The following is a 278,617-nucleotide window of genomic DNA, read 5'->3' on the forward strand; positions in this document are numbered from 1 at the left end:
AAGGCAGAATACAAGAAGGTCAAGAGAAAAAGGTTGGATTATATGATGATCAACTGAGAAGAGACTTAACTCTTCTCAGCAGTACAATCCAAGACAATTCCAAAAGACTCATGATAGAAAGTGCTCTCCACATCAAAAAAGAAAAAAAGAACTATGAAGTCTGAATGCAGATCAATGCATAAGATTTTTACTTTTGTTGTTGTTTTTTCTTGTGGTTTTTTCCTATTCTGATTCTTCTTTCACAACATGACTAATGTGGAAATATGTTTAGCATTTAACCTATATCAGACTTCTTGCTGTCTTGGAGAGGATGGAAAGAAGGGAGGGAGAAAAACATTGAACTCAAAATCTTCCAAAAATGAATGTCGAAAACTATCTTTACGTGTAATTGAGGAAAAAATATTATTAAGGAAAAAGAGAGAGAGAGAGAGAGAGGTTGGGATAAACCCAGTCCTTAGATAAACCAGGAGTGAATCTTGTAAAGAAGGAAAATAATTTTAAAATTTAGAAAAGGACACAATACAATGAATAAATTTCGTACAATGAGTGAAAGCAAGCCAAAAAAAAAAAAAACCACCTTAGTGAAAAAGAAAGCTTTATGATAAATTCTATGGGACCCCCAGAAACAATGGAACAACAACTAACAACTCTAGAAAATTTTAAGAGAAAAATTAAATAGTTAAAAGAGATTTTTTTAAAAAAAGATAAATTAAAGGAAGAAATTAGGGCAGAAATCAGAGTTCTCAAAGAAGAGACCAGGTAATTTACAACACATAATGGGTAATTTCTCAAAAATATTAATGAATTAGAGAATGACAGCTCTGAAACTCAAACACACATAAAACTTCATATATATTTAAATATATTTCATATATATTTAAAGAGAATTTTCTACCAGATAAGAAAAAATAATTAGAGATCTTAAATAAATAAATAAATAAATAATATAGAAATAATGAAGGAAATAATTTTTTTTAATTTCCTTGAACTATTAAAAATAAAGGACAAAATAGAAATGAATAGAATACATAGAATGTCAACAGAAATACCAAGCTTAAGTAAGCAGGAAATATAGTAGCTACATTTCAGAATTTCAATGTCAAAAAATAAATATTGTAGGCAGCCAAGAGAAAAACCTTTAGTTATCAGGAAAAATAAATTTGAATTGCCTAGTATCACTCCTTATCTATGAGAAATCAAAGAAGGTATTAGAATATGATATTTTGAAAAGCAAAGATCAAGATATAACTCCAAAATAATATATCCTACAAAGTTCAGACAAATTATCAATGGAAAAATATGCACTTTCAACAAAAGGTTAGCATTTCAATCATTCCTACCAAAAAACTTAGAGGAGAGCAGAGTACTTGACATGTAAATTCTTCAAACAAGATAAATACAAGTAAGGTAAACAAATATAATCAACATGACTAAACAATGAAATAAATCCTCTCATGCTTCTGGGACAAGACAGGACTATTGTTTAAAAAATAAAAAACAACTCACTCTGGTTGATGTCCAAAGAGAGAACAAAGAAGTAACATCTAAGGGCAAAAGGATCAAAGAGACTAAAGATTTAAGAGAATTAAGAGTTAGGAAAAGGGAAGGAGAAATAATAGAGTTAATATTCTATGGATTAAAGCCCAAATTCCTTCTTAAGAGAAAAGGCTCAGACTGTGAGATTTTCTCCATCTAAAAATGCATACTGTAAATGGTTCCAAACCTCCTTTGTAAAAACCTCAGCCAAATGACTAATCATAAGCAAGGACTGAATTTCTGAGCCATGGGGAACAGACTACAAATCTATAAATGCCTACCAGTCTTCATCTTCCTGTCTGCTGCCCTTTGGCAATAGGAACACGGAAGTCCTACCTGCTTTAGAGCTTGGGACTCAGCTCCAGGAGTTGGCTGCAGTTTTTTATCTTTCAGACTTGCTCACATACTTCAAGTAATATTTTTGTAGCCTTCAAACTTCAGGGACCTTATTCCAATTCCCACTAACACAGACAAGTAGACCCAGAACAAAGCTAGAGTCCTAAATTCATGAAGCAACTAGGTAATCTTGTAACTAGCTTGCACAAAATGGGGGCCCCCAATTCTGGAATGGTGGAATATCTTTTTGACAAGCACACCCTTGAAAACAGTGACAACTTGAATTAAACCTCAACTTAGTTTACCCCACAACTGGGAACTGGGAACTGGGAACTGGGAACTGGGAACTGGGAACTGGGAACCGTGCATGTGACTTCTACTGTCTTTCAGTATATGAATATCTTGGTTATCTGATGTTTTCATAATCTATACCAAAAAACTACAATCATTTACATTCCAATAAAATTACTTGGGGGGGGGAACAGCCTGAGGGTGTGAGGTGTCTTTCTAATGCTATTACTTTAAGCCCCCATTTCAGGATCGTAAAAATCAGTTGCAAGTGATTAGCACCTCCAGTATCATTTAACCAATTAATATCAATTAGCTTTTACAAAAGGGTATCTACTGGGGCAGCTAGGTGGCACAGTGGATAAAGTACTGACCCTGGATTCAGGAGGACCTGAGTTCAAATCCAGCCTCAGACACTTGACACTTACTAGTTATGTGACCCTGGGCAAGTCACTTAACCCTCATTGCCCCCCAAAAAACAACAAACAAAAACCTCTCAAAACAAAAGGGTATCTACTTAGAAGATATAGCAAGAACAGAAGTAAAAACATTTCTAACCTATACCCATGGGCACATTCTATCCTACACCACCTTGGTTCTGAGGGAAAAGGGAATCAGACTTAAAAGTAGTTGCTAAAATGCATTCACCTCCACAAAATCCACTTTCAATTGTGGCATGGATTCCTTTTGAAACCTGCCTTGGATCCACTGTAATGCTGAGTTATAAAATACCTGAGCAATACCTGCAAAGCACGGACTCTCCATTCCCCATCATCAAGCCCCTCCACTAGCAGGTTGTTGTGAGTAAAAGATGAAATGACTGAGGAAACAAAAGTTCAATCTTCCAAGCATATAGATTTATCAAGCAATGCATGGCAATTGCCCAACAAATCAGGATGAGTTGCCTTCCTTGACTTTGGCACTGGACCCCAAATACAAAGGAAGAAAGATTTTTATATATTAAAAACAAGTAATCAAATAAAGACCAATTAAGTAAATTTTCAAAATTCCATTTATTTATTACTCTTTCCCCACCCTCAAGGAGCATTTTAAATATTATTTTATTTTCCCAATTGTATATAAAAATAATTTTTAACATTTCATTTTTTTTATTTTGAGTTCCAAATTCTCTCCCTCCCTCCATCCCCTACCCTCTCTCTAAAATGGTAAGCAATTTGATATAGGTTATATATTTGTAATCATGCAAAACATATTCCCACATTAGTCAAGTTGTAAAAGAAAACAGTATATATTTTTTAAAAGAAAGAAAGAAAACACACAAAAAAAATAAAGAAAATTTTAAAAAATAGTATGGTTCAATCTCCATCAGTTCTTTCTCTGGAGGTAAAAGAGCATTTTTTTTTAATCTAGTCCCTTTGAATTGTCTTAGAACATTGTGTTGCTGAGAATACCTAAATCAGTCACAGTTGATCATCACACAATATTGCTGTTACTCTGTACAATGATTTTCTGGTTCTGCTAATTATTTCACTCTGATCAGTTCATGTAAAACTTTACAGGTTTTTCTGAAATCATCCTGCCTTTCATTCCTTATAGCACAATAGTATTCCATCACAGTTACATACCACAACTTGTTCAGCCATTCCCCAATTGATGAACATCACTTCAGTTTCCAATTCTTTGCCACCACAAAATAGTTTTTGTACAAATAGATCCTTTAACCTTTTGGGATACAGGCCTAAAAGTGGTATTGCTGGATCAAAGGGGTATGCACAGTGTTATAGCTCTTTGGCCATAGTTCCAAATTGCTCTCCAGAATGGCTGGATCAGTTCACAATTCCACCATCAGCACATTAGTGTCCCAATTTTTCCACATCCCCTTCAATTTGTCATTTTCCTTTTCTGTCACATTATCCAATCTTATATGTATGAGGTAAAGACCAATTAATTAAAAGAAAACAATATAGCATTAGGTAATCTGATTTCTAATTGGAAGAAAGATTAGGGACTTTCCTAGTTGTGAGGGGGAGAAAGAACAGGTACAATTCCCTGAAATCAGAAAAAGAAATGATCCTCCCAAGTATTTGTAAACAATCAAAGGAGCATGGAAACAATGATTGATCAATATGGGGCCAGTTTCCAGATAAAACATATGGATTTCTTGAGGTGTATAATTGTGAAAAAACTCCTTGCATCAGTTTTTGAATCTGACCAAGTTTCCAGTCAGGATAACTTGGGTCTTTAGATAAGAGTCTCTAAGCAGAAGGGAGAGGTTGGTCCAGTTTCCCAGACATACAGAATTAGGTTCAAACAATGCAATAAAGTTCTCTCACAGTTCCTGCAATTTAATAAAGTTTTCTCACAGTACAGAAATTGGACTAGACCCATAACTGAATAAACAGGGAACTGGACTACATCTAGAATTGAGTCACAAGATGGAGTCAATGTGATTCATTCAATTCCCACTACCGCTATGCTGTAATAACCCCCTCAATTCCCTCAATTTCCCCCTTTTGATTCATAGGGAAGTGGGCAACCCACTCCTCTCATAGATCACTTATCTATAAGCCAATTCTATAAGGTTTTTCATATATTTGTAATCAGAATTATGTCAGGTTACAGATCAAACTACTTAAAGGGCTCACAATGGACTAATTTTGAGAAGGGAAATTTACATGTTACCAAGGTAACCAAAAAAACCAAATAGACATAAACAACATGAAACAAAAGGCCAAAGCAATACAATAATGATTATTAATATTTTTAAATTTTTATTTTTGCAGGGCAATGAGGGTTAAGTGACTTGCCCAGGGTCATATAGATAGTTCGGTGTCAAGTGTGTGAGGCTGGATTTGAACTCAGGTCCTCCTGAATCCAAGGCCAGTGCTTTCTCCACTGCACCACCTAGCTGCTCCATGATTATTAATATTAACTAACATCAAGTTTCCTTGTATCCTAGTAACCCACTTTCAATGTCCATTTAATCAGCATATTGTAAGTTCCAGATGTCTCATGTACTCATCAGGTCTCTGCATATCATCTCATGGACATTCTGGAATAGGCTTCATTCTCAGGACAGCTCTGAAAGGGACTCTGCTTCTGTGGTTCTAAATCACTTGTAAAGGTTCCTAGATAATTCTGCTAGTAATAAGATAAATGATTTACTGCAATCTCTTAAATTTGGTTTTCTAAACCTGAAACTTCAGAAAATTTGTTTTTTTATATACCATTTGTTATTTACATCTTTACCTAACTCCTGTACCTGATATAAGAATCTTTTAAAAATTCATAAAGGAAAAAAATTCATAAAAGTCTAACTGTAAAATGAACTCTTCTATCTTTTACAATTATCAGATAAATACTTCAAAATGGGAAAGTAATTTCATTAAGCAATTTTATATGTAAATCCTTAACCCAATTTCAAGAACTAATTTCTAAAACATACTCAAAGCCTGAATTTCCATACTAGATACATTTGGAAGCCAAAAATATACATATACATATACGTATACGTATACATATACATATACATATACGTATACGTATACGTATATATATACATATATCTTAGAGAAAACAGTCTAATCTGGTTGCTTTCCCAAAATTCTCTATTCTGTTTAATTAGAAAACCGCTACATATTTATCTTATTAGTTTGTTTGATTCCAGAACTGAGTTTCCATTTGATAGTTCATTAGATTTATAGGGGCAACCTTGGACAAAAAGGAACCTTTGAAAGAACTAGGTCCTTTTCAGTGTTGTGATATCTTTTGTTTGACATTAAAAATCATGATCTAAATATATTTTTTGTGCTAGCAAAGTACAGAATCACCACAAACTAATGCTAAACCTCAGGGACCATACCCTTCTCCATTCTTACCCAGCATCCCCAATTTCTTTCTATCAAATGGCAGTCCAGTGTGAATGAATGGTCAATAATGCTCTCACAAAGGAATCACCAACACACAGGAGAGAAAAAATTAGAAATTTTAGACTCTAGAATTGAAAAGTGACCTTTTAAAATCATCTAGTATCACCCCCCTCAAATTATAGAGAAAGAAATATAGTCCTAGGGAGACTTGAGATGGTAACAAGATAGTTTCAGAACCAAGACTAGAGCCCAGTTCTCCTAACACTCAGTCTAGTATTCATTCTTACCACTCCACCACAGTGTCTCCTAGAAAACACTTGCTGTGGCCAGCTAATTCATAACAGCCATTAGATACGGTGAAAGATCCTCGCCTAGTTGTTTACCCCATTTTGGGGAGGGGAGAAGATGGGAGAAGAATAATTATAAGCTTCCCTTTTCTCTAAATCAACTATCATTTTCTTTTCAAGTTCATTGTAACCCAAACAAAAATGTCTTGCATCTTGAACTGATCTCTTTTTGTTTAAATGTAGTCACCACACCAGCATCTTATTTCACTATTTTAGGATGGTGCCCCTAGGAAGTAGGTCCCAGTTGTCTGCCTTCCAGAGAGGCTGAGTAACAAGAGACCATCTGGATTCAAGGTCCAAATGTTCTAAAGTAACTTGTACTATGATCCTGCTTCTTTTCAGCCAAAGGAAGTTTTCAGTAAGGAAAACTGCACCTTTTAGACTTTATAAATAATTACCTTTCCAGAATTAAAAATTCTAAGAGGTTTTATCTCAGGGTTGCCAGCACAGACTTTGGGTCCAACTTTTCTGGTGTTGTTAAAGTTGGAGAAGTGGGTTTCCTGCAAAATTAATTTCAGATATAAGCATAAAAACGTTGCCTATTAAAAGCATAGAATTTACACAAAGGACTTTTCACAGAATCAAACTTGTCAAGGACCTCAGTAGCCATGTAGTCCAAATTGTACCTGAAAAAAGGATCCCTAATACAACATACCTGGCAAGTGGTCATCAACCCTCTGCTTGAAGACCTCCAAAGATGGAGAGGGGCATCCACCAAAACACATCTATTTTTACATGGCTCTAATTATTAGGAAGAAGTTCCTTGCCCCCACCTCCAACATCAAGCCTAAAATTTGTCTCTTTGTAACTTCTACCCATTATTCCAAATTTCCCCTTCTGGAGTCAAAGGAAACAAGTCTCACCCCTCTTCCATATAAAAGTTCTTCAAATTCTTATAGACATTTCTCATGTCACCCTCATGTCTCTGGACAAAACTTCTTTAATTCCTTCAAATGATTCCTGCACAGGATGAATTCAAGGACCTTGGCCATTTTTGTTTCCCTCCTCTGAATGTTTTCTCAGCTTATTATTGTAGATGCAGTTTGTTATTGTTGTTGTTGAGGCATGGCTGACTCTCCACGACCCCATTTGGGGTTTTCTTGGCAAAGATACTGGAGTGGTTTGTCATTTCCTTCTCCAGCTCATTTGACAGATGAAGGAACTGAGGCTAACAGGGGTAAGTGACTTGCCCGGGGTCACACAACTAGTAAGTATCTGAGACTGGATTTGAACTCAGGTCCTCCTAACTCCAGGGCTGGTGCTCTATCCACTGCAACCTAATTACCCAGATTCAGTTTAGTACCGTGGAAATCCCAGTAGTACTTGAGTCAGAGGACCCATATTAAAATCCCATCTCTGTCACTCACTTACCTCTCTATACCATCATTTCTTCGGTTGCAAAAGGAAGTTTGAACTAGATGACCTCCATGGGCTCCAAATCTAGGCTCTTATGATCCTTTAGGTATGTCACACAGAACTGAACCTAGTTCTCCAAATTTGGTCTGACTAGATCAGAGTACCCAGGGCCTCTCATGTCCTTATTCCTGGAACCTCATACTTTCTTAATGCAGTCCAAGATCACATTAGCATTTTTTTTTGGCCACCATGCCACATTATTGATTCATATTGAGCTCATAGTTTGCTAAAACATCACAGTCTTTTCAGATTGTCCTCTAATCATGCTTCTACATTTGAAAAAAAAACAATTCTTGAACCCAAGTGTATGACTTTACATTTATCCCAATTAAATTAATCTTTTTTTTAATTGAGCACAATTTTCTGGCCCGTCATGATATTTTAGGATTCTGATTTTGTCATCCAATGTGGCAGCTATTCCTCCCAGCTTCATATCTTCTTCCAAGTTTGTTAAGCTCACTACTGTCTGTGTCTTTATCCGAGTCATTGATAAACATGTTAAACAGCAGGGTAACAGATGGGATCTGGAGATTTAGTTGCTACAAACCGTGATTTCAATAGTGACTACAAGAAGGAGAAGGCTTGCCTCATTCTCCTTCCTGGCTTTCCTCCATCTGGTTTATTGAAAGCTTCAGATCTGCTGACATAGGCTTCTGGGTGATTTCCAGTTAGAAAGGGACAGCATTCACCAAGCTATATTACTTTGATATTAATGCAGCACTGCCATTTCCATCAAAATGGTTCCTGACCCAAAGGGCAATGGAAAGACATAGAGAGGATCTGGATTTGATATGCTCTAAGTTCCCTGCAGACTTTAACTTCTGGGATTCTATGATCCAGTTCTGTAAGGAAGGCAGGGCCATTGATGATTTAACCCATTTTCCCCTACCCACCCCCAATCTGCTCCCTAGAGCAGCAGCAGCAGCGTAGGTCCCAAGCTGTTTGAGGAACTTCACACTGAACCAGCAGATGAAGGAACACACAGATTGCTGTGGAGGTTGGGTTAAGAGGAAAGGGTATAACAGGGGTTGCTTAAGACTGCTGTAGCTAACTTGCTATAAATTAGCTTATGCTGGTGTGCTAGGAATCTTTCTAATTTTGTTAGGTACTAGGTAGCACAGTGGATAGTGGTGGACAGGGAATTAGGAAGACCTAAGTCTAAATCCTGCTTTAGGACACTTACCTGTTTAGGTCCCTTAACCTTTCTCAGTCTGTTTCTTCATCTGGAAACTGGAAATAATAATAGTACCTACTTTACCCAGTTGTTGTGAGGATCAAATGAGATAACATATATAAGGTGCTTGGCAAACTTTAAAATGTTGTATAAATGCTTGCACTTTCTTCTAATAGAATATAATCTCCTTTAAAGCAGAGAATATATATATGGCTTGGGGGAAGGTTTTTGGTCCCTGTATCCCCAGAAAACCTAGCACAGCCCTTAATTCATAGTAGAAATTTAATAAATGTTCATTTACTTGACTGTAGTTGAATTGGTCACTGACAATCACTAGTGAAGAGTCAGTCCCTACATAAGTGACTCTTTTCCTGCTTTGCCTGTCTGTGATGGAGGATAAATGATGAGGAAAGTGGGTTTCTTTAGTAAGGAGGGGTTTATATCCCTGGAGACATTCAAGTTGATGTTGAATCCTCACTTATTTCTCTGTTATGTTTATTTTTTTGTTTTTGTTTTTGTTTTTGTTTTTGTTTTTGTGGGGCAATGAGGATTAAGTGACCTGCCCAGGGTCACACAGCTAGTAAGTGTCAAGTGTCTGAATTCAAATTTGAACTCAGGTCCTCCTGAATCCAGGCCTGGTACTTTACCCACTGCATCACCTAGCTGCCCCCCTCTGTTATGTTTTAAAAGGAGTCCTGGGGCGGCTAGGCAGTACAGTGGATAGAGTACCATCACTGAAGTCAGGAGGACCTGAGTTCAAATCCAGTCTCAGACATTTAACACTTACTAGCTGTGTGACCCTCGTCAAGTCACTTAACCCCAATTGCCTCACTAAAAAAAAAAAAAAAAAAAAGGAGTCCTGTTCAGGTAGCAGCTAGACTAGATGGCCCTGAGGTCCGTCCACTGTGATTCTGACTCTCATGATCACAGCTGGGGCTTTCTGCCCAAATCTCTTTCTCATTGTCATCTTCCCATGGAGAGGTTGCTCTGTTTGTGTATGCATAACAAGGCTAGTTGTGTGACTCTGGAAGAGCTGCTTAACCCCTCGCCACTTCAATTTTCTCATCTGTAAAATGGGGATAATTACAGAACCCATCTCATTGGATTGACGTGAAGGCCAAATGAGACAGTGCATGTCAAACACTTTGCAAAGCATGAAGTGCTATGTAAATGGTAACCATTTAAAAAATATATTTCCTTTCACTGGGGGTGTTTCTATTAGTTTTATGTGATAGACAGGGCTACCTTTGGCTTTGTTCATTCCTCCTCCCGCCTCCACCCCCTTCCATCTGTCATGCTACATGTGCTATCTCATTAAGATCCTTTTCTAGACAAAGTACTTGCTAGAGATTCTAAAAGGAAAACACCCAACGGGTGTCATCAAAAATAGCATCATTCATTCCCTTTAACTCAGAAAGCTTCCTGCTGCAGTGGACTTTGTAAGGTCATTTGTTTCACCAAAGCAGTTAGCTGTGTGGTAAAAATTATTTGTGGTAAAGATTAATAACGCAGTTTTAGCTGAGTCATTTGGGAGGCACCATACCTGGCCCACCCCGAGGTTACATATGCTACTGAGGTCAGAAGGAGAACTCTCCATAGGCAGCTTTTGAAGGACCTCCCCTTTTGGGGGAGGAGAGATCAAATGCTCCCTGAAGGGAGGCAGGCTGCTTCCAGAACACCAGGCATCTTCCAGAACTCAGTCTTCTTGGTCTTGGCCCTTGCGCTGGTGGCATATTTGCTCTCTGTCTGGCGACTCCCCTGGTGGTGGTGTGTTGGCTGTTCTGGCAGTGCGAGCAACTGTGGACTTTCAGGTTCGGTGAGTTAATTACGGAAAACCCTAAACTCCTTCGAACTTGCTTAATTGGAAATGGTCTGAGGATTAAATAGTTTAAGTTTAGAGTTAAGGGCATTTATCTGTATTTCTATTTTCCTATTTCCTTATCTTTGATTTTTATTAGTTTCACTTTTGTTGTTTAATTAATTCCCAAGTAATAAAATCTGATCCTTTTGTGAACTAAAGCTTAGAGGCTCTTTTCTTATTGGCCTGGGAGAAATATCTAAAAAGGGGAGTTCAGAGCAGAGGGAGAACCTAAAAGGTCCCTCATATTTCCAGGACCCCAATATTAAAGGCGAGTCACCCAAATAATGCTCCGTATAACAAATTTTGTCCCTCACAGCTGATAAAACAAGTTGGATAACCACTAATACACATAGTCAAGCCACATGACAGGGGTCTAGAAAAACTAATTCCTTGATCATGTGGCATTACATTTCTCTCTTAGACAGTTAGCTTTCTGGACTTTGAGTCAGGAAGGCTTGAATTCAAATTCTGCCTCAGAAGTAACCTCTCTCAATGTAAAATGGAGATAATAACACCTATCTCAGTGTTGTTGTGAGTCGAACAATATATGTAAAGTACTTTGCAAGTCTTTAAAAAAAAACTATATAAGTGCTAGCTGTTATTATTTTTACTTCTGGCACAAAGAGTTTGAAATGACCTCTTTAAACAACTGTAGGTGGTTAGCTTGGAGAAGAAAAAACTTATAGGGGGAGGCTGGAACATACATAATACCTATCTTCAACTATTTGAAGTAGAATCACCTGGAAGAGTAATTAGACTCGCTCTGCTTGGCCCCAAAAGGCAGGCCTTGAAACAATAGGCAAAAGAAATTCTAGGGAAGCAGATTTAGATCTGATATACGAGAAAAACCCCTTCCCAACAATTAATGCTCTCCAAAGCTCATCTCTGGCATTTCCCTTCCCTGGAAGTCTTCAAGAGGAGTCTGGTTGGTCATCCATCAAGGATGTTGGAGAAGGGATTGCAGATCTGCTATGGATGGGATGGACAAGATGGCTCAGGAGATCCTTTCCAACTCTGAGACTTCTGTGAAATCATTCCAAAAAATGTTGTGGTCCCATTCCCCCACAGCCATGCAGACCAGGGCCTCCATTTACATTAAGAATTCATTTTTAGCATGCCAGTCTGTAACTGTTCTAGCTTGACAGAGTTTAAGTTACTAGAATAGCGACCACATCAAACAGTTGATGACATGACAGCATTAAAAGAGCCCTACCCCACATCAGAACATTTTGGCTAATGTAGAAAGTCTGTAAATTGTAATGTATTCTCTACAGGGAATGAAGGGCATGTGATACTGGCACCGACCACAAAACAGCCTTAGGGGTTTTATATTTGTGATTGGGCTTGAAGCAGACAGAATTTAACTGAATGTAAAATGGCGTCAGTCTTCTTCAATCCAATACTTTCTAAATCCTCCTTAGACTACTTTATCTCCCTAGCCCATATACAGCCCTTGACACACAGTAGCTACTTAATAAATGTATGCTGAATGAACAGTCTCCATAGGACCTGAAAGAAAAGCTGCAACCAGGATGGAGTAACTAGATTTTTGCCTCGGAGTGAAAAATTTAGAGGGCACCTGCCCTGTCCTGTCCCTTGGGTACTTTCTCACTTTTCTTCACTAATCCATTTGGTGACAACAGAAGAGTCTTCATCCCAGGGGGCCATTCTTCCTCCTTCAGCAGCTTAAAAACCTCATGGTATCTTGCAGTATGATTCCTTTCCACCAATGCTACCCCTTGTCCCAAGTGCAGATATTACTAGTTATGGGTCTGCCTGACATAGTGTTATGCACACAGTAGGTGCTCAGTCATTTTTAAAAAATGATAGTTCCAAAAAAAATTTTTAAATAAGTTTTTAGTGATGACTTCTGTTACTTACATTATCATTGTTATCCTAGGTATCCCTCTACTCCTCTTACCAGAGAGCAATTTCATATAACAAATGGTAAATTTTTTCAGAGAGGAAAAATTTGCATAATTGATCAATACATCAAAAAAATCAGAAAACCTATGTAACTTGCAAACCTGTGGAACTCCTATTTCTTTGAAGGGGTAGGTTAGAAGTGTTCTCTCATATCTCTTCTTTTGAGTCTTGCTTGATCTTTGTAATTTTGTTATATTCACTTATTTTTTTGGTGGTAGTTGTTCTTTCTGTTTACATTGTCACAGTTACTCTGTGTATTATTTTCTTGGCTCTGCCTATTTCACTCTGCATTGGTTTCTATAGATCTTTTCATGTTTCTGTGTATTTATCACACACACCATTTATTATTGCTCAGTAATATTCCAAAACATTCTTGTATCACAATTTATTTAGTCATTCCCCAATTGATGGGTATCATTGTTTTCAATTCTTAGTTATCACAAAAGCTGCTGTCATATACTCCAAAATATATCAGGACATAAGCCCAATAATGGAATCTCTGGTTCAAAGGGTATAGATACTTAAGCCACTTTATTTGCATAATTTCAGATTGCTTTCCAAAATGGTTGCATTGTTTCACAGCTCAACCAATATTATTGTGACTATCTTTCCACAGCTCCTCCAACTTTGACCATTGAGATTTTGGTCATTTTTGCCAATTTGCAAAGCGTGCAGCAAAAACCTCCAGTTTTGTTTTGGTTTGCATTTCTTTTATTATTAATGATTTGGTGCATTCTTTTGTGTGGTTATTAATAGTTTGCAATTCTTTTGAGAACTATTTATTCATATTCTTTGACCACTTATTTATTGGGGAATGGCACACACACATTTAAATGTATATATATACACACACATGCATAGTATACCTTTATCAGAGAAATTTGATATATTTTTTCTTATTCAACCACTTCCTTTCTTATCTTAGGTGCATTAATTTTGTCTGTGCAGAAGCTTTTCAATTTCATATATAACCTGGGCTGGGCTCAGCATGCCTAGTTTAACTAAAGGAGATGGATGTGTGTAGTCTTTGGAGCTTGTCCAGATTGCCTAGAATGAAGGCATCTGTTCCCTACCACAGTAGACCCCTATCACCAAAGAAATTCTTCCTTCCTTTCTTTCTCTTCTCAATCCTTCCCCTCCTCCTCACCCATTCCCCATAAGTTCTGCCCCTCATTGCTAGCCTTTATTTTGACCTGGGCTATCATGCATTCCTCTCTATTCCCTGTTTCCCCTCCTCTCCTTCTATTTTATTGTAATCTTACCAAAAATACTGTAGGCAGGGTGTCACCAGGTTCTGTTTATAATGTCCTAGGCCTATATCTTCACTGTGACCTCTACCAGACTTCCCCTGGCTCCTTGCATACATTAGGGGGGAAAAGGCTCTTACCAGTTGGTCTCTGTCACAATGTTGTTGTTGCTGTCCTTGGCTCTTCCTGAATTTTCCTTGTCTGGGATTTTCAAGAAGTAATCTCTTTAGTTTTTTCTTTCTTTCTAAGAATTTTTCAAATGCATCTTTATTATTGAATTCCACCTTTACTTCATTTTTAGTTGTTATTTCATTTATAGTTAAGCGCAGATTTTCAGGGTAAGTAACCCTGGGCTGTATCTTGTAAAGAATTAATTGTTATTTGAGGGTTTTATGCCTCTGCACCCTGGCCTGGGGCTCTGCTAACCACCCACCCACTGGTTGTAGCCATTGCCATGGTGCTGGCACCTCACATCATCACCACTCACCTACTCCTACATGGGCCTGACAAAATTATAATGATTGGAAGCCTAGTGAGGGCAGTCATGTGACTGTCAGAGTGGCCATCTCATTGGCTGGGACTGGTATGGGGTTTTTCTGGGATTGGGGGAAGAGAATTGGACATTCAAGAAGGATGCTGGAATGACAGGAGGTCTGCTGCATATTCTCAGCTGATTCCTGGGCGGTGGTATCTTTTGAGGTTGTACAATTTCCCTTTCCCCATTTTATTTCCTTTACCTTGATCCTACTGATCCTGTTTGTGGTTTTTTTTTTTTAAGTTCGTTCTTGTTAAAATAAATCCTGGGGAAGCTAGGTGGCGCAGTGGATAGAGCACCGGCCCTGGAGTCAGGAGTACCTGAGTTCAAATCCGGTCTCAGACACTTAACACTTACTAGCTGTGTGACCCTGGGCAAGTCACTTAACCCCAACTGCCTCACTAAAAAAAAATCCTGTTCTGTTTTGAGGGAGGCTGCGGGTCTCCTTCCTTGCCCCAATATTGCGACGAGCCACTTAGCTAACACTCCCCAATTAAAAATTGGTCCCCCCAATCTCAAGCTCTATTGCTCTTCAGAACACATTATTCCATTCCTTCCAACATTTTTTGGTAGGTGCAGAATAGTCTTTTGTTATTGGAACTTCTTTTCCTTTGTATTTGAAAGTCTTTCTCCAGATCACTTCAGGACTTCTTGTTTCTCATTTGAATTGTTAAATTTAAGAACTATGTGTCTTAGAGTTTGCAACCTTGGATTTTTTTTTTCTAGAGATGACCTATGAATTCTTTTAAGTGATTTTCCATTTTCTGTGTTCAGAAGTTCTAGGGAGTTCCCTTGTATTATTTTTTTGCATTATGGTATTAAGGTTGTTTATGCCTTCATATTCTTGGGAGAAACCTATAATCCCTTAGGTTGTCTCTCTACATATCCAGTCTCTGAGATCAGTATATTTTGCTTGCATAGTAAGCATATTTTCTTTTAATGTTATTGTTTTGTTTCTTTTCTAAATTTTTCTTCATTTCGGTATATTTGCATTCCAAATCTATTATTCTTTATTCTTTTTCTTTGGTGAAACTTACCATCACAGATTCCAGTTTTTCTATTCTGTCCATTATTTTTGTTTGCAGACCATAAATTCTGCTCTCACAATTCTCATTTCTCTTTTGAATCACTCTAGAACAATGTATTGTAGGTCCACGTTCTCACATTCCACAGGGTTCTCTGTCTGATCAATGCTGTATTATTTTCCTTTCTCATGCAGTACTTTTCATAGATGTCTAAACTCATTTACTAGATTTGGAGGCCATATTTCTTTCTATTCTTAGCATTTTCCCTATTGATTAGGGTTAGGGTTAGGGTTAGGGTCAAAGTGCTGGCTATCTGTCACAGCCCCCAGTGCACTTAGGATCCTGAAGGGCTGACACAGTACCAGCTGTCCTAGAGCATACTTCAAAGCCTAAAACCAGGATTTTCAGGGCACTGGAAAGAGGGAGAGAAGACCAGAGTGTGGAGTTGAATTTTGTTAAAAGACCATGTTTGGGAACTTCAGATCTGCTAGTACAGCTGAGTATTCATTTATGTTTTAGGGCTGGGTTTATTTTTAATCTTCCTTTGGATTCTGTGTGTCCTAGACCATGGAGAGAGATGAAGTTGCTTTATCACTGGTGAATAATTTCTGCTTTGGAGAGGTCTGAGAGATTGTGGGGATAAGAACAAATATCTAGGGGCAGCTAGGTGGTGCAGTGGATAAAGCACCGGCCCTGAAGTCAAGAGTACCTGAGTTCAAATCCGGCTTCAGACACTTAACACTTACTAGCTGTGTGACCTTGGGCAAGTCACTTAACCCCAATCGCCTCACTAAAAAAAAAAAAAAGAACAAATATCTAGTCTGCCAACTTGTTGCTCACATGACCCAGAAGTTGCTCTAAGACTTTCATAAATTGAAACATTGCTCAGTTATCCTGTAAAGACATTTTCAGCTTGTTCTACATGAGTTTTTGGAGGGCAATGAAATACATCTGAGCTACCTTCACCTTTTGGGTAGCAAGTTGAACAATCTCAATATTTTCAGGACCAGAGAAGTAATGCAGTTCAAGATTTAGAGAAACAATAGTGGGGTCTGTACTGCTTGCTGGTCCTGGCCTCAAAGAAGATAATCCTATGGATATATGAGTTTTAGGGGAGAGTAGACATTCACTAGTTGGAGTGGAAACCTTCACCTTCAGCAAAGAACATTTTTAAGATTGTGCCATCACCCCATGAAGGCAAAAAAGGGGGGGTTCATTTTCCTATGCTCTGCATAGTCCTTAACTTCTCTAGTTTTCTCATCTGCAAAACAGGGATAATTATACTCCCTACTTATCAATCAATCAATCAAGAAGTATTCATTAAGGACCTATTGTGTGCCAGACACTATGCTGAGTACTGAGTATAGAAAGACAAAAGTGAAACAATCCCTTCTCTCAAGGAGCTTACATTCTAATGTTTATATATGCAGAATATATACAGGGTTGTTATGAGGAAAGCATCATGGACATCTTAAAAGAAATGTTAGTTTAATAATAATGTGTAGTAATAATAATGAAGACATGGGGCAGCTAGGTGGCCCAGTGGATAAAGCACCTGCCCTGGATTCAGGAGAACCTGAGTTCAAATCTGGCCTCAAACACTTGACACATACTAGCTGTGTGACCCTGGGCAAGTCACTTAACCCTCATTGCCCCACTTAAAAAATAATAATAATAATAATGACATGAAACATCATGGTACAGTAGAAGGAATCAGATGACCTGAGTTTTAGCTCTACTTCTGCCATTAATTAGTTGTACAACCATAGGCAAATCATTTCCCTTCCCTGTACCTCAGGGTTTTTGTTTGCCAAATTGGAATGAGAAGACTTGTACTGCTGACTTCACAGGGCAATAGTGAGGCTCAAAGGAATGATTGTATATAGAGTGCTTTGCAAGCCATTAAGTATTATATTAAAATCAGTTCTTATTCTTGGGTCTGTTTCTTGGACTCATTAGTATTGGCAATTCCTAAAGGGGAAGCTCCCTCTACCAGGGCAGATTGGCACCTTCTCTGAAGCCTTTAAGTGTTGCCTGGGCCACTAAGAAGCTAAGTCACTCACCACTACTGCCAGCCATGGAACTTGAATCCAGGTGTTACTAACTACATGATCCCTTATCCTTTTTCCCCACCTGCCTCTCATGCTCATTATTCAGTATTCATTCTCATTATTCTCCATTCTCATGGGGACCTGCTCTAGCTACCTGATATGGCTATTGTGAAGCCAGAGTAGAAAGACTCTGTGGTCAAAGGGGTCAAAAAGCCATTCTGGCCATGGAAATTGTCTTCCAGAAACCCCTTCTTGAGAAGCCAAGTGGTCTGTGCCTCATAACCCTGAGGCTGCTGCATCTCCTGATATCTTGGCCCACACTCCGGCAGGTCACTTTAAACCTTCTTCAAATCATGCTGACTGCTGTCCTCAGGAAACAGAAAAGGGAGGTGGCTGAAAACTTGCCTCTTGCCTTTGAACCTTCCTCTTTCTTCCTAGGAACATTTTGCTTCTCAACTGCCTTTGTCTTCTATCTGACTAGCCAAGCTGTGACCTTCCCCAGCACTGGCATAATGATACAGTCTGAGCCTCCAGACAGCATCTTACTACATCTCTGGAAGCAGAGTGAGTGAGGCAGCTGTCAGGCAATGGTGAGATGCCTGGCTCTGGACTAAGGGGGTCTTATATAAAATCCTGGTCTTGTCAGTTACTATCTGTGACTTTAGGCAATTCACTTTTCCTTTTCTGAGTCTTGATTTCCTTCCATGTCAAATGAATATAAAAGCTAGTTCACAGAGTTGTTGTGGGGACTATATTCAGTAATGTATGTGTGTATATATATATATATATATACACACATATGTATTTGTATATATGTAAATGTATATGGACATGTGTATACATTCGTGTGTATGTGTAGCATGTGAGTATAGGTATAATACAGAGGATATATAATGGATATGTGTATAAGATATAGAGGATATATAATGGATATATATTTTGAACATATAGGCTACCTATGATGATATATAGGATATAATTTATATATAGGATATATAATAGACATAGATTTTTTTCTTATTAGACATAGTTCATTGGTAGAGGGAGGCAGCTAGGTGGCTCAGTGGATAGAGAGCTGGACCTGGAGTCAGGACCGGGAGTTGAAATCCAGCCTCAGATGCTTACTAGCTGTGTGACCCTGGGCAAGTTACTCCACCTCTGTTTGCCTTAATGCACTGGAGAAGGAAATGGTAAACAATTCCAGTTTCTTTGCCAAAAAAAAATACAACAAAACTGATGGACAGTATTGGTGTGCTATGTGGGTCACAAAGAGTTGGACAGTCTGAACAACAATTGTTATAGGGAACAACTGTCAGAAATAAAAATAGAGGACTTTCCCTTTTGGTAAATATATGAAGGCTTTATTACATTCTTGCAAGAATGGGTACACACCATAGAAGAGTGGCACATTTTGCCACAGCAAACTTCCCTTTTAATCTAACACAAAGTCCCTTCCCTCTTTGTCTCATTGATTGAGGACTGAGGGGTGTACAGTCTTCCCAGAACACTTCTACATATTTCCCCTTAACATGTCCCCCCTCCCATAACACACATCGAATGTTTGAAAATGGTGGTCATCTCCACTTTTGGGGTGTTGGCAGTTAATATGCATAAGCTAATTAAGCAAGCAGAAGACAAACTAGCTTTAACCTTTGGCTCAAATGGACTAGCTAGACTACTGGCCTAGAAGTTCTCTTCTATATCTACTTTTAGTCACCTACAAGACTCTCTCAGCCTTGAGATCTTTCTGTAATGTTCCTTTCTTACCCAGACTCCTTCCCTGTCTTGTTTTTTTCTGAGATAACAGCATTTTTCTGGTGTGACATTGTTTCATTTTTCTCACAACCCAATGAGGAATCTCTTGCTATCAGAGCAGATTGACAGTTGCTCTACAACTTAGAGTCTTAAAGTTGTCTTTTGCCCTGGGTCTTTAGCTGACTTACCCAAGGTCACACAGCTGGTGTATGTCAAAGGCAGACCTTGAACCTAGATTGTCCTGACCCCTAGGTCACCTCTCTATCCAATAGGGCACTTTGTCCCTCTGTGGATCTATAGTGCAATACAAAAATCAGCTTTTATTACTGTTATTCTAAAGTTCCTAACTTTCAGAATCCCACCTGTGAGACTGGCCTGAGAAAAGATCAGGCATTGGGCTCTCTCTCAAAGCCTCCAGCCCTTGCTTTGGGGTATTCATTTGTAAAGAAAGAAAGACAGTACACAGTTCTTGATTACATAAGTGGTAAGTGGATGGTTCCATGGACTTCTTTACTTAATGTGAATTTGCCCAGTAAAGTGGAGGAGGAAGGAAGGAATGGGGAAAGTAGGAAGGGGACCACCTGTGGAGGGAGGGAGCCAGCACACAGTTCAAAGACACATGGGGGCTGGGTGCAGAGAAGCAACAGCAGAAGGAGGAACATGCAGGGTGGAGGCCACCCACATGGTGCCAGAACCGAGAGGAGGAGAGGTGTATTGGGGGGGGCCCAACATGTATACAGACAGAAGAGGAAAGGCTACAGGGGCAGGGGCAGACATGCAGTACCTGAGCTTGGAGGGATGGAAGACAGGAACAGAGGGGAGACAGACCCAAGTCAGACATGAGGGTCCCAACAAGGGTGGGTGGACAGAGCCGGGCAAAGGGCCACTCCCTCAGAGCAGGTCTCTTACCAAGCCTCTGCCCCAGCAGCTGCTGGGGCAGTCTCTCTTCCTGTCAGTTCTTCTGCTTTTACTGATAGGGTTTTGGTTTTTTGTTTTTGTTTTGTTTTGTTTTGTTGGCTGGGCTGGGGAGATTTTCTGAATGCCTAGTGAGGGCAGGAGCAGAGAGAAAGCAGAGTACTGTATAGTAAAGATAACTGGTGAGGGTTTTTGGAATACTGATTTCTTTCAGAAATTGTCTAAGGAAGAATCCTCTTTGTAGCAGGGTGGGAAATCCCACCTTCTATAGGAAGCTTTTCCAAATTCTTCTCAATTCCAGTTGTTGATTTTGGCAAAGGTACTAAAGTGGTTTGGATTTCCTTCTCCTGCTCATTTTGCAGATGAGGAAACTGAGGCAAACAAGATGAAGTGACTTGCCCAGGGTCACACAGCTAGCAAATGTCTGAGGCTGGATTTGAACTCAGGAAGATGAGTCCTCCTAATTCCAAGCTTGGTGCTCTATCTACTATGCCACCTAACATCCCTTCTTTTTTGGGTTTTTTTTTTTAATTTTTGCAGGGCAATGAGGGTTAAGTGACTTGCCCAGGGTCACACAGGTAGTTAAGTGTCAAGTGTCTGAGGCTGGATTTGAACTTGGGTACTCTGGGTACTCCTGAATCCAAGGCCAGTGCTTTATCCACTATGCCACCTAGCTGCCCCCTAACATCCCTTCTTAATTCTAATACCTTCCCTCTGCTGATTATTTCTTAGTTATCCTATAGAGAGCTTGTTTGTGCATAATTATTTGCTAATTGCATATGCACATACACCACCGTAGATTTTGAGGGACACGAACTGGGGGTTTTTGCCTTTTTTTGTATCCCCAGCTCTTAGTACATGTAGTACTAGAAACATAGTAGGCACCTAATAAATGTTTATTCACTAACTGACTAGGATCACATCCCTAGAAGCGAGTTTGACCCTTTTAAGCAACTTAGAAACCTCTTAGTGTTCTAGGAAAGGAGCAGCTCTCCTCACCATCACCTCCCCAGCTAGTCCTTCAACATCCTAAAAACCTCTTGGTGTCCCAAGGTGGTCTTTTTCACCACCACCTGCACTCCAGATGATATCCCCCCACTCGTCCCAGGTACAAAAATGGCTAATTATACCTTGGCAACATGATGTAGTAGAATGGAAATCAATGGACCTGAATTCCAATCCTACTTCTACTGATTGTGTGACCTTGGAAAAATAATTTCCCCTCTCTAGGACTTAATTTCCTATCTATAAAATGAGGGTGTTGGACTGCATGATTTCAAATTCCTTTCCAGCTCTAAATAATCTCAGACACCAAGGAACTGCCTCTAAGGTTTCATAGAGAGTCCCATTTTTTTGTGTGTTGTTTTTTTTTCCCCATCCAGTTGCCTAGGGAAACCTGCAATAGTCGTCATCAGCCAACAACAGAGAGCTATTCATGCCTTGGGCTGAACAGGAATGCACAGGCATTCATAGACACCCACAATCACACCTGCCAGGATATGGGAGGGAGTAGTCCAGCCAAAGGAAGTTGCAAAAAACCAACTTGCCTAGCCTCAAACCAGGGAATGTTTGAGTGTAGGCGGCTATCTCCTGGTGTGCTGTGAGAGGCACCCAAGAAGTAGGACCTACCTCAAAATATCTTCCCCATTGGTGTGCCTGCCTGGGTACCTTAAAACCACAATTAAGGTGACTCTTTTAATCCAAAAACCATTATTCTCCAAATGTCCCTATTAAGATTCACATGTATGAGGGAGAGGTAATTAGGCCAAAGAACAAGTGGTTTAAATTCAGATAAGGATGGGAAAAGCTTGGGCAAAGGCACTAGGGGTCACTGTAGACATAGTATCAGCCCAGGGTTCAAATCTGACCTCAGACCTTACTAGTTGTGTGGCCTTGAGCAAGTCACTTCACCTCTGTTTACCTCAGTTTCCTCAAATGTACAATAGTGATAATAATAGCACTTACCTCCCAGGGTTGTCATAAGGATCAAATGAGATGATAACTATAAAGTGCTTAGCACAGTACCTGACACATAGTAAGCACTATATAAATATTAGTTATTATTATCATTATTGGTGTTGTGGTTCAGTCATTTTTCAATCCTGTCCAACTCTCTATGACCCCATTTGGAATTTCCTTGGCAAAGATACTGGAGTGGTTGGCCATTTCCTTCACCCGCTCATTTTACAGACGAGGAAACTGAGGCAGTGACTTTGTGTGACTTGCCCAGGGTCACACAGCTAATAAATGTCTGAGGCCAGATTTGAATTTAGGAAGATGAATCTTCCTGACTCTAGACCCAGCACTCTAACCATTTATTAGTGTGTATTGGTTTGGCTGTGATAAGAAGGAAAGAATACCAAGACTGGGTGCCCAGGGGACAGAATCAAGGCAGTGGAGCCTGGACAAAAAGATGAGGAATGCTGATGACTGGACTTAAGTATTCGAAAAAAGACTATTGGGTGATAGAATAAGTGATGAACCTGGAGAAGGAAGCCTGGGTTTAATCCCTGGTTCTGATATTTCTTTGCTACATAAACCACTTAAAGTCCCAGATCCTCAGTTTTCTCATCTGTGAATGGAGATAATAATAGTTGTGCCACCTATTCTACAAAGACATTAAATGAAAAGTGCTGTGCAAATGTGAGATAATAGTTTTAGAAACTCATGACTAACTGATGACAGGCTTAAAAATGTGCTGCTAGGGGCAGCTAGGTGGCGCAGTGGATAAAGCACTGGCCCTGGGTTCAGGAGGACCTGAGTTCAAATCCAGCCTCAGACACTTGACACTTACTAGCTGTGTGACCCTGGGCAAATCACTTAACCCTTTTTGCCCCACTCCACCCCCCAAAAAATGTGCTGCCCCAGACTTCCCTGAGCTTTAATGAACCTTGTCCCATCTGTCCTCATCTACTGATTTGACTAAAAAAGGGAAGACAGGTGACTGTTCATTAGCACTTCTTAGCCTGTGGTGTCATCTCTTTCACATTCATGATACCAATTTCTCTAAATACTTGTTTATATCTTAGGGCCTTGTCAGAGGGTTCTGAGAAGAAATGTTCCCTGAATGAAAAGATTTTTCATTTTGCTTCTTCCTCTCCCTCCTCAACTCAGTAAGGTTCTGGGCCTCTTGGCAGAATGTGCCTGCATTTTTGTGCTATGTAGATTCTTATTCTCCTTATTTCACACACACACACACACACACACACACACACACACACACACACACACACACACACACCCACCCACACCACTCCAACCCCACTGGATTTTCAGCAATTCTTCTATCTCTGGTCAATCTTTTCTATTTGTCAAGGAAATACTTTCATTGGCTGGGGAGGTCTCCATTCACAGAATCTGTATCACCTCATATACACACAGCACTGTGGTCCCCTCCAAAGCCAAGAACGGGAGAGTTTCTTTTTTAGAACCCTTTTGCCCTGTAGCCAAGGCAGTTTCCACATGTAACACTTTCCATGAGTCCTTAGACCCTCTGAGTTTGGAACCAGAGTTTGGAATGAGAAGCCAATGACATGCCATTATTTCCTCTTCCCATTCAACCTAGTTGAAACAGGACAATTCAACCAATGTGGTTAAAAAAGAAACAATGGATTCCATGGGAAAAAAAAAAAACATAGAAAAAAAAAGTTTGGTGAATTGGCCAAATTTTACATTTTCATTTTTAATTGGTTTTTATACCATTGTATCACTCATCAGTTTAGAACAAATCATGGGTTGAATCTATTAAGATGAAATGTAATAGAGATAAATATAAAAGGTCCTATACCTAGGGTCAAAAAATCACTTGTAACATTATAGAATAGGAAAAGATAATGGGTAATTTAGGTCAAAAAGACTGAAAGATTTTAATGGAGAAATGTCATTGAAAATCAATAGTATGATATGGCAATCAAGAAGCTAATAGTGGGGCAGCTAGGTGGTGCAGTGGATAGAGCACTGGCCCTGGATTCAGGAGGACCTGAGTTCAAATCCTGCCTCAGACATTTAACACTTACTAGCAGTGTGACCCTGGGCAAGTCACTTAACCCCAATTGCCTCACCAAAAAAAAGAAAAGAAAAGAAAAGAAACTAATAATTTCTCAAACTGCAAAAGTAACAGCATAGTGCCTAAAATGAAAAGGATGATAGTGTCATTGTACATTGTACACCCTGCTCAGACCACATACTGTGTTCTAAACACATTTTAGGAAGAAAATTGACAACATAGTAAAGAGGAAAGAGCTTTGGAGTTGGAGGACCTGGATGAGGACTCCATTCTAACTCAAAAGTCTGGCAGGAAAGCTTCAAGGTCTTTGACTTTTCCTTTTCCTGGAAACTAGTAACTTCCTTTTCCTTCCCCCACTCTGTGCCCTCTGCTTATTTTCCCTATTGTTTGCTTTCTGACTCCTTCCTCTCTGATGGTGTTTTCCCTAGGAGCTGGATCTCAAAAATGTCTGTCTCCTCTCACAATGGGCAATTCAGGGTTTATTAGCCTAACTCTCTGCCTCAAGTGATTTTGGAGGGGACAGAACTGGCTCCATCTAGATGCTAGGCCCTTTACTTCAAGCTTAGTGAATGCCACACAGCCCTCACTCTGTTCTTTACTCCCCTATACTCTCCCCCCAACACACACACACACACACACACACACCACCACCAGCAGTTCAGAGAGTGACAACGCTGGTGTTCACTTGTTTCAGTCATGTCCAACTCTTCATGACCCCATTTGGGGTTTTCTTGACAAAGATCCTGGAGTGGTTTGTCATTTCCTTCTCCAGGTCATTTAACAGATGAGAAACTGAGGCAAACATGGCTAAGTGACATATCCAGGTTCACACAGCTAGTAAGTGTCTGAGACCAGGAAAATGACTCTTCCTGACTCCAGGCCCAGCACACTGTCCACTGTGCCACCTAGCTGCTACGATGCTGTTGCTATGGAGCTAATGTCTAGGTTGCTGAAGTTCTGGAAGAGGGTGATGTGGAGTGTAGAGCTTGATCTCTATTTCAAACCTACACACATCCTGCCCTGTTCCCTCTGCTCCTCTGCTCTCCTGCAGAAACCTTTTGCAGCATAGAATACTACTGCCATGGTGCAAGCTGGCTGTCATTGCCCCAGCAAACATCCACAACTTTGGGCTGGGATCTCTGTGGTATTAGAGAGAGGGGCAACTGAGGGGTGGGATTGGGTTTGGTTGCAAACCTCTGTATTTTGTCCCTGGGTTAGCATCAATGCCTGTGGCATTGTGGGCAGTGTGGAAGGGGGTGCTGAGTGAGCTCACTGTAGGCATCAGGTCATCGAGTTTTTGCCTTTGGATTCTGGGTGTCCTAGACCATGGAGTGTGCTGAAGTTGCTTTATCTTTGGCATATAATTTCTGTTTTGGAGAGGCTTGAGAGGTCATGGACATCAGGGAAAATGGTTAGTCTTCCATCTTGTTAATCATGTGACCCAGAAGTCTCTCTGCAGAGCTTCACCTAAGCATGTACATTTGGCAAATTAAAGCCACCCTAGCAACCTAGTGACACTGACAGTGGCTAACCTCATCCATGCATTCCCCCTAATGGGGAGAAAGCTATAATACAGGACAGAAAAGAATCAAATAAAGGATAAACCCACTATTCTGTGTATGCAAAAGAATGATAACCAACGATGGAGAGAAGGTGGAACTGTATTTTGCTTCTATTTTCTCTGCCAAGCAGAATGATCTTTGAACTTGGAAAGATCAAAACAAAAAATAGGCAGTTGACAGGCAAGACAAGTAAGAGAGGTAGTGTGTCCATGAATAAGTTTAAGTCTGGATTATTGTGTTTAATTCTTGGTAATTTTTTTTTTTTTTGGTGAGGCAATTGGGGTTAAGTGACTTGCCCAGGGTCACACAGCTAGTAAGTGTCAACTGTCTGAGGCTGGATTTGAACTCAGGTCCTCCTGAATCCAGGGCCAGTGCTCTATCCACTGCACCACCTAGCTGCCCCGGTAATGTATTTTTAAGGACACTGATGGTGATTGTACATATATAACCTATATCAGATTGCTTTCCATCTTGGGGAAGGGAGGAGGGAGGGAGGCAAATTTGGAATTAAAAATCTTAAGGGGGGCGGCTAGGTGGCGCAGTGGATAAAGCACTGGTCCTGGATTCAGGAGTACCTGAGTTCAAATCCGGCCTCAGACACTTGACACTTAGTAGCTATGTGACCCTGGGCAAGTCACTTAACCCCCATTGCCCCACCAAAAAAAAAAAATCTTATGAAAACAAATGTTGAAAATTATTTTACATGTAACTGGAAAATAATGAAATACTTTTATGATTAAAAAAAGGACATTGGTGAGCTGTAGAATATGCAGAAAGCAATGAGGACAGTCAAAGGTCTTGAAATCACACCATATGAGCACTGGTTGAAAGGACTAGGGAAGTTTCCCTTGGATAATAATAATAACTAACATTTATATAGTACTTTAAGGTTTGCAAAGCACTTTTACCAGTACTTAAAATTAAGTATTTATATATGAATATGTCATATATAAATACAAATATATATTCAATTATCACTACAAAAACTCTGGGAGGTTGGTGCTATTATTATCTCCATTTTGCAAATGAGGAAACTTCACTAGACAAAGGTTAAATGACTTGCCCAGAGCTAGTAAGTGTCTGAGGCTGGGCTGGAACTCAGGTCTTCCTGACTTCAAACCTAGTGCTCTATCCACTGAGTCACCTAGCTGGAAAATACTTAATGGAGAACCTAATAGCTGCATTCAGGCACTCTGAGGAGTTGTCACAAGGAAGGGGTGTTAGGATTGTCCTGCTAGACCCCCAATGGCAGAATTAGGAGCCAAAAATGAAAAGTGGAGGGGCAGCTAGGTAGAGCAGTGGATAGAGCACCGGCCCTGGAGTCAGGAAGGCCTGAGTTCAAATCTGGTCTCAGACACTTAACACTTACTAGCTGTATGACCCTGGGCAAGTCACTTAGCCCCAATTGCCTCACCAAAAAATAAATAAATAAATGAAAAGTGGAAAGAGACAAATTAGGGCTTGAATTATGAAACATATTCCTGGGGCAGCTAGATGGCGCAGTGGATAGAGCACCAGTCCTGGAGTCAGGAGGACCTGAGTTCAAATTCGGCCTCAGACACTTAACACTTACTAGCTGTGTGACCCTGGGCAAGTCACTTAACCCCAATTACCTCACAAAAAAAAAAAAAGAAAAGAAACATATTCCTAATAATTCAATTCCTTCCTAAGCAATCCCAAAGGGTCTCAAAAGGTAGTGCTTTCCTCATTACTACAAAACACTACAGAATATCTAAGTCTTCCAAAAAACCTGAATAGCTTCTTTTTGGGTTTGTTGTAGTTTCTTGGTCAAATACAGGTTGAACTAGGAGGCCTCTAAAATTCCTTCCATTTTTGAAATCCGGTAATTCTGCCAGTTCACATCCAATGATCTTTGCCACACTGTTTCTGGCACCAGCTCTATAAAGACTATCTGTAGAATCAGGTACCTTTAGAAAGAAAATACCTCCTTTGGGGTATCATACATAAGTAGCAGCTGCCATTGGCTAGAGTCATTCCAGGGATATAGATATAGAGATAGGGAGATGGAGATGGAGATGGAGATAGATAGATGATATGAATATGGGTCTGGGTCTGGGTCTGGATCTAGCTCTATTTCTGGATCTAGATCTAGATCCGGATCTAGATGATATAGGTGAACTCAGTACAGATTGAGACTTTTTACACATACATGTATGTATATGCATGCATATATGTGTGTGTATATATGTAGATATATGTGTGTGTATAGATATGAATGTATAGAGCAGCTAGGTGGCACAGTGGATAGAGTACCATGCCTGGAGTCAGAAAGATTCTTCTACCTGAATTCAAATCTGGCCTCAGACACTTGGTAGCTGTGTGATCCTGGGCAAATTTACTTAATCCTGCTGGCCTCTGTTTCTTCATCTGTAAAATGAATTGGAGAAGGAAATGGCAAACCACTTCAGTATCTTTGTCAAGAAAACCCCAAATGAGGTCATAAAGAATTGGACATGACTGAAAAATGACTGAGCAACAACAGCATGAATGTATACATATATGCATGTACATGTACGTGCATGCATGCATACACATATATACACCTGTGTATATGTCGAGTAAAACAAATCTACCCGTGTGCATATTGTGTTATTTAATGTGTGTCCACATGTATATATGTGTGTGTGTGTGTCCATGCATACACACAATTCTCATCTCCATGAACACTAAATTATCAAATATTGAACCATTGATCCTGGGGGAAATACAAAATTAGGTTCTTGCAAGTCTCTTATCACAATATTTATTTTAGCACTTTTTGGAGTGGCCTCACATACAGATTGGTGAATTTCCTCTTTTTTCTGGAGGGATCATTTTATTGATTCATTAACATTGAACTCACAATCAACAGCATCATAACTCATTTATAACTTATTTAACGCACGTATTTTCTCTATAAGGGATATTCTAGCCTTCCTGCTCTTAGAAACACAAGACAGCATTTCAGCACTATGCTTGGGGGCCATTTTAAACAACAAAGTACACAAAAATATGAAAAATATGGCACTAAATAGACCGCAAAAAGGATACTTCTTTACAGTATGTGAATTGAAGCAAGAAAGCATAGCGTCACCTTGTTCAGTCTCAGCTTGGAACATCTACATTGGGTGACTCAAATTTTTTGTTTCTTGCCCCAAGAATTGATTTTGGGGTTATAAATAAATTTTAATGAGTAGGTGAATCTGCAAATATGGAATCTCTGAGTAATGAAGATCAACTGTATATTCGTTACAAGAATTGTGATTTTCTTTCTTTTTCATTAGAGGGGGAGGGAGAAAAGGTAGATTTTTGTTGTTGTTCATTAAAAAAAAAGAAGAAATAGATGATCAGTAGTTCTCCCAATTGTTTTGTTCCAAGGATCTAACTTCAGAGTTTCTCATCTATGTGTCTCCTTCGTGCCCCACAGCTATTCAGATTCACTTTCAATCTCTCCAGGCCCACACTCTTACTCTCATTTCCTCCCACCTCCTACTTCATAACAATGACATCCTGTTTCAGCTGATCATAGGATTTTAGGCTGGAAGGGACCTGAGAGATCATTCAGTGCAACTCTCTCATTTGAAACTTTCTTTTTCTTCAAAACAACCCCTTCTGACCTCCTTCATCTCAGGCATAGATTCCTTGCCTCCTGATTCTGTCTTTTGGACTTGAGGACTCATTTGAACTACGATGGATCCCCTAGGGTTGAGAAATATTTAGGATTGAGAAATAGCTCAAAAAACCGTGGGGAAGGAAATAGAGAGGCTGGAAAACACTTCTTAAGTGGGAATTTCATCAAGACACACAGTCATTAAAAAAAAGGAATTCCTTTCTACCCCTTCTAACTGCCATTCAAAATTTCTTTTTTTTCTGCCAAATATTCAAAAATTTAATCTCCATGGGCTGTTTCTACTTCCTAGTCATCTATTCCTTTCTTAACTCCCTATAATCTTCTGACTCTGCTGAAACTTTTTTTTCTTAAAGCATTGGTCTTTGTCTCTTCTTTGGTTCCTTTGTAGCATTAGGCAGCAAGGTGGTATCATAGGTAGAATGTTGGACTGGGAGTAACAAAAGACAAATTCTAATCCTGCCTCAGACACTTACTAGCTCTGTGAGCCCAAACAAGTAACTTAACCTCTGTTTGACTCAGTTACCTCAGCTGTAAAATGGGGATAATTAAAGTACCTATGTCACAGGATTGCTGTACAGATCAAATGAGATAATATATTTATGAAGCACTTATAACAGTGCCTTTCACTTCCCTTCATCCTTCCTTCTGCTTCAGTTTCCTTATCCATACAATGTGGATAATAATAGCACCTACCCCATAGGGTTGTTGTGTAGATCAAGGGAAATGACATATGTAAAGCACTTTGTAAACCTTAAAGCACTCTTTAAACTCTAGCTATTACTTATTATTAAGTTTCCATGATATTAATCATTCAGTGGTTCCATGGCTAGTTTCACATTTTTTCATTAGAATTTCTATACCCTCTCTTGTGTCTTATTGTTATATGACCTGACCCTTTATTGTCCCGTTATGGGTACTGATCACTGTGGGTATGATAACCTAGCATCCTGACTTGTAAGTTAACTGGGGTCTGACTCCCTTATATCTGAATTAGAGCTTGGGTCTTAGGTTTTTTTGTTAACCCCTTTTTTGCCTCCTACATCATAATGATTTAGAGCATTTTCTCATATGACAATGAATTGTTTTAAATTCTTCACTGGAAAACTGCCTGTTCATATCCTTTGACCATTTATCAATTGGGGAACAAAAATTCTACTGTCTAGATCAATTGCATTTCACACACTATCTTCCACATATGCCCTATATTTTCTGACTCTTCCTTTGATCATGCTATTCCTTATGCCTTTTATGTCCTCCCCCAGCAATATTGAATTTCTTTCCATCTTTTAAAGCACATCTCAAATGCCACTTTCTCCAGGAAAACTTCTGTGAGAAATCATTATTAATAATCGATATCTTGGGGCAGCTAGATGGCATAGTGGATAGATCATTGGCCCTGGAGTCAGGAGTACCTGAGTTCAAATCCGGCCTCACACACTTAACACTTACTAGTTGTGTGACCCTGGGCAAGTCACTTAACCCCAATTGCCTCACTTAAAAAAAAAATAATCAATATCTTGAGGGATCCAGTGTTTTCCCCTTCTTTCTTAGTCCTTTCTTCCTGCCCCACCCCACCCCCACTCCAAAGGCAATCTCCTTCAAAGTAAGATTCATCTGGGTCTAACCTGACCCAAGCTAACAAAAGAGTTTTGGGTGGAGGCAGATCCTTTTTGTCCTGAAGGACTTTATTGATGAGATTAAACCACACTAGATCAAAACTGTTTTGGGTGAAGGGTCCACATTCCTTCTCTGATGTCATCTAAGTTGAGTATTCCTGGACTTAATTTTAACACAACCCACCTCCAATCATGTCAACCAATTAGATTTGATTGTTATGTGGTGGGCCTCCTTCAGTTGGAAGGATATATGAACTGTGACCCCACTGCATTAGGGGTCTTTGGTCTGAGAGAGATGGCCAATAAATGTCCTTTTATTAATAACCTATTAATAAAATGATTAAATTACCCAGAAACTATGTCTCTCATTTTTAATCATCATACTTCTCTGATTCTTTCATCTATACAACCTTTATTTGTAGCTTTCTATGTATTTATCTCATTTTATTCTGTATTTTGATTATTTGTGAATGTGTCAGATCCTCCATTGGACTGTAATCCCCATGAGGATAGGGACCATCCATGGCTTATCTAAATTTTTTATCTAGTATGTATCTCTGACATGCACTTTCCTGTTTCCCTCATCATTCTCTGACCTCTCATTCTGTCGCCTTTGCTAACTACTTTATTAATGATAAAAATCTTATTTAAGGAAGTGACCTTGTGAATTTGGGAGATCCAGGGGTCTCACCAATAACCAGATTTGATAGTAGAGTCTGCAGGAGCCAGTAGTAGTAGCCACAAGATTCAGGAGGTGACCAAACAGCAACTTTAAGATGGGCATGCCTAAGCAGTGACCTTTAGAGCATTGCAAGGTCTATTAAGATGACAGGGTGGCTGCTGAGCAGTCTAGCCAGCAGTAGTTGAACCTAACAAGGAGTCAATATAGCAGCCAAGTAGCCAGCCTGACCCAGCCCAGTGAAACAACTTGTCCATCTCCAATGCCATAACCTACATTAAATTTCATAAGGATTCTTCCCCCAAAAAAAGAGAAAGGGCATCATGGTCCTGAAGTCCCAAAGCTTTGAGTTGCCAAGTCCATGTGAGTTCCCTACCAAGTGTCTCACTACAATTGTACTTAAATTTGTACCCACTCTCCCCTGCACCCTAGATTAGGGAAGAAATGCTTTACAACTACTGTTCCTAATATGTCATTTGTTAAATGAACAAAAAATGAATCTACTACCTGATTATTAAATGTTAGTGATGATGGGAGCTCAGGTAACACATTACTAGAAATCCAAGTCCCTCAGAATTACCCTTAGGATCCTGAGGGAATAATAAGCAGCTGCCCTTCTGGGGACCCAACCTGCCAGTGTGAGTTCAAGTTGGGGAGGGAGTTCAGTTAAGGGAGCTACATATGTGTACATGTTACCTCCCCCATTAAAATGAATGTGCCTTGAAGACATGGACTGTTACACTTTAATCTTTGTATAAGCACTTGGCACAGTGCCTGGTATATACTAAGTGCTTAATAAATGTTCACTGAGTAATTGACTTAATCATGTTCTATTATCAATAATTCTTTACTTCAAAGGACCCGTGATCCCACTCACCCTAGTGGGTTTTCCTTCCACCAAAGCAGTTCATGCCTAGTAGATCATCTTTATCATTTGCAATGACTCTCCCCCACCAAAAAAAATCATTTGGTGGTCACTGTCTTCAAGATGAGCCTCTCCTAACTGACTAATATCTAACATGGCTTGATCTCTAACTCCTAACTATGCTGTTTCTCAAAGAATGGATATACTCCATTGGATAATGTCCATAATCTAAGCCCTTCCAATTTAGTAAAACCTGCCAGAGATTACATTTCTATAGCATAGTCTTCAAGAATGGCAGGGTCAGCATTGGCCCTGGAGTCAGGAGGACCCAAGTTCAAATCCGGCCTCAGACACTTGACACTTACTAGCTGTGTGACCCTGGGCAAGTCACTTAACCCTCATTGCCCAACCAAAAAAAAAAAAAAAGAAGAATGGCAGGGTCATGCTATTTGCTGATGAGGCATCAAAGGAGAATTTATATGAAGGCTCTTTGAGATTGATATTTCTTTTCCAATTAAGCAGATGACTTCTCTGGTTAAAAAAAAAAAAACCAATAACCAAAAATAACTTGATTGTACAAAAAGATAGTATAAAATAATTATAAACATAGAAGAAAAAATCAACAATTTTGGATATCCTCAAACTATCATATTCTTCTAAAACTATCATATTCTTCTATATATAAAGGTTCTTAACCTTTTTTTGGAACATAGACCCTTTTAGCAATGTGGTGAACCTTATGGACCCTTCTCAGAATCATGTTTTCAAGTTCATAAGATGCATAGGATAAGAAAGGAAATAAATTATGTTAAAAGACAGTTATGGAAATATTTTTAAAGCTAAGGTTTTAGATACAAGGTTTAAAATCCTTAGATCATTCTAGATCTAAGATTTAGACCTGGGAACTTGTTTTTAAAAATATTTTTGTAATCATATTTCAATATAATTGGTTTCCTTTGTATTAATTTCCTATGTATTAATTTATGCATATGATTCTGAGAAGGCAGGCATGGGCTTCACCGGACTGCCAAAGAGATCTACAACATACACAAAAAACATGAAGAATTCCTGGTCTGGATGATCCTTTCTTTCCCTAACAATATGCAGAAAGCTTCCCTGATATTCTGAGTCTAACCCTTTTTTGTGACAAGCTATCTCTACTCTAGATATTCCCCCCCCTTTCCTACCTGACACTCTTTCCCTTTCCTGAAACCTTTTCATGTCTAGTACCATCCATGCTAGAAACTTCTAGTCACCTAACCAATGGAGCTTTCCTATAAGTTTTCCCAAAGTTCATCTATATCCTAACAAGGCCTGATGCATGGAATGATGTCAAACCTAGAGTCCCATGAATACAAGCCAGAGACAATGGCGAGACCTGTCCAGGGGGACTGCCTATTGTAGGACCATTGTGGATTTCCTCATTCTACTATGGTTTGAAGACTATTGAACCTTAAACTCTGGAAATAACCCTAGTTTTATCTTTTCCCTAATATTCTCTGTCCCACTTTAGAGGTATCACTTGTCCCAATTGGGAGGAAGAAGATGGTGCTGTCCTAGTTTGGAGATCAGGTGCTACCCTAATGTGGGGGGGGGGGGGAGGGTACACCTTCTATTCAATTTGGGGGGACAGAATCTGCTCCTGTATATTTCTCTTACTGTCCCTGTATCCCTCTCTGGGTGGCTCAAGGTAAGTCATATGACCTTCCCTTGTGTGAGTTTAAACATGCCATGTAAAGGCCTGTTGATTTCAATCACTGACCAATCTAATCCTTCTAAAAATCCCCTTTATGTCCCAAGGCAGTTGAAATTGACTGGGATGATCCTATTTCCAGAAATGAAATCCACATTCCGCCCCCCAAAAAAATACCGACTTCCCTTCCCAAATTCCCCATTTCTGTTCACAGTGGCATCATTAACATTTTCCCATTTTCATAAATCTGAAATCTTAGAATGATGCTTTTTTCACTCCTTTCCTTCCCCCATGATATGCAATTAATCATCCAGTCCCATTATTGATTCTTCCTTCTGTTTCTCACATTTGTCTCTTCCTTTTAATTCCCACTGTCATTCTTGTCACCTCATATTTGGATTGTTACCATAGACCTCTCTCACTCTTACCTCCCTAATTGTCAGTACATTTCACTGCTAGAACAACCTTCTTGTATGGTCAAGATGGTGAAATATGGGTACAGTGGAAAGAACATTGGATTTAGAATCAAAAGACTAGCTTCAAATTTTAGCTACCAGGGCAGCTAGGTGGCGAAGTGGATAGAGCACTGGCCCAGATTCAGGAGGACCTGAGTTCAAATCCAGCCTCAGACACTTGACACTTGCTAGCTGTGTGACCCTGGGCAAGTCACTTAGCCCCAATTGCCTCACCAAAAAAAAAAAAGAAAAAGAAAAAGAAAAAAATTTAGCTACCTATCTATAAAACAAGAAAGCCAAGTTGATATTTGTCTAGTTGATATCTAAGGTCCCTTGAAAATCAAAATCTTATGATTATCCTGCTTACAAACCCATAATGGCTCCCTGTTGCTCGTGGTCAAATCAATAAGTCTACAACTACGTATTAAACACCTGCTGTGTGCAAGGCTCTGTGCTAAATGGTAAGGATACAAGGAAAGGCAAAAAACAATTCCTGCTGACCAGGAACTCACAGTCTCATGGGGGAGATTTTCATTGCCCTAGGTAATCTGGCCCCAATATGTATTTTCTATTCCAGTCACCAATTCTTATTTCCACTCAAGGAGTTCTGCTCACTCTTTCCCTTTCCCCTACCCCCTGCCCGAGGAATGCTTTCCTCCTCTCCTCTGCCTAACCAGATCTCTCCATTATCCAAAGTTCAGCTAAAGTCCTACATCATCTGAGAAGCTTTTTCCTGTTGTTCCAGCTCATAGAGATCACTCTTTCTCTGGACTTCTGCTACATGTCTTGTTTTCTAGTTGTTATATTTGTGATAGTCTTATCTCTCTAATTAGATTGTAAACTCCTTGAGGACAGGAACTCTGTCTTTTACATCATCTATGTCCCCTTCAGCACCTACTCCAGATTTGGGCACATAGTAGGTACTCAGAGAAATGCTTACAGATTTGACTTCAGGTATCTCTAAATCATTGTGGTCCTGGGATTCTTGTCTTCTATAACCAGGTAGACCAGAACCTTGGGGAGGCAGCCTAACAGTGGAAAGAGCACTACTCTTGGAATCAGAAGACTTGAGCTCAAGCTTTTACTAGGATCTTACATCTCAGAGCTTCAGTTTCCTCATCTGAAAATGGAATTGATAATAATGGCTAGTGCTAACCACTTCATAGGGTTGTGGTGAGAAAGGAAACCCTTCCTTCAAGGATCAATTTAAATATCAACCTGAGGCAGCCTTATCAGGCTGCTAGGTGGAGCCATGGTGCACAGAGTGCTAGACTGAGTCAGAAAGACCTTAGTTCAAACCCAGACACAGCTAACTAACTAGCTTTAGTACCCTGGGCAAGTCATTTTTACTTCTTTTTGCCTCAGTTTCCTTAACTCCAAAATGAGGATAATTACAGGACCTACCTTGCAGGGTTGTCATGAGGACCAAATGAAATAATATTTGTAACAGGCTTGGCACAATATCTTGCACATAGTAGGTGCTGTATAAATAAATGCTTATTCCCTTTTTCCCCTCCCATGGTTTTAGTTTGATACTACTTACCAAATTAAGGAAAGGGTCCATTTATTTCTATTAATTTTTTCATGAGCTTTTCAGCATCTTTTGATATAATCATGTGGTGTTTTTTGGGGGGGGGGGGTTGCTTTGTTTTTTGTGGAGCAATGAGGGTTAAGTGACTTGCCCAGGGTCACACAGCTAGTAAATGTCAAGTGTCTGGGGTCAGATTTGAACTCAGGTCCTCCTGAATCCAGGGCCAGTGCTTTATCCATTGTGCCACCTAGCTGCACTGAGTTTTTATTATTTTTGCTATTAATGTGACTACCTTTGTCCTAGTCTCTCCCTTTCTCCTACTGTGGATCTAGGCTGCCTGCCCATGTGCTTTCCACCTATCTGGGTTGTCTTTACATACTAGGCACTATACAAATGCTTATTTCCTTCCCCTTTCTTACCTCCCAGATGGAGATAATCTCCCCAGTTGTTTGTGCTTCCTTGAACCTCTCTCTCCAAATGACCATGATTTGCATATATCACATACTTTTTAAAATATGAGCATAATTGCATTATCCCCTTCCCAGACTGTAAGCTCCAAGAAGGCAAGAACTGTGTCTTACCTAATTTCATTTATCTACCAAAGACTAGGCCACAATACACATAGTGGGAACCTAATAAATGTGAATGGGTAGATGAATCCAAAGGAGAGAATGGAGAGAAGTAGCAATGCAAAGAATCGCTAAGTTGTAAGGGACCTCAGAGGTCCCATCTAGTCCAAACTATGCCTAAACAAGAATCTCCTAACTGACAAGTAGCTAATAATAGTTAAAATGTATATAGAACCCACTGAGCTAAATATTTTACAGATAATATCTCATTTGATCCTCACAACAACCCTGGGAGATAGATGTTATTATTCCTACTTTACAGATGAGAAAACTGAGGCAAACAGAAGTGAAGTGACTTGCCCAGGACCACACAGCTAGTAAGCCTCTGAGACTGGATTTGAACTTAAATCTTCATGATTCCTGGCCCAAGGTTTTATCCACTGTGCCACCTAAATCCTCTATTGAAGGTAAACCGACCCCCCACCCCCAACCTCCCACCCTCCTCCCAACCCCCAGCCCTCCAGCTCATTTCATTTATGGAAGTTTTTCCTCACATTGCACCTGAATCTGCCTTTCCATGGCTCCTACCCATTGCCCCTGGTTCTTCCCTCCAAGCCCTTATGGGACAAATCCAACCCCTCCTTCCCAAGATGGCCTTTCAAATTCTTAGAGATGGATTTCATGTTCACCAGTAAGTCTTTTTTCCATCTAGCTAAACATTTCCGAATTCTTCAAGCAGTCATGATATGGCACCATCTTGAAACCTTTCTCCATGCTGATTGTTCTCCTCTGGATGATTGCCACCTTGTTAATATTCTTCCTAAAACATGATGCCCAAGACTCATCATGATTCTCCACATAAGGTGGAGTGACATGGGCAGCTGGGGTTCCTCAGTGATAAGGAAGTCACTCCCTTTGGAAGCAATCCATTCCATTTTTGGATAGCCCTAATTGTGAGGGAGACAGCGAGGAGCCACGGTGTTTAGTGCACTGGGCCTGGAGTTCAAATCCAGCCTCACACTAAGTGTGTGACCCTGGGCGAGTCACTTCATCTTGTTTGCCTCAGTTTCTGCATCTGTAAGATGAGCTGGAGAAGGAAATGGCAAACTATTCCAATATCTCTGCCAAGAAAACCCCAAATGGGGTCAAGGAAAGTAAGACAGAGCTGAAAAAAAAAAAAAGCAAACCAAATACATTTTCAGGAACCCTTTCCTAATATCAAGTTGAAATCTGTTGCTCTGCAACTCCTCTGCATTACTCTCAATTCCGTCCTCCAAGGCCAAAAACAACAAGTCTAATCCCTTATCCACATGACAGGTCTTCAAATACTATCATGTTCCCCTTGTATCTTCTCTTCTTCTCGCTAAACATCTCTGTTTCTTCATCCGCCTCTCATGTGGCATGGTTTCAAGTCCCTTGACTATTCCAGTCTCCTTCTACTGTCTGTGTTCCAACTCGTTAATGTCCTTCCTAGACTGTGTTGCCAGGAACTAAGAATAGGAATCAAATGTGGTCTAATCAGGCAAGAATACAGTAGAACCATAACTTCCTGTGTTCTGAACATGGTGATCTTTTTAGCGTAGACAGATGACATTAGGGGTTTTTGACTGCCATATCACACTATTGCCATGTTGGAGGCAGCGGGGCTTAGCAGAAAGGTCCATGTTGGAGGGCAAACCTGACTCTTTGCTCTCTGCTTTGTGATGTATGAAAGCTCTGGATTTGAAATCAGAGGAAGGCCCTGAGTTTGCATTCCAGTTCTTACACTGAGTAACCTTGGGTAAGTTTGCTTAACAACTCTATGCTTCAGTTTCCTTGTGTGTAAAACGAGGGGTTTAGTCTATATGACCTATCACGTTCCCTCTGAGTCTAAATCTCTAAGGACTGAAGCTTGGATCCTGTAGAGATCTCAGTTCAAGTCCTAACTCCAAAACTTACTGGTTGTGAGACCATGGGTAAGTCACTTAGCCCCTCTGAGTTTTCTCCTTCTGCAAAATGGGGCAATAACATTTGTGGCACCCTGCTGCCTCTAACATGACAATAGTGTGATGTGGCAGGAAAAAAACCTAATGTCATCTGTCTACGCTAAAAGATCATCATGGGGGCAGCTAGGTGGTGCAGTGGATAAAGCACAGGCCCTGGATTCAGGAGTACCTGAGTTCAAATCCAGCCTTAGGCACTTGACACTTACTAGCTGTGTGACCCTGGGCAAATCACGTAACCCCCATTGCCCTGCAAAAAAAAAAAAAAAAAAGACCATCATGTTCAAAACATGGGAAGTAAGGGTTCTACTGTGATCTTGCTTGATTAGAACACATTTGATTCTACCTCACATGTTATTATGAAGCTCAAATGAGATAATATATGCAAGGTGCTTTGTAAATCTTAAAGCACTTTATAAATGCCAGTTCTGATGTTGATGTCAAGTTTCCAGTGCACTAAAACTCCAAGGTCTTTTTCATGTGAATTTGTATCTAATTATGCCCCTCCCCTCAAACTCATCCTGTACAGCTAATTTGTTGAAGCTAAGTATAGGATTTACATTTTCCCTTAAATTTGATTGTATTAAATTGTTCCCATAGTTCTACCTTGTTGAGAACTTTTGGGATACTAGTTCCTGTCATCTAATATATTAAGCATTCTTCATAGATTGTGTCTTCCACAAGTTTGATAAGAATAGTATTTGTGATTCCATCTAAGTCATTGATAAAGTTTTTGAACAAAACAAAGCATGAGGCCAAGCCTGGTGTCACTGCACTTGAGACCATACTTAAGGTTGACATTGCTCGATTCATAGGATCATTGGTTTAGAGTTGAAGGAGAACTTAAGGGTCATCTAGTCCCTAGCTTCTTAAACCTTGGGTCATGATCCCATATGGGGTTATGTAACTGAATGTGGGGGTAATGAAAAATTTGGCAATAGTAAAAGGTTATGCATACCTATTTTATATTCCTATATAGCCTGGGTCATGTAAAAATTTCTAGGGCAAAAAGGGGTCGAAAATGAAAAAAGTTTAAGAAGTCCTGATCTAGACCACCCCCCTCATGTTACAGATGAGGAAATTGAAGTCCAAAGAAAGAAAATAACTTGCACAAAGTGACCCAGGTAATCAACACCATCTTTTTGGTTCACTCACTCAGCCAGTTCCAAATCTATTTAATTGTACTCCTGTTTAGCCTATATCCCTCCATTTCACCCACAAGGATATTGTGAGAGACTGTCAAATGCCTTGCCAAAGTCCAGGAATATTATTTATATTACATTCCCCTGATGGAGCAGTCTGGTAACTGTCAAAAAAAAAAAAAAAAAGGAAATAAGATGGATCTAGCATGACTTACTCCTGATGAAGCCATTCTGCTTTGGATGGCTGATGATATTGCAGGTGGATGGGAAGGAAGTCAGTGGGAAGTGTGAAGAGAAAGAATGGCAAAGCATCATGAGGTGTCTTAAAGATAATTGATTAGGTATGGGAAGTCAATCAACCAGTCAACCAGCATTTACTAAGCATGTGTCATGTGCCAGGCACTGTGCTAGGTGTTGAGAATGCAAATACAAGCAAAAAGAAAAATAATTCCTGCCCTCAATGAGCTTACATTCTTTTAATATATATATATATATATATATATATATATAGGGGCAGCTAGGTGGCACAGTGGATAAAGCACTGGTCCTGGAAACAGGAGGACCTGAGTTCAAATCCAGCCTCAGACACGACACTTACTAAGCTGTGTGACCCTGGGCAAGTCACTTAACCCTCATTGCCCCACCCCCCCAAATATATATATATATAACTTTTTCCAATTACATGTCAAAACAATTTTAAACTTTTTTTTAAATTTTGAGTTCCAACTTCTCTCCCTCCCCTCTCATTTCCTTGAAACGGCAAGCAATTTGATAGATTATACATAAGCAGTCATGCAAAATGTAATTCCATATTAGCCATATTGTGAAAGAAAACAGACCAAAAAGAAAAGAAAAAGAAAGAAAGTTTTAAAAGGTATGCTTCAATCTGCACTCAGTTCTTTCTCTGGAGGTGGATTAGCTTTTTTTTTTTAATCATAAGTCCTTTGGAATTGTCTTGTATAATTGTATTGCTGAGAATAGAGAAGTCATTCACAGTTGATCATATAATATTGCTGTTATTGTGTACAGTGTTCTCCTGGTTTTGCTCACTTCACTTTGCATCAACTCATGTACATCTTTCCAGGTTTTTCTAAAATCATCCTGCTTGTCATTTCTTATAGTATTTCTTATAGCAATAGTATTCCATCACAATCATATACCACAACTTGGCAGCCATTCCCCAATTGATGGGGCATCCCAGCAATTTCCAATTCTTTGTCACCACAAAAAGAGCTGCTATAAGTATTTTTGTACATATAGATTCTTTTCCTTTTTAAAAAATCTCTTTGGTATATAGACCTAGCAGTGGTATTGCTGGGCCAGATGGTATGTACAGTTTTATAGCCCTTTGGGCATAGTTCCAAATTTCTCTCCAGAATGGTTGGATCATTTCAAAACAAGGAGCTTACATTTTAAGAGGGAAGACAACACATAAAATGAAACTGAAAAGGGGTGAGGGGTACCATGATGTAGAAGTACAAGGGTATAGAGCCTAGTAGGAAATGAAGACATGGCTCTCTGGGCCACCTCTTTCAGTGGAGGTTCTAGGAAGATCCCTCTACCCTTCAGTTAGAGGGAGGAATCTTTGGAGATGTGAGTTCCAGGGCTGAAGTGATCTCCCTAGACGAAGAGGTTTCTGGATCCTGATGGAGAAGTCCAGAGCAATACATCCTGGTGGGAAATGCAGAGATGGTTGGCCTGGGCACCCTCCTTAAATGGACATTCTGGAAGGTTCTCTTCATTCTCCATCAGAGGGAGAAGAGCTAAGAATTAGAGCAAATCCAGAGATGAATGGGTTACACCAGTGATAGAAACAGGAAGTCAGAAGGAGTTGGAGTTGAAGAAATGATGACAAGTTCTGTTTGTGTATATGGTTGAATTTGAGGTACTGCTTATTAGAACCATTCTAAAATAAATTTTAAGTGAGGGCCTGAGGGCTTTTTCTATGACTAAAATGCTTGGACTTTGCAACACCTACTTTTACTCCCAAGCTACAATCAGAAATGGTTTTGTTCAGTTATTTCAGTCATGTCTAGTTCTTCATGACCCTATTTAGGGTTTTCTTGGCAAAGATCCTGAATGGTTTGCCATGTCCTTCTCCAGCTCATTTTACAGATGAGGAAACTGAGGCCAATGAGGTTAAGTGACTTGCCCAGGGTTACACAGCTAGTAAGTGTCTAAGGCCAGATTTGAAGTCAGGTCTTCCTCACTCCAGTTAGTAAGTGAATGAATGAAAAAACACTTATAAGCACTTAGAGATACTATATGCTAAGAACTGGGACTACAAATAAAAATGTCATTTTATTGAATCCCAAGGCAGTTAAATGATTTGCTTAGGGTCCTATAGGTAGAAAATAGCAGAGCTAGAATTTGAATCTGCTTTATTAGACACTAGGTAGCAGAGTAGACAGAACACTGGGCTTGGAGTCAAGAAGATATGAGTTCAAATCCAGAATCAAACACCTACCAGTTGTGTGATCTTGTACAAGTTACTTAATTTCTATTTGCCTCAATTCCTTCAACAGATCCAGTATTCTTTCTAGAAAGCCCAATCTCCCAGAAATCCCAGGGAAACAATAAGGAATGTAATGATAAAGCACCCTAGGAATTATGGGATTCCTGGGGAGTAGGCAAGAGAAAAGGAGTGGAAGATCAATTAACCCTGAAGGAGTGATCTAACATAAAAGAGGAAGTACAGCCTACTAGACAGAGCTATAGGCTGGAAATCTCAAACACACAGGTTAGAATCTCTTGTCTGACACCTATTCCCTGTGCCACTTTGGGCAAGTCATTTCATCTCAGTCATTTCCTTATCTATAAAGTCCACTATCTCCCTCACTGGGTTGTTGTGAGGCTCAAATAAGAACATAGATATAAAGTGATTTACAAAGACATGAAGTGCCAGATAAATATCATCTGCCATCCAGCCACCTCTAACGGATCAGTCATGGAAAAGGATTGGGCTGAAGGAAAGAAAGCAAAAGATAAGGATTATAACACCATGTCTCATGGTTCTCCTAGATCACTGTTTTGTTGACTCAAAACCACATATACAGAAGCTCCAAGGAATTTTCCATGGGTAGAGTAATCATCCTTTTTGATAACAACCTTAATGGTAGTCTACTGCCTAGCTTCTAGAATAGACATTTGGGGTCTCTGTCATTCATAAATTTGCTCAAAACATTTTGGACTCCATTTGTGTTGCTTTGTATTTCCCTTCTAGATCCTGAGCTGCCTTGAGAGACCTCTGTGGTCTTGAGTTTGATTAACACTTCCTGTAGTCCAAACTAGCTGCTCCTTAACTTTTGTCACGCCAAAATCTGCTTGTCTAACTTGTCCCCAGCAACCCAAGACACTAAATTTCCTTTTCACTCAGTTTTGGGGACCATTCCAAACCTGGGAGGAGGGCAACACTGCTTTCACACCACCTGATCCATTGAAGCCATTGTCAAAGACAGAATCCTGGCTGAATAGATCCTGGCTAAAGTCCAATGCAGTTATTCATATTGATCTCACATTCTTAGCTTCTTGGTATATCGAATGAGGGTCATGGAAGAGCCACATTTGTTCCAAATTCCTAGATACCATAATAATAGGTTCTGTGTGAAAACACAAGAGAAACCGAGGGGTTAGAATTGACTCTTCCTTAGCTGCCAAGTCTTGTGGATTCTCCCTCCAGAGTATCTCTTGCCCCTGGTCCCCATTTCTCCATTCCTTCCTTAACAGAAACCCTCATTGCCACCTGCCTGCTCAGTTGCAACAGCCTGGAGAAAGGGCTTCCTGCCTCCTATGGTATAGGTCTGGGTGATTAGGCAAATATTAAAGAGGAGCAAAGGGAAAGCCTCCTCTAGGGATAATGAGACCAGGAATCAGGCGGATTGGTACTGAGATGTCTGGAGATTGCTGAAATACAAAGGGCTCAGATGAGCAAGAAAAAAAATTGTGGTAGTAGAGACTCAAGACCACATCAGGGGGCCTAGGAGCCTACATTCTAACCATTTGTCTGGCTTAAACAATGATGTCAAGCAAGGATTCTTAACCTTTTTAGGTGTCATGGCCTCCTTTGGCAGTCTGGTGAAGCCCATGAACCTCTTTTCACAATAATGTTTTCGAATGCATAAAAAATACACAAGATTACAAAGGAAACCAAAGTATTGCTATATAGTTATCAAAAAAGATTTTTTTTTAAAGTTTAGCAACCCTGGATCAAGTCTTATAGGCTTTCTGGGCATCTACAAAACTAAGAGGGACTGTGCTAGATGATCTCTAAAGTCTGGTCCAGCTATAATCTATGATTCTATGTTTCTCCACAGCATCAGCCCTTATATGGTAGTCACTGTCAATTCCCTGCTCCCCTATCAACCCCACTCCAAAGACACAGTCCACCATTTCCCCTCCTAAGCCAGCCATTGCTATCAGATCATGGGCTGATATTTCTTCACTCTCTTCTCCACCTCTAGTCCATCTTTTATTCTTTGTGTGTGTGTGTGTGTGTGTGTGTGTGTGTGTGTGTGTGAGGCAATTGGGGTTAAGTGACTTGCCCAGGGTCACACAGCTAGTAAGTGTTAAGTGTCTGAGGCGGGATTTGAACTCAGGTCCTCCTGACTCCAGGGCCAGTCCTCTATCCACTGCACCACCTAGTTGCCCCTCCATCCTTTATTCTTACAGGTCTTCTTGCATATAGATCTACTCATTTACTCAAAAAAAATCTTCACTAATTCTCTATTGCATCAATTAAAAAGTCAAAAGTCCTTTGCCTCACATTGAAGGCACTTCATGATCTGGCACCATCCTGTCTTTTCACCCTTCTTTCATAAGATTCCCCTCTACACCCTATATTCCTACCTAACTGAAATACCCCCCCCCCTGCTCAAAAAACGAACATACTCTATACTTTTCTGCCTCCACATTTTTGCCCCCACTGTTCCCTACACCCTGGATTTAGACTACCTTCCTTCCTCCACTACCAAATGCCCTCCATCCTCACAAACTCAAGTGTCATGCTGATCCCCTCTATCAGTAACAACCTTTCCCTTTAGACATCACATCACTTGATTGGTACCTCCCCAATGCTTTTTATCAAATAATATTGCATATTACATTATCTGTGTTGGGGCCTTATCCCCTTAATCTACTACAAACTCTGTGAGGGCAGGGACTCTATCTCAACTGAACTGTGTATTTTCCATTGCCTAGCACAGTGCTCTGCAGCACAGCAGGCCCTTCATAAATGGCTGTTGAATTTGGATTTGAACTTGGATTGCATTTGGAATCGCATCTATTCCAGAGGAGGTGGAGTCAGAGACACAATTGGGAGCTCAGTGCCCAGTTCAGCTTCCAATACAGTGAAGGCTGTCACTTTATAAGAAGGGAGACAGACAGATGTGGGGATTGAAAGGCAAGAACAATAGAGCTCAGTGCTCAAAGAACAATCTTTTTAATCCAAGGCCAGGAAAGAATTTGGGGGGGGGGGGAGTCGTGTAAGTTCTGGAACTTGGCCGTGAGGATCTCCACGCAGGCGCACGCCTGGGCTTTTTCATCAGTGGTCCACACAGTACTGCCTCTCCTGGCAGGATCTTTGGCTCGGGTTGAACGCTGGCACGCACACACCCCCGGCTGGCTCCCCGCAGACCTTCCCCGACTGTTCTCTTGTGAGTTTATAAGCCTCAGCCCAGGCCTGATTAAAGTAGCTGGGGCTTTCCCTAAAGATGCCTATAGGGGATTTAAGTAGTTCTAACAGCTTAATTGAGTGATCACTTGTATTCTTCCCTAAACCATGCATTTCCTGTTTACTGCTCTTTCCATCCCACACAGGGCCACTTTCAGCCACGTGGTGTAAAGGTCCCGGTAAATCAGGGACTAAGTTAGGGGACGGCGCAGAGATGGAGCTTGGGCTGACCTGGGAAAACAAAAGACCCAGCGGCTCCTATAATGAGCCCGGCTCGGGAGAACATGTGATTCTTCTTGCGTGAGAGGGCGGCATGCAGATTGTTTCACCCTGAGATGTGATGATTGCTAGATGATTGCCTGTCTGGGGATGGGAGAAGTGGGAAACAACAAGAAAATTGAGATAAATGACTCCAGGGGAGTGAGGATTGTGGAGCAAAGCAGTCCATTGCTGGGAGCATAAACACCACTTAATTTTTCCAAATCTTTGTCATTGGAGATAATAAACAATTAAATGCTGGGCGGGAGGGGGTGGGGGAGTAAGAGCTGGAGCCACTGAAATCCAGCTGGAGGAAATCTTTGTCAAGACCCCACCCCTCCCCATTGGACCCCCTGGCCTGGACAGTCTCAGTAGCTGTCCCAGCCCCAATTCTCTGATGGCACAAGGGGCGTGCCTTTTCTGAACCCTTGGATTGGACATAGGGAGGGCAGGGAGCCTGCTATCCTTCCATGGATTTTAGGCGCTGACTTTTTACTTGGAAGAAGAAGAGAAGGCAGAGGGGATAAACACAGGAAGTTTCAGGCACACTGTAAACAGAGAGTGGGCCAGGGTAGCTTCAGGACGCCACAGCTTGAGGCGGGCAGCATTCTGTGCTTGAGGAAGATGGGGTTACATAGCACTGCCTCCTCCCTGGAGCTGCCAGGCACGTCACCTTAGACAGGATGCTACTGCCCTCTGGGGGAAGAAATGTGCCCAGTCTGCTAGTGCTGCCCCCTGAATTCCCTCAAGTCCCCTTTCTCAGGTCTGTTAGGTCTGTGCCAGTCCTTTGTCACAACCAGGTTGGAGCTATGATTTTGAGGCAGTTATTGCTGTATTCTGCTGTCATACTGCAGACTAGTCGTTTTCTCACTTAGGCTATTGCAACAGCCTCTTAATTGGACTCCCTACTTCCAGGCTTTACCTCTGTCCAATTCATTCTGCCTATGGATGCCAAACTAGTATTCCTAAAATACAAATCTCACAACATCACTTGCCCACTCAAAAACCATCAGTGGCTCCCAATTGCCTCTATGGGGAAAAAAATTTTTTTTTTAATTCTCCATTTGAAGCTCTCTTCTATCTACCTCCCATCTACCTTTCCAGTCTTATTTCATATTATTTCCCCTTGAGCTTTCTCCATTCCAGACAAACTGGCCTACTAGTCATCCTCCAAAACCAATACTCCATCTCCCTCCTCAGTGTCTTTACAAAGTTGGTCTCCCTTTCCTGAAAGGAATTTTTTTCCATCTCATATTCTCTCACTTCTTTCAAAGTACAGTGCACATGGCACTTTGTACACTAGTTCTTTTCCTGATTTCCTTTCCCATAATTAGTGCTCTCATCTTGTTAAAATGACTTTGTGGATACTTTGTGTCTCCTTATTTGTGTATATGTTGTATCTCTTCCCCCCAATAAAAAATGAGCACCTTGAGAATAAAGACTGTATTGTGGGGCAGCTAGATGGTGCAGTGGATAGAGCACCAGCCCTGGAGTCAGGAGTACCTGAGTTCAAATCCGGCCTCAGACACTTAACACTTACTAGCTGTGTGACCCTGGGCAAGTCACTTAACCCCAATTGCCTTACTAAAAAAAAAAAGACTGTATTGTGTTTTTGTCTTTGTATAAGCAGACAAATAGATGACAGATGGTAGATAGATTGATAGATGATAGCTGACATATTGATAGATAAATGATAAACAGATGATAGCTAGATATGGTTAATGATGGACATATGATAGAGATATAGACAGATAAATAGATAATTGATAGATGATAGATGGATAGATGACAGATAAATAGATATATAGAATAGAAACAGGTAGATGGTAGGAGAGAGAGAGTGAGTGAGTGAGAGAGAGAGAGAGAGAGAGAGAGAGAGAGAGAGAGAGAGAGAGCACAAGCACAAGAGTAAGCACTGAAATACTTGCTATGTGTCAGGGACTTTACTGAATACTAGGGATACAAATTCACCCCATTCTTACCCTCAAGGAGTTTGTATTCTAATAGGGAAGACAACACATGAAAGAGAGCTGTAAAGGGGAGAGGGAGGAGAAAGAAGAGTATCAACCCACAGGCTAGGCTTCTGGGTCAGAGGTAGAAAAGTTTAGAGAGTTTGGAATGGAACTGGGAGTGAACTGAGCATGACCTGGGCACCTCACAGACAAGGGATTCATCAATCAGATGAGTGGCTGCACAGTAGAGGAATCTCCAGGGTGAGAAAACTGCTGATGAGAAGGTAGAAAAGTCTGTATTCCTTGCCTTGCACATAGTAGCTACTTAATAAATATTTGTTGAATTGAGTTGAGTTGAGAGTAGCATGGGGATGATTCCAGGTTTAGACTGTCAGCTAAAATGGCAACATGTAGAATCCAGATGAATCCAAATCCCACACAGACATGGCCAATAAACTTCAAGGACAGACTAGGAAGAACAATAAGAACATTAGAAAGACAAAGAGAAATAGCTACAAGCCCCTTTATCCAGTACAAGACTACACAAGAAGACTCCCAGGAACTTGGGGTATGGGATGGCATGTGGGCAGGCAGCCTGGATCCTCAGCAGGGAAAAGGGCCAGATTAGCTTGCATAGAGTCACATTAATAGCAAAAATATTAAAACCATGTGATTGATTATATCAATAGATGCTTAAAAAATTATGACAAAATCCAACACTGACTTCTGTTAAAAAAAATACTAAAAAGAAAAGAATAAATAGACACTTTCCTTAATATGTTAAGTAGTGTTGATCTAAAAGTAAGGGTGCAGAGGAGAAAAGGAATAGGCATTTATATAGCACCTACTATGTGCCAGACACTGGGCTAAGTCTGTTTCAGATATTATTTCATTTGATCCTCACAACAACCCTTAGAGGTAGATACTGTAATTATCTCCATTTTACAGATGAGGAAACCGAGGCAAATAGAGGTTAAGTGACTTAACCAGGATTATATAGCTAGTAAGTGTCTGAGGCTAGATTTGAACTCATGAAGATGAGTCTTTATGACTTCAGGCCCAGAGTTTTATCCTCTGTACCATTTAGTTGCCCTAAGAGTAAGCATTCTCTGTATTATAGCAAGGTCAAAAGCCTTTCTGATAAGATCAAGGACAAAGGAAGGATATCCATTATCACCACTATTGTTTGACATAGATCTAGAAATGATAGCTAGAGCAATGCAAGGAAAAAGAAGGGAAGAAGCACAAAGATGAAATAAAATATTTTTTTTTGTAGAAATGACAGTCTATCAAAAAAAAAAAAGAAATGACAGTCTATCTAGAGAACTCTAAAAAGTACATTTAAAATTTAATTGGAATGATTACTTCAGCCAAATTGTAAGATTTAAAAGAAACTTACATAAGTCATGAGCATTTCTATATATTACCAACAAAACCCAGCGGGAAGAGATAAAGAAATCCCATTCAAAAGAACTATAGGATGTACAAAATATTTGGGACTCTACTTACCAAGATACCTATAGGAACTATATGAACACAACTACAAAATATTCTTTACCAAAATGAAGAAATATTAGTTGCTCATGCTAGCTAATATAATAAAAATGACAATACTAGCAAAATTAATTTACATATTCACTGCCATACCAAGCATACTATCAAAGGATTACTTTTAAAAACTAGAAGGAAAAAAAAATTAAATACATGTGAAGGAACAAAAAGGTCAGGAATGTCAAGGGGAAACTTTTTCTTTTAAAGTGGGGAGGCAGGAGGCCTAGCAGTATCATATCTCAAACTATACTGCAAACAGTAATCATAAAAATTATTTTATTCTAATTAAAAATAGAGGTTGATCAGGGGAACAAATTAAGTACATAATATACAGAAGAAAATAAACATAGAAAGATAGTGTTTGATAAATCCTAAGATCCCAATGATTGAGGTAAAGATTCACCAATCAATTAAAACTGCTGGGAACAGTGGAAAACAGTCTGGCAGAAATGAGGTAAAGACCAACAAACACACCATATACCAATATAACCTCTAAATGGATATGTGACTTATAAATATATAAAGTCACATCAAACACATTAGAGGAGCAAGAAGGAAATGCCTTTGCAACTATGGCTAGGGGAAGTATTCATGACCAACAAGGGGCAGATAAAATCAAAGAAGATAAAGCAGATGGTTTTAATTACTTAAAATTTAAATATAAAGAGTTTTGTCAACACAGTTAAAATCAAAAGGGAAACAGTTAACTAGTTTATATATATATATATATACACACATACATATACACACATACATGTACACATAGACATATATATACATACATATTTGCAGCAAATTTCTCTGATAAATACCTCATAAGGTATCTCTAAGACTTGATTTAAGTATATAAGAACAAGAGACATCCATTATTAGGCAAATGGTCAAAGGATATGAATAGGCAGTTCTCAAAAGAAGAAATCTATCAATGGGAAAAATGTTTATCACTAGTAATTAGAAAAACACAAAGTAAAATAACCTTGAGTTTCTGCTTCATACCCATTAGATTGGCAAAGATGACCAAAAAAAAAAAAGAAAGAAAGAAAATGACAATAATTGAAGGGGATTCAGGAAAAGTCACATTATTGATGAAGATATTAATTGGTTCAGCCATTTTGAAAAGTGTTTTGGAACTATACTCAAAAAGTCACTAAACTGTGCATACCCTTTGATCCAGCAATACCAGTACTAGGCTTATACCCCAAAAATATTTTTTTTAAAGAGGAAAAGTGACTATGTGTAGAAAAGTATTTATAGGAACTCTTTTGTTATAGCAAAGAACTGGATAATAAGAGAGTGGTCATCAATTGGGAAGTGGGTAAATAAATTATGGCATATGAATATAATGGAATTTTATTGTGCTAAGAGAAATGACAGAAGTAATGGTTCCAGAAAAATCTGGGCATGTTTGTATGAATTTGTGCAGAGTAAAGTGAGCAGAACCAGAAAAACAATTCACACAATAAAAACATTATAAAGAAAAAAACAACCTTGAAAGACTTAAGAATGCTGATCAAAGCAAAGATCAATGAGAACTCCAGAGGACCTTGGATGAAGCATATTACCCATCTCCTGAGAAAGAGGTGAGGGACTAAAAGTACAACAACAACAACAACAAAAAAAAACCATACATCTTCAGATGTGGCCATTGTGTGGATTTTTTTAAATTGCTATACCTATCTGTTACAAGGATTTTGGTTTTTTTCCTTTTTTAAAAAAAATGGGGGTGGGGGATGGGATACTTGGAGGAATCAACCAATCAATCACTAAATATTTATTAAGTGTCACTATATGCCAGGCACTGTGCTAAGTGCTGGAGATACAAAAAGAGGCAAAAGACAGTCCCTGGCCTCAAGAAGCTTGTAATCTAATGGAGATGACAACATGCAATCAAATATATACAGAGCAAACTGTATACAGGATAAATAGGAAACAATTAAAAGAGAGAAAGCCCTGGAAGCTGGAACTTTAGTTGGGACTTAAAGGAAGCCAGGGACTGGCAATAGTGATGCTTTCTTTCCCTCCCAAAAAAAAAGAGGACCACTGAAACACTATTAAAAGTACACACACAGGGGCAGCTAGGTGGTGGAGTGGATAGAGCACCAGCCCTGAAGTCAGGAGTACCTGAGTTCAAATTCGACCTCAGACACTTAACACTTACTAGCTGTGTGGCAAGTCACTTAATCCCAATTGCCTCACTAAAAGAAAAAAATTTTTTTAAAAAAGTACACATACACACACAAAAATAAACAGAAGAAAAAACAAACATGACAGAACTGAAAGCTGTATATTGAATTTATTATATACCAAAGAAAAAGCAAGTTGTATGTAATTGTTTCATGTACAAAATATATAAATGATCATCTTATATGGTATTTTTTAGGTTCAGATTTTTATTTTATTTTATTTTTTTTGTGAGGCAATTGGGGTTAAGTGACTTGCCCAGGGTCACACAGCTAGTAAGTGTTAAGTGTCTGAGGCCGGATTTGAACTCAGGTCCTCCTGACTCCAGAGCCGGTGCTCTATCCACTGCGCCACCTAGCTGCCCCGAGATTTTTTTTTTAATTAAGAAATTAGTTGTGCCTGAACAAATACATGACAGTGTAGAGATATGTGTAGATTGTTGTTTGTCTTTCCTTCTCCAAGAGGACCATGACGAGGCAATGTCATGACTTGGATTTAAATGAGGCAGGACTGTTCAGAGTCACCAACCTCATTCTCTCCTGTCCAGTGGCAAGATATATATCAGGATAACTGGAGATGGACCCCTATGTCTAGACTACAGTTAATATGGGGGGAAAAAACCCTAAGAGGCCAGTTGAATTGACTGAAAGCTTAGTACAACAGAGCAAGGGGAAAAGCTAGTATCTTCATATCTCTTTCACACCTTGGTAAATGGTCATCTTTGGTTGCTATGCCCCCAAATCAACCCCTGGAGACTTGCCTTTTCAAGGGGAGTCTCTATGTTCACACAAAGTCTGTCATCTTGGTAGGATCTGCCAGAGTTTGGGCTTTGTTAGCATAAACCTTGACATTGCTATGAGGCTTCAGAAGAGGGTTGAAAGGGGAAAATGTGATCTTCTGCTCTATTAATAGAAATATGTCTAGAATGAGGCAATAGCCAGTCCTGCTGCTCTCTGACCTTGTCAGACCATAACTGGAGCGTTGAATTGCCTCAGTTTAGGAGGAGCACTGATAAATTGGAGTGGGTAGAGAAGAGGAGAGCAAGAACATCAAAGTAACAAGGAAGCAGGACATAAAAACTGGTTGAAGGAATTGGAGTTTTTTAACTTGGAGATGATAAAACTTAGGCAGGATGTGAGTGCTGTTTGTTGAATAGATAGATGCCTGAATTATTGTTAACACTGAGGAACTGCCAGCTATGACTGAGTATGGCTAAGGAAGATGAAGTGCTTATAATGACTAAGATGCTGAAAATAGGTTGTAACTTTTAAAGAACAGATTTGGGGAGGCTAGAGATAAAACCAAGTCTCTCTTTCCCATGAGGTTTGATTATGAGCAGAATGTTCTGTCAAGGAAGATTGCTCATCTATTTTTTTGGAAGTTTTTAAAGTCTGGAAGTTGTTTTATTTATCTGGGCTGGCGTTCTGCTCCACGGTAAGAAAAGAAGGTCTAGTTGGCTTCCTAAAGGCCTCTCTCTCTTGAGATGCAATGATTCTATGAATCATGGTGACGATAAAGGAGACTTGGTGTTTGATCCAGAATTAGATGGGAATTTGGTGGTCTTGGAACATCAACACCTCCATCTACTGGTCAGATCCCAGGATAGCATCGAGCCTGGAAAGGAAACACACAGGACTTGTTTTATTTTGTTTTCAAATTTTAAAAAGGAAGGCTAGATCACATCTCCTTTTGAGATAATAGAATTTGGGAGATGAAAAGGACCTCAGAGCTCCCGTCCAGCCCAATGTTTTTATTTTACAATTGAAAAAACTGAGGTCAACAAGAAGTTAAGGGATTTGTCCCAGATCACACCAGGAGCAAGAAGCAGAGCTGGGACTAGAACCCAGACAGAACCTCTTGAGTCTAGTTCCAATGTTCCTTTCACTATTACAGTTTCCTCCTGTTGGAGTTTTATCTCCTAGACCAATGATATCCAATCCTGATTATGTACTGTTCCCAACAGGGTAACTAGTAGCAATTGTCTCAAAAAAAAATCCAAAAAAAAAAAAAAGGATTGAAAAAAAAATTTTAACTACGTATTATATTAGTACTTTGTGAGGGAAGGGGAGATGACACAAAGACAAATACTTGAAATTGGGTAGCAGATCACTTAAGAGATGGTCTAGCCATCTTTTGGACAAGGTCCTGTTGATTTTAACTGTCCCCGCTTTTCCATTCCTGGGGCTACTACCCTAATTCAAGCCATTCCTTCTGCTATTACGATAACCTCCTAATTGGTCTCCCAAATTCTAGATATTCCTCTCTAATTCATTGATTTGTTTTGTTTTGTTTTTTGGCTGAGGCAATTGGGGTTAAGAGACTTGCCCAGGGTCACACAGCTAGTAAATGTCAGAGGTCATATTTGAACTCAGGTCCTCCTGAATCCAGGGCTGGTGCTTTATCCACTGTACCACCTAACTGCCCCCTAATTCATTGTTAATATAGTTGTCAACATAACCTTCTTCATCTATAAAATGGAGATAACAATACCCATAATATCTACCTAACAGAGATGAATAAGAATGTGATAAGCACTATATAAAGTAGATCATCGCTGGAAGAAAATTTTCCCAGCAATGATTTTGGGAAATCCATTAGTGCTTTAAATTATCTCCAAAAAATTGTCTTTTAATTATCTCAAAAATAAAAATTAATTTAGATTTACTCTAATTTTTAGTACCTCATATATGAGTTTTAGAAATAGGGTCATACACACACAAAGATATTATCTTCCTATGGGAATAACTTATCTCCTAATTAAACTATGAATTCCTTGAAGTCAAGGACTATAATAGTCTGAATAGAAGCTGTCCTTTCCTCAAAAAAATCTATGTGTATGAAACCTAAATTCAACTTACACATTGATTCTTAGTGTTGTAGGTAGAGGATAACAAAAAGAAAGTGATGAATAGGAAAAGAACAATGATGAAATAAACATCCTTATTTTAATGGAAAGGGTTTTTTTTGTCACAGCAACTATGTAGATTTGAATATGCCAATCAACATAATTGTTTTTCTGTGTATAATTAATTTTCTTCCCTTTCAAAGACATTTCATTTTAGAGTAGTGGCCTAGATATTCAGAGCCTATATTCATACCTATCACTTCATTTATATTCCCCATAGGAGCTAGCAGTGCTATATGGGATGGCAGAAGTTTAATAAATATTGGATGGATAAGTATATCAGTGAATGAATGAATAAATGAATAATGGGGTTGAAAAAACTTGGAATGTTTAACCTAGGAATTAGGACATACCTGACTTCCTTGACCTTGACAGACTTAGCTTCTTAAATCATTCACTGTCAAGTACTATGAGCCTGAGAGTGAGCTACAATTTGTCATCAAAACTCTGGAAAATGATACTTTGAATTAAACTACAAACACTCAAGTCCTTCTTCTTCCATGTCCAACATGGACTATAATAGCAGTTGGCATTTATATAATAATGTATACATACATTATCATATTTGATCCTTACAACCACTATGTGAGGTAAGTGCTATTATTATCTCCATTTTGCAGATGAGGAAACTGAGGCTAAGAGAGGTTAAGTTACTTTTGAGAAACATCACGACCAATAAAATCCTATCCATAACATTCAGAATATTGTTGTTGTCATTATTTTGTTATAAACATTAAAATTTTATCAATTTCTGCAGTCTGGCTTTCTGTCAACTAAGAGTGATGTCTCCAATGTTACCAAGAATTTCTTATTTGCCAAATCTAATGACCTCTTTCTCAGCCCTCATATTCCTGGTCTTCTCCATATTGTTTGATGCTGTTGGCCACCTTCTCTTCCTAAATATTCCATCCTCTTTGGGATTTATAGCACTGTTCTTTCCTGTTTCTCTTCTTACCCTTCTAACTATTCCTTAGTCTCCTTTACTGGATCATCATCCATGTCAGACCCACAAACTAGGGGTGTCCCCCGGGGCTCTGGACTAACCTTCATTTCTTTTCCCTCTCTATTTGAATTTTGTAACTTTATCAGCTCCAGTGGGTTCAACTTTCATCCCTATGCCAAATCTTTCATCCCTATCCCAAATCTTTATATTCTGCCTGGCTGTCTCCTGAGCTTCCAATCCCACATTATGAACTTCCTCTTGGACATTTCAAATTGGATAACTTGTAAAGGCAAATCAAATTATCTTCCTTTATTTAAATTATATTTCTTTTGCCCATCCTGTTTCTGATCTTCACTTTCTATCAGGGGCATGACCATCTTTCTAGTCACCCAGGTATACAGTCTCAGTGTCATCCTTATCTCCATATTCTCATTCACCCCACATATGCAATGAGTGGCCAAGTGTCTATCTCCACATTTCTCACATCTATCTCCTCTTTCTTCACATGGCCACTGCCCTCATCCAGACCCTCATTATCTCTTGTTTGGACTCTCCCTGGATTCATCTCTCGGTACTTCGATCTATTTTTCCATGTAGTCACCAAAGAGATTTTCCTAAAGTGCAAGTATAACTATGTCACCTCTCTACCCAATAAACTCCAGTGGCTCCCTACGACCTCTGTGATCATATATAAACCTCTCTCTTTTGCATTTAAAGTTATTTACAACTTGGCCTCCTTCCTGCCTTTCCAAACTTCTTAGACATTAGTCCCCTCTATGCACTTTATGACCCATCTCCCATTTTTGTCTTATTGCAATGGCCTTCACCATGCCTGGAAGGCATTCCCTCCTCAACAGGACCTAAGAGAATTATCTAATTTCCATCAAGAGTCTTATATGAGCCTTTTATGATCCCCTCAACTACTAGTACCTTCCCTTCCGAGGTTACATCATGTAGTCCAGGCATGATATAGACCTCCCCTCTGTTTGCCTCAGTTTCCCCAACTATAAAATGATGATGGGGCAGCTAGGTAGCACAGTGGATAAAGCACCAGCCCTGGATTCAAGAGGACCTGAGTTCAAATCTGGACTCAGACACTTGACACTTACTAGCTGTGTGACACTGAGCAAGTCATTTAACCCTCATTGCTCCCTCCTCCCCCCCCCCCAAATGGTGATAACAAAAGCACCTACTTCCCAGGGTTTTTGTCAGGATCAAATGAGATAATTTCATAGCTTACCTGGCACATAATAAGTGCTATATTATTATAAGTCATTATTATTCAATTTGAAAGTTACCATCACAAGAAAGAAATATGGGAACATTGTCATTTTAAAGTGTGTACATAAAAATGTTTTTAATAATGATGCAGTTAACCTCCTTAGAACTACTTGGGCACTATGACAGATCTGAATTAGTGAAGTGTATGCATTGCAAAATCCACATAATTAGATGCAGTTCAATACCTTTCAGGTATACATAATAATTCAAAACAGGTTAACAGTGCTGCCAAGTAGATGTCTGAATTTATGGATGTAAGGGTGGGTTATTTTGCTGTTTAAGACTTTGAGTCACTAAGTGTGATCTATTTGAATATTGTAAATGATGCCAAATGGGGAGTTGACATTAACAGCTGGTAAAGGAAGTATTTACACTTTTTTTCTCCTTTAGGAAGTATTAAGAAGTTCTTCCTTTAGTTTGATGGAATTATAGGGAGCCTAGACTTGGCTGGCTAAAAGACCAGCCCAACATTGACAACCTTAGAAAAGCCAGCTGGATTTGCTTATGGGACACTCTCTAAGGAGTCTGTCTGAAAAGAAGCTCTAAAAAATAGATAGAAAGATACGAGTAAAAATAAAAGGTTTTTTATTTTAACATTTTAAAAAGAAGTTCTAGTAGTCTAGATGAAAGGATAGCTACAAAGTTAAGTTGAATTGTGGAAAGGAACAGGCCCAGAGAATTCAATTGAGTAATGTGTACAACAGATACATTTTGTCCATAGGGACCAGCATAAGGACACCATGAGAAAAACAGTTCTGTGGGTGTGAGTTGTCTTGACTGCATGTATTGCCTATGTTAGTGCTTCACTACTTCTGCACTCTATGTATGCACCTATTCTTCTTTTTGATACTATGTGTAATTGTAAGAGAGTGCACCCCAGGTTTATGGAAAGAATGTATCTTCTGTTTGTGCTTTCAGCTAATTCTGTCAACTGGCTGACTATTAACAATAAGCAGACTGATGGGGGCTAGTGAACTATAGTTTTTAGACTGAACTAAATTAAAGTACCTTATATGATGAAATAATGGGATTTAGCAGATACTCAAAGACCCACCTGGAGATTAATCTAGACTGATTGAATCAAGTGAGAGTGATTGACTGCTGATTAGCCTACTTCAAGTTAATTGGATTGTAATCACACCTGGCTAGCCCTTAAGAAGGTATTGTTCTCAGAAGCTAGACTGTGAACTCAACTTGAGAACACCTTCAAAGCCAATGGATTTGGATGATGCCAAGCAATCATCTTGAAGCAGTGTGTAAGGACCACCTCTGTTCCAGGCCTATAAAAAGCTTCCACAATCAGTTTGCTAGGGAGTTCCTGATTAAAGCAGGCTCCTGGAGGAGGACTTGAGGAAGAACCCAACCAGGCTGGAACTCTATGCTAGATAGGCCTTTTCTTAACTTTCTGAACTCCATGTGAATACCTGTATGCTTTAATAAATGTTTAATGTCCAAAGACTGGTGCTGAAGCTTCTAATTTAAGGCGACCACAATTTAGATTTTAAACATCACATTTAAACCTGGAGTATTCAATCCAAACCCAGAAACTCAATATGCAAATGTAAATTGAAAGCACTCCCATAGAGGGAGTGCTTCATGAAATGTTTTTGTTTTTTTTTAATCCAGACATATGATTTCATTCTTGGAGCCTCATGTTTGAAAACTTTCCAATCTCTTTTCTTCTAAAAGAAATTCCTAGGACTAAAAGCCTTAGATACAACTGTGTCTTATCACCAGCACCTGCTAAAATGTAGCTATCTGCACCAGGCATCAGCAGCTAGTACACCAAGAATTGAGTCTACACTGAGATTGAAGCCATGTTTGTAACCTCATTAGTACCATGGAATTGGATGTATTTGCTCTAGTAACACATATCATATTGGTCCATGTTGGACCGATCTTTCCCCCAGCAAAATCAGGCTTAATGCAAAGTCCAAGCATGACCCTATAATCATACCCTTGATACTAGAGGAAAAGAAGCTGTGATTTAAGATAAGAGCATGGTAGTTTTTTAGAACTGAAAAAAATAATATCTCCCAAAACTCTCACTTATGGCTCCAAAAAGAAATCACAGAATAACAGAATTTCAGAGTTGGAAGGGACTTCAGCAGCTTACTAGTTCAACACATATCCAAAAGGAATTCTCACTACTAACTTACCTGCTACCTTCAAAGGCAATGGAAGGGGGCAGCTAGGTGGCGCAGTGGATAGAGCACTGGCCCTGGAGTCAGGAGTACCTGAGTTCAAATCCGGCCTCAGACACTTAACACTTACTAGCTGTGTGACCCTGGGCAAGTCACTTAACCCCAATTGCCTCACTAAAAAAAACCCAAAAAAACAAAAAAAACAAAGGCAATGGAAGGAAGGAAAGAAGCATTTATTAAGTTCCAACTATGTGCCAAGGACTATGCTAAGTGTTTTACAAATATCATCTTACTTGATCCTCACAACAGTCCTGGGAGATAAGTACTATTATCCCAATTTTACAGATTAGGAAACTGAAGCAGAGATTAAGTGGTTTGCCCAGGGTCACACAGCTAATAAATGTCTAAGACCAGATTTGAATTCAGGTCTTCCTGACTCCAGATACACATTCTATCCACTGTACTGTCTTCTTTTGAGTTTATTGGGGGGGGGGGGTGTGAGGCAATTGGGGTTAAGTGACTTGCCTGAAGTCACATAGCTAGTGTCAAGTGTCTGAGGCCGGATTTGAACTCAGGACCTCCTGAATCCAGGACCGGTGCTCTATCCACTGTGCCACCTAGCTGCCCCTGTACTGTCTCCTTTTTAGCATCCACATGAAGATGCTATAATGGGGGAAAATCAGGAAAAATAAAGAACAGATCTTTCCCTGTTACCACCAAGTTGAGCAGAAAGTGCAAGTTTCTGCTGCATTCCAAATTCAGCTTCACCTGGAGAACTGCTGCCATGGCCAAAGAAGGCATTACTGCTAGAGATGTAATGGACACTTAAACTGCAAATGCTAAAGACCCTGCTCATCCAAGATGGACTAGTTAGCAGAATTCATGGAATTCATGAAGCTGCTAAAACTTTGGACAAAAGCCAAGTCCATCTTTGTGTTCTTGCTTCCAACTGTGATGAACCCGTGTATGTAAAGTTGGGTGAGGCCCTGTGTGCTGAGCACCAAATCAACTTGATCATGGTTAATGACAACAAGATGCTGAATCAATGGGTAGGCCTCTGCAAAGCTGGCAGAGAAAGAAAGCCCCATAAGTGGTTGGCTGGAGTAATTTTGTTGTTAAGAAGGATTCAAGGAGCCTCAAGCCAAAAATGTCATCTAAGAATTTTTTAAATGCAACAAATTAATAAATAATAAGCCTTGGTCTGATTCAAAAAGTGAAAATGAAAAGAATATCTTTATTTGAATGAAAAAATGGAAAATAAACTTTCATAGCCAATATGCACTTTTGATATGGTCATTTTAAAAGTTTAATTTTTTCCCCAGTACATAGCTCTTTTTTTCTTTTTTTTTAATAAAAATAGATTTATTAAGAGAAGAATATATGGCTGGAGTAAGAGAAGACATGGTTCTTTTGTATCTTTACAAACAAAAGGGGAGGGAAGGACATTACAAAAAACTGGGAGGGGAATGCATCAGGGATTTTGGAATAATGGGGCATCAGTAAAATATGCAGCACCCATTCATATCTTGTATATCATCTTGAAGACCTTGATATTGCTTATCACACTGGGGTCATGTAGCTCTTTTTTTTCTTTCAAAATTTTTGGTGGGAATAAGGAAGGAAATAATTATTAATGTTCCAGGCACTGTGCCAAGTACTCTACAAGTGCTTTATTTCATTTGATCCTCCCAACAACCCTGCAAGATAAGTGCTATTGGGGCAGCTAGGTGGCACAGTAGATAGAGAATCGGCCCTGGAGTCAGGAGGACCTGAGTTCAAATATGGCCTCAGACACTTAATACTTACTAGCTGTGTGACTTTGGGCAAGTCATTTAACCCCAATTGCCTCATCAAAAAAAAAAAGATAAGTGCTATTATTATCCCCATTTATACAGTTAAGGAAACTGAGGAAAACTGAGTTTAAATGTCTTGTTCAAAGGTCACAAGGCTAGTAAGTGTCTGAGACTAGATTTGAACTCAAGTCTTCCTGACTCCAAGCCAGTGTTCTACTTGCCCTTCCAGCTATAATATGTGATCACACATGGTTATTGCATTGGCCAGCTTCTTACAAGGTTTTCTGCAAATTCCAGGAACAAAAGGTTCATCAATTGGGATGAGAGAAGAGTTCATGGAGGATATAGCATTTTTGCCTTGGGCTTAGAGGAGAGGCAAAGAGGGAGAGGGAGAACAGTCATGGGAACATGAAAGAGGTTGTCAAGTACTTGAAGGGTTGTCATGGCAAAGAATTGTTTAATTTGGCCCCAGAGAGCAGAACCAAGAGCTTGTTTCAGGATAGCTTGTATTTGGAACACTATTTTATCCTGGTACTGATACTGGTAGGGTAATGCTTTGATCTCCCACTAGAGGGCAGCCAAGGGAAAGAGGCAGGTGAGGAGTGGCTAGCTCATGAGATACTTGGGCCAGTTCTCAAAACACATGATCCCAAGACCAGAAAATGGGAGCAGATAAGTATAGTTGCAGTTCTTAGAAGGGCAGTACAGGGACAGAAGGAATGAAATATTCAATTTGAAAAATGGAGGACATCAAGAGGGAAGGGGGGGAGCACTGGCCTTGGAGTCAGGAGGACCTGAATTCAAATCCAGCCTCAGACACTTGAAACTTACCAGCTATGTCACCCTGGGCAAGTCGCTTAACCCCAACTGTCACACACACACACACACACACACACACACACAAAAGAGGGAAAGGGGGGAGATTAGGAATAATTTCACTATTACATCAGCCTTGGTACTCACTTCATCATACTCTCTGCCCCTCTAATCAGAGGGCTAGAGGGTGGAGGAAAGAACTCCTCCAAACCATCTATCTAAACAGAGATTCTAGAACAACCATTTTTTCACCTCCCACCAGATTTGGACTGGACTCTATCATGCCATCTCCCCATGCTAGATACCTTCTTCCTCATCTCCCCCTGCCCTCTTTTAGCTTCCTTTTGTGTAGTGTTTTTCCTCATTAAATTGAAAGGTCCTTGAGGACAGGGACTGTCTTTCTTTTTCTTATTTGTATCCCTAATGCTTAACACAGGTCCTGGAACACAATAAGCCCTTAAATAAATGTTGATTGACTGACTGACTGACTGACTGAAAGAGTAAAGCAGATTAAGGATAGTAGATGGGGTTATATGGGAACATGCATAATGATAAGTTCAATTCAATAAATATTTATTAAGTGCCACTAAGTTTAGAGAACCGTACTAGAAACTGGGATAGTAACAAACATTTAGATTAGATTTAGTCCCTGCTCTCATAGATTTAACAGTGTATTGGTGTGATGTAACCCTTATAATATAATTATAACACATGAATATATATATGGAAGACATGGCATTTGACTTGTGTTTTAAAGGCTGATTAGAAATTCAAGGGGCAGGGGCAGGTAGGTGGTGCAGTGGATAAAGCACTGGCCCTGGATTCAGTAGGACCTGAGTTCAAATCTGGCCTCAGACACTTTGACACTTGCTAGCTGTGTGACCCTGGGCAAGTCACAACCCTCATTGCTATGCAAAAAAAAAGAAAAAGAAAAAAAGAAATTCAAGGGGCAAAAAGAGAGAGGGAAGACATTTGTGTGAACGTGGAAGTTGCCTTCAAGAATTTGAAAGGCTGGCATGTGGAAGAAGGACTAGACTTGGTTCACCCAGCTCCAAATGGCAGAACTATGAACATTATCTGGAAGTTTCTAGAAGTAGATTTTGGCTCTGTAGAAAGAGAAAACTACTAGCCATAAGTAGAATGAGTTGCCTTAAGAAGCCATGAGTTCCCTGTTGATGGGATTCTTCAAGTAGAGGCAGAATAATCACTAATTATAAATGATACTATAGAAGACATTCTTGTTCAGGTACAGATTCTGTGATCCTATGGTACAAGGTTTGGGGCATGAAAGTACAGAATGGGCTTGGTGGACCAAGAGTAGTCTAATTTAGATAATGTCAGTTAGAGGAATTCAGATATCATGCCAGAATCCTTAAACACATTACTGGGTCAAGTTTTTGGTTTTATCATGAACATAAAAGCAAAAAGAAAAAATTGTTTTCTTGAGCACTCATGACGTATAAGCAAACCAATCACTATGAAGATAATTACAACTTATATGTTAACACATATGTGTTAGCAGAGAATGAAGTAGGGAGATTCTATGAAGAACATGATAAACTCTTCCAAATGAAGTCAATGTATACCTTGCCTTTCAGTGGCTACAAGGTGAGTACAAAGGTGGACATCTTGCAATGGAAAGTAGAATTCAAATGCTATCCCACCTCCAGATAGAGAGGTGATGGACTCAGAGTACAGATGAAGGTAACTTTTTTTTAAATGATCAATGCAGGAATTTGTTTTGCTTATGGGTTTTGTTTTTCTTACCTTCCCAATGTGTGTGTATTGGGGAGATATGGGAGTGAGAGAATTTGTACCTGAAAATTGAATTTTTTAGAAAGGGAAAATACAGTTCAAGATCAAGAAAGACTGCAAAATATGAATACTTCCTTCAAGAAGAGAGTCAGAAGGCACTGGACATGGTGAGCTCCAAATAGTATCACAAAGACTGAAATTAATTACAACTTAATAGACAGGAAATGATTAATTACTGAGGTGAGAGTAATTTCAGAGTTAACTCTGAGCAGGCACATCTCCTTTCGGAAAATTTATTTATCGATTGAGAAGTTCACAGGTCTTAACTATAGGGAAACATTCATTAAATGCCAAAAGGGAGCTCATGTATCCTTGCCCATCACTGGGCAAGGTCTTTTCTTTTTGGTTGCTCCCAAAATTGGGAGGTGCATTGATTTCTGGGGACTAAATGAGATCACCACCCACACACATTACCCCCTTGCATTGATTTCTGATTTTTTGGCTTGGGTTTGGAATTTACACTAAGCTGGATTTGCAAGGATCCTAAAACTTCCTTAGAATCAGGGCCAGTGATGAGTGGAAGACAGCCTTTTGGACATGGTTCAGACATGAGTACATGGCTCTGCCCTTCGAGTTAGCTCACACACCTGAAATCTTCCAGCATTTAATTAATGGCATGTTAGTGTATCTTCTGTCAACATGCCGTAACCTACTGGAGAGGACATTCTAATCCCTTTACAATGTGAACAAAAGCACATCCCACAGATTCTTGAAGTACTTACCAGACTCCTCTGCAATGGTTTTTTACTGCATTTCCACTGCAGCCAAGTAATCTTCATGTGATTTATGCTGGAGCCAAAGGGGTTACAAATTGATCCAGCCTATATGAGTCATCCAGGACTGGGTTCTACCAGCTGGTCTGACGTGTTTCTTACTGGTGGTGAAGACTTACAAACAATTCATCTCAGTGTGCTCTAGGCTGATTTAATGGCTCGTGTTTTCTGATAAAAGGGGTGCTATACAGGTCAGGAGTACTGTTGGAAGGTCCTTGTTGGTGCTGAAGAGAGCTTTCAGAGGGGCCTCTTTGCTATGACTTTCAAATGGTAACTGCCCATAATTTGTAGAAATAGATATTTTGGCAGAGACTAATAGGACAGACTTGATTCATAAGCAATCAAGAAAGGGAAGATGGATCAGAGCCTGAGGCTGTATACCTCTTGATCGTGCATTACTCTTGCCAGTTAGGTCTGTTGGAATAGAATTATAGCATGATGAACTAGCTGTTGTTAATCATCAAGACTGCCCTAAACACCTGGCCCTGCCACCTGCAGGGGGAAAGACATCCATCATAAAAAAAACATAATAATTTAATATGCATTAAGATGACCTGAGTCCTATCAGGTCATCATGCCCATGAGCTCTGAATGAAAAATACTTTAATGCATAGTCACAAAGTTTGGAACTGAAGAAAGAAGAGGCCTCAGCAGTGCCATTATTTGTCCCCTGGTATAGACAGAGAAATTATAAACAAAAGGAAGGAGGTCAGGCTACAGTGCTTCCAAGAGCAAGTACAGAGAAGGTCTTTGGGGTTTATCATGATAACTTGTTAGCCAGTCATCAAGGGCAGGGAAGGACCAAGAATTTCATCCAGCAGCATGATTGATAACCTGACTAGGCATAAGATCTCCAGTGTTATATTCAAAGGCTATGATCAATGCATAGAAAGATATCTAAGGCAACTTAGTGGCTCGGTGCATACAGTGTGCTGGGCCTGGAGTTAGGAAGACCTGGTTTGAATCCTTCCTTAGACCCTTGTTAGCTGTGTGACCCTGGGCAAATCTCTTCCTCTCTGTCTGCCTCAGTTTCTTCTTCTGTAAAATGGGGTAAGATTAGTACTAGATCACAGGGTTGTTGTGAGAACCCATGGAGATTTTGCTTAAATGCTTAACAAGCCTTAAAGCACTATATAAGTTTATCATCATCATCATATTTCAATGGAGGCCAAGGGCATTCATGATGCTTTCTCAAGCATCGTATGGTGTGATGCTTGACCTTATAACAGATATTTCAGATATTTCGTCTTCCCAGGAGAACATTATCACCTAGGAGCTCTAGATCAGAGGTGTCAAAATCCATGGCTGTGGGAACCCAACCAGATTAAGATGTAACTGGGAAACATTTAACAACATAAATAAAAATATAACACAACCTAGATAATGTTAATTTGTGGTTTTCAGATTCATTTCTCTTTGAATTTGATACTGCTTCATAGATCATTCATTTAATTGAAATGTGCATTTGAGTCCCATAAACCAAGCTACCTTCTGCTCCTCAGACCACACTGTTTCTTAATGGAGGTTTCTGGGTTCTCTATACAGTTTTTTCAGCTGAGAGCCACAGTTTACTACTAAGTTCTTGAGAGGAATTCAAAAGAATCTAGGAATTCAATTGTGTTCATTACTACCTACTATACAAAAGCCAGTGGGCATGTAGAGTAAGCAAACCAGGCCATTAAATTGTATGGTTTTTGTTGTACTACACATTTGAAGGAAGACTGGCAGGCAGCTAAGTAGTGCAGTGGAAGGAGTCCTAGAGTTGGAGTCAGGAATGCTGAAGGTCAAATATTGCCTCAGACACTTGTTGTGTGACACTGGGCAAGTCCCTCCACCGCTCTATCTCTGCCTCAGTTTCCTTATCTGTAAAATGAGATAATATTACTACCTACTTCACAGGATTCTTGTGAGGACCACATGAAATAACTCACATAAAGTGATTTGCAATCTTTAAAGTGCTATAATAAATAGCTATTATAAGACCGGGGTCCATTTCCTGCCAATGGCAGAGTTTGCCAAGAAAATAATATACTCTACCCTTGGAAAATTACCCTTTTTATGAACACAGCACATTCAAAGTGGAAATCCAGTTCATTCATCAAATTTTAAGGTAGGCATGAAAATAACATAAGTGACAAGGAGACTGAAGGAGAAAAAAAAATCCCTGGTAAGAATCTCACACACCTTCCAGTATGCAGGCACGTCTAGGCTTTACATGATTGATATTCAGGGCTGCTTCCTATCACTTGATGACTGAACCCAGTGATTGATGAGCCAGATTTATCATGGACCTGGAAAATTCACCCAATTTTTCACATTTCAAATCTCAATCCAACACAATCCCCTGAATTCTTACAGCAATATCTGAAACCATTCATCTCCTTCTTTGAAAGTAGGATCAAGCAGTGAATATGAGGTATGAATATTGCAGGATCTTACCCAGAAGATAATCAGAAGATCATAACAATAACTAATAACAGCTAGATTTAAAATTTGCAAAGCATTTTACATACACGATCTCATTTGATTCTTGAAACAATCCTGCAAGATAAGTGTTGTGTTCATCTTCATTTTACAGATGAAACTGAGAAGCTAGTGACCTTCTGAAAAACCAAGACACAATAAAGCAAATCCAATTGAATGAAAAAATAGAGGGCAATGTGAAATATCTCCTTGGAAAAACAGCCGACCTGGAAAATAAATCTAGGAGAGATAATTTGAAAATCATTGGACTACCTGAAAACCATGACCAAAACAAGAGCTTAGACACCATCCTCCAAGAGATTGTGAGGGAAAATTGTCCTGATATTCTAGAAGCAGAAGCTAAAATAGAAATTGAAAGAATCCACCAATCACCTCCTGAAAGAGATCCCAAAAAGAAAACCTCCAGGAATATTATAGCCAAATTCCAGAACTCCCTGGTCAAGGAGAAAATATTGCAAGCAGCTAGAAAAATGGAATTCAAATACTGTGGAGCTCCAATAAGGATAAAGCAAGGCCTAGCAGCTTCTCCATTAAAGAACCGGAAGGCATGGAATATGATATTCCAGAGGGCAAAGGAACTGGGGCTACAGCCAAAAATCACGTACCCAGAAAAACTAATCATCATGTTTCAGAGGAAAAAATGGAATTTCAATGAGAAAGAAGACTTTCAGGCATTTGTTATGAAAAGACCTGAACTGAATAGAAAATTTGACTTTCAAATACAAGACCCTGGAGAAGCATAAAAAGATAAACAGGAAAAAGACTTCGTGAGGGATATTAAAAGATCAAACTGTTTATATTCCTACATGGGAAGATAATACTTCAAACTCATAAGAACTATCTCAGTAAGGAATTCACAGAGGACACAGGTCTGAACTGAATACAAAGGGATGATATCTGTAAAGCATTTATATTTTGTTCTTTGTGGGGCAGACAGGGTGGGGTGTCTTATGTCTGGGGCCAGATTTGGGCTTGGGGCCTCCTGGGTCCAGGGATGGTGCATTGTCCACTGTGCCACCTAACTAACCCATAATGACATCTTTAAAATAGGGTTGAGGTATAGGAAAAATAGACTGGGAGAGGAGGAAGAGGAGAGATGGTATGGGGAGAGGTTGTTCACATGAAGGAAACAAGAAAAAAGCTTATGAAGGGGAGGGGAAGAGGGGGAAGGAATTGGGGAGTAATTGAACCTTAATATCATCAGAATTGACTCAAAGAAGGACTAACATACATACTCAAGTGGGTATAGTAAGAGATAAGGTGGGGGGGGAAGGAGGGAAGGGCAGATTGGGGAAGAGAGCAGTAAAAAGCAAAACACTTTCAAGGAAGGTAAAGATGTTCTGCATAACTGCAAAAGTATGACATATTGAATTGCTTGATTTCATAGGGAGGGTTGAGGAGAGAGGGAGGAAGAAAATTTGGAACACAGAATTAGCTCAAAGACCTTAAACTCATCAGAGTTGGCTCATGGAGGGAATAACATTCACACCCAGTTGGGAGGAGTAATCTATTTAATCCTACAGGAAAGTATGAAGGGAAGAGGATAAGGAAGGAAGGGTGAAAAAAAAGGGAGTGCAGAGTAGGGGAGGTGACAGAAGTAAAACACTTTTGAGAAGGAATAGGTTAGGCGGAGCCAAGATGGCGGAGGAGAGGCTGTGACTCCCACAAGTTCCAGATAAACCCGTCCATTCATGCCCAAATAATGCGGTAAAAATCAAAACCCAGAACAGCCTAATGCACATAAGAACAGAGTGAGACTGTTTCTCCGCAAAAGAGGGCAATTCTGATCACCTACTGATCAGGCTGAACAGCTCAGCGCGCGGTCCGGACCCAGCCAGGGACAGTGCCTCCAACACGTCAGAGTCTTCAGCACCAGCAGCTTCTGAGGCTCCGATCACGGACTGGTGAGGGGGTTCGGAGGTAGGCCGGGGTAAAGTGGAGGCAGTATCTGCTGGAGTTGGGGCAAAGCGCCCTGGGTCTGAACCAGTGGGCTGAATCGAGTGGTGGTGGCCCAGTGGGGGAGGGGTAAAAGCACGCCAAGCTTCCGACCATAGAGAATCAGAGTTCAATCAGACTTCTGTTTCCAGGTCAAAGAGAAAGCAGCTGTGATTACTCACAAGCCAGGCAGGCTGAGAAGAAGCCCAATCACCCCCTGGGCCACGCTGTAGCACGAACAGTGTGTCCGGGAAGCAGCGCTACACTTTTAGGAGTAAAAAGCCAAGAAACAGTAAGCCAGGATGAGTAGGCAGAGAAAGCAGAAGACCATCGAGAAGGAATAGGTTAAAAGAAGATAGAAAATAAAGTAAATATCATGGGAAGGGAATAGGATGGAGGGAAATAGTTATGATGATTGAATATAATGGCAAAATGTATGGTACCTACTTTGCTGGGCTAATATGAAGAAAATTCTTTGTCAAGTTTAAGGTACTTTATTCAGGTTATGATGAATGAGATACTATCAGAAAAACCTGGAAAGACCTACATGAACTGAAGCAGAGTGAAATGTACTGTATACAAAATAACAGCAATAGTGTAAGATGATCTGCTGGGAAGCATGTGGTTATTTTCAGCAAGGCAATGATCCAATATAACCCTGAAGGACTTATGAAAATGGCAACCCATCTACAGAGAAAGAAGTGATGGTATCTGAAAATAGATGGAAACACATTTTTAAAATTTTTTTCCTCTTTGACAATTCCTCAATCTGAAGTTTTGGGGTTTTTTTTTTTTTTACTATTTTCTCTCACAACCTAGCTAATGTGGGAATGTTTTCCATGACTACTCATGTATAACTTATTTTGAAATGCTTGAGTTTTAGTGGGTGGGGGGTGGGAATGGAGGAGGAAGAGATGTTGGAACACAAATTTTTTAAAAATTGATGTTAAAATTTGTTTTCACATATATTTTGGAAAATAAAATTCTATTCAGAAGCACATTTCAAAAAAAAAAAAGAATGTAGTGCTTCAAGGTTTACAGAAGTTGAAATAACACTTTCCCAGTATTATTTCTTTTGGTCCTCATAACCCCCTTATCAGGTAGGTACCATAATTGTCTATTATTCCCCTTTTACAGACAAAGAGACAAGTATACAGAGGTTGCTGATCTGTGATGTTTCCCTCCTTCCCTTCTCTCTCCTCCTCCACTGCCCCTCACCAGAAGCCATAAATGGGTTGGATCCTGCCCTCTACCCACTCAGACACTTAGCTGCCTCCTTTTTAGAAGAAAGCTTCTCGTGATCATACCATATGGGTAGCAAATCATGGAAGACCACAATTTCAGGTGAATCAGAATGTCAGCTGACCTCCTGACTCCAGGTCCAGCACTCTGCTCACTGCACCACCTGGCACCCATGACATTAAAAAGGACCAGAGGTGGCCCCTCTGTAGTGGATTTATGAAAAGGCATGGATGAAAAGAGATGTGAAGGGCTGGCTATGTACTCCAGGGGAGAGATTACCTATACTGCTGAGATCATGGATCCATCAAAGTAAATTGTATCTTTCACCAGCATTAACATTCCTCCCAGAAGTGAGGGTGGGGTACGGGGCGGGGGGGGGGGGGGGGGACAGAAAGCAACAAATATAACAAGATAAACTTGATATGTTTTGTTGCTGTCACAAAAGTTCAGGGGAAAAATTCCTCAAAAATGTCTTGAACACTAAATTAGCCAACAGATGGCTTTTAAAAAAACTGAACTTTGTAACAGGAAAAATTCTCTTCCAGTGAGTGAAAGCTCCTGAGCCAAGTTTAGGCAGAAGGAAAATTGTTATAGCATGTCAGGAATGAAGGGAGGAAAAATCAGGGAAGGAGGAAAGTTGAATGAAGAAAGGGCAGGGGTGGGGGGAGAGATTGCTTTAAATGGCCAAGTCAAAGTTGATGAGAACTCAGGAACTGCCCCTTTGCAAAGAGGCCACTGAGCTCTCCCTTCCTGTCTGGCCTCTAGAAGCATAAGCCAAATATTACAAAACATCCTTTTCCCTCTAGCCAAGAATTCAGCTCTGGAGACCAGCCCCTCCACTGTCACTCCCTATGCCTCTCACTCCCTACTCCTTCCTCTGGACACCTCACGATCACTGATCAGAGAATCTCCCTGCTTCCCAAGGAGCAATGAATCTGGTGTAGCAGGTAGCACAAGGGGGAGAGAGAATCACTCTCCACCCCTCCACACACACCCTGGAAAGCTGCAATTTCTGAGGTAGGAAACCAATTGGAGCGCAGAACTGGGAAATTCTTGCTGGCACTGACTTTTCCTGAGAACCAGCAATGTACTATAGGCAGACTCTGTGTCACTAGAAGCCTTTTGAACACTGGGTTGTGGGTGTATTCACTGATAAGGGAGGGCTTCAGGGGAGTGGGACAGAATCTGGGTTGTGTTAAAACTTAGTCCAGGATTCTTTTATTCTCGTTGTTAAAATTTTCTTCTTTCAATTTAACTCTAATGCTTCAGTCCCTGGGAGTGCAAGTTTTGTTTAGGAATTGGTGTGGGAAGTGTTTATTGAAGAATTCTGGGAAACAGATGTTGTCAAGGAGAATAAGATTTTCTGATTGCCTGAAATGTCAAGTGGCATTTGTAAATACAGTAAACTCTGTTTATAACAGAGGAAAGGAACTAGGGTTGTGTAGCGGAGCCAGAGCACCAGGCTAGGATTCTGAAGACCTGAGTTTCAGTTGCAGTGATGACATTAACCAATTTTGTGACAGTTGGGCAATCCAGATGTCCTTTTTGGGGCCTCAGTGGTCTCATCTGTGAAACAGAAAACAAATGGAGAATTTGAGGACCTGGAAAATGGGAGATCTGTGTCCTAGTATTGGTTCTGACACTTTTCAACATCATTCATCCCTTCTGGATTTCTTTTTCTTCATCTGGACAACGTGAAGTTTGAACTGAATGATCCCTTCAAGCTCTAACATTCTAACATTAACTTCTGAGATGACCAAAAAAAGTGGGGGCTGGGAAAAGGTCCTTCTGATCTGAGGAATCCCAGCAATCTGACAGGGAACTGATTAGGTCATTGGCACACCTTCCACTGTTAATAATAACACCGACATTTATATAGCAAAAACATTTTTCATATACTTTATCTCATTTGATCCTCACAAAAACTCTGTGATGTAAATGCAATCATTTTTCTCATTTTACAAATGAAGAAACTTTGGCTCAGAATGGAAGTGACTTGCCCAGGCTCCCACAGCTATTAAGTGTCACTGGAAGGATTCAAACCCAGGTTTTCCTGACTCCAGGACTAGCATTCTATCCATTACCTACTTCATATACAACCATGCTACTTACTTAGCATCACTGGAATGGGGACTTTGTATGTCCCCAACTGAACACCCCCAACCTCAGTGCTAGGCTGTGTGGCAATGGTCACTAAAAGTGTTTTCTATGATACTTTCCATTCTGCCCACTAGTAGTGATGGCCCAAGGGTTCCAGAGTTGCTTGGTAATTTAGTAACTAGACAAACTTCATTCCAATCTTGGCCACAGCACCAGACAGAGAGTACGGCTCTGCTATAAACTATAATGGAGAGAAAGCCAGTCTCAAAGTTAGGAAGGCTTAGTTTTAAGTCCTTCCTCTGACATACAGTCAAGTCATTTAACCTCTTGGGGCTCCAGCGATTTAAAACAGTAACTTGCTGCTTTGGTAGAAATTTCCTCACCAGTTCTCAACACTAGTGAAATAATAGATCCACATAGGGAGCTGGGGGTGGAGAGAAGACACAGATCTGTACTGAGCCAAAGGCACTCATACCCAGTGCCTCTTACAACCAAGAACATGCATTTGTGAGACAGATGCTGTCTGTGAGCATGAGAAAGGGCAAGACTAACTGACCCACAGCAAGCCTGACTCTGTGGCCTTAGTTTCATCAGCGCTGGACTTTAAACAACTGAATGGGCTTGCTTCATCACACATACACTCCCACTAGAATGAGGCGGAGATTAGCATGGCCCCTGCACAAGGGTTAATTTAGTCAGATTCCTGAAGCATTCCACAAAGCGGCATCCCATTTCTCTGAGTTCTGACAATACTTTGTATTTGCATCACTCATAGAATCATAGGACTTGGAGCTGGAAGAGACTTTTAGAGATTAGAGAGTCAGCCTCTAATTTTACGAAAAGATAAAAATGTGGTGCAGATGAAGGAAATGACTTGTGCAAGGACACAGAGCTAGTAAATTTCAGGACCAGGATCACAGAATCGGAAATTTAGAGCAAGGAGGGATCTCAGATGTCATCTCTTCTAACTCCCTCATTTGCAGATGCCCAGAAAGGTTGTGACTTGATCAAGATTTAGAACTCAAAATTTAAAAATTGCGAAAAATAAAATGTCATTCATATTTTTAAAAAGATCACACAGGGGCAGCTAGGTGGTACAATGGATAAAGCACCAGCCCTGGATTCAGGAGGACCTGAGTTCAAATCCAGCCTCAGACACTTGATACTTACTAGCTGTGTGACCCTGGGCAAGTCACTTAACCCCAATTGCCTCATAGAAAGAAAGAAAGAAACAAGCAAGCAAACAAACAAACAAACAAAGAAAAGAAAGTGTGAATATACTTGGGGCAGCTAGGTAGCTCAGTAAATAGAGAACCGGCCCTGGAGTCAGGAGAACCTGAGTTCAAATCCGGACTCAGACACTTGACACTTACTAGCTGTGTGACCCTGAGCAAATCACTTAACCCCAATTGCCTCACCAAAAAACAAAGCAAAACAAAACAAAAGATCATACAGGCAGGAAATAGCAGACTCAAGATTCAAACCCTGGTTTGTTAACTCCAAATCCAGAGCTTCCCCCATTGTTTCATGCTGTTTCTCTCATTTGGCACTTAATCTAGCATTACCATAAATGGTTGTGATAGAATGAAAAGAGAGACAAACTTGGAGCTATGAGAATCGGGTTTGAGTTGTAGACCCTCCACTTGTGATCTTAAGTCTGTAAGCCCTCAGTTCTCTTATCTCTAAAATGTGGATAATGTTACTTGTATTGATTACCTCATTGGAGCTGAGGCTTGAGGGAAACCATATTGTGAAAAAAAGAATTAAAAAAACACATAAATGAATAGCTTTTCTGTATATTACTAACAAACCCCAGAGGGAAAAGATAGAGAAATTCCATTCAAAATAACTACCAAATGCATAAAATATTTGGGTGTTAACCTACCAAGACAAATGTTATGCTAATATAAATATAACTACAAAACCCTTTCTAGAAATAGAGGAAGAGCTATACAATTTAGAAAGACATTCAATGTTCATGCCTGGACTGTACCAATATAATAAAACTTATGATACTACATGAATTAATTTACAGATTTAGTGCTATCAAAAGGTTGCTTTATAGAATTGGGCAAAATAATAACAAAATTTGCTTAAAGGAACAAGAAGTCTAGGATATTCAGGGAAATTATGAAAAGCAATAATAATGAAGCTGGCAGAGTAGGACCAGATCATCTATGTTATGAAGCAGCAATCATCAAAATGATTTGCTATTTGTTTGAAAATAGAAAAAGAGATCAATGGAACAGACTAAAATAAAAGCAGAAATTGGAAGCGATCACAATATTCCATTGCTTAATAAACCCAAGGAAACAAACTCTCAGGGATAGGATTCCCAATTCAGCAAGTACAGCTGGAAAAACTGGAAAGCAGTTTGGTAGAAATTGGGTCTAGCCCTCCCATGTTGCACTCAATGCCACAATAAACTCCAAATTGATAAATGACCTAAATATAAAAGGTCACATCTTATAAAAAAAAATTGTCAAGAGAAAGAGGTACCTTTCTGATCTCTGGTTAGAGGGAGGATTCTTAACCAAGCAAGGGAGATAAGTGATCAGAAAAGGCAAGACTGGAACTGTTTTACTTTTCTCTTTGTAGCTTCAAAGTTTAATATAGTGCCAAGCACTTAGTAGGTGCTTAATAAATGCTTGTTGGTTGATTGATAAAATAGATCATTTTAATTACATAAAATGAAAGATTTATTCTTGAAGAGACAGAACCACTGCTTAGGGTGGATGGAACAGCACTTCGCACAGTGCCTGGTACATAGTAGGTGCTTAATAAATGTTTATTGATTGGTTAGTTGATAACTATCATTGAGGAGAAGGCGGAAATACCCAGCTCTTAGACTGCTTCTCTTTTCTCTTCCTAGGAAAATAATTTCTACATTGAAAATTCCAGAACAAAAATGGCTAATAGGAAGTTGAAATCCAAGATAAATGAAGAGGTGATGAGAGCACTTAGTTGCTTGTGATAATAGCTTAATTGTATAAGGCTGAGTTTTTGAAGCTCTTTGTATTAATTATCTCTTTTGATGAGTCTAAGTCACCTGGCCAGAATTAGTGGATTCCATTACTGAGCCACTGGAAGTAATCTTTGAGAAAACATGTAGAATGTGCTTCAGGATTGAAGGAAAAATATTTGTCCCCATTTTCAAAAGAAGGAAACAAAATATAATCTATCAACTGTGAGCCAGTAAGTTTTACTTAAATTCCTGATGAAGGTGAGGGAGTTACCTTCTAAAAGAAGAAACAGTGATCACAAAGAACCACCATGAATGGGGGGGAAAGAGGAAGAAAGGAAGTGTGATGTTTAAAATCTAAATTGTGGTCGCCTTAAATTAGAAGCTTCAGTACCAGTCTTTGGGCATTACACATTTATTAAAGCATACAGGTATTAACATGGAGTTCAGAAAGTTAAGAAAAGGTCTATCTAGCCTAGAGTTCCAGCCTGGTTGGATTCTTCCTCAAGTCCTCCTCCAGGAGCCTGCTTTAATCAGGAACTCCCTAGCAAGCTGATTGTGGAAGCTTTTTATAGGCCTGGAACAGAGGTGGTCCTTACACACTGCTTCAAGATGATTGCTTGGCATCATCCAAATCCATTGGCTTTGAAGGTGTTCTCAAGTTGAGTTCACAGTCTAGCTTCTGAGAACAATACCTTCTTAAGGGCTAGCCAGGTGTGATTACAATCCAATTAACTTGAAGTAGGCTAATCAGCAGTCAATCACTCTCACTTGATTCAATCAGTCTAGATTAATCTCCAGGTGGGTCTTTGAGTATCTGCTAAATCCCATTATTTCATCACAGAAGGAAGGAAGGAAGAAAGGAAGGGGGGAGGGAGGGAGGAAAGAAGGAGGGAGGGAGGGAGGAAGGAAGGAAGGAAATAGCTGGCAAGAGTTTATTAAGAACAGTTGAGGAAAGATTAACTTCTATTCTTTTCTGACAATGTTATTAGACCAGTAGATAAAGGGAATGGAGCAGATATACTTTACCCAGATCTTATAAAAGTATTGCATGGGGGCAGCTAGATGGCGCAGTGGTTAAAGCACTGACCCTGGATTCAGGAGTACCTGAGTTCAAAGCCGGCCTCAGACACTTGACACTAGCTGTGTGACCCTGGGCAAGTCACTTAACCCCCATTGCCCCTGCGGAAAAAAAAAAAAAAGTATTGCATGAAGTCTCTCATGCTATTCTTAGGGACATGATGGAGCAATGTGGGCTAGATGATGGTAAAGTTAGGTGGCTATAGAACTGGTTAAATGATTAGGCCCAAAGAGTAGCTGTTAATGATTCCATGCAAACTTGGAAGGAAGTATCCAGTGAAAGGCTCCAGGGAATCTATCCTTGGCTCTGTTCTAATTAACATTCTTGGTGGTAACTTGTAAGAGCTTATATGATATGTTTATAAAATGTTCAGATGACATAAAGTTAGGAGACATGCCTAGGGCATAAGGTTACAGAATTAGTATTTTAAAGATCTTAATAACCTAGTAGAATTCACACGCACAAAAGCTCCTTCCCCAACTCATACCCACACTTGTAGATTGGATCCACAGAGAAGTAGCTGTTTTTTCAGGTTTTCAAGGTAACCTTGTGGGTGGCTGGGGCAGCTGGGTGGTACAGTGGATAGAACACTGGGCTTGGAATCAGGAAGACTCATCTTCATGAGTTCAAAACTGGCTTCAGTCGCTTACTAGCTTTGTGACCCTGGGCGAGTCACTTACCCCTGTTGCCTTAGTTCCTCATCTGTAAAATGATCTAGAGAAGGAAATGGCAACCACTCCAATATCTTTACCAAGAAAACCCCAAATTGGGGTTACAAGGGAGTTGGAGACAAGTGAAACTGAACAACTGGGTGGCTACTTCTACCACTGTATCTAATAAGCCTTCATGTTTCCCTTTAACTACCAGCCAGGAGACTTAATTATCATTTGCCAAACCTATTTATTAAGATAGCATAGAAGAATAGTTGGTACCCCCACTCACCCCCCCAAAAAATATAACCTCTAACCCTAACTTTCCAATAAAGACACAGGATCTATGAGAAGAGTAGGTTCAAACTTAAAGCACAATGATGAAGGAGGCAGCTAGGTGGCGCAGTGGATAAAGCACCAGCCTTGGATTCAGGAGGACCTGAGTTCAAATTCAGTCTCAGACACTTGACACTTACTAGCTGTGTGACCCTGGGCAAGTCACTTAACCCCCATTGCCCTGCCCCCCCAAAAAAAGAAAAAACAAAAAAAGCACAATGATGGTACTTTGGCAAACATGGAGACATGTGACAAAGGGTAATTTACAACCCCTGTAATGCATAATCTAGTCCTTGCTCTCTTTGTAAAGTCCTCTTGCAGCTCCCCTTAGGTACAGTATCTCTTCTAGGTGGACCATTCAGCTGGGCCCCTAGATGCAGTCCCTTTCTTGAACCCATCACCAGCTCTCTTCTCTGCTTCTAGAGGTCATACTTCTTGAACCCGCCTACTACATTAGATTATTATCTTTCTTTATCCATGTTTGTCCTCTTATTTGTGTTTCTACTCCTTGCTAAATGCTTTCTCTCCTACTGGTCCAGTACCACCTATGAAATGTCTTATGGACATTAGGGGGAGTTCCAGATGGGGAAAGCTAGACTCAGAGAAATTAAATACCTTTCCCACAAAAACAAAGTTAGCATGCAGAGGTCTGCAGATTGCTATGCTCAATGTCATATTGAACCTAAGCATCTGACTTGTTGACCTTCTTCTTTACCAGTGAACACCCTCACAGTCTTTGATCTATTCTCCAAGTGGTCCATCTCAAAGGGATAATGCCCTTGGCCTTAAGGTAATTGTCCTCAAGTAGTGGGATAAGAAAGGAGACAAGGGCCCAAAGAGTACCTAAGGTATTCTCTGATATATCATTAGCACAAAAGGGAAGGCAGTGCATATCAGCAAAAAGTGAAAAGAGGGGTTATTTTGAGCCCTAACATCTCTGCAAACACCCAGGGCTATATTCAGCTAAAATATTTAGAGATCAAACAATATAGGCAGTGCTGGTATATGAGGCCAGCCCTTCACGGTACTATGGAAACCATTTGTGAATGAAGCAGAAGGAAGCAAAGTAGGATTTTGGCTCACGGGATCACAGAATTTTGAGCTAAGTGAGACTCAGAGATCATCTTCTTCAACCCTCTCATTTACAGAGTAGGAAACTTAGGCCAAAGAAAAGAAATGATTTGCCAGTATCACACAAGTAGCAAGGGACAGCCAGAATTCAAACCAAGGTCTTCTCATTCCAGATCCAACAGTGGTTTCATGCTCTTAGGGTCTGCCTTTCTTTTTGTGTGTCATGTGTTTACAGGTGTGGTTACTCTCAAGAGAAGATGGCTGAGAGTAGGTGGCATCTGTGTTTCCCCTTAGTGTCTGGTCTGTCCGTAGGCTGTGGGTTTTGTTGGTACCCTGCCCCGGAGTCCTGGAACAAGCAGCATTATTTCAGAGGAGTCAAAAATTACCCAACAGGTTCAGCATAAGCAACACACCTGCTAAATATAGACTGTGTCAAAGAACTGTCTTCAGGCTAAGGAACACAACTGGACCATGCACTCAACAAGCCACATGGGTTCTTGGAAAGAATGCTAGACTTCAGGTCAGGCAGATGTGGGTTTAAATTCTGCCCCCAACTGACATATTTACTAGCTATGTGATCATGGACAAATCATGTAAACTGTCTACGCTACAGTTCCTTTAGTTTACAGATGTAACATTGGGGTGCTAACACCTGCAGTATCTATCTCATAGGACTATCGTGAGGATCAAGTGAACTTAAGTGTATACATAGCTTGGTAAACTTGAAAGCCTCATATAAACATTAGCTATTCTTATTAATATGATGTAATACAGTACCTGGTACAGAGGAGGTTCTTAAGAAACACCTCTTATTAACTAATTATCTAATTTCTTTGAGCCTCAGTTTCCTCATCTACAAAATGGGGTTGATAATATTTGTTCCACCAACTTGGGCAGCTAGGAGCATTCCTGGAATCAGAAAAACCTGAGTTCAAATCCAGCCTCAAACACTTACTAGCTGTGTGATCCTGGGCAAACCACTTTAACCTCTGCCTGCCTCAGTTTCTCACATATGAAAGAGGAATAATAATAGCACCTACCTCTCGGGATTGTTGTAAAGATCAAATGAGATAATATTTATAAATCACTTTGAAAACCTTAAAGTGATATCTAAATACTATTAGTAGTGATAATAATACCAACTTTACAAAGTTTCTATGAAAAAAAGTACTTTGTGAACTTCAAAGTGCTATAGAAATATGAGGTGTTATTGTCATTGTTAAGTCCTATCTAAATTACTCCAGCCCAGCAGTGACTCAGCATGATACATATACTGCTAAACAGAGACCCCATTTCTGAACAAACCCTTCCGGAATCTGACTTCAATATTAAACCGCATGGTAAAAAAAATTCCCCTAAAATAATTATAGCTGTATTCTAAGAGTACCCCCTGTATGTTAACAATAAAAAAATCTTAATATAATTGTAGTTTGCTCCCATATTTGGCTAACAGATCACCCTGGAGATGGGTGGGGAAGAAATGAACAATAGAGACTGGAGAGTTCCAAGAACAGAAGCCAAAGGTCTTTTTGAAAAACAATGAGAATTCAATTCAATGCAATAAGAAGTTTAATAAGGGTCTATTTCCATGGTCTGTCTTGAAGATGCCCACCATTAGACAAAATCCATTTTAAAGGATCAGCTTCAGAGCAAACACTAAAGAACACATCATCACCACTTGGATCTCGAATGGAATATACTTTCTGCTCAGCCAGTACAAGACTGAACCATGGACCATACAAGACACTAAGGGAAACTCACTCATGCCCCGTGAGCTTCTGACTGATTACTGTGTATGTAACCCTCTCCAGTATATATACAACAGGGGATAGAGTGCTGGACAGGTCAGGTCAGGAAAACCTGAGCTCAAATCCTGCCTCAGACATTTGCTAGCTATGTGACCCTGGGCAAGTCCTCAGTTTCCTCAACTATAAAATGAGAATAATATTAATATCGATCTCCCAGGGTTGTTGTGAAGACCAAATGAAGTAATATGTGGGGGGCAGCTAGGTGGCGCAGTGGATAAAGCACCGGCCCTGGATTCAGGAGTACCTGAGTTCAAATTCAGCCTCAGACACTTGACACTTACTAGCTGTGTGACCCTGGGCAAGTCACTTAACCCCCATTGCCCCGCAAAAAAAAAGAAAAAGTAATATGTGTAAAATGCTTTGAAAACCTTAAAATATTATATAAATGCTAGTGATTCCACACTCCTCACCCTGGTTTCAAATAAAATACCTACAGGGAAAACAGAAGAGGGAAAACCCAAAGCAACTACAGATGGGCTCCTGCAAGTTTCTGAGAACCTACCCACCATCCACTTATTCAATCTCTCTCACATACTTCCCTGTAACTCCACAGAGGTCAGGTTGTTCTGACCAGGGTGCACCGACCCTGAAAGCAGTACAGAGCTGGCTTAAATAGCAGCTCCTTCCCTACTGAATATGGATGGAATCTCTCATGCTCATTTCTGGTGCATAATCCCCATGCTAACACCCGCTACATATACTGCACTCTGCTAAGAGCTGGTACAATCCCTGCCCTTAGGGAACTTCCGGTGTAACAGCGGAAAGGACATGTACACAAATTGCTATAATACAAGATAGAAAATAGCAAAATGCAGACCAGAGACTTCTGCGGAGGGAAAGATTATCTTAAACTAAGGTCAGGAAAACCTCATGAAGGAGGTGACATCTGCCTATTTAATTGAAAAGAAGAAAAATAGCCATTTGAGGGAACTGATCTGGGCTATGGTGAAAGAGAAATCGGAAGGTTCTATTTATGGAACTTAGAATATGAGAACAAATCAGGTTGAGAATATGAGAAATAGAGTTTCAACCTGATATCTCAAAGGACAGGGATAAAGAGATAATCTATGGGGGCAGCTAGGTGGCACAGTGGATAAAGCACCCGGCCCTGGATTCAGGAAGATCTGAGGTAAAATTCGGCCTCAGACACTTGACACTTACTAGCTGTGTGACCCTGGACAAGTCACTTAACCCCATTTGGCTCACACACACAAAAAAGAGAGATGGTCTATGGTCACAAAGCTTGCCTACTTACATTGTAGTGGTGAAATATGGTAGATGGGATAAAACATAAAAAAAGACCTGCAAAGCCTCTTTGGCCAGAAAGAAGCAGTCCTTGAGATCCTGACAACAAATGAACACAATTGAAGAGTCAAAGTTACACTGAATGCACTGTAATTGTCTAGTCCCCCAAGTAGTAGGATAGCAACACCTTCCTTGGTTGACAATATCTATAAAAGGCTAGTCTTTTTGTACAGAATTGAAAAGTATGGGAGAAGTTATCTGATCAGACCATGACCAACCTGATCAGACTCTTCACACCCCTTCTTAATGTATTCCTGATGATATGACTGAATCAGGAGCAACAGAACACTCATGTTGCTACAGTTATTGTTGGGCCATAACCAAGGGACTGATGGCAGGAGGTCCCTGTCTGTAAGTAAACTCAGTAAAACTCCCCATATCTTTTTATGGCAGATACTATAAGAACCAGGTGATGAATTCCAGCTATTGCTGGCTGTCTCTAAATATCAAGCTGCATCAGCTCACTAAGTCCTAGTCCATTGTACTAGTGCTATGAATTGACGCATTTGTTAGGTGCCTAATGTCTGCCATAGTATGAAAACTCCTTGCAGACTACAGACTTTCACTTTTGTCTTTGTGTTTCCAGCACGGTGTCACTCATAATAGACACTTAATAAATGTTTGTGGAACTAGACTGAATTGAGAAGTTGTTTAACTGGTCTATTCAGATAGGCAGTTCTAGGCTATATCAGAAATATAGCCTTATCATGACTTGCCCTTTCAACTCTTGTGCTCACTGTACATGTGGTCATGTAAGGTGGATGCTCCTGGTCTGTCTTCCTAGGGGACAGGGGACTGATCTTAGTTGGGAAAGATCAGATATTTGTTACATATCATCACAGCAGACAGGACCCAGTAATGGAAACACATGGGGGAATATGGACATGCCACGGGGGCTCCTGGCTGGCTTTCTCAGAGATTTAATTTAGGAACAACAAAAAAGGACATGGAGAGAAATTCTCAGATCACCATAGCCAAGCCACCATAAGCTTCCTGGTGCCTTAACCTAGATGTTCACTCCTATATCCTCCCATATGCCTTAGAAAGAAGTGCAAGCTTGGTATTCATATGCCAACACTGAATCTAATGTGACGCTATCTTAGATACAGGGGGATGCTGGTAAATGTTTAACAACTAGCTCTCCCTCCAAAAAATGTATGCTCACCATACTTTTAAATTGAATCTTTATTATTAGGCAGCTACGTTCCACACTGGATAGAGTGCTGGGCCTCAAATCAGGAAGACCTGTGTTCAAATCTGGCCTCAGATACTTAACTAGCTGTGTGACCCTAAGCAAAGGTCACACTTAACCTCTATCTTCCTCTATTTCCTTAACTGTAAAATTAGGATAATAATAGCACCTGCCTCCCAGGGCTGTGAGGATCAGATAAGATGCATTTGTAAAGTGCTTGGAACCTAGTAGGTGCTTAATAAATGCTTCCTTCCTTCCTTATTATTTTCTCCATCACTTTGTTAAGTCTAGACAATCAAACAATCAATCAAGCCTTGATTTACAGCATTTCCTTATTTTTGAGGCATAAATTCTCACACTGACAATTTAACAGTTGGTTCTTATGAATGGGTTAGAGCTGGCTGGGATAGGTTGGGAGCTTGAGTCCAGGTGCTAGTTTTTCAGCCAGAGAGGATTTTGAAACAACTTTTTGAAGAGGTGACTCCCACCATATTAATGAGCACAAGCCACTCACATCTAGCTTGCCAGAGGATATAGACCTTGAGTGGATTTCTCAAATAATGAAGAATCAAAATGAAAGTGAAATGTTTGTTTAGCAGTCCCACAAAGTCTGTCATATTTTAATGTTAGTGTCAATTTCCCATGAGACTATAATGTATAATGAGTTACTGTGTCATGGTTTAATTTATTTTGTCAATAGACATGCCTGAGTCTCTTATGTTTTAAGTTTCTTTTGTGGTGGAGTAAATAGCCGTCCAAAACTGATCTCCCAGTACATTGAATGTCATTCTACAAGAGATTCTTTTCATCTTTTAGGGAGAACCTTTAGTGATGAGCCAAATGTAAGCATTAAATTAAACATTTTCCCTGGGGCTCCAGCATAGTGTCAGAAAGGCTTAGAGAGTACAAGAAGAGCCCTATTTCCCTTTATAAGGCCAGACTCCACCAAGATTTAATTGAATCCACATAAACCAAGAGTAAGGGCTTCTTGGGAACTACAAGACTTTTACATGTGATGGTAAAATAATTGCTATGAACACAAGTTCTGGGTAAGCATATCATCAATTTATCAATTTCCACCAGTAAGGGATTGGCCAAGCTTCTCCTTAACTTCTCATCATCCCCAGAGTGAGCAAATGTCCCCAAGAGCACATGTGGTCCTCCAAGAGACAGCATGTAGGCCCAAGGAGACCCAAGAGAGAAAGTGAGAAAGAGCCCACATGGCTACCTGTCCAGGTTTTCTATCCTTTTTGATAAGAGGTGGGTCATTATACATCGAATCTAATCGAATTTAATTGTGTCATTATAACTAAACAAATCTAATTGGTTAGCATTATTTAAATCTAATTGGTTGACATGAAGGTGGGCTATATTAAAATGAAGTCCAAGGATGGCATAAGAGAAAGGAATGCAAGACCCTTACTCAAGCTGGTCAGAGCAAAATACATTCATCTAGGGATGGTTTGATCTTATCAGTAAGAAGGGCAGCTAGGTGGCACAGTGGATAAAGCACTGGCCCTGGATTTAGGAGGACCTGAGTTCAAATCTGGCCTCAGACACTTGACACTTACTAGCTGCGTGACCCTAGGCAAGTCACTTAACCCTCATTGCCCTGTGCAAAAAATAAATAAATAAATAAATAAATAAATAAATAAATATTAAAAAATAAAACAATTTTAAAAATCTTATCAGTAAGTCCTTGGGCTATCTAGACAAAAGAATCTATCTCCACCCAAAGCTCCCTTTGTGATCTTAGGATCTGGGTTAGTATTTGACCTAGAAGAGATTTGATGAAATCTCTCAAGGAGAGCTGGCCTTCTGAATAAAGGGGAGGGAGAACTAAGAAAGAGATCTTTGCATCCCTCAAGATATTGATTATTAATCATTAATTCTCGTATACCTATCTCTTCTAGCAGAAGTACTAGAACTATCTACCTCTTCTCAATTAAGATTCTCTCTCTAGAACCCCCAAAACCATAGCAATGGCTAGACAAATTATGGTATATGAACAAAAGGGAACATTGTTAAGTAATAAGAAATGAACAGGAAGAATTCAAAGAAATTCAAGACATATGATGCAAAGAAAAAAGTAAAGCCAAGATAACCATAGACATGTTCTCTACTAGAGTGTGAAGCCAATGATAAAAGGAACAATTCCTTTCTTTGTATCCTAAGTGCTAAGTGCCTAGGATACAAAGTGTTTCCCAAATTTTAATAAATACTGCTTCCCAGTAGTTAATAAATAATTAATAAGTAAATATTTTTATTTAATTAAAATTTAAAATTAATTTAATTATTTTAAGTTTAAATTTAAATGAAATTAATTGTTTTAAATTAAAATTAATTTAATTAATTTTAACAATTACATTAATTTTTAAAATTAAATTAAAATAAATGTTTAAATTAAATCAAATAGATACTGTTTCACAGTATTTAATGAAAGCTTGGTGAACAAATTTCTCTCTCATTTACAAGATATATAAGGAATTGGTTCAAATTTCCAAAAAAATAAGAGTCCAGCCAATACCTGATCAGGAATCCCTTCTCCAGCACTCTTGACAAATGTACTCTATCTTTTGCTTGAGGACTTCCAGTAACAGGGAATTCACTATGTCTCAAAGCAGGTCATTCCCCTTTCAGAGAGGAATCAGTAGGAAATTTTCCCTTAAATTGAACTAAAATGGGCTTCCTTGTTATTTTCACCCAATGTCCTCTGGGGCCAGGCAGAATGAGTCTAGACAATGTGGCCTAATGAACTGGGAATTTGGATTTGGAGTCAGAGCCAATTCACCTTTGGCAGGGTCTCCTGCACCTCACTGTCCTGGATGCCCTCCTCTACTGCAGTGTGTAGATACCCATCCTAACCTGTGCTGCCCCAAACTGTCACAATACTCCAGATAAGTTCTGGCCAGGGCAGAGGAGAGTGGGACCTCTGGAGGAGGCAGACCTTCGAGGAATCAGTGAAAAAAGAAGATTTGGTTGGAGTCAGAGGGTCTGGTTTTGCCACTTACTGTGTGACCTTGGACAAGTCACTTAACCACTTTAGGCCTCAGTTTCCTATCAAATAAATTCCCTTCCATGTCCAAATCTATGACCCTTAAATGTCTCTAATTCTGGATGTTATATGTGCCTCGCTTACTATATCCTAAATTAAGGTGTTGTTGTTTTTTAATTTTGTGGCTGTAGCATCACATTTACTGTGAACTCATTTAAAGGGGAGTAAACTTTAGGGTGGCCTAAAGTGGCCTACCTCCCTCTTAGGGCTATGTACCAAAATATTACTGACTTCTTTTTCCTGAACTGAGAATTTCCTTTCTTGTTTGTGTGTGTGTATGTGTGTGTGTGTGTGTGTGTGTGTGTGTGTGTGTGTGTGTGTGTGTGTGTGTGTGTGTGTGTGTGTGTGTATCAAACCCTTAAGAGCAAATGGCTCTATTTTTTTTGCGGGGCAATGAGGGTTAAGTGACTTGCCCAGGGTCACACAGCTAGTAAGTGTTGAGTATCTGAGGTCGGATTTGAACTCAGGTCCTCCTGAATCCAGGGCTGGTGCTTTATCCACTGTGCCACCTAGCTGCCCCCAAATGGCTCTATTTTGAAATGTTTTTCAAACAGAAACACTTTTCGGGGGGAATTTAGATTTCCTCAAGTACTTTTTGGTCAAGAAAATGTAGTGCCTATGTATCCAACAGGAATATTTAGAGATGGAGAGTGCCTTAGAGATTATCTAATTCAACTTATGTGCTTTACAAAAGAAAAAACTGAGACCCAGAAAATAGAAGTGATTTGGCTATGATCACACAGGTAGGATTCAAATTCAAGTCCTCTGACCACAAATCAATGGTGCGCTGGAGCTCGCTCAGGACCAGGAGAGCTAATTGTTACATCACAGTGAGCATAACAGTTCTGAAATCAGCAGAACTACAAATTAGGACTTGATTTATTGTTTTGTTGATTTTTCTAGACTTAAGAAAGTAATGGAGAAAATATCAATAATACAGATTAAAATAATTTGGAGGCGGGGAAAGAGCTAGTTGTTAAATATTTACCAGAACCCTTGCTCCACTGCTCTTTCCAGTACATCAGGATGAGGCCTAGGCATAATTGCCAAGCACAGGAATTTGTTTTCATTAACCCCAAGCCTTCTCCTTCTTTGCCCTTGTTTCCCTTTGGTGACTCTGTTGGCTTTAATTTTCTTTTCTTGACAAAACCTGCTGGAAAAAGTCTATTGTTTTACAACTGAATGTTTTATTCAAAACTTAACATGGACATGCCAAAATTTATGGGAAGCAGTCAAAGCAATACTTAGGAGAAAATTTATATCTCTAAATGCTTTACATCAATAGAATAGATAACAAACAGGGGGCTAGGTGGTGAAGTAGATAAAGCACCGGCCCTGGATTCAGGAGTACCTGAGTTCAAATCCGGCCTCAGACACTTGACACTTATTAGCTGTGTGACCCTAGGCAAGTCACTTAACCCCCAATTGCCTCACCAAAAAAAAAAAAAAAAAAGAATAGATAACAAACAGATCAATGAATTGGGCATGCAAATAAAAAGAACAAATCCCCAATTAAACATCAAATTGGAAATCCTGAAAATCAAAGAAGAGTTTAATAAAATTGAAAGAAAGAAAACCATTGTACTAATAAATAAAACTAGGAACTGGTTTTATAGGGGGAAAAACAATAAAATAGATAAACCATTGGTTAACTTGACTTTAAAAAAGAAAAAGAGGGGCAGCTAGGTGGCGCAGTGGATAGAGCACCGGCCCTGGAGTCAGGAGTACCTGAGTTCAAATCCGGCCTCAAACACTTGACACTTACTAGCTGTGTGACCCTGGGCAAGTCACTTAACCCCCATAGCCCCGCAAAAAAACAAAAAAAAAAAAGAAAGAAAAAGAAAAAAGCAAACCAAATTACTGGTATCAAAAATGAAATGGTTTTATTCACCACCAATAAAAAGGAAATTAAAGCAATTGTTAGGAGCTATTTTACCCCATTATATATCAATAAATCTAACAACCTAAGTGAAATGGAAGAATATTTACAAAAAATGTGAATTATCCAGATTAATAGAAGAAATAGAATATTTAAATAATTCCAACTTAGAAAAAGAAATTGTGCAAGCCATAAATGAGCTCCCAAAGAAAAAATCCCCAGGGCCAGATGGATTCACAAGTGAATGCTACCAAACATTTAAAGAACAATTAAGTTCAATACTATATAAACTATTTGGAAAAAATAGGCAAAGAAGGAGTACTGTCAAATTCTTTTGTTTGTTTTGTTGTTGTTGTTGTTGTTTTTGCAGGGCACTGAGGGTTAAGTGACTTGCCCAGGGTCACATAGCTAGTTAAGTGTCAAGTGTCTGAGGCTGGATTTGAATTCAGGTCCTCCTGAATCCAAGGCCAGTGCTTTATCTACTGCTCTACCTAGCTGCCCCTGTCAAATTCTTTTTGCAACACAAATATGGGGCTGATACCTAAACCAGTAAGAGCAAAAACAAAGAAAGAAAACTTTAGACCAGTTTCCCTAATGAATATTGATACAAAACTTTTAAATAAAATACTAGCAAGGATATTGCAGCAATATATCACACAGATCGTACACTTTGATCAGGTAGGATTTATACCATGAATGCAGGGCTGTTTCAATATTAGGAAAACTACAGCATGCTTGTCCATATCAATAACAAAAACAACAAAAATCATATCATTACCTCAATAGATGCAAAAAGAGCTTTTGACAAAATACAAGATTCATTCTTATTTAAAAAAAAAACACACTAGAAAAGCATAGGCAAAATGGAGCTTTCCTTAAAATGATGAGTACCTTTTTAAAACTATGAGCAAGCATTATCTGTAATGGGGATAAGCTAGAAGCCTTCTCAGTGAGATCAGGGGTGAAGCCTATTGTCACCACTATTATTTAATATTGTACTAGAAATGCTAGCCATAGCAATAAGAGAAGAAAAATAAATGAAAGGAATTAGAATAGGCAATGAGTAGCAAAACTATTACACTGTAGATGATAAGATGCTATTCCTAGAGAATCGAACAAAAAACTAGTTGAAATAATTGACAATTTCTTCAAAGTTGCAGGATATAAAATAAACCCACATAAATGATCAGCATTTCTCTATATTACCAACAAAGTCTAGCAGGAAGAAATAGAAAGAGGAATTCCATTTAAAATAACTGCAGACAATATAAAATACTCAGGATTCTACCTGCCAAGGAAAATCCAGGAACTATATGAACATAATTACAAAACACTTTTCACACAAATGAAGTCAGATCTAAATAACGGAGAAATATTATTTGCTCATGGGTGGGCTGAGCCAATATAATAAAAATGACAATTCTATCCAAACTAATTTACTTATTCAGTGCCGTGCCAATAAAGCTACCAAAAAAGTATTTTATGGAGTTAGAAAAAAATTATTATAAAATTCATTTGGAAGAACAAATGGTCAAGAATACCAAGGGAATCAGTGAAAAGAAATTGTAAAGGGAGGTGGTTTAGCAGTATCAGATTATCACAAAGTGATAATTATCAACACAATTTGGTACTAAGAAATAGAGTAGTGGATTGGTGGCATAGATTAGACACACAACACACAATAGTAAATGTCCATAGTAATCTAGTGTTTGATAAAGACAAAGATTCAAGCTTTTGGGACAAGAACTCATTATTTGACAAAAATTGCTGAAAAACTGGAAGCAGTTTGGCAGAAATTAGGTATAGATCAATATCTCATACCATATACCAAGATAAGGTTAAAATAGGTACATGATTTAAATATAAAAGGTGATATCATAAGCAAATCAGGGAAGCATAGAATATTTTACCTGCCAGATCTATAGATAAGAAAAAAATTTATGACCAAACAAGAGAGAGATAACATTATAGGATATAAAATGGATAATTTTATTGCATTAAATTAAAAGGGTTTGCATGAACAAAACCAATGCAGACAAGATTAGAAGGAAAGCAGAACACTTGAAAAAATTTACAGCAAATTTCTCCAATAAAAATTGCATTTCTCGGAGCGGCTAGGTGGCACTGTGGATAAAGCACCAGCCCTGGATTCAGGAGAACCTGAGTTCAAATTTGGACTCAGACACTTGACACTTATTAGCTGTGTGACCCAGGGCAAGTCACTGCCCTGCATAAAAAAAAAAAAGAATAAGTCATTCCCCAATTGAAAATTGATCAAAAGATGTGAATAGGCAGTTTTCAGAACAAGAAATCAAAACTATCTATAGTCATATAAAAATGCTCTAAATTACTATTTACTAGAGAAATGCAAATTAAAACAACTCTGAGGTACCACCTCATACCCATCAGATTGGCTAATATGACAGAAAAGGAAAATGACAATTGTTGGAGGGGATATGGAAAAATTGGGATATTAACACAGAGTTGTAAATTGATCCAACAATACTGGAGAATAATTTGGATCTTTGCCTAAAGGGCTATAAAACTACTCATACCCTTTGACCCAGCAATATCACTACTAGGTCTGTAACCCAAAGAGACTGGGGGAAAAAAGGAAAAGGACCTATATATACAAAAATATTTATAGCAACTCTTTTTGTGGTGGCAAAGAATTGGAAATTGAGAGGATGTCAATCAATTGGAGAATGGCTAAACAAGTTGTGGTATATGGTTATAGTGGAATATCACCGTGCTATAAGAAATAACAGGCAGGCTGGTTTCAGAAAAACCTGGGAAGACTTAGATGAACTGATGCAAAGTGAAGTGAGCAAAACCAGGAGAGCATTGTACAAATTGTATAAATGTCTGTATACATGCAAAGGAATTCTCAGATTTACGAGATGATGATCAACTATGAATGATTTAGCTACTCTTGGCACTAACAATGATCTCAGACTATTCCAAAGGACTTAAGATGAAAAATCCTATCCACCTCCAAAGAAAGAACTTATGAAGTCTGAATGAAGATAGAAGTATATTTTCTTATAAATTTATTTATTTTTCTTGAAGTTTTTTTTGTCTGTGTTTTACAACATGGCTAATATGGAAATATGCTTTACATGATTGCACATATATAACCTATATCAAATTGCTTGCCTTCCCAAAGAAAGGGATGGGAAGAGAGGAAGAGAGAGAATTTGGAACTCAAAATTTCTAAAAATAAATGGTAAAAATTGTTTCTACATATAATTTTTAAAAAGAAAACATAAAATGTGGAAAAGAAAACAACATGGAATATTAATCCTACAAATTGTTTAGTTACCTGGAATAATAAGATCATAGATTTAAGATCTGAAAGGAACATCTAGTCTGGTCTCTAGAACATCCATTAGTCCAACCTTTTTATTTTACAAATGAATAACTATTTATATTGTAATACATTAATTGCATTGCTTAAAATACCATAACAATGTTTCAATATTTCCCTCTAAATCTTTGTCTATTTATTCTCCTCTAGAGCAAAGCTTCTTAAACTGTGAGTTGCAACCCCATATGGGGTAGTATAACTGAATTTGGGGGTCATTAAAAATTTGGCAATAGTAAAAGATTATGTATATCTATTTTATATACCTTTATATCTGGGGTTGCATAAAAATTTCCCTGGAGAAAAGGGGTCTCGAGTGGAAAAAGTTTAAGAAGCCCTGCTCTAGAGAGACTTTTATTCATACTAAGATGTAAGTGACTGATAACAATTGTAACCCTCCCAGGGGTATTTTCCTGGATTTCAAGTTAAAAAGATGGAACTCTAGCAAGAATATTAGGCATTATCTAATAGCTGGTGGAAAAATTTGTGGGGAACATATAGCTTTCCCCAAAGTTATATAGCACCCCCAAAGTTATTCAAAATAAATGTTTTCTAGACTGCCTACTTAGAATTCAGGCTCTGATTCTATAGCACTTCAGCTTTTTAGGACATGGGACCAAGAATTTAAACTAGGAGAAAGTTTTCCTCTTACTTCTAAACACAGACCACTCCCCAAAATAAGTCTGTGGTCTATCTGGGTGTACAAATCCTAAAGCAAGATGAAAAATCTGCACTCTTTGTGTTGTCTCCAAATTATCTGTGTCTCTTGTCCTTAAACTCTGTCACTTCTCTAAACTAGCTCGGTTATCTCTCTCTTGTCCCCAAACTCTGAGTTATCTCCAAATTCTGCTACTTATCCCCGCAATTATCCCCAAATTCTGTCCCCTCCTTATAAAAGTCTGTCTCTTCTCCCCAGATTCTGTCAACTATCCTCAAAGCAGCCTCAGTTTCTTCTAGGTTTCATAGCCCTAGAGGAGAAACAAGCAAACCTTGTTTTTTGGTCTCACCTACAATTAAAAGGGTTTTTTGTCTTTTTTTTCTTTTTTAAAGAAAAGGAGGTTTCAAGGAGGCACAGACAGGCATAAGAAGCAGACACAATATTGAGTCACCTCCCCTGGGAGGGTGAGAGTAAAATACCCACAGGCAACCAGGCAGGCCCTGGTGTGTCCATTGCTCACAAGGGGCCGTTCTTGGATATGGAACTTTCCACGCAATGACTTTCTGGCTAATTATTACCATCTGCTTCATTTCGGGCAACAGACCCTTTCCAGGGGAGGCTTGTGAGTTTATTTGCTGGAGATGCAGGAGAAAGGCAACCAGTTGTGACCAGCTGTTTGGAGCCCACAAGCTTTCCTGAGGAAGAAGCAAGACTGCTGCTATTCAGATCGCTACCTGGACTACCGAGTAAGTAAGTTTTCTAGCCATTTGCTTCCACAGTTCTCCGATCTAATGCTCTCGTCCTCTAGTCTGGTTTTCCAGTCTCACTTTCTGTTCTCTGGAATGCTTGGGAGAACAGTCAGTTCCTTTCCTCTGGACAGCAGGCTAACCAGCATGCACTGCACGCTCCTCCTGCACAGCTGCCAGCCAGAGCTATGTCATGTGGAGAGGGAGGCCTGGAGTGTGATTCAGTCAATGAACAGCTAGCTATTTATTGCGGTAAGCAGGTTTCAGCCTCATCCTGATGAGATATTTTATGGTCTTAGGAGTAATAAACAAACATTTCAGGGACCCTTTCCAACTCAAAGAAACAAAAGGCTGTTCAGGTCACAGGATCGTAAATATAGAACTGAAAGAAAATTTGGAGGTCATAAAGTGTTACAGGTCCCTGGCTATACTGCCCAGTGGTTAATGGGAAGAAATGAAAATTTTCAGGGTAGTGATACTGATTAAAAAAATAAGGAGAAAATGGGACAGACAGTGGAAGATTTCCTGGATGTGATTTTCCTGGAGCCAATGGTTTGAAATTCCCAGCCCTTGTTGAAAGCAACACCCGAACTTTGGAGATCATATGTGGTAAAGAGGTCCCTTCAGTGTGTACAAAGGAAAGAGGACTGGAATTTCAAGTCAAAGAACCTGACTTCCAACTCCAGCTTGTTACCAGGGTGACCCTGAACAAGATGTTTGACGCCCCGGGCCTTAGTTTCTTCATCTGTAAGATAAGGGAGAAAGACTAGGTGACCTCTAAGGCCCCTTCTAAGTCTTCATTTATGATTCCATGGTTCTCTGACTCAATGACCTTATCCATCTCTGTCTGGCAGCGTAATAGATTGGGGGGGGGCGGGGCAACGAGGGTTAAGTGACTTGCCCAGGGTCACACAGCTGTCTGAGGTCAGATTTGAACTCAGGTTCTCCTGAATCCAGGGCCGATGCTTTATCCACTGCACCACCTAGCTGCCCCCAGTGTAATTGCTTTTTACCAGTCCCATAATGAAACCTCTTTGATTTGTCAACAAATTTTCACCAAGGGTCTCTAAGAAGAACACTATGGGAGACAGGATGGTGGTGGAAGGAACAGGGTTGTTTCATGAAAAATCATCACAAAAGCAACAGGAAAATACAGTTCAGGGATTGTCTTCCAGTGTTTGAAGAGCCAATACCTGCATGGGGATTAGATTGTTCCACTTGGCTCCAGAGGGCAGAACCAGGGGCAAAAGTTAGAAATTCTTGAGGCAGATTTTGACTCAATCTAAAGAAAAATTCCCTAAGAATTGTTCAAAACTGGAATGGGCCCTCTTGGTAGGTAGTGAGTTTCCCATTGTTGGAACTCTTCAAGCTGAATATGAGGAATATTGTAGGGAGGATTTCTTTTCAGGTACATGCTGGACTAAATTTCGTAAGAGGTCCCTCTGAACCCTGATAAGCTGTGGTTCTGTGGCTAGCTCCATTATTGCCTCCAAAAGCAGAATCACAGAATTCTGTAGATGCAAAGGACCTTTAGAAAAGAACTACTCCAACCTTTCTGTCTTACAGTTGGGAAACGAAGCCTCACCAAATGACTCATCAGACATCATACAGTGAGTTAAAGGGACAACCAGGACTAGAATCATGGGATCATAACTGGAGGAGACCTTAGAGATCATTTAATCTAATCCCTTCACATTTTTCAGATAAGGAAACTGAGGCACAGAGAAGCCAAGTGAATTGTCATGATCATACACATTCCTAATCCTGTGCTCTTTACACTATGCCAGACTATTTATGATACTGGGTTCCCACTATGAACAATTTAAGCCAAGGCCTATCCAATGGCATATGATAGACCACAGAGAATGGTTTTGTGGTAGGTCATAGTCACGACACCTACAGAGAAACACAGTGGAGAAAGGCAGGTTGGATTATGAGAGAGATGGTTAAGTGGATTCACAACTGGTTGAACATTACCCAGAGAAAGTCTACAGATCTCCTGCTTCTGTGAATCACAAAAGCAGATAATAATAATATTAATTGGAGAAGGAAATGGCAAACCATTCCAATATCTTTGCCAAGAAAACCTCATGAACACTATCCATCCCCAGGGTCATGAAGAGTCAGACAGTACTCGATACTGACTAACAACAAAAATACCAATGCTCACATTCCTATTTGTTTTGTTTTGTTTTTTATTGAGGCAGTTGGGGTTAAGTGACTTGCCCAGGGTCACACAGCTAGTAAGTGTTAAGTGTCTGAGGCTGGATTTGAACTCAGGTACTCCTGACTCCAGGGCCGGTGCTCTATCCACTGTGCCACCTAGCTGCCCCTAGTGGTTCATATTTCTCTTTTCTTTTCTTTTTTTTGTGAGGCAATTGGGGTTAAGTGACTTGCCCAGGGTCACACAGCTAGCAAGTGTTAAGTGTCTGAGGCTGGATTTGAACTCAGGTCCTCCTGAATTCAGGGCCAGTGTTCTATCCACTGCGCCACCTAGCTGCCCTGGTTCACATTTCTTTAGGACTTTGTGCTATACAAAGTACTTTCCTCAAAATAGCAATATCCTGCTTAGGTAGTGGTTCAAGTATTATTTCCAAGCATTATTTTATAGATGAGGAAACTGAGACGACTAGTTGGCGCAAAGGTTAGTAGTGCTCGACTTGGCATCAACCAGCTGTGTAATCCTGAGCAAGTCACTTAGCCTCTCTCAGCCTCAGTTTCCTTACCTGTAAAATGGGGATAATAATAGTACCTAATTCACAGGGTAAGAATCTGGAATGAGATAACATATGTATGGTCCTTTGCAAACCTTAAAGTGCTATATAAATTGTAGTAGTAGTAGTTGTTGTTGTTGTTGTGACATACCATAGTCAGATGGCTAGAAAAAAAATAGAATTGAAATATATTGGGGGGGGCAGCTAGGTGGCACAGTGGATAAAGCACCGGCCCTGGATTCAGGAGACTTGAGTTCAAATCCGACCTCAGACACTTGCAAGTCACTTAACCCTCATTGCCCTGCCCCACCAACCCCCTCCAAAAAAAAAAGAAAAAGAAAAAAAGAAAGACATTGGAATATTTAACTGCTACAGTTTGGCTTAGCAGATTCATCTTCACTCTTGAAGCATTTGAAACACTCTTATGTCAAAGAGGAAGTTGACTTATTTGGTGTAGTTGCCTAAGCCAGAGCAGAAGATAGCCTACATAAGAGATGAGTAACTAAATGCCAAGGGATATAGATCTAATAGTAAGGAGGAATGCTGAGCACTTCAGGTGGGATGTAGCTGGAAGGCCTAAAAGTGAGTGAGGACAAGCCAGCTATGGTGGAACAGAATTAATACTCATTTGCCTTGGAGCCAAGAGACTCAGATCTGAGTCCTGGCCTTGGTCACCTTTTAGCTCTGCAACTTTGGAGGAGTTACAACCTCTCAATGAGTCTGTTTCCTTATGTGCAAAATGGACTTTTTTTATACTTTGTGATTTCATTATTTTAAGAAATCATGAAACTTCTTCCACTGTGGACAGGCACCTGCTTGGCAACTTAAAGTCTTTTTTTTTTTTTTGCCAGGAAATGGGGGTTAAGTGACTTGCCCAGGGTCACACAGCTAGTAAGTGTCAAGTATCTGAGGCCAGATTTGAACTCAGGTACTCCTGAATCCAGGGCCGGTGCTTTATCCACTGTGCCACCTAGCCGCCCCGCAACTTAAAGTCTTAAAGATGGGTGGCTAGGTGATATATTAGATAGAATGCTGGGCCTGGAGTCAGGAAAATTCATCTTCCCAGTTCAAATCTGACCTCAGATACTTACTAACTGTGCAACCCTAAGCAAGTTGCTTAACCTGTCTGTCTCAGTTCCTTATCTGTAAAATGAGCTGGAGAAAGAAGTATCTTTGTCAAGAAAACCCCAGATGGGGTCACCAAGAGTCAATACCAAAATACCAAAAAGACTGAACAAGTCTTAGTTGCCAGGGGCACTCAGATATTAAGTGACTTGCCCAGGAGTACACAGCCAATGTGTATCAGAGATGAGACTTGAACCCAGCTATCCCTGACTCTGTAGGCATTTCTCTAGCCACTACTCCACAATGCCACTTCAGTGGTGATAAATACATTAATAAATGACTTTTATGCAGTGTTCTATGTGAGAGCACTTGCCACAGTCACATGGTCAATAAGTGGCCAAGTTGAAGAAACAATGATTCCTTCTAGCCTCTGTAACCCTAGGTAAGTCACTTAACTTCTAACTGTCCCAGGCAACCTTCTAAGACCATAAATAGCAGAGAAGGTGCTGAAAAATACGTCAACTGAAGCTTTCCCTTTACTAAATGAAATAACAGGTCTAAGTTTGGGGGAAAAAAAAGTCATCTGAAGTGCCTCCAAATTGGGACAAAGGGGTGGGGGAGTGGGGGTAAACAACCCTTACACAGATAGGGATGACACTGAGCAACCATTGCCAAAGCAGCCTTTGATTTGAGTTTCCACTCCATTAGACCTGTCATTTGCCAACCCCATGAATCACATCCCGATCCCAAAGCCTCATCGACTAATGCAGAGTCATCACCGCAGCTTGGGCCTTGCCTGGGTTTGCAGAGTGGCCGAACTGTTCCAGCCTGATGGGGTCAGGACTGTTCCATTTATTCTACTCTCCCCACTCTTGTTGTTGCTTTTGTTCAAAAGTCCTCTCCTTAAGGTCAGTTGCTTGTTTTAGCCAGAAGTGGTGTTCCTGTGACTTGGCAAGACTTTCTGGCTCCCACAAATCTAAGATAAATAACTACTGTCCCTCCCTGCCCTCTGAGTGCAGCCTAGAACACCAAACAATAAATCATGCATTTTTTACCTTGATTTCCTTAGACGTTTGATTGAAAAACCCAACATGTCCAAAACTGAACTCATTATCTTTGTTGTTGTTCAGTCATTTGCAGTCGTGTCTGATTCCTCGTGACCCCTTTTGAGGTTTTCTTGGCAAAGGTACTGGAGTGGTTTGCCATTTCCTTCTCCAGATCATTTTTACAGAAGAGAAAACTGAGGCAAAACAAGGTTAAGTGACTTGCCCAGGTCCCACAGCTAGTAAGTGTGTGAGGCCAGATTTGAACTCAGGAAGATGTCTTCCAGACTCTAGGTTTGGCATTCTATCTACTGTGCTGCTTAGCTGTCCATCATCTTCTCCACCCCCCCCAAAAAAATCTTCCTTTCTTCCTAAATTTTCAATTGCTATCAAAGATACCACCGTCCTTATTCACCCAGGCTCATAACTTTCTTTCACCCCACCCCTCCCCCGTATCCAAACTGAGGCCCAGAGAAGGGAAAGGATTTTCTCTGTGTTATACACACAGGCAGCAACATACAACAGATATGAATACTGGGGTTTGAACCCTAGCTCTTCCATCACTTTGAATTTAGCAGGTCTTTGTCCAAGGCACATATAGTGCAGTGAGGGGGGATGCACTGTCTCTGAAGTCAGAGGACTTCCTCTGCCATCTACGCCACCTTGGGCAAGTGACTTCACCTTCCTGGGCCTCAATTTCCTCATCTGTAAAATTAAGAATATGGACTAGATGATCTTGGTGGTCTCTGACTCTCTGAGTCTGGGAACTCAGTTTCCTTGCCTATAAAATAAGGAAGTCAAACTGAAAGATTTCTAAGGTCTTTAACAAATCTAAAACCCAAGATCCTAACTATTGGGTAATTTTTTTTTTGGTGGGGCAATGAGGGTTAAGTGACTTGCCCAGGGTCACACAACTAGTAAGTGTCAAGTGTCTGAGGCTGGATTTGAATTCAGGTCCTCCTGAATCCAGGGCCAGTGCTCTATCCACTGTGCCACCTAGCTGGCCCACTATTGGGCCATAATTTTGAGAGGTAACATGAAGTAGTGAACAGGATATTAGACTAGGGAGCCAGGAAGACATGGGTTAGATCGTACTTCTGACTATTAACTTCGTGATCATGAGCAAGTTAATGAACCTCTCTGAACCTCAATTTCCCCATCTGTAAAATGGGTAGAATACCTGCTTCACAATGTTGTCATGAGGCTCAGAAAACACAATGTGTGTAGCGAGGCAGCTAGATGGCCCAATGGAGAGAGAATATGACCTGGGGTCAGGAAGCTCTGAGTTCAAATTTGACCTCAGACACTTAATAGCTGGGTAAGTCACTTAAGCTCTGTTTGCCTGTTTCCTCAACTGTAAAATGAGAAAAATATCAGCATCTACCTCCCAAGGTTGTTGTGAGGACCACATTCCTGGAATACAATAGGTGCTTTATAAATGCTTATTCCCTTCCCTTCAACTCGGTTGATTATCTCCCATTTATCCTGTGCCTATCTTGTTTATAGTCATTTACATGTTCTCTCCGCACCTGCTCCTCCTGGGCAGGGACAATTTTGGGTTTTCTTTGCTTCCCTAGCTAGAGCTTAGCATAAATGCTTGGCACATAGAAGGTACTTAATAAAGTATTTGTTGAGGATTAGCTCTGCTGAATTTCCCAATCCCTAAATACAATTAAATTGACCCAAGACAATAACAATAATTTTTGTGTTCCTGATTGCATTTTTATTTTTAACCACAAAAGTATTGTATTATTTTGACATATAAAGATAGTTTTCAACATTTGTTTTCATAGGATTTTTAGTTCCAAATTTTTCTCCCTCCCTTCCTTTCCTTCCCCCCTCCCCAAGACAGAAAGCAATCTGATATAGGTTATATATGTACACTGATTGCATTTTTAAATGCACATCATGTTTAAAATTAAGGAACACCCCCCCCATTTAAAATTTTCTTATGATAACAGACCCAGAGTTTATGCCAAGTCAGAGGCAATCCAGGTCTGCTTTTCTTGGGAGCCAGGAACTTCTTGTGTTAGTGAATAGAGAGCAGTGAGTTCAGAGGGTGAGGATAAGGAATGTTCTGGGAGGATTGTTTCCACTTTCTAGCTCTGAAATCGGGAGACATCCATGTTAAATAAACTAAGTCCCTTCCAGGTCACCAGGTAAATAAGAGCAGTTTTTAAATGTGTCTTCTTGTTGTTGATATTTTAAAGAAACAGAACACCAGGCAAATGTTTGTAATCACATTGTCCTAAAAGTTTGAGTGATGGGCAAATTCCCTTCTGACAATGAATGGTCATGGTCTGAAAAGAAAAATTTTTTTAATTAATAACTTAAATGAAAAGTTTGCAAAGGCCACCCTGTCACTGAAACACTATGTAGGAATAAGAGTAACAAGAAAGTGAATTATGCAAGTAAGTATCTTGTTCTCCTCCTCCCAGGGGATACACTTTCAAGTAATCATCAAGTGCTGACTGCAGCTGTCTTAGAGGAGGAGGGGTCAGGCCCCATATCTCAGATGCCCTCTGGGCAGGGGCTGATGCTGTTGACCACCCTCTCCCCCTGGACTCACTCCTCCCCAAGTTTCCATAACGTGGCTCTCTCCTGTTCTCCTCCCACCTATCAGATCTCAGTGTCCTTTGCCAGATCAGCATCCACTCATGTCCCACATGCTTACGTGTCACTGATCCTCTCAGTTCCCAAGGGTTTGGTTGTCTCTACTCGGACAACTCTCAAGTCTACGTGTCCAGCACTTAAGTCTCTTCTAAACTGCAATCCTGAAGCAATCCTGGAAGCCCCATGGGAATTCCAAAATTAAACTCATTCCCTTCCCCCCATCCTGACATCCCCCCCAAAAAAAAACCCCATTAATTTTCCAAATTTTTCTATTTCCATTGAGGGCATCCTTCAAGTCCCTAGGTTCTTAGTCTCATATTCATCCTTGATTCTTCACTCTCCCTTACCTCTCATATCCAATTAATTGCCAGGTTCTGTGAATTTTACCTCCACAATATCTCTTTCATCTATCCCTTTGCCTCCACTCACACAACTATGACTCTATTTCAGGCCTTCATCCCCTCTTCCCTGGACTATTATACTAGTTTCATCCTCCCTATCTCTAGTCTTTCCCCTCTCTTATCCTTTTTTTTTAAGGGGGATTAGGGGGCAGCTAGGTGGCGCAGTGAATAAAGCACTGGCCTTGGATTCAGGAGGACCTGAGTTCAAAGACAGTCCCACTAGGGAGACATTTACTAGCTGTGTGACCCTGGGCAAGTCACTTAACCCCCATTGCCCTGCAAAAAAAAGGGGGATTGGGGGCAGCTAGGTGGTGCAGTGGATAAAGCACTGGCCCTGGATTCAGGAGGACCTGAGTTCAAAGCCAGCCTCAGACACTTGACATTTACTAGCTGTGTGACCTTGGGCAAGTCACTTAACCCCCATTACCCCGCAAAAAAAAAAAGGAGGGGTATTAGACCTGAGATTTCATTGATGTAGACTAAGGAAACTCCTACCAAAGCAGGTCACCAATTGCTCTGCAATTTATAGAGAGTTGCCTAGGAACGCTGAGAGATTAAGTGACTTGCACAGAGTCTGTATCAGAATCAGAATTTGAAGTCAGGTCTTCCTGCCTGATGCCAGCTCTCCATCACTATGCTAGGCTACTTCTAAATCTAATCGATTTTTCATATGATTGCCAAATTGCTGTTCCTAAAATACAGATTTGGACATGTCACTCCCCTACTCAAGAAGTTTCAGTAGTTCCCTATTGTCTCTAGCATAAAAAAAAATTCAGTGGTTATATATCTCTTCCAGGAGGCTTTGTAATGTTTGGGGACTTAACACAATGAGTACAATGTCATTTGCAAACAGGAGCATCTGGATTACTTCACCATCCATAGAAAATCCTTCTCCAACTTGATAATGATGGTGATGGTGATGACTAGCATGTTTATGTACCAGGAGCTCTGCTAAGTGTTTTCCAAATAATATCTCATCTGATCCTACTACAACCCTGGGAGGTAGGTGCTATTATTATCTCTATTTTACAGTTGAGGAGACTGAGGCAAATAGAGGTAAAGTAACTTGCAATTTATAGAGAGTTGCCTAGGAACGCTGAGAGATTAAGTGACTTGCACAGAGTCTCTGTTGTTCTATCTCCAACCACTAGGGAGAGTACTTGAGCAATAACAGCTGCTCTCCAGCTGAAAACAATAGCCACTAGCTGTCCCTTGTTAAAAGTTATACTCCACTTCTACTAAGGCCAGGCTTTCTGCTTGGCACCACAAAGTACCCTCAGGCAAAAAGTAGCTGCTTTCTTCATAAATTCATAACAGTTCTTAAGCACCTTTTCTTACATTAGGTTGATTTTTTTTAAAAGTCAATATCAGGGGGCAGCTAGGTAGTACAGTGGATAGAGCACAGGCCCTGGAGTCAGGAGTACCTGAGTTCAAATCCGGACAAAGCTATTATTCTTATCACCCAAAAATTTAGAGTTAGACCTTTGAGATCATTTAGCCTGAACCCTTATTTTACATGTAGCAAGCACATTCTGGCTCATTCCTCCAGAGTTGGACAAGCTGCACCTGTCCTTTAGGATGGTAGGGGTACCCTGAAGATTTTGGAGTGTCTATTCTCCAATCATATCATCTCCATCCCAGACCAACTGCATTTTCCCTATCATTAGGTGCTGTTGACTAGAACCCCCCACTAGACCACTTTAACATCAATGAGCTCTTATAAAGAGATATTTGCTCTGAAGATATAACAAGAACAAAAGTACAAACATTTCCTCTCAACATGTTGGAGGCACATGCTGTTCCCACTTATCTCACCTTGGTCTCTGTGTAGAGTGGGCTCAAGCTTAGCTTGGGTTTTACAAAGCATTTGGTGCTACCAAGTTCACATCTAGATGTGGCATGGCAGCCAGAGAAATCCTCATCTCAGCTACCACTGGGCTGAGCCCCAAAGGTCATTTTTGAAGGTAACTCTTTATTCCAGGAGGCATCAAAAGCTGAGCTATCTGCAAAACCTGGATACTACAATGCCAAAGTCTCTGATCCTTTCACCTAAAATAGAAAAGAACAAAGACAGAGGGCTATATCCAGAAGGTCATGTGCTTTGTGGCCTTAGTGGAGATTGACCAAGACACTCTTGGTTCTGCCTATGCAGCCAATCAAAAAGGCATCTTCTAACAATGTGGTTAGAAGACCAGAACTAGCTGAAGAATGTCTAGGCATGCTCAATTGTCTCTCAAAGACATTTCCTTTTAACATCATCATGACTCTCTTGAAAGTGGGCGCTTTAGCCTCTCCATGTGGAGAGACTCCATTAAAGAGATTCTGCACATGTGCCAACCCCTGCAAGGGATCGATGGAAGAAACCAAAGCCAGAAAAGTTAAATGACTTGTCTAAGGTCACAAATTAAATGAACTTCAGTGAAATAACAAATCTTTTGAAATATGATTTTGTACTCATTTAAATCCTGGGCTTCTGACTCTAAATCTAATGTTATTTTCACTGTAGCACACAATTGTAGGCTAATAGTTCAGCAGCCAGTCAATAAACACCTACAGTATTCCCAGCACCTACAGCATTGCCAACTACTGTGCTAGGTGCTGGGAATACAAAGACAAAAGTCAGTCCCTGCTCTCAAGGAACTTACAGTCTAGTAGGGGTTGTTGTTCAGTCATTTTCAGTCATGTCTGACTCTTCATGAACCCATTTGGTGTTTTCTTGGCAAAAATACTGGAGTGGTTTGCCATTTCCTTTCCCGGTTCATTTTTACAGATGAGGAAACTGAGGCAAACAGGATTAAGTGATTTGTCCAGAGACACACAGCTAGTAAGTATCTGAGGCCAGATTTGAACTCAGGATGATGAGTCTTCCTGACTCTATACCTGGCATTCTATCCATTTTGCCACCTAGCTGCCTGCCCCTTATAGGGGATACAACATGAAAATAACTCTACAATAAAGATATATAAAGGATAAATTGAAGATAATTAACAGAGGAAAGATGTTAGCATTAAAGGAGATCTGGAAAAAGGTAGGAGTTTAGCTGGAACTTGAAGGAAGCCAGAGAAGCCAGGAGGCAAAAAATGAGGAGATAGAGATTCTAGACATGGCTGTGGGGACAGACGGATAGTGAAAATGCAGGGTGAGATGATGAATTGTCCTGTTCCAGGAACAGCAAAGAGGTCAGTATCACTGGATTACAGAGCAGTAGAGGGAAGTAAGGTATAAAAAAGACTGCAAAAGTGGCCAGCAAGGGAGGTTGACATAGATTTTAAAGATAGGAAGATTTTTAAACAGATTTTTAAAATTCAGATGGTATTTTTTTCCAATTACATATAAAGACAAATTTTAACATTTCTTTTTTATTTAAAATTCTGAGTGCTAAGTTTTCTCCTTCCCTCCTCTTGCCCCTCCCTAAGATGGTAAAGAATCGGATATAGGTCATATAGATTTTTAAAATTTGATCCAGAGGTGATAGGGAGCCAACTGAAATTTATTGAGTAGGGGTAAGATAGCTCTGTGCTTTAAGAAAAGTACTTTGAAAGATGAATGAAGGGTAGCCTGGTGTGGAGAGAAATTTGTAGTAGGGAGACCAATAATTGGACTATTGCAATAGTCCAGGTATGAGGTGATAAGGGCCCCAAACCAGGTGGTAGCCTGTCAGAGGAGAAAAGGAGCAGAAGTTTTTCTCCAAGGATATTGCATTAAAAGGTCATGAGATTGGGGCAGCTACGTGGTACAGTGGAGCACCGGCCCTGGATTCAGTAGTACCTGAATTCAAATCTGGCCTCAGACACTTAACATTTACTAGCTGTGTGACCCTGGGCAAGTCACTTAACCCTCATTGCCTCACCAAAAAAAAAAAAGTCATAGGATCACAGTATTTGGATCTAGAAGGGTCACAGGCTCACAGGAACCCCAGAAATCCTCTAGTCCAGTGCCTTCATTTTACAGATGAGGAACTGAGACCTAAAGAGATAAAGTGACTTGCCCCATTACAGCTAGGTAGAAGATCCAAAATTCCAACGTGGGTGATCTGATTCTCCCAATCTAGCATTTCTTCCACTTTAACATACTGACTCCATTGCCTGGCTACAAAGGTCCCACCAAAGCCGATAGTATAGGTGTAAGTTGATCCAGCCTCTCCCTTTCCCAGCTGTTCTAGTCAGAATAACACCTGAGCCACTACAAAAGGAATTGAAAGGAGCCAAATATTCAACGCAAAGAGCCAAGTAGCCCTTTTCTATAATGCTACCAGCCTGAGTTACATGCAAAATGTTGTTCAGTCGTGTCTGACCCCATTTCTTGGCAAAGATACTGGAATGATTTGCCATTCCCTTCTCCAGCTCATTTGACAGATGAGGAAACTGAGGCAAACAGGGTCACATGACTTGCCCAGGGTGGCACAGCTGGTCACTCTGAGGCCGGATTTGAGCTCAGGAAGATGAGACTTCCTGACTCCAGGAGGAGTATTCTATCCACTGTGCCACCTAGCTGCCCGGTGGGCTGGCTGGGAGTGAGGAGGGTTGGGGCTTTTGGGATGGTGGCTGTGAGAAACAGTAGCCTGTAGTAACAGGCAAGCTGTAGTTGCCCGACAACAGCAGAGTTCTTGAGCCAAGCTGGAAACCGCATGATTATGCTGAAAGATGACGGTGGCAGCCCACAGGCGATGGCAGTGACCAGGAGTCAGGAGTCAGGATAAAGGTGGTGGATGCCAAAGCAAAGGTAAAGCAGATCCAGGAGGGAAGGAAATCCAACCCTCTCGTTTTAAAACTAGGGAAACTGAAGCCCAGTGAAGTGACTTTCCCCAGCCCAAACGGGAATAAAATGACAAAACTAGATTAGAACCCACAGTTTTCCGACCCTTAATGCAGCGACTCTGCACTGTACCACATCTCTTTAGGCTTAGCCTCCATTAGCCTCCCTAGAACCAGGTGCAGACAGATTACCTTCCAGCCCTGTGAGTCTGCAAGGTGATAAAGGCGACCCAGTAGGAATGCCCAACATCTTTCCTGAACCTGAGCAAGCACATCGACCTGCTGCAAAGTCCAGAAAGCACTTCTTTCTCCCTCCCACCCCACCCCACCCCACCCCACCCCACCCCTGGGAGATCTGATCCTCCAGCTGCGCCTTCCACTCCTCGGTCACAATTGCGGAGCAAAGGGGCAGAGGGAGGGCGATTTCGGGGTCTTGCTCCACCCACTGGATTCGGGCGGGGGTGGGGCTCCGCTATGAAGTAACGCAGCTGTGATGCATTGCGTAACCGAGTCCAGAACTCTGTATTCGAATCTCTTCCCTGTTATTTACTGACAGTGAGCAAATCACATCAGCTGTGTGACCCTTGGTTTTATCTGTTAAATGAGGGAGTCGAGCTAGATAATTTCTAAAGTCCATTCCAGCGTTTAATTCAGGGATTCTTAACTTTGGGGGGAGGGTATCATGGACACCTCCTCTCCCCGCATTCTGGTAAAGCCTATGGACCTCTTAGAATAGTGTTTTTAGATAATCGAAGGACATGCTAAATTTCAGCTAGAGGTTCGGGAAAATAAAGATGTGTAAAAAAAAATTGCCCGTCCAAGTTCTCTGAAATCTATTCGTGACCCCAGGCTAATAACTCCCGTTTTAATACTCCACTTTTCTATAATGACCCCTGGCAGCCACATCACCCCCTCCGGGTAGTGGGCTGGTCATCCCTTCAATTCTCTTGGCACTCTCGACCCAGCCCTGGGTGATCTAGGCTTGGGGCGGCAGAAGCTGCAACTGGAGATTTGGCAGCGGTTCCGGCCACCTCCCGCCTAGCGGACAATGCAGTTGCCTCGCAGCGACGCAGCCAGAAGGTCCCGGGAGCCTTTCGCTGGGGTTGGGGCAGGGCTCAGGACCCTGAGGAACGGCTGCCCCCTCCCACTCTCCCACCCTCCGCTCCACCCCTTCTTCCTCCCTCTCGCCTCCAGTCCCGCCTGCAGCAGGGCAAGCCGAGGGACCGAGCGGCAACCAACTCCTCACTAAGTTAAGAAAGGATGGGAGGCTCTTTTTCCCAGAACCTGAAAGACGCGGCTGGGGAGAAGCCCCAGAGACCCAGGGAGCCTGTGTGAGTCGGAATACCCTTTCTGTTTCCCGCAGCGGGGCGAGGGTCCGCCTCAAGCTGGGGCCCCAAGGGGAAGGAAGGTGGCCAGGGCTGGTTCCCGAGGAGCCAGGCAGCGCCGGGACGTGCCCAGCTGCTGCAGTTGCAGCTGCAGCTGCCGCCGCCCCGCCCTCAATGAACGTCTGTCAGTCGGTCCCAGCCTAGCCTAGGGACTGAGCAGCTCCTGGTGCCCCCAGAGCTCCCATCTCACTCAGGGGGTGGGGCTGGAGGGGAGACCTGCGGATTCTCGGTGCTAGTGGGGATTGCTGGGACAGCTACATATGAACTACCCTGGCTCAAACTGAATTGGGGCGGGGGGAGGCGGAGTAGGCAGGTACCTTGCCCTTCGAAGAGGAGCCGAAGTGCTTCTCGACCGTAAATGGGCTGTGGTGACCACATTTCATTATAAGCTTTAGACCCTGGATGAGGAAATTGAGGCCAACTAGACTTGGATTCCAACCTAGGACTCCAAATTTTAAACTCTGCTGACTACTGCGCCATGCTTTCTTCCCTTGTGCAAAAGGTGCATTAATACCCACTCTTGTCCAACAGGTATTTATTTATTAGCCGCCTATTATGTGCTTGTGATATTACTTCACTTTAATACAAATTGAAGGATGATGAAGGAGAGGAAACAGTTATCGACCTTGATTCTGCAATCCCTGTCCTCCAGTTTTCTGGAATCATATAGCTTCCAAGGAGATACAATCATGTTTTCCCTTGATTTAGAGGTACAGAGACTGATTTTGAAGATTGACTTTGTTGCTTGCTAGCCATGTGACTTTGAGCAAGTCATTGACTTCTTTGAACCCGAGTTTCTTTCTCTATAAAGCCAGGAGGAGCTAGGTGGTACAGTAGATAGAATGCCTAGCCTGGAGTCAGGAAAACTCATCTTCCTGAGTGAAAATCTGGCCTCAGACACTTACTAGCTATGTGATCCTGTGCAAGTCACTTAACTCTGTCAGCCTCAGTTTCCTCATCTGTCAAATGAACTGGATAAGGAAATGGCAAATCTCTCCAGTATCTTTGCCAAGAAAACCTCAAATGGGGTCATGAAGAGTTGGACACTACTGAACAACAACAATATTTTCCTTGCCTCCTAGGATGGTTGTGAAAATCAATCTATGGGTGTTCTAAAAGTCTTATTGCAGCTTGACTGCATGTAAAGAAAAGGAATGTGTAAATATGAGCCATTGTTATTTTACAAAAGGAGAATTTAGAAGTGCCTAGAAAGAAGTGGCTGTGTGGGGGCAGTTAGGTAGCACAGTGGATAGAGCACTGGCCCTGGATTCAGGAGGACCTGAGTTCAAATCCGGCCTCAGACACTTGACACTTACCAGCTGTGTGACCCTGGGCAAGTCGCTTAACCCCAATTGCCTCACCAAAAGAAAAAAAAAAAGAAAGAAGTGGCTGTGTGGCAGAATGTTAGAATAGATTTCAGGAACTTCTGAATTGCTGGAGGTAGTTTCCACACAAGTCTTTAACATAAAGGCCTTGATTAGAAATGGAATAAAGGGAAGAAGACTTTCCTAATAAATAAAGCAAGGGAAACTATAATGGACAGCCAAGGAGATCAAGGAGTGGTGAGTTCTCCATCACCAGAAGTATTCAAGTAGAGGCTAGGTGATCATTTGTAGCAGATATTGTAAAGCAGATTCATGCTTTGGTTAAAGGTTGAACTAGATGCATTTTTGAGAATGCCTGAAATTCTGTTGTGTTCAGTCATTTTTTCAGTGGTGTTTGAACCTTCGTGACTCCATTTGGGTCATCATCTTGGCAAAGATACTGGAGTGATTTGCCAATTTCTTCTCCAACTCATTCTACAGATGAGTAAACTAAGGGAAACAGCATTAAGTGACTTGCCCAGGGTCACACAGCTAGTGTCTGAGGTCAGATTTGAACTCAGGAAGATGAGTCTTCCTAACTCCAGACCTGGCATTCTATCCACTGTGCCATGTAACTGCCCTAAATTGTAGCTCTAGGCCCTAAATGTGCCACCTAGATGACCAGAATTCTGTTGGTCTGGTATCAACCATGACTAGGCCCTTTCTTGACCTGCAGAGTTGGTGCTATTAAGTTAAGTAAGCTAGAAGAACCTGATGATGATTCCAGTTTAATTCTCTCAGGAGATGAATGTTGTTTTGTAGCATTTCCATTTTGAGAGGGAACATGATGTTGAAAGACTTATTAATCACTTTTGTTCCAATTCAGCAATGATTTCAGTAGCCCCAAAAGCTAAAATGCAAACTGACTTTACATAAATGAGGCAGTGTGGTAGAGGGAAGGACCCATTGACCTTGGAGTCAGCAAAGAACTGTGTTCAGCTTCCCTTACTCTGCCAGTCTTTCTGACCCTCTGTGCCCTCATATGTAAAAGATGCCTAATAATTCCCATATACCTACCTCCTAGAGTTGTTGCAAGGATTAGGTGAGGTAATATAAAGTACTAAGCAAACCTTGAGGCATGACATAAATGTTAGCTTATTGTTATCTAGTAAGTGTGGCCTGAACATTCCTTCTTATTCCTGGCAGGGAGGGAGGGAGGGAGGGAGAGACAGAGACAGAGACAGAGACAGAGACAGAGAGACAGAAAGACAGAGACAGAGAGACACAGAGAGACACACAGACACAGAGATAGGATAAGTTTGAATCGGTTTGAGAGTTTTTTGGTGGGGTTTGGGGTTTTTTGGTGATCCACTTCCTCATTGCTCTTCGGTTTGATTCCACAAATGGCTCCTTCCAACATTTTGATGAGAAAATTTTATGGGCCCTAAAGTAATGGGTTCATGTCAAACTCATGACTTTGCAATGCAACATATTTGGAGAGAGGGAGAGGAACTGCACTATCACATGTAGACAGCCTGAGTTGCGGTGGGGAGACTTATAATTATCTTTTCTAAGGAAAATTCCCTTAAGGTCCATATACTATTGATGTGGGTAGCTACTTCTCATGAGTTTTGACTATACCCCATGATCAAAACTCATTTCTGGAAGTTTAAAAAATAAAACATTCATTTTAGGATTAGAGCTAGGAAGGACTTTAAGGATCATCCAGGTCCTTTGCCTTGAAGCTCCATTGCTTTTTACAAATTGCCTCTGGGTGGGTCACTTTCGACATTATATGCTACATTCATTTGGGGAAACAGCCTGGCTTGTTTGCTCTTTGTAAATAAGGGCAGGGTTTATTGTGTATCTTGCAGCCTATTGAATTAATTCAGTGAGATCATGTTCCCACTACAGAGTTCCAGAAATAGACCCACTGCTGTCATCTCTGGAGTTTCTCAGTTTGGTGAATTTGGTGATTAATTACAGAATCTGTTCTTCAGCATCTTGGCAATAGATTTGAGATCATCCTCCCTCGTATAGTTCTGAAAAGCCCCTTCTCAAAAAAAGCACATATCTAGCTTCAGGAATGATGAACACAAAATCCCAAAGTGCGTCTCTTTAACTTAACAAACATGTCTAAGCATTTGCTTTGTACAAAGCACTATGCTAAGCAAATAGGGATACAAAGCTGCAAACCACCAGTTCCCTCAACAGTAAACACTTATTAAGTGCCTACTGTGTGCTAGTCACTATGCTAAGTGCTACAGTCATAAAGAAAGTAAAAGACAGTCCCTGCTTTCAAGGAGTTCATAGTCTAAACAACAAGGTGATACAAAAGATACAAAAGATAATTGGGGAGAAGTCTCAGAAGAAAGGCACTGCTGGGGAGTATGAGATGTACACAGATAAATATAATGCACGGGAAGGCTGCAGACCACCTTTTCAGACATATTATACATTCCCTCCCCCTTCAGTGCACTCTACTTTCTAGCCAAATTGTCCTGTTTAATATCTTTCATATGTTCCATCTCCCAACTCTGTGCCTTTGCATAAGCTGCGCCCCTCCATACCTCACTTGCCTCTTAGAATCCCTAGTCTCTTTTAAAAACTCTTTCTTCTGCCTCTAAAATTACCTTGGTTTTATTTTGTGTACATTTTGTATCCACTTGCATATGTACATATTGTTTCTCCTATCAAGCTCTGGACAGGGCCTGTTGCACTTTTGTCTTTGTATCCTCAGCACCTAGGACAGTGCCTGGTACATAGTAGGTGCTTATTAAGTTCTATTTGATTGATTGATCTAAGTACTCTAGGAAGATTTCAGGGGAAAGGGGAGGGAGGGAGGGGGGAGAGAGAGAGAGAGAGAGAGAGAGAGAGAGAGAGAGAGAATGAATAAATAACAAGAGTGAGGGGTGGGAAAGGAAAGTATTTGTATCTGAACATAACCCTAAAGATTCTGAATTGCACAGCTGAGAAAGTGTGTATGAGGTCTGAGGTATAATAGAAGAGTTATGTGACTATAGGGAAGCAGGAGATGGGATATTAAGTTTGGGGAACTTCAAGTAATCTCAGTTGACTTGATAGGCAAATTGAGCTGGAACTTGGAGAGCATGAAGAGAGGTAATATGAAATAAAGCCAGAATGACAAGTAAGTTGGAGCTAGTTTGTGGAGGGCCTTGAATGCCAGGCTACATATTTATGTTTCATCTTAGAAACAATAGGGAGCCCAATAAGTTTTTGAGCAGTAGAGTGATGTGATCAGACCTATACCTTTGCAAGACTATTTTAGAGCTCTTTAAAAGATTGATTGGAGAGAGAGATTTGGAGATAGGGAGTTCAAGCACGAGGTATTTCACTATATAATCCAGATAAGATGTGATGATGAGTGCCAAAACTAGGGTTGAGAGGGGATGGATGTGAGAGCAAGCTCTTGGGGAAGTATATTGCCAAAACCCAAGAAAAAGAGTTGAAAGTCACCTCAGAGATCAACTAGCCTCTCATGTATATGAGCAGGAATTGCCTTTATACCATTCTCCAGCATGTGGTCCCAACACTGCTTAAAGATTTCCATTGGGTCTCCAATATGGATGCTTGAGGAAGTTGATACTTTGACTCATGCAGCAGTTATAGCAATGCCTGAGAGAGGGTCATCACCACTATAGCATTCATGAGAGCTACAGAGGAGAAAATGCCCAAGACCAGTTTGAATATAAATTGGTACAGACTTTATAAGCACAGTAAAATTAGTCACAGAGCCCCCGAATTGGCCATGAGACTGCCCACTGATCACTATTGGAAAGTGCCTGCACAAGACAGCTGTCCTCACAGGCAGTGCCTGCATCTTTACCCCTTTGTTTGGCACTTCTCTTGGATTATCCCTACTACATTTCCCTGTGTGATTATATGCTGAGCAGGCCCTGTCACAGCCTCTTTACAGTTTGACCCCTGATGAAGGTATTGAGTACCTATGAACTTTCCCAGCTACCTTTGCATAATTTCATTTCCTCCACTGCCCAACTGTTGGTGAAGAAAGATGACCTGAACAGAAAGAGACTGCATAATATAAGAGCACTTCCTGCTTTGGGGTTACTATATAAAAAGGATTTACAACCTCAGTAGAAAAAGAGCGCCAGACCTAGTCAGGAAGACCTGAGTTCAAATCCAGCATCAGGTACATACCAGCTGTGTGACCTTGGACAAATCAACCTCTGTTTGTTTTCGTTTCCTCAACTGTAAAATGGGGATAATAATAGTACCTCCACTCCAGGGTTGTTATGAGGATCAAATGACATATAAAGCACTTAGCACAGTCCCTGGCACATAGGTCTTACTAAATCCTAGAACAGTATATTAAAGATTTCCACAGTAACATCACAATGAAAATTTAACAATTGCTTCCTCTGGGAGCTGGCCCTAGAACATCTCTGGCGTAGCAGCTGGAGGGATCAGAAAATGGTGGGGAGCACTAGATCCAATGCATGAAGGAAGCCAGAGATTCTTAGAGATGGAGATGAGATAGGAGAGCACTGCAGAATGAGGAATGCCCAGGGTAAAAGGACTCAGAGGAGAGATGGAGATTCACTTCTAAAACATTTGAGAGAGAATCTCAGAGTTGGAAGGAATCTTAAAAGTCTTTTAAAACCACATCTTAGGGGCAGCTAGGTGGCGCAGTAGATAAAGCAACAGCCCTGGATTCAGGAGGACCTGAGTTCAAATCTGGCCTCAGACACTTGACACTTATTAGCTGTGTGACCCTGGGCAAGTCACATAACCCTCATTGCCCCCCCCCCAAATCACATCTTAAATACTAATCTGTATGATTTTAAGAATCTGAAAAGTATTCTAGGTTCCTACCCAGTGCATGACTTCCTGGTATATAATAAGAAAAAGATACTTTAAAAGCTGCAATGTTAAAAAAAGTTTAAAAAAAATTTTTTTAAAGCTGCAGTGTTAATTAATAGAGGTTTAGAAGGCAAATGCAAACACAAAAGAGGGCTTGTGGTTTATTTAATACTTTCCTTTTTCAGATATGTATGGCAGCCCAAACCTTCAAATATTTCTGAAAGGGGAAGGATTTAATCTTCTCTCAGAGGAGGTTGCAGATATCCTGTTAGGACACTTGGGGAAACTGGATAACACTGACCTCCAGGAAATGCCCCTTCTCCGACTCAAGGAACTATAGGATCCATTGTTTCTTTGTGGAATGTTTGGGTTTTTTTTAAAGTCACTCTCTTGAGCCTTCCAAGTCAATTATATTCAGAAGTCCCGAAGGTTGTTGAAGTCATTGATGTTCTGGAATATTCAGAATCTGTATTTCAAACTATTGCTTATTCAAATATTAAAAGTAAGGGGGAAAAAAGTAAGAGAAGATAGAACTTTCCTCTTCCCAAAGCTCATATGGAAGAGACATAAACACAGATGTAGTCAATTAGGAAATTAATGAGTGTTTAAAACAATTCTTTTTATGGGTGGTGCAGCTGGGTGGTGCAGTGGATAAAGCACTGGCCCTGGATTCAGGAGGACCTGAGTTCAAATTCGACCTCAGACACTTGACACTTACTAGCTGTGTGACCCTGGGCAAGTCACTTAACCCTCATTGCCCCACCAAAAAAAAAATCTCAATGAATGTATGTTGGCAGAACAAAAAATTCTTTTTATGTTAATTTGCTCTCCCAGCTCCAAAGACAAAGAACAATGGAATTAGTAACTCATTGAGATCCATCCTGGTAGGATCTTAGAAGATGTTTTCATTTCATCTAGTTCATTTGTTTGTTCTTTTATTCATTCAATTCAGCTTAACTATTTATTGTCTACTATGTGCCAAGCACTGTGCTGGACACTGGGGAGGTAAACAATGAGATAGCCTCTGCTCTCAAGGGATTTCTGTTCTGCTGGAATAGAATTCATTCAATAAGTTTTGTCATATTTTGGGTTTTATATCAAACCCATCCCCCCTTACTCAGGGAAACATGCCTTGCAACAAATATCAAAAAGAAAGAAGAAAAAGGTAGCTCAACAAAAACAACCAATAATTGTGTTTGACAGAATATGAAATATTCCACAGGCCTATTCATATGCACATATACACACATTTCATTTATATATATATATACACATACACACAGGCTTATTATACATGTATAACTATACCTACATATACAGATATAAACATACACATATATGTATACACATATATTTTTTTCTAAACTCTTACCTGTGGCTGAACTTGGCTATTATAACAGCATTTAGTTTTGTTCTTTTTCTTTCTGTTTTTATTTAAGAAATATTTTTTAAAGAAAAGCTATATTATGACAAGGACACTTTAATTGTACAGTCATAGTTTGAAGCTACCCAGACCAACATCATTCTGTTAATACCTTATAAGCAAACCCTTCTATGAAGTTTTGACAGTTTGCTATCTTGCTGGCCAAATATTTGTGGAGCTCACCACACCACTATGACATTTCACCTGATGTATTATGTATAATGAGTCATGTTTTAGAATCATAGTATTTTTAAACTAGAATGGGTAGGGGGAAGAAAGAAGCATTGATTAAGTTCTGACAGTGTGCAAGGCACTGTGGTGAGCACTTTACAATTATCTTATTTTATCCTCACAACAACCCTGAAAAGTTGATCTTATTATGATCCCCATTTTACAGTTGAGGAAACTGAGGCAAACAGTGGTTAAGTGACTTGCCTAAGGTCACACAGCTAATGAGTGTCTGAGGCTGGATTTGAATTCAAGTCTTCCTGACACCAGGCATTTTACCACCTAGCAGCTATCTAGTTCCATTTCCTCATTTTACAGATAAGGCTACAGAGGACCCAAGAAGAAAATTTACTAGCCCAGTCTCACACAGATAGCATCAGCCAGGATTCAAGTCCAGATCCTCTGGCTACCAAACTAATCCTCTTTCTACTCAACAAACACGTTCCCAGAACCAACGAACTTTGTGTGGAAAGGCATGCCTGTAACACAAAGAGTGGTGATTGCCAAGAAGCTATCCAAGAAGTCATGGGATCCCAAATTTAGAGCTGGAAGAGACCTCAGCAGACATCTTAAATGAACCCTCTCATTTTATAGACTCGGAAGCCAAAGCCCTAACCTCTCTGCTGACCTCCAGTTTCCCATCTCCAACTGCCTATTGAACATCTTGGACTGAATGTCCCACAGACATATTCAACTCAACATTTCCAAAACTCAACTCATTTTTCCCCAATCCCTTTCCTAACTTCTCTGTTACTGTTGAAGCCACTAGCATCCTTCCAGTCACCCAGCCTGGGTGTCATCCTCGACTCCTCTCTCTCTCTCTCTCTCTCTCTCTCTCTCTCTCTCTCTCTTTTTCTCTCTCTCATTCCCCCTTATCAATCTATTGTCGAGATCTGTCTATTTTAACTTTGCATATACCCCCTTTATCTCCTCTGACACTGTCATCGCCATGGTGCAGGCATCATCACCTTATACCTGGACTACAGCAATAGCCTGCTGGTTGATCTACCTACCACGAGGCTTACCTGCTGCTTTCCCACTCTATTCTATCCTCCACTGAGTTATCAAAATTGTCTTAAAGTATACGTCTGGGGGCAGCTAGGTGGCACAGTGGATAAAGCACTGGCCCTGGATTCAGGAGGACCTGAGTTCAAATCCAACCTCAGACACTTCACACTTACTAGCTATGTGACCCTGAGCAAGTCACTTAACCCCCATTGCCTGCAAAAATAAAAATAAAAAATAAAGTATACGTCTGACCATGTCATCCCTACACTCAATAAACTACAGTGGTTCCCTGTCACTTCCAGAATCAAATATAAAAATCCTCTGTTCTCGGGGCAGCTAGGTGGCGCAGTGGATAGAGCACCGGCCCTGGATTCAGGAGGACCTGAGTTCAAATCCAGCCTCAGACACTTTACACACTTACTAGCTGTGTGACCCTGGGCAAATCACTTAACCCCAATTGCCTCACCAAAAAAAAAATTTTAAATTTAAAAATCTTCTGTTTTCAAAGCCCTTCATAACTTGCCACGCACACCTCCAACTTTCCCAGCCTTCTTATACCTTAATGCTTTCTTCTCCCCACAATGAACCCTGTGATCCAGTGACACTGATCTCCTTGCTTTTCTTGGAAGAAGTGATTCCATTTTCAGACCCTGGGAGTGTTCATTGGCTGTCTGTCCTTCATTCAGGTAACCTTCTCCATCCTCACCTCAACTTTCTAGCTTCCCTCAAGTCCCAAATAAAATCCTATCTTCTGCAGGATCCCACTTAAATCCAATTTAGTCAAAAGTCAAGACATCACCTTCCTGATGTCATTGGTCCTCTTTAAGAATGAAGGACAGGGGGCAGCTAGGTGGAGCAGTGGATAAAGCACCAGCCCTGGAGTCAGGAGGACCTGAGTTCAAATCTAGCCTCAGACATTTAACAATTACTAGCTGTGTGACCCTAGGCAAGTCACTTAAACCCAATTGCCTCACCCAAAAAAAGAGAGAGAGAGAGAGAGAGAGAGAGAGAGAGAGAGAGAGAGAGAGAGAGAGAGAGAGAGAGAGAGAGAGAGAGAATGAAGGACAGGGGGCAGCTAGGTGGTGCAGTGGAGAAAGCACTGGCCCTGAATTCAGGAGGACCTGAGTTCAAATCCGACCTCAGACACTTGACACTTACTAGCTGTGTGACCCTGGGCAAGTCACTTAACCCTCATTGCCCCACAAAAAGAATGAAGGACAAACAACAACAATTTTCGTACTTTCTCCCTGTTGATTATTTCCACTCTTTCTTGCACATAGTTTGTTCATATATAGTTGTTGGCACATTGAGGGGTCCATTAGATTGTGAGCTCCTGGAGAACTGGGCCTGTCTTTGTCCTTTCTTTGTATCCCCAGCAGTTATCACAAGGCTCGGTACATAGTACATGCTCAATAAATGTTTATTGGCTGACTGACTTTCTAAGGCCTAGGGGGGTTAGGGTGCCTGCCTGAGGTCACTCAGGTAGTAAGAGAGGCATTAAGCCTCAACAAAGGAAAGCTTCCTGAGGATGTTGTGGATTAAGAATTTAAAAACAGGGAATAAGGAGGAAGGCTAGCCACCTTGGGATGAGTCTCTCCAAATGCAGGTGAGGTTGGTTCTTGGGTAATGAAAACATCCTGTTGCTGACATACTTGAAGCCTTTTTGGCTTGGTAAGGCCTGTCAGAGTTTGTGCCCCACTGACATAGACTTTGAGAGCTGAAGGTCATCTTTGCATCATGAAGTAGCATCCAAGATCTTCAACAGAGGAGTGTGTGTGTGTGTGTGTGTGTGTGTGTGTGTGTGTGTGTGTATCAAGTAGTCAGGTGATGTAGTGGATAGAGTACAGGGCCTGTGGTCAGGAAGACATGAGTTCAAATCCATCTTCATATACATAGCTATGTGGCCCTGGCCAAGTCACTTAACCTCTGTCTCAGTCTCCTCATCTATAAAATGGGGAGAATATTAGCACCAATCTTGAAGGGCCATTGTGAGGATTAAGTAAGATGATATTTGTAAAGTGCTGTTAAGGGCTAAAATTCTAGCTAGTCTGTCTAAAATATCTAATGAGTGGTCGCCAATAAATGATAAGCTTTAGCAAGAGTTAGGCTTTTAAGCATTTATTAAGGAGAATAAGAATTTGGTAAAGAGAGAAGAAAAGGCCTAGATTCCTATCTATTAAAGGGAGAGCACATTTCTAGGTCCCTTCTCCACCAGTGTCCCCAGGAAAAGAGAGAAAGGCAGAGCGCCCGGCTCCCCCTTCCTCCTCCCCCCAGCAAATTTCACTTCCTGACGCCAAAGAAAAGACGCATGGTCCTGCCCTCAAAGACCTTCCTTCATGGCGGAGCTTTCCTATAGTAAATCTCCAGTAGGTGGCATCATTCCAATCATTACAGTGCTAAGGCACAGTGCCTTTCTCCCACCTTAAGCTCCCATTTTACAGTTGAAAAAAATGAGACTTGAAATGATTTGCTCCAAGATGACACAGTAAGTGTTAGAGCTAAGACCATGATACAATGTTCTTTCTGGTATATCATATCAGCTCCTTATAAGGAAGTGCTTGTTTATGAATAGCACAATTAGCGCTGGTTATAAGTTGTTTTGGAGGGAAAGTCTTTGGAAGGCAGATGTCCTAGGGGGTAACAAAAAGGTTCTGTGTTTTTTTGACAGGACTTCAGTGAAGAAAAGAGTTAATAACAAGGAATAAAAGGCATTTATTAGGCACTTCTGACATGTAAAGCACCAGACTAAGTGCTGAGGATACAAAAGGTTCAAAAGAACTTTATATTCTAATAGGGAGAACAACACATAGAGAGGGTGTGGTAGCCAGGAAAGGAAGGATGCTGTTATGGGAAGTGAGGAGATGAAGGAGATGCTTGACAGGACCTTTCCAGAGACAATGGTAGTATTGGTGTGGGGATGGAAGCCGGGTGTGGATGCCAACTAATCAATAAGCACCAACTAACTGTGCCAGGTTCAGTGCTAGACATTGAGGGAAAAAAAAGTGAAAGAAGATGGGAGTGGACAGATTGGGAGGTATGGTCTGGCTAGATAGAGTAGGCAATGTGAAGTCACTCTCACCAACTTACCCATATGAGATTTGGCTTCAAGATATATCCGGATCTCAGACACTCCTAAGGAAAGGCTGTGCTTGGAGGAAATAAATCAATTCTTCTGTGAATTTCCCTCTTCCTCCCACCACCTGTGTTCTCATCATCACTAAAAAGCATTTAAGATCCCACTTGTTCTGGGTGTAATGCAGAATTAAATTTGTTGATGTGCAATTAAGAGGCATGTGGAGAATGTGGGAAGAGATTTGTGGAACAGGCTTAGAAAATAAAGCATGTGAGGAATGATGAAAAGAATTGGATCATTTAAACCAGAAGGGAGGTGTCGCTAAGGGGTCTGAAAATACTGATTGTTAGGTAAAGGTAAAAGGTGCTTAAGAAGGAAATGGGAAATAGCACCTCCCCATTTCCAGTGAAATCTCCATTAAAATGGTGACTTGAGGAGGCAGCTAGGTGGCACAGTGGATAAAGCACTGGCCCTGGATTCAGGAGGACCTGAGTTCAAATGCGACCTCGAACACAACATTTCCTAGCTGTGTGACCTTGGGCTAGTCACCTAACCCTCATTGCCCCACAAAACAAGGCACTAAGGAGATGTACTACTTATGGCATAGTTTTGATTTTTCTTTGCCTTCTTTTCTTCTGCTTAGTAATGGGTAAATTAGATATTAAAGCTAATCAGGCCCAGGTTTAAGCCAATGCTTGTTTGGTTCTTCAAGTGGAAACATCTCTCAGGTGTGGAAGACTTCTAGGAATAGAAAATAATAAAAAAGAGATGTGCCTATAGGTGCTGGGAATACAAAAACAAAAGAGAACTGTCCCTGCCTTTGAGATGCCTGCATTTTCTTGGAGGAGAAACATATATGTGTACACACACACACATATATATAATGTGTATTATGTGTATATATGTAGCATGGGCGTGTATGTGTACATATCTATCTATCTAGATATACACACACATATATTTATACAGATATACAATATTTCAGTCTAGCTATCATGCCATCCAGTAATACTGAGATCTGTTTGGTATACTAGAATTGTCTCACCAGAGGGCTATTTAGTATTCACACATGAGTTCCCCTGTTGGTATGTTACCTATTGCAACTCCATTCTCTTTTCTTTTCTTTTCTTTTTGTGGGGCAGTGAGGGTTAAGTGACTTGCCCAGGGTCACACAGCTATTAAGTGTTAAGTGTCTGAAGCTGGCTTTGAACTCAGGTCCTCCTGAATCCAGGGCACCACCTAGCTGCCCTGTTGGATAAATAATTATGTGCATTAAAGTTTGCACCGGGATAGATATTGGTTGTCCCAAAAGTCTTAGTGCAATTTAAACATTTTAATAGTAGAAAACAACACTGAGACTTTACACAGTGAATGTGTGTGTAGTGGGGTGTGGGTGTGTGTAGTGGGGTATAGGTGGGTACACTGTTTATTATCCCATCATCACAATAATCCTATGAAGTAGGTACACAGAAAGTATTATCCCCATCGTAGAGATGAGGAAATGGCAGTTCAGAGACCAAGTGACTTGCCAAATATCACACAGCTAGTTGGAGGTGGAGAGCTCGGTGATAAACCCAGTTCTCCCTGACTCTTTCCCGATGCCTTTCATCATAGCCAGGTGTTTCATGTTAGCATTGCAGAAGCCTTTGTAGTCTTTAAAGTTCCTCCAATCTACTTCCCATTCCCAGTTCTGCCCTGTTTCCCCAACCCCACCTTACTATGGCCAGAATCAACATCTAGCCAGCTGTCATTCTCCAAGCAGAATGTCTGGGGCTGTGGGCTTCCCAAAACCTGAAACTGTCTGAACTCCAACACTCAGACTTCCCTTCAATGAGTTGTGCCCCCATGTCCTTCGGTTACCCAGGCTTCCTGATACAACTCCATTTTGGATCCAGTGCTCCCCACCCCTCAGCTTGTGTCCCTTCATGCTGCTGGTCCGAAAGCCTCCCTAGGTGCTCCCTCTTAGACAAAGACCACTTTTCTCCCAACCCCAAAAAAACAAGAGTGACATTTCACATCTTCTTCAGAGCTAATCTATTCAAGGTAATCTCTTAGCCAGTCGGCGCCTGTGGATTTTTTTTTCTCCAAAGTTCTCCAGGAGAAAACTAATTTTATGGCCTTTTCCTGCTGATAAGATGGATTTAGAAATGTAAATATTGGAGAAAACAAGTCTATTCTGTTAGTATAAGGTTATTGTATGTTAAATGCCTAGTTTACTGGGGGTTTAAGGCACCGAGTAAATAGACAACTCCTCTTCTGTTGTTTTTGGTTTGACTCATTCCTGAGTTTCAAGTTTTCTTTCCTAACAATTGTAAAATTATGTTTCTATGACTTCATCAAAACTGGACTTCAGTTAATGACTAGAAATAAGAAAGCTAGAAAATCCATACCTAACATGTGGATGAAAGAACTGGTATTCTAAAAAATGTTGACAAGCTAGACTATTGAGCCAAATCTAATAAGATTAATTTGGATAAATGTAAATTACTATACCTGGGTTGAAGAAAATCAACCTCAGCAGTACAGGACTGGGGAGGTGTGACTTGATAGCATTTCTTCTGGAAAAGATGACCAAAGAAAGAGGAGGGTAGACTCAATATGAGTCAACAGGGTAATATGGAAGGTTGGATGAAAAGAAGCAGTTATTAAGTGCCTACTGTGTGCCGTGCACCAAGCTAAGTGTTACAGGCATGATCTCATTTGATCCTCATGACAAGCCTGAGAGGTAGGTATTATTACTATGTCTATTTTACACTTGAAGAAAATGAGGCAGAAAGAACTTAAGTGACTTAACTAGGGTCATGCAGATAGGAAGTGTCTGGGGCCAGATTTGACTTCAGATCTAGCTAGGTGTCAAAGTGGATAGAGTGCCTGCCCTACAGTCAGGAAAACTCATCTTCCTGAGTTCAAATACAGCTTCAGACGCTTACTAGCTGTGTGATCCGGTTCAAATCACTTAACTCTGTCTGCCTCAGTTTCTTCATCTGTCAAATGAACTGGAGAAGGAAATGGCAAACCGCTCCAGTATCTTTGCCAAGATAACCCCAGATAGGGTCAAGAAGAGTTGGACCCAACTGAAAGGACTCAAGAACCAGAACCTCCTGACTTCAGGCCCACTGCTCTTCTATTGATAAGAACCTGAAAGGCACAGTATCAAGAATGGGAGAGTTGATTGTACAAATCTGTTATCCTGGTCTTACCATATCTTGGGTGAGAGCTCACTTCTGGGTACCACCTTCCTAAAACAAAATGACTGAAGGGCATAATAATAAGCTACAGAACATCTAAAAGAGGGTGACCCAATATGCATAAAAAGCCTAGAATTTGGACCATACCAGAATTCCTTGAAGAAAACCAAGCTTCAGTTGGAGAAGAGTAGACTTTGAAGACATGTGATATTTGTCTCCAAGTACTTGAAAGGATGTCATATGGAAGAAAAATTAGATTTACCTGCTGGGATCTGGAGGTCAAAATTAATATGGCCACTTAACCCCAATTGCCTCACCAAAAAAAAAAAACTAAACTAAACTAAACTAATATGGCTAAGGGAAAAAACATCAGTTATTTTAAGCTTGATTAAGAAAAAAAGTCCAGACTATGACATAATAATAGCTAACATTCATATATAGCACTTATCGTGTGTCAGACATCGCACCAATTACAATTATTAGCTGATTTTATCTTCACAAAAACCCTTCAAAAGTAGATGCTATTGTTACCTCATTTTACTGTTGAAGAAACTGAAACAAACAGGTCGAATGACTTGTCCAGGGTCACACAGATAGTGAGTGTCTGAGACCAGATTTGAACTCACAAAAATGAGTCTTCTGACTTCAGGCCCAGGACTGTATCCATGGTGTCATCTAGCAGCCTTTAAGGCAGTGGGTATTCCCTAACTAGAAAGCAAACACTGGATGACTATTTGTCAGATGTATTGTAGAATTGATTCTTTTTCAGGGAGAGGTTGTACTAAATGGCCTGAGGCTCAAAGATGCTCTGATTTGGGAGTTTATCAATGCTGGTGATTGCTTGAGCACAACCACGCTGATTGTACTAAGGCAGAATGTGGAAAAGTGGAGGGACTGGCCCCTGGAGAGCCAGGTCGACCCACATTTTTTATTCTTTGGACTTTAGTACTAGGCTGAGATGAGAAAGCCAGAATTAGTTGCTATCACCCAGCAAACTGCCTGTGGTGTGATACTGACCCTGGGATGAAATGTGTCTTTGTGTCTCTGTGTCTGTGTGTGTGTGTGTTTCTCAACTGTTTCTGCTGAAATATTTCCTTCCCTTCCAAAAAGGGTATTAGGATGGGCAAAGTAGCAGTACCTACCCTGAATCTGTCTCCTCAAAGAGCATAGCAACAAAAAAAGAAAAGTAATACATATGAAATAGACAAATAAAATAAGCAAACCTCTAATTATTCAGGAAGAACTTAAAATACTCCATTATCAGAATAAGAGGTGCCTTAATCAGAATTGAGTGCCTGGCAGGCATTGCATAAATCACAGAATCATATTTGAATTGAAATAGTAAATCATAGACATGAACAATATGGTTAACAAGATAGAAATGAACCAATTTATGGAAAGAAGTATTCTGGAAAAAAAATGGGTGATCTTCAGGTTTTGTATTTGGTGTATATGCAAGTCCTTCACAAATTCATCCTACTCAGGGCTCTTATTCTAATACTTTCAAAGATTTAGAGTTTTGTTGGTTCACACACTTCCACATACATAGATTTCAACTCATCCACTGTTTGGTAGACAGTTGAAAGAGTTTCTGCATCACCACCCCACCCCAAATCCCAAATTTATCACCTCCTTGGTAGCCAGACTTCTGGCTATGTTTAGCATAGAGAAATAGCTGGACATTGCCAATTCAGGAATGTGTTCTGTTTTGCTTGACTATGCTTATTTGTTACAAGAGTTTTGTTTTGTTCTTTTGTTAATGGAGGGGGAGAGGTAGAAGAAAGAGGAATTTTTTTTTGTTCATAGAAAAAAATTTTAATTAAAAAAAATTTTTAAGCACCTGGAGTAGTGAAAAGAATGCTATACTTAGAATCAGAAAACTAAGTATGAATAAAAAACAGCAGAGTAAGAATTTAAATACTGGCTCCTAAACTTACCAGCTGGGTGACCTTGGCCAAGTCCCTTAACCTACCCAAGTCTCAGTTTTATCCTTTTGTCCAAAATGGTATTAAGAACATTTGTTCCACTTATTCCCTAGAGCTGTTGTGAGGAAAGTGCCTCATAAACCTCAAAGGTCTCTCTTGAAATCCCTTCTAATGCTCAGATTCTGTGCAATATTACCAGGTTGCTTATAAAATAGTCTATCCATTGCTTAGTCTCTAATCAAAGCCTTTCCAGCTTTATACTATCTTCCAGAGCATGTGTTCCACTCTTAAGGCCTTTGAGGACAAAAGATGTAGAAGAGACCTTGATCATCCAGTACAGCCCTTTCTTTTCTTTTTTTTTTTCCTTTTTTTGTGGGGCAATGAGGGTTAAGTGACTTGCCCAGGGTCACATAGCTAGTAAGTGTCAAGTGTCTGAGGCTGGATTTGAACACAGGTCCTCCTGAATTCAGGGCCAGTGCTTTATTCACTGTGCCACCTAGCTGGCCCCCACCCAGGTCTTTATTTTCAGTGAGAAAATTGAGAACCAGAGAGGTTAGGGGACTGCCCAAGATCACATAGGTTCTCAGTGGCAGAACTGGCATTCAAACTCTAAATCCATTGTAGTTTCCACTATACTTTACCCCACTGCCTCCTCTATGCAGCACTATGAGGCACTGGAGAAAGACTTGAGTGGAGAGAAAATCTTAGTAGTTTTAGATAGATAGATAGGGGGAGAGAGAGAGAGAGCGAGCGAGAGAGCACCACAGTTTTGGACCATGATACAAGTGAAAAACAAACCAAAAAATTACTAAGTATTTAATATCAACTTTCCACATGCCTATTTTAAAATAAAGGCAGCTATGAGATATGGTAGATAAAGCACCAGGCTTGGAGTCCGGAAGATCTGAGTTCAAATCTGGACTCAGACATTTACTAGCTATTTGATCATGGAGAAGTCGCTTAACCCTATTTTTCTTAGTTTCCTGAGCTGGAGATAGAAATAGCAAATCACTCTAACATCTCTGCCCCCCAAAAACCCAAATGGGTTCACAAAGAGTCAGACACAACTAAACAACAAAACAACAAATTTTAAAAGTTTAAGTAACTCTGGGTTAAGGGGAAATTTTTAGAAAATAATAACAGATTGTTTAAATAAAGGTGAAAATATTAAAAGAAAATTTATGAGTGAAGCTGTTCTTAGAGGAAAATTCATAATGCTTGATGCCTACATTAACAAATAAGAAAATGAAATATAGTGAATTATGCCTGTACCTAAAAGCTCTAGGAAGAGCATAAAATAAATCAAAAGGAAGTAGAGGAAAGGAAATAAACATCAAAGCAAAATAAAATGGAAAATGGGATAGAAAGCAATGAGGCTAAAAAAGAGAATAAACCAAGAGTCTTGGGAAAATGTTCATAAAACTGATGAGACACTGAGCAAAATGATTATAAAAAGAAAAAAAAGAAAAACTCATAAAATTTAGACATGTAAAAAGAGATAATTTTAAAAGTTTACCTTTATGTAAAATTTTGTGTAGTATACACACATGTATATGTATATGTACATGCATATGTACGTGTACATGTATGAATAACCATATTGTTCGTGTTTGTTGTTTATTATTTCAATTCAGATAAGATTCTATGATTTAGGCAATGCCTGCCAGGCAGTCAATTCTGACTAAGGCATCTCTTATTCTAATAATGAAGTATTCAAGTCCTTCCTAAGCAATTAGAGGTTTGCTTATTTCATTTGTCTATTTCATATTTATCACTTTCATTTCTTAATTATGTGCTCCTTCTCCCTCTCCCTCTCTCCTTCTCTCTCTCCCCCTCCCTCTCTTTCTCCCCCTCCTCTCTCTCCCTCTCCCTCTCCCCTTCCCCTCCTACCTCCTTTCTCCTCCCCTCACCCCATGCCTAGAATGTTCTCCTTCCTCATCTCTGCCTTCTGGCTTCTCTAACGCCTTTCAAGTCTCAGATAAAATCCCATCTTCTACCTGAAAATGTTTCTTGTTCTCCCTTAATTCTTCTGCCTCCCTTCTGTTGATCTCTAATTTAATATTATTATTATATATCCTAAATATAGCTTATTTATACATAGTTGTTTTAATCTTTTCTCCCTCATTAGGCCATGAACTCCTTGAGAATGGAACTCTTTTACATTTCTTTGTATTCCCTGCCCTTAACACAGTGCCAAGCATACAGCAAGTGCTTAATAAATGCCTATTGACTAATTATATAGCATCTTGTTTTACAAAGATATAAAAATACATTTTGTTCAATCAAATTGATTATAAAGATTTTTTCAAGTGTTAACATAGCCCCCCCCCCATTATATGTTAGGAAATTATAAATCTAGGTGAAGAGAGGAAAGCTGAGAGATGAGAGATAGTGGAAGAAATGTTGGACTTGCAAAAAAAAATAGATAGATAGATAGACAGACAGACAGATAAATAAAATTTTAAAAAAGGAGTGTTGGACTTGGGCATAAAGCTGTGTAACCATGGGCAAGTCGCTTCATTTCTCTTAGTCTAAATTACTTTATTTGTAAAATGGGGCTGACAAGCAAGCTAGGTTAGGGGATAGAGGGCTGGCCTTGACATCAGAAAGACCTTGGTTCCAGTCCTGCCTCTGATAGCCCTGTGCTACCATTTACAAATCACTTAACCTCTCAGTGCTCCCAGGAAACTCTCTGAGACCTGGATCTGCATGAATAGATCTAGTTTCTTCACTGGGAGTTCCCTGAACTTAAGAAACACTGATTTAGATCTCCCCTCTTCCTCTATCAAGAAAATGGGGATAGGGGGCAGCTAGGTGGCACAGTGGATAAAACACTGGCCCTGGATTCAGAAGGACCTGAATTCAAATCTAGCCTCAGACACTTGACACTAGCCATGTGACCTTGGGCAAGTCACTTAATCCTCATTGCCCTGCAAACAAAAAACAAAAACAAAAAAAACCCCCAAAACAACAAAAACAACAACAAAAAAGAAAATGGTGATAATACCTGGATCCTCAACCTCACAGGTGTTGCTTTTCAGAAAAGCACTTTGTAAACCTTATGGATGACCTGGGTTCCAGTCTACTTTCTTGACACATAACTATCACTTAATTCTTTGGTGTTCTAAGCAACTCCCTAAGTTTTCTCTGTTCTTCTCAAACTTTTTGGTCCCGAACTTTTTTTGGGGGGGGGGGCGGGGAGGCAATTAGAGTTAAGTGACCTTGCCCAGGATCACACATCTAGTAAATGGCTGAGGTCAGATTTGAACTCAGGTCTTCCTGACTCCACAACTGGTGCTCTATCCAATGCACCACCTAGCTGCCCCTTGCACTTTTTGAAAAGAAAGCAACTCAAAGAATGTTTTGTTTGTGTGACTTATATCTATCAATATTTAGTGTATTGGAAATTTAAATGTTTTATTATTAATGTGAAGATAATTTTGACCTCACAGACCCCCTGAAAGGATCTCCAGTCCCCCAGGGGTCTCCTAAACCTGCTTTAAGAACATACATTCTCTACTGTAAATTACAGAAAAGGTACAGACCTGTACTGGCTAAGGAAGTTTTCTCACTTAGGAGTTCCCTATGCCAATGAAATCACAGATCTAGACCCAATCTTACTACTTCATTTGGTGATTTTTTTGTTTTTGTTTTTTGCAGGGCAATGAGGGTTAAGTGACTTGCCCAAGGTCACACAACTAGTAAATGTCAAGTGTCTGAGGCAGGCTTTGAACTCAGGTACTCCTGAATCCAGGGCTGGTACTTTATCCACTGTGCCACCTAGCTGCCCCCTCATTTGGTGATTTTTATCGGCTCCCATGAATTTAATTACTCTCTCCGTATTGATGATTCTTATATCTACCTATCTTGCTCTAGCCTCTCTGCTGAATCCGAATCTTGCTTTCAGACATCTTGAAGCAGACATCTTAAACTGAACGTGTCCAGAATTGAACTCTATTTTTCTCCCTAACCCCACCACACCCTCTTTCCTATTACTGTAAGGGGCATCACCATCCTCCCAGTCCCTCAGTCTTGAAACCTAGTTGTCATATTTTAATCATTACCATCGCTCACCCCTTAATTCAACCATTCTCCAGAACCTGTCAATTTTACTTCTGTAACATCTCTTGAATATGACTCTCTCCTCTGATACTGTCACCACTCTGGTGCTGGCCCTCATCACCTCGTGCCTGGACTATTGTAATACCCTGCTGGTGGGTCTGCCTGCCTCCAGTCTCTCCTCGGTTCAATCCACCCTCCATTCAGCCACCAAAGGAATTTCCCTGAAGCACAGGTCCAGCGATGTCATTCCCTCCCCCTGCCCCACAATTCAGTAAACTCCAGGGGTTCCCTATTGCCTCCAGAATCAAATACAAGATCCTCTGCTTGATGTTCAAAGCCCTTCATAACCTAAGCTCTTCCCACTTTCCCAGTCTCCTTACTCCCCAGCCTCTACTCTTTGATTCAGTGATCGTCCCTTCCTTGCTGTTTCACTAGTAAGCTTTGGACACTTTCTCTAGCTGGCCCCCATGTCTGTAACGCTCTGCCTCCTCATCTCTGTCTATCGCCTCCCCTGGCTTCCTTTAAGTCCCAACTTAAATCCTATCTTCTACAGGAAGACTTTCCCAAGCCCTCTTAATTCTAGTGCCTTCCCTCTTCTAATTATTTCCTATTTATACTGTATATAGCTTGTCTGCACATAGTTGTCTGCTTGTTTTCTCCCCCATTAGATTGTCAGGGACTTATCTTTTACTCTTTTTGTATCCCCAGTGCTTAATACAGTGCCTAGCACATAGTAGGTACTTAATAATGTTTATTAACTGACTATTCCTATCCAAAAGTACTATATAAATTTCAGTTATGATGAGGATGAGGATGAGAAGAATAATAATGATGATGACGAGAACAATTTGGGAAGACCAGTAACAGGGAGGAACTTAGTTGTTTGTTTATTGTTTTTGGTTTCTTTTTTAACAAAATATCAGTCTGGCACCTGATGGAAATCTTTTTTCATAATTCCAAAAATATAATTCCTATATTTCAGAAACTATTTCTAAATACAGGGAGAAAAAAACCCACCACGATTATGCCATTCAGTTTTCTTTAAGAGCCAGATTTGATCTTGATTCTAAACCTTGATGAAGACCACATTTAAAAGAAAAATACAGGCCAATCTTACTTGTGAATATTTAGCTATAAAACTCAAATAATTTTAGCAAGCAGAAGTCAGAAATATGTTAAAAGAATAACTAACTACCACCAAGTAGAGTTTATCCTATGAGTACCAGGATTTAATATGAGGGAAATGGATTAATGTTATTAATCTCTTCAAAGGGAAAAATAACAGATCATAAGATCATATCAATAGGTGCCCCCAAAATATGATAAAATTGTATAACCATTCTTAATAAAAATTCAAATATGAAAAAGTTTTTCCTACACATAACAAATCATCTTTATTCAAAACCAAGAGCCAGCATTATTTTAATTGAGGAGACTTTAGCTGGATTCCCTTTAAAAAAACAAAAACAAAAACAAAAACGAATCAAGGGTGCCCCCTATCACCACCATCATTCAACAAAGCATTTGGAAATGCTAGTGATTATAATTTGCCAGGAAAAAAAGAACATGAGATAAATATTGGAAAGGAAAAGATTAAAATATTTCTCCTCACAGATGACATGATCATATGCTTAGGAGAGCCAAGAGAATTCACAAAAGACTTACCAGAGATATAATAAATTAGTCCAGCCAAATTTTAAAGATCTGAAGATAAATGCTTAGAAATCAATCATGTCTCTAGATGCTGGAAATAGACCCACAGAAGAGATCATGGAAGAGATCGTGACTCAATTTGTAATGTGACAAGAAGAATAGCTTGGTATTAATGTGTAACACATCTATATAAAGAGAATTATTGGTTGGTTGGTTGTTGTCCTTTCTTCTCAAAGAGGACCAAAATGACATCACTATGTCAGAGTCAAGTTACAGTGTATCCGACTATGGCTGATCAGACCAATATGAGTTCAAAATGCTCTAATAAAACTTTAGTGGCAGAAATAAAAAGCAGCAAACAAGTAGAAAAGATGATTGCACTATTTACTCTCCAACTGAATTTATAGATTTAACTCTGTGATGATTAAAATCCTAAGTGGGACCACAGAACTGGACAAAATGATAGGTAGCATTTATATAGGAAATAAGTATATAAAGATATCAAAGATTAGACTGAGGGGAAAAAGTAATTCCAGTAGAATGTAAGTTCCTGTGAGAAGTTTCATTTACTGATTTTTTTTTTAAGTGAGGCAATTGGGGTTAAGTGACTTGCCCAGGGTCACACAGCTAGTAAGTGTCAAGTGTCTGAGGCCGAATTTGAACTCAGGTACTCCTGACTCCAGGGCTGGTGCTCTATCCACTGCGCCACCTAGCTGCCCCAACTGATTTTTTTTTTTAATCCCAAGAACAGTACCTTGTACGTAGTAGGAGTTTTTGTTGTTGTTCAATTGTTTCAGTCATGTCTAACTCTTTGTGACTCCATTTGGAGTTTGTTAGGCAGAGATATTAGGCAGCTACGTGGCACATTGGATAAAACACCAGCCCTGGATTCAGGAGGACCTGAGTTCAAATCCACCCTCAGACACTTGACACTTACTAGCTGTGTGACCCTGGGTAAATCACTTAACCCTCATTGCCCCACAAAAAAACCCAAAATCTCACCTGAGACACTTACTAGCTGTGTGACTCTGTGCAAATCACTTAACCCCAATTGTCTTAAAATATATCCGGAGGGGGCAGCTAGGTGGTGCAGTGGATAGAGCACTGGCCCTGGATTCAGGAGGACCTGAGTTCAAATCTGGCCTCAAATACTTAACATTTACTAGCTGTGTGACCCTGGGCAAGTCACTTAACCCCAATTGCCTCACCTATATATATATATATATATATGGAGCCATCTCCAGTCATCCTGATAGTGTATCTTGCTACTGGACCCAGATAGCTCCAGGGGAGAAAGTAAAGTTGGTGACCTTGCACAAGCCAGTTCATTGCAAGTCATCACATCTGTCATGGTCCTCTTTGAGAACGAAGGACAAACAACAAGTGGCAGTGATACCGGAGTGGTTTGCACTTCCCAGATGAGGAAACCTTGGCAGACAAGATTAAGTGACTTGCCCAGGATCATACAGGTAGTATCTGAGGCCAGATTTGAACTCAAGAAGATGAGCCTCCCTGCCTTCAGGCCTAGTGCTCTATCCACTTCAACACCCAGCTGCCCCTCATAATAAAAAAGCAGTAGGGTACAATGCAGTGACTCTTCAAGTATGACACTGGGAGCTCTGCAGTTTCCAGGAACCCTCTCAAGGGCTCCTGGAGGTCAATATTTTTTTCATAATAATACTAAGAAACACAAAACAAAACAAACCCCAAAACATAATAATACTAAGATGTTTTCATTTTTAATGTGGGAATGATAGATAGATATAACTCAAACAAACAAAAGCTCTTGGGGGAATGGAAGGGTGGAGTGAGAATTCCTCAGTAACTTTTTTGTTTTTTTTTGTTTTGGGGGTTTTTTGCAGGGCAATGGGGGTTAAGTGACTTGCTCAGGGTCACACAGCTAGTAAGTGTCAAGTGTCTGAGGCTGGATTTGAACTCAGGTACTCCTGAATCCAGGGCCAGTGCTTTATCCACTGCGCCACCTAGCTGCCCCCCCCCCACAGTAACTTTTGAGAGTGTAAAGGGATTCAGAGACCAAAAGGTTTGATATCTGTTCCCAGTACTTAGAGCAAGGAAGACCTGGGTTCAAAATATACCACTGATATTGCCATGGGAAAGTCTTTTAACTTCTCTGAGCCTCTCATCTAGAAGAATTGAAATAATAATATCTGTAGTACCTACCTGACTCAGTTGAGATATGTATAAAATATTTTAAATACTTTAAAGTATAATGTAAATGTCAGATTTTAAAAAAATTTTGTCAGTTATTATTATTTTGTTTGTTTGTTTTAAGGCAATGGGGGTTAAGTGACTTGCCCACGGTCACACAGCTAGTAAGTGTCAAGTGTCTGAGGCCGGATTTGAACTCAGGAACTCCTGAATCCAGGGCCACTGCTTTAACCACTGCGCCATCTAGCTGCCCCCGTCAGTTATTATTATTAACAAATGTTTATTGAACTGAATGATGGCAGAAGGGGAAGAGGAACTCATCCATCCACAGTTTTAAAAAAAGGTATTTGTTTATTTTATTTTTTGTTGTTGTTTTTTGAGGGGTTTTTTGTGAGGCAGTTGGGGGTTAAGTGACTTGCCCAGGGTCACACACCTAGTAAGTGTCAAGTGTCTGAAGCTGGATTTGAACTCAGGTCCTCCAGAATCCAGGACCAGTGCTCTATCCACTGTGCCAACCAGCTGCCCCTGTTTGTTTATTTTAAATCAACAGTCTGGTACTTACTTGGTTTCAGTTGGAAAATAGAAAAAATAGACTAGAATGAAGATTTCAGAAATAGATAAAAATGTATATGAAATTTTAATCACTGGTAAACCAGGTAAAATAAAACAATAGATAACAAATGATCATGCAATGAATGCTATTGGGTGAAATTAGATAATATAAGGAAAAATTAATTTAAAACATTGGCTCAACTTTAGGGTGATAGGATACCTTAATAGGCAATAAAGTCCCCCTCCTCCATTTTACAGATCAGAAAAATGAGGCCCAGACTTGCCAAGAGTCAGGACTTGAACCCAGGCTTCTGATTCCACTTTGCGCACTGTACTGTACTGCATCCTTTATACCTTGAACTACAACAAATCACAGATGGAATGAGAAATAGATTAGAAGAAAATGGAAGAGTGGACTAACAGAGTCTCATGCCCAGAATAAGGAAGACAAATCTGGCCTCAGACATTTGCTAGCTTTGTGACCCTGGGCGAGTCACTTAACCCTGTTTGCCTTGGTTTCTTCATCTGTAAAATGAGCTGGAGAAGGAAATAGCAAACCACTCCAGTATTTTTGCCAAGAAAACACCAAATGGGGTCCTGGAGAATCAGACACAACTGAAAAATGATTTAACAACAGCAACTTATGTCAACCTTGGAAAGGAAGCAAGTACTTGACAACTGAAGCAACAGAAGAAATCATTAGGGACATCTTTGATAGGTTTGATTATATACATATATTTAACATATATATATATATTTAATGAACAGTCAATTTAAAATAATAAAACCTAAGACAGAGAAAATAATTAAATGGTGGAGGGAAAATAATCATAGGGCAGTGAAGTGGTCCAGTTGATAGACTGATGGACCTAGAGTCAAGAAGAGTTGAATTCAAATTCAAACTTAGATAATTCTTAGCTGTGTGACCCTGTACAAGCCTCAGTGTTGTCTTCTGTACAGTGATCATAAGAACACACCCCTCTCAAGGCTGTGAGGACAAAATGAGATCATATTTGCAAAGCGCTATATAAATGTTATCATCACTATCATTATATGGCCATCAAACACTAGATTTCCAAATCTTCTAAGAAATCAGTAACAAAAATCTATAAGGGGGGGCAGCTAGGTGGTGCAGTGGATAAAGCAGCGGCCCTGGATTCAGGAGTACCTGAGTTCAAATCCGGCCTCAGACACTTAACACTTACTAGCTGTGTGACCCTGGGCAAGTCACTTAACCCCAATTGCCTTACCGAAAACAAACAAACAAACAAACAAACAAATCTATAAGGGCAACACCTTGGCTCTTAATGGACTCCTATGAGAGGGCAATAATATTCAGAAAGAATGAGGTCATGGTCCCTCTCTCTGCTGTTCTAGAGTGACCATATCTGGAATAATATGCTCAATTCTGGGCAACATATTTTAGGAAGGACAATGATAATAAGCTGTAGAGCATCCTTAATTCTGTGTCGCCATTAAGAATGAAATATAGAAAGGCTCGGGTGCTGCATTGTTACTTCAGAGAGAGTAAAAGTATAGGAGAAAACACAGCGAGGGAGCTTCAGAGGTCACCTAGGCAAATCTCTTCATTTTACAGGTGAGGGAACTAAAGCCAGAAGTGAAGGTAGGGTAAAGTAGAGCCAAGATTCCAACCCAACTGAATTGGGAGGAGGGGGGCAGGGAATGACCTCACAAAATGAAAAAATGGTTTATAAGACTACAAAGTAATGAAAATTAAAAAGAAAAAAGAACTCTGGAATGATCCATAGCTATAGAACTAAAAAAAAAAATGGGGTGTATGTGTGGGGGGAGGGATTTAACATCCTTCTCTGCCTGCACATCTTCCCATCCCCTTAGATTTGGGACTTCCCCAATGTTGTATCCTTAGTCTTAGTCTTCCTTCTTCTTTTCCATTCTCTTGACTTCCATGATCAGAGACTTTCCAAATCTATTTCAGTCTTCAAATGTTCCTCAGAATTTACAATTCCTTATAGAATATCTCCATTTAGAATGTTCTGCTGGCATCTTAAAATCAACAAGGGTCAAACTGAACTCATTTTCTCCAACACAATTTGACCCTCTCATTTTTTCAGTTTCTTTGGCACTACTGTCCTTCTAGTAAGCCACCTTCTCTGAGCTCTCCCTCAGATTCATCTTTAATTTTCCTCTCTCTCATCCTACTCTCCATCTTCCAATCCAATCATTTACCAAGGTTCAATAATTCTACCCTGATAAAATCTCTTAAATCTCTCCTCCTTTCTACTCTAAAGTTGTTGCTGAGTCATTGCAGTCCAGTCTGATTCTTCATGGCCCCATTTGGGGTTTACTTTGCAGAGATACTGGAGTGGTTTGCCATTTCCTTCTTCAGCTCATTTTACAGATGAAGAACCTGAGGCAAACAGAGGTAAGTGACTTTCCCAGGGTCACGGAGTTAACAAATATCTGAGGTCAGATTTGAATTCAAGGAAATATGTATTTTTGACTATAGGCTTGATACTCTATCACTGTGCCACCTAGTTGCTCTACTGTAAATACCAGTATCCTAATTTAGGTTCTCCCTTATTACAACTTTCCTCAACTATTTTAATATCCCCAATAGGTCTCCCTTATACCAGTCTCTTTGTCTTTTCTAATTTGTACTCTGCAGTGCTCTTAAGTGATCTTAAGATTATAGACTTAAAAATGGCAAGGATCTTAGAGGCTATCTAGTCATTTACCTACATTTTACAGGCAAAGAAATTGAGAATGAGAGCTTAAGTGATTTGCCCTAGTTCACATTGGTAGTCACTATGGAGTTTCCAACCCAGGTCTTTTCATTGCATAGTTACTGCTCTTCTCGGGGTAGCACACTGAGAAATCTTGACACTGCTATGTATGAGAATACTTTCTAACATATTGCTTTAAATCAAGCTACTTCTCTACTTTAAAAACTGCCAGTAGGGCAGCTAGGTCGCGCAGTGGGTAAAAGCACTGGCCCTGGATTCAGGAAGATCTGAGTTCAAATCCTACCTCAGATACTCTAGCTGTGTGACCCTGGGCAAGTCACTTAACCCTCATTGCCCCGCAAAAACAAACAAAAAACTGCCAGTGGCTGACCATTGTCTGCCAAATAAAGCATAAACTCCCAATCCTAGCATTCAAAGCCTCCCATGATCTAGCTCCAGCCAGATCTACTTTCCAAGCCTTGTCTCAGACTATTCCCTTCCTTTTACTCTGTTCCAGCCAAATTGGACTACTCTGCTCACTGTTCACTAGGGGTAACAATAAGTATTTATTAATCACCTACTATGTCCCAGGCACTGTGCCAAGCAAAAGACAGTCCCTGCCCTCAAGCCTCCATAGCTCTAGGTGGCACAATGCATAAAGGGCTAGATTTGAGTTCAAATCTGGCCTCAGACACTTACTGGCTGTGTGACCATGGATAAGTCATTTAACTTCTGTCTACCTCAGTTTTCTCAACTGTAAAATGAGGATAATACTATCACCTACCTCCCAGGGTTATTGTGAGGACAAAATAAGATAATATTTGTAAGGCACTTAGCATAGTTTCTGGCACATAGTAGGAACTTAATAAATGCTTGTTTTCTTCCTCTCTAAACTCACCCTGCCCTCTCCTGCCTCCTTGGTTTTGCTCCACTGTTCTCCCTTCCACCACCATGTTTGTTGAAGTCTTTCACTTCCTCCAAGCCCTAATTAAGGTGTTTCTTTCTCATAGGACTTTGCCCTGTCCTTTTCGTTGCAATTATCTCACTTTCCCTGATTATTATGGTCGTTTTGGATATTCATTTTGTCCCCTCCTCCTTAAATAGTGAGCTCCTTGAAATCAAGAGTTGTGTCCTGTCTATCTTTGCAGCCCCCAAGTGGTGAGTGACCAGCATAGTATTGTACACATAGTGAACCCTTAAAATAAATGCTGTTTGAATTGACTAAGGATGAGAAAAGATTATAGACTTTGAGTGAGAGAGGGGGTGTGCATGGTTTGGTTTCTAAAAAAATATATAAAGTTGTTTGAAGACACTTTTAATTTAAAAAGAAACAAATCACAGATGCAATAGAAACAAGTAGTGTGAAGTCCAAGATAAAAAAAAGAAAAAAGCAGGGGTGTGATATGTTGGAGTGACAAATTCTGGGTCTCTTACCAGGGAAAGGATGGAAGGGAATGTCTACTGCCAAGGTTCCTCCTTCAACTGAAATCAAGGTAGCACTTCCCATTAGGCTTATTTAGATGTGGGAAGGATCTTAGAGCTAGTCTGGTTCAACCTTTTTTATTTTACAGATTAAAAAAACAAAAAACAAACCTAAGACCCAAAAAGAGGATTTGATAGCTCAAGGTCATATGGGTAATAAATAGCAGTGTCAGGATTTGAGCTCAGATTCTCTGACTCTGTGACTATGCTTTGTTCACTGTCTCCATACCTTAAGAAGATAAAAGGGATGGATTAGGGATAGGGGAACTTAAGGAAGCCCAGAATCTTTGCTACATCTTTCCTCAAGCTCTTTCTCAAGTGGCATTGGCTACTCCCTCTGCTTCCTCCTACTTAGGAGAGACTGAGATTCCTGTATTTTATACACAAACACATACACATACATTATAAATACATGTATGATATACAGATACATTTACATGTACATGTACATATATGTGTGTATATTCATTATGAAGTTAAACATTGACAAACCTGAACGTTTCCAAACACAAAGAACTCAAAGAGAAGAGAGTATAACTAAATATTTTTTAAAATATTTAACATGGGGGGCAGCTAGGTAGTGCAGTGGATAAAACACCAGCCCTGGATTCAGGAGGACAAGAGTTCAAATCTCGCCTTGGACACTTGGCAATTACTGGCTGTGTGACCTTGGGCAAGTCACTTAGCCCTCATTGCCCCACAAAACAAACAAAAAAATTTAACATGGTAGTAACAGCACTGCCTTGCTTATCTGTATTCCCTTCTGAAATTCCTTATCTTCCATTTTTAATGCTTTATTGACGAGTTTTTCTTTCTTTTTCTTCTTTTTTCATCAATGTCAGTACTCACCCACTTCCTCCAACAACTCTCCCCCCAAAATAAAAGCCTTCCCTTGTTAACAATGAATTATAGGGGGGCGGCTAGGTGGCGCAGTGGATAAAGCACTGGCCCTGGATTCAGGAGTTCCTGAGTTCAAATCTGGCCTCAGACACTTGACACTTACTAGCTGTGTGACCTTGGGCAAGTCACTTTAACCCCCATTGCCCTGCAAAAACAAAAACGAAACAAAACAAAAAACAATGAATTGTAGGAAAACAAAACAAATCCAATTAACTTTATACACTGTATCTATTTTGATATATTCTTGTTGTCTCTTCCTTTAGAACATAAGGTCATTGTCAGTAGGGATCGTTTCATTCTTTGGTTTTGTAGCCTCAGTAGCTAGAGTGATGCCTGGCAATTGGGACGCACTTAATCAATTCTCTTTGATTGGTTGGTTACTGAAGACTAGATGACCACTCATTGGCGATGCTATGGAGAGGATTCCTTTTGAGGTTGGAGGGGATGACCTCTGTGGTTTCTTCCAGAAGGATTGCCACCTCACTCCTTATGGACATTGTCCATCATTGGGATCCAGTAAAGAAAGCCCACCCAGTCAATAGTAATGAGCAAAAAGAAGCAAAGCCATATACGTATAACAGCTCACACTTCTGTCGCACTTTTTAGATTGTGGCATTTAAAATTATATGTGGGGGCAGCTAGGTGGCATAGTGGATAAAGCACTGGCCCCGGAGTCAGGAGTACCTGAGTTCAAATCAAGCCTCAGACACTTAACACTTACTAGCTGTGTGACCCTGGGAAAGTCACTTAACCCCAATTGCCTCACTAAAAAAATATATATATACATATGTGGTTGCCTTATTTCTGTCCCAAGTTTGGGGAAAATTAGCTGGGGTTTCTAATACATGTGTTACTTATAAACTAGAAGCTTTAGCACAAGTTTGGGGCATTAAGCATTTATTAGTAAAGATGAAGCACATGGCCCTGAAAGTTAGGAAAGCCTAGCTAGGATAGAGGAGGAGAGAGGAAAAGGCGCTCACCTACAAGTCTTAGGCCAAAAAAGGAAGTCCCTCTACCCCTGTGAGCAGAAGCTTCCTGCAAGTCCAGACAAGAGCTGGTCCCTACACACCTCTCCAAGCTAATTGGCCAGCATCACTCAAATCCATTGGTTCAGTGGACTTGAAGGCGGTCCATGAGCAGAACATGTGGAGGTCAGAGCTTAGAGAACACACCGTCTCAGGGCCAGGCCCCTCAGGTAGGTGTGGTTTCAACCAAGTCAATTTCAAGTGAGTTAATCAGCAAACTCAATCCAATTAATCTCAATACTATCCCCTTGAGGGCCATTGGACATCCCAAAACCCATTATTTTCTCACAAGATTATCAAACAGGTTCCTTCCAACAACCCTCTGAGGTAAGCAGTTCTCAAATGAGATGGAGTAAATGAGAATTATTAGTAATTAATTAATTGGATAATCAATGATTTTTCATTTTTATATCCCTAGCTCTTAACATGCTGCCTTACACATAGATACTTCTTGACTTGATCATAGATTTCAAGCTTGAATGGGACCTTAGAGGTCATATAGTCTAAGCCCCCATCTTATTTTACAAATGATGAAACTGAGACCTACAAAGGTAAAGTGACTTGCCCAGGGTCACACAGGTAGCAAGTGGCAGAGCTAGTATTTGACCCCAGGCCTCTAGTCTCCAAATCTAGCATCTTTACCATCCTGCCTCTCTGTCCAGGGCCACATAACTAATAAATGTCAAAGCTGGGAATCCAGCCCAGACCTCCTTCATCTAAATACAGAGTGCATTCCACTGTGGTTCTTTGCTGGAGAAAAACAAAGAACATGAGGGGAAAAAAATGTCATTTCCTCCATCCTTTCCATTCCTCCTGTTGGTCAAAGGTTTGACTTCACCTCTTAAAGAAAGAGTGTCTTTTCTCACTCAGCGTAACCTCCCAGATAATCAAATTCTTAGCTGCTTGTAAGAAGCCATCTGCTCCCTTTCTTGTGTTTGCTGATTGCCAACTGTTGCTATGGGCTCCAGTTTATTTCTCCCTGCATTTCTTTTCCACTTTGTGGTCATTCCCTACATAAGGAAAACCTGGTCATAAACCCACATTTGGCTGCCATCTCTTAGGTCCTTTTAGGTCTCTAGATCTTCCTCCCACCTTTTTCAGGGACTTCAGTACCTGGCTCATAGTCTTCCTTTGTATCCCAAACCATAGCCTTCTATTTGGGTACTTTGATTTACATGTTAGAGTGTCCTTTTCCCATCCTTGCTTCCTAGTCCTTCAGTTACCATGATCTGCATCCTCATTCCATAACCTGGACTTGAGGACCACCCACAAGTGTTCTACCTCCATAGTCCGTAACTCTTGTTTCCCTCTGTTTGACTATTTAATGGATATCTCCAAATAGATGTCTCAAAGGGATCTCAAACTCAACATGTTCACAAAAGAATTCATCTTTCTCTTGATACTTCCCTTCTTCTTCTTTTTTTTTTTTTTTTTTTAGGCAATGGGGGTTAAGTGACTTGCCCAGGGTCACACAGCTAGTAAGTGTCAAGTGTCTGAGGCCGGATTTGAACTCAGGTACTCCTGAATCCAGGGCTGGTGCTTTAACCACTGCGCCATCTAGCTGCCCCCTACTTCCCTTCTTCTTAACTTTCCTACTTGTGCCAAGGGAACCAACATCATTCCAGTCCCCCCAAGTTCAAAGTGGTCTTCAGTTCTTCACTCTCCTTTTCCCTTCATATCCATTCAGTTATTGAGTTAGGTTGATTTCCCCCCCCCCTTCATATCTCTTGCATTAATTCTCTTTTGTCCATTCATAGCTGATACTGAAGTTCAGATCCTCATCAACTGTCTCTCTGTCTCTTTCTTTTTCCCTCTCTCCACCTGCCCTTCTCTCTTTCACCTGGATTATTTCAATGGCCACTTAATTGATCTCCTGTCCTTCAGTCTCTTTCCTTTTCAGTCCATTCTCCATACAGCTGACAAGTTGATATTCCTTAAAGCACACATTTGCTCACACTATTCACCTGCTCAAGAAATTCCCATGGCTCCCTCTTATCTCGAGGATAAAATACAAATGCCTCTCTTGGCATTTAAAGTCCTTTGTAATCTGGCTTCTGCCTACCTTTCCACATTTAATTTACCACATAGTACTATTCTTTACATACTCTACTTTCCAGCCAAACTGGCCAACTTGCTATTTCCATGACATGACATGACATGACATAAGGAAAGAAGAAAGGAAGTGTTAATCCCATTGGTGGATGGTATTAAGTTTGAGGGAGATAGCCAACACAATAGATCAGGAGATAAGACCATGAAAGGCTAGAAGGAAGGGCCACATCTATCAAAAAGAGTTGTTACCAAAAATAAAAAAAGCATTGTTACCAGGATAAATGTAAAATCTTCCACTTAGATTTGGAAATCAATCACACAAAAGCAGATGGCTAGACAGTAGCAGTAACGAAGATATGAAAGGCTACAAACTGACTAATGAACAGGCAATGGGATGTAGCAGTCAAAACCTTTAATACAATCTTAAACTCAGTTTATTGAAGCATTGAGGGGGCAAGAATCTTCTGGCTGACCGTGCTGTGCCTCACATTTCTCCTACTTGTGAAATATAAGCTAAAAAAAAAACAAGAAAGAAATATAAACTGAGGGTTTCCTGGTGTTGTTGCCTTTGTTCACAAGGTTGAAGAATTCATTCTTCTTCCCCAGAAGTTTGCAGATATCCTGTTGGCATCTATGGGGGAGGAAAGGGGACCAGGATAATAATGACCTCCAGGAAATACTTCACCCCAGGAAACCCTGCAGAGTACATTGTTTCTTTTAAAAAACAAAGAGGCTGGTTAATCCCTATGCCTCAGGATACTCTGAATCTGTTTCAGAATATCACTTCAGTCCGAAAAGTAACAGAAAATAAAATTCCTTTCCCTTGTGACCTAGGACTAATATGCAAGAAAAGTAAGTACCAATGTTGACAAATTCCTCACTGTAAAAAAAAGAGGGAGGGCTATAGATTATAGAAGAAAAAGTTAGTTTCCCTGATGTTGAAGAGTACCTGCTATACTACGTACAAGGTATTGTGGTTACCTTTAGCTTTTCCTCGCCCCCTAGTGGAAAGAGAGAGAATAAAAGAAGTACATGTAATTGTAGGCATAGCCTGTTGTAGGTTGTCCAAATTAATATAGTTTCCCATTACCATCGTTCATACATTATAACCTGACTGCATGGTAAAGTTGTGACATGTCTCTATAATGTTGTTGGACCTATCAGAAACTTAGTGTAAGGGAGAGTATGATAGACTTGGGGTCAAAAGACCTGAGTTCTAGTTTTAGTTTTGCCACTTTCTAAAATTATAGAACCTCAAAAATCTTCATCTAGTCCAATCCCAACTTGAAAGGGAATACCTTCTACAATACTACTGGCAAATGGTCATCTCTAGCCTTTCATTCAAGACCTCCAGTGATGGGAAACTCCCCACCTACCAAGGAAGTCCATTCTATTTTTGGACCTGTTTAAATATCACAAAAGTTCCAGGGGACTCATGATGGAAAAGGCTCTCCAAATCCAGAAAAAAAAAAGGGCTGTGGAATATGGATGCTGATTGAACTATACTATTTCTTTTGGTTTTGGTGCTGTTGTTTTTCTATTTTGAGTTTTTTCCTTATTGCTCTGATTCTTCTCTTATAGCATGACTGATGCAGAAATATGTTTAATGTTGTTATGTATATGTATGTGTGTGTGTGTGTGTGTGTATATATATATATATATATATATATATATATATATATATATATATATATATATATATATAAAACCTATATCGGATTGCCAGCTGTCTGAGGGATGGGGGGAGGAGGGGAGAGAGGGAGAAAAATTGGAAATTGGAAATCTTATGTAAACAAATGCTGAAAGCTATCTTTACATGTAACTGGAATATAATAAAATACTTTTACTTTAAAAAAAATCACAAAAGTTTCCCTCTTGGGGGCAGCCAGGTGGTGCAGTGGATAAAGCACCGGCCCTAGATTCAGAAGGACCTGAGTTCAAATGTGGCCTCAGACACTTGACACTTACTGGCTGTGTGACCCTGGGAAGGTCACTTAACCCTCATTGCCCTGCAAACAACAACAACAACAACAACAAAAAGTTTCCCTCTTATCAAAGCAAGATTTGTCTTTTAGTAACTTCCAGTCCATGCTGGGATCCTTCTTAGAACCCTAACCAAATTTTTAGTCCCCAAAGAGATCCCCTTTAAACCATACATTCTTCTTAGAGAAGGACTACCAGAGGGTGATTGGGTAGAGTAGAGAATATCTGGGATGATTTGAAGATAATCATAGCTGGTCAGTCAGTCACCTAGGATGAGGACTGGTGCATCTTTGCCATCTCTCATTACTGACCAGTCCTTAACTCTATACCTGTCTAATATTTGCTCCCATTTCATCTGCATCATCAACCTGCCATCTCACTATCCTTCTGTCTCTCTCCTTTTGTTCCTTCATCTCTCTACCTTTTCTTAATTCTTCTTTCCCTCCTCTCCACTACAAAAATATCCTAAATCCTGTTTAGTGCCATGCTTGGCCCTCCCTTTCTCCCTTTGCCTTTATCTATATTGGGAAACAATGTGACACAACAGAGTGCTGAAAGTGATATCAGAAGACCTAGGTTCAAATTCTGGCTCTGACACTTGCTGTTAGTATCACACTTGATAAAGTAAGCCACTTAGTTGCTCTGGATTTCAATTTCCTCATCTATAAATTGGGGGTAGGTCAGTGTAGTAGGTGGTCCTAAGGTTCCTTTTAGCTATTCTTCAAAGTGGGTAGAAAGGACAAATGACCTCACACTCTGAAGTGTCCCACATTCCAGACTGATTTTATGAACTCCACTAGGCTGAAGGGCAGGAAAATCTGTTCCCTGAGGGCTTGGAGTGCCTATCACAATAGGGCCAGTGTTTTCCAACCTATGAGGAACAGTTATTATACAAGGTCCATAAATTCATATGTACAGCAGCTATCTCATTACAAAAGTTTCCCTCTTGGGGGCAGCCAGGTGGTGCAGTGGATAAAGCACCGGCCCTGGATTCAGGAGGACCTGAGTTCAAATCCGGCCTCAGACACTTGACACTTACTAGCTGTGTGACCATGGGCAAGTCACTTAACCCCCATTGCCTAAAAACAAACAAACAAACAAAAAAACTGGGGCGATTTAGTCTGGAGAAGAGAAGACTTGGGAGGTTGGAAGGGGGGACATGGATTTCAGGAAAAATCTTCCTAACATTTAGCACTATCCTGAAGCAGAATTTCAGAGGGCATGTGCTCCCCATCCCAGGAGGTCTTCAGTCAGAGGCTAAATGATCACTTAGTGGGCATGTTATAGCATGGATTCCTTTAGCATATGGATTGGACTAGTTGGCTGCTGAGGTTCCTTCCAACTTTCAAATTCTGTGGTTTTGTGATTCTGTAAGGTAGCTACATTTTTTCCAGCTGATTGATAATAATGCTCTTGAATAATCCCACCCTCAGAGGCAGCTAGGTGCCACAATAGAAAGAGAACACTGTTCCTAGAGTCAGGAAGACCTGAGTTCAAATCGAGCTTCAGACACTTCCTAGCTGTGTGACCCTGGGCAAGGGACTTAACCTCAGTTTCCTCATCTGTTAAATGGGGGTGATAACAGCACCTGTCTTCCAGAATTGTTGTGAGGACCAGATGAAATATTTATTAAATGCTGAGCACAGTGGCACATAAAAAAAAAATGCATGTTTCATTTATTTCTTCCAGAAAAAAAAATTTCACAATATGAAAAAACACAATATAGCTTAGGGGAAAAGTTAATAGTTTGCTTCCTCACTTCATCTATACACAACAGTAGTCCCTTAATGTGGGAAAATCATTTTCCTAAAAGCATTCAGTCTCCCTGTGACCACTCCTCTCAAGGGTTCTCCTTTGCAGCTAATCAGTATTCTTCAGGGGAAGGGGCAAAGCAGTGACCTTAACTAGACATAAAATATTTATCATTCTAAATCTAGTTACCAACATTAATCCCTTTTCTGGGGCCTCAGCTTTCATTTTTTTGCCTTTTGCTGTGCTTTCCTAAGTGAAAAGTTTTAGGCCTAAAAGAAGGGAAAGGGATTTTAGTGGAGAGCATTGTTTCTTGAAAAGTTTGATTAAGTATGGAAATTATTTCCTCCTTTCAGGTAAGCCTGGAAAGGACTTTAGACGGAAGAAAATATTCATTTCTTCCTATTTTCAGTTGAACTACAAGGGAAGCTTTATTATCTTTTCACACTATGTAAAACAGATACTACTCCACAAGAGTTGGTGGATCAGGTCTTTGCTTCCTCATGTAAAATGAGAGGGTAAGAATAAGTCAGAGGGGGGCAGCTAGGTGGCGCAGTGGATAGAGCACCGGCCCTGGATTCAGAAGGAACTGAGTTCAAATCCGGCCTCAGACACTTGACACTAGCTGTGTGACCCTGGGCAAGTCACTTAACCCCCATTGCCCCGTTAAAAAAAAAATTGAAAATTAAAGAATAAGTCAGAGGTTCTTCACCTGAACTATGCGAGCTTGGGTTTGTTTTTTAATTTTGATAAGTATTTTAATATAGTGGTTTCCTTTGTAAAATTCTGTCTTTTAATCTAAACATTTAAAAATCTCAATCTAAGAAAATGGCCATAGGCTTAACCAAACTGCCAAGGGCAATCCATGGTATTCAAAAAAGTTAAGGATCCCTGGATTAAATGATTTCTGTCTATGGGGCCTTCCAGCTTTCACATTTTTTTATTATTTCCCCATGAGCCAGAAGGTAAACTGGCTTTTAAGCCATATTGAATCAAGTATAGAATCAAGTTCATTGTTCTCCATTGCAATTGTAAACTCCTCTTTGATTTCTCTCACCCTCATCTGCCTCCCCTTTTCCCTTTTCCTACATGTCAGAAAACCTTTGTTAGTCTCCTTGGCACATCCTTTTTAAAAATTTACTCTTTCTTTGTTGCCATTTACATCACTTGGAGGCTGCTTCAAGTTATTAAAGAAACAAATGAAAAATAAGCTTTTGTTTGCTCTGTAACTTTGAGACTTCAAGTTACTAAAGAAGTAAATTAAAGTACTTCTTGAGCTGTCCTATAACTTCAAATTCTTTGCATCAAGGTCAGTAAGAATCTCATAGAATGATAGATTTATAGCATGTTAAAACTGGGTGGGATGGGGGTGGCTAAGTGGTGCAGTGGATAAAGCACCGGCCCTGGATTCAGGAGTACCTGAGTTCAAATCCGGCCTCAGACACTTGACACTTATTAGCTGTGTGACCCTGGGCAAGTCACTTAACCCCCATTGCCCCGAAAAAAAAAACGAACAAACAAAAACTGGGTGGGGCCACATAACCAATCCATTTCATTTTACAGATGAGAAAACTGAGGTCTAGGAAGGTCAAGTGATTTGCCCATGGCCTTTATGTAGGAAGAATTAGTGTCCTGTGGTACAAACTGTTGGACCCAAGGTCAAAGAGGCGCAGTTAGGGATCCTGCCTTATATACCAGGTAGGTAACTCTGACCAAATAACCTAACCTTCCCAAGATTGTTTCCTCATCTGTAAAATGGGTATATTAACACCTAGAACACTTCTCTCACAGAATTGCATTGGGATCAAATAAGATAATATATATAAAATACTATGTAAATTTGCATTATTATTAATGTTGCTATTGTTAATATTCTCTCATATATGAGAATAAATGTCTTTCTCTTTGCTATAGTTGCCCACCAAATGACCAAAGGATCATTTAGGAGTTAGACAAATTACATACATACATACACATACACACACACACACACATATATATGTATATGTATACCAAATATGTATGTATACCTCCATATTCAAGAATTCTGAAATCCTCTTATCAGACCATAGTTTATTGGTCTGCCACCTCTCCTTCTCTGCCTTCTCTTTTTTTTTTTAATTTTTTAAAATTTTATTTTATTTTATTTTTTGCGGGACAATGAGGGTTAAGTGACTTGCCCAGGGCCACACAGCTAGTAAGTGTCAAGTGTCTGAGGCTGGATTTGAACTCAGGTCCTCCTGAATCCAAGGCCAGTGCTTTATCCACTGTGCCGCCTAGCTACCCCTCCCCTCAGTTCTTTCTCCTGTACTATCCGCTCTGGTCTCCTTCCCCTAGCCTGATCTCTCCATAAGCCAGTTCAGCTCTACACTTCTCTTGAGTCCCATATACATACCACATGCATTGTCAGGCCTCAGCCTTGTGACTCCCACCATCTGTCTGCCTCATTTGTTTCTATATACATGCTGCTAAACAAATGTGGAGAAAATCGCACATTCATTCTGAAAGGGCCTCTACAAATTTGTTACACAATCTCAACTGGGCCCTCACTGCTTCTTGGTAATCCTTCTACACTTCCCTTATCAACTTCCTATATACTATTCTCCACCGTGGCTCTTTCAAACTTCTTTTTAATCCTTCCTCAAATCTAGCAGGGGTCCCCTTCCCCCTACCCTCTTAGCTGAGAACCTTGACTCTTATTTTACATAAAAAATAGAGGCCATGGGGCAGCTAGGTGGCACAGTGCCTTGGATTCAGGAGTACCTGAGTTCAAATCCGGCCTCAGATACTTGACACTTACTAGCTGTGTGACCCTAGGCAAGTCACTTAAGTCCCATTGCCCCGCAAAATAAATAAATAAGTAAATAAATAGAGGCCACTCCCCATGAGCTCTCTTTCCTCTCCATTTCCTCATCTCATATGACTCATATGCCTTCTGTCACAATATGTTCCTTCACCCCTATCTCCCATGAAATGGCCTCACACCTTCCCAACCCTTACCTCTACTTCAAGCAATCCCATTCCATTTCCTTCAACAAATTGCCTCCTCTTGTCATTCCCACTCTATCATCTTACCTTCCTTATCTTTCTGTATACTGGCTCATTCCCTTCTGTCTACAAACGTGCCCATGTCTCCCCCATCCTGAAAAAAACTATCACTTGATACTTCCATCCCCTCTAACTATTGTCCCATATTTCTTCTACCCTTTGTGGTTAAACTCCTTGAAAACACTGAGTACAATAGGCACCTCTACTTTCTCACCTCTTATTTTCTTTTCTTAACCCCTCACAATCTGGCTTCCAACCTCATCATTTCACTGAAATTGCTCTCTCCAGTTTCCAGTGTTCTCTTTTTTTTTTTTTTAATGAGGCAATTGGGGTTAAGTGACTTGCCCAAGGTCACACAGCTAGTAAGTGTTAAGCGTCTGAGGACAAATTTGAACTCAGGTCCTCCTGACTCCAGGGCTGGTGCTCTATCCACTGCGCCACCTAGCTACCCCTCCAGTGTTCTCTTACTTCCCAAATCCATTGGACTTTTCTCCACCCTCTTGACCTCTCTGCAGTCTTTGACATTGTTCATCTCCCTTTTCTCCTAGATACTCTCCTCTTTAGGTTTTTGGGATACCACTCTCCTTTGGTTCTCCTGTTACCCATCTGACAGTTCCTTCTCAGTCTTTACTGGATTCTCATCCAGGTCACACCCTCTAACTGTAGATGTCTCACAGGGTTCTCTTCTCTGTCCATATTCCTTCATTTCATGATCTCATCAGCTCCCATTGATTTAATGACTATCTCTATGCTAATGATTCTCAAATCTACCTATGTACCTCTCTGCTCACCTCCAATCTCATATCTCCAACTGCCCTTCAGACATCCCAAACTGAATGTCCGGTAGACATCTTAAAGAACTCATTATCTTCTGTGTAACCCTGGGTAAGTCACTTAACCCCCATTGCCCCACAAAAAAAAAAAAAAAGAACTCATCTTTCCCCCTTTATTTGATATTCAGAACCCTTCATAATCTAACTTCCTCCCCTATACATACCTTTCCAGTCTTTTTTAAAAAAATCTTTCCAGTCTTCTTATATCTTTTTTGTTGTGGTTCAGTTGTTTCAGTCATGTCTGACTCTTTAGAGACTCCATTTGGGTTTTGTTTTGGTTTTTGGCAAAGATACTGAAATGGTTTGTCAATGCCTTTTCCAGATCATTTTACAGATGAGGGAACTGAAGCAAACAGGCTTAAATGACTTGTCCAGGATCACACAGTTATTAAGTGTCTGAGGCTAGATTTGAACTCAGGAAGATGGATCCACTTAGCTGCCCTTTTATACCTGACTCCATCACATACTTTCAGTCCAGTGACTCTGACCTTCTTGCTGTTCCACAAAGAAGACACTTGATCTCTCAGCTCCTGAGCATTCTCTCTGTCATTCCCTCTCATCCCTCATGGTCTCCTCACAACCACCTACTATTTTCTTTGGCTTCCTTCAAGTCCCAAGTAAAATCCCATCTTCTACAGGAATCCTCTCCCCAACCCCTCTTCATTCTAGTGCCTTCCCTCTCATTTATTTTCTATTTATTCTGTAGGTTTTTGGGTACCTATTTGTTAACTTGTTGTCTCCCCCATTAGACTATGAGCTCTTTGAGGAACAGCACTGTCTTTTGCCTCTTTAGGTCCCCTCAGCAATTAGCAAGGTGCTTGGCTCTTAGTAGGCACTTAGTAAATGTTTATTGACTGACTAATTTTAGCCTTGATGATGGTGTCCCTGAAGGATAAATTAAGTGTCATTCCTGGATGCACAGATAGCTTTCCTGCAGGCAAACATATAGTAAGCAGGAGAGGCTTCAGAAATTTGTCATGTGATCTCAGCAAGTCTATTCCTGGCACAGCAAATGCAGACCCTAGAGAATATGTGTACAAGCTGGCCTTCCCTGAAACTTCCAGAGGCCTCTCAGGTAAAGCATTGTTAAAAGGAGGCCAGTGACTGATCAAAAAGGAAGAAAAAAAATCTCTTATAATTAATTTAATCTAAGGCAGAGTCACATTTCATCATGTACTATGCTGACTTCACTGAAATAAATTCACAGAGATTTTGTATCGGAAATCTAGTGTTTAGGAGGCCTGCTGGGCTGTTCTTTCTTTCTTTCTTTTTTTTTTTTGGTGAGGCAGTTGGGGTTAAGTGACTTGCCCAGGGTCACACAGCTAGTGAGTATTAAGTGTCCGAGGTCGGATTTGAACTCAGGTCCTCCTGAATCTAGGGCTGGTGCTCTATCCACTGTGCCACCCAGCTGCCCTATTGGACTGTACTTTCACATAATTGTTGGGATAGAGAATATTATTTTGAGGGTTCCTGCTGTATGTAGGATTTAGGGAATGTCTCTTCTGTCTGGTATGAGTGTTGACCATTTCCTTCATGATGTCATCAGAGAGTGTTGAATGTTTCCTTAAACCTCTTCTCCTCCTCCTGCCCTCCATGGCAAAAAAAAAAATTTTTTTTGGTGGGGCAATGAGGGATAAGTGACTTGCCCAGGGTCACACAGCTAGTAAGTGCCAAGCGTCTGAAGCCGAATTTGAACTCAGATCCTCCTGAATCCAGGGCCGGTGTTTTATCCACTGTGCTACCTAGCTGCCCTCATTCATTTTTGGTTTGGTTTGGTTTGGTTTGGGGTTTTTTTGCAGGGCAACGAAGGTTAAGTGACTTGCCCAGGGTCACACAGCTAGTAAGTGTCAAGTGTCTGAGGCCGGACTTGAACTGAGGTCTTCCTGAATTCATGGCCAGTGCTTTATCCACTGCACCACCTAGCTGCCTCCCCTCATTCATTTTTTTTAAAGGAAGCAGTAGCAATAATGAAATGGAAAGGGCCTTGGACTAGAGTAAAAAAGAAAAAAAAACAAAACTTAAGTTTTTCTTCCAGCTTTATTATTACCAGCTTGGACAAGTTATTCCCTTTCTGAGTCTCAGTTTCCTCATCTGTAAAATGAGTGGTAGGAGGGCTCTTCCTGCTCTGACATTCTGTGATTGCATATAAAATGCCCAGGCAGGTAGCTACAATCCATATGCAGTTGTGATTTGTGATAGTCACACAACATCTGCCATTAGAGTAGAAGGTGGGGAGTCCCAGAGACCCAGGAATTTTCATAGAGACCCAGGAATGGAGGGAATCAGCTAATCATTGAACCTTAGGGTCAACCATAATGATAGATCATTTGGTTATAATTTGGGTTATTCTATATATAGCACATGGTTCTAATGGTGGTGTTTTGATCTGGTTACTCAGGCTCTTTGTGGAGAAGGCGAGGGCGTTATGTTAACACTTGGGTTTTCTGCTAGTCCAAAGGATCTTCCCCAACCCATTTGATTGTTGTAGACCCATGTGTCCTGTAGAGGGTACAAGGAAGAAAGGCAAAGGAAACTACAGGTGCCTTGCTTTAAGAAACCCAGATATAAAACAAAACAACATCTGTACATAAAACAGATGGATTAAGATGTGGTTGTGACAGGGGGCAGCTAGGTGGCGCAGGGGATAAAGCACTGGCCCTGGATTCAGGAGGACCTGAGTTCAAATCCGGCCTCAGACACTTGACACTAGCTGTGTGACCCTAGGCAAGTCACTTAACCCTCATTGTCCGGCAAAAAAAAAAAGATGTGGTTGTCTGTATTACAAAGACTTCTTCGTGAAATCTTTTAAATAATGAAATCTCCATCTGTAAAATGAGGGAGTTGGACTAGATAACAGCTGTGTCCCCTTATAGCTTTAAATTTATGATCGTGTGAAATGTGAGTCAATTTATTTAAGAATTTGGGAAAAAATTTTCAGCTAGGTAGTCCTGGAGTCTGGAAGATGAGTTCAAATCCAGCTTCAGACATTTATTAGCTATGTGTCCTGGTTAAGTCACTTAACCCTGTGTGCCTCATCTATAAAATGAGCTGGAGAAGGAAATAGCAAACTACTCCAGTGTCTTTGCCAAAAAAAAACAAAACAAAAAAACGGGGTCCTAAGAGTTAGATGTGACTAAAATGACTAAACAAACATTTGCATAGCAATTTGTAATACACCAAACTCTTTTGCATAACCTCATTTGAATCTGACAATTCTGTTAGGTAGGCAAGGCATGTGGTATCATCTCCATATTTCAGATGAGAAAAATGATGTTTATATAGGACTAATAGATGGCGAAGGACTCGACTCAGGTCTTGTGATTCCTATGTCATTGTTCTTTCTGCTATAACATACGGCCCCTTCTATCATAGTAAGACTCAGAACATCAGAGATCTGTGATTTTAGCAGTGCTGTTCCCTTCATGCCTTATTAGATCTCATTAGTGTGTTTCTGTGGCCAAAATGTTCATTGCGTGATTGTACATATATAAACTATATCAGATTGCTTTCTGTCTTGGGGAGGGGGGAGGGAAGGGAGAAAAGGAGAAAAATTTGGAACTAAAAATCTTATGAAAACAAATGTTGAAAACTATCTTTACATGTAACTGAAAAATAATAAAATACTTTTATGATTAAAAAAAAGTTCATTGTTCTGGAACCAACATTGTAGAAATGAGCTTCTCTGAACTTAGCTAGACAGTTTAGATGACAGACCCACAGGCCACTACTAGGTCTTTAAACCTTTCCAGCTTGATTAGGACCTCCCAAAATTTATGAGAGTCAGGTTGGCATAGTGGATAGAGCTCTGAGCTTGGAGTTAGGAAGAACAGAATTCAAATCCTGTCTCATTTACTAATTGGCTGTGTATACCCATGGCAAATGATTTAACTTCTCTTTTAAAAGAAAAACACCCTGGGGGCAGCTAGGTGGTACAGTGGATAGAGCACCAACCCTGGAGTCAGGAGTACCTGAGTTCAAATCCGGCTTCAGACACTTAATACTTACTAGCTGTGTGACCCTGGGCAAGTCACTTAACCCCAACTGCCTCACTAAAAAAAGAAAAGAAAAGAAAAGAAAAGAAAAGAAAAGAAAAGAAAAGAAAACCACCCCAGGGGCAGCTAGATGACACAGTAGATAGAGCACCAGCCCTGGATTCAGGAGGACCTGAGTTCAAATCTGATCTCAGATATTTGACACTTAATAGCTGTGTGACCCTGGGCAAGTCACTTAACCCCAATTGCCTCACAAAAAAGAAAGGAAGGAAGGAAGGAAGGAAGGAAGGAAGGAAGGAAGGAAGGAAGGAAGGAAGGAAGGAAGGAAGGAAGGAAGGAAGGAAGGAAGGAAGGAAGGAAGAAAGACATGATGAATTCTGTTTTGGTCACATTCAGTTTGATGTAAGTAAGAAATACCCAGTTTAAAAAATCTAGGAAACAGCTTGGAAAGTTGTAACAAGAGCTGGAGAGACCAGGGCTGGATATCTAGATCTGGGAATCATTTACATAGAGATCATGGTTAAACCTATGGGAGCTGATGAGGTCAGAGAGAGAGAAACAGAGAACACAAAGAGAGAGACACTGAGAGACAGAGAGAGACAGAGAGAAGAGGACTCAGAACAGAACCTTTGGGTACTCCCACAGTTAGAGGGCAAAGGAGACTTTTTATTGAGCATTATCATAGTTAGTTGATCATACAGTTAAAGAGACCAAAGTAGAGCAGTTAGGGAAGAGGAAAACCAAGGGAGAGTAGACTTAAGAAAACCTAAATGTAGATGACAGTATCCAGTGGAAAAGGGTGGTTATCACTTTTAGATCCTACAGAGAGCTCAGGAAGTAAGAAGACCGGGGAGCAGCTAGGTGGTGCAGTGTATAGAGCATTCAGGAGGACCTGAATTCAAATCCGGACTCAGACACTTAACAATTACTAGCTGTGTGACCCTGGGAAAGTCACTTAAACCCAATTGCCTGATCTCCCCCCCACCCCCCAAAAAAGAAGAAGACTGAGAAAAGGTTATCAGATGTGGCCATCCTTTGGAGGGAGCAATTTTAGCTGACTACTTTGAATTTACTTATATTTATATAAATTGTCTCCCCTAGTAGAATGTAAACTTCTTGAAGGCAGGGACTATTTAATTTGGGTTTTTTTTTTCTTCGAATCTCCAATTTTTTGTACATAGAAGGTGCCAAATAAATGTTGATTTGAATTAAGTGGAGATTATAATATAATAGTTTTATAATTTATCAACATTACTATAGCTAACATTTATATAGCACCTATTATGTGTCAGGCTTAGTGCTAAGTGCTTTACAAATATTGTCTCATCTGGTTCTCACAACAACCCTGGGAGGTAGGTTCTATTATTATCCCCATTTTACAGTTGAGGAAACTGAGGCAGAGAGAAGTTAAATGAGTTGCTAAGGGACCTACAGACACTAAGTGTCTGAGGTCATATTTGAACCCAGGTCTTCCTGACTCCAGGGTCCCCACTCCATCCACTGTGTACCTAGCCATAAATTATATGATAATTTTGTCCACACATTAAACATGTTCTAAGGAAATCCATCACAAATATTACCTCATTTGATCCTCACAAGAACCCTGTGAGGTGGCTGCACTTAATATCCCTATTTCGCAATTAAGGAAACTGAGGCAGACAGAGGTTAAGGGCCTTGCCTAGGGTCACACAGCTAGGATATATATGTGAGGTGGGATTTGACCTTTGGCCTTTCTGACTCCAGGTCCATGTGACCTAGCCAGATTGTTGTGATGATCAAATAAGACTGATTAGGGAAAACACTAATAACATTATGTAAATGTTGGCTGTTATGATTATTGGCGCATCTTTTGCAGATCTTCTTCCTAATACCTTAACTGGCATGAATCCTTACTCCTCAGATGAGAACACACACAGCTTGTGAGCTGAGTAACAGGGATTTCAGGAAGTGATTGTCCTGTTAGCCTCTACAAATGCACTTTGTTGCTTACCATAAGAGAATAAATCTATGTCCATAGAACTAAGGATTTCAAGCAACATTTGTCAAGGGATTAGTATGTGCCAAACACTGTACTCAAAGCTAACAAAGATAGAAAGATAAGTAAGACAAAGTCTCTTTCCTCAAGGTCTTTCAATCTAGGGGAGTAAGCTGTGTCCATAAATGGCTATATTAAAAAATAGGACATGGTCAAAAATATAGTGGAAAGAGCTCTGAATTTGGAGTTAACAAGACCTCCCACTTCTATCAAGTAGCTATTTAATCATGAGAAAGTCACTTAAACTTCCCTGAGTCTTGGGTTCCTCATCTGTAAAATGGGAATAATGTAGTATTTACCTAATAGGGACATTGTGAGGCTCAAATGAGATGCTTACAAAGCACTTTATTCACCTTAAAGGGCTATATGTGATTCAGTGGCAATATTTATAATTAATTAAAGTGCTTAAAACAACTACAAAGTGCTATGTGAATTCCTGGGAAGGTAAGATAATATTTTTACGGTGGAGCCAACAAAAAATATCATAAAGGATATTTGGCCAAGGTCTTGGAGAACAGGGTGTATGGCAACAAGCAGAAATGTGCATGAGGGGGAAGGGGAGGGTTCAGGGAATCTTAGGTATAGGAATGGTGTTAAGCAAAGGATCATTTTGGTGGGATAGTCCTTCAGTTTGGCTGGAGCATGGAGTATATAGAAGAGAGTTATGTGAGATAAGGCTGGGAGGGTAAAATGATACCTATTCATGGAGTGCTTTGGATGCCAGTCCAAGGAGTTTGAAATTTATTGAGTAGGCTGAAAGGTGACAGAGAGGTGACATGGTAAGAAATCTTCAAGACATCATGAGAAATGTGGGCAAGGAAGATTTATCAGGCAGCTTGTGGAAGATGGATTGGAATAGTGGCTTGGAGAAGGTTAGAAGATGATTGCCATTGTCTATGGCCAGAGGTCATTAGGGGCCAGACTAAGGCTACAGCAGTTGCAATGGGGGAAAAAAAATGAAGGTAGAGAGATGATGATAGGCTTTGTGAAGGCTGAGTGAGCAGAATTTGAATCCATGAGTTAGAAGATTAGACAGAAACTTGTTTTTGAGAACTGGTTGTTATAATGGGAGGGAACTTTATGGAAGAGAGCTTCCTAGATTTCTAGAGTGGCAGCCTCAAAAATCTATTGGTGTGGGTAGCTAGGTAGCACAGTGGATAGAGCACTGGACCTGGATTCAGGAGGACCTGAGTTAAAATCCAGCCTCAGACACTTGATACTTACTAGCTGTGTGACCCTGGGCAAGTCACTTAACCCTCATTGCCCTGGAAAAAAAAAATCTATTGGTGTACCACAATTTTTAATTCTTGAGATAGCAAAAAATTGCCGACAGGCCCTAATAAGAACATAGGAGTAGGATTATATTGGCACTTTACAACCTCAAAGGTTCATCAGAAGCTATATTTTTTTTTTGAGGGGAAGGGGAGAAAAGTGACTAGTACAGGGGTTGTTTTTTCACCTTCAGTTAATATTTTTTGTGTAATATTTTACCTTTTCCCTGAATTACGAGTTAAAACAATTTTAAAACTTTTTTTTTAAGTTTTGAATTCTAAGTTCAATACCTCCCTCTTTCTCTCCCCCTCTTCCCTCCCTGACACAGCAGGCAGAGGTGTTTAATCTAGAATCTGTGAACTTTTTTAAAAAAATTTTAATAAATATATCTACCCTAAATAAAAGCCCTCTCTTGTAACAACAGAATAATCAAACATAACACATTTGCATTGTACTGGTTGTCTGAAAAGATGTCTCATGCTGCACCTGCATTGCATCACTTCTCCATCAGGGGGTGGGAGATGTGCTTCATTAACAGGCTTCTGAAGTCTTTGGGAAATTGCTTTCATTCATTACGATTGGTTTTCTTTGTAATTGGATGTATTTTATTTTATACACTTAAAAGCAGTATTTTTAGGAGATGTCACAAAACTGTCAAGGGGGTCTGTAACAAAAAAAAATTCAGAATCCCAGGGGATGTGTGTTGCTTTTTCTTTTCATTGCTGTCAGATAGGAAACATAGGTATGAGTACAGGCCTTGGCATATGCTGCTGCCTCCAAAAAATGTTACTTGGTCTCTTATTTGTTATTTGTGTTTCAAAAGTAAAATTTAGCTCTTAATTTTTTAAAAATTAAGTTTAGGGGGCAGCTAAATGATGCAGTGGTAAAGCACCAGCCCTGGATTCAGGAGGACCTGAGTTCAAATCTGACCTCCAACACTTGACACTTACTAGCTGTGTGACCCTGGGCAAGTCACTTAACCCTCATTGCCTGCAAAAAAAAAGAAAAGAAAAGAAAAAGGAAAAAGAAAAAAAGAAAAATTAAGTTTAGGTAAGTTTTAGCTTTGGGGGTTCAGTGAATAACAATGTCCTTTATGATTGAGTTTTCAATAAATGTTTGTCTTTAAAATAAAGTTCCCTGGGCCCACAGCCTAATGAAATGTGTTTGGCATGCCTCTGATTGGGGCACCTTTGGAAAAAATCAGACCTCATGTTTTTAATGCACAACAAAATGGACGAGGGTGGGTTTTGACAGTAATTATTAATCGTAAGCCTCTAGGGAGGAATCTTTGAGTAGGGAGTGGCTGGGGAGCAGGCCCAGCTGTTACAGCTATTTGAGGATCTGTTACCCTTCCTAGGAGAAGACTGGATTGAACTGTGGAAAAGAGACCCATTTTTGCCTATTTTAGAAAGAATAGGGAGAAGCCATCTCTTTCTGGGGTTTTATCTCAAGTGGAGGAATTAAGTAGTTGGAGGGTAAAGGGCTTAAATCAAATTATAGTAACATTTCACTGATCTAGAGAAGGAGCAAGGAAGTGGAAATAAAAAGGTCTATGAATGGTGAAAAGAGATGCCCCAAAGTCCATGTGGTCTATGTAAATCTCATACATTTATCTCAAAAGAGAGTAAAGCCCCTCAGGCTTTCACTAAGAGTCTCTTTATTCTTTTTTCCCCTTATATTTTCCATTTTATTTACTTTTATTATGAACAAGGAATTCATCAGTAAGTACAAACATACCAACAAAGCTAGAAAATGGGGATCATATGTAAAATTGTAACTATTAAATAGAACTTGATTTTTGAGAGACATTTTTAAAAATAATTTTTTAAAAATTTAACATAGTAGTATCAACATTGTCTTACTTGTTTATTTCTGAACTTCCTTGCCTTTTTCTGTTTTTTCATGTTTAATTGACTCTTTTCTTTTTTTTCTTTTCTTTTTTTTTGTGGGGGGGGTCACTGTCACTACCCTCTCAACCCAAATAAAAGCCCTTCCTCATAACAATTGTATGATCAAGAATAACAGATTTATGTTTTAATGGTTGTCTGAAAATACATATCTCATTTTGCATATATTCCATCACTTCTCTACCAGGAGGTGGGAGCCATGTTTCTTTAATATTTTCCTGAAGTTTTTTCTTGTTGTTGTTCAGTAACGTCCCACTCTTGACCCCATTTGGGGTTTTCTTGGCAAAGATCCTGGAATGGTTTACCATTTTCTACTCCAGCTCATTTTACAGATAAGGGAAACTGAGGCAAATGGGGTTAAGTGATTTGTTCAGGGTCACACAGCTAATAGGTGTCAGAAGCCAAATTTGAACTCATAAAGTTGAGTCTTCCTAACTCCAAGCCTGGTGTTCTATCCACTGTGCCACCTAGCTTCCCCTTTTCTGAGGTTACATTGGAAAATTACTTTGAACTGAATTCTTAAATCTTTCAAAATTGTTTTCCTTTGGAGAAGGTAGGTGGCACAGTGGATAAAGCACCAGCCTTGGATTCAGGAAGACCCGAGTTCAAATTTGACCTCAGACACTTGACACTTACTAGCTGTGTGACCCTAGGCAAGTCATTTAACTCTCATTGCCCTGCAAAAAAAAAAAGAAAAGAAAAAAATTGCTTTCCTTTACAATGTTTTGCTAATTGTATAAATAGATCTCTTTGTTCTACTCACTTCATTCTGCATCAGTTCATGTAAGTCTTTCCAGGTCATTTCTTAAAGGTCAGTACATTACATTGCATTTATATACCATAGTTTGTTTAACTGTCTCCCAATTGATGGGTAATCACTTTGTTTCTAGTTCTTTGTTACTACAAAACATGCTCCTTAAAAATTTTTGTACATATAGATCCTTTTCCTCTGTGTTTAATTTCTTTGGTGTGGATACCTAGTAGTTTCCTTTACAGTATAATAACTTTGGGGTACTACCTTTCAGATTAGTTGGACCAATTTACAGCTCTGCCAACAGTGCATTAGTATGCTTGTCCTCTCTATTCCTTTTCACTCCTACTCTCCAGTCATCTCACAGCATATGCTACCCTGCAGCCTGGATCTACGGTATCCATTCTTCCTCTCCCTCCCCTCCATGAACCTCTCCATCTCTACTCCACAGCTCTAGCACCATAAACTTTGATCAAATAGACTCTGCCATAGTTCCTGGATGGAGCATGTCCATCTACTCCTTATGGCCCTACCAAACATCCTTGTACCTATCTTCTCCAAAGTGGCCCTTCCCAATTGCATTTTATTATGTTTTTCCCCTCTGGAATGGAAGCTCTTTTATTGCAAGGGCTGTTTGTGCTTTTGTTATTTGTTTGTTTGGGGTTTTTTTGGTGAGGCAATTGGGGTTAAGTGACTTGCCCAGGGTCACACAGCTAGTAAGTGTTAAGTGTCTGAGGCCAGACTTGAAATCAGGTCCTCCTGAATCCAGGGCCCGTGCTCTATCCACTGTGCCACCTAGCTACCCTAAAGGAGTTGTTGTTTGATTTTGTTTTTGTTTTGGGGGGGGGAGGCAATTGGGATTAAGTGACTTGCCCAGGGTCACACAGCTAGTGTCAAGTGTCTGAGGCCTGATTCGAACTCAAGTCCTCCTGAATCCAGGGCCTGTGCTCTCTCCACTGTACCACCTAGCTGCCCCTGCTTTTGTTATTTGTAGCAATTTAGCCTAATAAAATGCTTTTCAGGCTTTTTTTGGTGTCTTAAGATCCCTTAATACTCATAAAAATTATTGAAGACCTTCCAATGAATTCTTGTTTCTGTAGTTTATCTCTATCCACCAAAATTAGAAATGGAAATATCTTAATATTGTTATGAAAAGGATTAGATATTTTCTCTGAACCTAAATAGGAGCTCTTCAAAATTGGAATCATGTATAAGAGATATTGCTTTTGTTATTGTAAATACTTTTCAGTTTTGTATAATTGAAATGTTCCATCTTATCTACTGTGATAATCTCTTTCTAGTTCTTAGTCAAGAACTCTTCCTCTAGCGTTATAAAACTCTTCCTCCAGAGTTATAAAAATTATATTCATATGAAGTTTTTTAAATCTTGGTCATGTTTTTATTTGAAGCTTGTTGTGGTATGTGGTATAAAAAGTTGCTCTAAAGCTAATTTCTGCCGGATATCTTTCCAATTTTCCAAAGCAGCTTTTGTTGAATAATGTGAATAATGAGTTCTTACCCCAGTAGTTGTTGACCTTGGATTTATTGAACACTATGCTACCATGTTGAGTTGCCTCTGGATGTTGTGTTAATCATTTTCATTGATCAACTTTTCCTTTGTTTTAATGATTACTGCTTAGAAATATTAATTTGAGATCCGGTACTGCTAGGACTCCCTCCTCCTTTAAATATTTCAAAAATTCTCATTTTAAATTGCATTTCTGACAAGTTTGGTGATTTGGTTTCCAAACATACAGCAGATTCCTTGGTGATCTTTGCAGTTTCCAAAGGTTTGCTTATCTCCATGGAGATAGCTTGAAAATCTAATCTCTCTCCTGAGCACTAGCACTATATCAACCGCTGCACTGATGACATTTCGAACTGAATAGCCTCTAGGCATCTTCAAATCAACTGGCCAAAACAGAACTCATTATCTTTTCCCCAAAACCCATCCCTTTAATCAACTTCCTTTTCCTATTTTTGACTAAGGCTCCACTCTCCTTGCAGTTACCCAAATTTACAACCTGTGCCATCCTGAGAATTATAGACTTTTTTCTTGTCCTTTTAGCTTCTCAGGAATATTGATGAGTTATCCTTTCTCATTATAGCCAAATAACTGACTGTCTCCTCATCTAGTCCTTTGTGTTTTTGTTTCATGCCACTCCTTACATGCACATTGATGAATGTTAGAGTAGGAAGATTGTTGGTGGTTTTCTACAGTCTATTCATGTTTCCTATGTGTTTTCCCATTAAGCTGGATTATTCATGATTGGATTCTTCCCAGATCATGAATGTCCATGATACTCATGCCATGTAAACTTTACCAGAATAATATTAGTGTTACAGAGTTGAGTTTGTATACTGCCGGTACACACCATTCCCCTTCCTCCTCTGGACGTAGAGGGAGCTGACTCAGGCTTTTCAAAGCCTATGCCAGTGTTAGGTGGCAAAGTGGATAAAACCATGAGCCTAGAGTAAAAGAGAACTGACTTCAAATTCAGTGCTAGTTATTTACTAGCTGTGTGTCCCTGGGCAAATCACTTAATATCTATCTGTATTGGTTTCCTCAACTATACAATGGGGATAATAGTAGTACCTACCTTACAGGATTCTTATAAGGATCAAATAAGATATTTGCAATGTACTTAGCACAATGCCTGGCACATAGTAGGTGCTTAATAAATGCATGTGTCCTTCCTATGGAGTACAAGCTATGGCCCCATCTGCCAAGCTGGAAGGGTGTTGAGTTTGGGCCCTAAGATACAGAGGGCATAAGAGGACTAGTGTCACTTAAGTTTAGAGAGGCTCATCACCAAAAGGTCGAACACCAAAGAGTTCTTTGGGAACTCATGAAAAAAACTGATCTGGTTCAACAAGATAGAAGTTTGACTCTGGCATCCTTATAGTTACAGGTCATATAGATAAGTGAGTTTCTCCTCAGCCCTTTCCTTTATCTTAGTGGTTCCCTTTATTATCTTTTCCCCCTTTTCGGCCCCACCCTGCCTTTTTCCATGTAGGTTTCATGACTGTATTCATCTCAGGACTCTGGCACTATCTCCTGTCCTTACTTAGTTGGTGGGTGTGTCCCTCAATAACACCCTGTGCTGCCTTAATCCTGGAATTTTGTAGCTACCTCTTTGGACTCCCTAACTCCTCTCCTAATCTTCATTCTCCTTCTCATTTCAGAAACATTTGCATTCTGGGAAGGAAACTTTTATGTTTGTTGGGGGTTAGTTTTGGTTTGGGGTTTTTTTGGCACCAGGAGGAGTGCGTTGGGAGGATAGTGAGTGACATGTGAAGACAGGCCAGACCCTTTTTTGGGGGGGAAGGGCAAGTTTTCAGACATTCTGCTATAATTAACCTTGTCCTTAGATAATGATAGCAGATACATTGGGACTGATTTATAGTGCTTGGGTGACCTTTGAAGGTCACCTGTGTTGAAAGAGTACATCATGCATGTTTCTTGTCTCAACTGGTTACACAGCCTAACTTGTAAGAGAAATGTATTATGACTTGAGCAGGAGGAATTTTATGCAAGACACACTAGCATGGAGGTGGGTCTATCATCTAGCAAGGAAGGAAGGGACAGATAGAGAGACAACCTGCTGGCAAACCCAAGAGAGTAGAAGAACAAGAGTGGAACCTTAAGAGGAAAATGGCTGAGAGTCACATGGAAAGAAAAGTCAAGGAGGAGGGGTTCAGGCCTGTATCTCTGGAGAATTCTTTCCCACAATGATGAAATCACAGGGCTATTGAAGTAGGAAATTCTTCTCTCAACACATTATTTCCTTAAACAGTAAATAATTGAATTCTTATGACACAAAGTTAATCTGCCAGCTTTTTGTATTGAAAGATCTCTGATCTTCTCCATTCTTTCCTATAAATCTACCATGCATGATCTACCAGGTCTCATGGAAGCTATTCCCAAGGGAGAGAGTAGAAAGAGAAAAGAGCCCAAGAAGGACTGAGAAGGAAGAGTCGTACAAAGGGAGGAACACCAAGTGAGAACTCTATTAAGAAAGCTCAGGGAGAAAAGAATATCCAAGAGGAGGAGTTGGTTGTCAGTGACAAATGCTACAAAGAGGTCAAGAAAGCTGAGGACTGAGAGAAGGCCATGCGGTTCAGTAGTTGAGAAATAGTTGATAACCTTGGAAAGAGTGGTCTCAGCTCTGCTGAGCCAGGAGGACAGGTCACAAGAGGTTGAGAAATGCGTAGGAGAGGAGGAAGCCTGTGAAAGGGAGGAGAGACAAATGATGCTAACTAAAAGGGATGGCAGGGTCAAGTGAAGGGTTTTGATGGATGGGGGAGTTGTGGGAATGTTTGTAGTCTGCAGGCAAAGCATTCTGGGGAAATTTGAGATTTGGGACATCCTGTGTGTCATGATTACAGTTCTTAATCTGGTACCACTGAGTCAATACCCTCTAGGGGGCAGCTAGGTGGTACAGTGGATAGAGCACTGGGCTTGGAATCAGAAAGACTCACCTTCCTGAGTTCAAATCTGGCCTCAGGCACTTACTAGCTGTGTGACCCTGGGCAAGTCACTTAACTCTGTTTGCCTCAGTTTCCTCATCTGTCAAATGAGCTGGTGAAGGAAATGGCAAACAATTCTAATACCTTTGCCAAGAAAACCCCAAAATGAGGTCATGGAGAGTTGGACACAACTGAAAAACAACTGAACAAAAGGTGAGGGAAACAGGCTTTGCAGCCAGAAGGGACTACATGTGATTTTTCTCAGACTTTTTTTTTTTTAATGGGGTCAGGGAGGTATTATTTCTACTCTTCCCTGGTTTGTCACCTCATCCTCTCCCTTGCAGCCGGAAACAAAATTCCAAAGTTCTCACTTTTTTCTCCTACTTTATAATTCCATCTATGAATGAGACTGTAAAAATAAATGGGATCTGTCTACCCTCTAGAGAAGTTAATTTATATCCATGGATGTCTTTGGAATTAGCCATCTCCCTATTAATGATCCTCGAGCCTCTGGGGAAAGAGTCATTTTAGGCTATTTGTTCACCTGTTGAGAAATCCCCAAATCTGAGTCTCTGAAGGGACTCCAAGACCCCATCTTTAACAGAAGGAACATACACAAGGATCCTCTTAAAACACCCTCAACAAATGATCATCTAGTCTGTCCTTAAATAGTAACAGCTCACATTTAGATAGCACTTTAAGGTGTGCAAAGTGTGAACATTAGTAAGGGCTCAATAAATGCTTGTTGAATGACTTCTTGTAAGGAGGGAAGGAAATAGACATTCATTAAGTGGGGGAAAGGGGAAAGGGAAGGAATAAGCATTTATATTAAATATGATGACATGTTATATATGGTTAACAATAATAAAATATATAAACATACTATTATATTGTGTATTATATATAGCACATATATAAAATACTTTATATTATATATAGTGTTATATCTTAAGATAATATATAAAATATTATTTTATCCTCAGGACAACTCTGGGAGGTGGGTGTTATTATTATCTCCATTTTACAGTTGAGAAAACTGAGGCAAACAGAAGTTAAGTGATTCGCACAGGGTCAGAAAGCTAGTATCTGGGACCAGATTTGAATTTGGATCTTCCTGACCCCATGCCCAGTGTTCTAGCCACTGTACCACTTAGCTGCCCCCTCTCCCCATTATTTCCTATTAATCCTGTTTACAACTTGCTTTGTATATATTTGTTTACATGTCATCTCCTAAATTAGATTATAAACCCCACGAGGGCAAGGATTGTCTTTTGTCTCTTTTTGTATCCCCAGTGCTTAGCATAGTGCTTCATAATAGGTGCTTCATAGTGACTCATAGTAGGTGCTTTACAAGTGTTTATTGAATTGAATTGAAACTGGGCCTTTGAAATTGTGCCTCCTTAGTCCACTGTAATCTCCTCCTGTATTGCTCTTTTTAAACTCATCAGTAGGAAAGGAATGACTTGGTGAAAAAGGGGGAAAAATCCTTTATTGAAACAAGAAGAAAACCGAGGGGCTCAGCTGTTCCTCCTCTGCCTCCTGGAATGGAGAGGGTTTTATTTTTAACACTGCTTTCACTCAGGCCTGAAGCAGCTAACTAAATGAGCCAGAAAGAAAGTGATGGAATGAAGCAGAAGCCTTATTAATTTATTTTAAGTGAGAGAGATGTAAAGCTGATGAGGTCCTAGAATACCATATTGGTTCTACTGTGTAATTTAACACCTGTGACTTAAAACTCCTCCAGACCTTCTCCAAATGCTGTTTTGTTTTCATAGTTTGTTTGTTTGTTTGTTTGTTTTAATTGGGGGGAAGAGGGAGGGTGGCAAATTCCATCAGATCACCATTGATAGGATGTTTGGATTTTAGAACTAGTGTTCAACACTCCCATCTTTCTGTGTGTGTGTGAGAGGCAATTGGGGTTAAATGACTTGCCCAGGGTCACACAGCTAGTAAGTGTTAAGTGTCTGAGGCCAGATTTGAACTCAGGTCCTCCTGACTCCAGGGCCAGTGCTCTATCCACTACACCACCTAGCTGCCCCTCCCATCTTATTTTTTGATTTATTTGATTGATGATTTTCTGAATCCCAAGGGTAGTAGGGAAGGGTAAGGTCATCCAAGGACATGTCTTTGGTAAATAGGGCTAAGGGAGAGTGGGCACTTCAGGCAAGTTTCAGTAACCTTGCCTGGCTCAGTTTCTGCTGTGTGCTCCTTTAAGTTTTGGGTGTCTTTGGGACTGATCCCTGACCTACTATCCCGATTTAGGGCCTCTCCCCTATTATCATCCTTGACCTCTTGGATCCATTCTAGCTTTGGGGGTCTGGACTAGGGGAACAAGGATCTGAAGTTTTTGGGTCTATAGCTGATATGGTTGAAGTGGAGAGGGAAAAACCTTCCGTTTATTATTATTATTAGAGCTTATTTTGTGGAACAAGAAGTTGTTGGAAGGAGGGAAGAGATTTATCAACTTATAAAGACTTACAACTTAACGGAAGATACATTATGGTGAATTGGCCTTTTCAGTGTTGGGCCACATGGCTGTGGGGAGTTATTATTATTAATATTGAGAATGTGTGGGGCTGGAAACAAGTGAAGTTACTGGATTATCTCTTGCCCAGGACATGCTCCAATCATACCCCAGTGGTCATGTAACCTTTGCTTAGACACTTCCAGGGATAGGGAACTCTGTCTCTCAAGACAAACCATTATGCCACTTAGGTTGTTCAGTTGTTTTCAGTAGTGTCAGACTCTTATTTGGAATTTTCTTGACAAAAACATTGGAGTGGTTTTGCCATTTCTTTTTCCATCTCATTTTATAGATGAGTAAACTGAAGCAAACAGGGTCAGGTGACTTGTCCAGGGTCACATAGCTAGTAAATGTCTGAGGCCAAATTGAACTCAGGTCTTCCTGACTCTAGGTCAGGTGCTCTATCCATTGCACCACCTACCTGGCCATTCCACTTACAGCTAGCATGGAGTGTTGCTTTTTTCCCTATCTCTACCCTTATACTTACATAGAGCCTCGATTTGCCTTCTTAAACTTTCATCTACAGTTTCTGGTTTGTCTCCTTGGCCCAAACAAAACCAGTCTAAGGTAGAATAGTTCATTGAACCACAGACTTAAGAGTCAGGAAGACCAGAGTTGGAATTTTACCTCAGACACTACTAGCTGTATGATCCTGGACAATGTCACTTAACCTCTCCTACCCTGAGTTTTCTCATCTGTAATATGGGAAATAATAATAATAATAATAATAATAATACCTACTTTCAGAGTTGTTGTGGGGATCAAATGAGATTACATAGGATGTCCCAAAAGTCTTAGTGCCGTTTAAAGCCTAAATTTTATGTTGCTAAAGTTTTAAACGGCACTAAGACTTTTGGGACAACCTGTGTGTATACATATATGCAACAACAACATGTATATATCTGTGATGTTTAAAAAGTTCAAGAGACTGGTTTCTGGGTAATTAATCATCTTTATTAACAATGCTAGAATATTACCAGTAAAAAGAATGGTCATTTGGCTATCTCTCTGTTTCTCTCAGACCAAAGATGAATCATGTCAGTGTGCTCACAGTTTATATGCTCTTGGAAGGGTGAGTGTTCTGAGGGTGGCAATCAACTCTGATTGGTTAACAATTAGTGAGAGAATTAATATTATAATGAGAAGTGGGCTTATTCCAATGAGGGTCTTGGGGTAGGTGACACTGAGCATCCAAATCTGTCAAAGAGATTTATTGGGGCAGGTAGTTGGTACAGGGCACTGGCCCTGATTCAGGAGGACTTGAGTTCAAATCCAGCCTCAGACACTTGACACTTAATAGCTGTGTGACCCTAAGCAAGTCACTTAAACCTCATTGTCCGGCAAAAAAAAAAAAGGAAAAAGAAAAAAAAGAGACAAAGAGATTTATCAGTCTCCATATCACCCTCTGAAAAAAGGGAGAATTCACATTTTCCCAGGACTGAGTAAACACAATCAGCATGAATCTACCCATTTGCCTAGCCTAACCTTGGAATTTCTTTACTGACTTTGATTAGATCTTAGCTTTACTACCTGGGTAAGTGGTTACCCAAGATTTCCCACACTAGTTGATTTCTGGATGAGGAAGTAGAAACAGGGGAAAAACCTTGGTTCTAATTTAATAATTAGTTATTAAACACAAGAGAGAAATAATCATTTCCTCTCATATCTGTATATCTTCACAAATCACAAAGCACTATTATTACTACAGTAAACTGATAGTGATTCAAAGCCCTTCTCAAACTGGCCCCTGCCTATCTTTCCAGTTATTTTACACCTAACTCCTGAACACATCCTCTTTGATCCCATAACATTGGCCTCCTGACTGTTCCATGAACAAGGCACTCCATCTCAGCTTCAGGCATTTTCTCTTGCTGTCTCCCCATACCTGGAATGCTCTCCCTGACTACTGACCTGCTTGGCTTCCTTTAAGTCTCAACTAAAATCCCGCATGTTTTTTGAAGCTTTTACATTATTTTTTTTTTCAAATTTGAGTTCCAAATTCTCTACCTCTCTCTTACCACTCCCCCGCATTGATAAAACATGCAATATGATATCAATTATACATGTGAAGTCATGCAAAACATTTCCATATTAGCCAAGTTGGAAAAAAATAAAAAGCAAGAAACAAAGTGAAAAAAGTATGCTTCAATCTGTACCAAGTTCATCAGATCTCTCTCAAGAGGGAGAGAGCATTTTTCATCATGGATCTGTTGGAATTGTCTTGGATCATTATCATGATCAGAGCAGTTAAATCTTTCAGGGTTGATCATTATAACAATAGACTGTTCTCCTAGTTCAGTTCAGTTCACTTTGAATCAGTTTGTATAATTCTTCCCAGGTTTTTCTGAAACCATCCTACTAGGCATTTTTTTGTTTGTTTGTTTTTGTTTTGTTTTGTTTGAGGGGCGGTGGGGGTTAAGTGACTTGCCCAGGGTCACACAGCTAGTAAGTGTCAAGTGTCTGAGGCCGGATTTGAACTCAGGTACTCCTGAATCCAGGGCTGGTACTTTATCCACTTCGACACCTAGTTGCCCCTCTACTAGGCATTTCTTATAGCACAATAGTATTCCATCACATTCATATATCACAACTTGTTTAGCCATTCCCCAATTGATGGGTATCTCCTCAGTTTCCAATTCTTTGCCATCTTTGGGGTACATACCTAGCATTGGTATTGCTGGGTCAAAGAATACTCATACTTTTATAGTCCTTTGGGCATAGTTCCAAATTGTTCTCCAGATTGTTCAGAGGATAAATCCCCCACTTCTAAAGGAGGTCTTCCCCAAATCCTTTTAATTCCAGTGTCTTCTCTCTTTTCATTATTTTCTATTTATCTGGTATAAAGTATAGCCTGCTTTGCATTTATTTGCTGTCTTCTTTAGATTTTAAATTCCCTGAGGGCAGGGACGGTCTTTTGCATCATCTGTTGTCCAATTCTTTTGAGTTTGTCATTTCCTTCTCCGGCTCATTTTTACAGATGAGGAAACTGAGGCAAACAGGGTTAAGTGACTTGCCCAGACTCACACAGCAAGTATTTTAACTTAGTCTTCCTGACTCCAGGTCAAGTGCTCTATTCACTGCCTGCCTGACACATACATAGTAGGCTCTTCATAAATGTTAACTGAATGGTGGGGGAGGTTTGCTAATTCCTTGTAACAGCTCTCCAGTCCAAGAACTCCACGGAGTGGTGAGAAGGTGGAGCGAGGGAAAAAGCGAAAAGCAGACTCAGAAAATAGGTTTCCTGTTGCTATGGAGCAGAAGGTGGGGGGGATGGAGGCTCGATTTTCTCCCCCCCACACTCCCATCAAACTTCTTCCCACAAATGAATCACAGCCAGTCTCGGAACAGTCCACCTGGCGTCAGAGGGAGGGGGAATCTGCTGCCTTTGCAACAAGCATCAAAGCTTCCGTCTCGGGTCCCCCTGCCGGCTGAGAGTGGTAGATGCCGAAGGGGAGGCTCTGGGAGAGAGAGCGCAGCGCAGCCCCGCCCAGCCCGGAGCGGGTCTGCTTTCTGGCAGCCAGCTGATTCCTCCCGCAGTTCGGGCTGGGGCGAGCCAGAGAGAAGCCGGGGCTGGAGGGAGGGGGGAGGGAGGGATGAGGATGAGTGAGGGGGCGGCTTCCTCCCGCAACCTCGGCCGGCATCGCTGAGGAGCGGGAGCCGCGATTCTCTCGCCCGAGCTCCGCGCTGATTGGATCGTGGGGAGGAGCAGCCGAGCCCGGGGCTGGGGCAGCGGCAGTGGTAGCGGCGCCTCCGGGGTCGGGAGGAAGCTCTGGGAGAGAAGAGGGCGGTGATCCGACGGTGCACGTCTAACCACATCCGCGCTGCCCCGGCCAGAAATATCCACAGGCTGGTGTCACCGTTTCCCTCCATTTTGAAAGAAACAGGGGATTTAAAAAAAAAAAAAAGGATCATATTCCCCCCAGCTCACCTTTGCCCTCTTGGGGGGCCGGGGCGGGGATAGCCGCGCTCATGGCCTTCAGCCCGTGGCAGATCCTGTCCCCGGTCCAGTGGGCCAAGTGGACCTGGTCCGCCGTGCACGGCGGAGGCGCTGCTGATGGCGAGGACCGGGGGCCAGAGGGAGAGGCCGAGGAAGACGATTCCCAAGCCGAGACCAAGTCTTTGAGTTTCAGGCAAGTATGCAGCATCCCTAGTTTGGCCAGAGCCCCGGGATTCGAACTCATGCCTTCTGCATCCATGTGCCGTACATTCTGTGTTCGTTTTGGTTTTTCCCTCCCCCTCCCCCACCCACCTTCCCAGCCTCCAGAATGCCCCTGGGTTCACTGTTCTCTCTCGCTTCTGTGGGTGGTGTTTTGCAGGGGTGTTTCTTTCCTCCCCGCCCCCATCCCCCTACTAGCTACTTGAACACCCACCAAATATGCCGCGATTCTGTAGTCCGCCCCCCTCCCCCCCCACCCTCGATCTGGTTAACGTCTCATTTCTGCAAGCTTTAGAGACGCTGATGAGCTCGCAAGCATTCAGTGTTGATTCACGGTTCTGGGACTTGGGAATCCTCCTTGGAGAGGGATCACCCCCTCCTCACCCCTCCCCCCCATGAATTTAGGGCCCGGGGTAGTAGGGTCACAAAATGCAGCAGTGGGTAAGGAAGGTAGAGGCAGGTTTGGCCCAGGCTGGCCCGGTAGCCTCAGCAAGTGGCCACAAAACGGTCTCCCACTGAACTGCCACGCACCCAACAGGCTTAGGCGAGACAGGTGATTGACTTCTGGTCTCTGAACTCTGTGAGCCTGAAGCAGGTAGAGGTTTGTTCAGGAACAGGGACCCTGGTTGTGGTCTGAACTATGGTTGATGTGTTGCTCAGGGTGAATGATCATGCCCTCTAGGGGAGAGACCCAGACTCTAGCCTGGCCTGGCCTCGGGAAATTGCGAGGTTTCAGGTCTATGTGTTTTTTTGTTTGTTTGTTTTTAAAAACTTGATTTGGGAAAATATGATAGACCTAAGGAATATATGGGCTAGAACTCCGGTGGATTAGTGTTCAGTGAAGGGGCTTCAGAAACCCAAGGAGGTCAATAGTGCAGGGACTCCAACCATCCCCCAAACCTGGCTGCATATATCTGCTGGAATCTGTGATGGCCACAGGCTTATCTCTTCATTCAAGAAGGAGGAGGACGACCAGTAGATTTGACAGTCACACAAAATGCTGGACTTTGACCTGTCCGGATATTTAACGGCTGTGGAAGGATATCCGAAATAGCATTGAAAGTGGTAATTCCTCATTTTTCCCCCCTCGGCAGCTCGGATTCTGAAGGAAATTTTGAGACTCCTGAAGCGGAAACACCTATCCGATCACCTATAAAGGAGTTCTGTGATCCATCCCTGGGATTAGAAGGACCTGGGGCCAAAACCCAAGGTAAAGAAAGAGATCAATCATCCATCTTCTGCTTTGTTATATGCTTTTCTGTGTATTTTTTTTCCCTGGACTTGTTAAAAGAAATCTGGAGGAGGTGGGACAGGAAATGATGTTTCTCAGGTACATGTGCCCTTTTCAAAGGGGTCGAATGGATTAATGCTGAAGCCAGCATCTATTTACTTTGGGAGGCAGATATTTTAAACACATTGGTTTATTGAAGAGTATTGGGGTGGGTGAAGTTAAAATGGTATTTTTGCCAGTGTCTTCGTCTCCTTTATGTGATCATCATGTAGTTTGATGATAACAATCATTCTTGTCCATGCCCTTCCCTTCTCTACCCTGACAGACATGTAAAATGTAAGTGGTAGCTTACTGCGGATGGATTCTGATCTGTTTTCATGAATTCTGCAGTAGAGATGAGTGTTTTCCCAGAGGCACAGCTGAAAGCAAGGTGTTCTTAAGTCGAGGGTTGCAACTCTTTTGATGTGGAGGAGTCTAAAGGATTTCTCTCTCACACATACACACTTCCAACCCCCCATCCCCAGGGGATTACGGGAGATCCCTAACTAGCCTAGGAAAACCTGACACAAATAATCATCTCCTTGGCTCCCTGAATCCTTAACCAATACACCTTGAGACTATCTTTGACCTACCACGGCTCCTGCTGCAGCTCTGTTTAATTAGTGAAAACTGTTTTTGGAATGAAGGCTGTTTGGGTATTTACATCCTAGAATCTTGGCCTTTTAGAGCTGGAAGGGAATCTTAGAGATGGGCAATAGTCCCCACACCCTCCTTTTAAGGATAAGAAAACCCATTTTAATCTGAAGAAGGTGCCCTTTTATATGGCTTTTCCACCTTAACCCTTCTCACTTTATCAGAAGTTGACTGGCTTTGTCAACATTGTATTTATTCAAAGGCCAAGAATGGGGGGGGGTCAGTTGTGCCATCCCTTTTTTTTTCTCTTGCCTTCCACAGTTAGACCATGTTATTATATTCCAGATAAATTGTTAGAGGTGAAAGGCTTATAGAGTGTGAAACCCTCATTAAAAAATTAATTTTTCTTGACATCTTGATGTCAAATCACCTTGACTTCTGATTATCTTTCTTTTTTGTTTGTTTTTTTGTTTTGTTTTGTTTTGGTGAGGCAATTGGGGTTAAGTGACTTTCCCAGGGTCACACAGCTAGTGTTAAGTGTCTGAGGCTGGATTTGAACTCAGGTCCTCCTGAATCCAGGGCTAGTGCTCTATCCATTGTGCCACCTAGCCTCCCCCCAATATCTCTTCCTCTCTCTCCTACCAGCAAGCAATTCTTTTAAAAATATTTTTTAAAGAGAAAAGTTCTGCAAAACTAACATCAAAGGCAGCTAGGTGATGCAGTGGATAAAGAACTTGCCCTGGATTCCAGAAGACCTGAGTTCAAATCTGACCTCAGACACATGACACTAGTTGTGTGACCCTGGGCAAGTCACTTAACCCTCATTGCTTTGCAAAAAAAAAAAAACCAAACCAAAAACAAAACTAACACATCAATTATGTCTGCAATATTCCATACCCATAGTTGTACCTTACAGATCCCTTCATTTTCACAGATGAGGGAAAAAAAGGCCCAGAAAAATGAAAAAATTTGGCCCAAATCTCTCTCTTTCTCTCTCTCTGTCTCTGTCTCTCTCTCTCACACACACACACACACACACACACACACACACACAAACACACACACACACACGTGCTCGCAGCTGTGACAATCAGGATTCAAACCCAGGTGTTCTAACTAAAGGTATATCATCACCTTCAGTTAGTCAGACAGTCAACAAGCATTTGTTATGCTCTTAGTATGTGCTTGGGGAGACAGAAAGCCAAATCACTTAGTCCTAGTAATTGACAGATAGCAGCTCTGCTAAAAAGGTTTGTTTAAAGGTTTAAATTGTTGGCTAAAAAGATATGGGGGTCCTACTTCTAAACATTGTTCCTAGTTGAGAGTTGCCAGCCCTGAACAGACTTGTTTCACCTACTTTTGGGGCAAGCCCCTAGGGGAATGGAGCCCCTTTCCATATCACTGTTTCCCATCAGCCCTGATCTCAGAAAGCTTTCACTCCCATAAAACTCCACAAGCCTGAATAGGAGTCCAGCTGAGGAGGTAGGAATCAAGTGGAGGAGCTTCCTTAGGCTGAGCCTTGCAAAACAAAAACAAAAAACCCCTGAGGGGCCTGCAAAAGCTATCTGGCATTTTCTAGTTCCTTTTCCATCTCTCCCGAAGTATGCTAGTGCCTGGTAAAATCAAATACAATCCACTAAGATTGGGGGAGGGGGGAAGTGGAGAAGGGAGGAGAGAAACAAGATTCTTTGAACTTCTAACTGTTTGGGAGGCCCCTTCCTTACCTTCCCATTCCTTCCCATAGTGGGTTCACTGCCAAATTCTCTTGAATGGAGAGGGAAGTGTTGGCTCAGTGCTAAAAAAGCCAAACGTTTGTTGGTCTTTCCTCTACCGCTAACGCTTCATTCTGACAGGTTTCTCGAGCTCATTTTCATCTCCACATGAGGAAGGTCAGGGAGCCTCTTGTGGTTTTTAGCTGTTTAAAGTTGGGGTGTTGATAGTGTTTTGTGTGATGCTGTTTTTTTGATTTTCCAGGGAAAATGAAAGGGAAGAAACTAGTGATCAAATACTAGGGAATCTCTAGGTCTGGAGATGTCTTACAAAAAGTGATTTCTTTTCAGCCTGGAGTCAGAGCCTAGGCCATATACTTTCCCTTAAAGTCCCTTCTGTCCTTAGACATCAGTGTGAAGCCAGGAAAGGCCAGGGTTGTTTGTTTGGCTTGTCGGGTATTGTAAATAACAAAGTGCATGGATTCTCTTGCAACCCTTTTATTCAGTTTGACCCCCTATGCCTAGGAAGATTTTGCCCTAACCCAGTTGTAGGGTTTGGAAAGACTTTTTGAGGAGGTCATACTACAGGAGGTTCCCTTAGAAGACCCACAGTTGGAAGAGGGAGTAGATTCCTTAGCAGTCTGTGGCATGAAGAAGAGATTTTAATTGTCATCTCATTTTCTTTTGGGTTGGGAACAGCTTTGGTCCCATACCCAGAGTTATCATTACTAGGTGTAGACACCTCCCCCCCAACCCCAATCCACCCAAAGAGGTCCTTGACAAAGAAGTTTCATGTACACCAAGATATTTATAGCAAAGAACTAGATACAACACAGATATCCATCAATTGGGAGAATGGCTAAACAAACTGTGGTATGTGAATGGATGTCTTGGACTACTGTGCTGTAAGAAATTATGAAAATGAGGACTTACAGGACCTTAATATTTTTTCGAAAGCATTTCCTGGGAGGTTCTGTAGATACCTTCCAGAAGCAAAGAGATGATGAAGTGTTATTTCTTTGTTAATAAGATAGCGATAAAAATCATCACTACACCATGAAGTCATAGAACCTTGTGTAGTTTACTAAACATGTTTATAAAAATTTTACCTTTTATTCATGGAAATTGCATCTAGAGGCCTCACTTCTAGAGTGAAGTTTCAACAGAAAGTTTCTGGCAACAGCATCAGAAGCCACTGTGCCTAGGCTGAGGTGTCTAAAGTCAGGACAATCCTGAGTAGTAACAAATATTTTTCTTTCTTCTCTTCCTTCCCCATTCCTTCCTCCTTTCTTTGCTATAGAGAATACCTAATAATATTTGTATAGTACCTACTATATGCTAAGCACTTTATAATTATTGTCTCATGTGATCTTCAAAATGGCTCTAGGAGGTAGGTGCTATGACTATTGCCATTTTACAGAAGGGAATAACAGACAAACAAAAGTTAAGTTACTTGTCCACGGTCATACAACTAATGTGTCTGAGTGTTTAAGGCTGGATTTGAACTCAGGTCTTCCTGACTCCAAGGCCTGGCACTCAATCCACTGTGCAACCTGGCTGCCCCACACCTGGTGAAGAATCTGTCATCACAGAATGGCACCTGCCCTAAAATTTCTAGTCTTTCAGTGTTGGCCACAGGCACTGAAAAGTTAAATGACCTTTTGTGTTTTGTTTGGGGTCTCACCACCTGCATGTGTCCCAGGGGATGCCAGCTCTCTCCACTGTGCCAAATAGCCTCAAATGCTTACATTTATATGGTGCTTGTACCCATCATGATTCCATTAAAATGTAGAGCATGTTGTAGGGCTTCTTTCATTTGAGCCTCACTCTAAACCTTCCTGTGATAGTGAGTGCAAGTTATTATTTATTATCCCTATTTTACGTGTTGGGGGATTTGGATGTGGTTTTGTATTTTTTAACGTGTTGGGAGATTGAAGGATGAAAAGGTAGATATCCAGGGTGCTCTACTGGTAGGTGCCCTTGAGATTTTAGGAGAAAATGAGGAAGTTTCCCAGCATGAGCCCTTGTGTCACCCTTTTGGGAGGATGGGACCCAGAGCTGCTTGGGTGGGTGGTGAGTTGCATCCTTGGAGGGGAACCTCCAAATCAGTAAAACTACTGATCTATTTGAGTGTTTTACAGAACAGGAACCTAACACCCAAAACTCTTGATTTGCTTGCCCAGGATCAATTCGTTCTCTCTCCCTCTCCCTCTCCCTCTCCCTCTCCCTCTCACACACACACACACACACACACACACACACACACACACACACCAGTAAGAGCTGAGATTTCAACCCAGTTCTTCTGACTCCAAATCTAGTAGCCTTTTCTTGTTCTGTAAGTTCTGAATAATTTATAGCCAGCCTTCTCATAGAGACTGATTTCATTTGGAGGGTTTATACTGCTTGAAGGTGAAGGAGCATTACCCAAGAAGTGTTTGTATAATTATACTCCCCAGGGTTGTATCTCATTAGAGAAGTTCACATGGATGACATCTTCAAGCAAAACTAGGGAGAAATTCAGATATGATTTTGTTCAGGAATTTTAATCTAGAGAAAAGAATGTGGACTGTGTTTGTTCAGATCGCCCTCTCTCAAATAAAGTACTTAACTTATTAGGAGAGTTTCACCAGGCCCTTAGTACTTTAGAGCAGTCAGTTAACAAACAAGCCCTCTTCCAGTATGTTAATGAGATATATGGAATATTTCATGTTACACCAAGAGGTCATGCGGGGGAGAAGGAAACAGAAAATTGAGAATATTAAGTCCAATTCTAAAATGGCTAGCCCCTATTACTCATTCATTACATAGATGATATGGGAGATAGAAATTTTTGGCAAATTCTTTGCCCCCAGGGAGTTCCTGATATTGTTGGGGAGATAAGATTGAAAGATCCATGATTTCTTTGGTTTGTGTATCTTCTCCATTCATATAGATTGAAACCATTCAATGGCTTAATAGATAATCTTTCTTGAATAGACATTGCCAAAGGAATTAATCACCTGTTGGCCAGCTGTTTAGCAGTGAAATGTTATGAGGTTTGGTGATCTAGAGATAGATTGGGAGATAGATTGTTGAATATTTCCTATATGCCATTGAGACCTGAATACAAATACAAAAAAGTAAGACCTTAGAGGAGTTTATGTTCTAATCGGGGAAGACTGCATATTTGGGGGGGGTGCAGGGCAATGAGGGTTAAGTGACTTACCCAGGGTCACACAGCTTGTGTCAAGTGTCTGAGGCCACATTTGAACTCAGGTTCTCCTGAATCCAGGGCCGGTGCTTTATCCACTGCGTCATCTAGCTGCATATTGAGAGCCAGGGAAGGAAAAAAGGATATCCTTGGCCACTGGGTTTTGGAAATGGTTGCCTGGAAGTATGGGTGGACACACTGTAAGTCATGACACACAGCAAGTCACTGGACCATTATCGTGAGAGGTAGAATTTGTAAGGCACTTAGCAAAATGCCAGACACATAATCAGTGCTCTGTAAATACTGATTCTTTTTCCCCTTAAAGGAAATCTTTCCATCTTAAGTAGAGCTAAGATACAGCCTTCAAGAATCCAGTTAGTGAACTGTGATTTTAGTGATTTGGAGCATTCTTTCATGTTATGAGGGAAATTGGTGGGGGCTTGGGTAGGGGTTCTTAGGAATTCCTCTTTAAAGAATTACACCCTCTTGTATACAAATCCAATTAGAATAAAATAATATTTTATTTAGGCGCTAGGGAAAGGAAACCAAGAGAGAAATCCTTGGACTTCTCATGGGGAGAAGGCATGGCACAGAGACATGGCTCTCTGAGATACCTATCTACTCGAGCAGGAGATAGGCAGATACTTTTATAGAGGACCGATGGTGGTCTGATGGGGTGATCATCTGACTGAAAAGTTGCCTTATTGGGGGAGTACCATCCCCCTCATACCTTGAAATCCTGAAATCCTTTTGAGAACTGTTTGTTTTGTTCGTGTCCTTTGATCCCTTATCTATTGAGAAATGAGTTTTGGTCGTATATTTCTATTATCTATACATGAAACCCATATCAGAGATATTTGATACAAACATTTTTCCTCCATTGCTTCCCTTATCCAAGAAGTATTATATGAATTTTGGGGGGGAAACCTTTTTCAGTTTTCCCATCATTAAAGAGATCTATTCTCTCCTGTCCCATTCAATTTTCAAGTACATTTTTTGGCTTTTCAGATGAGGAAATCATTCATTCATTCCATCTGAAGAGAAACCTCATGGATATTCTTAAAATCAGCAGTGTAGTTTTGGAAATGCTGGGGATGGTTTTTTTAGTCTGGTGGCATTAGCCTGCTCACCTGTCAGCCCTTCCTGTAATTTGTAGCCATCATTTAAGGCCCTAGTATACTAATGATTGGGTTTTGAAGACATCTACAAATAATTTTTTCTTTTAATTTTTTTGGTGAGGCAATTGGGGTTAAGTGACTTGCCTAGGGTCACACAGCTAGTAAGTGTTAAGTGTCTGAGGCCAGATTTGAACTCAGGTCCTCCTGACTCCAGGTGCTCTATCCACTACACCACCTAGCTGCCCCTAAAAATAAAATTTAAAGACTAGTTCTGGGCTTCTCTTTCTGTTTCTGAATCCTAAGTAAGCCCTTGGCCTTGCCTCAGTCTATTAACTGGAATCTTCTTAACATTTGTATTTACTCTCTTACTTTATCTCAGTCTCAGTGATAATTAAGTTACCAACTGCTGAGCTAATTAGATGAAAAGTCTTCTCCTGGCCTGTTAGGAGCTGGAGTGATTCATTCTAATAGAATGGAATGAATGCATGAATGAATAAAAACTTTGGGGGGAGGGGTTAGGCATCAAGGACCGGGCTAATAATACAATTTCTGCCTTCAAGGAGCTTTTATTCTAATGAGAGAAGTCCTTCTGGCTGTTAACAAGTATTGATTGATGTTTGTCCTTTATGAGAGAGGACCTTGACCTTGGGAGGTGACTGTATGACTTGCCGTGAATTGGATTTAAGTGAGAGAGGGCTGTGCAGAGTCACCAGCCTCACTCTCTCCTCCAGAGCCATCTGTGTCCAATGACAAAATATATATCAGGATAACAGGAGATGGCCCTAGATGTTTAAGGCAATTGGGGTTAAGTGACTTGCCCAGGGTCACATTTAAGATTAAGAACTTTGGGGGGCAGCTAGGTGGCCCAGTGGATAGAGCACCGGCCCTGGATTCAGGAGGACCTGATACTTTACACTTACTAGCTGTGTGACCCTAGGCAAGTCACTTAACCCCAAATTGCCCCACCAAAAAAAAAAAAGATTAAGAACTTCTAAATCTATTCTAGGAACAGCCTTGTTGAATAGATTATATTTAGGACTAGAGGTGGGAAACCTGGATAGGGGTGGGCTACTCCCTCAACTGAGTAGCTGCTTTTGGTGGGTCTGGGTCTGGTTCCTTTGCAGAACTTTGATCAGTCAGGTAGGTACAAAGAAGACTTCTGGGCCAAGCTCTCTACTATAGCCCAGTTCAGAAAACACTAAGTGTATACAATACTCTGGGCACTGTGTGGTGCACTGAAGCCTACAAAGATGACTAAGACCTCATTATTTCTCTCAAGTAGATAGTTCAATGCAGGGGCTCTTAACCTTTTTTGGGATACGGACCCCTTCTGCTGGCTGAAGTCTATGGACTCCTCACAATAATTTATAAATTCATAAAATGCATAAGATTACAAAGTGAAACCAATTACATTGAAATGCGTTTTGGCTGGATATTAAAAACAGTTCACGTATCCCAGGTTAAGAATCCTCGGCCTAATGGATTTTCGAATCATAAATTTAGAGCTGGAAGGCTCTTAGGAGGGATCTGAGCCCAGCCCCTTCCTCTTAAGGATGCGGAAACTGAGGACCACAGAGGTTTAGTGGTGCAAGGTCACAGGGCTAATAATTGACTCCACATTTAGAGCTTTTTCCATTGTGCTACCTTGTATGTGGGAGGTTTGGGGGGAAATAAAGGGGAGAGGTAGCAGAAGAACACATTAGTTCATGGTAAGGGCAAAGGGACCCACAAAGGTAAGGTCTCTACTTTCTCCTTCACCTTGTACAAGTCTGTGGGCCCAATCTTGCAAATTCTACCCATGAAAGGATTCCCTCTTCTCTACTTCTAGCGCCAGTAACCTAGAATAAGACATCTTAGGATCATTAGACACTGGAGCCAGTAAGGGCCTGAGAAGTCCAACTGGCTCATTTTACAGATGACAGAACTAAGGCCCAGAGATGAAGTGACTCATCCTAAGAGTGTATCATCCTCACTGCCAGATTCTTATTGGAGCACTGTGCTAGGTGCCAGATTGCCTCCTATGATCATCTCCTCACCAAGAATTCCCTACTCTATAAAGTCACAAGTCCTATATTGTATATGTGTTTGTGTGCCAAGAATATCAGTGGGAAGGTCAGCACTTAATGTATCTCACATACAGGAATGTATATAAAAGACTAAGGGTTAGATCCAGAAGCAATTCATGAATCCAGCTGTATGCACACCCTAAGACAGTGTCACTTCATTTCCCTGGCCAGGGTTTTGTCCATTCTTTTTCATGATGTTTTAAGTCAAAAGTGGAAATAGACAGCCTGTGGAATGTATTCCCTTTCAACTTTCTATGCCTACTGAAAAAAGTGTCACATTTGAAATTTGGAAACTCAGTGGCAAAAGAGAAACCCTAGAGAAGTTACTAAACATAAGGGAGCTGTCTGTGATTCTCCACTTAGAACTAAAAGAAAGGGTTTAAATTCTAATATCAAGCATTGAAAGAATTTCAGCACTGAGTCAGTGGAGATCCTGGAATGCCTTATTTCTGGGGAGGTTAAGAAGTCACTTTCTCTAGAGTTTTTAAAGAAAAGGTTAGTGACCCAACTTTGGGGGGTGATAATAGAGCCCTCATCTGACTATCCTTTTCATAGAGCTCTTAAAGACAGAACAAGCACCTTGGTCTTTAATATATTTAACAAAATCCCCCGAACCCCAAAAGTCAGTGAGTGATGCATTACTATCCCAGGAGGGAACTAGATAGTTGAGTAAGGTAATCTTTAACTCATGGACCCAATGCTTTGGGAATATCCTCCCTGATCTTGAAAAGAAGCTTCATTAGAAAGGATATATAAGGGGCAGCTAGGTGGCACAGTGAATAAAGCACTGCCCTGGATTCAAGAGGACCTGAGTTCAAATCCAGCCTCAGACACTTGACACTTACTAGCTGTGTGACCCTGGGCAAGTCACTTAACCCCAAATGCCTCACCAAAAAAAAAAAAAGAAAGGGTGTATAGAAAGCAAATTAAATTCCAAACTGCTTGGAATAAGTTGAGGGCAGAAACCAAGTCCTCTCCCTCTGTCTTCAATTTAGTTTGATTTATTAAGTGTTTTTGTTTGTTTTGTTTTTGCAAGGGACTGTGCTGGACATTGAGATATAACTATAGAATTATAGGATTTAGAGCTAGAAGGGACTTTAGAGGGTTTTGAGTTTAACCCTTTTTACAAATTAGGAAACTTTGGCCCAGTTCCTTGCCCAAGGTTACAGTCATTAGACCCCACAGCTAGGCTATATTATAGCCTCAAGGAGTTGACAGAGTAATAGCTTAAGCTCTATAAAGTAGCAGGTTCCACTTATGGGTTGCTATTAGCAATTACTTTTTTTTCCCAAGGGCAACGAGGGTCAAGTGACTTGCCCAGGGTCACACAGCTAGTAAGTATCAAGTGTCTGAGTTCTGATTTGAACTCAGGTCCTCCTGAATCCAGGGTGGGTGATCTATCCACTGCGCCACCTAGCTGCCCCAGAAATTACTTTTTTACTAATTCATACTCATCCCTCTAGGCTCTTGTCTCTTTAATGTCATATTTTGACTTGACATCTCTGTGGCAGAAACTTTGCTATTATAAATGAATGAAAAAACATTACCTATTACCACATGCCAATCACATCTCTGGGTGATGGGGATAAAAATACAAAAGCCCCTCCCCTCACTGAGCTTCTGTTCTAATGGGGGAGAAAACTTAGGAAGAGGAGTGGTCAAGAAGGCTGGAAAGTGGTTAAGGTCTGGAAAGTTATCTAGGATAGTGAGTGGGGCCACAAGGGATAATCTTAACAGCCATCCAGGAACAATAACCAGTCTTTTGATAATGGTTCCTAAATAGGAAGGGAAGTAGGAGAGACAAGGGTTTGCTTTTGGGGAATTAGGCTAGGCTGTGATGGAAAGAGAGTTGGGAATAAAGTGAAATATTGAGGCTGGAGATTTTGTGATCAGGCTGAAGCCTGAAGTTCTGAAAATGAGAAGGTCAAAACCTCTGGGGCTTGGATAGAGCACTGGCCCTGGAGTCAGGATAGCTGTGTGACCCTGGGCAAGTCACTTAACCCCAATTGCCTCACTTTAAAAACAAAAAAAAACAAAAAACCTCTGAGGCTTAATCTTTGGTGGTTGGCTAGGTAGTGAGGAGATGAGCAGAGAAGGGAATATAAAAAGTAAAGCTTGGTGAGGACTCACTTTTGGGATGCTTTTTCCAGACTGTCCTTAGAGAATGTTCATCATTGACTGACCCAGGGAGGGAAAAACCATTTCATTCATCAAATGGAATAAAGCTTCTTTTATAGCCAAACTCCTCGAAAAAGCTGCTTCCTACACCTGTTGCCTCCCCCTTCCTCTTATTCCTTTCTCAGACCTTTGCAGTCTAGCTTCTAACATCATCACTAGTTCAACTGAAACTGCATGTAGTGGAAACAATTCTTCATCTGAAATGTAAATCTCTTGATTGTTCAGTCCAAATGCCCTTTCTCAGCCCTCAGCCTTCTGGACTGACCACTTTTTCAGCCTTTGACACTTGACCATTCTCTCCTCTTCAGTACTCCCTCCTTTCTGGACTTTTTGTAATCCTGGACCTCTCACTTCAAATCCAAAACTTGTCCTACTGAACCAAGTGGAGGCCTGTATTAGATTAGCAGAGGAGGAGTTTAGTGAATAAGCATTTATGAAAGCTTACTATGTGCCAAGGCTACAAAGAAAGGCAAAGAAGAGGTTCCTCATTGCTAACTTTGGAGCTGAAAAGACCCTTGATTTCATTATTGGGGGTAACTTACATTGAATCAGATTGTTACATTTTGGGGACTGTGTCTGTCCTGAAGAAAAAAAATCTCCTGGCTAAAAAAAAAACTGGGAGCCTCCCTGAATTCAAGCAGGCACTTTGAGGCCTGGGCTCCTTGACAGGTAAAGCCTTCAAGGGCCCAGAGTCTCTCATGCCAGGAACAGGCATGGCAGGATGTTAATTAGTGGAGACCTCTCAGGGTGAAGCTGGGCTCACCTGTGGGTTGGCAGCACATCTTATCCTGGTCCCTTTTGAGGTATTTCTTTTTTTTTTTTTTTAGTAAGGCAATTGGGGTTAAGTGACCTGCCCAGGGTTACACAGCTAGTAAGTGTTCTGAGGCTGGATTTGAACTCAGGTGCTCTATCCACTGCGCCACCTAGCTGCCCCTTGAGGTCTTTCTTCTAAGAGAGAAATTCTTCTTCCCTACCCCTCATCTCCCCTTCCACTTTTCAACTTTATGTGGGCGGTTAGTAATTCTGGTATTTAGTGGTAATTGTTTCTGAGATGAACAAGTTTGAACTATATAAGCTAAACAGCTTCTGACAGCAGAGTACCTTTTCAGCTCCTGTTTGTATACTGACCCCCCCCCCCCTTAGACTGTAAGCTCTTGGAAAGCCAGGACCACCTTTGATGGTATCTAGGTGTGTGCTAGGTACCTCCTTGGAGTCTGGAAGGTCTGAGTTCAAAAATAGTTTCTGACCCTCATTAGCTACTTGGCCCTGGACAAATCACTTAACTTCCGTTTTGCTTCAGTTTTCCTTATCTATAAAGCAAAGATAATAGTACCTGCCTCCCTGGGTTGTTGTGAGAATCAAATGAGAGAGTAATTGCAGAGTGCATAGCAAGGTGTCTGGTGCATAGCTCTTGCCTTAATATTAGAAGGTTGCTGATAGAAAAGTCAGGCCTGAAAGCAGTTGGTGCTTTCTCCTTGTTTTTCTACATCCTGGCTGAGGGGGCATTTCTGAATGAATTCTCGACTGCTAGCTGGGCATTTCTTTCCTTTTTGAAACTTGAAGCCTAATGTTAATTTTTTTTTTAGTGAGGCAATTGGGGTTAAGTGACTTGCCCAGGGTCACACAGCTAGTAAGTGTTAAGTGTCTGAGGCCGGATTTGAACTCAGGTACTCCTGACTCCAGGGCTGGTGCTCTATCCACTGCGCCACCTAGCTGCCCCCTAATGTTAAATTAATCCAAGCTGCACCAGATCTTACTGACGGCATTATGTATATCCTTGTAATAAGGAGGAGAGATTTCCATCCATAATTAGTGAGTTTGGCTTCTTGGGAGTCGGGGGAGAGCAGTCAGGGGAAACTTCCGGGTGGTCCAGTACTGGCTAGACTTGTACTTCTGGACTGAGTAGGTTCCCCACCCTCCTGATTTAGATAATTTTTGGCTTCCTAAAGATGTAGTTCTGCTTTTTCTTGGAAGCAGAGTGGCCCAGAGCACCAATCCTACGTTTGTGTTTGGAATGGCTTCCTTCATTTGCCAACCTTCTCACTCAACCTCATCTCCAGTCTCCCAGATTCATCCTGGGATTACAGATAGCTGGAAAAGCACAGTGGAGGCTGGCTAGTCCGATCCCCTCATTTTACAGATGAGGGATTGGGAGGCCCAGAAAGGTTAAGTGAAAAGGACTGTCCCAGAGGTAGTAGGACTTGAAACCCTGCTCCTTTGACTCCAAAATTCAGCCTTTTTCCCATGGTACCATGCTGTTGTTTGCTCTTCCTGTTGTGGAATTCAGGTTTCTGAGATCATATACTTAGGGGCCAGAATCATTCTTTGGCCTGCCATTTATTCCCTTCCCCAGGCCTGGCAGATAGATAGATAGATAGATAGTGCCCAGTCTTCTCTTGGTCCTCCTGCTGCACCCTCATGTTTACACTTTGGAAAACTGATTTTCGCTAGAGGAACACAGGAGATATTGGGGTGTTTTGTTTTGTTTTTTGTTGTTGTTATAAGTTTAGGATTTGGGGTTTTTTGTTTGTTTGGTTTCTTTTTTTACAAGCTTGGACCTTTAAAGACTAAGCCAGTCTGGTTCCACACCCAACAATCCCTACTATGTGTTATGTGTGTGGCCCCTGAGGCTGGTCCAGTGACATCAGGGCAGCACTGGTCCACTGTCACTGTTGCTCTTCTGTAGGCTCATATCTCTGTTGTGCCTAGATCTTTTTCACTGCTGTGCCATCTGGAGCATCTTTTTAGAAAGACTTACATAAAATACTGGAAGGTTCCTGAGTTGGTTTTATCTCGGCACTGACTCACCTCCACCCTCCTGCACTAGTCAGAAATCCTTGTTTTCTGGGTGAGGTGAGCTCTCCAGGGTGGCCCAGGGAGCCCTAACATAGCTGTCCCCTGGGGAATGTAAACTATGCGGCCAACACCCTGCAGATTCTGCCCCAGACTGGGTGGAAAAGGCCTCCCTAGAGCAGTTTGGGTCAGTGCCGCCCAGGTTGGTATCTCTTGTCCGTTCCAGCTGTGAGCTCCAGTAAAGCACTGAGGCTACCCACGTTGTCATAGGATTTAGAGCCGGAAGGGACTTGGCAGTCATCGAGTCAGTTGACAAAAACATTTATTAAATGTTTACTCTGTGCCAGGCATTGTGCTAAATGCTGGGGCTGCAAAGAAAGGGAAAAACATGGTCCCTTCCCTCAAGGACCTCACATTCTAATGGAGGAGACAACAGGCCAGTAACTACATACAAGATCTGGAGAGAGTAGCTGAAGGAAATCTCCCAGGGAAGGCTCTAGCAATGGCAGCAGCTGGGTTGGAGGGCTCAGGACAAGCAGGAAAGGCCTCCTATGGAAGTGGGATTGAGGGACTCAGGGCCGAGTCTTAAAGCAGAAACCAGGAGGTAGAAGTGAGGAGGGGAAACATTTTCAGGTATGGAGAGATCCATTGCAAAGGCACAGAGACTAGAGATGGATCAGCAGAAGTGGGCCAGTGTCACAGGATTGTAAGAATACCTGGGGGGAAGGGGCCAGGTTGTGAAGGGCTTGAATTCCAAACAATAGTTTTAATTTGATTTTAGAAGTAATAGAGAGCTACTGAAGTTTATTGAGTAGAAAGAGCATGGTGATCTGGGTAGACCTTTGCTTTAAGGAAGATCACTTGGCTGAGTGAGGGATGAACTGGAGAAAGGAGAGTTTTGAGGCAGAGCCCAGCCTGCTGGCTTTGAGTGTTTTCTCAGGCCGTCTGTGTATATCTTGTTTGTACATAGGTCTTTGCATGTTGTCTCCCCCTTAGCCTGTGAACTTGAGGCCAGAAACTGTTTTTGCCTTTCTTTGTATCTTTTGTGCTTGGTACAGAACCAGGCACACATGATAGATGCTTTATAACTAATTGCAATAGGCTAGACACGAAGTGACAAGGATCTGTATTGGGGTGGTGTCTGTGTGAGTGGAAAGAAAAGGGATGTAAATGAGAAATAATTGTGAAGGTATAAAATGACAAGACTTGGATATTGGTGCATTTAGATGTTGATTGGATATGGGATGTATTGAATCAAGAATGAGTGACTGGGAGGGTTATGGTGTCTATGACAGTGCTTTGGGAACTTTGGAAGAAGGGAATGTTTCAGTGCAACATAAGATCTGTTTTGGACATACTGAGTCTGAGATAGCTACAGAGACATTCAATAGGAAATGAAATGACAGAATTTTAGAGTTAGAAGGAACTACAAATCATTATCCAAACTTTGTCTGAAGTTCCTCTTTCTCTTCTTACAAATGAGGAACTTGAGGCCCAAAGACAGGAAGTTATTGTTCTAGGTTATATATATATATATATTAGTAAGCAATGTACTGGGGCCTAAATTCAAGCAGAGGCCCAGGGTTTCTGCCTTCTGCCTTCAAATCCACTGCTGTTTTTTCCTGAGGAACATGCCCTGACTTTACTGAATCATGACCACCAGAAATTTTAAGCCACTGACTTGAACAAAAGCTGCTCCCCGCCCCTCAAAAAAACCCAAAACAAAACAACAAACTTGAAGACCTCTCATAAAACGAGGTTTTTTAAAAAGTACTTAGCACATGGGGCAGCTAGGTGGCACAGTGGATAAAGTACCGGCCCTGGATTCAGAAGGACCTGAGTTAAAATCCGACCTCAGACTCTTGACACTAGCTGTATGACCTTGGGCAAGTCACTTAACCCTCATTGCCCCGCCCCCCCCCAAAAAATACTTAGCACAATGCCTGGCACATAAATGCCTCCTCCTAGAGGGAGGAGGAGTCCCTAGAAGAGGAACAGTGACAATGGACCAGTGCTGCCCAGATGGATTGTTGGGTGTGCAACCAGACTGGCTTAGTCTTTAAAGGTCTGAAGAAATCTAATCTCTTGATTATTAAATGTCTCTTTTAAAAGTTCTTGAATGAATGAATGGAAAGGCATTTCTTAAGAGGAGCTTACTTACAGAGTCAGACCAAGACATTGTAATAAGGAGTATACACATTGAGGGGGGTGGGGTAAGGGAGGTCTTATTTGAGGAAGGGCATTGTAGACTAACTAAAGCAATTCCAGAGGATATGCATAATAATATCTCATTTTATTCTCACAACAACCTTGGGAGGTAATTATAGCTAGTTTACAAATGAGGAAACCGAGGCAGGCAGATTAAATGCCTTGCTTGGGTCAGTGTCTGAGTCGAGATTTGAACTTAGATTTTCCTGATTCCAGCTCCAGTGTTCTGTCCACTGTGGCACCTTTTTAGGATCCTATAGGAGGAGGAGGAGTTGGGTGTCCTGAGCCCAGGAAAGAAAAAGTTTGGCATTGATATAAGGAAAAACATCTTAGTAGATAAAAGGAGAGAGGGAGGGAATGCTTATTAATTGAGCTGTCTTCATGGAGGTAGTAAGATCCTTATCAGTGGAGTCCTCTAGCAGTGGCTGGGGTGACCAGGGATATTGTAGACTGGAAGGAGTCCTTCAGGGAGATAAATGTCTTCTGAAGTCCCTTCCAACTCTGTGTGATTTTATTTCCTTAAGTTTCTGATTTAATTCCTAGCCCCGTCTTTACTGAGTTTCCCACTTCATCTCCTCCCCGCCCCCCCAGTCTCAGAAGCCTGAGGGAATGGTAGCTTCTATATCTGAGGCTTCTTCAGAAGTTTCAGCAGTAAAGGTAGGGTGTGATGGGTAGTGGTCAGTGAGAATCAGGAATGGTTAAATTCTTCTCCTTTGGAGGAATTCTATAATCTTTGGAATCCTACACCCTCATGTTCTAGAAGAAGGAGGAAATGAAATCACCTGGGGTCTGAAGATTAATAGATGTAGCTGATGTTGCTGGTACATTTGTCCACCTTTTATTAGAGAGGGAAAATAGAGGTGATGTCATTTAGCCAGTCCTTTTCTGTACAGTACTTATTTAAGCACATTGTGGGCTTAAATACAAGAAACTGAAGAACCCAAAATGGATCTGAATGTGAGACCTAACACCTCCCTCAATAGTTAAAGAGTGACACACCAAAAATACTATATAAAGCACATTGCGAAATAAAAATTCTTTATGCTGGGAAAAAAATCATAGACTCCTTGTGCTAGAAAGGACCTTAAGATTCCACCCATCCGTGTTCTTTCCTCCATCTTTTTTCATAGAAATTTAAGGTCAGTATCAAAGCTGTCATTGACAGTTTTTGAACCTGGGACAAGCAGCATATAAAACACTCTCAAATAGACTTTTAATGGCATGGGGGTGGTGGTGTTACTTCCTCTTTTAATTATTCTTGCTAACTAGGTGCAAAACTCATCTATTTCTAGCTATTGACAGACAGCAGGTAATCCCAGAACCTTCTAAATTTTGGTGCCCTGCAGTAAAATCCAGGTTGCCCCATCCTAGTTATTGCTTTGGTCAGCATCAAAGATAAGTTTGACCTAAAACCTCTAGGAGTTTAGCTTTTTCCAAATTGTTCCTTCAATTAAAAACAAAGAAGCAAAAAAAAATTAAAAAGGGGCAGCTAGGTGGTTCAGTGGATAGAGCACTGGCCCTGGATTCAGTAGGACCTGAGTTCAAATCCAGCCTCAGATGCTTAACACTTACTAGCTGTGTGACCCTGGGCAAGTCACTTAACCCCAATTGCCTCACTAAAAAAAAAAATTAAAAACAAAGAAGCAAACAATTCTCATTTTCTTGTATTGCTAGGAAATTTTCCCTTCTTTGGTACTGGAAGATAGAATCAAGTTTGGGGTGGGTAGTAATGACCATTTCATGGCCTCTATCTGTGAGCCCCCTCCCCAATAATAAACACACTTTTTCCTTATCCTGACCTTCCCGGTGGCTCCTTGTTCCTTCCCATAAAGTCCTTCCAAGTATATGACTAGGCTTGTCTCCTAGAGTAAGGAACCTTCATGGTGCGCTTCTGGAGACTCTTCTGGGTTTGCAGAGTTGTAGAGGTTAGTGCCAATTCAAAGAAAGGAAGTGACTTGTCTCAGGGAAGAAAGAAAAAACAGGACAGAGTAGATGTGGCAGTGTGAGAAGATCCCCTCTCCTCAGATCAGTAGTTCAAAGGGAGACCCAGGCCTAAGTTTAGGGCAGGATTGCCCTTGGGATTGTCAACTCATCTCCTCTCCTGGCTTCTCACTTTTCTGGGATGTGAACTTCCCAGCAGTTTCACACACACACACACACACACACACACACACACACACACACACACACCCTCTCTCTCTCTCTCTCTCTTTGAGAAGGTGCTAGGGAAGGGAAAGGTAAGATTGAAGCTGGTGAGAAAAAGAGCTGCCTGTGGGAAAGATGATAGTGAGGAAGAATTGGGGTTTCTTAGGGGGTATAAGGGAGAATTTCTGGTGAATATATTTTTTAAAGCTTTTGTTTGATTCCTTTTGTGTTTTACACCAGCCATTTCCATTCTCTCTCATTCATATATATATCACTATGTTGACTAGCTACCCCATCTCCCAACCTCCTGTGTAGCAAAGGATAGCAGTCCAGCAAAACCAACTGACAAAGTGTTTTTGGTGAATATTCCTATTCACTAGATCATATCTAATAACACTTGAAGGTTTAAAAAGCACACTCAGAGAGGTTGTTATTCTATCTAAAGTAACTCTGAGACAGAATAAGTAAGAGCTCGTATTTGTATCGTTTTCTAAGATTTGTGAATATTCTTGACACATGACGAATATTCTTTACACACTTTACAAATGTTCTTTTCATTCTCTTCACAACAACCCTGGGAGGTAGTTGCCATTATTCCCATTTTACAGATGAGGAAACTTGAGAGAGAGTTTAAGTGACTTGCCCAGGATCATACAGCTAGTAAGTGTTTGTTTTTTGTGTTTGTTTTTTTTTTTTGTAGGCAATGGGGGTTAAGTGACTTGCCCAAGGTCACACAGCTAGTAAGTGTCAAGTGTCTGAGGCCGGATTTGAACTCAGGTACTCCTGAATCCAGGGCCGGCGCTTTAACCACTGCGCCATCTAGCTGCCCCACAGCTAGTGTTACCTTTTAAAATGTTGGTCTTCCTGACTCTAGGTCCAGCATTCTATCTACTGCACCACCTAGTTGCTAGTTCAGGTATGAATTGGCTCTTTTTCCAGTGGCCTAGAGTCCCAGTTTCCTCATTTTGTACAGTTGGCATGATGATACCTGCGTGACCTGCTTCATGGAGGTTATCATGAGGAAACCCTGATGATTGTGTTAGACTCCTTTTTATTAACTAGAATGGCCATTCTCCAAACCCACGTTTGCACTGAACATAAAGTGCTGTTATGGGCAGTAGGTTGATCTGATGGGAAACTGACCGAAGTAGGGCTGACATCATGAAGACACCTAAAGTGAGTGCTTGGATACTAGGACTGTGTGATAGGCACTGCTAACATGGGGATAAGGGAAAGGAGAACCTAGTGAATTTGAATTTCATTCAGACCATTAACTAGGACAACTGTGAGAATCAGCCTAAGCCAGATGCCTAGGGATACATCCTACTTGAAAGGATTTACAGTTATGGGTGCCACAGGTGGTAGAACAACCAGTTTGGAGAGTTGGGAACAATCTGCCTGGACCTGCTTGGGGCCTGCCACAAAGGGCCTCCTTTCATCAAAGGCTGGGGTTCCAGTAGGAGTAGAATCAAGATAGACAATACTTGGTGTGGGGATGGAGTCCAGACTCTCTAAGTCCATTGACCTGTGTGTGAAATAAGAATAATCATAGCACCTACCTATTTGTAAGCCACTTTCCCAACATGAAGGCATATAAATTCTTATTATCACTATTACACAAGCTCTGCTCTGAGATTCTTCACACTGTTGTCAAGCAGGTCCTAATATACAAATGTCATCCATTATTAATGATGCATATTATGATGGTATCATTAATAATTAGTATAATGTTATTTTATAATACCAATGAAATGGCCAGCTAAGTATGTGGTGACCTGGGGCCTAAAGAAGAGATTGTCACTTAATTTATTTGCTGGTGACAGCAGGAGGAATCAACAGCAAAGATGACACCTTCTGTGTTCTTGGTGCCTTTTTATCTCTCAAGCCTGGAATGCCCTCCCTCGTTAGCTGGACCTCTTAGAAATTGTAATTTCTATTTTCAGAGCTCAGGTCAGGGGCCATCTCATATTTGAGAACTTTTCTGATCTCTTCAGTTACTAGAGCCTCTCTCCTCCCACTTCTAAAGTGGTCTATTTGCTTTGTAGATATTTGTATTTGTTTATACTTGGACACTGTTTCCTCTATAGAATTGTAAGCTCCTTGTGGGCAGGACTATTGCATTTTTGCATATATAGTACCTAGCCCAGTGCTTAGCATATAATAACTGGTTAATAAAGGTCAAGGGATTGATCTGGTGCTTAGCTCCCCCATCACCAGAATTCTTTCTCTTTCTGGTTTTAATACCCAAAGTTCCCTGAGCTTTGCACAACTACTGGTTTGATCATATTGGGAAAACTCCAAGCTGGGCCCCTTAGAAAAAACTGGTTTGAGTGAGTTCAGAACTCTCAGCCTCTCTCCCTTTCTCCTATCCTTAACTCAGTATCTTCATGCCTTTCTTTCCCCACTCAAAACATTCAGGACACTGTCTGATCTCTTCTCTTAACTTTAGGGTGGAAGTCACTTATTTCCTTCAAATCAACAAGCATTTATTAAGGGCTTACTGTGTGCCAGGCATTATAGGATTTGCTGGGGATACAGACACAAAGGGGAACAAATTCAGGATCGCTGGAAGAAAAACATTTGTTAAGCTATATACTGTGTGCCAGGCCCTTGGAGGCAGCCCTTGCCTGCATGTAGTTTACTTTCTCCTAAGTGGGGAGGATACAATAAGCAGAAAATGTAATTTGTGGAGGGGGCTTCCCTGAGAGAGCTGAGAGAACAGAAAGGGTTTTTCAGAGAAGTTGGCACCAGAACTGAGATTTTAAGAGGAAAAAAGTGAAGAGAAGCATTTGCCTTTTACCCTAGAAGAAATAGGGAGCCACTGTAGATTGATTGTCAAGCAGAGAGGATGGGACTGATGTTTTTTAGGAAGATTATTTTGGCAGTGTGAGGAGAATGGATGGGAAAGAGGAAGAGACCAAGTGACCAAGTTTTTGGTTATTGAAATAGCCCAGATGAGTTGATGAAATCATAAACTTGGGGGGTACAAAGAGTCAAGGATGACTCAGAGGTTGTGAACCCAGGTGATGGAAAGTGTAGTGGTACCCTTAACAGAAATGGGGAAGTTTGGAAAAGGGCTGGGTTTAGGGGGAATAGAATGAGTTCTGTTTTGGACATGTTGAGCTTATGTCCAATAGACAATAGCTAATTTGGATCAGATGCTCAAGAGAAAGACTATAGGTTACATGTCTAGATATAGTAATTGGAGCTATCATACAGAGAAAAGAAAGAGGATCAGAACCCACAATTAAGGAGTAGAACATAGATGCTAATTATTAAAGCAGACTGAGAAGGAGTGATCAAAATGTAAAAAGAATTTAGGGTCATAGGTCCAGAGGTAGACACACCTCTGTTCTTGAATCTTGTTCTTGAATCTTGAGGTTAGAGACAGACAGACACATGTACACACAAACACATAGACCAGTGGGTGATTTTGCCAAAATCTGGAGGACCAGAGGCGGGTCTCATTTAAAGTGTGCTGACTTTCCCTACACTGAGGTAGAGGTCAAAATAACTCAGATTGAGCTGACAGAAGGCAACGGATAGAGAAGCAACTAGGGAATTAGGATGGCCTGGGGTCAAGTCCTGCCTGTGATATATACTGGTCTATGTGGGCCTGAGCAGATCAGTGCCCCTGGCACCTTTCTAAGCAGGTAAATTATAGCAACAGCCCTCATCTGTCTTGGTCTGGGGACTTTCCTCAGCAGGACTTTTCTGTAACCAAGAAAATCATGAGTCTGGTCCAAGTAAATTTTGTATGGCACTTCCCTTTTCCCCACGGCAACCGTGTGAAACAGCTGGTACAGCTAATACTGTCCTCCCCATCTTACAGATAGGGAAACTGAGGCAGAGAGATGAGCTTAACCAAGAATGTCTCCTGTCTGGGAGTGACACGACACACTAGGGAAGGAAGGGGGTGCAGTGATAACCTGTGTGGCCCTGAGCAAGGTATATCCCTTCCCCAAGCCTGATACTTCACAGCCCTGCCAGCTAAAGCTCTGATCATTTACCATGTACTCCATGACCCAAAAAGAAAAGAGAACTTCATGGTAGTGGAAGCAGGAAGGGGTGGTTCAGTCATTCTCGGGAAGAGGGCAAATACCTTTGGAAGCATGCAGACTGTGCTGTTTTACCTGTGACTGCTGTTCAGTCTTCCCTCTGGCACACATGATTTTGGTTTTCCTGCTAGACCAAAAGAATTCTGGATTTTTTGCTGAAATGTGGCTTGCCTTTAATGGAGCTGGGAAAGGCTTGGCATGAACCTCTGTTTGAATCCAAAGCAAGTCTCTAAATAATTAGAAAGCCAGGCAAACTGGTCTTCTCTCTCTTTAGGAGTATTAGGGTACTAAATGAAACCACAGGTTTTGGTATCCTGCACTGTTTTTGTTTTTTTTTTGGCAGGGCAATGAGGGTTAAGTGACTTGTCCAGGGTCACACGGCTAGTAAGTGTCTGAGGCCAGATTTAAACTCAGGTCCTCCTGAATCCAGGGCTGGTGCACTATCCACTGTGCCACCTAGCTGCCCCCTGTTTATTTTTTTTATAATGAGAATAATCTCATCTGAAGACAAGAAATGAGATTATACAGTCACTAACTGTGGTCATTTTGAAAACGAAAGCCAGTAATTGGGTAACAGTACTGCTTTCTAGTGGGGGGGGGGGCGGTGTTGAGGGGTTGAGGAGCCTGTTATTGAAGGCAGAAGTACCTTGAGTAACAGTAACCAATACAGAGTGGACAAGTGGGAAAGAAAGGTTAATCTATTTTTGGTTTCTGTCTGTTCTTGCTTTGAATGCATCCCCTCAGGAATATATCCAACCCGAGTTGAGGCGGGTAGAGAGAGTTATCTTTCTGCTAAGACTATCACAGGTGCTGCTGAGCTTATCAGAATTTTGCAAAAGCGACACGAATCATCACTTTCTTTTCAGACCTTCATAGTTCTGAGGAAAAGGCCCTTTAGGAAATTAAGAAGTCTTTGTATTGGGGAGAGGAAGAGGGCTCTGAGTGGGCAGGGCAGGCTGGGAGAGATTGGGTTTGGGTGCCTTGCATAATGCTGTTTTCAGACCTTTAAAAAGAGTTTCCAGCTGCCAAGTAGGAGGCTTTTAAATCTTCCTGGAAATTGGGGGTGAGAGAAGAATAGCAAAGCTGAGCCTTTTCTGTCTTTTTGTATTCTTACTAAACCAGCGTCTGCTGTGTGATGCTTGGATGTCATTCAGGTGTATTGAAGGGAAGGATTTGGAATCAGAACCAGGATTCCTAACCCAGCTGCTGGACTGCATTCCCTGTGTGAATGATTCAATCATTTCTTTTCTCTGGCCCTCAATTTCTTCCTTTGTAAGATGAAGGCTGTACAGAGTAGTTAGCTTCTTGCCCTCCCTTCTGGCCCTTGACATACCTGGATGCATCAAATTTGTGATTTGTCACGGGAAGACAGGTGGTATGGGTCCTTAGGTATTCTTCTTTTATTTATTTATTTATTTTTTGTTTGTTTTTTGTTTTTTTTGCGGGGCAATGGGGCTTAAGTGACTTGCCCAAGGTCACACGGCTAGTAAGTGTCAAGTGTCTGAGGCCGGATTTGAACTCAGGAACTCCTGAATCCAGGGCCGGTGCTTTATCCACTGCGCCACCTAGCCGCCAGGTATTCTTCTTTAAAGAATCACAACTCTCATACGTAATCCAATTAGAATAAAATCATCTTTTATTTGGGCCCAATCCTAGAAATACTAACAGGTAGAGTCAGTAAAGGTATACTTAAATACCTGAGTGAGTTTTAGGTAATACAAACAATTTAACTTTTATTTTCTTTTAAATTAATGGTGAATTCTGTAAGCTAAACAGCTCTCTCTTTCTTTACTATCCTTTTCTCTTACTTTTCACAAGCTAATTTTTCTAGGGAACTCCAGGGGAAAAGGGCCTCAGCCATCTCTGGATGAGCGCTGTGGATGTGTGCCTACTAACACATTATATTGTTATGTTACATATTTCACAGCCTGCTTCCCATTTGATCTCATTTGAGTCTCCCAACAACCCAGGGAGGTAGATTGTACAAATATGAGGAAATGGCGAGTGAGAAATTCAGTGATTCATCTAAAGAATAACATAGTTTAAGTGGTAGAGCAAAGATTCAAAACCAGGTCTGTTGACTCCAGGTCTAGCTGAAACCATGCAAGCAATGGATAATATCAGTCTTTGCCAAATTATAGCGTTAGTAACTGGCTTTCTGCCTCTGCCCAGGAGATGGATGTAGCCTGAGTGGAGAGGGGCAAATGGGAGTTTCATTGGCATCAGATGGAACACCCTAGGGTTTTTGTTTTTAAATATCTTGTGGTAGGAAGGCATGTTTTTATCATGGAAATTTGTATATTTCTTCCAAATGCTTTCTTTCTAGAGAACGCTTCCTTTCATAAAAATGTCTGTATGATAAAGATCAATGTATAAGCCCCTGGAACTAGCTCTCTCATCTAGCTCACTTCCTCTCAGAATTTAGGAATGGAGAAAGGGGATTATTGAAGAAGCTCTAGAGGCTCCTTCCCCACCCTCATTCTCCATAGCTTGTAGGTATCTGTAGACTTGGTGAGCAGGAACTCTCCCTAAAGTCAGGGTGCCCTGAAGGCTAGATCATTCCACTAGATTATCACCCCAACACTCAACCCCCAGTACTCTGAACATCTACTTAGCTTTACCTTCAGGGAGACACATACTTTAGCCAGGGGTGGGGTCCATAAATTGTCTCCCAGTACTCACTTTGAAAGACCTTTTGCAGCCAGCCACTTTTTGTTGTTATTACTAAAGGCGCTTCTCCCTTGGACAAGTTTCTCAACTTCTCTGGGTCTTATTTCCTCTTATATAAAAAAAGGGGGCAGGACTGAATAATTTCTAAATTCCCCTCTGTCTTAATCTTTGATATCCTTTAAGCTATAGTCTTCTCCAAAGGCTTCTAATGGCTGGTTGTTTTTTCATTTTATTTTTTAAAATATATTTTCCACCTAGCTGCCCCATGATGTGAATTCTTATGTAGCTTGCATAAACTTAAACTCAAGAATTTTTTACTTCTGTACTGTTTTCTGACAAACTAAATAACACTGTGCTTCAGAGGAGTTGCTGTTATTATCATATTCTCTTTGTCCAGAATCTTCACCAGTTATCACAGATTGCATTCAAACAAACCAAAGCACCTATATTTCCCCTCTCCACCTCTTAAAGCAAATGTGTTTTTCAAAAGTTTTGAGCTTCCTGGCTCACATCTACATTTTCTCTCTTCCTTCCTGGCTTTATGGGCCTTGAATTTCAATAGTTCTGCAAGTGAAGTTATTAGTCACAGAAGATGCTTTTAACAGTTAAAATGCCAGATCAAATTAAGTAGGACAGTTGTTTAAATAAATTGGCCCCCTCTTCCTGAAAGCACATATTTATGACCTGTACAGAAGATTTTTATTTATTTTTTGGTTGTGATCTGTGATTCCATAGGAATAAAGAACTTAATGTGGAGAGGAACTCAGGAATTCATATTTAGAGTTATCTGGGACACTGAGATGTTAGGTGACTGACAGATATTCACTATCCTAGTATGTGTCAAAGTCAGGACTTAAATCCACGTCTTCCTGACTCTTAAGACCATCTTCCTCTTCCCTAAACCATAGTTCCTTTCTTTGAATGCCATAATCTTTGGAAATCCACAGCCATTATTGGTGGATTCTATTCCTATGACTTTTAATTGTACTGACTCATACTGACCTCTCTCAGGAGCTCCAGACTCAGCATCTCTTAACTGCTGATTGAACATTTTCACCTGGATGCCCTCCAATTTAATATGTTAAAAACAAAAATCATCTTTTCCTCCAAAATGTATCCTTTCAGAGTTTCCTGCTTCTTTTATTTTTATATATATTTATATATATTAATGAGCAAAAATCTTATTTTCTCCCTTCCACCCAGTTGGGAAAAAAAAAAGGAAAACAAAACCCTTGAAACAAATATACATAAGACTAAATAAATTCCTGAATTGGCCATGTCCAAACAGCACTTATCTCAGTCTGAACCGTGAATCCATCATCTCCCTGTGTAGGTAAATTGCTTAACCAGTACCATGGAATTGTGATTAGTCATTGTGTTAATCAGAGTTCTTGGGTCTTTTAAGGTTGTTTGAATTTACAGTGTTATGGAATATATTGTTCTGGTTCTGCTAATTTCACTCTGATCAATTCATAGAAGTCTTCCCATATTTCTCTGAATCTCCCCCTTTCATCATTTCTTATGGTACAAAAGCATTCCAGTACATTCATACACAATAATTTATTTAACTATTCCCCAGTTGATGGGCTCCTTCCAGTTCTTTATCACCACAAAAAGCTGCTACACACACACACACACACACACACACACACACACATCCTTTTCTTCTTGCTTTGATCTCTTTGGGATATATGAGTCTAGTAATGGGATTGCTGGACTAAATGGTATGAACAATTTAGTGACCATATGGGCGTAGTTCTAAATTGTTTTCCAAATTGGCTGGACCAGTCAGTTACAACTCCATCAACAGTATAGTGCATTAGCATCCCTGTTTTCTTGTAGTCCCTCCAATGTTTGTCATTGGCCCTTTTTGACCCAACTTTGTCAGTCTGGTGGGTATAAAGTAGAACCTTAATTTGAATTCTTAGTTAAGGATTTGTAGAATTTTTAATATGGCTATTGAAAGGTAGGATTTCCTCTTGCTTGATCATATCCTTTGAGCATTTATTGGTTGGAGAATCTCCCCTTTTGCTTTTGATGGCACCATAATTTCCTGGTCTCCCATGTTTAAAACTTACACTTAAACCTAATAAATTCCATCTGATATTTTTATCAACATTTTGGCCTATTTCCTCCCAGCTTTGTGTCATCTACTCATTTATAACCGTGTTAAATATGCCTTTAATTTAAGTCATTGATAAAAAATGTTAAAACAGCATGAAAGGGGCAGCTAGATGGCACAGTGGATAGAGCACTGGCCCTGGATTCAGGAGGACCTGAGTTCAAATCCAGCCTCAGACACTTGACAGTTACTAGCTGTGTGACCCTGGGCAAGTCACTTAACCCCAGTTGCCTCCCTCCCCCCCCCAAAAAAAAAAACAGCATGAAAGTAAGAACAGATCCCTAGGACACTCCACTAGAGACATGCTTTCAAGTTGATATTGAACCATGAATGACTGCTCTTTGAGTCTTATCGAAGAGTCAGAAGCATCAAGGCATGATCCAAATTACAGAAACCAGGGTAGACTATACAGCCTGAGATACCTTTCAGCTCTAAGAATCAGTGCTTCTGTGATGATCAAAAAAAGACATGATGAGGTTAATTTTATGCTGAGTTAGCAAAACAATGAATTCTTGTATCCTTGTATTTATCCTACATGGGAACTGGCTTCCAGCTCCAGGTAGGGGTTAAGTGGCTCCAGGAATGGAGACCAGACCTTGTAGGACCAGGGTTCTAGGTTGGTCATGTCATGACAATGGAAATTTGACCACCTTCTTCTATCCTGGTTTGAAAATTATTATTATTTTTTTAATTTATTTTTGCGGGGCAATGAGGGTTAAGTGACTTGCCCAGGGTCACACAGCTAGTAACTGTCAAGTGTCTGAGGCTGGATTTGAACTCAGGTCCTCCTGAATCCAGAGCCAGTGCTTTATCTGCTGTACTGCCTAGCTGCCCCCTCTACCCTGGTTTAATGAATTCCTCCTTTCTTAAGTATTTGGGAAGGAGATTGTGTCAAGGGTGGGTACATCTGACTGGAGGAATTTCAAGTTCTAGTCAGTGCTCAGCTTATAGTTTGATTTAAACTTCTTTGGGACCACAGGAGGTATTGGAATTTGGAATAGAGGCCTTTTCTCAAATTGAAAGCATGAGTTTCCTAGATAAGAGAAACTTTCATTTATACACTGCTTTGCAGATTTTACAACACATTCACTTCAAAAGCTGATAAAGTAAGCAGTGTATTATCACTATTTTATACATTCATTAACTGAGAGATATTAATTTAGCCCCCTCTTATACAGTTAGTGCCATGTACTTGAATTGGAACCCAGAACTCCAAATCCAGTCTACCTTGCCTCTCAAAATTCGACCCCACATCTCAATTAAGAATTATTATATGTTCATTTAAGAAAGAGATCTCCCATACTTAGAAAGATGTTAATAAGTTAATAGGTATTTAAACCCTTTAAGGATGTCTTCCGTAGTGATGGCCAAGCCAACATTTGAGAAGGAAGAGCACAGTATCCAGGAATAAAGTTTAGTCCCTTTTTTTTTTTTTAATTTTAAAATTTTTTTGGTGAGGCAAGTGGGGTTAAGTGACTTGCCCAAGGTCACACAGCTAGTAAGTGTTAAGTGTCCAAAGCGAGATTTGAACTTAGGTACTCCTGAATCCAGGGCTGGTGCTCTATCCACTGCGCCATCTAGCTGCCCCAGTCCCTTCTGAAAATGCTTTTGGATAGGAAAAGTTCACAGTGCCACCTCTTTACCCAGCCTTGGCTTACATGCTGCTCCCTCTTCATGACTGAAAATGTTGTGCTGGCTATAGTAACTGAGTGCCTTCCTTCAGTTGATACCATATCAGAATAGACAACATTACCTTAATGAAGGCCAGCAAAAATGGGGTTTGACTTTTATGTCAATTATCACCAAAAAGTAAGGCCTACGTACCAGCCTGTTACCCTGACCTAGCTCAGAGAAGACATCCTAAAATAAAAATAGAATTCATCAGGTACACTGAAATATAGATCAATATTTCTTGTTTGTGCTCTTGTTATTGACTCTCCTCTCCTCCCGGTCCCCAACATCATTTTGATCTGTTTCCTTAACTTTACTGGGATGTTTAGATTGCAAAGGGCAGCCAGTGTGCTTTTGAGTTTTTGAAACTTCCATTATTTCTGAGCTGACATGTAGAATGTGGGATGAGAAAGTAGGTAGAGCATGTAATGCTGGTGTTTTTTAACATCTATTATTCCAAATCTGCTCAGACAAAACTTGATGACCCTAAAAATCTCAAGCAGTTCCTGCAAACTGTCTCTGACAGTTATGTGCCTTTGGCTTCTTTAGGAGAACAAAGAATGTTTTTAAAGGACTTTGAGGGCTGGAGGAAATGCTCTCATTATGCTTGATGGTCTCTGCTGTTGAACCCTTCAGTGTACTTTCAAAACTTTTCCTTACTGTTCATATAGCTTGGGCATCATGACATGCTCCCTGTTATCCTTGGTACAGACCTGTTCATTCTAGAGCCACTCTGAGCTCTGCCTTAGGCAAAGGTTTGCTTAATTTCTCTGGGCTTCCTGTGCAAAAGAAGAAGGTAGGACTAGGTTCCAATCTAAGGGCCCTTCCAGCTGTGTCTCTAACCCTGCTATCCACATTCAGGGTGACATATGACAACCCCCATAACGTATGAGTCACCGCATAGGAATGTTCCAGACCTTCTTTCTGAAGGAAATCGAGGGGAGTGGGAGGTGGGGCCCGTCTCTTTTTATATGTGACACTTAGGTGCTACAAAAACCTGCTGATATCGGATTGCTGACACACATTTAAAAGGCTGCCCTTTGTATTTTGTTTTAGGACTGCAGGAATTTGATGAACAGCTGGTAGCAGAAGTGTCTGAAAAGCGTTTGCAGGAGGCATGTCCTGGGCCATCCGAGAATGAGGCACCACAACACCTCTTGGCCTCTCCGGCAGACAAGAATGCTGATCCAGAAGCTGACCTTGAAATCGGCCAAGTTTCCTCAGTGATGCCCTTGCCGTTAGATGCTAAGAAGTCCGAGGATATCCCAGCAGCTCTTGCCATTTCTGATCAGGATTTGTCCTCAAATGAATCAGCAGCCCAACAAGAAAACCCAGTGACAGAAGACAACATGGGACTGACTCGTGAGGCTTCCAGTGATGCTGAGTTGAAGGCCAAAACCCTGCCCCCAGAGCCTGTGTCCAGCAGAAGCAAGCTTAGGAAACCCAAACCAGTCTCCCTAAGGATGAGAACAACCGGAGGAGAAATCTCAGAAGCTGATACCGTTGTGGAGGACCACCCTGTCCCCAAAGCATCCTATCAGTTCAATCCAGATGAGCTTGATGAAAATACAAATCCTTTCATGCTAGGAGGTTCCAAGATTCCCAATTCTCCTCCTGCAGTGAAGCAGAGCTCAAGTTCTTACAATGGAGATGCCAGTGATTCAGGGGTAGAGCTGCTGGAGGAATCCAGGGGCTCACCTTTGAAACTGGAATTTGATTTCACAGATGGCACGGAGAGCACAGGAGTCAAGAAACCCATTCCTAGGAAACCTGCCCTTGGAAGCAGGAAGATGGTTAGCAAGCTGGCTCTCAGGGCACAGAAAGATGGAGTCAGTAAGCCAGCCATTGCCAAAGGTTCAGAAAAGCCTTCAGGCCTAGCAGATGAAGAAACTCCCCTCCAAAAAGCCTCCTCTAAACTGGAGCCCAATCAGTGGGAGGAGTCCAGCTTTAACCCCTTTGGGGGCAGCTCCACTTTGCAGAACTCCCCTCCCCTCCCAAAGGGGTCATATCACTTTGACCCAGATAACTTTGATGGCTCCATGGATCCCTTTAAGCCTACAAAGACCCTAAGCAACTGTGGGCCAGCTAACTTTTACTCCTCAGATGGTAATGAAGTTAATGAAATCTTAGAGTCTCAGCTGTATGAAGTACAGGGTGAGGAGCTGAAGAACGCTTCCCCCAAGAAGGCAAAGTCGCGTTTGATAACGTGAGTGAGGGTGTGTGCTGGGGTAGTTCTGTTCTTTGCTCTCTTTGGGGGGCCTGGCAGTCAGCTATAAATTTTGGTGTCTTTTTGACCCAGAGGTACAGAGGGCACACAGAGATGGAAGCTTGGAGCTTGAGCCTAGAGCTTTTGCTACTCTGCTTAATGTATCAGATTGGCTTATTGTATGGAGCAAGAGTCACCAGAGGTATTTTTGTAACTTACAGTTTTGTTTTTGAACCAGCGATAGTTCTATTTGAAAGTTTTTGTCCAGTATGTTTTATTTTGTTAAAAAAGACTTAAGAAGCAATACTGGTGATAGGCTTCCAACACCCTAGGTCACTTGGCTTAATATCTAGCATTGCAATAGTAGAACTGTGCTAGCACGACGTAGATGCATGCCTCAAATTAATAGCACAGGGGTCTTCCATAATGTGTAATTTTTGTAAGTGATTACAAGGTAATAGTTCAGAAAATGGATCAGTTAAATCTAGCCCAGAAGGATTTGCTATGTATGTTAGATTTTTTTTTTCTCTTACTGACTCTTGGGTCTCCTTTTCAAGTACCTTTTAAATTATTAGTCTCTAAATATGTAGTCCTAGGCTGTATCCATAGTCCAAATTCAAGAGTTAACAATTCAACGTTTTGTGCCTTTGCCCTGTTTCTCAGAGGTAGCATGCTGGACCCTTGAATTAAGAAATAGAAAGTGGATGACAGAATTAGAAATTAAGTGAGGAATCACTTCACATTGGTGTGTCTTGATGAGAAATTCGAATAGGGAAAACTGGATAGTAGGAAGTCTTTTCCTAGAAGTCTAAACCATTCAAAAGTCCCAGATCTTTCTGAATTAAACTTTCTTCAGTGAAGTAGCCAGATGCCCTGACTCTAGGCTAAAAGTCTATGAAATAGCTGTCTAGTTTCTTAGGTTCTCTTGTCACACTCTTTATGTTGAATGGTACAATAGACATTTCAGTGGACTTGGGAGACAGATGACCTCAGTTCAGTTCCTGATGCTGACATTTATTAGTTTTGTGATTGTGGATGGGTTGGGCAAGTTGTTTCCCCTGAATTCTAATTCTGTACTAATTTTCTTTTCTTTTCTTTCTTTCTTTTTTTTTTTAGTGAGGCAATTGGGGTTAAGTGACTTGCCCAGGGTCACCCAGCTAGTAAGTGTTAAGTGTCTGAGGCCGGATTTGACTCAGGTCCTCCTGAATCCAGGGCTGGTGCTCTATCCACTGCGCCACCTAGCTGCCCCTCTGTACTAATTTTCTCACCAAGGTCCTTGCAATGACCAAATGAAGTCATGTATGTAAAGTGCTTTTTGTTAAATGTCAGCGAGTACACCTGGGTTTCTCTAGTGCCTCTGTCATATATGTGACCTTGGGCAGGTCACTTAACCTTTTCAGGCACCACACAGTTCTCCAGTACTAGAAGTTACTGATGAGTTGATCTCCATGTGTGTATGTGTATACATACACATACACGTTGCAGGGAAGTAGTTAGTAAGCATTATTAATAGTTATTTTTATGCTGAAGAGGAGGAAAAATCGGGAGATATCTTCATTCTAGGCTCAGATTGAAGAGAGTGGTCAGTCAGAAGAGATCTATGCCAAAGTGAGAGAAATTTTCACAAAATTTTCCCATGTCCTTCTTACTCAGGAAGTCAAGATACACTTTTAGGTGGTGGGAAGTACTAGCCATTGTTTTCTTCCACTTAGTGGATCAGCTGCTTTTGATGAAAAGGCCTTTTGATTGGTTCTCCTGGCTGGTGGTCCTCCCTTCCAAGTCACTTAGTAGTCATTTCTTAGAAATCTGTTCTATTTAATAGTGTTCTTGGCATGTTCTGAAAGAGGAGGTGACGTGCTCTATGGATAATCATGGAGATTTCCAGTAGAGTAGACCCTTCCTCCATATACTGAGCAGTGACTAAATCTGGGTCCTTTGTGCTTATCTCAGTACAGTCTGCTAGAAAGATGGTCAACAAGACATTGGTGGTACTGGTTCTGATATCAGTAATCTCTGTGATAGTGGATGAGGGGACTTAACCTTGCAAAGCCTCCATTTTGTCCATCCATACTTGGACAGAGACCCCAATGCTATTTATGTCCTCACATACTTGGGCATACCTCACGGGGCTGTGAGTAAAGATCTTTGTAAACCAAAGAAGCCACACAGAAATAATAAGTTATACTCCTGACTCAGATTCTGACATTGGATAAGCTAGATGAAATTTTTATATTTTATATTTTGTGTGTCTGTTATTTAGGTTCAAATGTAAAGTTGGACTAGAGTGATAACATGTAACAGTGCTCTGTTCTTTCAAATACAGGGGGTCATTTGGAAATTCACTTTATTATTTACAAAGCTATCAGAATAACTTTAATACCTTTGCTAGACTTAGTTTTAGAGTGGACATCCTGATTTTTCTAACAGTGATCTGCGCAACACCCGACCTTGTTTCTGTAGAGTTGAGGTTTGTGGTAATCATTTATTCTCCAGTGTTAACTAACATCCATGAATCTGAGCATCCTTTATTTGTACCAGACATCACAGAGAGAATTGCATTCTTTTACATCTACCAAGCGAGAGAGAATATCCCAGTCTTTTTACATGATTTTTTTTCTCCATCTGTCTGTCTCTCTTTCCTGTCTCTGTTTTTTTATTTCTTATTTTTTGGTGCATCAGGACTACTGAACAAGTGAAATTTCTCTGTTTTCTGTTGTAAGTACTCTTCTGTGGTTTCTGTTGGTCCTGGGGTGGGTTGGCTCTCTTACCTGCTCCCACTGTCCTCCAGCAGCATGTTGGCTTCCGCCTCTGAGTTTAGTCCTTTGCATTTCAAACTCCACCTCATTAAAAAGCTGAGCCTTGCAATTGTCTGTATGTAAAGGAATGGAGACTGGCCTTCTAGCCTTAGCTGTGTGAGCTTGCTTCCATGGCATGGCACTTGTAACGTGTCCTGAAATCGGTAGAGATATCGGTCCAGAAAGCTTCTTAATCGCCCCTGAGCCAGAGAAGACAGCCATTGTTTGGCCAGCTCTCCTGCTACCTGACATTGGAAGTACGACTGGCCTTTATGTAGAGTCCTGGATTTTAGAAGTATGCATTTCTGCTGAATCAACTTAGCATCGCTCATAACTTCAGGCTGTCACTGAGGTAACCACGAGGCCTCTAGAGAAAGCAGAGCCCTGAAAATACAGATTTTGCACCTCAGTCAAGTATGTCCTGACTATTATGTATCTATTGGGTATATCATTTGAGAGAAATAAAAAGGTTTTTAAAAATCGGGTGCATCCTTTTCTTTCTGAAATAAAAATACAGAAGCATAATGAGATTGTCCAACAGCAAACTCCTGTGCTTTCTTAAAATAGCAAGCGCCCTATTAAATTGTTTTCTGTTTCCCCAGTGCTGGCTGTACACAGAACATGGTGTTCATCATCTGTCTTGTTATTAAATAGAATGCAAATGGTATTATATCAGGCTACTCTAATATTTTTGCTGGTATGCTATCTCTTGACTACAATTCTTCTTTGCTTAGTAAGTGAGAGACTAAGCTACATTTTCTTATTTAAGTAACTTCTGAGGAATTTGATAAACTGTAGTTTATATAGATAACTTGTTCAAGAGCCATGTTTCTGATCAACGTCAAAATCTCATGTGTTAGGAGCCGGAAAAACTAACTTCTCCAGGCCTGAAATTATAGTTTTAGAGAATGTACTGATGAAGTACAGTGTCCTCCAACCATTAGAGAGTTCAGACTTCAAAACTAGCTTGCCCTTTGCCTCTGGGAGACCAAGTAGACTTTGTCAGGCATTTTCCATCTCTGGTTTATTCGTAGACCTTTCTTTGTGCAGTCTCATCTGCTTTAGCCTGTGTCTGCTGCACACACTCTCTTCCCCACCCTGCACCCTAGAAACTAGGAATGTGATTCTAAATAGGCCTATTTTTCTTTGCAGGAGTGGCTGTAAAGGAAAGAAGTATGAAACTCAGTCACTTGCTTTGGATGTGTGTTCTCAGGTAGGTCTAAGTCTGTTACTTGTCAGTCCCACAGTGCATAAACTTTTTATTTGTGAATGAAGCCAGTAATTGCCAATTCCTCCCAACCCCACAATCACTCAAATCATGGAAGATGGACCCTAAAAACGATAGACAGTCATGCATAGGAAAATTTTATATAAACACATGTGTATGTGTGTGTATTTTTTTATGTATGTGGTGTATATTTATATACATTTTTCTAGGTAATTAAAGAAAATTCTTTTCAGACCTCCATCTCTCCCTTTTGCCACTCCCCGCATGGAGAAAGCAAGAAAACAAACCAGGAAAGGACATTCCATTTTAAGAATGGAATATTCTTTCCAATTTAATTGGTATATTTTGCAACTTGAATTTTTATGAGACAGTAGTTGGAGGTTGGAATGCAGAATATGCCCTTTCTCTCAAAATATCTGAGAAGATGACCTATAAATTCAAAGAATGTGAGCAAGACTATCAGCATGCTATATTCTACAGAAGTAGCATACATTACTCTAGGAATTACAGAATTAGAAGAGACTTCAGAAGCTAGTTCATTCAACCCACATATGAAAAACAATCTTATTAAGCAGGGTGATTACCTAGCCTTTGCTTAAAGATGTCCATTGAGGGACAAAATACTACTTCCAAAGGCAGCCTAGTCCTCTTGAAAGGTGGGAAGGGCAAGGGGGGGGGGGAGGAGAGGAGAGAGAGAGAGAGAGAGAGAGAGAGCGTGAGAGAGAGCGAGAGCGAGAGCGTGTGGTGTAAATATTCTGAAACTAATGTGATGTAAAACAAATGGCATTAATTACTTATAAATTGAAGAGCAACTCCTGGGCTATGTTGATAAAGAGAGTTTTCTCACTGGGAATTCCCTACATCAGTGAAATTACTCAGCTGTTGTAAAAAAAAAAATGTCTTTATATCAAATGACATAACATAAAGCACTTTGTAACCTTAAAGTGCAATATAAATTCTAGTTATTACATTTTTAAAAATCTGATTAACTGATGTTTCCGTTACTTGACATATCTACAAAGGGTAATAAATGGGAAGACTCAAATTAGGTATAGGGAGACTGTCTTTCAATAAGCATGTATAAAGCATTCACCATGAGGTGCCAGGAACTATGCAAAGCACTGTATCAGCAGGGACGATTTGCACCAGAAAAATGACCTAAAAGACATAATCAAGGACAGGTATGACGGACTGGAAAAGAGGAGGTGGGCAGATCATGTAGGGGAGAGTAAGGGACAACAGATTTGCTACCCACCAGGACTTGGAATTTCAGGAAGGTCTCCAATGTATGGAGTAGGTCCTATATAGAGTGTGAGATGCTTAGTACACCATGATCCTCCCTGGGTGAGGAAGACCCATAGTGTGTATATTATTCTTCTGAATGGATCCATCTGAGTCTTCCTCTACAATCAGATCAGCATTGGCTAAGCATCTGTTTCTTTCTATAGGATAAAGGAGCAATTATCTCCCAGATGCCAGACATTTCAAATAGGGATGGCCATGCCACTGACGAAGAGAAATTGGCTTCTACATCATCCAGCCAGAAACCATCTGAGACAGAGGTGAAAGGTGAGCCAGAGGACGACCTGGAGTACTTTGAATGTTCCAATGTTCCCGTGTCTGCCATAAATCATGCGTTTTCATCCTCAGAAGCAGGTACGGGAGCATATCTTCTATCGCATATATTTAATGAGTTAGAGCTTTCTGAAAGCCTGATATGGTTAGCTGCCTCATGAGAAGGTTAGAAGAGTTGGAATCATTGAACCAAATGGGGGTGAGGGAAGAGACAACAGGAACGGAGGACCTGGGCCAACTCTTTTCCCTGGACTCTTTTTATCTCAAAGAAGAGGGCTTGGAATCTCACAATTGGAAGAGGCATCAGAAAGCCTGTGGACTCAGCCCCCCATAAGGCATGGATCCCTTTTATAAGATGCCAAACATTGATGATGATCATCCAGCTTCTGCTTCTAGACCTCCAGTGATGGATGAGGAGCTCACAGACTCCTGAGCTTGTCCGCTCTACCATGGGAGGGCTCTGATTTTTAGAGCTAAAAGTTTTCCTAAATTTTAGAATCATAACTAGGATAAGGCAACAACTACAGCTTCTTCGTCCTATGTCCCCAAATTTGTAGGGTGCTGAAAAGTATTTGCAGCATAGACACAATCTGGCTTAGCTTTTTCTTTTTTTTTTTTTTTTTTCCCAAGGCAATGAGGGTTAAGTGACTTGCCCAGGGTAACAGAACTAGTAAGTGTCAAGTGTCTGAGGCCGGATTGACACTAGTAAGTGTCAAGTGTCTCAGGTCCTCCTGAATCCAGGGCTGGTGCTACTGCACTACCTAGCTGTCCCCCTGGCTTAGCTTATTTACTTGCCCCAGCCCCAAGTGAGCTTTCTCCCTTCCTGCTACCCTGTCCTTTTTGCATCCCCCATCCCACCATTATCCTAGGTTTTTGTCAAGAGGAGAAAGACAGAAAATATCATGCACCAAACAGGTGTCAGTCCTTGTAGGGGTAGTGGTAAGACCTGAGTGGTCGAGGAAGAGGGAGATCCCTTCCCTATCTTACATCACTTCCCATACACCTGCATGGGCAATCCTGGTAATCCCATCATCACTTCATGCACGTGTTGGGTGAGACCCAAACTCAGGTAGAGGATATTAAAGGGATGGGACCTTCAGCCAAAGTGTATGTGTTGGCAGCAGGTCTGAGTTTATGATCTTCCCTTGCTGACATTAATGGTCATGCCCACTCAGGAGTCAACCAGAAGGGAAGGGGAAGAGCCCCTCTCCCCGCCCACTTTGTATATTAATTGGGAGGGGCTAACAAAAGGTCATGGCACCCTCTCAGGTACCCCACCAACCTCGTACTACCTAAGGTACATTGCTACTATAACTATTAGATGTCTTCCTGCAGCTCTTGGTCTTGGTTCTACCCTCTAGGGCTAAACCATAACAAGTCTAATCATTCTTCCACTTAATGATTCTTTAAAGGGGCAGCTAGGTGGCATAGTAGATAGAGCACTGGCCCTGGAGTCAGGAGGATTGGAGTTCAAATCTAGCTTCAAACACTAGCTTTGTGACCCTGGGCAAGTCACTTTACCCTGATTGCCTTCTAAAACAAAAATAAATAACCCTTCAAAGATCTGAAGACAGAAATCATGTCATCCTACTTTCTTCCCACTTTTTCCCTTCTCTGGAGTAATTTCTCTAGTTGATTCTCATTTGTAACAGTCATCACTTCTCCTTCCTGGTTTCATTTCTTTGGAAATAATTTCTTTGTCCAGGTCTTAAAATGCAGGATCCAGAATTGGATGTAATCAGATTTCAGACCAAGGACCCATGACCTCTTTTGTTTTGGACACTATGCTCCTTTTACTATTGCCTGAGATCACATTAGTTTATTTGGCTGCCTTATCATATTACTGATTCGTTTTCAGGCTTATGTCCTGTCAAAGCTCCCACATCTTTTTCATGTAAACTTTAATGCAGCCAAGTCTTCATCATACTTTACTTGTGTGGTTGATTTTTTTTTTTTTTTAGTTCAACTGCCAGACTATTTACATTTCCCTCTTATGTTTGATCTTATTTGAATTGACCCACCCTTGCAAGCCTTCAAGAGATACTGTTTTTTTAATCCAATTCTGACATCCAGTATATTTGCTTGACCATCCCAAATTCATAACATCTTCAGATTATATCATTCTTGGTAGAGGGAAATAGAAGCAAATTAAGAATTGAAGAGTTGGAGCTGTTCAACCCTGGACATCTTAATTGTTTCCAACATAGGCCTGCCATCGATGCCCTCATCCAAGCTGTTGATGAAATATTAAACAAAACAGGGCCAAGAAACTTTCTCCAGATTGATACTTATTCATTAATTTTGGATTGTGTCTTTTAACCAGTTGCTAACTAGGACCTTCCAAATTAGATTATCATCAGTTCACATCTTGTCTGTTAGTATATTTAAGAGAGTTTGTCGGGGCAGCTAGGTGGCGCAGTGGATAGAGCACCGGCCCTGGATTCAGGAGGACCTGAGTTAAAATGCAGCCTCAGACACTTAACACTTACTAGCTGTGTGACCCTGGGCAAGTCACTTAACCCCAATTGCCCCACCAATAAAAAAAAGAGAGAGAGAGTTTGTCAAGGTATTTGCTGAAATCCAAGTCCCTTCTTCATGTCATTGATAGACCAGTTAATATGTCTATCAAAAAAGGAAGTGAAATTAATCCAGTATGACTTGTTCTTAATGCACCAGTACTGACTCAGGATGGTTGTTGTTTCCCTTTCTAAATGCTACCAGACACCCCTTTATTAATCCACTCTAGTATTTTTCTAGCGATTGCCATTGAGGAGTTCCCTAGCCTGCATATACCCTGAAGAGTGTGTTTTCCTTATTTTTAATAGATGAGGGAATATTCACCTATTTCTACTCCATAAAAAAAACTCTCCTGGTTTCCTCAGATCTTTTGTACCCTAAAATGTAATTTGTCCGGGCCAAGTTGCTTGAATATTTGGGGGGGAGGGTCAAGGCAATGCGTGACTTGCCCAGAGTCACACAGCTAATAAGTGTCAAGTGTCTGAGATCAGATTTGAACTCAGGTCCTCCTCAATCTAGGGCTGGTGTTTTATCCACTGTGCCACCTAGTTGCCCTACCTCATGTAGTTTTTTGGGTTTTTTTGTTTTTGTTTTTAGGAGGCAATGAGGGTTAAGTGACTTGCCCAGAATCACACAGCTAGTAAGTGTCAAGTGTCTGAAACTGGATTTGAACTCAGGTCCTCCTGAATCCAGGACCAGTGCTTTATCCACTGCACCACCTAGCTGCCCCTACCTCATGTAGTTTTAAACTTTAATTGAGATAGTTCTATTTCTCTGTGTTAACCAACTTCACATCCATGCAGAGCAAGGGTCTTATCCTTTCTGTTTCCCCCTTCTTATTTCCCAGTATAACTAAGTTTTTTTTAATTTTTCCCTTATCCATTTCAGCTGTATGAGACATTGCCTTTCCTCACAGCATCCCTTCCAGCTCGCTCTTTTTAGTGTTTATTCTCAGTCAACTGCCCTTGCCTACACTGTATAAGTGTCCCTTTAAAAGCTAAGCTTACTAATGGGAGGTCTCATTTGCCTCCTTGGGAAAGCTGCTAGTTCAGTTACCTTCTTTTTGTGTATTGGCATATAAACATCTGGACCTCCATGTGGGTGTCGGAGGGGGCAGGTATGACCGAATTCTTAGGCTTCTATAAATAGTCATGCTTTCAGGCTTTGGAGAACCACATTGTCCCCTGAATCTTGAAACTTGTACCTTAGAGATCCAGTATAAAATCTAAGACTCTCCTTTTGTTTGTGCACTACAGAAAACACAGTAAGCTTGAGTCATTCATTACTTGTTGGCTATTTAAAGTTACTAGGACAATTCTGCATTCCATTTCTCAGATGAGGTTTGGAACTGTTCTTTAATATACTAAAATAAGCATTATAAATCACATTTCCTACTTGACAACATAACTTTGCTTTGGAAATTTTATGCCCACATATGGGTAGGTATTGGATAAATATATTATTTCTTCCTATGAATAGAGGTAGCTTTGACCCAGTGGATAGACCTGGAAGGCTCAGGACATGTGAGTCCCGTGTATGTTCCAGATGACTTTCCAAAACTAAGGGTTGCTTAGAAGGTGCCTGCCTTCATTGGAGGGTTTCCTTTAACCAACCAAATCACAGGTGCAGACCTTGTCCTTATTCATGAATAGGTAGATAAATAGGTTAGCTATGAAGTACTCATGAAAAAGCCTAGGAAGCTGGGGCCGCTAGGTGACGCAGTAGATAAGCACTAGCCCTGGAGTCAGGAGGACCTGAGTTCAGATATGGCCTCAGACACTTGACACTCACTAGTTGTGTGACACTATACAAGTTACTTAACCCCAATTGCCTCACCAGAAACAAACAAACAAACAAAAAACTAGGAAGGCCTGAAGCAGTTGGGTCAGTTTTCTGTGGAGGATTTGTGGGAAGGCTTGGACAACAGTCACAGGCCTGCAGCAGCACTGAGTGTCCCAAAAGTCTTAGTGCTGCTGTAAGCCTTACTAACTTTATTATATTAAGCTTTAATAGCTTAAAACTTTTGGTACACCTGGGTATCCACACAGACTTCAGTGGCTCTGATTTCTAGACAGAGGACTGACAGGCATTTGTGGCATATATGCAGAGAGGGCAGGCTTTTGAATCCAGAAGACCAGAGCTCCACTTCCTCTCACTCAGTGTCTCAGTGCCCTGGGCTACATTGTTCTGCCCGTGTTATCTATTTCCTAGCTAGAGAGACACTTCTTTCAAGATCAGCCAGATCCACATTACTACTGGAGGCCTGGCTAGGTCAAAAAAAATCGCCCAGACTTGCTGATAAAATAATATTTATCCCTCCCTTCTTGGGCTTGTCAGGTTTTGATGCTGTGAACACTTGAGATGTACCTACCCTGACCAACACTAGGTGGCAGCCTTGCCTCTCCCCACTGTAGGTGCTCCTAAGGGCTCTTGGCTAAGGACCCAACCCATTTCTTCCTTAGACTTTCTTTTCATACCCAGTAGTAGCAGGATTGTACAATAGGCAACAGCTAAATTTTCTGCCTTTTTTTTTTTTTTTTTTGGAAATTTTACAGAAATGTTTTGTATTTACTTAGCCCAAGTTTCCTCTTTTTCTTCTTCTCCCAGACAGCCATATAACATTTTTTTAATAAAAAGATAAAGAGCAAAGCTGATTAACACAAAAAAGAATGGACAATACAGACTGTTCTCCTTTTTATACAAATTTAACTTTATGTGAAGAATTCTGAAAGAAATCTGCATCCCAAAAAACCACCTTTGTTAACTTTACTGTATTAGTATTGTGCTCTCTCTGGCCCTGGGCTCTGAGCTCCGTGACTTCCCAGCCACCACAAACTCCCCCAAATTTTAAAAAAAGAAAAGAAAAAGAAAACGACCTCCCAAGTGAAAGCAGAAGAACAGACTGCAGAGAGACTGCCACCAAGGACTGGGGGCTTGGCTTAAGACCTCCATGCACTGCTCTGAAGACCCACCCAAGTGTCTAGTCCACCCCCACCCATGTCTGTCTTCCATAGGTTCATGCTTGTATACTGCTCATCACTTGTCCTTGGCTCACACATGTCATCTGTCCTCTTCTGTCTGTGTCAGTGCCCAACCCCCATGTGTCCAGCCCCAACCCCTGTGTGCTCCTCCTCTTGCTCTCTCTTCTCTGTCCCCTACTCCCATGTATCCTTTAACAGTGGGCTGGCCTCCTCCCTCCGTAGTACATGGCTCCTTTCCTGCTTCCCTCCCTTTCCCACATCCCAGAACTAATTTGCATTACATTAAAATTGTTTCCTGTAGAGATTTGCTGAATCATCCGTTGATGTAAAGTGACAGCTGTCTATATGTTCAATGCTGTACATTTGTGGACACATAGACCCTCCTTCCTCCAACCTGTAAAAGTAGTGGGAGAAGGTAGCAACTACTCGGTTATAAATCCACCCTTTTTATTTTATATTGTATCAAGAATCCTTCTAAAGCAGGAGTTCTTCAACTTTTATGTATCATGAACCCCTTTAGTAATCTGGAGGAGTATATGGGGTCCTTAGACTTTTTAGATGCATCAAATCTACTGGATTACAAAAAAAATGTTATGCTGAAATGTAGTTACCAGTTTTTAAAAAATACGATTTCACAGGCCTCATGTTAAGAACTCCTGGTTTTTGGTTTTTTTTTTTTTTAGTGAGGCAATTAGGGTTAAGTGACTTGCCCAGGGTCACACAGCTAGTAAGTGTTAAGTGTCTGAGGCTGGATTTGAACTCAGGTACCCCTGACTCCAGGGCTGGTGCTCTATCCACTGTGCCACCTAGCTGCCCCAAGAACTCCTGTTTTAAAGGCAATTCTCCTTAAAGATGGAAAGGATAGATCCCATGAAACCCTTCTAACAGTGATTTTCTGTGTTTTTAGGCTTAGAAAAGGATACCTGTCAGAAGATGGAGAAGGATGGATCCAGTGCACCGGTATGTTCAGAATCATGCTTTGGCATGACCTGATGTTGGGCTTTCAGAAAGTAAGGGGGCCAGAGAGGGGTCTTCAACCAACTTATCTTTTTTTCCTGATTGAAGGCAGAAAGACTGGTCTGGGAGTAGCTTTCAGAGGTGGTCATGCTTAGGCAGGTAGGGCAGATAAAAATTCCTTCTGATAGATAGGTACATAGTCCTCTTAGACCTAGATAGCATGTGACCTCTTGATGAGTGATAACCCTCATGTTTAGGACATCCCCTCTAAGAAAGCAGTGGGGGCCCCACCCCTCCCTCCCCCATAACACCTTGATGGAGAAAAAGCACTGCCATAGCCACCCCTGTTATTCACAATTAAGTAGTAGGTGGAGATCTCATTATCACTTATTCCTAAATTGAAACCTGAAAGAGACTTCAGAGACTGTCTTGTCTAACTCCTTAATTCTGTAACTGAGGAAAACAAATTAAGCCGTTTTCCCAAATTCACACAGGTAAATTGGCTGATCTGGGATTTTGAACCATGACTTCAAATTCCATGTTTCTCCCTGGACCACACTTATGTCCCTCATAAATGAGTCAAGTCTGTCATCAGCTACCTACCTTCACTAATTGGTTTCATTAATGGGAATAATTAACAATTAGAGAAAGCAGAACAACAGAATTTTCAGCAAAAGGCTGGACTTCAGTATGTATCTTTTTTTGTGTGTGTGTGAGGCAGTTGGGGTTAAGTGACTTGCCAAGGGTGACACAGCTAGTAAGTGTTAAGTGTCTGAGGCTGGACTTGAACTCAGGTACTCCTGACTCCAGGGCCTGTGCTCTATCCACTGTACCACCTAGCTACCCCTTCAGTATGTATCTTTGCCATTATCCCTAGGAACATAAAGAGACAACCCCATCTCTTCTAGCGACTGATATAAGTGGTCCTAATAACATTGGTCACAAGTCAATTTCCTAGTGTTTTTTTGTTTGTTTTTTTGTTTTGTTTTTTGCGGGGCATTGGGAGTTAAGTGACTTGCCCAGGGTCACACAGCTAGTAAGTGTCAAGTGACCGGATTTGAACTCAGGTACTCCTCACTCCAGGGCTGGTGCTTTATCCACTGTGCCACCCAGCTGTCCAATTTCCTAGAATGTTTTGTTTTTGTTTTTGTTTTTAGTGAGGCAATTGGGGTTAAGTGACTTGCCCCCAGGGTCACACAGCTGTTAAGTGTTAAGTGTCTGGATTTGAACTCAGATCCTTCTGAATCCAGGGCCGGTGCTCTATCCACTGTACCACCTAGCTGCCCTCCTAGAGTGTTTTAAAGTCAATTACAAATTATTAAATTTAGAACTGGAGAGTAAATTAGGAGACTGGCTCATCTCCCTCTTCGGTAGCTGAGAAAACCCAAGTTTTCTTATTCTTCCTTCTGCTGATTGTGCCATGTTGTCTCTTAAGCCTAAGTGACTTGCCCATGGTTACACAGATAGTAGGTAGCAAAGTATCTTGGTTATACACATATTTCATGGATTTTTCTTGTAGAATAGCTCTTTTGCACAAGTACAATTCCCAAAGGATGCCACTCCTAGAGTTATGGGGGACCTGTTCTATCTTCCCTTAGTGTGAATGGTCAAAGTTCCTTGTTGTGTGCCACAATACAGATTGTTTCATTCTTTTCATTTGTATCTCTAGTGCCTAGAACATAGTAGGCACTTAATAAATGCTTATTTATTTCTTAATTGGTTCAGGACAAAGTTGGCTTATCATATATGGTCCCTCTGGAATAAGATCTCAGAAAGACTGGCTTATTTATATGGAGAATGTACTGGACTTAATGGTAGATGACTTGGGTTCAAATCTTAGCTCTGATATTTATTTGCTGAGTGAACTATAGGCAAGTCACTTAACCTCAATGAGCCTGTTTACCCATCTGTAAAACGATAATCATAAACTTGCACTAGCTACTTCATGTGGTTATTATGAGGAAAATATATTGTAAGCTTTAAATCACTGTAAATGTGTAAGTGGTTGTTTCTTTTTTTTTTTTTTTTTTTTTAGTGAGGCAATTGGGGTTAGGTGACTTGCCCAGGGTCACACAGCTAGTAAGTGTTAAGTGTCTGTGGTCAGATTTGAACTCAGGTACTCCTGACTCCAGGGCTGGTGCTCTATCCATTGCGCCACCTAGCTGCCCCTGGTTGTTTCTTTTATGCATTCACACTGGCCTACATCTGCTGTTGAGGGTCAGCAGCCCTGACTGAAGACCAATAGAGAACCATAGCTTTGCTTTTTTCTAATTGACTGTGTTTGAATTGTAATATGAATAATAGCTGCTCCCTTGATGAGCAGAGCCATTGGTGAATGTAGCTTTAGGACATTTGTCTGAGCTGGAATGGTGTGAAGCAAAAACCACTTTTACTTAACAATAGGCAGAAATAGCATGAGGGAACCAGCTACCTGTGGCATGTAGGACACGCATTGGACAAATCCAGAGGAGGAATTAGCCATATCAGAGAAAATTGCCAAGATGCCGCCATCTCCCTAACAAGTTCATACAGAATGAAACCCACCATGACGTGCAACTGGGTTGGCAGGGGAGGTTGGCCAGAGGCCAACATCTTTTATTAGGATCATCATCACCACCACCATCATCAGTGTAGTGCTTTAAGGGTTGTCAAGTGCTTTCCTCCCAAGGATCCTCTGAAGTAGTGAGTGCGGATTATCACTGTGCCCATTTTAGAGGTCATTGAATCGTAGGTCAGAGTTGGGAAGGACCTCAGCCCATCTAGATGAGCCTGGGCCTGAGAAAGAATCTCCTCCAAAGCATAATATGCTTTGACACAGGTCATCCATCTCTAACTAAAGATGTCCTATGAAAAAGAAGAGAATGAGTCTGATCCTTTTTTCCATATGCCATTGCTTTAAATACTTTTAAAACAGCTGCTATCTCTCCCCTAGGGCCTTTCTAGCCTGTCTGTACCCATTTCCTTAGGCTGATCTTCATGTGCCATGACCTGATGCCTTCTGCCATTCACAGTGCCCTTACCCGAAAGTTTTAATTTTATCAGCATCCTTCCTCAACGGTGGCCCTGGGGAAGTCTGTTAGAAACCCCAGAGCCCTACGGAGACACAAGCGATCATTATTCCCATCTCACTATTGTCATATACATTGGGAGATCATTAAGGGTAAGGGGTGGGAAGGGACTTAAGTACTGGGCCCTGTTAATGAGCAAAACCGGGAGAGACCAAGGTTGACTGGTCAAATTAAAGGGAATTACAACATTTCTTACTTTACAGGATGGCCATGCGCCAAAAGAGTTGGTTGAGAAGGCGTGCAACCCCCTCCCCCCCCCCCCTCAATTTTTTTGTTTGTTTTCTGAGGAAGCTGAGGCTCTAAAAAGTTAAATAATTTGCCTGTGGACTTAGAGCTACCCTTTGTCCAAGACGAGATTTGGGTCTAAATCTTCTACTCTTTTTACACCGCCTGCCCTCTCCCCCCCCCCCCATGCCACAGAACTGGTTGATAACCACCGCCTTGTATCCACTTGGCTGATTGGTGTTTCTGGGTATGACCCTGACCTTAGGGACCAAACCATAGTGTCTTTAACACTGATTGTGACATGTGCTTCCCACCTGGAGCAGGAGGTGCCAGGACCTTGGTAAATCATAAACTTGGTCTCTCCAAATGCATATTATCTCTCCTCCCTCCCACCTCTGCAGTTGGTATAGGTCTTCCTTTATGTCTGGAATACTTTTCTTTCCTTCCTTAATTCTGCCTTTTGGAACCCCAAAGCTCCCTTTTGAAATCAGCCCAAGGGTCACCTTCGAGAGACCTTTTCTAATGCTTCCAATCCCCACACTCAACCCAAAGGACCACAGCTGTTCATTTTGCATATGTCTTGTATTTACATCAGAACATATCGTGTCCCCCAGTGAAATAATAGCAATACTAGTAAAAACCAACATGTTTATAGTACTTTAAAACACAGCACTTTAGGTATATTACATCTGGTCCTTGCAACAACCCTATGAAGTAGGTGCTGTTATTCCCATTTTATGGATGAAGAAACTGAAAGGGGTTAACAGACTTGCCCATGCTCACACAGCTAGTAAGTGTCCGAGACTGGATTTGAACTCGGGTCTTACTGACTCTAGGCCCAGGGCTCTATCCATTGCACCACCAAGCTGTCCCATGAGACACTTTGGGATCAGTAGTACAAGCATTGTTCTCCCCCTTTTATAGATGGGAAAACGGAGACCCAAAACGTCTTATTTGTCCATAACATCTACTAAGAGGAAGAGACAGGATTCAAACCCAAGGTTTGTCCTCCTGACTCCAAGATCATTATGCCACCTGGTTTCCCCAAATCCTAACCCTTAATAACCCATCTGTTCTGAGACTAGTTCTCTCTGCCCATGTGCACAGTACTAGAAATGCTCCTGATTATTACAGCTTGGTCAGCATCTCTCAGAGCCCCTCCTTCTGGCCTTTCTCGGGGCTGCTGACCTTGCCAGTTAATCCTGTGATTTCCTTGTAACTTCTTTCATCCCCTAGTGTTCTCAGGTCAGTTTAACTTTTAGTGTTAAGCATAAATCTCCTTTCATGCTTCTTTGAATCTATTATTCAGCTTCTTTCTTGCCCCACTTCCAAGTTAGTCCTAAATATAGAATATCCCAATGGTCGTGTTCACTCTAGATAGGCATATTATTAATTAGTGTGCTATAGGACAGGCAGTTCCTGTATGTACTGTATTGGAAAGGAGATTAGAGAGAGGCACTGCTGGGGCGGTTTCCTTTAAAGTTTAAACATACTGTGTAAAGATTCAGAAGTACACATTTCTCCTTGGGATCATTGCCAGTATGATCTGTCCTTATGTTAGCCCTGCCATCAGCACAATCATTTTAGACAATAAATGTCCATTCAACAAACCCAAATAATTCAATAGGAGTTATTTCAAGCATGGTTGCAGGCTATTAAAGTCAGGACAAAATTATGTTAGGCAGGCCTGTTTATTGAATTCACATTCATTATTTGGGCATAATTGGCACCATCTAAGACTTCTGTTTTCGACAGGAAAATAACTTCAATCACTATATTTAAAGATTCACAGTGTTCCTTCCAGTTTGTCCTTAATATCTGAAAATAAAAAGATCTTTATGGAGTTCGGTGGGTGGATAGAAAATAGGCCTGAGTTTAAGTCCGGCGTTATATTATAACCTACGGCAGGAGGCAGATTGCCTGGGTTGCTAGCTCAGCCACTAACTTCCTGGGTCACAGGATCACAGGTTTAGAGCTGAAAGGGACAAAGAGGAGTCACTGAGTCCAGTCTCCTTGCTTTATAGAAAAGAAAATTAAGGCCCCTAGAGGTGAAAGGATGACCTTAGGCATGTCACTTTACTTTTGTAGTCCAATTCCTCATATATAAAGTTAGGATCACACTGTCCATCCACGTTGTTTCAGAGTTGTTAACTGAAGGGATGATATTTTTAAATTTCTTTAGAAGCTTTGAATGACTTCATATATAAGGGATTATTGACATAACTCTGTCCCAAAAAGTTGCTTAAAACCCCATAGGAGAATATTCTTTTTAAAATAATGGTAGCCTAGAGATTAATTAACAATAAAATTCCCACACAGCTTTGAAAATGGAAAGGTTTATGGGGCAGCTAGGTGGTGCAGCGGATAGAGCGCTGGCCCTGTAGTCAGGAGGACCTGAGTTCAAATCCAGCTTCAGACATGTGACAGCTGTGTGACCCTGGGCAAGTCACTTAACCCCAATTGCCTCACCCCCCCCAAAAAAAAAAAGATGAATGAGGAAGTGTAAAGAATAAAACAAATTTGGTACAAAAAGGAGAGAGAAGAGCAGGAGGAAGGAAGACAATTTGGAACTCAATTTTTAAAAAAAAAAGATTTTTACATATAATTGGAAAATACTTAATACCCCAATTCCCTCACTAAAAACAAAACAAAAACAAGATATATAGAAATGGAAAGGTTTAGTTTTGGGAGGCTTATCAGTTGAGCCAGCAGAGGTTGATAGCTAGTCTTGACCTAAAGAAACATGCACTCCCACGGAAAGGGAGAAATGACATGAATTTCTGGTTTCCCAAGAAAATTTTTATAAAAATCATCATATATCTTTTAAAACCCCACTGCTTTTCTTGATTGTTCCCCAGGAGGAATATTTTAGACAGTAGGTGCTTCAGTCAGTGGTAAGGTAAAAGTATTACTGGAAAGAGCAGGATTTCATAGGGACTAGAAATCACAGCCTTTGACAGAGCTGCCAGCCAGGTGACCTTGGGTTGATCCCTTATGTTCCCTTAACTCCAGTTTCCCAAACTGTCAAAAGGGAAAACTAGAAGCTGCCTTGCTCACTTGATTGCGTTGTGGCAAAGATCAAGCAAACTGTTGTTGAAAGCTTTGAAAACGAGTATGATGTATAGTTTGGTTACTCCTGTTGTGATCTTAAGGGAAAGAAAGGGGTTAGAAAATGTATACTAATATGCAAGCTTCATGTGGGCAGGGACTTTTTTCTTTTTTGTTCTTGTCCCTGGTGCTTGACACATAGTAGGCACTTAACAAGTGCTAGTTGGGTAATTTAAGCTGTTGAGAAAAGACCATCTTGGGAAAAGAACCTCATATGAATTGCATGATGGAAATCCATTTCCATGTTCCTAGAATGTGGGAGGGAACAAAGCTTCAGCTTGAGTACAGCCCAGATAAAATTTGCCCCCCCCCTTTTTTTTGTTTGTTTTTTTGTTTGTTTGTTTTTTTGTTTTTTTTAGTGAGACAATTGGGGTTAAGTGACTTGCCCAGGGTCACACAGCTAGTAAGTGTTAAGTGTCTGAGGCCGGATTTGAACTCAGGTACTCCTGACTCCAGGGCCGGTGCTCTATCCACTGCGCCACCTAGCTGCCCCTGCCCCCCCTTTTTTAAAATTTTATTTTATTTTTAATTTTTTTTTTGCAGGGCAATGAGGGTTAAGTGACTTGTCTAGGGTCACACAGCTAGTAAGTGTCAAGTATCTGAGGTCAGATTTGAACTCAGGTCTTGAATCCAGGGCCAGTGCTTTGTCCACTGCTCTACCTAACTGACCCCTGCCCCCCTTTTTATTAAAGCTTCTCTTCCTCTGACTGAAATTCATTCCTCTCCCAGCCTTCTGCACGGCAGTTCTAAATACAGCTCAATCAGTGCCAGCAAGCACTTCAGAGATTGATAGGAGACTGTAGAACAAAATGAATAGGCCCAGGCTGGATGCAGTGGGTTTCAATTTCCATCTTGATTGCAACAGTGTGCCCTCTTAGCATTTAGCCCCACAGAAGCAAAGAGTATTCAGTAATTTCTTTACCCTCTTGAGATTGGAGCTGGTTCAGATGCTCCTGATATCAGTCTAGGATGGGGCCTGAAGTCATCTCTGCTTCTCTTGTGGACAAAGGCAAGTGACGATGGCTGGCCTTAACACTGTCAGAAGAATGAACTTGGACAGGCTATTGACCCTGGTTCTCTCCCCCTCCCCAGGACATTAACAAAACAGGAGGAGCTTGTATTCTCACTCTACTTCTACAAAAGCAGGCAGTGCTTGGTTTTGCTCTCTGGTAAAAGGGATTTATTTTGCCTTTGAAAATGATTATCATGGTTGCAGGATTTGACTTTGAAATTCAGTACTCCATATTCTTCAGACCTGGCTGCTACACTTTCTTTTTTTTTTTTTTGCGGGGCAATGGGGGTTAAGTGACTTGCCCAGGGTCACACAGCCAGTGAGTGTCAAGTGTCTGAGGCCGGATTTGAACTCAGGAACTCCTGAATCCAGGGCCGGTGCTTTATCCACTGCGCCACCTAGCCGCCCGGCTGCTACACTTTTGAAAGGACATTGATTAGCTGAAGGGTCCATAGGCAGGTGACTAGAATAGTGAAGTGACTGGCCTAGGAGAATTCATTCAAGGAACTGGGAGGAAGGAAAGGGAAGAAATATTTATATAGGGCCTACTATGTGCCAGTCACTAGACTAAACCCTTGACACGTGTGGTCTCCTTTGGTCCTTCCAACAACCCTGGGAGGTAGGTGCTGTTATTATTCTCATTTGACAGTGGAGGAAACTGATGCAAACAGTTCAAGTGACTTGTTCAGGGTCACATGATTAAGTGGGTGAGACCCAGTTTGAACTCAGGCCTTCCTGATTCCAGGCCTGGCACTCAATCCATTGTACCACAGATGTTACCAGTAGCCATCTAATTGCTAAATCTAATTTGCTCTATCCTAAACCTCTTTGACCCGTCTACAGCAATTGATGTCAATCAACCTCTTCTGGATACTCTCTCTTTTAGGTTTTCTTTTTCTTTTTTTTTTTCCATGCCAGGGTAATTGGAGTTAAGTGACTTGCCCAGGGTCACACAGCTAGTGAGTGCCAAGTGTCTGAGGCCAGATTTGAACTCAGGTCCTCCTGAATCCAGGGCCGGTGCTCTATCCACTGTGCCACCTAGCTGCCCCTCCTTTAGGTTTTTTTGACACTCCTCTCTCCTGGTTCTCCTCCTGCCTGTCCAATCTTTCCTCCTCCATCTCCTTTGCCAGTTCTTCATCCACATCACTGTGAGTAACATGCTCACCAATGCTCGGTGTCCCTCTCTTCTGCCTCTATACTGTCTCACCTAGTGATGCATTCATCAGCTCTCCTGGGCTCAGATGTCATGTCTATGCAGATGTTCCTCAGCTCTGTATATCTAGCCCTGCTTTCTCTGCTGAGCTACGGCAACACATCTCCAGGAACCGCTTTAACATTTCTTTCTTTCTTAATATATAGATTTAGTGGTTAATTTTGGATGAATAGATCAATGCATTTTAAAGGTATTTTAGGGGAGTATTGCACATCTGAAAATTAATACAAATACAAATAAGTAACTAAGAGATGAGCCATATAGATGTTGAAACTTTTCATGATTTAGAGAAATGATTAAAAGGAAAATACCCAGGCATGAAATTTATCTAATCAAGTAGCAGGTATGTTTTGATCAAGCACTTATAAATTTACAGATTCTTAAGAAAAGAAGACATTGTATCCCAAGGAAATCAATGAGCATGACTCAGAGGTGTGGATGTGGCTGAAATCGAAAGAGTAAAAATATATAAAATGGACCTCTTCGACATTTCAAACTAGATGTCCTCTAGGTATCTCAAATTTGGAGTGTCCAAAACAGAACTCCTCCTTTTCCACTGCCCGTCCCCCGCCCCCACACCCTCCCCCCCCTTCCAAATGTCTCTGTTCCTGTGGAGGGAGGGACCTTCTTCCCAGTCCTCCAGGGTGAAAATCTCAGTGTCATCTTTGGCTCCCCACTCACCCCACACATCCAGTCTGTTGCCAAGTATTGTAATTTCTGCTTTCACAGCATCTCCTTTTCCTATACTCAGCCACAGGCCTAGCTTGGGCCCTCATCGCCTCATGTCACCTGCTGGTGGGTCTGCCTGCCACAAGTCTCTCCCCACTTCAGTCCATCCTCCACAAAGAGGATTTTTCTAAAGTGTGTCAGACTACATCCCCCAACCCAATACCACACCTCCTCTTAGTGGCTCCTTGGTACCTCCTTCATAATTATAAATTACTCTAACATTTAAAGCCCTTCACAACCTGTGCACTCCCTACCTTGTTAGCCTTAGCCCACCTTACTTAATCTGTGCCTGAATTTCAGTGAAATGGGGGTAATAGTACAATGTGTTCCTCTTACAAAGTTGTGTGGCTCAAAGGACATAATGTTTGGTTAAACAACCTTTGGTAAATGTACCTCGTTGATATTATAGCTGTGATTGGGAGCTGGTCCCTCACTGATTTTGAAAATGACTTCACCTTTTCTAAAGCTTGGGAAAAGGGGAAGAACATCTTGTTAAGCACTTTGAGCCTGCACGTGCTGGGAACATCTGAATTGATCCTCTTGACATCTGTAGCTATTTCTTTTTTCTTTCTTTCTTTTTTTTTTTTTTGGTGAGGCAATTGGGGTTAAGTGACTTGCGCAGGGTCACACAGCTAGTAAGTGTTAAGTGTCTGAGGCCATATTTGAACTCAGGTCCTCCTCTATCCACTGCACCACCTAGCTGCCCCACTGTAGCTTTTTCTAAGGAGAGACTACATCAAAATCTGGCCGTTCTGTGTATGCTTCTTGGCTTGCTAATAATTTCATAAAGGGAGGCATAATCAGGTGGAAACTCAATTTTTGAGGCAAAGTACGCCCAGACACTGGTGTCTTGAGTGCTTTTTTTTTTTTTTAAGTGAGGCAATTGGGGTTAAGTGACTTGCCCAGGGTCACACAGCTAGTAAGTGCTAAGTGTCTTGAGGCCGGATTTGAACTCAGGTACCCCTGACTCCAGGGCTGGTGCTCTATCCACTGTGCCACCTAGCTGCCCTTGAGTGCTTTTAATGATGATGTTTTCTTTTTTTTCCACAGGGTGTGTTTGACCTTTGCTCAACAGAGAAAGCCCCTGTGAATGTGGCATGTGGCGATGAAAGTCCCCTGGATAGCATCTGTCTCAGTGAATCAGATAAGACCGCAGTGCTGACTTTAATAAGAGAAGAGGTAAAGGCTTGGAATTTGGCCACTTTCTTCACAAAAACCCTAGGGAGAGATGTTATCTCTTTTTGACCCGAAGCACCTGTGCATTGAGGTTATAGGACTCATAAAGGACTCCCTGTGTAATATAACAGTGAACATGGGTTTGAATCACTGGCTTTGCCATTTCCTTATGTCCTTGGGGGAATGATAGAACCTCTCATTGCCCCAGCTCTCTTCTGTAGGACCACAACATTCTGTCTTGGTTATTCTCACATACTGAAGGAATTGAAGACACCTTTATGTCTATCTGTGGCCACCAATGGTCTTAATCATCATAGTACAGGAGAAATAACAGTGACTTCTGTTGGAGGACCTGGGTTCAAATCCTGCTTCTACCTATGTGACCCTCCCTCTTATCTATAATATGAAAATCTTGTACAAGATCTCCTAGTTCTCTAGATATTTGAAGCAATGATCTTAATCCTAGGTAAGACACGTTACTTAAAACAAAGGACTAGCCTTGTAAGAAGTAGGTGTAATCAAATGAATGAATTTACTAATTCTTCCTTGTCACTCTGGACATTAGCCAGTGTTTACTTTTTATTTCACATGCGTTACCTACATAGAAACATGGCTACGTATTCACATGCACATGCTTTATATGCACACATATAAGCACCTAGAGAAATTCCAAACTTCTCTAATTCTAGGCTCCAGATGAAAAAGAACACAGTCTCTATTTTCTCAGTTCTACAATAACCAAAACTCTTCATGTAAAATTCAAGCTATTGTACTGCACATTTTCTGTTTAACAAACTGACTGCATTGGTTCTTAAACGCCCTTTTTTGGAGGAGGATGATGATTAAGGGATGCAATCTTTAATGTAGGGTGCTGTTAATCCATACCACCCACCGCTACCCCCTCTAGAGTGCTTGTGTTCTGGGGATTTTGTTTGTTTTACTGACACCATCCATTTGTTTAGTGATGAGAATCGTTGCAGCAAGGCACATCACTGTGCATCTCTTATTCCACAAAAGGTCAGCACTCTGCCTGGCCCAGGAAATGCAAAGGTCACAATTCAAATTGTATTTCTGACCCACCAAAATCCTGATTCAATTTTGGCCACTTTATCCTGATTTTTTTTCTACTTCTATGATTAGAGCCCCCCCCCAGCTTGACATCATTATTGCTGCTCAGGCCTGTTCTAAATTATTCTCCCCACCCCTGCTCCCTTCCTGGCCATCTCAATTGAGTTCAGTTCAACAGGCTTTTATTTATTCACTGTAAGGCATTGGGTCAGCTTCTGATGGTATGAAAACAACAATGAGAATCTAATTCCTGCCCTCAAGGAGTTTACATTTTACAAGTAGAGAGCCATCTTGTCTAAATGGTCAAACAGTTTTGAGTTATATCGCCACTTCTCAAAGAAATAATGATGGACTTTGACTACCACTGATGCGGTCTTATTGGTCTAGGTAGGCCACTTCCAGTTTCAAAACACAATTCTATGAAGCCAAATAACAACCCTGGAGAGCAACAGCATCATGACCAGGGACCACTGTCTGTGTATCATTGTCTACTCTGTAGCCCAGTTGGGGTGGCTGAGACTGGAGCTCCAAGGGATATACAATGTAAAACTTTCATCCAGGGGCAGCTAGGTGGCGCAGTGGATAAAGCACCAGCCCTGGATTCAGGAGTTCCTGAGTTCAAATCCGGCCTCAGACACTTGACACTTACTAGCTGTGTGACCCTGGGCAAGTCACTTAACCCCCATTCCCCTGCAAAAAAAAAAACAACTTTCATTCACCAGATAGATGAATGAAAGCCTTTCATATCTGCAAAAATGGGGTCTTGTAATATTTTATATCATGTAAAACTCTTGCAATAGACTTGTTAGTTTGCTGAAGTTTTTCTTCATTGTTATAAGGGATGATTCTCTGGGGGGAGAAGAAGAGGGAAAGCATATATTTTAAAATGTAGGGGGATGAAAAAGGAAAGTGTTTTTGTTTTTTTAAGGAAGAAGGCCTTTCAGACTAAATTTGGTTAAGCTGAATATACTGACGTGTGCTTGGGACTCTAGGGTGTGCCTGCCACATTCCAGAACTTTGTTCTCCAGGGTTTGTAGGGTTCATTGAATGATGCTCTACTAGGCTGATCTATTTACCAGGTCCCAAGCACCATGTCCAAATGGTGCTGCACATATGTCTTGAGGAGTGCTATGAGAAGTTAATAAAATCAGTTTGACACAGTGGAAATAGTACCTGATAGGTTGACAGGCATTCATGACAGACCTTAGAAAGTAGATGTGCTGTCTGCCATGGGACCTTCCAGGTCTGCAGAGTCCTGCAGCACTTAAATGATGAATCTCTGATTGCTTCACTTACAGAAAGAGAGTAGGATTAACTTCCTCAGCACACCTGTGGTGCTCTAACGTGTAGTACATCTCTTTGATGATGGTGCATCTCTGAGGTAGCAGTATTGATCCACTCACTAACCAGCCGGTTGGAACCGACACCTTCTTCTCCCTAAAAGTCACAGGGGCAGAATGCTGTACTGTCAATCATCTGGAGGAAGGAACTGCTGATAATACAGACAAGTGAGGTGGTTGTACCTCAAGGGGCTCACTACCCTCACCAACAGCCGGGACTTAAGTCTACTGTAAAAGTGTCTATAAGCTAGACGAGCACCAATTCTGATTACTTTTCCCCAAAGAAGAGAACAATGATAGGCCAGGGTACAGGGACCCTAGGAAGGAATGATCCCAGCTTCCCCTTGATCTCATCAAGATGATCGATTAAGAAAGAGCAAGATTGTATACCCAGTTCATTTTACTACCTAGCATGCCAACTCTACTTCCCCTTGCAGAGAAGACTTTGTTTCAGGTGAACTTCTGCTCACTCATATATCGCTTCACCCTCTAGGTCACAGGTGGACAGCTATCCTACACCTGCTACAACAGGTGGATAGCCAGGCATGTTGGAGTGTTCAAGGTTCTACAGCTGGTTCATGTCCTACTTTTGGCGGCTGTGAAGTTGTGTATAACTGCAATACAGGCCAAAGATCGAGAAACTAGTAGGATTTCTAATGGAGGGTTACCTCTTAACCTGAGTTCTTGAGCATGCCTCTCAATGTACTTTATCATACACCTTCCACTTTCTTTTTTTGGGGGGGGGGTGAGGCAATTGGGGTTAAGTGACTTGCCCAGGGTCACACAGCTAGTAATACCTTCCACTTTCAAATTAAATTTCATGTGTCCAACACCTACCACCCCCAATCTAATGGCAAGTGAGATGTATGTGTTATAATGTAGGACTTTAGTTCTGAAACCACTAGAATGATTAGACCACAATGTGCCGTAGTCTGTTCTGTTATCCCAGTTCCATTAATTCATCCTTTAAGAACATTCCCTTCTTTGTTAACTTCAGAGGCTGTCCTCCATTCTTCTCATCCTTCATCACTCAGACCATGGTCTTGGGTGATTATTTGAGGAAACTTGAAACTACCCAAACTTAGCTGTTTGCCAAGAAGACCCCAAATGGGGTCATGAAGAGTTGGACACGACTGAAACAAGTCAACAACAAGAACAAACTTAGCTTCCAGCCATGCTGAGACCATGAAGGCTGGTTGTTGTCCTTTGTTCTAGAAGAGAACCAAAATGACATTGCTATATTGGGATTGAAGTACAGTGTGTCTCACGGGGGCTGATCAGACCAACATGAGCTCAGAAGGCTCTACCACAGGTCAGGAATAAATAGTTCATATGTGCTGCCAAAGAAGTAGAATATCTCTTGTTGCCTCAACTTGATCTGGTGACATTGTTCCTGCTTACCTCTGTCCCAACTTGAAGACTGGAACTATTTCCCATTACCACTGTAGCCTGTATTCCTGAACGTCTTCCTGATACTTCCTCATGAGGGTGTTTCTGGTTGGTGGCCATATCTTCCCGGCAGACAGAAGAGTGATTAACTAGGTCTGATGTAGGTACTTCTATAGACTCGTGCATATTCTATTAACAACTATGAAACTAATATTTAATATTAGTTTTGAGAAAGCACTATCAACCTGAGGCTTTTTATGTTAATAAAGACAGAATCAGAATGGGTTTTATTTCTCTATGCCCATTAATATTCCCACTTCTTAATCTGAAAAGTCCAAATTCATATCAGTAAAATTTATTAAGAACTAAAACCAGGCTGTGTTTCTCTCTCTATGTTCTAGATAATCACTAAAGAAATTGAAGCAAATGAATGGAAGAAAAAATATGAAGAGGCTCGACAAGAAGTCTTGGAAATGAGGTTAGTTTCAGTGGAATTCTTAGGGAAGGTCTTTCTGTCTTCTCACTTTGGGACATATTTATGGATTTGTAATTCCCAGGTTAACAGATTGCATAAAGTTTGCATACAAGAGCTAGCGATTTGCAGGGAGGCAGGTACAGGTCAGCTCATAAGGATAAACTTCATGACAGCTAGAACTATCTCAGAGTAGAATGGGATATGATGCATTCTCCTTTACTGGGGGTTTTCAGGCAAGGGCTGGATAACCATGTGCTGGGTATATCGAAGTGGAGATTTCCTTTTGGGTAGGAGTTGGACCATCCTGGCACTGAATGAGGTTTCTTCCAACTTTGCAATTCTTGATTCTGTGATTTTTGAACATTAAAGAATTTGGCTGTTTGCATGTTGGCACAGTGGTATGGGTAGATCGCTGAGCCCAGAGCCAAGAAGTCCTGAGTCTAAATCCAGCTTCAGACACTGACACATCTGGTCACATGAGAATCTCAGGGGCCATTTTAGATACACTTGGGTTTTTGTTCTGATGAAGGTTGCTTGACTCTGGCTCTGGACCCTGTGCATTCCATTACTCTGGGTAAGTCACTTAGCATCTGTCTGCCTTAGTTTACTCATCTATAAAACAGGGATAATAGAGCAACTACCTCCCAGGGTTGTCATGAGGATCAAATGAGACAATGGTCATGAAACCTTTTGCAAACCCAAAGTTCTCTATAAATACTTGCTGTGGTTCTGGATGCTGTGCTGGATTATTCTGAATATCTGCCACACCCTAAAATAATTTATATGGAATGAATGAAGGAAATCACCCAATGCAGAGCTGGAAAAGACTTCAGAGGCCATTTAGCCCTACCCTTTCATTTTATAGATGAAAAAGTAAGGCCTTTGGGAGGTAAGTGGTTTGTCAGAGGCATCAGGAGACCCCAAGTCCTATTGACACCAGAGCCAGTATTTTTTCCGCTGTGCTGTGTATACAGCTGTACACTGAAAACCAGGTCTGTGGTTAGAGTGCCCTCAAGATTTCTACAAGCTGGGAAGAGCAAGGCTTCTGTTTGGCCAAAGAGAATCACTCAACTTGCTTCAGGCCACTCAGGTCATAAGCATCAGATGTGAGATTTTAATCCAGGTCTTCAGATCCAGTGCTCTTGTCAAATTAGGGTGAGGAGTAGGGGAAAAGACAAGGAGACTCAGAAAACTCATGTCTCAAGGTGCAGAACTGGGAGCCCGAGAAGCATATTGAGACTATGGTAAGAAATCCAGCAAGAAGTACAACATGGATAAGTGAGAAATATTATGTTATTCTGAAATTGTGACAAAGACTTTCCATACAGTAGTAGCATATATCTGGAATAACCTTGCATCCAACTGGGTCTATACTAGTGACTTAATTGAAACTCACTATCTGTGCAGATTTGTATGTGTCTCAATGCACATTTATGCTTACCCTGCACCTGACCCTGTGCTAAGTGTTGGGGGAGTGGGGGCTACAAAGAAAGGCAAAAACAGACTGCTCTCAAGGGACCCACAGTCAAATGGATGAAACCGTGTAGATAGAAGAGACCCTCAGACAGAAGGCACTCACCTTAGGAAGAATGGCAAAGGCTTCTTGAAGAAGGTGGGATTTTAACTGATGCTTGCTTGAAGGAAGCCAGAAGGCAGAGGTCAAGAGCATTCCAGTCTAGGGGACAGCCAGTGAAAATGGCCAATGGGGTGTTGTGTGCACTGAAATACACAAAACTCACCTGACAGATTTCTGTTTTCTTTTTGTTTAGGAAAATTGTGGCTGAATATGAAAAGACCATTGCCCAAATGATTGGTAAGGGGGAAGCTGCCTCCCCAGTATGAACCCATTATTAGCCCATTGAGGTAGATTTCAGATCAGAATGCTGAGTGGGACAAAAACTACCTCACTACACAGTGACTTTCCTCTAAACATTCCACCTGTCATACATTTTGCTTTTTTTAAAAAAATATATTTTATTTTCCCGCAATTACATGTTAAAACAATTCTTAACATGTGTTGGTGTTTCAGATTCCATATTCTATCTCCCCTTCTGCTCTCCTCTCCCTGAGACTGTAAGAAATCTGATATAGGTTATACATGTGCAATCAAGTAAAACATTTCCTTATTAGTCATTTTGTACAAGAAGAAAGAAAAAGGAGGGAGGGAGGGGGAAAGAACAGAACAAGAGAAAGAAAACAGACCTTCAGTCTGTATTCAGACTTATCAGTTTTTTCTCTGGTGACATTTTTTCATCATGGTTATACATTTTCGAAGATTCCTACTTTCCCTAACTCATTGACAATATCACTGTACTTTTTTTTTTATCCCCTTTCAGCCTTTGTTGGAAAAGATAACAGTCAGATAAAGCAAAAGCAGGGACTTTTTGAAAAGAAAATGTGGTGGTTTCCTCCATCCTGGCACTTTCAGTCTGCCATTTTATCATGTGGAATAGAGATTAGTCTTGTTCTAAGGCAGTGATTCTCAAAGTGTGTTATAGGGACTCCTTACGGGTCCCTATGGACCCTTTCAAGAGGGAGGTATGAGAAAGCAACTTTTTTTCATCATAATACTCAGACATTTGACTTCCAGTATGATAGTCATAATAAAGCCCACATAAACAAAAACTCTCTCAGGGAAGTGGTCATACTCAATTATTTTTAAGAGTTTAAAGTGGTCCTGAAACAAAAAGTTGAAGAACCTATGTTCTTGTCCTCAGAGAACAGAGGAATGGGGTGAGTCACAGAAGCAAATGGTCCACTTAATATTAGGAAAAATCAATTAGAGCTGCCCACCAATAGAACAGGCACCTCCAAAGGAAGGGAGGTCAGAGATAACTGTTGGGAATATCCTAGCAGGGATTCCTTCTCCAACATAGGGTTGGACTTATTAACCTTAGAGGTCTACCTCTCTTCTAACATTCAAGATTCCACAGTTCTCTGAAAAGCAGGAAGTGCTCCTTCCACATTTATCAGATTTATAGACTACTTTGAAGCAAGAGATCACACCAGCATCCTTACTTTGTTACCTTATATTTACAGAGGATGAGCAGAGGACGAATATGACCTCTCAAAAGAGTCTCCAGCAGTTGACCGTGGAGAAGGAGCAGGCCTTGGCAGACCTGAACTCAGTGGAGAGATCCCTGTCTGACCTATTCCGGAGATATGAGAACCTCAAGGGAGTCCTTGAGGGGTTTAAAAAGGTGCTGAGCCTTTTTCTCTCTGCTTCCTTCTCACACTTGGAAGATAATCTGGTTATTCGTTGTTCCTTTCATCTCCATTTGATATGGCTGCCTCTTAAAGGGAGTACCCTCTTAGGGCTTTGGATTACCTTTTTTTTTTCCCGGGGCAATTGGGGTTAAGTGACTTGCCCAGGGTCACACAGCTAGTAAGTGTTAAGTGTCTGAGGCTAGATTTAAACTCAGGTCCTCTTGAATCCAGGGCCGGTGCTCTATCCACCGCACCACCTAGCTGACCCTGGATTACCTTTTGTAGTCTCCTTTTCATTCTCTATTCTTTCTGTGTTGCTGGTGGGTCGCACTATTGTGGCCAGGTTCACAAATGTGAATATTCTGCCTGTTAAAAGATGTTGCTGCTCAGGGCGGCTAGGTGGCGCAGTGGATAAAGCACCAGCCCTGGATTCAGGAGTACCTGAGTTCAAATCCGGCCTCAGACACTTGACACTTACTAGCTGTGTGACCCTGGGCAAGTCACTTAACCCCCATTGCCCCGTAAAAAAAAAAAAAAAGATGTTGCTGCTCTTCGGGGTGTGGCCAACCAACATCAGTAAGGATAGCAAGAACAGTAACTCACATATTTCCTGAGCATTAAGAATACTGTTAAAATACAGTGACCCACCACAATATCATCTCATGATGAAACAGATAACCTACCTCCTGAGTGAGAGGGGATGGTCTCAGTGTAAATTGAGATGTGGTTTTTTTTGGACCTAGCCAATGAGAGATTTTATTTTGCATCAATGACTGTACATGTTCATATCAAACTATACATGTTTGGAACAGGTTTCTGCCAGCCTGTCAAAGTTGGCATTCTGCTGGCGTAGCCTTGACCTTCAAGGTTCCAAAGTTATTGTCAAACTTCAGGTCACATAGGTGTTAGCAGAGTACTTGAGTGGAGGATACGTTGTATAATATTTTTAGGAAGAATATAATTTAATTACTCTAGAGATTGATTACAAATTAAGATCTTCGGATTAACATAGTGACATTTTCCCAGTCCTTATCCAGGAGTGTGTGCCATAGCAAAACCTGCATTTTTTTTTTTAAACCGCAAACTAGGGGCAGCTAGGTGGTGCAGTGGATAGAGCACCAGCCCTGGAGTCAGGAGTACCTGAGTTCAAATCCGGCCTCAGACACTTAACACTTACTACCTATGTGACCCTGGGCAAGTCACAACCCCAGTTGCCTCACAAAAAAAAAAAAAAAACCCAGCAAACTAAATGTATATACACTTTAAGAGAATCCCTGTCTCATGCATCTCATTTGTGATGAGACTGAATAAGTTTCTTGAACATACAGGCCACCCAAATATTTTTTGTTTTAATTTTATTTCATTCATGAAGTTTAATTGAATGAATGAAAAATGTTATGAAAAAAAAGTTAAATATTCACTTTATGCCAGGCACCTGAACCTTGAAGAAGAACCTGTTTCAGATGTGTGCAGTATAGGAGAAGCAAGCAGTAACATAATCTTTTGATTTCAATTCCTTCCTTGGAACAGAATGAAGAGGCTTTGAAAAAGTGTGCTCAAGACTACTTAACTCGAGTCAAACAAGAAGAGCAGCGGTATCAGGCCCTGAAACTCCATGCAGAAGAAAAACTAGATAAGTAAGTATCTATAAACATGACCTGCATGGTCTAGAATAATATGGAAAAGGTGGACAGAAGCAAGAATGTTTTGCAGCTGAGGGCTTTTAAATTGAGAAGTCTTTTCAGTATAACTGTAGTTCTGGATATAATCTTCTTCCCTGTTGAACTTGGTAAATATCTCCTTTTCCTAAACTTACCCCTGTGTCTGGCCATATATGTAAGAGGTGACTTTGGGCATGATTTAAGCTTTCCCATGCTTGTTCCCCATTCCTTTCTCTTTATGCAGAAGCATTATTTGGCAGAAGCTTTGTGTTCATTGATTTTTTTTTTTAGTCATTTTCCCCTTGGTTTAGATGATCATTTCAAGGACACTTTCTTCCTGTGTGATTGATTTTGGATTGGCCATGGCTTTTAGCCCTGAGTTTCACTGAGAGGAGAGTTCCTCTTCTTCCAGCTCACACTGTAAGACATCTGGGTCCCTTGAATAGGTGTGTTAAGATCACCCAGCCTACTTGCAGTTTTTACTGTGGGCACCCACTTCTCCAGAATTTCCTGGAACATTGTCTTTACTTCATTTTCCTGCTTGTGGAATTCACTCACTGGAGCTTCATCATAACAAAGTGAGGCTCCAGCCATGGGAGGTATTTGAGCAGTGGCTGGCTGACCACTTGGTAGAACTATGTATAATATCAGGACATGGCAAGTACTCCATATTTTGTGGATCTCTTGGATTTTCTGTTCATTATGAGGATACCCATGGGTGGAAGAGGTTCAACTGGGCAAATATTTATGACAAGTCTCCATAGTGTGAAGAGCATCATACTAGATGCTAGAAAACATACAACAATGAAATAAGATCTAGTTCCTGCCCTCATGGTTCTATTAGTGACTGAACAAGCAATGGGGACAGGAATAGAGAAACAATTGGAGGCTATCGCAAAGGCACTGAGTCATTGTGTCATAGTGGGCAGAGGATGACATTTGGGGTCAGGAAGACTCGATCCTCCTTTGTAACTGTGGGCACATCACTTCAACTCTGTGAGCCTCAGTTTCTATAAAACTGGGTTTGTATTCACAGGATTATTATAAGGTTCAAGTGAGGTAATACAGATTATAGCACTCTCTGTCCATTTTAATTGATCAACAAGCATCTATTATTAAGCACCTGTTTTGTTTTGTGCCAGGCATTGCATTAGGTACTAGAGTACAAATGCCAAGAATGAAACAAGCCCTCCTCATGGGACATTCCACTGAGGGAGGCAATAAGTCCATGTGTGAGTACATGCAGAATAAAAATAAAGAGGTGAAATACAAGATAGTTTGGGAAGGGGGTAGGAAAGGCTTTGTGTAAAAGCTGGTGCTTTAGCTGATTCTTGAAGGACAAGGCAGAGGTTAGGAGGGAGTGCTTCCCAGGTCCTGGGGACATCCAGCCCAGTGCACAGACACAGTGGACACAGTGTGTGGTGGAGCAGCGTCATGTGAGGAACAGAGAAAACCACTTTGACTGGATTGGGGGGGAGGGGGGCAGTAATAATATCCGGTGAGGCTGGAACAGTTTGATGGGAGTAGGCTGTGTCTCTCTCCTCCCCCCCCCCCCCCAGGAGAGTTGATATTTTATCTTGGAAGCAATAGAAAGCCATTGGAGTTTATTGAGTATGAGAGAGTGACATCACCTATTATTAATGTTACCACTACTGCACGTGGTAAGCACAATAAAAATTAATATGTAAGTGTATAGCAAAGGTGCAATAAAATGCTACTTGAGGCCTGAGGGTAGAAAGATTATTTCTTCCGGGAAATCAGGGGAGACATACTGGAGGAGGGGACATTTTAGTTGGGTTTTGTGGGATGGCTAAGAAGCCACCAAGCTTCTTCAGGTCTTCAGGACATGTTCTGGGGTCTCCTGTCTATCCTCATATCAGGCATATGGGGGAGGGTAACAGCTCATCTGAGGAGGGTCTGTATCCTGTGAGTATGGCTGCTAATTAATGCTGGAGCACTTTAACTGTCCCCAGTGCCTAATCCCTGTGCTTTCTTTTCCCTTTGCATTCAATTTCCATACCATAGAGCCAACGAAGAGATTGCTCAGGTTCGGACGAAAGCCAAAGCTGAGAGTGCAGCTCTCCATGCTGGCCTCAGAAAAGAGCAAATGAAAGTGGAGTCTCTAGAAAGAGCCCTTCAGCAGAAGGTAAAGGCCTTTCCTTTGGATTATTGGGTGTTGGGAGGGACAGAACTGGGGGGGAGTTTCCTTCCACAGTGGTTTGTGTAGATGCTCTAGTGATTCAGCATCTGCAGGGTCTAGACCAGTTCATTTGTAGTGAAGCCTGATGGCCTGTTATCAGAATAATATTGGTAAATACCTAAAAGGCGTTGTATTGTAAAAGAAATCACTAAATATATTGAAATGCAGTTATCAAAATAGTTTTTCCAACGAAGGTAAAAATCCCTTCTCTAGAAGAAAGAGATCAATTGTAACGTGAAGATACCCTTGGCCTTAGCCACCTTGTTTCAATTCTGTCTCTTCCCCTCGTGTTTTGCCTCAACCTATGCAGATCACGCCCCCCCTCCAAGCCATAATAAAAAGTTTCTGTGGAAAGACATGAAAATTGAGTGCTTGGTGGTCAGTGAGCTTCCCTTGACCTTAAGTGGGCTGGTCCTTGGGTGGCAGACAATCCATCACTGTCCCATTCTTGGAGCTTTTCCTGCTTTGTTTGTCAAAGCTTGTACTCCCCTGACATGGTTTTTGAGTACCTTGGGTCACCTCCACATCAGAACAAGTCATTGCAGAACGACATCAATGGAAGATGTCACAATTAAGTTTTGGGGGGTAAAACAAAGAAGCCATACCTGTTTCCTCTAAGTAAAAATATCATGATCACCTAATTATCCAGTAGGTGATCCAGGAAGCCCCAGGGAGGTGGGCGGCTGCTGCTGACTCCACTGTCTATTTGGGTCAGTTCCATGAAGTTGCCTTTCTAGTACCACTTAGCAAAGACTGGAGATGCCGTTTCCCCCTGAATTAACTCAGAAAAGGGAGAGGCAACTCTAGGTATTCAGTACTATAAAACAAACCTGTATAAAGCTCTTGCTATATCCATCACTGTGCCCAGTGTTGGAGGGAGATAGAAAATTTAGATATGACTTTATCTCCATCCTCAGGGAGTTTTCAGGGGGATAAAGATTGCTATATTACACCATTTCACATGGAAACTGCATTAGAGAGATACAGAATAAGGTGCTTTGTTAGATATGATTGGGGGGCAGCTAGGTGGTGCAGTGGATAGAGAGCCGGCCCTGAGTCAGGAGGACCTGAGTTCAAATCCAGCCTCAGACACTTAACACTTACTAGCTGTGTGACTCCTGGGCAAGTCACTTAACCCCAAATGCCTCACCAAAACAAAAAAGATATGATTGGGAAGGTCATAACCAGCAGGAGAGGAATCAGAACAGGCTTCATTGTGGAGGTGGCCCTGGAATTGAGCTGTAAGGAATGTCTAGTGACTCACTGGGAGTAGGAGGGGCATTTGGGGTTTAGGAAACAGTCTTAGCTTAGGCAGAGAGAGGCACAACTGAGGATGAACATCCTGAGTGCATTCAACCAGACCCCACTGTGAGGTGACTAAATGCTAGTGTAACATTTCTTGGCTTCTCTCTCCCAGCATTGCCCCTTGAGTCACCATCTCACCTGAAATGGCCTCCTTCTTGCCCTCCCCTCTGTGTGTTCCCTGGTCATATTCACATCCATGTATGAGTAGCTCTTTCAGTTGGTGGCCTGGTGGGACATGCTCAGTCCTGGGGATGGGAGAGCAGGGCCTGCTCAGCTAGAGTTCTGTGATTTCTGAATGCTGTCAGTAGTTGCCGGGGATACAGAAAGAGCCAAAAGATGCTCCCAGTTGGATACAGAGCATTTTTCATACTCTTGACTCCCATCTTTTTTTCAGAACCAAGAAATTGAAGAACTAACAAAGATCTGCGATGAGCTGATTGCGAAGCTAGGAAAGACTGGCTGTTAGTCCAGCATCTCCTCCCTCGGCTGCTTCCTTGTGACTCCCAAGTATTTTTGCCTTATCCAGGAATAATCTCCCCTGTAGCAGAGAAGGGCACGTGCTGACTGCTCCCTGTTCTGCTTTGCTGCAGACTCAACAGCCTCCCAAAAGACAGGACAACCCCTAGAGGTCTTAGTCCCTTTCTTGAGTCCTTTTTCATTTGTTGGTAGTCAGGTGGAGCAAACCAGGAGGCTGGCTGGTAGTTCTGGCTGTCCAATGTGTGGATTGTTGTGGTCTGTGTTGTTTCCTGGGGTCACAACCTCGGATAGTTATTTTGCGTTACCTTCTAATGAATTCTTTTCTCTTTTGAAGATGACCTAACTTTGTTCTTTTGAAGTTGGCTTTTATTTGAAGGGAGCATCTAACCTGTTGTTCACATCAGGAGAGGGTTCAGTTTGGGTTCAGTGCTCGCTCAGTGCGCCTGATTATTCTGAAGGAGCTGCTCCCTCTTCTGGGAAACCACAGCATCAGATTGTGGGTCAAGATGTCCTGGGAGGGTCCCAAAACAGGGACGGGTTTCTGAACAGCTCCGGATGCTTCTGTTTTCTTTTGGACTTGGTTCTTTTCTTTCTCAAAGTTCTCACTGTAGAATTCAGGAAGTCAGCAGGAATGAGATGCCTGTTAAGGCAAAGAATGTCTGTTAAGGAAAGAAGCCTTTGCTTGGCAGTTTCTGTTACCATTCTTCTTTCTTGCTCTTATATGAGTGATTTGCCAGGTGTGAGGACAGTCATTTACTCCTTCCAAAGTAACTGTACTGGTTTGAGTTGGTGCCAGCTTTTCTCAATAGATACAGGTGGTGCAGACTAGTAGCCCCTTCTGGATATGAAAATAAGTTTTTGTTTTTGTTTTTGTTTTAATTTAAAGGAATCAATTGCCTTTTCACTTGAATTGTGCAAATAACACCCCCTTAGAAAAGATTTAAATCATCTTAATCCAATTAGAAAATAACTTGCAGGCTCTTCCCAACCACCACCACCACCTTGGGTGGGAGGGTATAGAAAGGGAAATTAGGAGAAGCATTCTCATGTTTTCATATTTTAGAAGTGACACGACATTGGTCTCTAGAACCCAGGACAAGGTTTTAACAGTAGGAGGACCAGAATTGAAGAATAATTTGAAGGAGCAAGCATCTGTTTGTTTTATTCGACACACTTGGTGCAAAAAGACTTCCATTACCAGGATTTTTAACACCAACTTTTTGTTAAAACCATGTATGTATATGTACATATACATATATATACATACATACATACATACAGTGCTCTGAGACTCAGCACGCTTTATATTCTTGTTTGGAGGGGGGGAAAAGTATTTCTATGTTACTTTAAAAACTATACGGGGGGGGCAGCTAGGTGGCGCGGTGGATAGAGCACCGGCCCTGAAGTCAGGAGTACCTGCGTTCAAATCCAGCCTCAGACACTTAACACTTACTAGCTGTGTGACCCTGGGCAAGTCACTTAACCCCAATTGCCTCACTAAAAAAAAAAAAAGAAAAAAAACTATACGGGAGGCAGCTAGGTGGTGCAGTGGATAGAGCACTGGCCCTGGAGTCAGGAGTACCTGAGTTCAAATCCAGCCTCAAACACTTAACACTTACTAGCTGTGTGACTCTTGGCAAGTCACTTAACCCCAATTGCCTCACTAAAAACAAAACAAAACAAAACTATACGGGGAAAAGTCTGTATTGATAGAATCTTTTTTTGTTGCATTTTACATAGACAGAAGGATCAGCACATGTTCCTGGCTGCTGGATGGGAGTGTTTATAGTCCAATGTCAGTGAACGTCCCTCCTGATGAGCCAAGCCAAAACCAGGCAACCCTTTGAAATCACTTGTTTTTGCTTGAACCTCTTACCTGCAAGGACTTCCTAGTAATCTGTGCAGTATTTTGAGTATATGGTCATTGTCATACTGTACTTTTAATGCTGTTGCATGATCCAACTTTTGCAGTGGACAGTGAAGGCCCTCCGGAAACCTAAGATTTGCATATCCCTTTATCACATACCTTTCACGGGAGTTCCATTCTTCTCTTCAGTCACAACTCTGTAGTTCTTTGAAAGCTGAGAATCCTATTCTATTAAAATGCAACCCCCGTAGTTAGTGTTTAGGTTGCCTTTTGAAAGCCTTTAGTATAACACTGTGCAGCAACAAGGAGAAATCTAAAGGAAAAACAAAACAGCAAAAGAAAAAATAACTTTGGGTCACTCAATTTAGGACAATCATTTAGGCTTTTTGAAAACACTTAATGCGGCTTAAGGGGATTTTGCCGCACATCACAGATACTGAATGGAAAAGTTTCCAGGCAGTGGAATAACACATTGGTTTCATCTTTAATTTCATCATAATCCAGGCATTTAGGAAAAGGGAAAGTTTACAGAACCTTTCTGCTGCTAGCCAACATAGATAGGAAGTGTCCGCGTCTGTCTGCTCTCAGTCTGTCCTACACATGAAGCGCACGTCGCTATTTCAGCTGGATCGTGTATTCACGGTCTCTCAGTAGCCAAAGAGCACTAGTGCTATGTGTTAAATTGATGATGACAATCCCCTTTTGGCACACAAGTCTGACGGCTGCCATTGTACATAGACCCTAGCCAGTGGAGGTGCAGTGCAGGAGATGTGAAAGGGCCCCATTATTTTAAAGACTAAAATTTCAACTGTTGACTAATACTTACTCACCAGTGCCCCCAAAGCCCAGAAAGTTAGCACTTAGTAGGACAGTCCCTTAAGTACCTTAGGCATCTGCCCAATCATGAAATAGCCTGGGCCAGGTGAACTATGTTGAGTTTGGGGGCATAAAATAACCCTACTGCAGTCTCTACACTAATAATAGCCTAGCTCTCTCCTTCATTATAGTTGAGGGCTATGGAAACCATATTCTTGTAAGTATTTGAATGTCCAGTTGAAAAAAAAAGTTCTGGGGCCTCTCTCCTCTGCCCACCTCTAAAACACCTTTGCAGTTGTTTTTGGGGGGTGTTTTGGATGATGCTTGGGAGGTAGGACCAGGGCTTTGTTCTTTGGTTCTCAAGAAATATGTAGTTGACTTTGCCAAAGTGTAGCTATTTTTGTCTAAAATTATTTTTGTTGGAGTATCTGATGCCTTGTGGTAGGAATTAGCTTTTTTTTTTTCCCCATGGGGTCAAGGTTGGACAGTGGTTGTCAGTGATGGTGAACCTTCCAGAGTTTTGCTTTATTTGGAGAAATGCCTTGAAATCTGGCTGCATGACTGACCTACCCCCAAACCCTTTGTTCTGCACAATTGGTCTGGAAAGACTGGGAAATGCTTTTCTAGCTGTCTTCAACCCTGGCCCAAATTAGGAAGCTCAGAAACCCATGACAGTGAAAAATGATGAGGGTTTGGGAAGCATTCCAGAGTGTTACAGAATCGAATTTTATTTTGGGGTGATGGCTCAGGTTGGATTTTTCCCTTCATTCAACCTAGTCTCCTTCCCATCTAGCCCATCTTCTCTTTGTCATCCTTCCCCCACATTGACATTTAGAAACTATATATTCCCAATTCTAATGATTGAGTTCATTCACAGGCTTAGAATGATGCCCAAAGGTATGCTGGGCTGAATGATTTCCTTAAAGACAGTGTCATACTTTTCCCATTTGCCTTTAAATATAGGGTGTTCCAAGAGCCTTAGTGCAGTTTTAAGCTTTAATAGCTATAAAATTGTATTTAAATATTTTATAACTATTAAATAACATTTAAGCTTTGATATGTACTAAGGTTTAAAACAGCACTAAGACTTTTGGCACATACAGTCTAAGTAAAATATTTTTAAATCCTGTAGCAGAATCTAAGCCCAAATCTTCAGTTTTGATGAATAGGCCCCTATTCATCTGGACTGGGCATGGAGAACCCCAGCACATTATTATAACGAGTAGTAATACTCTCTTGGTAGTCACCATTTTCTAAATCCATTTCCTCTCTATCTTCACTTCAGTTCTTGGGACACATAGCTTAACATAGCTGCAGGTTGCAGCGACCTCTCATTTCTTGAGGTGGCTCTCATCATGAGCCCAAGGTCTTGTCCAGGATTGTGCCATGCATTTAAGTTTCTCACCCCAACTACTTGGATTAACTCTTTTTTTATTTCTTTTTTTTTTTTTTAAAGAATGAAAGTTTGTTGTTGTTTTGAAGAACCTCTTACCTTCATAGTATTAAGAAAGTTTTCATTGACTTTCTCAAACTGACAGCGTTACAACTGTGTGTGTGTGTGTGTGTGTGTGTGTGTGTGTGTGTGTGTGTGTGTGTGTGTGTGAGAGAGAGAGAGAGAGAGAGAGAGAGAGAGAGAGAGAGTTATATCCACCTCAGGTAATGACAGAAAGGAGTTTAGAAAACCTGTGCTGGGGGTCTATTAACAGGGTTAGAAAGATGCACAATAGGGTCTGAAGCTTGATTGTTCCCTTAAAGGTGATAACATATTTTACTGTTCCCTTTGAATACAAGTAAATAATCACACAATTACAGACTTCCACATCTCTGGGAATAGAAGTAAACTAGATTTTGCCAGCTGAGCCTCCAGGAGAGTGTCTGGTATGAAAAATGGAGAATTGCAGTGAGCCCCCTCCTCTCTGGAGCAGTGTTTTCTCAGATGTGGTTTGTCCCTTGATCTCTGAACTGATCTAGGAGAAGCTAGAGTCTTCTGCTGAGGCAGAGAAATGATCACACACCTAGGAGTATCTACACTAAGGGGAAAACAACTTGTAAATCATGTGGCCTGGTCTGGTCAGGCTTCAAAGCCTCTGCCCTTACTGAATGGCCACAGGCAGGTTTGCTGGGCTTGCTGGTCCTTCAGTGCAGTGCCAGAGTTTTTCGTGTGAGTTTTTGGTGAAACCCCCGCCCTTGGTCTGCTCTGTCGAATCCCATCACTTCTGCGGGGTCCACTTGGAGAAATTCTGTTCTAGAGTTGGCCAAGCACCTTTTAGGAGCAGCGTTCTTCAGGGGTGGGTGAGCCCCCTCTCATCCAGTAACAGTGTCTTAACAGTGGAGTATTCAGTTCATAGTTTGTCATCCAGAGGCATTTAGTTCCTTTTTTTGTTTTGCCTTATCAGCCTGCAGTTAGACTTGAACAAGCAAGATTCCTACGGAATGGTATATTAGCTATAATATGGTTATAGTGACTATAAGCTGACCTGTGGTTTTCTATAACCTAAATACAAATGGAGGCCAGGCATGCAGCTAAGCGGTCCTTATATTTTGAATTGTTCTTTATTTTTATATCTATTGAAGAGTGTATTGTCCTCTGCCTGAAGTGGCATCTAGAATCTATTCTAAAGAAGTTCTCTGCCAATCAAGTCATTAAATCAATTCGGCAAGCATGTATTAAGTCTGTGTTGGTGCTGGGGAATCCACAGTTCAGATCATTCCTGCCCCTCACGGAATTCCCAGGCTAATCACTGCAATCTTCTGTATTTACTCGATAACTCCAGTGGTCTTGTAAACATAAGAATTGGAACTCTAAGCCAACCCCCAAGTTTGAACTAAATCTAACCTGGAGTCTTCTCTTCCTTGTGGTAGAATCCAGATGCCCCCTTTACTTCTCAAAGGTGCCAGTATGTTCCTCAGTGTTGCTGTCAGCACGCGTACGTTGCCAATAGATTTCCATATATAGTAACATATGTGCCAATAAGTGACCATCCTAATTGCACACCTGCTTCCGCTGTGCCCCTGTAACTGCCATACAGTGAGTGATTGATTGCCCTCCCCTAGGGAGGAGTGAAAGCTGCTTGACTCCTACCAGGATTGCATTGTATATGTAATGATCATCTACATAAATTTTATATGTACAATAATTTCCCTTTTTATATGTCAGGTAAATATTTGTAAGAGTTATACTCACACAAATGAAATTATTATAATGAGTACTAATATATTTTTTTCATGTTTCATTGCCTGAATAAAAACCGTTTATCACTGTTGAGGGTTGTTTCTTATCTCAGAACATGACAATGGGTAGTATGTTTATTCAAATTAGCTCTATGTAACAGTCTGAGGCAATTGGGGTTAAGTGACTTGCCCAGGGTCACACAGCTAGTAAGTGTTAAGTGTCTGAGGCCGGATTTAAACTCAGGTCCTCCTGAATCCAGGGCCGGTGCTCTATCCACTGCACCATCTAGCTGTTCCTATGTAACAGTCTTAATTAGAACATCAAAAGCCACATTTCTGTAAAGCTCTGACCTAACCAAACACTTTCTTCCCAGATATCCAGAAAAGTAGGTAGTTTAGATACCACTATTCCCTTTTGCTAAATAAAATTCAGATCTTTGAAGAGACTTGTCCAGGGTCACAGGACCTAAATAGCTGGGGGCATAGAAGACCTCTGTGTTCAGAGCCTAAGACTAATTGACCTTGGGGAGAGTGTTGACATCTGTTAGAAGTAGGCCTAGGGGGCAGCTAGGTGGCACAGTGCATAAAGCACCAGCCCTGGCTTCAGGAAGACCTGAGTTCAAATCCAACCCCAGACACTTGATACTTACTAGCTTTGTGACAATGGGCAAGTCACTTAACACCCTTATTGCCCCATCCAAAAAAAAATTGTGTGTGGGAGGCCAAACTAGGGAGATGAGACATATATAAATATGGGTAACACCTGGGTGAAACAAAAATTTGGGAAGGAAGACACCCCAACAAAAAGGAAGGATATTAAGGTAGAGAAGGCAGGCATCATCCTAGGTTTTAGGGATGGCACAAGACAAAGCAGAGATGAGAGAAGACAAGTGATTGGAGGAGAGGGAGTAATGAGGATTGAATGTGAGTGAAGGGAAGTGATGAGTAATTAGACTGAACCTAGATTATGAAGGAACTGCTGTGTTGGGAGAAGGAATTTTGAGATGGAGAAACAGGTTCAGAGTTTAAATGACTGGTTTAAATAGTAAACTAAACAAGCATGTATGAAACCTACTGTACTAGGTACTAGAGGTACAAAGTGAACCAGTCTCTTTAGGCGCTCATAGGGGAGGGAGAGAACATACTATATAAATTTATACCAAATAAATACATTGTGATGGGGGGGTGGGGAGGACATTAGTAACTGGGAGTTATCAGGATTTTACACAGCAAACGTTGCACTTAATCTGAGCACTAGAGGAAGCCAGGTGTTCTAATGGTAGAGGAGAGAATGTGTTCCAGGCATGGGAAACATTGTGAATCCATGGACATAGAAGATGGTGTGTGAGTATTGTAAGAGGAGCACTGGACCTGGTGTCAGGAAGACCTGAGTTCAAATTTGATCTTGGGTACTTAATAGCAGTGTGACCCTGGGCAAGTCACTTCACCCAATTCGCCTCAGTTTCTTCATCTGTGAAATGAGCTGGAGAAGGAAATGCCAAACCACTCCAGTATCTTTGCCAAGAAAACCCTAAATGGGGTCAGAGTGGGACACAACTGAACAACAAGCAAACTTCTGCTCAGGTGGGATATATTTGCCTTTTCCCCAAGGGCAACTCCTCCAATTTCAGTAAGCAGTATAGGTTTAAATGTTAATTTGTATAATATTTAATTCAACCAACAGTAAACACTTGTTCTGTACAAGGTAGTCTGCATTAAGGATACAAATATGAAAAATAAGTCTCTGCCCTCAAGACACTGACATTTTTATTGTGAAATAAGATGTACGTATTATATGCAGAAAAAGATCCAGGCAAAGGAGGATAAGAGAATGTGCTCCAAACATGGGGCATTGCCAGAGCAAATGCACAGAGAACAGTATAAGCAGGTCCAGTTAGCAGTAAGAGGACCATAGTGATGTCGGATGGAATTTATGGTCAATTGATCGTGAGTCCTCCCAAAGGAATTACAAGACCCAGTGACTCAGTTTCCCAAGTTTTATTGCAATACTGTGAGTGACTACATGGAGAGAACCAGAAAAGTGGAAGGTATCTCTTGAATAGAGAAAACAAAGATAGTTATATTTATCATATGGATAAATTGATTATCTCATTATAATAATCTCCACCTTAGGGAGGTACAGGGGAGGGCCTATCCTAATTTGGAGTTCCTGGGGTTCTAAGCCAACCCCTGAGGTGGGTACCTTTTTCTGTGGAGGTGTGTTTGGGGGGTTTACACATTATAAGATGAATCGGGACAAATTTGGCCTTTTCTGTGCATGTCATCTTTCAATTCCCATGCTCAGTTTCAAAATATCTTCATTTTTCATTTATTTCCAGTTTGAATTTCTATGCCTTGTCAGTGTATCATTGTCTATGTTCTTGTTATGGGGACTGATTAATGTGGGGTAAGGAGAACTTAGGCCTTGACATAATGAAGACTCAAGTCTTATCCATTAATTGAGGTTTGAACCCTTTCAGAGCTCAAATCTAAATTAGAGCTTGGGTCTTAGGTTTTTCTGTTAACCCCTTTTTTCCTCCTACATCATTAGCACTCCAGTCCTTTCTATCCTCCACTATCTCTTGAAGTCTGTCCAAGTTCATGATTGTCCTTTCTGTGACACTATCCATCTCATCCTCCGCCCTCCCCTTTTCCTTTCCCCTTCACTCTTTCCCAACATCAGGGTCTTTTCCACAGAGTCCCATCTTCTCATTGGCCAGAGTATTTTTAAACTACAGCTTCAGTGTTTGACCTTCCAGTGAACAGCCTGAATTCCTTTCTTTAAGTATTGGCTCATTTGATCTTGCTTTCCAAGGATGTCTCAAAAGTCTTCTCCAGCAGCACAATTTGAAAGTATCAGTTCTGCAGTGCTCAGCTTTCCTGATCTAGTTCTCACAGCCATACACTGCTACTGAAAGAACCATTGCTTTGACTACACTTTGTTGGCAAGGTGATGTCTCTGCTTTTTAGTATGCTGTGCAGATTTGCCATAGCTTTCCTCCCAAGGAGCAAGTGTCTTTAAGTTTATTTTTGAGCCCAACAATATGACATCTTGCACTCTACTTCCTTTCTTCTTCTTCCTCTATTTGCCAGGAAGTAATGGGACCAGGTGCCAAGATCTTAGTTTTGTTTTTTGTTTTTATGTTAAACTTCGAGCCAGCTTTTACACTCTCCTCTTTCACCCTCATTACAAGGCTTCTTAATTCTTCCTCATTTTCTGCCATCAGAGTGTTATCATCTGCATATCTGAGATTGTTGATATATCTCCTGACAGCCTTAATTCCAGCTCTTAATTCACCCAGCCTGGCATTTCACATGATGTACTCTGCATATGTTAAATAAATAAGGTTACAATATGCATATTATATAACTTTTTCATACTCCTTTTTCTGATCTTAAACCAATTGTTCCAGATTTTGTTCTAACTGCTGTTTTTTGACTCACAGGTTTCTCAGGAGACAAATAGGATGATCTGGTACTCCCCTCTCTTTGAGGACTTGCCACATTTTGTTGTGATCCACATAGTCAAAGGCTGTAGTGTGGTCGATGAAGAAGTAGATGTTTTTCTGGAACTCCTTTGCTTTCTCTGTAATCCAGTGAATGTTGGCAATTTGGCCTCTAGTTCTCTGTCTCTTTGAAAACCAGCCTGCTCTTCTGGTAATTCTCAGTTCACATATTGCTGAAGCCTAGCTTGCAGAATCTTAAGCATAACCTTGCTGGCATGTGAAATGAGTGTGATTGTTCAGTAATTTGAACTTTCTTTGGCATTGCCTTTGCTTAGGATTGGGACATAAACTGAACTTTTCCAATCCAGTGGCCACTGTTGTGTTTTCCAAACTTGCTGGCAAATTAAATGCAGCACTTTAACACCATCATTTTCTTTCTTTTCCCCCAGGGCAATGAGGGTTAAGTGACTTGCCCAGGGTCACACAGCTAGTAAGTGTCAAGTGTCTGAGACCAGATTTGAAGTTGTCTTCCTGAATCCAGGGCTGCTGCTTTATCCACTGTGCCACCTAGCTGCCCCAACACCATAATTTTTTAGGGTTTTAAATAGTTCAATTGGAATTCCATCACCTCCACCAGCCTTATCATTAGCAATACTTCTTACTAAGGTCCATTTGACTTCATTCTCCTGAATGTCTGGCTTTAGATCAGTAATCACACCAGGTTATCCATAATGTTAAAAATCTTTCTTGTATAGTGCTTTTGTGTATTCTTGCCACCTTTTTCTTTTCTTTTTTTTTTTTTTTGTGGGGCAATTGAGGTTGTGACTTGCCCAGGGTCACACAGTAAGTGTCAAGAGTCTGAGGCCATATTTGAACTCGGATCCTCCTGAATCCAGGGCCAGTGTTCTACCCACTGTGCCACCTAGCTGCCCCCCTTGCCACCTTTTCTTAATCTCTTCTACTTTGTTTAAGTCCCTGCCATTTTTGTCTTTAATCATGCCTATCTTTGCATGAAACTTCCCCTTGATATCTCTGATTTTCTTGAAGGGATCTCCTGCCTTTCCCATTGTGAGAGCCAAAATTTGATATATGGAGTGTTATTTGGGTGACTCGCCAAAATATTGGGGTCCTAGAAATAATGAGGGACCTTTTAGATTCACCTTCCCCTCTGAACTGCCCATTTTAGATATTTCTCCCAGGCCAATAAGAAAGGAGCCTTTAAGCTTTAATTCACAAAAGGATCAGATTTTATTACTTGGAAATTAAACAACAAAGGTGAAACTAATAAAAATCAGAGACAAGGAAATAGGAAAAAAGAAATACAGATAAATGCTCTTAACTCTAAACTTAACCTATGCAATCCCCAGACTGTTTCCAATTAAGCTAGTTCAAAGGAATTTAGGGTTTTCCATAATTAACTCACTAAAGCCTGGACAGTCTACAGTTGCCCACGCCTGCTGAGACAGAACTCATGCCATCACTGCAAGGGGGAGAAGACTGAAAGACGCCTTCTGGAAGAAGCCTAGCATTCCAGAAGAACCCTCAGCCTCCCTTCAGGGAGCGTTCAATCTTTCCTCCCCCAAAAGGGGAGATCCTTCAAAAACTGCCTATGGAGAGTTCTCCTTCTGACTTCAGTAGCATACATAACTTCAGGGTGGGCCAGGTGTGGCCCCTCCCAAATGAGTCAGCTAAAAACTGCAATATTAATCTTTACGACAAATAATTTTTACCACACCATTATATTGTTCTATCTCTCTGCATTGCTCATTTAAGAAAACCTGATCTCTCCTTGCTAGTCTCTGAAATTCTGCATTCAATTGGGTAGATCCTTCACTTCCTCCTTTACCTTTTGCTTTCCTTCTTTCCTCATAGGACAGCCATTTTGCTTTCTTGCTCTTTTTTTTTTTCTTTGGAATGTACTTTGTGGCTGCCTCCTGTACAATATTGCAAGCCTTTGTCCATAGTTCTTCAGGCACTCTATCTACCAGATCTAATCCCTTAAATCAATTCATCACCTCCTCTTCATACTGATAAGGGATGTTATTTAGGCTGTACCTATACAGTTTAATGATTTTTCCCTACTTTCTTCAATTTAAGTATGAATTTTGTGATAAGAAGTTCATGAAGTAAGCCACACTCTGCTCTAGGTCTTGTTTTAACTGACTGTTAAGAGCGTCTCTACCTTTGGCTGCAAAGTATATAACCAGTCTGATTTCTCTATTGGCCATCTGGTGATGTCCACGTGTCCAGTCCCCTTTTGAAGATTTAGAGGGCATAGAGCAGCTGTCTTTCAACGTATGAAGGGCTATCATATGGAAGAAGGAAGTTCCTTGATGTACTTGGTCACAGAGGGCAGAACTGGGAACAATTGGGAGAACTAAGGAGTGATCTCTCAACTTTTAAGATTATTATTGAAAGAAAAATTCTTCATTTGGGCTTTCACCCTGATTAAAAACTCAGGGCAGGAGCAGCTAGGTGGCGCAGTGGATAGAGCACCGGCCCTGGATTCAGGAGGACCTGAGTTCAAATCCGGGCTCAAACACTTAACACTAGCTGTGTGACTCTGGGCAAGTCACTTAACCCCAATTGCCTCACCAAAAAACAACAACAAAAAACAACTCAGGGCAAAGAGAATTTAAAGGTTTTGGTTTTGGTTTTGGTGAGGCAATTGGAGTTAAGTGACTTGCCCAGGGTCACACAGCTAGTTTGTGTCAGGTATCTGAGGTCGGATTTGAACTCAGGTCCTGACTCCAGGGCTGGTGCTCTGTGATGCCCACAGTCGAAGAATCTCCCAACTCAATTTTCCCTTTACTTTTTTGTTTCTTTGTTTTGATGTATATTAAGTAGATGATTTTATTACCTACCATCCTGATTTGCCACTTTTAGTTGCCAATTTATTCAATTGCCAGCTTTAGGATGAGTGACCCAGAGGCATAATCTTATCTTCAAAACCAGGATAGCCTAGTTATTTCTCCTTGGAACATTGACCCAGAATCCTCATTTAGCAATTCAGAGTGTGAAAGTTATCCCTGGCCTTACCTGGATTCCTGGGCATGAGGGTAGGGGGGAAGGGATTATTTACTCTTTTTTTGTTTGTTTTGTGGGGCTACGAGGGTTAAGTGACGCGGCTAGGGATTATTTACTCTTAACAACAACTTTCACTTTTCCTATGCTCCCTTCTTAGTGTCCCCAGTAATTTCCCTCAACCCACCCCACCCAGGTAGTATTTACATTTAATCACCATTTAGCAATTCACTTTTGAAGCCCTCTGGGGCTCTACCTGAAATAAAGTTGATTTCCATATTTAAAGTGCCAGCTTCAGCTGATCTCTATAGGATTTACCCTTCTAATTCTATTACTATAGGTTGAATATCAAAGGTCCTTGCTAGGCTGGTTCCCCAATGAAATTCTTTAGAAGACAGTGGAAAATCAAATAATTTTCTACCTTCTAATATGATGCCTCATTTAGCTGGAAAGGGATGAATCTAATGTTTAATATGCTTGGGTTCAAAATATCAACTCCATTAGGAGATCATAGGAGATAAAATAGACAGTTTAAACTACATGAAATTAAATTACTTTTGCATGAAGAAAATCAATACAGGGAAGTTAAAAAGGGAAACTTGATTGGAGGAAAAATCTCTCATAACAAATATCTCTTATAAGGGTCTGAAATCCAAAATATATAGAAAATTAACACGTATCTAAGAGCAAGTGTGATTCTTCAGTGGATAAGAGGTGTTAACCTAAAAATTAAGGAAACAATCAATATAAGAGAAAATAACATCTTTAATTGAGGCAGAGGAACTATAGCTCTTGGCATCACAAAGCTCAAAGCTCGGAAACTAGGAATACCCAAAGGTGGGAACTGAGGACAGGATTTTTATGAGGTAACAGAACCGAGGGAGCTATGAAACTGTCCTTGGGAAAAGTAAGTTTCTCACAGACAAAAACTATTTAATGTAAATGAACCTTTTTACATAATAACCTAGAGTCCAGGAAGTAAACTTAGAAATCTTTGGGAGGGGATAGTTTGTTTGGGGGAGATCCATAAGCAATCAAGAGTCTGGAAATGACAAAGATTGGTCAGCCCCAGGCAATTCATTTGTCTGGGGAAAGGGGACAGGGTGGGGAATCAGTTCTCAGTAAATTTTGTAGTTTTCATTCCCTCTTCTTGGTCAAGATGAATTCCAGAATTCTTCAATGACCAAAAATAGTGTTGGGGCATGAAACAGGATTCTCAGGCCACGTCCGGGCATCTTGGGACAGTAGTCTACACTGATGTCATCTGCTTCTTTTTCCTGGTCAGGCGAAGCTTGGTATCACTGGTATGTCTGGCCATCCATTCAGGGGTTGGAGTCTTCTTCAGATGTGATAAGTGGATCCAGCTGTCAATTCCTTTCAGCCAAGGGGTTGGTCAGCAGCACTTGGTAGGGAATCCTTTTCCAATAGACCCAGTCTCCAGGTTCCAACTGCTATCCATGTAAAAATATTCATTAGTTTTCCTTTTGCAGGGCTTCAAATTCAGCCTGTTGTGTTGAAGAGCCAAAGGAAGGGGTCAATGACCTCTTCTGTGGTGGTGATAGCATACCCAGCATCATTTGAGACAGGAATCATCAATGTACCAGTAATAATCTGGGTTTTCTATCTCGGTTTTGCATAGTAGAGAGATCTCTAATCCTTCAAGACAGAGACTATTGGCTAATATCAGATGTCCTAAAAATTTTAAACCTGAGAACAAGATACTTTATGGCATAGGGTGAGAAAAATGGAGGGAGCAAATAGACAATACCTCATTAAGGTTGGCTCCAATAATTCACACTTTTTGCCTAAAAATGCCATTAATATTTAGGACAACATTTAAAAGGTAGATAAATGCTATGGAAGTTTGCAATCCTGGCAATGAAATAGAATATTAAGGGGAAGAAAAAAGGTTAAAACAGCGTAAATGTTTTCACAAAAACACCAGATAGTAAAACAAATTATAGTCAAATATCCTATTTTGAAATAAAAATTTACTTGGGGCAGCTAGGTGGCGCAGTGGATAGAGCACCGGCCCTGGAGTCAGGAGGACCTGAGTTCAAATGCGGCCTCAGACACTTACTAGCTGTGTGACCCTAGGCAAGTCACTTAACCCCAATTGCCTCACCAAAAATAAAAAATAAAAATTTACTCAAACATCTACAAATAAAAAGTTATTAAACATACAAATATTTGAATTGCTAGGGGTATGAAAACTTGAAATACCTGTGAAGCTTGAAGAAAGAAAACAGTAAAAGTTTAACAAAGTCAAAACAAAGTTATTAAGTACCACACCATATTAATGTGTGTAATTATTTCAAAGTCTGGTGTTAATAACAATGACACAGTTATTGAGAAAAGCTATGAAATGGCACCACCACTAAATGGAGCAAGTTTCTTTGGCATTATTAGGGAAACTTCCAGTTTTCAGAATTTTAAAATTTGTTCTTGCTATTAAAACCTAGAAAGCAAGTTATTTTTCCCAGAGTCAAACATTCATTATACCTAGATAGGGAGTATCCCAGAGGGAAAAGGAACCCAGACTTTGAGATCACCTCTTTTTTTGAATTCACAGTAATATTGCATTTCTAAACAAAGTTTCAAGTATTTGACATTCTTTTAATAGTTGCATCTATGACAATTTATAGCCCAAAAGAATACTCTAAAATTATCAAATATCCACCTTACAGATTGGTAAACTAAAGTAACTTGTTTTAAGATCATGCAATTAACAAATTTCCAGATCCAAATTTTTAAATACTTTGTCTTAATGCAAATCTCAAAATAAACAGACTATAAAATCCACACATCTTATTAGAAGACATATTTCACTTAAGACCTTAAGACGAATAAATTCAAGTTACAACTGGAACTATTCCCAAATAGTAAAATTCTCAATTTATCTGAAGCCCATCTACTAGCATTTCAATATCAGACCATTATTATCTGTTTATTTATTTATTTTGCAGGGCAATGAGGGTTAAGTGACTTGCCCAGGGTCACACAGCTAGTAAGTGTCAAGTGTCTGAGGCCAGATTTGAACTCAGGTCCTCCTGAATCCAGGGCTGGTGCTTTATCCACTGTGCCACCTAGCTTCCCCTCAGACCATTATTATCAATAAATTCATTTTTACCTGGTGATAAACACTGGTGACTGAGAAGCCAGATAGTTCCCTAAATTTAAATAGAATCTGATTAACCTTGAATTGGGGATTCATAAAACCTGGATTTAAACTAATATTGGAGATCAATTCTCAACTAAAGTTTGAACAAATTTCTTAAAAACAGGCAAAAATTAAATCAAGCTATAGTCTAACTGCCTCTCTGTGTAAATTACCTTTCTGATAATTCTACTTTGAGTGGCAAAGAGGATTGCTAACAGAGTACAAGATAAAGGACTCAGCTTGAATAGCAAGGGACACACATACACATAAAGAACATTTTAACACAAATAGCATTCTACAAGGACAGACACAAAAATAATAATGGTAAATATTCTTTTTTTTTTTTTTGCGGGGCAATTGGAGTTAAGTGACTTGCCCAGGGTCACACAGCTAGTAAGTGTTAAGTGTCTGAGGCCATATTTGAACTCAGGTCCTCCTGAATCCAGGGCTGGTGCTCTATCCACTGCACCACCAATTGCCCCAGTAAATATTCTTAAGATAATTTAGCATGCACAAATTAAGTTCTCCTCTATCCTCAAAGACCTATTAATTTGAGCCAGATAAATTGGGTTTTTTTTGTAAAAAAATTGACCTTTTTCTGAGGGACAAAACATCTTATCAAAAATCTATTTCCTCCCCTATTTTTTTTTTAAAGGGAGGACAGTTCAGATTCAGAGTCTCGCTTAATTGATTCAAAATGCCATTGAAAAAGGAGAAAGAAAAAAAAGCAAAGTCCAACTCAGGGCCTTTAGCTAGCAGAATCAAGACCAAACTCAAAAAGGAGTGACCCCACTGTGGCCATCAGTGTTGAGGGTCAGATTTGAATTCTGCTAGCACTTGCAATCATGTGGTACATGATTTGAAAACAAAACCCAGCAGCCGTCCTTTCCAGGACCTGTTGGAATGGCCACATATGGTCCATAAAAAAAACCTGCAGTTAGGAGCAGCTAGGTGGCGCAGTGGATAGAGAACCGGCCCTGGATTCAGGAGTACCTGAGTTCAAATCCGGCCTCAGACACTTAACACTTACTAGCTGTGTGACCCTGGGCAAGTCACTTAACCCCAATTGCCTCACTAAAAAAAAACAAAACCTGCAGTCATCCCCTTTTGGGGGACCTGTCAGAACGTCCCCATTACAAAGTCATCCATGGACATAACCAGACCCCAGAGGTCAAAACCAGTGGCTGGCTGGACACGGAGTCTTCACATCCCAGATGAGCCCCCATATGTTAACCTGAAAATTAAGGAAACAATCGATATAGGAGAAAATTACTTCTTTAATTGGGGCAGAAGAACTATAGCTCCTAATATCACAAAACTCAAAGCTCAGAAGCTAGGAATACCCAAAGATGGGAACTGAGGACAGGATTTTTATGAGGTAACAGAACAGAGGGAGCTATGAAACTGTCCTTGGGAAAAGTAAGTTTCTCACAGACAGAAACTATTTAATGTAAATGAATCTTTTTACATAATAACCAGGAAGTAAGCTTGGAAAATCTTTAGGAGGGGATAGTTTGTTTGGGGGAGATCCTTAAGCAATCAAGAGTCTGGAAATGACAAAGATTGATCAGCCCCAGGCAATTCATTTGTCTGAGAAAAGGGGACTGGGTGGGGAATCAGTTCTCAGTAAATTTTGTAATTCTCTGAGGTCAAAGGATACAAATAAACAATTCTCAAATAATCTCAAATTATTAACAACTGCATGAAAGATTGCTTCAAAAATGACTTTAAAGTTTCACATCATACCACCTCACACCCATTAGATTGGCTAAGATGACAAGAAAGGAAAATGATAAATGCTGGAAGGGCTATGGTAAAAGACCAGTACAATGATACAGTTGGTGGAGCTATGCCACCCCCAACCCCCCCCCCCAAAGGATAATGGGAGTCCTTAGGTATTCTTCTGTAAAAACAGAATCCAATTAGAATCGAAATGGTCTTTTATTTGGCTCTAGAGAAAATGGCTGAGGGGTAAAGTCAAAGACTTCACCCCTGGGGAGGAGGGCTCAAACATTCTTCCCAAACAGAAGAAGGCAAAAGTTTTTATAGAGTGTAGGTGGTAAGATCACCTGAAAATGGAAAGTTCCTTTTGGGGGGGGGGGGGAAGCTTGGATGCTTGTCATTCCTGAGAGTGGAGGGGGATTTCTATTTATTTATTTAGGAATGATAGTACTGACCTCTGGAGTTATTTCTGTCTCCTAGCTCCAGTCAAGTAGTAGCCAAGGCCTAACTGACTTTCCTGCCAAGGCCTAACTGACTTTCCTGCTATAGAATTTTATCTTCCCATACTTTTAAGAAGGGGGGGGGGCCTGGAGCCAAGATGGCAGAGGAAAGACATTAAACCCACAGGGCTCCTGATACAATAACCCCAAAAATGGCAATAAAAGAACCCTTGGGGCAGAAAAACACAAAAATACGGGCTGAGAGTTTTCTTCAGCTATAGATAGATTTCAGGGAGCCATGCTGGGCCACGAATAAGGGTCCACATACCAGACACCTGCCAGAGGAATTTACCCCAGTGCCTCTGAATCAGCTGCAGCACCGGCATCTTCTGGAACCGAGCATGCGGTCGGGCTGAACAGCTGGTGGGGCGGGGAAGTGCAGGGGTACCAGTGGACTGGGGGAAGGATTTGACTGTCCCACCCCAGCGGGGAACCAGGAAGAAATCCTGAGTGGCGGGAGACCCAGGTTGGGCAGGGGAGCAGTCTCAGCGGAAGCTGAGAACCATACCACAGAAAGCTTTGCTGGTTGGTTGCTTAGTAAAGTAGGCCTGAGGTTATCTCCGGACCTGAGAACAGGCCAGGTGAGATTAAAACCTGCCCCTCCCTCAACCCAAAACACCTGGGACCCTCTGAAGCTGAGAACAGGAGTGGAGCCGAAAAGCAGCCCCCCCCCCCCAGTGGAGAGTTTAAAATCAAATGAAAGTGAGGCCAGGCAGGCTGAGAAGAAGCCCAACCATCCCCCAGGCCACTCTGTAGCTTGAACAGTGTGTCCTGGAAGCAGCACCACACTTTAAGAAGGAGTTAAAAGCCAAGAAATAGTAAGCCAGGATGAGTAGGCAGAGAAAGCAGAAGACCATCGAAAACTTCTTTAGGGGTAAGGTAGACCACAATACAACCTCAGAAGAAGAAGATAATAACAGGGTCAAAGCTTCCAAGAAAAACATGAACTGGTCTCAGGCCATGGAAGTTCTCAAAAGGGACTTTGAAGAGAAAGTAGGAGAAATAGAAAGAAGATGTAGAGAAAAGGAGGAAAGAATGGAAAGGGAAAAGAGAGCAATGCAAGAAAGTCATGAGAAAAAAGTCAACAGTTTGAAAAGGCAAATGGAAAAGGAGATTAAAAAACTGTCTGATGAAAATAACTGCCTAAGAATTAGGATTGAACAAATGGAAGCTAGTGACCTTATGAGAAACCAAGACACAGTAAAGCAAATCCAATTGAATGAAAAAATAGAGGGCAATGTGAAATATCTCCTTGGAAAAACAGCTGACCTAGAAAATAAATCTAGGAGAAAGAATTTGAAAATCATTGGACTACCTGAAAACCATGACCAAAACAAAAGCTTAGACACCATCCTCCAAGAGATTGTGAGGGACAATTGCCCTGATATTCTAGAAGCAGAAGCTAAAATAGAAATTGAAAGAATCCACCGATCACCTCCTGAAAGAGATCCCAAAAGGAAAACCTCCAGGAATATTATAGCCAAATTCCAGAACTCCCAGGTAAAGGAGAAAATACTGCAAGCAGCTAGATAAAAGGAATTCAAATACTGTGGAGCTCCAATAAGGATAAAGCAAGATCTAGCAGCTTCTACATTAAAGGACCAAAGGGCATGGAATATGATATTCCAGAGGGCAAAGGAACTGGGACTTCAGCCAAAAATCACATACCCAGCAAAACTGAGTATAATATTTCAGAGGCAAAAATGGGATTTCAATGAGAAAGAGGTCTTTCAAGTATTTGTGATGAAAAGACCTGAACTGAATAGAAAATTTGACTTTCAAATACAAGACCCTGGAGAAGCATAAAAAGGTAAATAGGAAAAAGAAGTGTGTCCGTCCTGATATCTAGCTGGCCAATCTAAACTTTAATAGTCCCTTAATTCCTTGATATATCTGTCCTATTATTTGGTCATCTTAAACCCCATGTCAGAAAGCAATTTGGAACTACATTCAAAAAACTATTAAACTGTGTGTATGACCCTTTGAACCAGCAATAACTCTACTTAGGTCTATATCCCAAAGAAATCAAAGGAAATGGAAAAGCTTCCATAAATATTTTTATATGCAATAGTATTTATTTTTTTTTTAGTTTTTGTTATGGGCCCAGGCCACCCCAGAAGTTTTCTGGGGTACATCAAAGAACCTTCTCCTTGACAGACACACCTAAAGAGATAAGTGGAACTGGATCGGGACTGAGCTAGCTCTGGGACCACCACCCTTCATTTCAGTCTTCCTCACCCCTGGGGAGATAAGATTAGGTGTGGCTGCTGCTTTTGTGGCGGGAGGAGGAGAGAGATGGCTTGAGAGATCTGAAGACACACCCCTCACCCAATTCCCCCAGCCACCACCAGTTGAGCATGATCCTCCCTCAATAAGGGAAATTTCCACAGTCAGATGATCACCCCCATCAGTTCTCTATAAAAGTGTCTGCCTGTCTCTTGCTCGAGGAGATTGGTATCTCAGAGCCATGCTCTGTTCCATGCCTTTCCCCCATGAGGGGGAAAGGATTTCTCTCTTGGTTCCCTTTCCCCAGCCCCTAAACAAACTATGATCTTATTCTATTGGATTTATGTGTAAGAGGGTGTAATTCTTTAAAGAGGAATTCCTAAGGACCCTTATCCCAAACCCCTACCCCTATCCCAAACCCCCTACCCTATTTCCCTGTAACATTTTCAACAATTATTTTGTAAGATTTTGAGTTCCAAATTTTTCTACCTCCCTTCCTTCTCTCCCTCTTCCCCAAGACATCAAGCAATCTGATATATGTTATATATGTACAATCATGTTAAACATTTTGACATTAGTGATGTTGTGAAAGAAGAATCAGAACAACAGGGGAAAAGCACAAGAAAGAAATAACAACCAAAAAAAACCACAAAACAACCCAAAAACAAATAAGTCAAATAAGTGAAAATGATGTAGGAGGTGAAAAAGGAGTTAACAGAAAAACCTAAGATCCAAGCTCTAATTCAGACATGAGCTCTAAGAGGGATTCAGATCCCAGTTAATGGATAACTTACAAGTCAAGGATGCTAAGTTCTCTTACCCACATAAATCAGTACCCATAATGGGAACAGAGGGAGAGAGCCCATGAAAACCTTAGACTATAACAATGAAAAAATGAGAGGCTATAGAAATTTAGACTCGAAATAAATGAAAAATGAAGATGTTTTGAAACTAGCCATGGGAATCAGAAAGCAAAATGTGCAGAAAAGGCCAAATTTGTCCCCAGATTCACCTTATGGCATGTAAACCCCCAAAACACACCTCCACAGAAAAAGGTACCTGTCTTGGGGGTTGGCTTAGGACCCCAAGAACTCCAAATTAGAATAAGCCCTCCCCTGTACCTCCCCAAGGTGGAAATTATTATAATGAGGACAGGCCCTCCCCTATACCTCCCTAAGGTAGAGACTATTATAATGAGACTGATAACCAATTTATCTATACTATAAATATAACTATCTTTTCTTTCACTATTAGAGAGATACCTTTCCACTTTTCTGGTTCTCTCCCTGTGATCACTCACAGTACTGCAATAAAACTTGGGAAACTGAGTCTTATAATTCTTTTGGGACGAATCACAATCAATCTGACCCTAATTCCATCCCACATCAAAAATAGTATGCTTTAGTCTGCATTTCGACTCCATAGTTCTTTTTCTGGATGTGGAGAGCATCCATTCCTTTGGAATGGTTTTTGATCATTGTGTGGTAGAGCAGCTCTTTTTGTGGTGGCATAGAATTAGAAGTTGAAAGGATGCCCACAGGGCAGCTAGGTGGCACAGTAGATAAAACACTGGCCCTGGATTCAGAAGCACCTCACTTGACACTGCTGTGTGACCCTGGGCAAGTCACTTAACCCTCATTGCCCCACAAAAACAAAACAAAACAAAAACAAAAAAGAAAGTATGCCCATAAGTTGGGAAATGACCAAACAAGTTATGGTATATTACTGTGGTGGAATACTATTGTGCAATAAGAAATGATGGAGAGGGCTTCGGAAAAGCCTGGGAGAACTTATCTGAACTGATGCAAAATGAAGTGAAAAGAACCAGAAGAATAATTTATATGGTAACAGCAATATTGCAAAGATAATCAATCAAAGACTTGGTAAAGCAGGATGATTTCAGAAAGGCCTGGAAAGACTTGTATGAACTGATGTCTAGTGAAGTGCACAGAAGCAACAGAATATTATACACAGAGACAGTTTGATGAAGAACTGTGAATGTCTTAACTATTCTCAGTAATACAATAATCCAAGACAATCCCAAAAGACTAATGATGAAGCATACTATCCACCTCCAAAGAGCTGATATTGCTTGAACACAGACTGAATCATACTATTTTTCACTTTCTTTCATTTTTTCCCTTTTTATTTAAGTTTTCTTACACAACATGACTAATATGGTAATGTTTTACATAATTGCACATGTATAACCTATATCTGATTGCTTAATGCCTCAGGGAGGGGTTAGGGCAGGGAGGGAAGTAAACATTTGGAAATCAAAACTATAAAATATTTATTTTTTTTCAAAAAAAGACTTGGAAACTCGGATAACAATGGAAGAGTTAGGAACTCTGGTCAACATAATGACTAGCCAGTATTCCAGAGGACTCCTGATGATGATACATACTACCTTCTTCTTGTTAGAGAGGTGATAGGCTCACAGTGCAGATTGAAGCTTTTTTTCTTTTGACATGACCAATGAAGGTTTTGGCCAAAGTAAGTTGTGCTTGACTATACAATTATACATGTTTGCTACAGGGTTTATACACACACAGATACATACATATATACAAACATACATACGTGTGTATATACACATACCCCAACAAAACAGCTAGGTCTTAGCATTGGATTTGCTTAAATAACAAATATCACCTGTCAGACTATTAGTATTAAAAAAGGTTTAATCTTCATGTAGTCCCACTCTTTCATTTTATGAAAACTAAGTCTCATGCTTTTTTATTAATTGACTTGATCAAGTTTTCATAGTGAGTGGTTAGCCAGTATCTCCTGACTTCCATTCCAGGGCTCTTACCACACTGCCTCCCATGCAATGGCACAGTACTTTACAGTTTCAAAGTGTTTTATTTACATTATCTCATTTGCTTCCTCACAACAACCCTGTGAGGTTGGGTGTATGGATGGCACCTTGTCCCCTTAGCAGCAGACCCCAAGAATGCTCAAATCCTGTTCCCAGATGAGACAGAAATAGAAGGGCATATAGTCTAGGCTCTGGACAAGCCTGACCAGTCAGTTATTCCTTGTCTCTACTAAATATTGGCAGTACTTAATCATCAAAGAAGCTGTGTAGTATATGTGGTATAGTGGATTGGAAACTGGCCTCAAGAGCCAGGAAGACTTGGGTTCAATTTTCACCTGGAATTACCTTCAGTGGATGATGACAGATATGCAAATCAATACACACAAAATGGTAATGCTGTCAATTTAAAGGGAATTGATGTGTGATCCTAGGCAAGTTAATTAACCCCTCGATGCCCTAGGCCTAGACTTTATGACTAAAATTGCTGAGCAATTGCCAAGTTGCTTTGTAAGAATGTTCTCAATGGGAAGCTCACCACACTGATGAAATCATAGGTCCAGACCAAAAAAAAAAATAACCAAACCCCAAAATATTGATGTAGGCCGAGACCACTAATGGAAATGGCAAGATCATCTGCCTGTACCTTCATCAATCATTGAATCCATAAACCTTCCTTAGTATGGGATAATAAGTGTAAACATTAGCACAGTGCCTGGCACAAACACATAGTAGGCACTTTATAAATGTTTATTTTTATTATTGTTATTATTATTACTACTACTACCTGCTATGGGTAAGGCACCAAAGCTTATGTTCCAACTGGAAAAGACCACACATAAAAAAAGGACTGGAAGGGCTAGGGATTCATCAATCAGAGGAGCACTGGAATGGCTGGAAGTTAGGAGATACTGACTCCCTAACCTCATTGAAAATTTTTGGACAAAGTGACTTTAATTAATCAATCAGCTCAGTGCTGACTTAGAGTGCTGGACTTAGAATCAGGGGGAATAAAAACCTGAGTTCCAATCTTGCCTCTGGTACTTAGTAGCAATGTAATTTGGGGCAAGTCACACAAAATTGCCTCAGTTTCCTGATCTGTAAAAGGGGGGGATAATAGCACTTACCTCCCAGAATTGCTGTGAGATAATGTATGTAAATAATGTTGCAAAGGGGCAGCTAGGTGGTGCAGTGGATAGAGCACCGGCCCTGGAGTCAGGAGTACCTGAGTTCAAATCCGGCCTCAGACACTTAATACTTACTAGTTGTGGGACCCTAGGCAAGTCACTTAACCCCAATTGCCTCACCAAAAAAAAAAAGTTGCAGATTTTAAAATGTTATATAAATACTAGCTATTATTTCAATGAAAGTTAGACTAGATGAAGGCCAAAGTCCCTTTCATTGCCAACAGTCTGCTAAGACAATATTTGGATTTCCACCTAAAATCACACACTCTAAGTTTCAATACTCCAATGACAAGTGATTCTGTCCTTAAAATTCAATAGCAGGGGGGGGGGGCAGCTAGGTGGCGCAATGGATAAAGCACTGGCCCTGGATTCAGGAGTACCTGAGTTCAAATCCAGCCTCAGACAGTTGACACTTACTAGTTGTGTGACCCTGGGCAAGTCACTTAACCCCAATTGCCTCACCAAAAAAAAAAGTTCAATAGCAACTTGGAAGGAGGTCTTTAATGAAGTGCCCTAGGGCTCTGTGCCTAGTCTTCCTCAGAACTTTAACTAGGAATTCTAACACCTAGGATAATAATGAATGAGACAGGGGCAGCTAGGTGGTGCAGTGGATAGAGCACCGGCCCTAGAGTTAGGATTACCTGAGTTCAAATCTGGCCTCAGACACTTAACACTTACTAGCTGTGTGACCCTGGGCAAGTCACTTAACCCTAATTGTCTCACTAAAAAAAATTTTTTTAAATAAGTTTGATACCTGGATCACAGTCTTTACTACAACTCTTATCTTCTTCTGTAACCCTAGACTCTTCCTTTCTCAGTTTCTTTGTCTCTAATCTAGCTTGAATCATATGTAGGAATAGTTGGTCATGCAAGCCTTCCTCACCCTACCACACTGTCTCATTCATTATTTTTTTTTAATTATTTTTTTTTTAGTGAGGCAATTGGGGTTAAGTGACTTGCCCAGGGTCACACAGCTAGTAAGTGTTAAGTGTCTGAGGCCGGATTTGAACTCAGGTCCTCCTGACTCCAGGGCCGGTGCTCTATCCACTGCACCACCTAGCTGCCCCAGGTATCAAACTTATTAGGGAGGAGAAAGACCAAGCTGGAAGTAGTTAGATGACAGCTAAGTATGGTAGGTGTCCATAGATAACAGCTAGGATAGAGCACCAGGCTTGGAGTCAGGAAGATCTGAGTTAAAAGCTTGCCTCAGGGGGTGGCTAGGTGGTGCAGTGGATAAAGCAAGGGCCCTGGATTCAGGAGTACCTGAATTCAAATCCAGCCTCAGACACTTGACACTTGCTGGCTGTGTGACCCTGGGCAAGTCACTTAACCCCCATTGCCCCATAAAAACAAAACCAAACCAAAAAAAAGCTTGCCTCAGACACTACTAGCTATGTGACCAAGGGCAAGTCATTTTAACCCTGTTTGCCTCAGTTTCCTCATCTGTTGTTGTTTGTCCTTTATTCTCGAAGAGGACCTTGACAGTGGGATGATGTCATGTGAATTGGATTTAAGTGAAGGAGGACTGCACAAGGTCACCAACCTCACTCTTTCTACCAGAACCGTCTGGGTCCAATGGCAAGATATACATCAGGACAACTGAAGGTGACCTCAGATGTTTAAGGCAAATGTTTAAGACTTGCTCAGGGTCACACAGCTAGTAAGTGTGTGAGGCCAGATTTGAAATTGGGTCCTCCTGAGTCCAGGCCTGGAACTCTATCCACTGTACCACCAAGCTGCTGTTTTTTGTTTGCTTGTTTTTCTATAAAAAAGTATGAAGGGGCAGCTAGGTGGCGCAGTGGATAGAGCACCGCCCTGGAGTCAGGAGTACCTGAGTTCAAATGCGGCCTCAGACACTTAACATACACTTACTAGCTGTGTGGCCCTGGGCAAGTCACTTAACCCCAATTGCCTCACTAAAAAAAAAAAAAAAAGTATGAAAAACATCCTGGACACTTAATGGGCTTAAAGCACTAGGATTTGTTTTTGGTGTTTTTTTTAATTGATATTCCTTCCTGGTTACCTGAGGTCAAAGTAGCCAAAATGAACTCCAGGTGCTTTTTGATGCTTGGCCAGAGAGCCATGATGAGCAACACAGGCAACTGAGCTTTACTTAGCCACTCAATTCAAGGTGTCTTCCATCCCTATCCTTTGCTTAACATCCTTCTGCTATGGCTACATAAATCTCCTTTTGTTTACTGTTGAATGACCTAGAAGTGTCTCATTTCATTCCATTTTCTTTTTTTGTTTTTTGTTTTTTATTTTTTTAGTGAGGCAATGGGGGTTAAGTTACTTGCCCAGGGTCACACAGCTAGTAAGTGTTAAGTGTCTGAGACTGGATTTGAACTCAGGTCCTCCTGACTCCAGGGCCGGTGCTCTATCCACTGCGCCACCTAGCTGCCCCTCATTCCATTTTCAAACAGAAACTACCAGGGCACTGGTCTAAGTTAGGCCCAGTCCCATTTCCATCCCCTCATGGATTTCCACCCCTTACCCTAACCCCCAACATTCCTCTACTTTTTTTCTTTTTTCTTTTTTTTTTGGTGAGGCAGTTGGGGTTAAGTGACTTGCCCAGGGTCACACAGCTAGTAAGTGTCAAGTGTCTGAGGCCAAATTTGAACTCAGGTCCTCCTGACTCCAGGGCTGGTGCTCTATCCACTGAGTCATGTAGCTGCCCTACCCCTCCACTCTTGTCTTGATGGTTAATCTACATGAGTTATCAATTCATTACATGGTGACTCATCCCCTGGCCGTGAACCCCTTAAAATCCCAGGGAGTTGGTCTTTGAGCGACATGCACACAGTCTGTTGACAGCCTGGACTCATGGGTTTTCCAGCTTTGTAGGATATACCAGACCCCTGAGACATAATATTATCATAGCCTTGGAGAGCCCTGAGCTACTGCCACACCATGATAATGTGACCATAAAAGAGGACTTTATTGGAAGCATAATCATCAGTCCTCAGGTATTATTGAATAATACAAGCTATTGAGCTTGTTGTGATCTTGTGGTCGGAAATGGTGATGCTGACAGCATGACTTCTTTGACAGTTGGGAATACCCGCAAAATTCTCAGGAGTTCAGTGTGGTTCCCACTGCCACATAGGCTAGCTGTTAACTGCAGAAGAGACCTGGTTGTCTAGTTCTGTGAATGCTTGGCAAGGATAGTAATTAGTCCTAATAAACTCTGATTTTTTCCAGACGCTCATTTCCTCCCTTCCTTTCAGCTGGGTTTTGTAACACATCATCACCGATTTCCAGCAGAAAAATAAAATGTGCAAACAAGCTGGTTAAGATGGGATTACTTGCCTCTAACATGCAGCACAACATATGGGTCTGGCCAGTCACTAGAGGGCCCTCGTGACCAACCGGGTCCTAGGCTCTAATGAGAAGAACTTATACTGTGCACAAACACTGGACTCTCAGACAGGTTGGAGAAACTTTCTATCAAGGGACACGTGTGTGTGTGTGTGTGTGTGTGTGTGTGTTTGCACGTGCGCACACACATCCACACCATTTGAAGTAGGGGCCACATGCAAATAAAAGCAACTTTTTTGTTGCTTTTTTTTTTTAACAGTACCCATATTTTAAAAGGAAGCATGAAGAGTTGGAATACCTTTTTTTTTTCTTTCAGGTAACCAGCGCAACAGTATATAGTCATGTAAAATCATTTTTAAAAGTAAATAAAAAATTTAAAACTGAAACTATATTTAATAATGAATAGTTTAAAGATAGCTCCTTCCTAAAGAGCCATAGGATTGGGGCAGCTAGATGGCGCAGTGGATAGAGCACCGGCCCTGGATTCAGGAGTACCTGAGTTCAAATCCGGCCTCAGACACTTAACACTTACTAGCTGTGTGACCCTGGGCAAGTCACTTAACCCCAATTGCCTCACTAAAAAAAAAAAAAAAGAGCCATAGGATTGTGGACAAATTTCTCCTTCTATGGATTTGTAAGTTCCAATGTAACACGACCACCTTGGTCTTTAGATGGTATCTAAGGTCCTCGGGTCTAATGTGCTGTGATTTCTAAACATTCCTTTTGCCCATGTGATGGGAAGTGCAGAGGCAGATGGGTAGGTCTTTTGATCCTCTCCAGCTAAAATTCTGCCTCCCAACATGTGACAATCCAGCATTGGGTGAACTGTATTTAATACTCCACAACCTAGGTATCCAATGTCTTAGGACAAGGGGTATGCTGGTAAATGTTTGGGTATGTTGATAAATGTTTAACTACCTGGAGTGGGAGGGGGGGACCATAGCCGGGGTAGAAGGTATATGAGGAAAAAAAATGTATGCAATACATTTTCAAGTTTAATTTATTAACTTATTTATTTTTTAATAATAATAAACAATTTAAAATAACCTATTATTAATGTATTATTAACACTTTCTTGGGAGTGGAGCAAAGATGGTAAAGGATAGACAGCAACCCAAATAAACTTTCCCAACATTCCCCTCTAAACAACTTTAAAATAATGCTTCAAGGGGTAGCTAGGTGGCACAGTGGATAAAGCACCGGCCTTGGATTCAGGAGGACCTTAGTTCAAATCCAGCCGCAGACACTTGACACTTACTAGCTGTGTGACCCTGAGCAAATCACTTAACCCCAACTGCCTCACCAAAAAATTAAATAAATAAATAATGCCTCAATGGCAGAGGCAACAAAATGTCTAGGTGAGACATTTTCCCAGCCTAAGACACCTTAGGACATTGGCAGGTAAGGTCTGTGACACCTGGTGAGGCCTATCCCTAGCTTATGCACATGACAGGAACACTAGTAGCAGGTCAGTTGCAGGAGCTCTCAGCGCAGAGGCAGTTAAGGGAGTCAGACAAATGGTCAGAAAGAGATTACAAGGGGGCAGCTAGGTGGCATAGTGGATAGAGTACTGGCCCTGGATTCAAGAGGACCTGAGTTCAAATCCAGCCTCAGACACTTGACACTTACTAGCTGTGTGACCCTGGGCAAGTCACTTAACCCCAATTGCCTCACCGGGGAAAAAAAAGAAGAAGAAGAAAGAAAGAGATTACAGGGGACCCTTTGCTGGTACTGGGTACAGCTGGCACTGATTGGCAACTCTGTTGCCTATATGTAGTTCTAGATTGCAATTCCAGGGCTTCTAGGAAGCTGGGGCATAGTCTCAGTTCCAAGGGCAGAGAGAGGCACTAGTACTTGTGGCTTTGGGGGAACAGGGACCCTTTCTGAGTAAAGACCAAAACTCAGACCAGGATAGCAGTGAACACATCTCTCCCTGTATCACACCACCTGGGAAGCACTGCAGACCCCCAGAGCTAGCTCTGAAAACAGGCACAATTTTCCCCATTGCAGTTTCAATATATCTTTTTTTTTTTTTTGGTGGGGCAATGAGGGTTAAATGACTTGCCCAGGGTCACACAGCTAGTAAGTGTCAAGTGACTGAGGCTGGATTTGAACTCAGGTCCTTCTGAATCCAGGGCCAGTGCTTTATCCATTATACCACCCAGCTGCCCCCGGTTTCAATATATCTTATGCAGATCAGCATAAGAAATTAAATGGGAATTTGGGGGGAGTTTCATGGAAGCTGCAGATGACACAGAAAAAGGTTACAATCTAAGAAATACATAAAATATATGTATAGTATTATATAACATATTTTATCTTTTGATATTGTAAATACCCCATAAAAGAAAAAGAAAAGATTTAGACTTTTTCCTCTGGTGTGAAGGGAGGGCCAAAATATTTTCCACGGTTTTTCCAGATCACAGGTGTACTACATAATTTTCTTCCTCCCTTTCTCCCTTCCTTCCTTCCTTCCTTCTTTGGCTAATATGGAAATAGGTTTTGTAGGATTTCACATGAATAATTGCTATGTTGCTTGTCTTATCAATGAGTGGGGGAGGGGCAAGAGAGGGAAAGAATTGTAACTCAAAATTTAAAAAGAAAAAAATGTTAAAAATAATGGTTTTGGGGGGCAGCTAGGTGGCACAGTGGATAAAGTCCCAGCCCTGGATTCAGGAGTACCTGAGTTCAAATCCGGCCTCAGACACTTGGCACTTACTAGCTGTGTGACCCTGGGCAAATCAATTAACCCCCATTGTCCTGCAAAAAAAAAAAAATTAAAATAATGGTTTTTGGGGCAGCTAGGTAGCACAGTGGATAAAGTACTAACCCTGGATTCAGGAGGACCTGAGTTCAAATCCAGCCTCAGATACTTGACACTAGCTGTGTGACCTTGGGCAAGTCACTTAACCCTCATTACCCTGCAAAAAATAAAATAAAATAAAAAATAAAAAAAAATAAAAGGTATTACTCCTTGTTTCTTTTTTCTTTCTTTCTTTTTTTTTTTGCAGGGCAATGACTTGCCCAGGGTCACACAGCTAGTAAGTGTCAAGTATATATAACCTATATCAAATTACCTGCTGTCTAGGGGAGGGGGGAGGGCAGGGAGGGAGGGAGAAAAATCTGAAATTGGAAAGCTTGTATAAACAAAAGTTGAGAACTATCTTTACATATAACGGGAAAAAAATACTTTATTAATTAAAAAAAAAAGAATGTTTGTTGTTTTGATGTTGAGTCATTTCAGTCATGTCTGACTTTCTGTGACCCCATTTGGGGTTTTCTTGGCAAAGATACTAGAGTAGTTTGCCATTTCCTCCTCTAGCTCATTTTACAGAAGAGGAAACTGAGGCAAACAGGATTAAGTGACTTGCTCAGGGTCACATGGCTAGTAAGTTGGATTTGATCTCCGGGTCCAGCACTCTATCCACTGTACCACCTAGCTAGCTGCCCCTGGAGTCAGGAATACCTGAAGTTAAATCCAACTTACCAGTTGTATGACACTGGGCATGTCATTTGACTTCTGTCTTGGGTCAACTATCAAATATGGATAATAATAACACCTATCAGAGGCTTGTTGTGATAATGAAATGAGATAATATTTATAAAACACTTGTAAACAATAGGCACTTAATACATTTTCCTTCTTTTTCCTTCCTCCTCTAATCTGTACTCATGCTGATAACAGTAAGGAGATTTTCCCCACATTTCATAGTTATGGCCCCAGAACCATGCCATTTTCCTACTAGCTCTCAGGGTCTTAGCGGGTAACTCTGATGTGCAGAAATACAGTTTTTCTATTTACTACTGGAACTCCCGAGCTTCAACCAACAGGCTTCTTATTGAAACAAAGCAATCATTGATGTCACCATGAACACTTAAACTGGAAACATTTAGTAAATGAGAAAGGCAAAAGCAAGAATAGTCATTATTTATAATGGAGTAATAGTAAATATAGTCATATTAGTAAAATAGCATTTACTCAGTAAAAGGCAAAAGGAGTAATGAAAACACACCAGCCAACCTACATGTCTGAGTCACATTCTCCTACCAATGCATATATGATATCTGTGGGGGAGAATAGATGTACTTAAAGAAAATGATCAGTTGAGGAAGAGGAGTAGGGAAATCTCAGTACTGGGGCAAATCATATCTCTGGATGTAGATGATCTCTAAGGGAATACTCTGCGCCAGTGCATTACCTATTCCTACTCTCCTGCAAACATAGTCACTTTTCTGCTACTCTCAGGCCACTGAATCAGCGTTAAGCTCTTTTAGTAAAGCAATAACATGACAATCTTGTTGAAATAGCAGCTCTATGTAACCTCTGTCCCAAAGTACATTGATAAGGGATTCTCTCTGCCCTCCAGGAGGGGTGGACTGGAGTTGGAGACAGGCAGAAAAAGCTCTAGCCTCTTGCAGTCCCCTTTGGAATTCTTCAGGGCAGCCAGGCAGCACAGCGGATAGAGTTCTGGACCTGGAGTTAGGAAGACTCATCTCACAAAGAATCAGACACAAGTAAACAACAACAACAAAATTAGAACTTTTGGGGCTTCAAGTATTCCTTAGAATTTTTAATCATTGAATGGCTTCAGGTGATTCTGGCTTTCAGCTTCAAGAGGGAAGATGGCAGAGGCCTACTCCACTTCAGGTTGCTAAAGGAAAAGACTGGGAAGATAAGAGGAGCTGGCAGTCTACTCTAGAGACTTCAAGGAATTTCCCCTTGGGTGAGATCTAGGACTCTCTTGGTTGAGTTGTTATCTTGCTTCCAATGGGAGAGTTCCTTCACTCTGTATTGTCTGGTATATATTCTAAGTATACCTTCTCTGATTTCTGTTTTGCTATAATTTGGATAAATGGGTGTCTTTGCTATTTACTATGTGTATGTATTGTGGAACTGGTCTTTGGTGGGAAAGGGATCAATAAACATTTATTAAGCACCTACTATAAACCAGGTACTTTGCTAAGTGCCTTAAACACAAAAAGAGGCCCAAAACAAAAAAAGAGGTAAGGGACAAGTGCCTGCCCTCAAGCAGTTTACAATCTAATAGGAGAGACAACATCCAAATAAATATATACAAAGCAATTCAGGATAAGTAGGAAATTAAAAGAGGGAAGGGGGCGGCTAGGTGGTGTAGTGGATAAAGCACCAGCCTTGGATTCAGGAGTACCTGAGTTCAAATTCGACCTCAGACACTTACTAGCTGTGTGACCCTGGGCAAGTCACTTAACGCCCATTGCCCGCAAAAAACCCAAAAACAAAAAAAACAGAAAAAAAAAAAAGAGGGAAAGTACTAGAATTAAGAGGGGTTAGGGAAAGCTTCCTGTATAAGGTAAGATTTTAGTTAGGATTTAAAGCAAGCCAGGGAAGTCAGTAGTCAGAGTGGGGGAGGGAAAATATTCCAGGCATGGGGCACAACTAGCTAAAATGCCTGGAGTCGAGAGATGGAGGGTCTTGTTCATGGAATAGCCAGGAAGCCAGTGTCAACTGGATTGAAGAGTATGTGTTGGGGAATAAGGTGTAAGAAGACTGAAAAGGTAGGTGGGAGCTAGGTTAATGAAGGGCTTTGAAGGCCAAACAGAGGGTTTTATATTTGATCCTACAAAAATGATCATATATGTATAACCCATATCAGATTGCTGCCTTGGGAAGGGGGGAGGGAAGGAAGGGAAGGTGGGATAAAGATTGGAAAAGGAAAGTATAAATGAAAATGTTTAATCTGGAAAAAAAAATTTTAAGGTGGGGGAGGGGCAGCTAGGTGGCGCAGTGGATAAAGCACCAGCCCTGGATTCAGGAGGACCTGAGTTCAAATCCCGCCTCAGACACTTGACACTTACTAGCTGTGTGACCCTGGGCAAGTCACTTAACCCTTATTGCCCCGCAAAAAATAAAAAAATAAAAAATGTGGGGGAAAGGGGGCAGCTAGGTATTGCTGTGGATAAAAGCACAGGCCCTGGATTCAAGAGGACCTGAGTTCAAATCACTTACTAGCTGTGTGACCCTGGGCAAGTCACTTAAACCTCATTGCCCCACCAAAAAAGAAAGAAAGATAAAAGGGCCCCAAGATGGACAGCTCCAGTTATGGGATGTGATTCGGAGGAGGGTCTAGCAAAGGAGACAGAGAAGAAACAGTCTGACAGGAGGAGGGCCAGGAGAGAGTAGGATCCGAAAAATCTAGAGAGAAAAGAGTCTCAAGAAGGAAAGCTTCCCCTAGTAATAGTGACAAAGCAATCGGAAATTAACTCAAACCCATCATCTATCGTAGGCTAACATTATTTGAAGGAGCCAGATAGCCCTTCTCTCTAAACAGAGCATAATGGCCTTTGACCCCAATCTCCTCCTTCTCCTCCTGGTAGAAATTAAAGTCTCCCATGGAAAACAGTAGCAGGAGAAGAGGGTAGAAATGTCTCTTCTACCTCCTTTCAAATCACATAATGAATAGCGTTCTCCACAGGTAAGCCTCACTATACACTCTTAGGGCAATCACTGCACACATGGAGCCCGAGACCACTTATTACATGAAGAACCTCTCTGTCCATAGGGACAGAACTTTTGTGGAGCTTTTTGGTGGGAGGAATCAAGGGCACATCCAGAAAGGTTGGCCTTGGAGAAAAGAAGGGCAAAGCTCTTCACTGAGCACTATAACCACAGTGAAGGAGGAGTTAGTGGGAGAAGACATCTGAACAATGTGAAATGAGGAGGGAAGAAGAAAAAACTCTGATGGGCTTCAGCTGAGAGGGGTTAGGGGTGAGGCATGCTGTGGGAGGCTTGAGGAAAGATGAGAAAATCTAGAACAGCTGCTGTGAAGAGTAGGCGAGGGAACCTATTCAGAAAGAGTAAGATGTTTGCCTACCTGTAATTGTTAGCCTCTTTGGGTAGATTTTCCAAATACTTCATGACAGCATAGAACAATAGACTTTTTAGAACTGAAAGGGACTCTGGAGTTCCTGTAACAGTCAAACCCTCTCATTTTACCTGTGTGTGTGTGTGTGTGTGTGTGTGTGTGTTTTGCAGGGTAATGAGGATCAAGTGACTTGCCCAGGGTCACACAGCTAGTACATGTCAAGTGTCTGAGGCCAGATCTGAACTCAGGTCCTCCTGAATCCAGCGTTGGTGCTTTATCCACTGCACCACCTAACTGCCCTAACCCTCTCATTTTACAGATGAAGAAACTGAGGCCGAAAGAATTTAAATGATCTGCCCAAGGTCATATGGTTGATTAATGGCAAAGTGCTTCATCCCAAATCTCCTAGTTCTATATGTCTAGTATGACATTTGATTGGCATATTCCTCTTAATTAACCTAACTAGACTAACCAAACATTTGCTTTAGATGGAAGAATTAGTGGATTTAGTGCCTACTCTTTGTTGATCATGTCTTGAAGATCCTGAATAGATCTCATTTGTATACAATTGTTTCTGTGTCACTCAGGCCCACTAGGACTTTAAGAGCAGGGATTGTTTTTTTGTTTTTCTTTGTATCCTCGGAGCTTAGATACAGCAGGCTCTAAATAAATGCTTGTTGACTTAAAGGGAAAAGATTTGCATTTGAATTCCAGCTTTCCCACTTACTACCTTGTTCTTCAGTCATACTGGATTCTTCCAGACCCCATTTGGGGTTTTCTTGGCAAAGATCTTGGAATAATTTTCCATTTCCTTCTCTAGCTCATTTTAAAGATGAGAAAACTGAGACAAACAGGGTTAAGTGACTTGCTCAGGGTCACAGAGATAGTAAACCTCTGAGGCTGAATTTGAATTTAGGTTTTCCTGACTCTAGGCTGAGCACTCAATCGGCTGTACCACCTAGCTGCCTTTGCAGCTTTGACTTAAAAGGAAACTCTTCACCTTTCTGAGTGCCATTTTCTTATTCCGTAAAATGGACATAATGTTTGAATGATCTACTTCAAAGAGTGGTTGTGAAACTAGAATGAGATAAGAGAGGTGAAAGCTCTTTCTGAATTTTAGGAACAACTAAGAGCTCTATTTATCTATGTCTATGGGAATCTTTCTGCTGTAGACATATGTGTGCTCTTTTTCTCCTGAGTGGTACCCTTGAGAGGAAGTGTATTCTTGGACCAGAGAGCAGATAGATGACTTGAGTAGATTTCATTTTAGGCCCATGCAAATTCTTTAGGTGGATCAAAGCCTAGGCTTGTCTACCGCCCACAATCCCCACCCAAAACCGGCCCAGAGAACTTCCTGCCTAACATCTCAGAGTGAAAGTGCCCAGAGGGTGTGTATTTGGGGTGGGGGTGGGGAGGGAAGGGAAGAGAGAATTCTTCTAGCTTTAGGCCCTACCCAAAACCCCAGTGGTCTTCCTAAAGTACAGAATTGTGGTGGCAAATCTTTCAGTTCTACTTTTTCAGTTGTACAGTCAAAATTTAAATCTTCAGTATTTTTGAGGGGGACCAATTTGCACTTTTCCTTATGTTGTAGGAAAGTTTCCGATTACAAAAAGATCAAGCCTTGGATAGGCCTTCAAAGTTCATAGGATCAATGGAACTAGGTTTGGAGAGGCTTGTCACAGTGATGAATTTGTTTTTTAACCTCAATGCCTTTCAATACCATTTGCTAAATCAAGATGATCTCTATTGAAGTCTATGTCAGTAGAAAGGGGTGCCCACACCAAATAAATCACAAAATGTTCAAGTATTGGAGAACTATCTCAGCACCTAGAATAGCTCTCAGTACCTGGTGGGAACAGGGACTGGACCTATGGTTTTGCTGTTGTAGAAAACTCCCCTGTGAGGATTTCTTCCCAGTGCAATGCTGCAACTTTTCAGCAATTTGTAGCCTTAGAGAGAAATTAAGTGACTTGTCAAAGGTGACCCAACCAACCAAGTTATGTCAGAGGAAACACTCAAACGTATGTTTTTCTGACAGGCCAGCTCTCTTTCCACTCACTATACAAACTAAATATATGCTCCTTGAATTCAACATGTTGCTTATCCATTAAAAAATCTACAAGAACAATCTAGGACTTGCAATATCAAGCTCATCCTCTCTCCTCCAAGGGGTTCTGTAATTTGTTTTTGTCCTACCTATCCCACCTTGTTTGCCACTGCCTCTCCATCCCTTCTCCCTACTTGAACAGCTCCCCTTACTGTCCATCAGAATAAGAGTGACTCATATTTCTTTTCTTTTCTTTCTTTCTTTCTTTCTTTTTTTTTTAGTGAGGCAATTGGGGTTAAGTGACTTGGCCAGGGTCACACAACTAGTAAGTGTTAAGTGTCTGAGGCCGGATTTGAACTCAGGTACTCCTGACTCCAGGGCCGATGCTCTATCCACTGCGCCACCTAGCTGCCCCCCCTATTTCTTTTTTTAATAAACATTTTGATTTAGTTTTGAGTTCCAAATTCTCTCTCTCCCTCCCTCCCTCCCCTGTTCCCTCTCTGAAGCAGTAAGCAATCAGATGTAGGTTATACATGTGCAATTATGTAAAACATTTCCATATTAGTAATTTTGTATAAGAAGATTCAAATAAAAGAAAAAAAGTGAAAAATAACATGCTTCAGTCTGTGTTCAATCAATATCAGTTCTGTCTCTGGAGGTGGATGGTATGCTTCATCATTAGGCCTTTGGGATTGTCTTAGATCATTGGATTGCTGAGAATAGCTTAGTTATTCACAGTTCTTCATCCAACAATGTTGCTGTTACTGTTACTGTGTACCTGGCTCTGTTCACTTCATTATACATAAAAACAACAATGTTTTTATATATATATATATATATATATATATGTGTGTGTGTGTGTATGTATGTATGCATGTGTGTATATATATATACACACATACATATGTGTATATGTAGTTATACAGAAGCACTTAGCACAGCACAAAATATAGCAAATATAGCTGACTCTGACACCTTCCCTCCCTGCCCCGCCCCCTCGCCCCAGACATACGAGAAAAGATAGGTTGTATTGCACAAAAGTCACAGGAGTGGGAAGAGGGATGCTATAACATATGTGCTATATATGTTTATTCCCTTGAGTTGGATACTTAGCTAGGGATACAGAGAGAATAAAAAAGTCCCTGCCCTCAAAGAGATCATATTCCAGTGAGGGAAACAATCATGTAAATACCTAAGTAGCTACAAGGTAATACAGAGTAGATGGAAGGTCATCATGTAAATACCTAAGTAGCTACAAGGTAATACAGAGTAGATGGAAGGTCATCTCAGAATGGAAGGAATTGGAAGGGGGGGGGGGCAGGAGTCAGAGTTAGAGAAGAAGGACCTCCCAGATTTTGTTGTATTATTCCAAAGTGCCAGATCCTTTAGCATTGAGACGCCATTGTGTCTACTCTAGCCAGAGCAGACCCAGGGGTCTTACTTCTACTGTTGTTGTTGTTTGTCCTTTTTATTCTGGAAGAAGACCGATGACATCATGAGGGTGATGCCTTGATGTGCATGTGAATTGGGTTTGAGGTATGGCAGGGCCCAGCAATGTCATGGACCTCACCCACTCCTCCAGTCATGGAAATCCAGTGGCAAGACAAATGCCAAGGGGTCCGACAAATAGGAATCACCCTTACTGAGGAGTATAATGGCTTTGCATGGTTGCAGTGAGAGAAGTAATATCAAAGAGGGTTAGCCACTGAGCCAAGAAGAGTATACCACTCAGTGGACCTTAAGGGGAAGTAACTCCACTCAATGGTGCTCTCTTTTTCCCTCATCTTCAGAGGGTGTTAGGACCCCTCAACCTTGACTGTTGAGGAGTGGGGGAGAAGCAGTTCATTCATGTCTATCCAGGTAGTAATGGTAAATTGCTCACATATGGATATATATATATATATGTACATACATACATACATATATACATATATATGAACCACTCTCTATATGTGTATATGTATGTGTGTGTGTGTGTGTGTGTATATATATATATAGAGAGAGAGAGAGAGAGAGAGAGAGACAGACAGACAGACAGACAGACAGACAATACAGGAATTAGTTCTGTCATTTTCTTCTCCAGCTCATTTTATATTTTCTTGGAAGCTTTAGATATAGGAGCCCTGATGTTGACATCTTCCTCTGATGGTGCCCCTTGGTCTTCCTTGTTACTGAAGAAACTTTCTATGGTCCTCACCTTTCTCTGTCGGCTCATCTTGCCTTTCTTTTACTAGACTTTTAGCTCCTTAAAGTGGGGCACTGTTTCCAGCTCATTTTATAGATGAGAAAACTTAGGCAAACAGGGTTAAGTGACTTGCCCAGGGTCACACAGCTAGGAAGTGTTTGAGACCAGATTTGAACTCAGGAAGATGAGTCTTCCTGACTCCAGACCTGGTGAGCGATTGACTGTGCCACCCACCTGCCTTTGGTTAATGGCAAAAGCAGTATTAGTATGACTTCTTGATCCCAGATTCAGTGACCTTTCCACCATACCATATTACTTCAAATGAGTCATGATTTCATCATTGCCTCTTCCATCAACACAGATCATGATCTTTTCAAACCTTTACAGGCAGCTTCATGATAGTTGCTGTGACTAAAAGAGATTTATGCCCTGGTATCCAGCCTTCTGGAAATGAGCCTCTCCACATTTATTTAGGGTGGTTCTTGGAGGATAGACATTTAGTCAAATCACAGGACATATGCTCAAAGCCTTTCTAGTGTGGTGAGACCTGCAGAAGTCTTGGAGTGGTGGTGGGAAAGGAGTAGGTTCAGCTTAGCTAAGGTCCTACATAGCATTGGTCCCACCAAGTTCATATGCAAAAGTGGCATCACTTTTGGATGAGTCCTTGTCTCAGTTTCCACTGGGCAGGGAACTCAAACTTCCTCCTGAAGATCTCTCCTTGCTCCTTGAGGCAGTAATGCCAGCCTGGCTGCAGTCCTTGGCTTGGGATTCTCTTCTCTAACATCTGTGACTTGATCTTCTGACTTTTCCAAACTGCCAAGGATAGAGACTCTATTCCCTTCGTTATGTGTCATGAATGAGATCCTTTGGAAATGAAGGCAGCAAAGGGAAAATTGATGAAACCAACGGACCTTTTTGAATGCCTCCAACAGCAATCAAATAGCTTCTTCTTCAACATGTGGTTAGTGGGCCAGAACAAGTGTTGGAGTGTCTATCTATATTCAGCCTCTCCAAGCAAGTTTCTTTACACTTTGTCACAATTCTCCTGGCAGCAATTCCTTGGCATCCTCCACATAGAGATGCCATCTGAGGCACTTGACACATTGGCCAGCCCCCCATCATGTTTATTTATTGCAGGGCAGTGAGGGTTAAGTGACTTGCCCAGGGTCACACAGCTAGTAAGTATCAAGTGTCTGAGGTCAGATTTGAACCAAGTCCTCCTGAATTCAGGGCTGGTGCTTTATCCACTGAGCCACCTAGCTGCCCCCTTCTTATCTCTTTTTACAGGTAAGGAAACAGGTTGAGAGTCATGAACTGACCTGCTCAGTCACACAGCTAACAAGTGTCAGAGATGGGACTTGAACCCAGGTCTTCTGCATCCTGGTCCACTGTTCTGCCCAGTAAACCAGACTTTCTTTGTAGGTTTTGAAAGGTGAAAACTCCAAGGTAAGATTTCATGAGGTGCTGTGGTTCATAATCTAGAACAGGGGCTCCCAACTTGGGGTCTGGAAAACTTGTTGTTTTTTAACATTTTGATAACTGTATCTCAATAGAACTGGTTTCCATTGTAACCTTATGTATTTTATTTTATGCATTTAAAAACATTATTCTGAGAAAGGCTCTATAAACTTCACTCCTACTTTTTTTTTTTTAGTGAGGCAATTGGGGTTAAGTGACTTGCCTAGGGTCACACAGCTAGTAAGTGTTAAGTGTCTGAGGCCAGATTTGAACTCAGGTACTCCTGAATCCAGGGCCGGTGCTCTATCCACTGCGCCATCTAGCTGCCCCCAAATTTTATTTTATTTATTTGGGGGGGGTGGCGGGGCAATGAGGGTTAAGTGACTTGCCCAGGGTCACACAGCTAGTAAGTGTCAAGTGTCTGAGGTCAGATTTGAACTCAGGTCCTCCTGAATCCAGGGCTGGTGCTCTATCCACTGCGCCACCTAGCTGCCCCCTTCACTCCTACTTTAGAAGATTTGGGATAAAGTTTCACAACCTAGAGATTTAGAGAGGGCATAATGTTCACACACCAATACAAAATAGAATGGACCACGATAGAAATGTCACCACTAGAAGAATATGGAAAGATTATCTTGTCTAAACCTCTCATTTTATAGATTTTTTTTTTTTACAGATGGGAAGCTAGGTGGCACAGTGGATAGAGCACTGGTCCTGGAGTCAAGAGGACCTGAATTCAAATCTCACCTCAGACACTTACTGGCTGTGTGACCTTTGGCAAGTCACAACCCTAATTGCCTTAAACATCCAGGACCATCTCCAATCATCCTGATCTATATCTTGCCACTGGACCCAGATAGCTCTGGAGGAGAGAGTGAGGTTGGTGACCTTGTACTGCCCTCCCTCACTTAAATCCAATTCATTGCAAGTCATGAGATCACCCTAATGTCATGCTCCTCTTCCAGAATGAAGGACAAACAACATTTTATAGATAAGGCAACTTAGGGCCAGAGAAGGGTAGGGACTTGCTCAAGGTTTCATAGTAACAGAAACAGGATTAGAATTCATCTGTGCAATGAAGGGGTTGTACTAGGTTATCTATGAGGTCATTTCCAGTTTCATGAGCAAAAGGAGAAAGAAAGATGGTTGGGCAGAGAGAAATAGTGTTGTGGTCCTATTGCCAAAGGTGCTTGAAAGTTCAATTTAAGAAAAAAAGGTACATAGTCTCCTCATAAGATGATTATGCTATTGACTTAATGTACATTAAGGTATCCAATTTCTTTCCTTTTCAATGGGCGGGGGAGAGGTGGAGGGAAGAACATTTGAAACTGAAACAAAAAATAAGGAAATAAAGAGATTACCATGCTATTGTATCGCATGGTGTCAAAATGCTTCTAAAGTGCTCTAAAGTATCCACCCTTTTGCCTTTGCATTGTTTGCCCTCCATGTGCCATTTGGCACATCCAACTCTAATGGGCAAGACTACTGTCTGGGTTCCACCTAGGCGTGCCTCGCCTTAGCTTTTAGCCCTGGGGAGATGGTGGGAAATGGAAGACTCATAGGAAGTTGGGAAATGATTTTATAGAGCAACAAAGTCATTTTGAATTAGATTTATTGAGAAGAGGGGAAGTTGATGACAGTGAGGAGTGGGTAAGGTTATGGGTAGTAATGGTAATTCAAATAGGAATCAGTTTGACTGAATGCTTCAGAAAGAAAGATTGCTTAAAAGATGGAAACAATTTTGCAGCAGAACATTTACACAAAAACCAATCTAAAGAAAACAACTTACACACTGGAATCTGAAAGTCATTCAGTTCCCAAGGGGAATGATCTCAGAAGTTAAAGGAGAGAAATCCTCTCCAACTATTAAATGTATTTTTAAATTGATTCCAGGAAGAGGACAGGCACTTATCCCAGGGGATGATTTTCAGCAGATGTTACTAGAAGACCTGAGAAGCTAAATGTCCCGAGAAGAAATGAGAGAGGCCACCATGGACAGAGATGTTTTCTCAGGTGCTGTCTTAGCTGATATAGCTATGCTCACCATTGAAATCGGGCAAGGTTGGAAAGGTGAGGGACATGATGGGGGGAGAGATGGACACACAGGGTCACATTGGCCATTTGAGGTCACAGGGAGTGACATCATTGGAAGAACTTGGTAAGTAGTTCCAAGGCTTTTGGAAGAGCAATCTTAGGAACGGAAACGGCCATCCTGGGCAGTTGCAGAATACCATAAACAAACCCCAAGGGTTTGTGCCTGTCAGAATGATGACCAGCTCAAGAGGCAAAAGAAGCTACTCCAAACAAACAAGCAAGTCCCTGGAGGGCAGAGGGGTGAACTGAAGCTTCAGACGGAACTTGTTGTCTTGCCAGAAGCAACTCCAGCTTTACTTGGTCTCCCACCTCTTCGTTGTTCATTTCATTCACACCTGTGCACTACAAATGAGATAATGGATTTAAGACATTCTGAAAGTCATAAGGTGCTATTATAGAAATAGCAGCAATTATTAATACTATTTGCCATCATCAATAGTATCATCTCCCTGACACTAGAATTTACACTTGGCAAACTGAACATATTTATTAGAAAGATGATATGAGACAGTATGGGAAGCACTATGGGTATAATTCAGAAAGAGCCCTGACCTGGGAGTCAGATAACCACAGTATTTGCCACTGATTTACTATGTGACTTTGTGAAATCAAACAAAGGGATTGGACTAGATAATCTCTAATGTCTCTTTGAGTGCTAATTATATAAGTTTATGATTTGAGAGGATAGAAAACACCAGTTACTGGTGCTTACACTAATTTGAAATTTTCATCATTAACAACATTTTATACATTCAGAAAATTGTACATTTTACCAGATATTTTCACCAGTGACTCATTCAAGAATTTTGTTCTGCTAGGGCA

At 41.0% G+C, this 278,617-nt stretch overlaps 1 protein-coding gene across 10 annotated transcripts; it reads left to right on the forward strand.

The window, feature by feature from the left end:
- Positions 1–91,781: 91,781 nt before the first annotated feature.
- On the forward strand, positions 91,782–237,394 carry TACC1 (transforming acidic coiled-coil containing protein 1). Of its 10 annotated transcripts, none has more exons than XM_043983874.1 (14): positions 91,782–91,925; positions 169,302–169,417; positions 199,059–200,208; positions 202,888–202,923; positions 204,156–204,216; positions 205,680–205,887; positions 212,212–212,264; positions 222,667–222,795; positions 226,991–227,067; positions 228,834–228,877; positions 230,104–230,264; positions 231,802–231,908; positions 233,958–234,078; positions 235,832–237,394. In XM_043983874.1, exons 3-14 carry the CDS (start codon positions 199,229–199,231, stop codon positions 235,901–235,903), a joined length of 2,049 nt encoding a protein of 682 aa, XP_043839809.1. In that variant the 5' UTR covers positions 91,782–91,925; positions 169,302–169,417; positions 199,059–199,228; the 3' UTR covers positions 235,904–237,394. The 10 variants fall into 10 exon arrangements, with proteins under 10 accessions (XP_043839809.1, XP_043839810.1, XP_043839805.1 ...); XM_043983875.1 differs by having other exon boundaries at positions 91,896–91,921; XM_043983870.1 differs by lacking the exon at positions 91,782–91,925 and adding an exon at positions 105,695–105,842.
- The last annotated feature ends 41,223 nt before the right edge of the window (positions 237,395–278,617 follow it).

The sequence above is a fragment of the Dromiciops gliroides genome, chromosome 2 (assembly GCF_019393635.1).
Source record: "Dromiciops gliroides isolate mDroGli1 chromosome 2, mDroGli1.pri, whole genome shotgun sequence".
NCBI classification, from domain to species: Eukaryota; Metazoa; Chordata; class Mammalia; order Microbiotheria; family Microbiotheriidae; genus Dromiciops; species Dromiciops gliroides.

Bases quoted from the DNA above. Each gene is read 5' to 3' on its own strand.
- TACC1 (XM_043983867.1), top strand. From the start codon at position 168,021: ATGGCCTTCAGCCCGTGGCAGATCCTGTCCCCGGTCCAGTGGGCCAAG. The intron at 169,418-199,058 runs GTAAAGAAAGAG...ATTTTGTTTTAG, and splicing joins ACCTGGGGCCAAAACCCAAG to GACTGCAGGAATTTGATGAA. The intron at 234,079-235,831 runs GTAAAGGCCTTT...TCTTTTTTTCAG, and splicing joins AAAGAGCCCTTCAGCAGAAG to AACCAAGAAATTGAAGAACT.